Genomic DNA, 288,358 nt, shown 5'->3' on the forward strand with positions numbered 1-288,358 from the left:
ACACAGCTAGAAAAAGGCAGAGCTAGAATTGAAATCCAATTTGGATTCCATTGCCTGCCAGGAGAGGAGGAAGAGAAAGAGAGATGAAGAGTAAAAGGAGAGAGGGAAGGGAGACGAGGAGGAGGAAATGGCAAGGAACACAGTCAAATCAAGTCTTTCTCACTGTGTGTTGATATCCCACTGTAACTATTGCATCCAAGGTACTGTATATAATCAGTGCTCTGTGCACCTCTTCTCCTTTCCTCTACCAGAAGCCTTGGGGATAATAGGATGAGGCCTTCCATCTCAAGCAGGGACCCCGTAGCCTTTTGGCAGACACAGGGCATGTGATTGTTTGAATTGGTGACCTAGTAACCATCCTTGGCGTCTCCATCTGAGCATCCAGGATGGAAAAGCCAGCATTATTACGTGGAGAAGCCCCACTGTAGGGAATGTCAGATACTAAGAGAGGTATAGCCAAGTTCACCTGGGGGAGGCAAAAGAGGAGGAGCTGGTGAAAACAGAGGGCATGAAAGGAACTATAAAAACTACCAGCTTCACATGAGGGAAGCAGAGGTCCAGACATCTTGTTCATTGCAAACCGTTTTTTTTCCAGAACGTGAAGGTTCTTTTTCTATTTTCCAACCCCATGGAGATTTTGGGAGAGTAGATCAACTGACAAAGCTCTGCAATTTTCTCCCAAAGAAAATAGTAACAATATAGTGAGATAAATAATTATAAAATATTAATACAATACATTTTAAATGGCTGGTCATGCTGACTGTCCGGTGGTTCTACACTATTGCTTTAGGGCAGAACAGAAAGAAAAGGAAAAAAAAAACCAAAACACGTTTTAAGTGTTGATTTCCAAAATAGGCACTTTCTGGAGATAAGAGTTATAAAGCTCAGGGCTTCCATTTGCATGATTCACATGTTAAGAGAACACAGTTTTTATACAACCTGCTGTCCAAAGGAGGACTCAGGATTGTGTGTTTCACTATAAGCCAGTGGTTCTCAAAGTGTGGTCCCTGGACTTGCAGAATCAGTGCCACCTGAGGACAGTTGACCTAAAACAATAAAACAGCCAGTTATTATTTTACCAGCAAAATGAATTTATTCATGAACAGCAAAGAATTGCTATTTAGGACATGCAATCTATGGTGAACCACAGGCAGGTCCAGAGAAGACAGAGGACCATTCTTTTAAAAAGGAGGAGCTGTTATAAACAAAAAGTCCATTAGAGGAAACTGCGGTTCAAAGTGCAGTGGCTTTTCATTGGCTGAGCTGTGACAGTCTCTCATTGGCTGGGATATTTCCCAGCAAAGAGATATTCCTCCTTCCTTCTGCTGCTAGTAAAGTAGTAATCTTTTTCCTGTTGGGTCTGCAGTTGTAGTCAGGCATGAGGGCACCCCCTTCTGGCCTCCTGACTCCATTTAAAATGAGGTTTCTGTTTATTAATTTTCACAGAACCTATTATATATGCATGTTCTCAGGAGCCAAGGCAATTGTACTTTAGGTTTTTATGACTGCTGTAACAAATTATGAAAAACTTAGCAGCTTAAACAACATACACTTATTGTTTTACAGTTCTAGAAGTCAGTATTCTGAAATGGGTCTTACAGGGCTAAAGTAAATGTGAGAGCTGTGTTCCTTCTGGAGGCTCTAGGGGAGAATTCATTTCTTGCCTTTTCTGGTTTGCAAAGGCCTCCTGTATTTCTTTGCTTGTGGCTGCATCACTCCGGCCTCTGCTTCCCTCATCTCATCTCCTTCTCTGAATTTGACGCTCCTGCCTCACTGTTACAAGGACCTTTGTAATGATATTGGACCCACACAGATAATCCAGGATTATCTCCCTGTCTCAAGACCCTTAATCATGTCTGCAAAGTCCTTTTTCCCAAGTGAGGTCACATATGCACAGGTTTCAGGGATTCGTGTGCTATTATCATTATCATTATCATTTGCCATTACATCAGGCCATTATTCTACCAACCATGTCTACTGAATCAGAAACTCTGGGGGTGGGCCCCGCAACTTGCATTGTAATCAGCCCCCTAGGAGATGCACGCCCAAGTTTGAGAATCCCTCACGACTGGCTAGGAGAACAGTGTTAGGTACACTGCGTCTGGTCTGGTGACACATCTTGTCCTGGAACATCACAAAATTTATTTACCATATTGCAAAATATGGAGATGACTGAAGTGAGAATATCAGCTTACCATGTGAAACAGGAAGATCAACAAAGAGACGCAAAGCTTTTGTCCTGAATTATTTGTTCTTCCCAGTTTGTTCCATCCATGTGAGAGTGTTCTGGCCACCGGGTAATTGCCCTGGGAATTTCACCACAGAGGTAATTTTGTTTAGCTCCACTTTCTGTTCTTCCTCTTATTCTGATAATAGGTAATGATTCGCTGCTGGATATCTTGCAGCTTCTCTCTTTGGCATTGTCCTATGCTCTCTCCTGACTGTCCAAGATGAACTAATTACATATAGAGACGATCTTAACTGGAAACATCCTATTCTTTGGACGTGGTAAGATTTTTAGATAAGACTTAAATGTTTGTGCAAGAAATTTTCATTGGTGAAAACAAAACTCACACTTTCATCTTCAATATCCATGGTAGGAGAAAAATGGGACTGAAAAAAATCATAAATGGGCTAAGCCAATACATGCCATTGCCCATTGCCATTGCAATAGCCAGATTTTTTTTTTTTTTTTTTTTGATGGGGGTTGATGGCATGCTATTTAGCATTCACCTACCTTCCTATTTGGAAGTCATTCCCCAGGTGTGAGATCTTGGTGGAAAATAATGCCTTTCCTCCAACTACAGAAGCCAGAGATTTAACTCCTTCCTCTCCCAAAATCTTAGTCTCTAGGACTTGGGTATCATAAACAAATGTATGACCTTCCTAGGGTATGAAATTGAGGGATATGAAGAGTGATGGTGGCAGTCTCCCACAAGTGATAGTTGTTGTATTTCCTGTTTCTTGGTCCTTTGGAAACACCTGGTCCCATCAATTCTATGTTTCAAACCTGATCTTCCAGGGTTCCCTTGATTATGTGAAGTATATATATATATGTGAATCATATATACATATACTCAAATAACTCCTATTTTTTTTTCAGAGCCAGAACTCAGTTTCTATTTCTTGCAATCACAAGTCTCTTAATTTATCCCCTTCTTCTCACCACAGTGGTTTCAAAGGCCCACTCCCAAAACACAGTCCCACATCTTCATAGGTCCTCAGGGTGAATGGGTCCAAGAAAGATGCACCCCCTGCAAAGAGGTGCGCCATCCCCGTAGCCCTCTCCTCCTCTCTTGCACTAGGACTCTGCCCCACCTACAGGGACACAGTAGGATGGGGACCCAGGTAGTCTCTGAATTCCCATCGCTACTTTTTGGTTTCTACTGAGAAACAACTTCATAACCCCAAGATGTGATGTGGCCTCCCTTGGACAGAGGCTTCAGGCTGTAATGTAAGGGATGAGACTAAGGTTTGACTTGGGCAGGTGGGGAGATGTAAGGGAGAGGGGTGTTTGACGGGATACCTTCCCAGGGAGGTTTATAAGAGAACTGGGGAAACTCTACCAGTCTCTCCTTGTTTTAAGGTCAGAGGACTACTTTCCCCTCCTGCACAGTGGATGGGATTTCGTTAGGTCCCTAAAATCTTCTCTCATATTGAGAGGCAACATGATCTCTCTTCGTCACTAGATAACCGAGTGGCCCAAGCAGGCAGCTGACAGCACATATATTTGCCTATACCTACAGAGCTAGCTCCCTGGCAGAGGGAGAACCTGGGATGAGCTGCAGAACAGACACCTATGTTGGCAACATCCTCAAAGCCCTCTCTTCCTCTGGACTCGAGGCCAGAAACAAAAAGCTCACAACTTCCACGCCACATCCCTCCTCCTTCCATACTGTCAAGGAATAATTTTCAGAAAAGATTAAAATCTCAAATGCACAGTGAGCATGCTCCAAAGTTTTATTTAACTCATTAGTGAGAGAGCCAACGGGATGGCAGAACTGGCCTCAGAGAGGATATAAGAACTGATGAAATATAGTGCTCTTAAGATAATAGAAGTTTGCTAGAATTGGATTAGAATGACATAGAAAACTGGTTAAGGTTCGAAAGAACAATATACTCATAATGTTTGGGTCAATATTCTCTGCTGATCAGAAATCATTTGCATCTCTACTGCGTAAAAGTAATCTGCACCTTCTAAGTTTTTTTTTTTTTTTCTGAGTTAATATCTACCCTTACAGAGTTAGGTCTGTAATCAATATATAAGTCCACATTTCCTTGGAGAGTCAGTTGGCTCTTAGAAGGCTTTTTGACAATGCTTTGGCATGATACTAAAAAGATCACAGATGTATTTTTGCCTTATTTCCAAGTTCTGGGTAATTTTTTCATAACAATAACCAAGATAGGGATTGCTAAGCAATTAGAAATTCTTTTCCATCAAGCCTTCGATCAGGCGTCAGATACTTCTACACTACTGTGCTCAATGCAGCCACTACCATTTGATGAGAACTGGTGCAAGGGAGGAAACTGCTTGCCATCCAGCCCTCGATGATGACAGTGGCTTGGTTTAGAAGTTCCAGACAGCTTCTCCCACAGCTGGCTGATTCTGTTCCAATGACTCAGTCAAATCTCTGGCTTAGCTATGGGGAAAGACCTAAAGAAGCATCATCTCTCACTGAAAGGTGAGAGGTCAAAGGAAGTGGGAGGTCAAAGGAAGCTATTATTTTTTTCCACCCTTGATGGATGTTCACTTGCTTTTCCTAAATCAGGATTTCATGGATAAGCTGCATGGCTTCAGAGCCCTTTATCTCACACTGATGGGGTGTTTTGATTATTTCAAGTGTAGACAGTTGTGTGTTAAATGGGTGAGGAGCTTGGAAGGAGATTGGAGATTTTTTCTTAGTTACATGCTGCTAGTGACCTTATAGACTGTATGCTCCATTCATCTAGTAAATGGACTTGTTGTAATCAAGAAAAATGGGAATATTCGGCCTCTGAGGAGAAGCAATCATCCTTCATTCATTCCGAGGCAACCCCTGCTACCTACAATGTGTCAAGCTTTATTGAAGTCCTGTTGGAAGCCGTCAGTGAGTCTCCCCTAGGAAGACCATGAGACCTTCAGGGGCTGCCATATAACAAGTTTCCTTTGTGAGCTACACCAAGGCTTATGTGCCTCTGCCAATAAAGGAATGTCTATCTGCCGCGGAAGGGAAGACTTCAGTAGTGTGTCAGTTGAAATGTTCTTTCTTATAATTACACAGTGTTTAAATTGTCAACAAAATCTCTTCCTTTAAAATTACACTTGACATTTATATTTCTATGCAAAACTGGGGAGAAGATGGTTCATCAGTGTTTCAAATAAGGTAAAAGAACACTAATTCAGTGTCATCATAGGTCTTTCATTTCTGTCCTGAGTGAAATGATAAGAGGGGACATGAAATTTCCCCTTTCAGGACAGCTGTGAATGGTCAGTTGAAGAAAAGTATAAAGAAAGCACAAGGAGGCAGAGGCCGAAAGTTGAGCAGGTAATACCTGCTTCATGATTTTTATGCAGTAAAGGGAAAGTGGAAGATGTGACCCATCTCTGCGTTGTGGCATCTTGTGACTTCTGCTTCTTTGTTCATTAAGAGTGAATTTCCTACCTTGCCGAGAGATGGGAGAAAAGTCCACTTTGATAGACCATGAAGTAACAGCACTGGGTGAGAAGCTATGGGAGGTAGGAGAGGGTCCAAAGCAAAGAAGACAGGCTCTGCCCTCCCAGAACTAACTGTATAGGAGGCAGGAACATACCAAGAGGTTCCTCAGCCTTGGAGGGTCAGTGTCTGCAGGGATACTGAAACTAGAGAATGTCAACAAGAGAAATGTAGGCAAGAAGATAAAAAATGATACCATGCAAATGCTAATCAATAGAATGTTGGCATGGTTATACTAATGCCAGAGAAAGTAAACTATAAGAGAAGAAGTATTTCATCCACTATACATCCTGCACACCCCACCTGGCACCCAAATGTTTCTGCTCTGCAACTCCTGGCTGCTCTGCCTTCTCTGATCTGCCCTGGGGTGTGAACATCAAGCCAGATCATGGCTTTCTGCTTTGCCCATCCAGCCCACACCGTTGAAAGGAAGGGAGGCCTGCCTCAACACTAAACCTTAGGTTTTCTCTTTCACCTGTCACCCACTGCGTTATCAACTCCTCCTGCTCAACAGGGTTTTCTTGAGTTCCCACCTGTGCCAGGTACATCTGGGAACAAGACAGATGGCTCCCTTACTCTCTTGGGAATTGACAACATAATGAGGAAGACAAACGTGCAGCGACTAAATAAGGAGTATGAGGTAAACGCGTGATCAGTGCTAATTACGTTTGAGTGTGCAGGAAGCTCTATACACCCAACACAAGGGGTTCCTGATTTTAGCTGCTTGCCAGCAGGGCTCCAACCACAAAGCCAACCACAAAGCCAACCACCACTGGCTCTTCTGAAAAGAAGGCAGTAGAGGATGAAACCCTTGACAGTCAGCCCCAGGTGGTGTAAGAAGGGTAACAGCTCTCTCCTGAATAACTTCTTGAAATTTCAGGCTGCTCAAGTCACTCTAACTCAGATGTCTGCTGCTCCCAGACTCTTGAGAAACAACTTCCATCCTCATCTGACACCTGTGGGGGTGCATGGCTCTGCCCACTGTGGGGGCTCAGCACCCAGGTCCGCAGGCCCTGGACCACAATGAGGAGCCTGTGCTCTGCTTTGAGGTGACAAGCTGAAGAATCATTTTTATCTGGTAATTCATTTTGAAACACCCACAGGCCAGGTGGCAGAGGTCCAAGAGGGAGTGAGGGCATCTCTGGCCAAAGCTGAGTGGATGGAGGAAAATTGCTGGGCAGGGGTATGACTGATTTTACAGCATTTAGCTTGCTGACCAGCAGATAATAGAGCTCACTGAAATCCCCTCATGCCTTTAGGCTGTGAGCTTTCATACCTACTCAGAGAAGCCTGTAAATTAGGGCCCTGAATGACTGCAGGGCTTCTGAATCCAGCCAAAGCCAGTACCCCCTTCCTGCCCCCACTAGGATAGGTTTCAGCATGGACACTAGATTCTGTAGTACCTTTTGCAAATTAGCACACAATTTTACTAATTGTCCTAGATAAACAGACATAGTGCCAAGGGTGCATGGCTTAGTAAGGGGAGCCAAGACTGGACTTTGGTCCCCTCTTACTGCCTTAGCAGGATATGTTGTGCAATGTACAACCTGTGCAACATGCACGTCAGCCTTGCTGAAATTTATGATCTCCAAGGACAGTTTCTGTCCTGCCTCTGTAAAATGCACCCTGCAAGGATAGAGTTAGCATCACACCCAAGGGGACTAAGCAAGTAGCAATTAGGGAAGAAAAGGTAGTAATTCAGCTTCAATTCTACTTCCCTGGTGAAGCATTCTGCTCTAGGGGCTCAGGAAAAGATTTTGGATCCTTAGCAGCAATTCATCAGGCACTGAATAACCAACTACACAGATTCTGATACGACACTCAGAGGGCTGGGCAAGTTTGGGGTCCCAAAGCCCAAACTAATAACCAGGAGTGTTGCTATTACCTCCTATCTTACCATCCTCAACATCTTGGAGGAGGCAGCCTGGAAAGCATTGGTAGTGGACAAAGAGGAGATTGGGATGGGAAGGCAGGGAGAAAATGAGTGGAGCAGAGGCTGGAGGTGGTGGGAGGGAATGGGGAAAACATATAGGGGAAAGGGATCAACAAGAAAAGAAGGCGGGGAAGTGGGGTGGGAAGGGACAGACTGGGAGTTTGAAATTTGTAGATACTGACAGGTATATATAGAATAGATAAACAAGATTATACTGTATAGCACAGGGAAATATACACAAGATCTTGTGGTAGCTCATGGTGAAAAAGAATGCAACAATGATTATATGTATGTTCATGTATAACTGAAAAATTGTGCTGTACACTGGAAATTGACACAACATTGTAAGCTGACTATAATGCAATAAAATAAAATAAAAAAAGGAAAAAGAAGAGAGGTGAGCAGGGGGATGAGGTGTAGCTGGGGGATAAGGAAACTTGGCTGGATAATATTTTACCTTTTTCAGGTTGAAGTTAGCACAATCTAAAATGCTGAAAGTGCTGAAGTTCTAGAGTGGTTATGGAGGACTTCTCTGAGGAGGTGACATTTAGACTGAGAGCAAATGTTGAGAAGGAATTAGTGGGTGTAATCATCTCTAACAGAAATTTTAAAAATTGAGTACAATAAACACACACATACATGCTCCTTAAGCACATGGCTCGATGAGTTTTGTGAGAAATGAGTACAGCTGTACAGCCCATTCTGGTGGGAATAGAGATCAAGGTTCACTTTTTTTCTGCATAGACATCCAGTTGTTCCTTAACCATTTTTTGGAAAAAATTTTAACTTCCCCACTGAATTGCTGTCACACTTTGTATAAAATCTACTGATTGTATAGATGTGTGTATATTTCTGGACTCTCCTCTGTTCTGCTGATCTATTTGTCTATCTTATGCCAATGTCATATGCTTTTTAGTCCCTTCCCCACCCTTTTCCTATCTTTTATTGGATAAGTTTAGTTTTTTTTTACCTCCTATTTTTAACTTTTAACATATTCTATTTCCATTCCTTTGGTGGGTACTCAAAAATTCAACATACACATTTAAAGTCCTATTTTAAAAACTAATGTCTACATAAATTTGTATTTCTAGCCTCCTCTTGAATAAGATGAGGACAATTTAACTTCCTTCAAAATGCTCCCTTCCCATCTTCCATGATTTTTTTTTTCTGGTATCATTTTTAAAACCAGATAATTAGACTACTTAGCATCAATACATATTTAAAATTTCTAAATAATTACATATTTTACAATCAATGCATTGTCCAACCAATCTTTGCTGATTTCTGTTCTCACTAATTCTTCTTACATGACACAACTTTGCCTTTATTTTTCTAAGTCCATTCTTTAATACTTTTTTCAGGGAGGGTCTGTGAAGAATGATAGAACTTGATGTCTGGGTTTGTGAAAACGAATTTCAACCCAGAGATCTATACTCAAATGAACTATCATCAAGAGTGACTCCGTTTCTAAGCAGGAGTTCAAGGTCTAGTTCCCAAAGGGTTTATCTTATATAGAGCCTCATATGAGTCACACAGTTTTGTTTTGTTTTGTTTTGTTCTGTTTTGTGTTCTGAAGACAATGTTTTAAAAGAAGTTTGAGGTTCACAGCAAAATTGAGGGGAAATACAGGGGAATTATGAGGTTCCTGCATACATGCATAGCCTCCTGTACTATCAACATCTCCCACTACAGTGGTGTATTTGTTACAATTGATGATCCTACATTGACACATCACAATCACCCCATGTGCAGAATTTGCCTTAAGGTTCACTCTTGGTGTTGTACATTCTGTGGGTTTGTACAAATGCATAATGACATATGTCCACCGTTGTAGTATCTACAGTCTTTTCACTGCCCTAGAAATCCTCTGTGTTCTGCCTATTCATCCATTCCCTCCTCCCACTTCCCGGCAACCACTGACCTTTTAACTGTCTCCACAGTTCTGCCTTTTCCAGAATGTTTTATAATTGTAATCATACAGTATGTAGCCTTTTCAAATTGGCTTTTCACTTAGTAATGTTCATTTAAGTTCTTCTGTGTCTTTTCCTGGCTTGATAGCTCATTTCTTCTTAGGGCTGAATAATTCCATTGTCCACATGTGCCAGTTTATTTATCCATTCACCTACTGAAGAACATCTTGGCTGCTTCCAAGTTTGGGGAATTATGAATAAAGCTGCTGTAAACATCCATGTGCAGGTTTTTGTGTGGACATATTTTCAACTCCTTTGAGTAAATACCAAGGAGCATGATTGCTGGGTCATATGGTAAGAATATGTTTAGCTTTGTAAGAAACTGCCAAACTGTCTTCCAAAGTGGCTGTACCATTTTGCATTCCCAGGCCGCACGCTTTAATGTCTGCTTATTACCAGGGTTGAGTTCCCCTGGTGGTTGTCTCATGTTTTCAGGTTTGGCTATATGTTTTTAAACTTGGGGAGTAGTCTGCATATGTTTAGGCCTCCATCTTGACAGACTTGTTTAATGTCAGGAAAAAGCACTACCCAGGCAGAGACAAAGCAAGTGCATAAACCTTACTGTGGTGAGAGGTTTGGAGAGAAGGCCCTGTGACTGCATTGTGATTAGAGAGTGAGAGCTAATAAAGTGAAACTGCAAAGGCAGGTCCAAGTAATACAGGGTCAGGGTAAGGAGTTTGGAGTTTGTACTCAGTGTAAATGGAAAACCAAAGAAATATTTTAAGCAGAGAAAGTGACATGATCAATTTCAGATTTAAAAAAACTCTGGCGTTTATTGCTGGGTTTTGCATTCTCTACTCATCCAGCTTCTGAGAGCTCCTGATTTTACTTTCATATACATATGTCTGTTTCCACAGCCTCCAAGCATTTACATTTTGAGAATGCCTTCCAAAATATAAATAAGTTTCCAACATTAGTCTGCAGAAAAGAATCATGTTAAAGCACTGGATTAACTCTAGGTTATAAATTGTATGACTTGGGGTATAGCTCAGTGGTAGAGTGTGTGCCTAGCATGTATGAGGTCCTGGGTTGAATCCCCAGTACTGCCATGAAAAAAAAAATAAAAAAATAATAAAATTTAAATTGCATGACTCAAAGGAAGCAAACATGTAATTTGTGTTAGATTTAGCCAAATCTTGCTAAATTAAACTATATCAAGTAATTATTTAATAAATGCAGTGCAAGAAAAGAGTGAGATGGAGTAGGGAAACTATAGATTAAAAGAGACAAAAGAAATATCAATGAGTCATTATGTAAGGAACTTATATGGATCTTGACTGAACAAACGAAAAAAAGGTATTTGTTAGATAGTTAGACAATTTAATACTGACTATATACTTCATGATATTAAGAAATTCTTACTTTATATGTGATAAGTTATTTTAAAAGCCCTTATCTTTTAGACATACTTACCAAAATATTTTCAGATGAAATGGTATGACATCTGGTATTTCATTCAAAATAATATAGAGTGGGGTAAGTGGATGGAAGTATAAATGTAAAAATGTGGCTATAACTAGATAATGGTTGAAGCTGGAAAATGGGTACATGGGAATTGATGATACTCTTCTGTCTAGTTTTGTATAGATTTGAAATTCTACAATAAAAATTTTGAAATGAATTAGAAGCAATTTTCAATTTTTCAACATTCAGTAAGAAATATGATTAATCAATACAGACTTTCCAGATAAAAATATCTGCGATCCTTCTCCTTTCCAATGATTCTCTTCTTGATTTTATGTATTTTCCATCTACCTACCTACTATGTGTCAATCATCTGTCTGTCTGCCGCCTGTCTATCTATCCTTACATTGTCAGTAACAACTGTTCCAATGTCTGGTTCAGAGTCTTAATTGGATTCCCCCAGAAGCAGACCCTGAGATGAGGATTCAAGTGCAAGCAGTTTATTTTGGAAGTACAGGAAACATGCAACAACATGGATAAATCTCACAACACAATGCTGAGCAAAAGAACCTGGGTACAAAAAATACATGCTGTGAGATTCCATTTATTTGAAATTTTAGAACAAACAAAACTAACATAATGTGACAGAAACAGATCAGTGGTTGCCTAGGACAGGGGTTCAGGAATTGACTACAGAGAATCACGAGGGAATTTCTAGGGTGGATGGAAACCATCTAGGTTTCCATTGCGGCTACCCAGGTGAACAAACTTTTCTATTCACTTTCGCGACTTTTGTCTGATGTCATCAAACCACAGACTTAAAATGGGTGCATCTTATCACATGTACATTTTACCTCAGTGCTGACTGAAAACAAAAATTCCTTTTACCAGTTGACAGACTGTCAAAATTAAAGAGATGTATAAAGTGACCTGAACTTTTAAAAGAGTTACTTTTAAAATCTCCTCCTTGGCCCCTTCTCAGGGAAGTTTAGTGAAGAGAGAGCTTTCCATAGTTCCTCCCCCTTCCTTCCTTCTTACAGAAGAAAGTATTCTTCATCAAGGAAATGAAGAGTGAGTTTGTATTTGACTTTTTATATTCAGAGTTGATTTAATATGAATTAGAATTTTTGGAACCAGTGCTAATTCTTAACATTTTTCAGTATTAAAGCCAATAAGCTTCCAACGTGCATAATTCACACTCACGAGACAGCTTTTCTTGGCTTCATAATTATTACTTCCTCTCACCTTTGGAATCATTGGCATTTATTTCGAGTCTTTCTTGTTTTTTGTAATCTCTTCATCTACGAGAGGAAAGCTCAGGGAGACTTGAGGTACTTCTTCATTTTGCTCTTCTCTTCCCAGGTATAAATAGTGGAAATATCCAATTTCTGATTTGAAAATGACTGTCTGCATGGGTGCTGGAGGGTGTTTTGAAATCCTCTCCTGTCATCCAGCTGTCTCTGCCTCAATATGAGGATAGATGATTTCAGCCTCTTTCTTTCATCAGCGAGCCTTCTGATCCAGTGGTTTCCCACTCCATTCCTACTGGAGGCTCTGGGGCTCCTGCTACTTTTGCTAGAGATGACCGAAGGAACCTTAGAATTGTGAACTTGGCCATTTGGATTGTAATGTCTGAAAATCCAGATGCCAACTTTCCCAGAATCAAGGGGATAGAGGTCATGGTCTGTCGAACAGATCTTCTGAAATCGGCTACAGTGTTATTACCCCCATCCTGTATAATAACCCCCCAGCCAGCAACCTAACATTTTGGAATTATTTTCTTCCCTTGAAATTTCTCTCCAGCAACATCTGCACTGTAGTTTATCTCATACAGCTGATCTCTCCTGGCTAATTCAGAGAAACATTTTTTCCCCCTTCTGAACCCTGTCATCCAATTCACGGGGCGGGGAGAGTTCACAGGGATTAAGAAAAACCAAATCCTAACCTCACTAGTGGCCAGAGAAATGCAAATGAAAGAAACAAGGTGCCACACCTTGTACACACAAGATTGGCAAACATTTTAAACTTGATATTTCTGTTATGTATTGCTGCATAACAAACTACCCCCTTTAAGATTTTTGGAATCTCTCTCACATAACAAAGAAGATCTAGCAGACACACCTTCAAATCCGACATGTCAAATTCAGAAAAAGGTCTTACATGGGCATTCTTGACTTTGATGATTTACCTCAACACTTATTCTAAGACCAAATTTTATTGACAACACTCCAGATTTGATCTTTGCATTTGTCACTTTCAGGACCCTTTGCATGCTAGAAAGACCAACCACCCTGGGCCCTCACATTTTCTCTAAATTCTGATACAAAACTGAACAGTTCCTTCTGTAGCTCATGTATCTTTGTAATTTATTTTTATTTTTTTAAACCATATTTACCTATTTTAGCATAGGTAGCCATCTTGTCACTTTGAACTTTCTACCTGGGAATTTCACTGGCCAGATCTTACCAGATGCCATGGGCTCAAGTGTTGACTTCTAGGAAGAAGCCTCAGATGCCTTATGTCTTCTGCTTCATAGAGAGAGTAGAATCTGGTACCTGGGTTAAATCAGAAGGGAGAAGTATATCCCAGACTAAGAATTTCGTAATTCTAACCTCCTGGGTGGGGAAAATACTGAAATTCTACTCCACTACTTTTGAACCTTGAACAAGTGAAGACTTTGTAAATATATGACTCCAGACACAATTATCTCATAAAACAGTGAAGTATGCAAAACCTTTGAGGAGTCCAATATTTGTTAAACAAATTCACAGGAGTCACTAAAAACATTTATGTGAGATTATGTAAACAAAAAATTTTTTTCATTCAATTTACTATTATCTTTTAAATATTTACTTTTTGCAAAACCCTGCATGAGGAACTTGGCTTGGAACCAGACAAAGAAGAGTAAAGCACAGTTCCTGCTTTCAAATTGGGTAATATTTCATAAATAGGACCTAAATGAATATGTGACGACATACAGTTATATTCCAAGTGAGCAGTCATCAAATAATTGCTTTTCTAATTTTTTTTTACCATAGATCCACATGTACAATCTTTCTTAATATGGGATCACTAATGGTGAGAATATTCTATTTATGAAATTAATCATTTAATTAATGATTAATTAATCATTAATCTGTTTAATCATAAAACAGATTGTTAATGTGAATTTAACCAGTACCATCTGTAAAAAAGTAATTTAGAAAAAAGGAAATATTAAAAAAAATGCCAGGTAGTAAATATGATTCTGAAAGATTCTGGTTGGGAAGAATTAGGGTCTTATGGGGCTAGGTTATTTTACGCCTGTTTCCCAATTCTATTCTTTTGTTTCCTCCTAGAATGTGACATGAGATAGCATAAGCTTTGGGGTCAGTAGATCTGGAATCAAATCCAGGCTCTATAACTTAAAAGCTGTGTGACACTGGGTGAGCTACTGAATGTCTCAGTACCTCAGTTTCTTCATGAGAAAAATGGAGATAATAAACTACATCCCCAGTCCATAACTCAGTGCCTGGCTGAGTGTCAGAACTCAACATTCATTAAAGAAACAAACAAATGAGTAATATCAGAAATATTCCTGGTACGTGGCTGACGTTTAATGACAAGGACCTTTTGGATGGCTCTCACAGTGAAATCAAAGCAACTACTTTTACCTTCCTTTATTTTTCTCCAGATACCATCTGGAATCCACCATTATCAGCTCCCTTTTTGGTTAAATACCTGCTAGGGTCTCTGATGGTCAAGGGTGGGTTTGTGTTTTATATTCTTTATGCAGTTCAGATTTTGTAACCACAGACTCCGGAATCTAGTCTATGGCCTGAACGGCACACTTGTTCCTATGTCATTGCCATTTTCAAGAATGGGTGGTTGCCATTCCAATGAAGTTAAATGAGAATTTTAGATGGGAGCAGAGAAGTGTCAGGTTCAAGGACAGAATACATTTGACATGGGTGTTATAGGTGGTCAGGTGACATCAGGACAATGATCACAGCAGAGGCTGGAGATGGGAATGTGGGAGTAAGAGCCTGCCATGAGTGGGAGAAGAGGAAGACAAGTCACTGGGAGTCACGGTCTGCCAATATTTGTCAAAGTGTTGTCTTCATTACCTGAATGGTCTTGTTTGAATCTGCTGCAATTTTGCAAAAACACAGGGTTACCCCTGCTACTTATGGGCAGACAGGGTTTTTTCCTATCATCCAAACAATGCTGATGGAGAGAAATTAGCAAGTGATACTATCCAGATTAAACATGTCTTAGGGAGAACAGTGCAAATCTGTACAAGTGAGTCAGTGAGTCCAATGAGTCCTGTCTTACAATGAATGTCTGACTCAGTACGTCTTTTTTCCTGGGGCAAGTGAAAACACAGGGCTGCATGGAAAACAAGCTAAATATGTCAGAAGGAAACTCTAGGATATAAAATCAAGCTGTTGGTTTGAAAAGTGGTGTCCCCTCTGTGCAAATAATTTATGTGTCCAAACAGAGTTAAACGAGGTAGATTCATGGGTTAATGACTTTCCTAATGATTAAAATTAAAATTAGAACTTACTGTGCAATGAGAAGCTTTTAGTTCTATAAGAATTTACAGAGCCATCAAAAAATTTTAATAAACTGTTTATGTGAGGATATTCCTACAGGGAGAAGGGAGGTCAGATCACAGACTCTCTTTAAGAAGCTGCCAATACATCTTGGACTCAAATGGTAAGGTACCAGCATGTTCTCTGAGGCTGGATTGGGAAAATATAGGAGTGTTTTGGCAGGCAAGAGGGGAAACTGTTATCTTTGTAAAAGACATAGCAAAAAGTAGATGTTCTCTGGGGAATTTTTTGAAACTACCATTAGAGCTACATCTTTCCTCCCCCCTCAAATAGCCCACTCTGATAAAGTTCATCAGCCAACTTGAATGACAGTGAATGGATGGTTATTCATCTATGAGTGAAATGGTGATTGCCTTTTAAATTGCATTTTATCTCCATTAGCCAGTGGTATTCAGTTTTCCTCTCCAAGATCTGGGATGGCAAAAGGTTTCAATTGCCTGATTTGGGGACCTGGTCTCTGTGGCATTAACTGCTGAAGTGTCTGCTTCTTGCACAGATAGTCCTGCTTATGGCCAGAGTCACAAACATCCCTGATCCTATTGGTGGTGTCTTCTTTAATTGGGTGCATGTTTCCCCAGAGACATGATCAAATGCTTGTATTTTATAGTATGATTAGAAATAAACCTCAGCACTGCGAGACTGAATACACAAATGGACAATGGCCAGACCACACATAAAAGTAGAACTCTGATTTATAACCTGCAGCAACGTGCCCAAGAAATCAAACATTTATCTATGATAAACAACTCAGGAAGCCAGCCTGCTAGAAGTCAGACTTGGCAGGAAGTCAGATGGTTATCTCTAGTGACAATACAGGAAGCTGAAAAATAACTTCATAACAATCACTCTCAAATGGTCAAAACGACTACTGCCCCTACTTCCAATTTAGGACCAACTAGAGAAAGAAAAATATGCATCCCTAACCAATTGCATAGGATGCCCTGTTTCTAGTTGGCTGCTCAGTTTCCCCATGCCAAAAGCCTCCAAGCAAGGCATCCCTGACCCTTCCTTTTTTTCCACTATAAAGCTTTCCCACTCCTCTGCCTGCCTTTGAGTCTGCCAGAGCACAAGCAATGGTGACTGACTCCCTTGCTATATATAGCAAGTGCAGATTAAAGTCTTTGTTCTCATTTGGTTGGTCATTATTTCCACAGCACTAGGGTTTAAACAGACTCCGTAGGCCAACCGGTTTCCAAATTATCCAACTATCATTCATTCACTTATACTTTCACTTGAGAAACGTTTACCAAAATCTTTACTACGAGCCACATCCCTTGCTTGGTGCAACGGCAAGTGGAAAAAAGGTAAGATATAGTCCCTGCCCTAGAGGACAGTAGCTCGACAACTAAGGAGATGAACACTAGTGACTCAGCAACCGAGTCAATGAGCATTACTGTGCTGGGCAATGTTCTCCGAAAAACTGTAGGCTAGCTACTGGTGATGTGAAATAACCTCCAGGAAGTGTGAGGGGCTGAACATTTTTACTTTAAGAGTTGTAAACCTGAATGCAGATTAGAAAAAGGATTTCAAGCCCTACCAAACCCATGATTTCACAGATATTACTGCTTTGGGATGAGTCTGAATCTGTCAAAGTCTAGTCAGGAGATAAAAGCCATCCTTATTTTTAACAGGAGAAATCCAATATAAACAATTGTTAATGGGGTATTAAAAACCTCAAAAGGTAGAAAAAGAACATTAAAGGTTATCATGCAGGAAATTGCCACTCTTAGGGAAGAGGTGGAAATTGTTCAATTTAAGAAGCTGCAAGGGCCCTGGAGAGCTGAAACTCAAGACTTCCAGCAAGAAGTTGCTGCTCAGTTAAAACCAGTGTCTCCTGAGCTGGGGGGGGAGGGGGCCCTGTAGGCCAGAGAAGGGGGCAACAGGTGGGATCGACAACTGTGACTGGAACACCAGCCTCTGTAGGAGTGAAGAGGTATTTGGTGGGTGACAAAGGAATAGGAAGCAAAGAGGAAGCAGACAGAAAGGACCAAGCCCCTTCTTTCTCCTCTAGCCTTGCCATCTCCCTCTGGGTTCCATCAGCAGATCTCAGTAAGGAGCCAGCTGGCAAAGGACAAATGGGGTTTGCTTAGTGCCAGCCTGGCACCAAAAGCTGAGTGTAAAAGAGTGTTTGAATCTGAGAAACTATAGGTTAATATCTGCTACAGTCCGTTCCTTGGGCCACTCTGCAGACACACATGCATGCATGTATGCGTGTACACACAACTAAACTCAGAAGGAAAACAACTCTATTTCTGCTTAACAAATTGCAAACATCCTTTGCACAAAAGATGTTCTCACTTTTTCCAAAATCCCAGCAGACACTTTATCGGTTTCTGGGAAACAGTCACATTATTCATCTCACCTCCTGTCAGTTACAGCTAGAATTTACTCATAGTCCCATATGAATATTCTGTCATCTTAAGACTTAATAGCAAAGTTAACCCTACAAAAAAATGTACACAATAAGAGGAAGGAGAGAGAAGAAATTAGTACACACACACACACGGAAAATATGTAAAACTGCTCAGTAACCTGTTTGTCTATTTGGTCGCAAGGCTGTAGTTAATAAACTGCATTCTTTTCCTACACACTCCATGTTTCCTCTTTCCTCAGCTAGTATCTCAGGTGCTCAGGGTTGATACCTGGTAGGGTAACCCAGGATTTCATTGTTTAAAGGGTCAAAATCCTTCCCACCTCCGAGGTTGTAGTCTTCCATTAAAGTTTGTCATTGGACTTTGAAGTGCTAAAAAAAGATGTCCTGGAGAATGCTTAGGGTTCAATATCCTTCTCCATTACCCACTGTGTAGGAACAACACAAATGTTCCTTTGTTCTGAGGATCACACAAACCAGCCAGGAGAGTTAACTCCTTTGCCTGTTAGTTTAGTGGTGAAATGACCAGATTGTTTCTGTCTTAATGGGACCAGTGTTGTCTTCCCTGGTGGAAGCACTCCTTCCTTAGGAACACAGATCTCCAAACAAGAGGTCAGAATTGAAGGACAGGAAGCAAGAGGGGTTACTGGGTGTAACAGTGAGAGGAGTCACTCCGTCTCTGCTCGATTCCAGACCTTACATTCTGAGTACATGACAGCAACGGCCCACCTGAGTTGTCATTGATTCAATGCATAACTTACACTTTTAAGATAATGGAGTGTTGCACCCCTCCTAGGGCCATAACCGTTCTCACTGGACCATTCCACCATTCTCCACTGCCCACTGCTCTGGGTGATGGGGTATGTGCTAAGACTAGTGAATTCGAGACACAAGCTCCACTTCTTTTACTGTGAAATGAATTGTCTATCAGATGGGACGCGGTGCAGAATATCAGGGAGGTGAGTAAGACATTCTGTGGAATCCATTCTAATCCATGGATTGTGGTGCTGGTGAAGCACTGTGAAAAACTTCGGGGCTCTGCCCCAGGATGTAGAGGACTGGACGGTGCACCGTCCTCACCTTCACAATGAATTAGAGCCAGATAAACTTTAAATTCACAACTTTTCTCATAATTCACTAGAGAACTGAGGTCACAGAGCAATGTAAACCTGAGGAGATTCAGAGAGAGGAGACACACACCTCACTTAATTGCTAGGAACATGATTAGATGAAATCAGCATTTCTTAGAAGTCCTAGGTACATATCTCCAGATGGACAGAAAGACACAAATATACACTTAATTCCATGCGGTTCTGTATTTACTACTTAGAATAAGGTTCAGATTAGGAGATGGTCTAGTTGGTGGTAAATTCTACCAGGCTGTACCATAAGAAAATGATAATTGTTTTTGACCCAAAAAGGAAATTTCTTATGATTCAACCTAATACATCCCCGTATTCTAAATTAATGGCTGTCTTTTTAAAGTTACTAATTACATAACAGATCCAATACTTAATTAGACTAAAATCACTGTTTGAAAGTATGAGAATAGAAAAAGTATATGAAAACAGATGCCTATTACAGAACAAGTTTTTTTTTGTTTGTTTTTTAATTAATTAAAGGCTTTAAACAAAAAAATATAATTCCACACAATGACAATGACTTGGTAACATGGAAATACTTCAGGCTGGAGAGGCATGTTTATTCTTGGTGAATCTGCATGTAATAAATTCTTATGACATTATATTCTAAAATATATGTACGAACTGGCTTGACATGATTAACAATTTAAAGGAGAATATAAACATAAGGGCAATTTAAACACTGGTATTAATTTATGAGTCAATTCAAGGTCAGGGACTGGAGAGTGACATTAAAAAAATCTGAGATAAAAAATCTTCAGGAAGCAACACTGTATCTATATACCTTTGAAGATCAAGGGCTAAAAGTCCATTCTTGATGAATACCATTAAGCAAAGGATGTATAACATCCACCACGTATCTGTTCCCAAAACAGCATGTTTCCAAAACTATGCATTGCTTTACAAATAAACATTACAACATTAATAACCACAGAGAAACCAACAGTGTGTTCTAAAATGTGCTCTCACAAGGCATCCCTGAGCCATACCTTAAGGCATCCATTTTAATCTTGAGGCTTTAAGAACATCTTCTTTGCTTTAACTGGTTTTATGTCTCCATTTTCATCTTCTTCGTAATTGGCCCGGTCTCTTTTTTTAGCAAACTTTTTCCCAATTGTCCCCACCAAGGTCTCATATCTGTTAAGACACACAGAACAAGTTCAGTTTCAAATAAAAAAGGTAGGAACCAAGTCCTGTCAAGAATATCAAACCAAATATGCAACAGAGAATAAGAAAAATCAAAGCTATGATTAAAAGAAACCATCTCATTTAAAAATGTATGAATTTCTGATTAAATTCTTCACTGTATTTTATTTTTGCATTATCCTAACTAAGTTGAGATGTATATTTAAAAATATGTATTAGAAGCAGTACTAGAAATGAGTCCTCAACTGCCAGCCTGTGAAAGGTATGAATCTACCCCAGGCCATGTTAGAGAAAGCAGAAAGTCATCTTCCTGCTGGGGTACTCCCCTTTCAAAGAATGGCAGACCCGTAGGTCGTGGGGCAAAAACAGTGCACATGTGAGAGGCAACAAATGCTGGGCTCAGATTATAAAGCTGTTCCAAGGTAACAGTTACCTTCTGGCCATTTCTTCATCTGACACATCGAGCTCCACTGTTTCATCTTCAACAACTTCTTCTTTGTTCTTGGCATTCATCTGAAGCATTAATTTCTGAAAAATACAACAATGCTGGCTAGCAGGGCTGGAAACAGCTTGTTAAAGGAACTGGTGTCAAATGTATCTGAAAGTAAACAGTAGCCACAGAATCTCCAGGAGTAGACAAAATTTACAAGGGGTTATCTGTAATACTTTATTCTACAACATGCTAAAAGAAATCAGCTCTGAATTAAAAAAATAGTAAGACAAAGCCCTGCTAGATTAGACTTAGTGTTAATGAGTTTAAATTTGATTTGATTTGATTTGATTATTTGTTTTTTATCAAAGTATAGTTGATCTACAATGTGTTAGTTTCTGGTGTACAGCACAGCGATTCATTTATACATATATATATATTCTTAAATTGTATTTTAGATCATACATCGTATTAGTTGTATCTAAAGCAGGCACACTGCTAACAGACTATGGTGAGTAGGGGAAAGAAAAAGTAAACTTTCAGATTTCCTCTGAACTTCCCACCTTTGAGCCAAATGGAAGAAATACTACAATCAAGAGTAATGTTAAATGCAGTTTTGGGTGGTAGTTGGGAAAGGGGAGCAACAAACTGCTGGAAGAACTGGAGGGCTGGCTCTGGTATAATGGGGGGAACTGCTTCGGCTCCACACATGAGGGTGGAAAATGCACTGATTTCCACATGATGTCTACATGCCATAGGTCTCTCCTCCATCTCTTTTTCTCATATTAACCTTTCTTGATAGTTACCCTCTGACAGACTTTAAAAAAAAAATACGATACTTTCTTTATACCAAAGGCAGGGTGAGGAAGGAAAAGCAGAAGAATAACCAGTTTCAACTAGCTTTCCCAACATTTAGAAGAGTGAAAATAAAGTAATTTCAACAACACAAGCTCTGTGAGGGCACAGACCTGCTGCATTTCCAGTGTCTCAAGAGGGCTGATGCACCACGGGTACAGACTAAATATTTACTGAATAAATAGACCGCATGGCAAGTGTCACTAGAAACAAATACAATATTAAAAAATGTGCTCTAAGTACATCCTTCTTATAATAAAGTGCTCTCAAGTTGGTATTATTCTTTCCATAACCAAGTATCTCAAACTTTTTTCACAATTTATGACAGATCTGCAAGTTGAACAGCATAAAACCTCCCAGAGAGAATGAATTCAGTGTTACAGACTGCCAGTAATTAAAGCCATTTTCTAATAACCTCCCACACCAAATTTGGAGGCCAGATCAACTCCTTTTCCCACTGGACCAGCCAAACTTTGGAGTCCTTGCCAACCCAGTACCCTAGTGTCTGGGCATCATCCACTCATTATCTTTGGTATATTTTCCCCTCTTTTACCTCACTGCCCTCTTTCTCTTCCTAAAGCTTTAAGCAGACCAAAGAGAGAAAAGTATATATTAAAAACAAACACTTGTAAAAAACAAACAAATAAAAAACACTTGTAGTGTTGATTTTGAATAAAGTAAATATAACACCTTAATTATCATATCCCTCAAAAAAAGGGGAAAAAAAGAAAAAGAAAATCAACCTACAATCTTTAAATAAATTCCAGCATTTAGTTTGGTTAACTTGTGGTTCCTTCTGGCATTCTTAGACACGTGGTTTTCAACCAGGGATGATTTTGCTCACCAAGGGACCTTTGGCAATGTTTGGAATGTCTGGATACATTTTTGGTTGTCACAACTGGGGTGTATATGTGTATCCAGTGGGTAGAGTAGAAGCCAGGGATGCTGCCCAACACCCTACAATGAATAGGACAGGCCCCACCATCAAGAATAATTTGGTTCCAAATGTTAATAGCACCAGCGCTGAGAAACCGTGCCTTTAAGTGACAGCTACAAAGCTAAAAGCTTTCTATCACAAGCCTCCATTTGGTTGGTCAAGTACCTGACAGGATGGCTTTTAATACATGAGCCGTAGTTCTAATAATTATTTGGAAATGAAGGTCTGTGCTTCTCTACAAACCTGAGGCAGGAAGCTTAAAATGAACAGCTCAGTTATGAAGTGAGTATTTACTTCTCAGACAAAATTTCCAAAGATTCATTTAAAAATCTATTTACAAGCTTGGATTAAAACTTATCCATTAAAAAGTCAAATTACTCAATTTTAAGTAACTTTTTTTTCCATTAGAAAAGACACATTTATAGATATCAGAAAATATTTTTTCATAATAGAATCATCTGAATAAAATCCTGACATTTCTCTAAAGGACCCGAGCTAAAATTCTAATACTTACAGTGGCACTGTCAGGGACTGTATACTGCTATATTAAATTATCTACTCAATTCCACCATAAAACTAGACTGCAACGCCTGCAATTTCTTTAAATAGCTATGGAAATATTTGAAGACTTGCTATTTTCTATATGATGAGGAGAAATGGTATCTGGTGGGGAAAAACCTAAACCCAATTATTAGCAGAAAGAATTCATTTGGAAAAATTTTAAATTTGAAGCAATTATATGTAATACCTCAACCTCAGGATTAAATCCTCTGAATGACATTCTTCCATAGAGAAGATCTTCACATAACAAGAAACTCTGCTCTTCTATTATGAAACTCCTAAATGAGAAAATAAACCTATATTAATAGCATATCTACTTATAACAAAACAGAGCAAATGAAAGTCAAGATTTTAAGTGAAAAATAGATCTTTTGGCTCTCAGTGGAATCAAGTAAAAATACGGTAATATTTCTGACCTAGGTTTAGAAATAAAAACTGATTAATTTGGCCAACATAAGCATTAGGAGGCAAGAGCAGCAGGGTGGAGGCACATTCTCTTCTAAACTCTACATTTAATTTGCATGAATGCCTACACAATGTAGAGACCAAAAGTATTTAAATAAACTGGAATTTTCCAAACTTTAAGCAAAGTTTCTTTGATGATTACACTACCCACCCAGTTCTTATTAAATTTACAGAAATCAGTGTTCTAGGCAGCTTGAAGAGTGTATTAGTTGCAGCTCTCAGCTATAAATAACAATGACTGACCCTGGATGACTTAAGCAGAGACGTAGTTTATTGTAAGGATACCAGGTATCTCACAGAATCACCGGGGGAGCTGGATGAGCAGAACTGGGAAATGGGCAGAAATAAAGGTGGCTAGGTTGTTGACCCCCAAACCAAAATTATGCTAAAAAACCTCCCTAGGACAAATGATGCTACTGCTGGGAGGGCTAAACAGTGGAGATTACAGCGGGCATCGGAGAGGCCACTGCTGCCCTGGAAAAAGGATGCAGGTGTGGATGTTTCAGTCTCCAAAAGGGGCTCTCCCCTGAGTCACCAGTTTATGACCCCAATCCCAGGTGAACACATCCAGCCACAGCCCAGCTATCAACCATAAAGCAAGGCAGGAAATCAAAAACTTGGCCTTTATGGCTTCTTTAGCAGACTGTTTCTTGTCCGACAATCCTGCCCTGCTTCTTCTCAAGATCCACTCATTCATTCACTCACTCAGCAAACACTTACTAAACCAAACTATGGGCCAGGCCCTGTTCTAGAGCTGGGGAGACAGCCATGACTGACAAGAGTCTCTGCTTTTGCAGAGGTTACATTCTAGAGAGTGATGCCAGATAATAAATAAAACACTTAGACACTGGATAAAGATGAAGAAGGTTATTCCACTCCTGGTCATAAGGGAGTAACTGGTATCAAACCAGCCCTCCTACTGTGACCAATAAATTCAGGCACATGTTCTCCCCAACTTTTTGTTCAGCCTTTTCCATAAACTTGGGATTCCCTCTCAACTGCCCAATCTTGTTCCTTGCAGAGTGCAGCTGATAAAACATCACCAATGTCCCAAGTAAATTACCTCCCTCATGAAAGCACCATACACAGGCATTTAAGCATTCATTTAAGTCAAAAGATGGAACTAAATGGCAGGAACGGATTCATAGCAGGACCAATGGCTCCTCAGAAAGCTTTCCCATGGGTTTCCATTGACCTGGTAACTTTGACATTAACATAAAAAGGAGCATAGTTGTTTTGTTACCTATAAGCATAGTTCCAATGATGAGGAACACAAATTGAGTTAGCAAATAAGGGAAATATTCCAAAATTTAACTGTAAACATTTTGTATTTTAATTCCCCATTTTTATTGATAAGGATCTATAATTTTAGAGCTAAAACATATCCAAGAAATTACCTATTTCATCTATTTTTGCAGTTGAGAAACTGCTACTGAAAAAAAAACAGATTTGCCGAAAGCCACAAATAATATGTACGTGGCAAAATAGGGCAAAAACTCACTGTTAGGAAACAATTCTTTATGGGCCTCTTATTTCTGCACATCCTGTGAGTGAGGCACTAAATGCCCATTTGTTCCAAACTATCTTTCCAAGGATATGTGTATAGTTAACAGCTGTGGAAGACAGAGCTATTCTCCTCCAGAGCAAAGCACAGATTTGCTTAATGTCCAGTATAATAAAGATAATGCTTCCTTGGGGGCGAAGGGCAAGTTTGTTTGCAGTCCAGTATCAAAGACTCAGGTTTCCTAAGCTCAGGCCTTCTCTGCTGTGATGCAGACCTACTGTGGGTACCACATTAGCCCCAGTGGGATTAGGGAAAATGATGTCAATGTGATGCTCATACTGCTTGGTGTGCTGTGAGTAATAAAGTCCTTTGTCTCTGACTCAAGAATCTCATACCTTCCCCTAGTATCCATGAAACTGCAGCAGGCCCATTTGTTAGTTTGCAAGTAGGGTCAATTTCAGATCTCACAGTTCTTAAGTTCACCCGGCCAAGATACACAGGCACAAGAAACACAGTAGCCAAAAATATCTTTTAAGCAACATCCTATAGCAAAGGGGCAATTAAACCGGCTATACTCACATTCTCTATAATGGGCCACATCCTTTGGAGAAAAATAATATGGCAACAATATACCAAAACCTTTGATATGGTAAACTACCCCCAGGAATTTATACCAAGTATCCTATATCAGGTTCCCTGAAAATAGACTCTGAGACAGTTACTTGCAGAAGTTTTACTGGGGAGTACTGCTTGGGAGATGGCCCTCTATGGAAATGCAAGATTAGGCAGATGGAGAAGTTGACCTACAACATGGCTACACTAAGGCCCCAGTTGCTACAAGGAGCTCTGGAGTTAGGAAAGCCCTGCAGTTGTTCCAAGTTGAAGCAAAGCAGCCAGATCCCTCATCCCCCTTCATAGCCTGGTTACTGGCTAAGGGTGTCCTATAAGGGGAGGTGTGAGCACTGAATAGCTCTAGCAGTCATCACTGAATTACAGACCAATATAGCTGATGGCAATCTCTAATTTCACAAAGAGCAGTAACCCTCTGGAATAATTCAGATGATACAATCAAGGAAAATATTCATAAATGCAAATGAGCAAAAAGAGTGGGTGAATTTCCTGATACTAAAGTATAAGTAAATACATAAACTGCTAACATTTATTGTGCTTTCACATGTATTACCTTATTTACTTCTCATAATGGATGTGACAGGCACTATTATCATACATAATATAAAAATGACAAAACACAGATAAGATCACAAGTAAGCAAGTGGCAGAGGTGGACATCAAACCCAGGTCCTTCTGTCTCCAGAGCCCATGCTCTTAATGAACCAATCCAATCCAGTGTCTCCCTATTTGGGGTGTTAAAACACACACACCCCAGGGACATATTCATTTACCCCTCCAGCTCCACTTGCCATTCCTCCCACTGCCCCCTGCCATCAGTGCCTTGGGAGGTTGATCTGAATATAATACATGGAACAGTTCTCTGCCTATGGGATTACCTCTGCTGGCTGTGCCCTCAAATAAAGGTAGCAGCTCCTGTAAGATGCTCTCTCCACGCAGCCTGTCTTCAGATTCAGTAACCACTGCCTCCCCCAGACCCTCCAGGCCTGGAATGGAAATGGCACAAGCCAGGGTGCTGCAATGTCCAGAGTGGCTTCCCTACACCCTGCCCACACTTCCGTAGTCTCTGTTATACTCTCCTTACTTACCCAACCTGACAATGCCATCTCTTCCTGCCAACATCCCAAACTGATATCCATACCTATATGTAAACAGAACACTGAATGATGGCAAAAGGTTATAACTTACTGCTATGGTCTAAATGTTTTTGCACCTCCCCTGCACCCGAAATTCATGTTTAAAATCCTAATCTCCAAAGATGATGGTACTAAGAGGGGAGGCCTTTGGAAGGTGCTTAAGTCATGAGCTCATTGAGCATGGGGCCCTCATGAATGGGATTAGGGCCTTATGAAAGAGACCCCACAGAGATCTCTAGCCACTTCTACCAGGTGAGGACACAGTGAGAAGGTGCTGGCTATGAACCAGGAAGAGGGCCACCACCAAAACATCAAATGACCATGCTGGTATCTTGATCTTGGACTTCCAGCCTCCAAAACTGTGAGAAGCAAATTTCTGTCGTTTATAAACTACTCAGTCTGTGGTACTTTGCTATAGTCCCTGAACAGACTGAGACATTTACCTCCCTAGGAAAGGACTCTAAAGGTCATTTTTCTGGGACTAATATGCTGTGTTGAGGGGGTGGGGTGGAAAGAATACTGAAAATAAGATACAAACTGTCTTGCTTTTCAATAAAAGTAAGTGATACCTGGAATACTTGGAGGCAACGCATAAAATCAAATTGTAGCTCCTTACCAGTAATCTTCTCTTCCTACCAAGCCCCACTCCCAAATCCATACCATCTCCAGCATCATCTTCTCTTTCCTCACTAACATCTTGCTTCCTCTGAGAAACTGTACAGAAAAGCATGCAGAGAAGCAAGCAGAGAAAAGAAATTACTTTCCTTCCATTCCTCCTGGGGGTCACATTTTCTATCTTTAGGGAAGGAGGTCTAAATTTCCCAAAAAGATCCAGAAAAGGTCAGCCAAATGAACAAGGGAAAATAATATGTTAAAAAGGAAAAAATTAAATTACAAGGTATGGAAAGAGAAAAACATAAATGTGCTTGAAGATAATAAGCAGGATCTTCAGTCATTTGACAAAGTGTAAGTAAAACTACCATAACCACGAGATTACTAACTGTAAGGAAAACATCAAGGAGAAATGATAAATAGCTTCCAGAAGAATTTAGATAAATTAATGATGTGAGTCCCTTACTCTCATTCAAAATTATTTATCATGTACTAACTAAGCTTAGAGGTGGAAGAGAAACGGTCTAGTGTGTTATCAAGCTTCAGTAGTGACTAGCTGGTGACTCTGGGTAAGTCATACTCTCTTAAGTTTCAGTTTTCTCAACTATAAAATGGATGGAATGATAGGAGCCAGCTCTCAAGTTTGCTATGAGGATTAAATAATTAAGAGATGTAAAGTGCTTAGCCCATCCAGTTCCCAGCACACACTACAGACTCACCACACATTAGCTAAGAGGACTGGTACTAGAAATAAAAATTAAAAAAAAAAAAAAAGAAGTAAACAAAAAACTCTTGACCTGCCTTTACAAAGCTCAGCTGGAGAATTCTGTTACTGACACAAAACTGGAGAGACCTGAAGTACATATCTAATCTTCAAAACTTAATACGACAGAGAGCACATTAGATTCTCATGAAAGGTCACCAGTTTCTACCAGAGACTTAAGGGCTAGATTCCTTTACTCAATATGAAAAAAGAACGATGTTATAAATGACGGCCAAGGACCAAATAAAATGTACAAATCCAAGTAGAACGCTTGGAGACTTAATAATGAAAAAAATTATTTGCAAGGCTAACTCAAGAAACTGAATAAATACTGTTTCACGGGTTTTATGTCACTGGAATGATGAATCACATTTATAGGGATTTCCCTTTGAACACCCAAAGTGTCGTAAAAAACCTACTCTTTCTCTTTAAGCTCAGGCAAATCCAAGTACCAGTGCTCTTCACTAATGATTTTCTTTTCTTCCTCTTCTAGTTGTTTCTTGGTTTCCGAGTCCAGTCCTCTTTGCATGAACTGTCAAAATAAAATAAAATCAGTGTCAGCTACTAACATTTCCAACTTACAAAACTCATTTCTCCAGGAATCCCATCTTGTGAGTGAGGCTGGGGGTGGGGCAACCAAGCAGCTGAGCCCCGTCCTTGACAACATCACACTAGGAGGGAACCTGCCAGAGCACATCAAAAAGCAACGTGTGTACTTTCTTCAGAAGACTTAGAGAGAGCTTTACCAATTTTAGTTTTTTTCTGATTTAGTAAAGCAGGCAACAACAACAAAAAACTGTACGCAATAAGTGTCACATTAAGTATTGCAGTTTTACATAATGGCCAGTGAGGAAGGGCTAAGGCCGAAGACTGAACCACAGGCCAGGACAGGCAGGTAGGAGACAGAACGTGAGAGGGGCAAAAAGCAGAAAATGAGAGATGCAGTACTTCCCGAATCTCTCTCTGACCCAGGAAGCCCATAGGCCTTTGCACCTGCTGATCTCAATCTGTAATGCCCTTCTCAAGTTCTTCCACCTGGCCAACTCCTAGCCCTTCTGACATGTGAAATTAACCCTAACAGCTGCAGGCAAAATCAGCATCTTTTCCCTAGGAGCTTCCCATGGCAACTTCAACTAGTCTCACAACATTTAAATTTCTTGAGTATCTGTCTCTTCTGAAGACCTTCAGGGCAGGGACTGCGTCTGGATAGTCTCCTTCATCAGTATCAGCATGATGAAAGACGCATTGCAATGGCTCTATAAATACAGACTGAAGCCAAGCTGTACCTGTAAGCCTATTCTTCACTCATACCTATCCTCTGAAATGCTGATCAGCTCTTCATTCTAAAATCTGCAGAAGCTCAACTGAAAATAGGCCAGTGGAGAAAACAGCACTCCTGCTGCTAGTCTCTCCCTAGCACAAACAAAAGCTTTAGGGAGAAGGGTACAGCTAAATGGTTAGAGCACATGCTTAGCATGCACAAGGTCCTGGGTTCAATTCCCAGTACCTCCATTAAAATAACTAAATAAATAAACTTAATGACCCCCCCCCAAAGAGGCAAAAGGGAAAAAAACTATTTCCTAGGGGACAGGCGAACAAACCAAGAAATTAATTGCAGCAAAATGATAAAGCATCAATATTGGAAAAAAATACATTCAGAAAACATCCAGGAGCCTCCCAGAAGTTAGGTCCAGGGTTCCACTGGTTTCCATTTACCCCATTTCTGTCCCTTATCCAGGTTCCATATTACTGTCCCCTCTATTCTGGTTCTTCCAAAAACACAAGCATTTTTAGGCATCAGAGCTTTCCCAATGACTATTAAGTGAAATGACAAAACTTGAAAAATGTTCCCAAATAAAATATAATGATAACATCAAGTTCTGAGGAGAATGTAAACAAACTGGATCACTCCTACACTGCTAGTGTAGGGGAAGTAAAATGGTATAACCTCTGTGGAAAACAGCTTGACAGTTTCTTACCCAAATAAACATGCACTTACCATACAACCCAGCATCTGTACTCTCGGGCATTTATCCCAAAGAAATGAAAGCTTATATTCACTCAAAAAGTTATACAAGAATATTCACAGTAGCTCTATTTGTAATAGCCCCAAACTGGAAACAACCAAAATACTCTTCAACAGGTGAATGATTAACTACTAGGGTACTTCCATACCACAGAATACCAGTTAGCAATAAAAAGGAACTATTGATACGCTCAACAACCTAGATGGATCTCAAGTGAATTATGCTGAGTGAAAAAAAGCCAATTTCAAAAGGCCACATACTGTATGATTCCATTTATATAACATCTTTGAAATAACAAAATTACAGGAATGGAGAACAGATCCATGGTTGTCAGAGGTTAGGGTGATAGAAGGGAATGGGCGTGGCTAAAAAGGGGTAGCTCAAGGGGACTCTGTGATGACAAAATGGTTTTGTATCTTGAAGGTGGTGGTGGTTACATGAATCTAGACATGATAAACCCTCTCTTTCACACACAAAGGAGTCCACATAAAAAGGTGAAATCTGAGTAGGCTCTGTGGATGGTACCACTGTCAGTTTCTTGGCTTTGCACTGTACTTGAGTGAAATAAGACAGGGAGATGAAGGGTGCACAGGCTTCCCCCTTGTACATTTTTTGCAACTTACTGTGAATCTATCATTATTTTAAACAAATGTAAAAGCACTCTTTGCACCTAAAGTGTTTTGGGTCCTCATCCTTTTACCTCTGTGTCCATACCCTCACCACAGGAAAGCACTGGCAATTTCTGGAATGCATACCTTTTACTTCCCAGGCCTTCTGCCTCTGCTACTCAACATCATGCTTCAATTTTCTGCCTGGCAAAATAGTCCCCTGGGAAGGCTCGGAGCACGTGTCCTTAGGGCTTCCCCTGACTTTTTTGGCCAAGCGCTTCTCAAGCCTGTTCCCATAAAAGAACACCTTTCCCTACTTCTAAGACAGCCTTAGGAACACTGGCTTATTCTCATTATGCTTCTGTGTCTCCCAAAAGACTGAGATTATAAATAGCAGACCATGTTTCTTGTTCATCTTGTATTATTGGTATTCAGGCTGTACTTGGGACACAAGAAGAGCTCCATAAAGGTTCTCTGAATATATCGTAACTCACATTTCACCTCCACTGTTAAAATTCTTTCCATTCCCACCACCACTGCAACACAAACCCAGATCATCAGTTCTATCTGGTCTTCAGGACTACAATTTTGTCCCTTGTCGGGTCCTTCTTTCACCAATGTATTCTTCACAGGACAGTTAAAGAAATAGAGAAAAGTAAGAAGCACAGCTAATGATACTTTCCCCGGTGCTCAACAGCTTCCCAATGCTACAAGATAAAGGAAAAAATCCTTAATCTGGCGTAAAATTCCTTGCATGTAGTGACTACTGGCTCCTTTTCCAGGCCCATTTCTCGCTACTTGCCTTCTAGACATACTGAACGACCCTCAGTTCTTGGGAATTACAGATTTTGGGCGGGGTTTGCCTCTTGGATTTCTGAAGTCGCTTCCCCTCAGTTCATGTCGCTAACGGCCCCCACCCTCCCACCTACCCTTCAGTCTCTTCTCCCAGACAGCCCAAGTAAGTTCCCGGGGCTTCCGGCGCTTCTAGCACCACTGCACTCACTACGCTGTGTCCTAACAGCCTGCTTACGTGTCTACTTCTCCTACCAGGCTGTGGGCTTTATGAGAGAATCCGCCAGATTTATAATTTGGTTCTCACTGCCTCACGCGGAGCAGAAGCTAAGTGAATGAATGAACGCGAGAGCTAGAGGTCCTACAGGACCTCTCTAGTGCGCCGGTACACCCGCCGCCTCAGCCTCAGGCAGGTCGGGAACACCGGGTACCCCTGCCGCCTGGCCTGCCTCCCCCGCGTCCCCGCACCTTCATGCGCAGCAGGTTCTTGGACAACTTAGTTTTGCGCTCCGCCGCCATACTGAGTCCCGCCCGGCGCCGTGCTCCGCCACTGGGCCCGCCGCGCATGCGCGAGACTGCGTGCGTCTCAGTGTCGTCTTACGTAGCGCGCGTCGTCCCGCCCTGTGGCCCCGCCTCCGTTTCTCGCGCCTCCGCGCGGCCCGCGCTTTTCGCGAGTCGCCTCAAGGAGCGCTCGTCTCGTGAAGAAACTCAGGGTGAAGGCGCAGGCTCAGAAGCAGGAGCGAGAGCGACTTGACCCCTGGAAGGAGACTCCAGAGAAGCAGCAGCTGGAGGAGGCCAGAGTCCCGGCAGCTGCGAGCTGTCGGCTGCCTTCCCCGAGGGCTTCGGCCAGGCTTCCTCAGGCCCAGCGGACCCGGTCCTGCCGCTGACTCAGTCGCGCTGGTGAGAACTTTGGGACAGTTGCCACACTGGCCGTCCCGCCCAGGCCGTTTCTTTCACGTGTTTCTCACGTGGATGGCGGGCTTCCCATGTTCTGCATCGCTTTACGTGTAATAGTTCATTTTATATTCACAATAAGCCCATGAAGTGGTCATTATCCCCTTGTTGTAGTTGAGTCGGCTGAGGTGCAGGCAGATTCCAGAACTAGCCCAAGGCCAGAGTGAGGGAGGGGCCGAGAAACCCAGGCAGTGTGGCCTCAGAATGGCCTTTAAATACTTACACAAATACAGTGGCAAAGTGCTAAATCCCCCTATTAACAGTTGTGTGCGTCCTTCAACCTGAATGACCTTTCTGTGGAGTAGAAAGGATGGGGAGAGACATAAGCATGAGAAAGTGACTTTGTTTTAACCTAAAGAATTGAAAGAACATTGCAAAGACGATAGCTTTCATGCTTTGTATTCCACCTGTAGACAGTTTCCACACTATTCACAGGTGTTACACTTTGGAAAACAAACAACCTAATACCTTTTCAGCCAATAGCAGGCATTGTATACTGAATTCTTGTGCTGGGTACCACACGTATACTATTTTATTTAATCCTCTTAAGAACGCTGAAGAAAGTATTGTTGTCATCATATATATAGGGAACCTGAGGCCCAGAGAGGTTAAGGGACTTACTAGAGTTCACACAGCTGGTGTTAGAGCTGAGATTAATAAAAGCAGTGACACTTGATAAAAACATGGCCGTGCCCTGTCAGGTTATCTCAGAGGAGTAAATAAAGTTATTACAATGTGGTACATGTGAGACACTGGGCTAATTTCTGAGGTACAATAGTGTGTAGGAACACACGAACTCCCTTTCCTGGGACTGACATTCTGACGAGTGCAATGGCAGAAAGAAAATGGTGATGGGATAGAGTGACTTTCACGGTTACTTTAGATAAGGTGGTCTGGGATGCTCTTGGTCATATTATAGTGCCAAGGCTTGAAAGTTGAAAAAAACCTGTTGTATGAGAGGTTGGAGGTAGAGTGTACTAAGAAGATGGAATAGCAGCTGTAAAAGTCCTGAAATGAGAATAAGATGAGTTGTCATAGAGTTTACCAAGTGGGAACAATAGAGCTAATCATATGTTAACGGGTTGAATTGTGTGTCCCTTCAAAGTTCATCAGAATTTTGTCTCAGAATTTGGCTGTTTTTGGAAACAGGACCTTTAAAGACCTTACAATGAGGCCTTAGAGTGGGTCCCAATCCAGTCTGACTGCTGTTCTTAAGAGAAGAAATTTGAATACACAGGGAGGCACCAGGAATGCACACGTGTAGAGGAAAGACTCTGTGAGGACACAGTGAGAAGGCAGCCATTTGAAAGCCAAGGGGTGAGGCCTAAGGAGAAACCAGACCTGCCTACACCTTGATCTTGAACTTCTAGCCTCCAGAACCATGAGAAAATAAAGTTTTATGTTTTAAGCCACCCAGCTGTACTATTTTGTTATGGAAGCCCTAGCACACTAATACATCACAAAGTTAGCTATAGATTAAAATTGTAATAACAGCCCTATGTGAAAAGCATGGGGTTCATTAGAGGGTATAGCAAAGGCACCTGAACCATTTTGCCCTGGAAAAGGGAAAAACCCTTAAAGGTGTGACATTTAAGTTGAGATCTGAAAGGGGAGGAGTTAGCCTGGGGAAAGTCCTTCCAATCATTTAGTTTGTTTGGTTTTTTTTTAAATGGTGATTGAACTGGTGATTGAACACAGGACCCCATGCATGCTAGGCACACACTCTACCACTGAGCTATATACCCTCACCCCCAATCATTTAGTTTTGTGCTACCATAACTCCCATACATCTACAGAAAACTTTTCATCTTGGAAAACTGAAACTCTAGCTGTTGAACAATAACTACCCATTGCTTCCTCACCTGGCAACCACTATTCTACTTTCTGCCTCTATGAATTTGACTTCTGTTTGGGATTTTGAAAGAAATTCTGTGGGAGCAGAGGTGAAGAAGTGATCCATTCTGACTATCTGCATCCAGGAAACAACTATGAACTAGATCTTGAAGGACAGGCACATATTTTGTCAGATTCAGAGGAAAACAGGTCCTGACAGAAATAAGATCATATGTACACCAGCTAAGGATGCTAGAAGCTCCATACCATCCCTGTGGATCTCTTTTGTTACCAGTCTGCATGCACAGTGGATTCTGATTCATTTTCCTGAAACTGGTTTCATCATGATCACTTTCCTGTTCCACAAGTTTCAGTGACTACTATTGCCTGAGGAACAAAAGTCAAATTCTACAGCCTGCTTCTCAAAATTCTGCATTTTTATTTGACGAAGAAAATGCTTATAATTAAAACTGTTCCCTAAAGTCTCTTCCCACCCATCAAAATGTGATAAATGAGAAGTGATTTAAGAGTAATAATGTCATTTTAACTTTGAATTAAACTCCTAGACAGGGAGAGTAACTACTTGATCTCTCTATGCTATTGAATTGTAGAAAACAAGATGCTGGGTCTCACACTCAGTAATGTGTTAACCTGTTTTAGGGACACGGCCAAGAAAACATCCTTTGTGGGGGAAGAGATTTTTTTTTTTTAATAGGTCTTCACACAATTCCGAATCCTTTCATAATGGAGTTTGTTAGAAGTGTGGAAACCTCCAATTCCTTCCAGTTACTAAATACATCAAGAAAAGGTCCCATGCGTCTCTTCACTCTTGTAGCTGATGTTATCTAAGGCTGTGCAGCCCAGTACAGTAAGCCTAGTCATGTGTAGCTACTGAGCACTTGAAATGTGGCTAATGTGACTGAGGAATGGAATATTTAAATTTAAAAACTTAAGCAGTGTAACATATTTTCTTGTTGTAACATTTTATTGTTTTGGAAGGACTGCATTTCACTTAACCTTTAAAAATTTAGTATCTACATTGAGATGGGCTGTAAGTGCAAAATATATACCACATTTCAAAGACTTGGAACAAAAAAGTAAAATATTAGTATTTTTCATATTGATTACATGTTGAAATAATAATAGTTTGGATGCATTGGTCTAAATAAAACCTAGCATTAAAATTAATTTCATCTTTTAAATGAGGCTACTAGAAAATTTAGAATTATATATATCTTCTTTTTCTTTTTCTTCTCTCTTTCCCTACCTCTCTGACTTCCTCTCCCTCCCTCTCTCTCCTCTCCCCTCCTTCCTTTTGGTTTTTGTTGTTGTTGGTTTGTTTTGTTGTTGTTTGCAAGTACCAGAAATTAATAATGGCTTATTAAATAAAATGGGAATTTATTAGAAGGATATTGGGTAGTTCATAATAAGGCTCAAGAACAAGGGCAAGTTAAAGGGACAGAAACCAGGGCAACCCAAGGGTCTAGGAAGCAATAATCAGTGTCACTGCAGAAATGCTGAGCACCAACTGATACCTTTGCTTTTAGGACACTCCAATTTTCAAAGTTAAGGAAAGAATCTCATTGAGTCTTAGCTAAGAAAGGGCAAGATATGATTTATAGTCCCCATAGGACTGTACAAAATAGGGGAGGGTAATTCTTTAAAGAGAAATTGGGTGCTATAACCCAAAGAAGATAATCATTATAATAGCGAGAACAGCCAAGCCAAGGTCAAGTTTCTATTTAAGGCAGGAAAGAAGACTGTTCCATTGACACAGCCATGGAGGATAAATAAGGAATGTCAGCTGAGAAACACATACCCAACATCAGATCTACTTTCTCACAGAAAATGCTCCCTCTTACTGCTCCCCTGTTTCATTCAATAAGCAAGTATTATAAGCACATTTTGACTCTGGGTCAACCAGCCTAAAAATCTAAGTAGTGTAACACGTCCTTTCTGATCTTATATTCAGTTAAGTCCTATCAATTACTTGTTAGTGGTTATCTTGGATAAATTAGAACTTAGTCCTGAAAGTGGCCTTACAGGACATCCAAGTAAGTAATTTCTAAACATCCGTCCTTAGTTATGACAGAATGACCAGAGGAAATTAAAACATTGAAAATAAATTATTCGTTATCCTAAATGATTCTGAGGATCAGCCAGGATTTAGAAACTACTGAGCCACATGAATCTCCCAATTATATAAACCAAATTGCATTAACTCAGTAGAATTTAGGTTTGTGAACTTTCCATTTAGCTTTCTTTTTATCGTGCCCCAAGTCATCCTTTCTTTTCCATTGCCATAAGGTATCCCTGGCTAAATCTTACTACTTTATGATCATCTAACAGTCATAGACTCCTATTTTTTTTTCTGTCTTCTGTGTTTTTCAAATATTCTTGAAAATCTCTTGTGTTCTTAGCCCTTTGGTGGATGCTGGGGAAGCTACCCCTCCCCTGTCCATATGCCACAGACAAAGGAACAGTTCTTAAGTACTCTCACAGAGAGAAGAGTTATGGCAGGGAACCTAGTCTGAATTTGGGGAGCTTGGAGAGCCTTCCTTAGGGAAGTGGCATCTAAGCTGAGACTTCAAGATGAGTTAAGAGTATGCCAGACAAAAGGGAAATGTGGGAAGAATGAAGGAGTGTGTCAGTCAGATGGAAAGATGTTTAAGTGATGCGTGTTGTATAAATGATAAGTCTAGAGTGGCAAGCTAGGGCCAGATCTTAAAGGCCATATGTTAAGTTGGTAGGATTTTGAAAGTTGCTGTGAAGCTATTGAAATGTTTTAAGCGGGAGAATGGCATCACTTAAAAATTGCACAATAGAATTGTGTCAATCTTAAGATCACTCTGGCTGAGCAGCAAATAATTATTAGAACTAATAAATGAATTCAGTGCAGTTGCAGGATGTAAAGTTAATATGCAGAAATCTTGCATTTTACACACTAATAGCAACCTATGAGTAAGAGAAATGAAGAAAATAGTCCAATTTACAATTTCATCAATAAGAAAAAATGCCTAGGAATAAATTTAACCAAAGAGGTGAAAGACCTCAACTCTGGAAACTATAAGACATTGCTGAAAGAATTTGATGATTATACAAATAAATGGAGAGAGATAAGTGCTAATAGATTGAAAGAATATCATTAAAATGTCCATACTGTCCAAAGTAATCTGCAGATTCAGTGCAATTCCTATCAAGATACGTATGGCATTTTTCACAGAACTAGAATGAACCATCCCAAAATTTGTATGGGACCACAGAAGACCTCAAATAGCCAGAGCAATCTTGAGAAAGAAGGACAAAGCTGGAAGTATCATACTCCAAGACTTGAAATTATAGAAGGTTACAAATTCTAGTGATTAAAATTATGGTACTGGTACATACATATAGAGCAGTGGGACAGAACAGAGAGTCCAGAAATAAACCCATGCTCGTATGGATAATTAATATATGACAAAGAAGGCAACAATATACAATAGGGAAAAGACAGTCTCTTCAATAAATGGTATTGGGAAAACAGGACAGCTACATGCAAAACAATCAAATGGGACCACTTTCTTACAACGTATACAAAAATAAACTCAAAAGGGATTAAAGACTTAAAGGTAATATCTGAAACCATTAAACTCCTAGAAGAAAACATGGGCAGTAACCTCTGACCTTCTTAGCAATATTTTTTTAGAAGCATCTCCTTAGGCAAGGAAAACAAAAGCAAAAATAAACATGGAAATATGTCAAACTAAAAAAAAAACACTTATACAGTGAAGGAAGCCACAAACAAATCAAAAATAGGAGAAGATATTTGCAAACTATGTATCTGATAAAGGGTTAATGTCCAAAATATATAAAGAACTCTTACAAAATACCAAAAAACCCCAAACAACTTGATTGAAAAGAGAACTTGAATAGACATTTTTCCAAAGAAGACATACAGATGGTCAAAAGGCAAATGAAAAGGTGCTCAACATCACCAATCATCAGGGAAATGCAAGTCAGAACCACAAGATACTACCTCACACCTGTCAGATTGGCTATTATCAAAAAGACAAGAAACAAGTGTTGGCGAGGACGTGGAGAAAAGGGAACCCTCATGCACTGTTACTGGAAATGTAAATTGGTGCAGTCACTATGGAAAACAATATGGAGGTTCCTCAAAAAAACTAAAAACAGAACTACCATATGATCTAGCAATTCCACTTCTTGGTATTTATCTGAAGAAAATACTAATTCAAAAAGATATTTGTAGCCCAACATTCATTGCAGCATATTTACAATAGCCAAGATATAGAAGCAACCTAAGTGTTCACTGATGATGAATGGATAAAGAAGATGTGTGATATATATATACACACACATATCTATATGTGTGTGTATATATATATATTCCATTGTATATGTATATACTCAGCCATAAAAAAGGATGAAATCTAGCCACTTGCAGCAACATGGATCACCTGGAAGGTATTATGCTAAGTGAAATAAGTCAGAGAAAAATACCATGTTATTTCACTTATTTGTGGAATCTAAAAATTAAAATGAACAAACAAAACAGAACAGAAACAGTTTTTATAGAGAGAACAAACTGGTAGTTGCCAGAGGAGAGGGGACTCGGGGAATGGACTAAATAGGTGAAGGAGGATTAAGAGCTACGAATTTCCACCTTTAAAATGAGTAAGTCATGGGGATGTAGTGTATATAGAGAGAATATTGTCAATAATATTGTAACAACTTTGTATGGTGACAGATAGTAACTGGTCTTCCTGTGGTGATAATTTCACAATGAGTGAAAATATCAAATCACTTTGTTCTACATTTGAAACTAATGTTGTATGTTAATTAAACTCAATAAAAAGAGGGTTTTAGAGACTGAATTAAAAAAAATTGCTCTAGCTGAAAGTGGAGTAGGGAAATGGAGGAAGAAAAAACAAAACAAGGCAGGGAGAAAGTCTGACCCTAAAGTAATCTCAAACATTCGTTTGGATTACTCTTCCTAATATCTTTTAGATTAGTTTCCTATTTTAAGTAGTTAATCCTGTCACCTGTGAGATAAAATCCAGGCTGATGGTCAAGGCTTTCTACACCTACCCTCTAGCCTTATCTCCTAGCTTTTTAGCTCTCAATTTTTATGCCTCAATTTAGCCTTCTCTAGCTAAACTGATCTACTCACTATGCCTCTAAACATTCCATATTTACTCTCTGTGTAAATATTCAGACTGCCTTCTATTTCTGGAATGATGCCTGGAATAATGTTTTCTCTTCTTTCAGCTTTTCAAAGCCTGCCTGTCTCTCAGAACCCAATTCAAATTTCATCTTTCTCTACATCAACCAAAAATGATGATTCCCTTTTTTCCCTGAATGCTGATAGGGCTGTTTTACAGTTTCAGTGTTTAATTATACACTGCCTTTTATTGTCACCTAACATGACTGCAGGTGCAGGAGGGCAGTTCTGAGTTTTATAGTTACCTGAATCTTTCACAGCTTTAAGCAGTTCTTAGTATACTCAATGAATACTTATTGAATGAATAAGTGAAAAACTTCTCTTTAAAATGGGTGAGACAGCATCTTTTAAAATTATACACACTCTTTAATAACTTATAAGCCCCCAGAATACCTAACCAATTTTATCTAGTGGAATTGACATTTAAACTTTTTTTTTACTTTACAAAAGAAAAAAAATAAATGAAAGGCCAAGGATGTGGTAATGAAACTGGCTTATTTTCCTGTACTAATTCTTTCAAAATGTTCTGTTCAGTTAAAAGATATAGTATCTTTGGACTTTCTATGAAAGTTTCTAAAGAAGCCAGTTGCTATGGGGATTGTGAGGAGAAAAAATTAAAAAATATGATCAATTTATGCAAATGAAACTATTATATCTAAACCTAGAAGACATTTGTGGGGGATGGAGGAGGTTCTCAGAAAGAAAAAGAATGTGGAAATGAATTGTTAGGGGAACATGTTATAGTTGTAGAAGTCAAGCCACAGCCTAAATGGATGTTTATTTTCTTCAAGAGGAAATTGTGTGTTTACTAATAATAAGGAGGAACAAAACAAAAGTTAAATCAGAAGGCTGGAGAGACTAATGGTTTTCTCTTTACCTACGACAGGTTCTTACTATAAAGAAAACTTACAGAAGTCAAAGCCAGTAGTTGAAAAGGAGGCTGCTGGGACTTACTAACTAAGCCAAATCAGTGGCTTTGACTGTTTTATATTCCTCTACCACTCTTAAGAATATGAGTGTCACCATTACAAAAATTAAAAAAGCCCATTATTTTTCTTAGAAGGACAATTATACATTTGTAGCTACTCTGTTATTTTACTTATTATTTGTAGTAAGTTTTGCACACATTAAAATGCATCCTACCTTTTGGAGAAATTTTTCCTGTTACAACTTTACAGTAAAAACAAACAAACAAAAAAACCTACTCTCCTAGATTACTACCTGTTTTTGTTAAGCGTGCCTAAAAAAATCAATGGCAGATGCATTCAGCCTTGCACACTTGCTGGATGGTGTAGGTTGATGGAGAGTGAAATCTTAATTCTGATGCTGGTGCCAAGTCCTTGTCTAGTGTTTGTGCCACAGTTGGGAATTCCTGGCCTAGAGGACATGGACAAGCCAGGGCAGGGTTTTTGTGACAAAAGTGAACAATTAAAAGAAAGAAAAAAGGGTTTTCTTTTTGAATCCCTGTAAGGTATAAAAGGAAAAGAGAACTAGCAATGATGTTTTGTGATAAAAAGAAAAAGAATCTAATTAGATATTAGATCTTTTGATTAAAAAACTCTGTTTTTCAATTACAGTGTATTATAAAAGTAATATCTTTTACTGTAACTAATAGAAAAATATAGAAATGTACTAGTAGGAAAATGAATGTCTTACCTGCTTCACTCTCCCAACTCCCATTCCTCAGAGGCAACTTCTGTTAAATCCTTTGGCTTTAAAAGTTTGCAATAGAAAAATACTCTTTAAATAAACTTTATATTTATTGAGTTGTTTTAAGAAATAAATCTTTCTGATAGTAAGAAGGCATTGCAAAGTGTTATAATCTCTTTTCTTTCTCAGATATGCCTACAGGTGTTTGTTTCTTTGTTTTGTCCTGTTTTATGATAAGTTTGGCCATGATTTACTACCACCATTTGGGTGGCAGCCTAAATTGCAAACCCTGTAGAAGTCAGTTCATCCTTGTCATTGGGTTCTATGAAACTCATCTGACAAATGATAACTTTGCACAAATATTTTTAAAGGAAGAGTTGAACAAAATTTTCCTCTTGTTCCTAATGAGAGAGTGTGAGAGAGAAAAAGAGAGAGAGAATCAGAATGCAGCTGAGCAAAGGAAGTATCTAGTGACCAGAGGTCTCTTCCATTAAGTAACTTGCTCTTGCCCATCTACTCAACAGCTGGAGAGCCAATGAAACCTCTTAACTCTGTGAGGATCAAATGAGATAACGTATGTGAAAACACCTTACCAAATGTACAAAGCTGTGCAGGTGTGAAAGATGGTTACTAATTACAGCATAGAAGGAGGTACTGGAGATTGAACCTAGGACCTTGTGCATACTAAGCATGTGCTCTGCCACTTGAGCTATACACTCCCCCTCTGGTGTGGTTGCTTTTTAAATGGAGTAGTCTGTGTGAATTAACAAACACAAACCCAGATCTGTAAAAATTATTGCACATTTTTATTTTCTTTAAATTCACTTAAATCCAAATCTAAGTAAAATCTCATCATACTTCTGAGCTGGCAGAAATTAAATCTATATATTTATTAGGGCTTTCCTGTCCCAAATACTGTGCAAAGGTTCAGGATTTTAAATGGTGCCAAAGCATAGTGAAGATTGTAGCTCTGGTCATTGATCATTGGATCTCACTGGATAATACGGAGATGGCTGTTGTCCAGCTAGCTTGGTCCTTTTAGGCTGCTCCCCACAGTTTCTAGTCCATGCTTGGTGTTCATGAATCTTTGAAGGGACTGGGGGCCAAGCATCCAACCTCTCTAGGTTCACCACACAGCCACACCCTTGTCTTGCCAGATTCGGTGTCTCACTAGACCTTCTGAATCCTGACTTCTTTCCATTATTGAGAAAAAATTTCCTCTTCCCTTTTGGCTATCCCATCTGCTTGCAGGCTACTTGGGCATGCTCCTTCAGTGAATGTAGACATTGACAAGAATTTAGGAAGAGCTGTAAAATCCAGGCAGCTTCTGTTCTGTGCCCTTTAAGATATTAAGGGCTTGGCTGCCTTTTTGGAACTATTGAGGTGTGCATAGAGCAAGATACCAACCAAAGATTCAAAAAATCATTCTACTCCAGTGGCATAAGTCTTGGCTTCAGCAGGGCAGTTTTGGTTCGTGCAGTCCAGACTGTGTGTGTCCTCTTATCTGGGTGAACAGAGCACACAACATCTTCTTGAGTTTTTGGCAGCACATAGACTAAAAAATTTCTTTTTTCATCCAGCTGCTATAATTTCAATATAAGAGAAAAAGGAAAACACTTCTTTATGAACTCTAAAAAGCAGTAATTATAATAGTAATTTACACTTGTCGGTAAATATCTCCCATAACATTAGTGAATATTGCTTCTTTGGGCTGGTTATTGTATTTGGATTTTTATAGCAACATTCAAACTATAAGGAAGCTAAGTTGTTTTTTGCTTGTGCTGCTTAAGGGATGGGTGTTGGGAACCATTAGTTTTGTTGATTAAATTAATCAGAAATTAATTACTGCAAGTTAAATGCATAGCTGTTTGGAATTTAGTAGATAAATTTTAAGCATAGAATATGGAATTTTTTTAATATGGAAAATTATTAAATATTAAAAAGTATTAAATATTAAAAATATTAAAAAGTAGAGAGGAGGGTATAGCTCAGTGTTAGAGCACATGGTTAGCATGCATGAAGTCCTGGGTTCAATTCCCAGTACTTCCATTAAAAAAAAAAAAACCTAATTACCCCTCCAACCTCCCCCCCAAAAAACCAAAAAACTTTTTTTTTTAATTCAAAAGTATAGAGAGAAGTATAATTAACACCCGTATACTCATCAGCCAGCTTAATTATTAACTCATGGCCAATCTTGTTTTATTTATATCCCCTTAGTTTTCTTCTCTCCATTCCTCTTCCAATTATTTTGAAGCCAGTCCTAGGCATCATATTATTATCTGTAAATATTTCAGTAAATATCTCTAAATGGTAAAGGACTTAAAAAAATCAACATAATCACAATGCCATCATCACTCTCAAAAGTTAAAAAATGGTGAGCGAACACTATGTCCTTATTTTCATTATTTATCCTATTTGTCTCATTTAAAATTTAATATTAAATTTATGTCAATAGCATATTCACATCTAATATATACTGAAGGATATCATGAATATGTTGTTAAGTGAAAGAGCAAGTAATAGAATAATTTTTATAACATTCAATTATTATTTAAAAAATTGTAAATAACTACATCTGTTTTTGTCTAAACATAAAAAGGGATAGAAACATATACCCCAAACCAAGAACAGTTGTTACTTTTAAAGTAAGAATAATCACAGTTGGTATTGGGGATGGGTGTAGGACTCTGACTTTAACCTGTCCTTCAGTATTTTTTTTAAACATTTTTTTTATTGAGTTACAGTAATTTTACAATGTGTTAATCCTTCAGTATTTTTTATTTTATAAGATATATGTATATTACTTGTGGAATTAAGTTTTCAAAAGAATTCATGAAAGAAGAACTTAAATAAATTATGTCAATATGAGAAATGAGAGACATTCTCAGATCAGGATGTCCTGTCCAAATATTGTCCCTCAGTTGGATAATCTTACTCCTAGGTTAATAACAGTAGCAGCTTGCATGTATTATAGAATGTTGGCTATGTGCCACACACTTTGAAATGCTTTCAATCTGATTACTTATTTCTCACCATAACCCTTTGTAGTGAGTATTCCCATTTCACAGATGAGGAAACATGAGTTAGGAAAGTTAAATAGCCAGAGGTAGGGAAGAGGCTGACCAGGCTTGGAAGTGAGGTGGTGGGACTCTGCTGCCCATGCACTTCACTGATCATTCCACTTCACTTGAATCTGAAGGTCTCATTGTTACAGAATGAGTTTTGTTATTTCAGTTCATACTTGTGTGATTGTTTTGTTGCTTAACATCCAAATTACCTGTAGCTACTTTATTTTATTTTACTATATTTTATTTAATTTTTACTATAAACTCAATAGCTCAGGCGAGACCGAGTAGTAATTCTTCTCATTCCCCCCTTGTGTGTAGAATCTGACTGGCCTGAAGGACTAAGGGGAGAAACAACCCAAAAAGACTTTATGCTTTTCTGATGTCAGAAACATATAAGTAACAAGCAGTTGGTTCTTGTCATTAGTGGCTTTCTGTGCAGTTATCCAGCTGCCTAACCTTTCTTTCTTGGTGGAAAATGTCATAAAACTCTTCTTAATTTATCTAAACAAAGACAAAGAGATTAAAATTGTATGGAAATAGAGGTGTCCAGCACTTTTATTCGAAATACATTTCAAATCATAGATTTAAACAAGCTATAAGTATCCTCAAAAAATTTGTTATGGATTAGTCCTGCATACTGTAGCAGGTTTATTTTTCACATCTTGACCTTGGCATTCATAGTGCTTTCGGCTTTTTAAGGTCTTTTTTGTTGTTGTTGTTCAGGAATAACAAATTAACTTTATTATATAACATAAAAAGAATGCAACAGGAAAGCAAAATAGTCTATGTAACAAAACACCTATATACACAAAAGCACCATGATACATAAATTATTTTTGTATTCAAAACATTGTTATATCCCTACCTACTGGGGATAATTGAGATATTACTGAGTACCCAAAAGAAAACTGTGTAACCCAAAGAAAATTGATCCTTACCAAAATTTGCTGAATTTATTCAAGTGATTTTTAAAAAAATGAGTGTTTTGAAATTTTCTCTCTTTTGCACTCTTTTGCTCTATCTATCCCATCAAGGGATCATAGGAGCTCCACAGACCAGGTTGAGAAAGTGCCCCTGACAGACAGTCTTCTAGAGCTTAGACAACTTGATGTCCCTCTTGACACACAGAGAAAAAGTAGTAACAAATATGAACTACTTCACATACTGCAGGAAGATACTTTCCAATCTTGCTTGTATTATTAAAGTGAGATTCAATGCTTTAATCATTTAGATCTAAACATTTGCTCTTCAGACTAGCTGAACAGTAGGTCACTCTAGTGGGTAGTTCACAGTGTTGGAGAAATAAATTTAGTATTAATTCTTCTGGAAATGTATAGCTCTACTCTTTGTCTGGATACTCCAGAGATATTTTGAGGAATCTTACAAATACTTATTATTATGTTTGGTGAGATGGTTTGAGATAATTCAATTCTAAATCCCTTGGGAGGTTCAGAGAGAAGGGAGACTTTTTACTCTGAAAGGGGAAGAATTTTCCACTGTCTAATGTAAGGAAATGTACATGCTTTGGGAGGTTGTTAGTTAATTCAGAAGCCTTATTGTAGGAAGCCCAGTTCTGTTGGCTGCCCCCTAGGTAGGTCTCATACCAGGGTCTGGGGCAATTCATGATTTGACAAACTGCAACCTTACTCCTCAAGAAGATGTATCTTTCCTGTGACTTAGTACTATATTTGGCTTTTTAGTTATTTCTTCCTCTGGAGTATGTTGTAATTGTTGCTAGAAAGTAAGTGTCCAGACACGAGTGATTAATGTAACTTTAATATAAAGCATTTGGCAGAGGAAGATTCTGTAAGGTCACAGCTTATATTTTAAGTGTTAGGGCTGGAAATTTTCTTAAAGATCTCTGTTCAACTGTTTATTTAACTCCTTAGGAAACCGTGGCTCCAAGCAACTAGTGGCAATTCCAGGACTAGAGAAATCACATTAAACCATAATTAAGTGTTTTGGCTCTGAAGTCCCAGTCTGCCTACCACTTATCAGCTGTATGACTTTGTGCAAGTTATGTCACCTCTCTGTGCCTCAGTTTCCACATATGAAAATGGGAGGGCATATTGGGAGGGCTATTATGAAGATTAAATAACTGAATATGAGTTAAGTACCTGGTACAGTGCCTGGAACATAGTGAGTACTGAATAAATGAGGTTAGAATTTGAATTCGAATTCATGTTTCTTACCTCTCAGTTGATTGCTTTACAGTTGTCCCACATTATCTCTCCTGACATCCCTTAAGTATATTTTATATAGCATTAAAAATAGTTCATTAAGTTCATTAGTGTTATTTCTCATTAGAATTAATTAAATATTTTAGAAAAGAACACATATTTACCAAGTATCATAACTATTTTTTTTTCTGTATGAGAGATGACCATGTAATAAATGAAGAATTTGGAATGAAATGAAAAAATTAAATGATGTATGTCTGAGTATATCAGGTAGTACTTTATGTAATAAATTACTTTTTAATGCATCCACAATTCCTAACTTACATAACAGTTGACCACTTTAGTGGCTCATTAGATAAATTGAGTCCAACTAACCAACACAAATTTATTACAAATGCACATCTGGAATGTGAAACTGTTCCTGGAAACTCATTGGAACGGAAATTTCCAGTAAAGGGAACTCTTGATTTTTCAATAAAAAGTGAAATATCTATTCTGGGTCCATGTAGATGATATGGATTTAGCAATGATTTGTTCCTCAATTATAATCACTTACTGCCTTTTAAAGAGAGATTCACATCTTTGCAGCTTTCTGTGAAGACATACTGCTATAGCAACAATGGCTAATCTTAGATCTATGATACTGTCCAGCAGTTAAACTCAGTGTCAGCTCTATGCATTGAGCCATGTGTCGTGAGTTAAGCTCTATTTCTATTCTTATTAGGTACATGTAGCAGACACTTTAGGGCACCTACTCCACTAACCTTGTTTCTTGCTACTAGAACCCGAATTTTTCTCAAATATTGGGTGGCCATGTCCTTTGGGGGAAGTTGGAGTTCCCTTCAGCCTTGAGGGGTGGTGAATTTTGAATAGTCCAAACCAGACATTTTGCCCTTTCAGTGATTGATTTAGACATGGGTTTGTGACACAATTTTGGTCAATGAGGGCTAAGATGGGAGTCTTTGGGGGAGGAGGGTGCTTCTGGATAAAATTTATGCATAGAAGGAGACACTTCTGCCTCTGATTGTTATCATCTTTATATGGTGCTTGGAATTGTAGAAGCCATCTTAGGACCTTGAGGAGGATCCACAGGGGACAGGCCAACATGCTTACATTGGCAGAGAGAATAGATAGAAAGGGCCTGGGTCCTTCTTGATGTTGGAGAATTACCAAGTGAACTCACACTGGAACTACTCTACCTCTGGACATCTTGTTTTGTGATAAAAGTTACTGTTACAGCCAGTTTTATTCAGCTTCCTACTATTTTCAGTGAAAGCATGCTAACTGTTACAATGTAAAGTCTCATAATTATAATTCTAGTTTCTGTGTGTTCTTTGATTATAGTTGCCAGAATATGCTGAAGTCTGAAAATTGCTCGGCAGGACCAGACATAGCACAGGCCCCTTCTCTCAGTTTAACTTGTCAGTGACCACTATCTTGATAACTGTAAGTATTTAAACTTGTATTAACCAGTGACATTTCATTATACCTTGAGTTAGTGTTTTAGGTATAATCATGTAAATATTAAATTATAAAGCTATTAATCTCATAGGGTCCCATTTTTGCTGAAATTTTATTTCCTCTGTCAAGTTCTTTGGGTACCATCATTCTGGGGCCAACCTGAATGGGGGATTACTTCATTCAGTGTAAGGAATGCTGTAGACCTTTTGTTACATTAGCACAGCCATCTCCTTTGAACTGACATACTGTTTTCCTAACAAAAATGTTTAATTTAGATGTCTTAAAGTTAACTTTCCTTTTTTTTTTAAGTCATGAGCACAGAATCATGTAATAGCATCTGTAGATTAAGAAGACTGAACATATGTTGGGATTAGTGTGATAAATGAAACAGAAAGTTAACATGACATTTATTTCAGATATATTTAATTTTCCTGCTGGTGATTACTAGACATAGATGTTAACTGATTCATGTAAATCACCAGAGTTACAATTTATAGGAGCCTTATAAGAAATACAATTGGATAATGGTCATTTCTATAGGGAGATCTCACCACCTTTAGAAAGTTTTACTCAATTCATTTCAGTCCTGAATAAGACACTCCATTTTGGCTACTATCCCTTTACACATGTACTGTGTATGGTCACTGACAGAGTCACATCCCCCTTTACTATGTGAGTAACTCTTCCTTTTAATGTGGTTTCATCAAGATATTTGTCTTTGGACCCATTAGCTACCAAACCATGAATGTAAATGATGGGAGGTCTCAGTTGACGATGATAATGTATAGTCAGGTAGTTTATCAGTTATCTAGGCAAAGCAAACTGTGAGCGAGCTACACAAAGGGGCCTGTTCTGGGAGACCCTTAGGAAAGTCCCTAGGTGGGGCCTGAGCACTTATCATTGATGTGTAGTGATTTCTTCTTTTCCTGGTGTTACAGAGACTAATAGATTGTGATCATTGTTCTTAATCGAAGAACAAAATCCCTATTCCCTTTTCTGGTAGATAGGCTGCTATGTATTTACAACGAGGAGAAAAAAGAAACACCTACATAAAGCGTAAGACATGCCTGCTTAAAGCCTGTTAATGGAGAACACCTGCTTGCCAGTACTTTTTGTTGGTTCATCTGCAGCGACTGGGAAGAAATTATTCTTTCCTATCCCATATAAGAAAAGCAAAGGTGTGAAGGATGTTGCTGTGGGTTTTCAATTTCTGTGTATAGACAAGTAATGCCTTTTTCAGGACTCTGTCTACTTTCTGGGAAACCTTCCTCCAGTTCGATCCCTACAGAAACTCACCAGTAGGAGTGAAATGTGTTTTTTCTTTCTGCTTCACTCCCTAATTGAGCAATACCAACTTTGGATGATTAACACCTATTTTACTTTTAGACAGGAGTTCTGGAACTAGTATGAATAATATTGAGATATTGTTTGGTATTTCATTTGATAGGAAGTAAAAGTATGTGAGAGTCTGTCTTCTGGCATCCTGAAATTTCCTCTCCATCTTGATATAAAGAATCAAATTACAGTTTATTCTGGAGTTGAGAGTCATCCCTAATTTTGGAGAATATTAGGACAGACCCTAAAAATTCTGTCTTTAATGGCATCCATGAGGCCCACAGCCTCAGATTAGTGTTGAATCACTAGCTCCTTTGGGAAATAAGAATATGAATATTCTTGAGGGCCAAGGGGTTTATGTAGCTATTGTGCTAGACTCTGTATGCTTGACTTCTTTTTATGCATTTTATGCAAAATGAAATAGAAAAGTCTTTTTGAAAATTTAAGTGTCTCATTTGTATTAAGGAGTGCCAAGAAAATTCTATGTGTGTGTATGTGTGTGTGAGAAAAATCCCAGGGTGGTCATTTGATCAGCCCCTTTATCTTCTGGGAGAAACTCCTTCAAGTGCTGAAAGCTTTCAGATTCTGTGTTTCATTTCAATAAGAGAGGTGAAATTCCAGTGCAGGGACACATAAAGCCTCATATAATTATGTAATAGATCACATTCATTTTCACATTTCAGAATATTCTTACATGTTTTGTAAGTGTTTTTGTCCAGTTTCTACCCTGTAATGTAAGCCCTTTTTGTGAGCAGGTCTTCTGTATTCTAATTCTTTTGTATCCCCTTCCTTTTGTATTCGTGTACGTGGCACACATTGTAAACTGCAGGGATTCAGTAATTCCTGATAACTTGCCAGTTTTAGCTAGTAGATAAAGATTACAGAAAAACTTAAGCATTTACCAGCAGGAGCAGTCTTAAGCTCTTTTCTTAAGGAATACATTTAGGGAAGGGTGTGTAAACATTTTACTTGTCTTGGTAACATTCTTCCTATGATTTCCACTTCTTAAAGTAGCAGACATAATTTAAGCACTTTAGCTTCTGCTATCATCTAATCTATTAAGCATTTAATTGTCCAGTGTACATTTTATTTTATACATCCTTGTCGACTATACCTTACTTCCTGTTTTGTTTTTCAGGGTCATTTCACTGTTATTTCAAATGCCAGTTTTGCTGCCCAGTCAAGTAAGATATAAAGTACAGGAGGGAGACTGGGTCTTGGGATATTAAAACTTTTTCCCCTGGGCTGGTTTGGTCTATTATTTGCCTTCTATCTCTAGAGTGTTCACCTGACCGGTAGTTAGCATTCAATGGCAACAGTGAAGCCTGTACTCTCAAAGAGATGCAGGGAACCAAGGGTGCAGCTGAAGGAAGAAGCAAACACCGAAATAGATGTATCTGCCTTGGTTAATGAAGGTCACAGATGGAAATACTTTTTTTTTTCCCCTGTGGTCATGCTGGGATTTTAGAACTGATGCTATTAATCAATCTGTCCTAAAACAGAAACAGTTGCAAATATGTAATAGAGTATCCATGGAATAGAAAACAAACCTTTAACTAAGCCTGTTTTTTTTTTTAAGTTGAAAAATGTTGCCAGCCTGTTTTTGATGTAATTGAAAATGTTTAGAAGCTTTCCTGAGGAGTTGATTAATACATCAATATCAAAAAAGGCAATTTTGAGTCTAATTTTGTTTGTTTATTGTGTAATACAGGATTCTTGGCTTTGAAATTCTGCCATGCAGGGTGAAAAATGACTGTCAGTGTGAAGCAAAGTACTCTATTGAAAAGAACATTGTGTCTAATAGGGAACAGCTGATATCAACCCAATGACTGCTATCTGGAATTACAATATCTTAATTAGTCTGATTGGTTCTTGTGGGTGAAGGAGAGAAGCCAGATTTGGCCAAGGCTGGGGATGGTGTTTCTTTTGCCCCACCCACTTTTGGTGCAAGAATTCCAGGGTGGGGAGCTGGTGGGGAGGCACTCTGGTCCAGGCTGAAGGAACCAGGATAGTTTGGGACCTTGATAAGCTGCACAGACTAGAGCATCTCCACAAAAGTGAAAGTGATATCACGAGGGAAGGGTTGGGATAGCTTCTGTAGAAGGATCTGGAGTTTTACTGTGTTCCAAGAAGCTTTTCCAAGGGCTTCTTGGTTTTCTAAATCTGATTGAATTGAAGTAGTTACTTATATATTTTGGTTCCCAGCTTTTGGAAGAAGAGGCCATAGTTGAAGAAAACTTGCTGTGCTAGAAACAAATGAGTGAACTCTAACCAAGAGTTTCTGCCTATTTGGTTAAAACATGAGTACTCAAAAAGAGAAAAATGCCTGCCTTAGAGTGATTTTACAGATTCCCTTTTCCAAAAAAGTCCCAATGTCAAATATTTTCTCCATTATTTCAATCATTAACATCTCCCAGAAACTCAATATTTTGGGGGCTAATAGCTTATATCTGTTGGACTGTCTTAAATCAAGAAGCAACACAAATGTCCTTTTAGGACCACAGGTCTTGGTTTGGGATTCAGAAAATAATGTCACTGTATGTAGAAAGAAGGATTGAACAAAAACACACAAAAATCAACTGAATTTCACACTCCTTTGGGTAGATACTAAAGTACCTGGGCCAGGTTATCGTGTAGCTTCTGCTTGAATATCTTCCCTGATAGATTGGGAGTTTGTAACTCAGAAGGCGTCTAATTATTAGTAAGCCCTGTATCTTTAGCCAAACCTGTTTCATCAAGATCAACAGAGAATGTCTTTTTGTTTGTTGTGATGGTCCTTCATATAGGCAGATGGTTATTTTATTTCCCATGAGTCTCATCTCTTCCTGGCTAAGCTTCACCAAGCCCTTTAATCCTTTTGTTCATAGCAAAATTTTCACCATTCTAGAGGCCTTAACACTCTACTTTGGCTGTGGTTTTCCTAGTCTAGTTTCTGCAGAATAGAACTGGATTCCTCCCTTTTAAAAGAAGTCTCTGATAATCCAGTTTAACATCACTTTAGTTCATTTGACAGCCACATCTTAACGTTGGTTTGTACTGAGCTTGTGGTCAGTTGATATCACTTGATCTGTTTCAAATAAATGTGTGTTTCCCCCATCCCTTCCTCCCCACACCATATACCTGTGCATTTGATTCTTAAAATTGGCATATGAGACTTTACCTTTATACCCAATATATATGTTTTTTGAATTCTGACCTGCTATTCAAATCTGTCAAACTGTTATAAAATCTTGATTTTTCATCTAATGTACTGGCTTTCCTGTCAGCTGCAAATTTAAGTAGATTTTCAATGTTTTTGTAAGTGTTATCGTAGTTTTGTAAAAAAAAGCATGCACTTTGCAGTGATATAGATCTTGTTTTTCAATCCCAGCTTCCTGTACCTGCTGTCTGACTTTGGCATGCTATTTGAACTCCCCAAGCCCAGTTTTCTCACAACAAAATGAAGATGATAATTTCTACCTCTTAGGTTTGTTGTGAGCATTCATAATAATATAAGTACCTATTGCTGAATAAATGATGGTTTTGGTATAATAATAATAAATGTTTTTGTGACATGGACTCAGAATCAGTTCTATTATTTCCTTTCTCCTTGTCTAAGTCAAAATTAATATTTGGATAGGGATAAGGACAGAACCATATGGCCTCTAGAAACCATTTTCCAGGTTGACATCCATTAATTAGACAAATATTATTGAGAAACAAATGTTTATTGAACACAACTTTGTTTTAATACTATCCTAGTGATTAGGGTTATAATGGTAAAAAGAAAAAGAGACAGCAAAATCCCTGCCCTCATGGAGCTGACATTCAAAAGGACAGGGCTACCATATAGTGTACGCACATCATTCACATAGAATTTGTTGGCTCTGCAAGATGTACATATACATACACATAAATACATACATATATACATACAGACAGACATCTCATAGTGTATGTGATACAACATCAGATAGTAGTAAGAGCTAGAATATGTAATACGACGTCAAACGATTGCAAGAACTATATAGAAAAATAAAACAAAGTACTCAGAGTATGATGGGGGCAGATGCTATCTTAGATCATTAGAAAAGTCCTCTCGAAGGAGACTGGGGAGAGTCCTGTTGGAGGGAGTGAGCTATGCAACTCTCTGAAGGGAAGAGTTCTAGTTAGAATGACATTGATTCATAAATTCAAGCGGTTTTGGTATGAATGTTCAACGAGACATTCATTTTCTTAAAAACAATGTCTTACCCATCAGGTGCCAAGAATATTAAGAGATTTTGTAAATATGCTTGACCTAATTAATGTAAACTACAGATGTATCTGCACTTGTTTGGGGGCTTTGGGGAGGCACAGCATTTGTATTCCCTTATTTGTATGAAGGCTTTTCTTTCTCTGGTGTTTCTCTCTGAGAAAATGTGCAACTTCATGGAATATAAAGCAAAGGGGATCCCATCTGCCAGCCAGATCATCCAAATCAACACTGATGACCCATAGTGTTATGGGAGCCTCAGCCAGGTTGCTCTCACACCTCTCACGGTATGCATGGCATCCCCACTTTCACCAGTACTTAAACCTACATAAAAGAGGCATACAGGATCTTTATTGTTTTTCCCCAGTAAATTCATCCTGGTTCCTAGTAATTACCATTTCCTTTTCTAAGGGCTCACAAATTGTCTAACTTGTAGAATATTACTGTGTTTCAGAATTAGAGTATGGATCTGCACATCATGGAATATACCTCTTTTCTTCCGTTGAAAAACTGGAATACTATTTTTCTAGCTCCATTGCCTCATACCTTTTCTAGTCTCTATGAAACCTTAGAGATTACTGACAGTGACTCTTAGATTACATCTGCAAAGTCTCTCATACTCTGGGATGTAATTTGTTTAGGCCTGGAGACTTGAACTCATTTAAAACCACAAGATGGTCTCTAGCTATCACCTTACTTATCTCATACTTCAATTCCTTCTAAACTACATTTATTCAACCTTCCTAAGTTTAAAGATCATTCTCCTTGATAAAGAAGATGGAAATACAAGAAAACTTGAGATATATGACTTTCCCTTTGTTGTTTGTTAATGTTATATCATGTGCCTCAAGCAATGAGTGTGTTTTTTAGGTTCACCCTTTTTACTTTGATTGTAGCTGATAACGGATATGTGTGATTCTGAGTTTGTGGATGAAAGGCTTAAGCATATTTCATATAAGCATATTTCACTACAGTGCATTGAGGGATTTACTCTCCCATCATGTTTTTTCAGTTCAATATTCTTAACGCACATTTTCTCTTGTTTTAGCATGCAGAATGAAGGGTCTGGAACCACATAGTCCAAGGGCAAATCCTGGTGGTTCTGCTTCCTATAGCAGTGAGACCATGGTCAGGTTATTTAACCTCTATGAACCTGATTTGCCTCATCTGTAAAATGGAGGTAATGATACTTACCTCCTAGGATTTGAGAGTCAATGATTTAATACACATAAAGGGCTTACATAGTGTTTGGCATATAGTAAGTGCTTATCACAACTACTACCACCACCATCATTTCTAATGTACTGCTATCATCTTTCAAATATATTTAAAGAAGTATGATCTCATCAGAGAGCTCCCTGTCCAGTCACAGTTTGTCTTGTGGTTAGGGCCCATTCAATCCAATTTTTGTATCAGTGTTTCTCTGTATCTAGTCCCAAACAGTAAGAATTGATATAAATAATGGTGAAATGAGTCTCTCAAAGACCATGACTCATCAAAGAAAGATTAAATTACATTTAGTGTACTTACGGCAGCAGCAAAATAAATGGATGAATTTTTTTTTTATAAAGACTGTCATTTGAGTCTGGTTTGTAATTTTTAAAAAAAGGATCTTTTTTTCCCTAATCAGGAAATCCAAGTAACCAGTACACCCATTTCCAAGCCTTCTAGCGTAGTTCGAATATTCAAGGAAAACTTATCTTGGTTCCAGATTAGGCCAAACAAATCCATAACACCTCATAGGAACCCTAAAATATTGTTTCATAACAATAAGAAAAGGTAAACTTGAAATAACCAAGGGATTTCTGAGCTATTAGATCTTTGTCTCATACTAGGGACTTTGGTGGAAGCTTTGATAAAATTTGACTGATTGCTGTATGGAGGGACTCTCCATTCCCCTGCTTTTATGTTTTCATGATGGATTTCCTTTGTCATAACAATCATCACATTTCTGGTCTTTTGTAATACAAGGAAGAACTAAACCTAGTTTAGTAACTCGAACATTTCTTTCTTGGAGGTCTCCGTTCTACAGGATACTGACACATGTTGGAAACTTACAGAAGCAGCCCTTGCCTGGGTAGGGAGGGTTCTACAGTAGTGTAGTGAAGCTTGTGATTGGTGGGTAAATCTGCCTAATGGAGAAGTAATACTAGCAAGTTCATTTGTGCCCAGACATCAAGCCAAATTCTCAAATCAGTTTTATCAATAATAATAATAAAACTGATATTTTGATCTGTATTTGTCTGTCTCTCTTGTCTTGTTTCTCAATATATTTTTAACTTGAGAAATTGGCATTATTTATTGGTCCTTTCATACCTCAAATGATGCAAACAGTAAGAGTAAAGGTAAACAATATTCATCAGCTCCTTTCTTTACATGTAATCAAGTTATGAACCAAGATACAGCCTGTGCAAAAATGACCTCATTGACTTTTCCCTGGGAAAACTGCCCTTATTTCTTCCTTTAATGAGGGTCCAACAGACAAATAAACCCAGAAACTTGTGATGAAAAGGACCTATTGGCAGCACAGAGGCAGAGGGGAAAGCTAGGTTGAGCTGATTGGAAAGTGGCTTTCAGAACTGGGGTGGGAGGCTATTTTTTTAGGATTGTAGGGAGACGAGTGTCACTGTCCTGGGGAAAAGGGAAAATTTGAGCAGCGTCAAGAGCAGGGGTCATGTAGATGCACTGAAAGTGAGACTGGAAGTTTCTTAAAATCATAGTCTATGCAAAAATCCATGCAGTGCCTAGATACATTTTTAGTCTTTCCTTAACATATACATACCAAGCCTCATCTTTGCTGAGTTAGAGAGAGGTAAAGAGTAGACTAGAGAGTGGAAATTAAGTAAAAGGTGATCTGGACATACAGGATATGGGATGAATGTGACGAACCCAAAAAGTAGGGCCACGTTTAAAAACTGGTTAATGATCACAATTCAAACAGATGGACCAGAAGAGAAAACCCTGAAAATGCTATGCAGGACCTTCCAGGAGTGGAAGGAAATAAGCAGAAGAGAAATTAGAATTCTCAGGGTGAAGATGCAAGGAGAACTCTGGTGAACCACAAAGTTAATTTCAGACAAAGATAGTATTCTTTGGAATTTGAGTGGGGAATTGGTTTTCCCAGAGGCCAGATACCAGAGTTGAATCTAAATCCAAAGTTCGATTGTTATATGCCCATCGTTGTGCTGAGAACTGGTGAAAAAATGGTGAGCCTACATGACATAATTCTTGCTGTCATGGGGCTTACAATCTGGTGGGAGGTAGGGCCAGTTAAGAAGTTGCAAGGGCTACATGGTACAGGGTACCATGGCAACACAGAGTCTGTACCTGATCTGGTAGCTCGGGAGGTAGGTCAGGGAAATCTTTTTGGAGAAAGTGCCATCTAAGCTGAGACCTGGAAGACAAATCAGAGTTAGGTGATCAAGGAAAAGTATTCCAGGCAAAATGAGTAGGAGGTGGCAAGGCCTGGGGGATGGGTGAGAAAGAGCTTTGGAGTTAGGCACTCAGAAAGCTGCAAGTGGGTCACCATCATGCTCCAGGTACTTCTTTATAGACAGTCACTTTACCTGAAGTTTGAGTCTACAGAAAAAACAAAAATGGGCCTTGGCAAGGTTGCCAGGTGGAGAATGTCCTTTGGTGTCTGTTCCTTGGGGTACAAGGGATAGAGCAATAAAAAGTGGCATTGATGGGGGCTCCAGGTAAGTGGAGTGAGTGTTGTGAGTTCTCTGGATGCTGAGGCAATGGGCAGAGGGACAGCATGTCACTAAGTGCATAAGAAAAGAATAATACTGCGTAGAAAATTGAACCTTGTGCATGGCCAGGAAAAAAAAAGACAATTTAGTTTTATATGTTACATTTTAATAATAGTCATTTGTAACTGCATAATGAAATTTGCGAACAAAAGTTCATTTCCAGAAGAATAATCTCTAACTGATATGCAATGCCTCAGTAGGATTTGGCCAGGTTTTAATTTTAGTTTGAATAAATAATATAAGATACTAGGCTGGTGAGATAAAAGGAAATCTCTGTACTTTCATCTTTCCATGATGGAAATAATAACTACTTTATTTCAAAACAAGTTTCCAATTAGTTTCTGTGAAATATTATTATCCCCTTTTTCCAGATACTGTAGCTCATTTTGAAACTTAATTTCGATAATATATAAACATTTCTGAAACTTACTCTGCAGGAATGACAGTTATATTTGGAAGGAATGCTGTTGAGCAGTAACTGTATTATTTGGGTCTGCCCTAAGTAATAGTAAAAATAATAAAAGAGAATTAGTCAAAGTGTAATCTTGTTTCACGGCTGTTTATGACCTGGCATGGTCAAACCTTTACCCTAGAGTATAGATCAATGCCACTTCCTCCAAAGTTGTTCAGTGGACATTTTTTTCTTCAAGACTAGTTACGCTTCATTTGAGGTTATAGATCATATTTTTCCCATTGAAAGAGGTGGTATTATTTAAATAATTAATGTACTCATTCAGTAAACACAATTGAGCACTGTGTACTAGACACTGAGCCAGGTACTGGGGTTTGTGTGGTGAATCAGGCAGCTGTGACCTTTCTTTTGATGTGCTTATAGATTAGAGGTACTTGAGGAATTCAGAGGGCACTTAGAAGGGAGAGGGTCCTCCACCCAAGTTTCCCCCTAGATCCTACAGAAATAAAGACCACACATTTTATTTTGTAATTTTTGGCAGGACCTGATCATTAGCTGTGAATCATTCTAGATGGATAAACTGAGGCACAGATTACTCAGGCTCAAGCTATTTGTTATAAATTGGTAATTTCAGTTGAGAAGTTGGTCCCTTGATAAATTCTTCAGTCCCTAGGCCCCATAAGCTTACTTTTCTACAATTGCAGTGTACTGTTCACTTCTGTTTTAATTCCTTCAGTGCAGAAAGGCAGACTTTTGATGCTATTTTTCAGATGAAGAAAACAAGGCAGGAGGAGTTTATCCAAGTCCACTTATCACTTTTATGGAGAAGCCAGAATCACACCTCCTACCCTTTGAGTTTCCAGACCGTTGCCTAGCTACCAAACCTCCCTGCCTCTTCCACTGCACAGCAGTTGAGCAGGCACTTAATAATCATAATTGATGATGCTGGCTAAAAGGGAGAGCTCAGAGTGATTCTGGGAGTTTATTTTCTCATACCAATGAATTTTATTCTTCCTGTGGTCAATAACCTCTACCCATTTGTTTTAGATAGCATCCCTGTCTTAGTCCACAATGGAGCTTTCTTATCTATATTGATGATTTCTCTTTTCTCTCAATCTCAACTATTCTTTCTGGGGGAAAAGTGTCTATAGGTATCATACAGTAAAAAACAAAAACAAAACAATGTCTACCCTAGGGCTTCCCAGAGAAGAGTCTCACTATAGCAAGTTTTAAGAAACAGAATGTAATTAAGTGACAGTTAAATAAATTCTGCCAGAAAGTAACACTTCTGCTTCTTAAAGTATTAGCTCCATTAATTAATTGATTTCTTACGTTAAAAATATTTGAGCACCTATTTGTTCCAGATACTAGTGGGAATAAAAAGATAAATTTGTTTATGCTTTCAGTTATGATTTATTGAGTGCCTAGCACATGCCAAATACTGTTCTGATGCTGGGGATTCTATAGTTTTCCTCATGTTGCTTATAGTCCAGGGAGAGTCAGACAATCTGAAATGACCACACAAGTAGATAATTGCAACTTTCATATGTGCCTCAAAGGAGAAGCTCACAGAGCTGTGAGTGCCCACTACCATGGTTTTGACAGTCAGGTAAGGTTTCCCAAAGAAAGTGATGCTAAAGTTGAGTTCTGATGAATAAATAGAGGGAGATGGACAAAGAGGGAAGGAAAGAGTATTCTAGGCACAGGGAACAACACATTTAAAAGCCCTGTGGTGGGTGGGAACATGTGGCAGTTCAGGGGCTGTAAGACTAGTATGGTTTGAATGAAGTCAGAGGGTGAGAGGATGCTGGAAGAGGTAGGTGGAAGCTGGACCATGCATATCAACACCTATACTGCACCACCTCATGGCCTCAGTATGATTCCAGCCAAGGCTGTGAGGGACAGTGACACCAGTACCCTCTGATCTGGGGTGACCTCATTCCAAGTGTGCCTGGGGCTTCTCTGGTCCCTAGCCTGAGGCTGTTGGAGGAGACCACTGGCAATCACATGTGAGCAACTCAGAAGTGTCAGTGAGTTAGCACCCACAGAGCAACCCTCAGCCATTGGCAGATGAAAGTCTGTGGGTGAATGCTTCCCTCCTTTGTCTCTGGTGGGATAATTCTGAAATACATTCCCCACAGTCTCTCAGAAGTTCCTCATGGGATTGACACAGTTGCTCATGAAGGTGGTCAACTTGCTCATTCATTTCCTCCTGCTCTGTTTCACTCACTTTCCCATAACTCCTGCTTCTTGGGGGTCACTCCCCAAATGAAACTGTGCAGTTAAGTTTTTGCGTCCTGGGGGAAGGCCAGTAGAGACACGATCTTAAGGAGTTTGGCATTTTGTCTTTGTTTTAAAAGCAACGGAAAATGATTGAATGTTTTAAAAAGAATGGTTAAATTAGTACTTTAGCACTTCAAAGAGATCATTTTGGCTTCAGTGTGGATGGTAAATGGATTGGGGGTAGAGCAGTTAGTGGTTTGTAGTAGTTGAGGCAAACGCAGTTAGGATAGAGTGGAACAAAAAATAGAAAGATAGAGACAGATTTGAGAAATATTTTGGACCTCTAATTGACAAGACTTGGTGACAGATCAGATATGGCAGGCAAGGGAGAAGGAGACAATAGAAATGACTCCTAAGTATCTGACTTTGTAGCTAGGTAGATGATAATGCTGTTCACTGAACTGGGGGAGTCTGGAAGCTCAGATGTGTGGGAGGTGTGTCAATGATGGTTCTTTATGATCCAAGTGGTAGAAAACCCAATACAAACTTACTTAAACAAAAAAAGAATTAGTTGACTAATATAAATTTAAAAAAATAGAGTAGACTGGCTTTAGGAATGGCTTATTTAGGGGCCAGTGTGACATGGGTCAGTCTCTTGGCTTTGCTTCCCTTGGGTATCTTTGGCCACATAGGGAGACAAGATAACCACATACTCATACCACTATGTACAAGAAGAAAGTTTTTCTCTCCAGGAGATCCAGCTAAGGCATCATTGTGACTCATTTGCTCTGATTGGAGTATATGCCCACAGTCCAAGAGACATCCTGCCCAGGGGGATGGGGTATGTGGATTGGTTTAGGTTAATCATTGTCTACCCCTAGAGCAATGGATGAGGATGAGGTCAGCCTCACGGAGACCAGATTGGCCAACAGTGGGAGGGTGAAGTCCATCAAGGAAATTAGGTTATTGCTGCTGTAAGAAGGGGGAATTGAGTGCTGGGAAAGTGACCCAAAGTTCTCACTGCCAGGGAGAAAGTTCCTGAGTTTTGTTTTGAACATATGTTTGAGGTGCTTTTAAGACATTCAAGGGAGTGATAGATGCATGGGCTTAATCTCAGAGGAGAGTTCTGGGCTAGATATTCTTTGGGAGTAATTTGCATAAAAGCAGTTGTTGAAACTAAGGGAATGGATAAAATCAACTAAGGGGAGGAATGTATACCAGGAAGAGAAGAGGACCAAGGACCAAGTGTTGAGGGATTCTGGTACTGAGTTGAAATTCTTTTAAGTAGAGGAGAATTAACTTGAAAATAGAAGGAGTAAGCAGAGATAGGAATAAATCCCAGAGGACTAATTTAATAAACAGTAAAATGTAACAACAATAGCTACCCCTTTGGAATCTATTGTCTGGTAATCAGAGTTGAGTTCAAAATTGATAGTAACATAGAGAGTTTCAATCCCACAAATTAAGTGTCATATCAAGGGTATGAACCCCCAGCATATCCAGAAGGAACACAAAGAAGGGAATGGCTAATTGTTCTCTGGGGAGGAAGGGATCATTTGAGAAGTCTTGAAATACAAAAAGATTTTGCCAGTTGGAAAAGGAAAAAGTTCCAGGTCCAAGTTGAACTTACATAGGAGATTTAGGAAGGCATCAGAACTAAGAGAGGGTAACCAAAACTACAAGCACTTTAGGAAATAGGTAAGAACTGAGTAAGGCTATGTTGACTAAGAGGGAAAAGCTAGAGGTATCATATAGGTCATGTTTGTGGATAGTATTTATCTTAGGGCTTGACTGTATCACTCCATCACTTTAAAAGAGCAACTCGACTGGCCTTTATCCTGGATTGGCTGGTTGGTTGACATTATCTGGGGTGTGTGTGTGTGTGTGTGTGTGTGTGTGTGTGTGTGTGTTTTCCATTAGAAGGACTCTAAATCTGAAATAAGGTTGATACTGACTTGTTGCTTTTTGTTACTTCCAGAACGTGGGCAGAAAGAACTATGGTTACATTTCAACAAAGGAGATTTAAGTTAGACATGAGAAAGTGTTTTCTTATCAGTGACATTTATTTTACTTGTCTGCATCAGCCTTCCAATTTGTAGGCTCAGTCAAACAATGATAACAACGGTCAAAGAAAGGAAGATATACAACTAAAAAGAAAACAAACAAAAAACAGCAATAAGGAAAATCAGTAAGTTTATTGGAGATGGGAGAGTTGAGAAAGTTATGTTTGGAGCAATCACCACAACATTTTCAGCTAGCTAGGGACATGTTTCTGAAGGAGTTATGATCTAGGGATCTGGGTTTCCGGATACGGCATACTTTCCAGGCGTTCCTGGCAGAGGTTAGCTGTGATAGGCAGATGATAACGGTGCCTCAGAAGTGTCCACATCGTAATTCTTGGAACTTGTGAATATATTATGTTACATGGCAAGGAAGAATTTAGGTTGCAGATGAAATTAAGGTTGTTAATTAACTGACTTAAAGATAGGGAAATTATTCTGGATTATCCTAGTGCTTCTCATTTTAAATCAGACAGAAAAAGGAGTCAGAGAAAGATTTGAAGATGCTATTCTGCTGGTTTTGAAGATGGAGGTAAGGGCCATGAACCAAGGAATGCAGGCAGCCTCTAGAAGCTGGAAAGGTCAGGGAAGCAGATTCTCTCCTAGAACATTGAAAGGTACAGCTCTGCTGACACCTTGATTGTAGCCCAGTAAGAGTCATTTTGGACTTCTGACCTACAGAACTATAAGATAATAAATTTATGTTTTTTCAAGCCACAAAATTTGTGGTAATATGTTACAGTAGCTACAGGAAATGAAACAGTGACTGAGATGGTCTAATGAATGATAGACATCTAGCCAGTTTTCTTCTAGGGTAGACAGATGCCAGGTGGAAGTAGGGGAAGCCACGGACTGAAGATGTTATTACTTCTCCTTTGTTAATTCTTAAAGCTGTTAATTTTGGGTTAATTTCTGACTTTTAGAAAAAATACAAAGGTAGTACAAAGAATTCCTAGGTATCTTCCACATAGGTCTCCTAAATGGTAACATTTTATCATAAATATAATTAATATTCTCTCTATAATTTCACTATATATAGTATATATGTCTATTTATATATGTATATATTATTTTCTTCTTTGCTTGAGAGGAAATTACATATATGATGCCCCCATTCCCCAAATACTTCATTTTGTGATTCCTAAAAATACATAGCCATATACGATGGACAAAATCAGGAAGTTAAAAATGACACAACACTATTAGTAATCTAAAAGCCTATTTAAATCTTTCCATTTGCCACATTAATGTCCTTTACAGCAAAGAGAATATTTTTTTCTGATCCAGCATCTAACTGAGGATTGCATATTGCATTTGGTTCTCACATATCATTTGTCTCTTTTAATCTGGAGCAGTGATTCAGCCTGTCTCTATCTTTCATGATCTCCACATTTTAAAAGAGTATAGGCCAGTCATTTTGTAGAATGTCCCTCAGTTTGGTTTTCTGTATTGCTTCTGAGTGATTAAGACTCAGGTAATGCATTTTTGGCAGGAACACAAGAAATGGTACTGTGTCCTTCTCTGTGCATTATATCAGGAAGTACTTGGTTAAGATAATGTTTGCCAGGTTACTTCACTGTCAAGTTTCTATCAGTCTCTTTATATTTACTAAGTGTCTTATGGGGAGATATTTTGAGACAATATAAGTATCTTGTTTCTTATAATAATTTCACTTACTAACTTTAGCATCTCTTCTTGCATGAAACAAGGAATTCTATGGTGGTTACCCTTTAGTGGTTTTCTAATTATTTAAAATTTAAATTAATGCCTCTAAGAGGTAAGTATTTTAAAAACATAACACCAATACCTCATCTCACCTAAAAACAAATTAACAATAACTCCTTAATTGTCCCAGTTATCTTATAATTTTTAAAAGATTTTATTTTGAGATAATTTTAGATTTACAGAATTTGAAAACCAGTGTAGAGGGTTACTGTATATCAGTTTGTGTTTAATATATAGATTATAATGAGAAGAACTGACATCTTAATAATACTGAGTCTTCCAATCCATGAACATGATTATTTGGTTCTTCTTTGGTTTCTTTCTTCAGTGTTTTATAGATTTCACCACGCAGATCTTTCACATACATGAAACTAAATATCATTTTTGGAGTACTATTGTAAATGGTATTTAAAAAAATTTGAATTCTAATTTGTCATTGACTTTATATCCTGTAAACTTGCCAAATTCATATATTAGTTCTAAGAGGTATTTTTTGGTATATATTTTGGCATTTTCTGTGTAGACAATCATGTCATCTGTGAGTGGAGACCATTTTCTTTCTTCCTCTCCAATCTGTAAGCCTTTGATTTCCTTTTCTTGTTTTATTGTATTGGTCACAATGTACCCAGTACGACATTGAATAGAAATGGTAAGAGAAGACATCCATGGCTTGTTCTTAATGGGAAAGCATTCAGTCTTTTACCATTAGATACGATGTTTTTTCTTGTCTTTTTCTGTTAGCATTGTGAATTATATTGATTGATTTTCAAATCATCATTCCCGGGATAAACTTGGATGTGAGATATTATTATTTTTATATAATGCTTGATTTGATTTGCTAGTATTATGTTAACTATTTTAGCCATGAGCTTTTCTCACAGATGTTCATCCAGTGGCATTACCCCAGGTAAGTGTATGGTCACATATTTTCTGTCCCTGTAGGTATCTACCTCTCCTTGTATTTTTGACCAGTTGGTTGTCCTGAGACCTCAGTTCTTTAATGGGTTTGAAAAAAAATCATGAATTTTGCAGTTGTCTAACTTTTAAAATTTTTAAAATATTTTGGTTGTCGCTGTTGTAAGGGTGAGAGCAATGCTCTGTCCAGCTCTCTATATCCCTGAGAGGAAACTGGAGGCTCCACAACTTTTCTCCCCACAGTTGTTTGTTTGAGTCAGAATCCAAATCAAGTTTATACAACCTAATGTTGATATATCCCCCCTTAAGTTCTTTTGATCTATAGTGTCTTCCTCTTTTTCTCTCTTTTTGTTTTCCCTTTTCTGGTATGTTTTCAAAAATACGCAGACTGTCTATCTTATAGAGTTTCCCCAAGTCTGAATTTTGCTGATTGCATCTCTGTGGTGTGGTTTAATATGGTACTCTGTCTTCTGTTTCCTATAAACTGGTAGTTAGATCTTGAGACTTTATCAGAATCAGGTTTATTTTTCCTTGATAATTCATAATCTGGATATTTCTTTTTGTGTGTGGTATATTATTAGCTATTGATGTTCAAAGCCTAGTTCTATTAATTCATTAGGGCCTTTTTAAAGCCTTTCTTTTACTGTAATGAATATTCAGTCAAAATCTACAATGAAAATTCTGTAATGAAGATGAAGAAAATGAGGCTCAGAGAGGTTGAGTGACTTTGCTGAGATAATACAGCCTGTTAAGTAAAAGTTGCAGCCAGTCTTGGAACTTGTATCTAATAAATGCAAGTCCTGTATGCTTTCTATAGCGTATTTCCTCTCCAGACTTTGCATTATTAAGCAATAGGAAGATCAATGTTCCATCCCTAGGCACATGAGACATACTCATCTCTTTTAGGAAGGCTGAGTTGTATTTTGCTTAGGGGCATAGACCCATACCAAATGATTATTCAAAACGTTTCCCCTCAAGTTCAGGGTTACATTCATTTTCATGGATGCAATTAAAAATTTTTTATGCTGATTCTAGTGTCTGGAATGGTATCTAAGCTCAACTTAGAATCCTGAGCATGTTGAGGTTTCTGCTTGCTCCTCCAGTGCTGCACAAAAGAAGACAAGAAAACAAACATGTATATTAAGAATTACAAAGCAATTTGTTTCCTCAGCTTGGAGAAAATGAGAGCGGGAGGGAGGGAGAGAGAGAGAGTGAGAGAGAGAGAGAGTTAGAGAGAGGGAGAGAGAGAGAGAGAGAGAGAGAGAGAGAGAGAGAGAGGAGAGGAGAGAATGTTGCAATAGGTTTTAATCTATCACCTAAATTTTTCATGTGTTTATTTCTAAGGTGATATAGTATCCCTCTTAGGGGGCAAGAAATTCCATGAATTATTGGTTAGAGTTTTGTGGAGACAACTAAAGAAAAAGACATTTTTAACTCTAAAAAAAAAAAGAAATTTATCATGTTGCAGTCAACCACTGACAGACATCTATCTTGACTTGAGCATCCACTTTTCAACACAAGTGAATGTACTAAGATACCCATCCTATATCATCTGAAGCCTGACTGATGATCTTAAGATTACTTTACAAATAAAGGGCATGAGCTTCCCACTCTGCAAGTGTTTCCTGAAATCTCTACAATTAATTAAATCTATAATAATAAAAATTATTGAAACAACTTTCAATCTATTTCAAATCCAATTTATGAAATAAGGAAGGATGAACCACAGGGTTCTGGGAATTCCCAGAGGAAGTGCTCTACCTCCCCTACTACCTCCCACACAGCCTTAGAAACTCTTAGGTGTGAATGGATTTTTTGGCTTAGATAGAAGTTTTTGGTTTGGGTTAGGTCAAATGGAAGTACTGGAATCTTGCTGAACATAGGAGAAAACGAATCAGAAGCCCAAGGAACCTGTTCAACTTTGCAAACAGTGTTAAGGGTCCAGCACAGGGACCAGGGTGAACATATGTAAAGCAGGAATTACATTTTGATTCCTAGAAACTTAGAATATTAAGGTAGTATACAGTTGTAATGCTATTCTGGTCCAACTAATTTTGGTAAGGTGACTTACTCAAAGTCCCCAAATTGCCACTGGCTAAGCAGATATTGGAATTTTGTTCTCTTGAGCTGTTCCTTGAACTACTTTTCTCCTGGCATCTGAATTCACAAGACGGGGTATAGGTCTGGCCCTACTGTTAACTGCATCTGTGGTCTTGTGTAAATCACTGATTGTCACTGAAACTCATTTTTCCCATTTGAAAAATGTGAATAATAAGACCTATCAGGATGTAGTGGATTAAATGGGATAATGTATTTGAAAACCCTTTGTAAACTGTTAAGCACATAGAGAAGTTATTAGAGCTGTGGGATCAAACTGAGTCTGGTTAGAGCCACTGACATTCCCTAGGAAATTTCATGGTAGATCTAGACTTGCCTTCTTCCTGAAAACCTTGGGTGTGAACTGAAGCCCATTAATATCTCATGCAATAAGCCGTGGTGAGGTGGTCAGTCACCACCTCAGTAAGATCATCCAGAAGGGCCCATTTATAGTCTGGAAAGAACCTGACTCTTGAGAGTTTTTGGAAGGACTTTGTGGGCATCCTTAACATCTTCTTTCTGCCATGAAAAGAAAAATCAATATATTTCACTAATGTCTGTAGGAGTATTCACCAGGGATCTTTGGAAAGAGTAATCTTCACATTTAGAAATATTTTCTCATTATGGATAATGGGATGATGAGATGAAAAATGATCTTGGCTACTTATGATTCTGAAAAGCCTTCAGACTGAATAATGTATGGTGAGTTAGACATAATGGTAGCAAAGAAATAACTCATTTACTACAAGGTCCACTTAGTTAGTTAATCACTTTTACTGTCAGACAAATACATACTGCCATGCAAAGTGGTGAAAAGTTAGTAATGGCATAAGACGCAATTGTGTAATGACGGCCTATCAAATGCTGTAAGGCGAGAACTTCATTCCGGAAGTTCCATGATTGAGTCAAGACTCCTCAGCGTGTACATTGTAGAGGGGAAATGATTCGAATCCCTCACTTTGTCCCTAGATTACACATTTTGGAACAGACAGGCATAAAATTGGCCAGTTATATCTGAATCCTGTTTGGGCTTAAATGACATCATTAGAGTGAAAATACTTTGGGAGAATACTGGTGGAATATGAAGTTATTATAACTTTAATTTAAATTTTTAGATAATTTAGGCCAAAGAATGGGATGGACACTATTAGCCATATATGCTGAAAATACCTATGACCAGAAAAACCTGCCTTGGAGTTATGACAGGCATCAGAATGCCCCTGTCTGGATTCTGGTGCCACCTGAAATAATAAGCAGAGAGCTCAATTGCAATATCATGTTACAGATACCAGGTGTGCAGGAACTTAGTCGGTGTGGGGCAAATCAGACATGGAGTAATGAGAGGGAGCTATATAAAGATCTTGAAGAATGGGAGGAATTTAGGTTGTGGGAGCAGGCCTGTTTGTGTTTCAAGAAACTACTCAAGGATAACAGCTTGGGCTAGTCTTAGTGTTGTAGCCCTGCCCTTCTTCTGGGCCTCCAAGAAGCTTTCAACAATGAATCAGTTTGGGAATCTTGCTCAAAGATGAGCACAAGTGTAGTCTTGACACAGATGACACCAGCAGTGGTTAGTGAAACTTTTCTCCCCTCTCAGTCTCATTAAATTTTAAAGCAAATATTTTCTCCTTTAAGAGAGCTGTATTAATTGCCATCATCCTCCAGGCTTCACTCTGCTTCTTATCAAGAGCTATGACAGAAAACCTATTTGTTAGAGTAGCTTTGTCCAATAGAAACATAATGAAAGCCACATATGCAACTTAAAATTTTCTAATAGCCACACTGAAAAAGTAAGTCTGATGAAATTATTGTAGTATATATTTTGTTTAATCCAGTATATATAATCAATATAAAATTATTAATGAACTTCAAAAGCTGATGTATATTTTACTTTTTTTTAAAAGTACATTTCAATTTGAACTAGCCACATTTTAAGTGCTCAGCAACCAAGTGGCTGGGTGGCTGTTGTATTGGAGACTACAAAATTTTTTTCCTTCTTCGAGGAGTGGCACTGCCTGAGTTTAGTTCTGTATTTGAGGATATATTTCCAGAGTGTCTAGGGTTTGGTGGGGGGCATCTGTCTGTACCTAATGACCCATCCAAAATCAACCCCATATAATCTAAAAAATTTAAAATATTTGCCAGAAAAACTTGTATGAATGATAGTTTACTTAATTTTGAAAAGAAAAAGTCACAAAGGAAAAGTTGTAGATTTATCGTTATAAAAGAGAAAACTTTAAAAAAGTCAAAATTATCATTGAAAAGGACACCCAACAGATTATAGGAGATATTTGCATTTATTATGAGACAGGTCTTAATGAATACCTACACTATATAAAAAACTCATTCAAATATAAGGAATAAAATAATACCTCATTTTGATTTATGAGATATTTAAAAATTTATAGAAGAAAGCCAATAACTATTTAAGAAAATGTTTAATCTGTCTATCCCTTAAAAAAAGAAACTAAGTCATTATTAAAACAAGGTAACTTTTTATACTTATTAATGAAGCAAAAATGTTAGTGCCCAGTGCTGATAAAATTATATCAAAATGAGTACAATGGTAAAATTCTTTTGAGATGCAGTATGACATAAGAACACTAAAACTGTAAAACTATTCCTGTAACTCCATTTCTGGGTATATATTCTAAGGAAGTAATACGTCAGAAGAAAAGAAAAGTATATGTTTGAAAATATTCATTTCCACTTGTCTATAATAGTGAAAAATTAAGGGGTGGTTAAGGAAATGATACTAGATCACCCAAATGTATAACTACGTAGCCATTAAGTGGCAATTATGAAGATTACATGGAAAGAAGTTTAAGGTATTTTAAGTGGAAAAGAAGAATGCAAAATTTTAAGTATGTTTTGATTGTAACAATATGAAATTATGTATGTGGACAAAGACCAGAAGCGAGTATACAAAAATAAAAATACCTATGTAAAAAGGTGGAGGGACTATGAATGATTTGGTCTTTGTTTTACAAATTCCAAGAGATTGAATCTAGGTAGTAGGGAAGGAGCATATGCACCTATCTTTCTCTCCCACTCAAAATCTCATGAAATAGAAGAAATGATATGAGAAAATAAGTTAAATTTATAATCATCCTAGAAGACATGAATGAGTGCAGTCAGGAATACCTAAAAAAAAAAATATCCACATGCACTTACATCGATGGAGGAAAATGTAGCCAAGATGCACACTGGTGAGGACTGCTGCAGAAGGGGGATCAGCCCTGGAGATCATGCAGCCTCAGAGTTCACACAAACACCTCTGATACAAAATGTGTGGGTTTTCCACATCGAGCAATTAACCAGTTCTCTGTGGACATCAAACTACGTGTCCTACAATTTAATTCAATTCTGATGCTAACTAGCCAAAGTTAGCACAGACCCCATGGGTTAAGGGCAAAGAACCACAAGATCTCCCCCGACATCAGATATCAATTGCAAATCCGAGCCTCCTGTACTTTGGACCAACTGGCCAAAAGGGGGTTCCCATGCCCCTTCTTGGGCTTGATAATTTACTAGAATATCTCACAAAATCCAGGGAAATATTTACTTATATTTACCAGTTTATTGTAGAGGATATCACAAAGTAATATAGATGAACAACCAGATGCAGAAGTACATAGGGCAAGGTATAGAGAAGGGAGTTTGGAGCTTCCATGACTTCTCTGGGCACACCACCTTCCCAGCACCTCTGTGTGCTCACCAACCAGGAAACTCTTTGAAGAAGGTTTTTATGGAGGTATCATTATATAATATGGCAAGATAATAGTTTGTAAACTGTTTGTTTTCCTTTTTTAAAAAAGAACTTTTGGAATAAGACCAATTTACTTGAACTGGACAAACGGACACTAAAGTTTGTATAAAAGGGACAATAAGTATTCAAGGAAAAAAATAACCAAAAATGATGTAAGACATACTGTGAACCTACAGTGTTTTAAAAGTGTAGAAATAGATAAATTAAAGAATAAAACAGGGAAGAATTCAGAAACAGACTTAGGTAAATATGGAAGTTCAGTTTATGATGATTCAATCAATAGAAAAATAACATATCACTTAATAAATGATGTTGGAATCATTGGCTCTTCAGAAAAAAATCTAGACAGATTTCTAGATTACGTCATATTCTGTGTATAATAAACAAAAATAAATTCCAATTATATTAATAGGACTAAATGCAAAAACTACCACTACCACAAACCATGCAAGCAAAAAAGCTGTAAAAGCCACCATACTAGGAAGTAAAAAAAAAATTATTTGAAAATAATTTTAGAGTTACATAGCAGTGCAAAGATAGTACAGAGAATTTCTGTATACCATTTGCCCAGATTCCCCTAATATAAACATCTTAGAAAAACTAAGCACATCAAGGGCAATTGAAGATTATGTTAAAATTCAGATTTTGTTCTGAATAGACAGACTGATATAAAATATTCTCAACATATATAATGGCAATTTTATTAGTATCCAATAATGAATTCCTACAGATCAGTAACTATAAATGGCAAACATCTCAATAAAAATGTACAGAATAAAATTAGGCAATTCACAAAAGAAGAAAAAACTGATATCCAAAACATTTATGAAAGTAAACTCATCCACAATGTAATTAGGAAAAAAATAACATAAAAATGTTCACCTGTTAGAATATAAAAAATCAAGAAGCTTGGTAATATCAGATTTTTTCAATAATACAGTGAAATACATACTTTCATAAAATGTCTGTAGAAATGTGTATTGTTCAAGTCTATTGGGAAGGCACTTGGTTAGTACTAATCAAACTCTGAAATTCACATGCTCTTTGATTCGGTGTTCCATTTCTAGAAGATACTTCTCTCGAAACACTCAAGGTCTACGTACAGGAAAGCTCATTTCAGCACTGATTATAGTAGCAAAAAATTGGAGACTAGTATAAATGTTAATACTTAATAAATTATCATACACCCTTTCTATGCAGTAATATGCAGCCATTAAAGGTATTTCCACCTTAGGAAGCTAGAAAAAGAAGAGCAAATTAAATCCAAAGTAGAAGAAAAGAAATAATAAGAATTAGAGCAATGAAACTGAAAACAGCAAATCAATAGAGAAAATGAAATTAAAAAGCTCTTTCTTTGAAAAGATCAGTAAAATCAATAAGCCTCTAGCCAGGCTAGCTAAGAAAAAAAAAAGTGGACACAAATATCTAATATCAGAAATGAAAGAGAGAGACATCATTACAGATCTCATGGGAACTAAAAGGATAAAAAAGAATACTGTGCACAACTCTGTGTCCACAGATTTGATTACCTAGATGAAATGGACCAATTCATCGAAAGACACAATCTGCTAAAACTTATGCAAGAAGAAATAGATGATTGGAATAGGCCTGTATCTGTTAAATAAATTGAATCAATAGTTGATAGCCTTCCAGAACAGAAAGTACCAGGCTCAGATGGGTTCACTGGTGAATTCCACCAAACATTTAAGGAAGGAATTATACAAATTCTCTACAATATCTTTCAGAGGATAGAAGCAGAAGGAATACTTCCTAACTTATTTTATGAGGCCAACATTACCCTAATACCAAAACCATACAAAAACATTACAAGGAAACTAAAGACCAATATTTTTCATGAATATAGAATCAAAAGTCCTCAACAAAACATTAGCAAATTGAATCCAAAAAAGTATAAAAAATTTATATACCATGACCAAATGAGATTTATCCTTGGTATGCAAAGCTGGTTCAACATTTGAAAATCAATTAATATAATCCAATCACATCAACAGACTAAAAAAGAAAAATGACATGGTCATATCAATAGATGCAGAAAAAGCATTTGACAAAAGCCAACACCCATTCGTGATAAAAATTCTCAGTAAACTAGGGACAGAGGGGAACTTTCTCAACTTGATAGGAATATTTGCAAAAACCCTACAGATAACATCGTACTTAATGGTTGGAAACTTGAAGCTTTCCCATTAAGATCAGGTACAAGGCAAGGATGTCTTCTCTCAACACTTCTTTTCAATATCATGCTGGAAGTCCTTGCTAATACAGTAATGCAAGAATTGGAAATAAAATAAAGGGTATACAGATTAGGAAGGAAGACATAAAAACTATTTTTTTTTGAAGATGACATGATCATCTGCATAGAAAATCTAAAGAATTCAAAGAATCAACAAAAACACTCTTGAAACTAGTGTGTGGTTATAGCAAGGTTGCAAACAAGGTTAATATACAAAAGTCAGTTGCTTTCCTATATACCAAAAATGAACAAGTAAAATTTGAAATTAAAAATAATACAGTTTTTATTAGCACTCCCCAAAGGTGAAATGTTTAGGTGTAAATCTAACAAAACATGTAGAAGATCTATATGAGGGAAACAATAAAACTCTGATGAACAAAATCAAAGAACTAAATAAATGGAGAGATGGTCCATGTTCATGGTTAGGAATATTCAATATTGTCAAGATGTCAGTTCTTCCCAACTTGATCTATAGATTCAATGCAATCCCAGTCAAGATCACAGCAAGCTATTTTATGGATATTGACTGATTCCAAAGTTTATATGGAGAGGCACAAGTAGTAGTAGCTAGTGCACAGTATTGAAGGAGAAGATCAGAGATGAAGGACTGACACAACTTGACTTCAAGACTTACTATAAAGCTACAGTAATCAAGATAGTATGGGAAGGTGAAATAATAGTCAATGGAACAGAATAGAGAAATAGGCCCCCATAAATATAGTCAATTAATCTTTGACAAAGGAGCAAAGGCAATTCAATGGAGTAAAGATACTCTTTTCAACAAATGGTGCTAGAACAACTGGATATCCATATGCCAAAAAACAAAACAAAACAAAACAAAACAGAATCTAGACACAGACTTTACATCCTTCACAAAAATTAACTCAAAATGGAACATAGACCTAAATGTAAAAAGCAAACATAAAACTCCTAGAAGATAACATAGGCAAAAACCCTGATGACCTTGGGTAAGGTAATGCTTTTTTACCTTGAAAGAAATAATTGACATGATCCATGAAAGAAATAATTGGTAAGCTGGACTTAATAAAAATTAAAAACGTCTGCTCTGTGAAAGGCAATAAATATCAAGAGAACTAGAAGATAAGCTACAGACTGGGAGAAAATATTTGCAAAACACACATCTGATAATGGACTATTATCCAAAATATACACAGAACTCTTAAACTCAATGATATAAAGCAAACAACCCAGTAAAAAATGGACCAAAGACCTTAGTAGTCTGGCTCACATTTCCAGTTAGGTCAGGCTACCTTTTGGGAGCATAGCTCTCCACAGCAGTTTCTTGTATCCGTCTGGATTTCCTAACTGGCTTCCCAACAATGGCCTAGAGCTCCAGGGCCTTCAGTTTCCAGGTGCAGGGTGGCAGCTGGCAGCATTAGCTCAAAAGCAGGGCGTCCTAATCAGAGTGCTTTCCCTGTAATACTGGCGTTTCAGAAACACTGACTGAAACTCCTCAAAACTGAGGAGGAAGCAGCAGATAAGCAGCATATCACTGGCCAGAATAGGCCTTCCTATTTCTCTGATTAAATTTAAACATATACCCATTTGTGAATTTTAAACAGTGTTATCAGGATGTTTGACAGCTCACCCAGGAATATAATATGGTTCTATCAAGGAGGCAAAAGCTGTAATCCAAATCTGAAAATTTCCTTTATGTATCAGTGAATGAGAGAGACATATGTATAGCTTTCATATACCTGGGATTGGTGTGTATGTGAGTGTGTGTACATGTAAACCTGTGTGTGCACACATTCACACGTGTAGATGCATGTGTGAGTGTGTATGTAACAGCACCAAGCTGAAATATTTTATGTTGTTTTCCTTGGCAACCATGAAAATATTCCCCAAAGATAAAATTTCAGTGTCCAAGCCACATCCCCAAGGGAGTAGGGGGTACAGAGTAGGCAGGTATGTAGGACATAGCATGGAAAGCAAATTTTGGTTGTGGCTATGCTGTTTAACGATTTAGGATTTCTAGTCTAACCGTGTATCATCCATTCAACTGCTCAACAAGTACATTTTATTTGTTAAAAAAAAAATCCGGAAAGTACTGTAGATTACTAAATGTAGAAAGCAACTTAAGTATTACCTTTTCATGGAACTACTTCTGAAAATGGTTCCATTCTTAGAATATTTAAAATTTTAATTTAAAAATAATTTTTAAATAATGTGTTTATGGCCATAACTTTGTGTTCTTGAAAGGAATAGCTTGGATGATCGAGATGCTGCCAGTTTCTACATCTTCTGCAAGGTGTGTGAGGCTGAGGCAACTGTCAAAGAAGTAGTGTTTGTGTGTAAATTAGTGGTGGGTGGGTGGAGTGAGGATTGGAAAGGCCAGGATTAGACCTACAGTAAAGTGAGAACTTTCTTTTTTCCTTCCTTCCCTTCCCTGCCTTTCTTTTGCCCTTTCCCCCTTTCTTTTTTCTCTTCTCACTACTCTTGCCTTCTTTCCTCCTCCCCTCTTTTGTTCTATTTCCCTTTTCCCTACATCTGCTATTTTTTTCCCTCTCCCACCTCTTTTGAATACACAGTTACGGGATTTCTAAAGTATTTTGTAATCCTTTTAGAGAGTATATTTAGCAGAAGATAAACTCTTTCTATTACATATGAATTACTACAGTGCTTCAAATCACAGTTGTTCCAGGAATATATCCCAAGTAGGGAACATTCTTGAACAATTAATAAGTTATATTAATAGTAATCATTATGAAGGATAAAAACAGATAGTTTTTTTAAAAAGAAAAAATATTTCTAATTCCAAAAAATGTTTTTATTGGAATTATCTTCATTTACTTGAATACAAAGACATTAAAACATTGTAAGAAAATGTACATCCAATAAAATCTCATGCTCCCTGTTTCCCGTTCACTTTTTTCCTCAAGAAATACTTGAATTCAATTGTGACATTAAATTCTCAAAAGTTTATATGTGTATTATTAGTGCCTATTTGCAATTTTGTCATTAGTTTAAAATAACAAAAAGTATTCAGTGTGAACAGATTTGAATTGACAACTAGAATGGCCTATTACCTAAGATTCAATAACCAGATGCCAAACCAGAACATCATAAGAATGTCCAAACTAATCAAAACACAGATTTTATTATAGGTTAGTGTTTGCTGCTGCTCTCTCCAGAGAGGATGGTGCCCTAGTGTGTTGTGTTTGTTGTTCAGGAGTAGGAAAAAAACAAAGTGAGTTCAAGTTTATTAAATTTTCTGAACTTCAGTGTCTTCTTCTGTGAAATGGAGATAGTAGTAGTAATATCTACTTAACAGATATTATGAAGTAGATGTAGATATAGATGATGAATCAAAGTATTCATGAATTCACTTATGAATTCATAGATATTATAAATACTTCATAGGTATTCATACTGTTATGAATATAAGTGAAGAAAGAAGTGAGGTATGTAAAAAATGCTGTCTAAATATTAGTTATTTAGTGCTCAGAAGGGACAGAGGTCATGGTTTTCAAAAGTTTTGCTCTAAGTTTCATGTTTATATATCTAGTTTATGGTTTGCAGAGCAGCCATGGATTTTTATTGAATTGATGAAAGCTTGGTATGTTTATTGAAAATTTTCTGAAAGAACAATAACGTACTCATTAAAAAATTTAAATAGCCATGGTCATTATCCTCAAAGAGTCCCTGGGACTGTGCTTCTTGAGGAAGGACCATGTATTATTATTCATCTTCACGTTCCTGTCACAGTGCCTGGTTCTTATTGATATTCAGTGAATATTTGCCTCATGATTGGATCTGTAACCCCATTTGTGGAAGGCGATGGTGGTCCAGTCTATTACTAAACAACTAATACTTGGGAGTCAAGCACAAAGTGTCCAAAAGAATACCCAAAATGATCCTTTACTGTATCTTCAAGTTCAAGTGAGACCATAAGTAGAAGCAGGTTTTGGAGTGACTCTCCTTTTTGCCTCGGCTTCTATAAACTCCCAGACTCTCAGGGTTCTTAAGTCCTTCAAACCTGGCTTATGGGATTGCCCTACAAACCAAGTCCCCAGCCATTCTCTTTGTACCCACTCTTTCTTCTTCTTCTCATCCCTAACCTCTCCACCACATTTCCCAGGGGCCTGTTTATTGTCCTTGGCCTCTACAGCAGCTCGTCAACCATCCAGTTACCACTGGGCTCTACTCTAGAACAAGTGGTCATACCAGGTGGTGGTGATGGCAGCTTTTGATCCCCAGAAACAGACCTTTTATGTTGCCAATGTGGATCTCCTCATGGCATACATAGCTACCATTTGTTATGATTCTGTTAGAGTCTCTCTTTTCCATCTTGAGTCATATTATCAAATTCCCCTTCTGGTACCCAAGCTTAATATGTGCCATGCCCTAGAAGAAGGGTTGGGCAGGGATCGGGCTGAGGAGAAGAAAAAGAAAGACCATTCCATCACAAGTGAATGAATATACTAACATTTCAGCACAGAGGATATTCAACTAAGGTCTAAAATTTTGTTCCCTCTACACAAATCACCAGAGCTTTGATTATTTTCAGTGAAAGCTAAAGTTATCAGCACCGTTAAGATTGCAAGAAGGATCTTTCCTTGCAGCTGAAAGTAAAAAGAATGAGTCATAGTAATTGAAAATGAGTTGTGTGTGAAAGCAGGCAGAGTCCCAGACTCACTGGCCAGTAATTAAAGGATCAGCGAGCACTGCCCAATGGAAGAAATGAAGGAGAGAGACCAGTTTAAGATAGTGCTGATGGCTGGCAGCTGAATTCCCTGATAAAATGTTTCTTCTTCAAGAACTTTCCCATGAGCGGACACAAACAGGGGTCCTAGCTTCATCACTTCATGCCTGTGAAATATTAGGCAAGTCTCTTGAGCTCTCTGAATCTGAATTTCTTAATCAAAAAAATGAGATAACAATAACTGATAATATCTGCTCTGCCTATTTTCATAGGATTGTTGCAAGTATAAAAAAGGACAAAAATAAATGACCCAAATTGTTAATCAAATGCTTGTCTTAGATGAGCCAACAGGCCCCACTTAGAAAAGGAACTATGGATTAGAAGCCAGAATTAATAGTCATTTCTAGATCCCTGCACCAAAATATGTAATTTTTTTCCTATATTGAAAACTGAATCAATGTATTTAAAAATATATTTCATTATAAGTCCCTTCAATCCAGAATTGAGCCAATTTGTTTTGTAATTAATAAAGATACAAAGCAAAACTGGCTCTTTAGAATGTTCAAATTGACTTCATCGAATTGATATTGTATCTGATTCAGGTCTCAGATATTGACTTGTGATGAAGCATCCTTTTCAGACTCACTGTCTTCTATGTTAGGGCTTTTAATATTCTCTTATAAGTGCAGCCAGGGGAAGCCTATCTCTTAAGATGCCTGCCCTCTTCAGTGTGGGTCTTAGTCATTGTTGCTCAGGAGCACAGTGATGACACAGTCACAGTCTCCCCAGCCACTGCTGTCCTTGCCTGTCAGCATTCTAACAGGGACATTTGTCACTCTATGAACTGGCTCCTCAACTTTGACATTTAGCCATAGTGTCTTACACTAAACTCCAGACACCTTTGAATCTGGCCTAATTAGCAAGGCCACCCCATGCACCTACCCATTCCTCCCCAGGAGCTTCCCCCAAAGGCCAGCTTGGGAGTGAGGTTAGTGCTAGATTCATAGCTTGCAAACCTGGCTTTTGATTCCATCCCCTCATTATGAATGGAGGGACCTCAGCATTAAGGAGAAAACAATTCTGACTTTCAGGGATGATGAGATCCAGAGTCTGGTGGATCCAGAGACAGAGTAAGGTATGGACAGGGGGCTCATCAGGGGGAACTGGACAGGAAGGGGAGGAGGTGGAGGTGGCAGTGGTTATGACAGGATTTTGGTGTCAGGAGAAGCAGATAGATGCAATTTTCTGTAGACTTATAAGTGTGGCTATTCCTGCTGCAAGACTTGTGGTCTGCAAATGGAGGAGTGACCAAAAGACTGGACAGGATGCTGGTTCCATCAGTAATTTCAGGAATAGGTGACTTTATAAGGTTCCTTGGAGGCAAGCTCCAATGGACTGACAGTAAAATATAATCTTACTAGCAGTAAAAGGATCCTGGCTGTTAATAAGCACATGAAAGGTGTTCAACATTAGGAAACGCAAGCCAAAACCACAATGAGATATCACCTTATACCTGTCAGAATGGCTGTCATCAAAAGACAACAATAACAAGTGTTGGTGAGGATGTGGAATGTAGTTTGGTGCAGCCACTATAGGAAAACAGTATGGAGATTCCTCAAAAAATTAAAAATGGAACTACTATACAAGTCAGCAATTGCACTTCTGGTATTTATCCAAAGAAAATGAAAACACTAATTAGAAAAGATCTATGCACCCCTATGTTCATTGCAGCATTATTGACAATAGCTAAAATATGCAAACAACCTAAGTGTCCATCAATAGATGAATGAATGAAGAAGATACAGAATACACACACACACACACACACACACACAGAGGAATATTACTCAGCTATAAAAAGAATGAAATCTTGCTATTTATCACTACATGGTTAGACGTAGAGGTTATTATGCTCAGTGAAATAAGTCAGACAGAGAAAGACAAATACTGTACAATTTCACTTATATGTGGAATCTAAAAAACAAAACTAAACATAACTAAACAAAAGAGTCATAGATACAGAGACAAACAGGTATTTGTCAGAGGGAAGAGGAATGAGGAAGAGAGAAACAGATGAGGGAGATTAAGATAAACTTTCAGGTGCAAAATAAATGTGTCACAGGTTTGAAATATACAGTATGGAGAATAAAGTCAGTAATTATATAATGTCCTTGTTTGGCCACGAATGGTAAATAGACTTATCATGGTGATCATTTAAAAATGTGTAGAAATATCGAATCACTACATTGTCTAAGAGGAACTAACAAAGAATTGTTGGCCATTATACTTCAAAAACGAAGAAACAAACACATAGAAAAAGAGATCAGATTTGTGGTTACCAGAGGTGGTAGATTGAGGGAGGAGGAATTGGATGAAGGCAGTCAAAAGGTATAAACTTAAATTTATAAGATAAATAAGTACTAGTCATGCAATGCACAATATGATAAATATAATTAACACTGCTGTATGTTATATAAGAAAGTTAAGATTAATTCCGAAGAGTTCTCATCACAAGGGAAACATTTTTTTTCTATTTCTTTAATTTTGTATTTATATGAGATGATGGATGTTCACTAAACTTATTGTGGTAATCAGTTCATGATATATGTAAGTCAAATCATTATGCTGTACAACTTAAACTTATATAGTGCTGTATGTCAGTTATATCTCAATAAAACTGGAAGAAAAAAAAGCCCCTCCAAAAGGGGCCTAGCTGTTACTGAGATATATGTATAATGATTGGTTAAACCTTATGGTGATGTGCTTAATTCTGGTGTTTGAGAGATGTTACTTTGCCAGGGTGTGAAAGAATGAATGTATGACTATATCAAATTGGTTATTTTCTCTCCCTCTTCTTTGTGTATAAGAGGATACTGCATTCAAGTTAAAGAATACCACTGAGCTCATGTTGTTGAAAAAAGGGGCTATTTCTTTGGTATGGGATTGGATGACGTCTCTGACCTCAAGCTGAAGAAGTCAACAGCATAAAAAATGCTGTTAATAACAGATAAATACAGATAAAATATAGTTAACTTTCAGTTTTGTATGGTTTACATTTTGTAAGTTAAACAATGGCCAATGACTACAAATCTTTCATGGCATGGCTGATTACACATATGCACAGGATGGAATGCAAAGTTTTTGCTAAGTTAGATTAAGCCAAACACAAAAGATGCAAAATCCATAATGAAAAAAACTGGCTACTAATGTATTCGTTTTTTATTCAACAAATATTAAAGAGCATCTACTATGTGGTTTGGGTTTATTTGTTTTAAATTCTCTACTCCTGGTTAATTGAACTTTGACTGACTTTGGAGCATTGTTTAGTGAGGGGACAGGACAGTTGATTGGTTCAGGTGGTAATTGGGACAATTGGGAGATTTTTGCATTGAATTTAAAAGGGAAGGATGTATTTTAGTGCTGAGTGGCAGAATCCTACCAGGTGTGGCTTGTCTGGGCCAAGAGGGAAAAGGGAGAGGTTTGGTTCCTTCAAAACACAGCTGTGTCATCCTCTCTCATTCAGGTCCTGTGCTTTTGGAGTTCCTGAGCTGAACAGTGAAACTTTCTCCTTATTGTAGCCTTTTCATTCGAGTTTTTCTTCCTCCTCAACTCCCACCTCAGTGGCCTTTGGACTGTCTAATATTTACCTCTCTGCAGAGTCCTAGCTTTCAATTAGTGATCCAAAATGTAAGATGTTTGGTTTGTTCTCCATCCATTATCTCCCTCCAGGGTCCCAAGACCTTGAGGTCAGCTGAGGGGCCAGGATTGTGAACCTTCAGATGAAGTCCTGTTCCCCACCATACAATCTGTCCAAATTATTTTGGACCCACTGTGGGTATCTCTTATGGGTCTTAGCCTCCTCATACAGTCCTGCCAGGATCAGCGTCTTAGCAGTATATCCCATGATCTCTGAATGATGTGCCACTTATTTTTGGTGACATTAGGATTGTCCTCCCTCCCATTGGTAATCTCAGGAGAACTTTCTTCCCAGAGTTAGCTTTTGCTCCTTGGTTCTCTGCTGCCCTCTGCTGGGTCCTAAGAGCCAGAGCCCTTCACTTGGCTCTACTGTGGAGTCCTTGCTCTTTGAGTATTAAGCATCCACCAAAATGCTCCACTCTTCCCAAATTCAGCCCTTCCTTTTCCCATTCAGCAAGCACATATTGAGGATATTCTATGCGCTAGAAACTGTACAAAGCCCTGGAGTACAAAGCTGAACAAACTTAGTCCCTGTCTAGAGGGAAGACAGAAGGTAAACAACAATTAGAAGACAGTGTGAGAAGGGCCAGATGAGAGATAGGCAGAAGAGGGATGGAAACTGGAGAAAAGAAACATTAGCACTGCTAAGAGGTAGGGAATCCTCCATCAGGATTTCAGTATTTGAGCTGGATTTTAAAGCTTGGTCAAGAGTGGGCAGGTTGCTGGTGGGAATGCAGTTTGGTGCAGCCACTGTGGAAAACAGTATGGGGATTCCTCAAAAGACTAGGAATAGACTTACATATGACCCAGGAATCCCGCTCCTGGGCATATATTCAGAAGGAACCCTACTTCAGAATGATACCTGCACCCCAATGTTCATAGCAGCACTATTTACAATAGCCAAGACATGGAAACAGCCTAAATATCCATCAACAGATGACTGGATAAAGAAAATGTGGTATATTTATACAATGGAATACTATTTAGCCATAAAAAGGACAACATAACACCATTTGCAGCAACATGCATGCACCTGAAGAATGTCATTCTAAGTGAAGTAAGCCAGAAAGAGAAAGAAAAATACCATATGAGATTGCTCATATGTAGAATCTAAAAAAAAAAAAACAAAAAACAAAACAAAGCATAAATACAAAACAGAAATAGACTCATAGACATAGAATACAAACTTGTGGTTGCCAAGGGGGTGGGTGATGGGAAGGGATAGACTGGGATTTCAAAATGTAGAACAGATAAACAAGATTATACTGTATAGCACAGGGAAATATATACAAGATCTTACGGTAGCTCACAGAGAAAAAAAATGTGACAATGAATATATATATGTTCATGTATAACTGAAAAATTGTGCTCTACACTGAATTTGACACAACATTGTAAAATGATTATAAATCAATAAAAATGTTAAAAAAAAAAGAGTGGACAGGTTGCTAGGGTCTTAGGTTTATAAACTAGGAGGGATGGAAAAAATTACACTTTGGTGCTCTGAATAACAAGCCTTCCAGAGTTTAGAGGACAATATCACAGATCATTTAAATTCATATCATTTTTGCCTTCAGGCTTAAACACTGGGGTCTTTTTATAATCCTACTTGTACTTAAGCATACAAATACCAAAGAAAAATAAATACCAGAGTTTTTCTGTTTAAAAACAGGCCAGAAAACAAAACAAAACAAAATAAAAAACAACCAAACCCACAAACACCTTGTAAAGAAAGAAAGTAATAGGGTTCCATGAATCTCTGTATTTTTTTGAAACCTGAGATATGTATGTTCTACTTCTCCTAAAAGCTGAGGAATTTGATATTTTCATTCTTGTATTATTTGGGATTTCTGTGTTATATACCAAACAGTAACAGTAAGTACATTATCCCCAGAAAGATGTTTTGTTCTTGTTGCTGGTGAAAAAAATTAGCTCACTAACATTTTACCCCCCAGTTATGCTTCTCTTTCACCAGAGCGCTGCTCATCAAGATAACTGACAGTTTCAGTTGTTACTTGTAAAAAGTTGACATCCAGGCTGGGCATCCTGCCTGCGGAATGGCGTAGGCTGAGGATGAATGGTATGTTAACGAATCTACTTACTTTTCCCCCTTTTCCCAGCACCCGCAGCATGAAGTATAGTAAACAGCATCTGGCTTAGTAATACAAGTGGAGAGACATTGAAACTCCAAGGTAGATGAAATTATTACATCCTTACCTGGATAAAAAATGGAAACAGAGAATTTTTATTGCTCAAAGAAATGCATGTCTCATCATAGAGCATGGCTTTGGCATTATCCCTTTTTGTGTCCCTTGTTCCTCTCATAGGATCTGGCCTGTGGTAGGTGCTTTCATAATGTTAGTATAATTGAGTTAATTTCTATTTCCCTGTAGACGAAGCACCATCTTTATGTCTTCTAGTTGGTAGAGCTCCTAGAAAAGAGTTTGCTTAGCTTAGTATTCTGTGGCACACGCATAGACTTATTACAGGAACTATGGCGTGGCCCTGTTTCTTTACGCTTACTCACTGTGTTCCCTTTTCTGAAGCCTCAGGCTGCTCTGGTTTCTAATATGATTCAGAAAACTACTAACAGCCTTTGCCAGTCCTTCCTGAGGATTCATCTCCTTCCTGAAATAATTCAATGGTAACTGAGATATGACATGAAAGATGAGACAGATATCATGATATCATGACACATCATAGATAAAAGTCTCTTGGAGTATGAACACCCTGTAGAAGAAGTGTGTCAAAAATTGAAGAGCCCTTTGGAAGCTCTATGCCCCAAGTAGAAGGGTAAAGTAAGTGAGTCTGAGAGATTGAGTTTACCACTCGAAGAGCCTCTTAACTTTCTACAATCATAGAATATGGGACTAGAGAGCCTTTAGGAATCATGTATTCAAAGTGTGTGTTTTTTAATGAATGGTGTATTTGTATTTGTTCAGCCACTAGAAACAGATGTACTGATTCACAATGGTTTAAAGAGAATAAGGTTTTATTTTTCTTACACAAAGAAGTCTGATAGTGTTGTTCAGTGGCTCAAAACCCATCATCACTGTAATTTTCCTGGCCTTTCTCTGTTGCCTATTGCCTCATGGTTGCAAGAAGGCTGCCACAGTTCTGGACCTCATGTCCATATTCAAGGCAGGAAGAGAGGGTAGGAATGGTTTTGACATCTGTCCCTTTTGTAGGAAAGCAAAAAGTTTTCAGAATTTCTCCAGATGGCTTCCTCTTACATTTCTTTAGCCAGAACTGGATTTATAGGTCACCCCTAGACATAAGGGGAGTGAATAAAGTGGGGACTGGATTTAATGCTGCCATGGACAACATTGAGGGACTGTTAGCAAGAAAGAGGTAGAGGATAAACATTGCAGGCAGTGACAGTCTCTACTACAAATGGAGAAGCATACCAGTGCTCAATACTGGTGGACAAAATATTTTTAATAATATTTTTAACAGTCAGTGTTCATATGATGCAAACAAGGTAATGCTAGATTTTTATGCAAATTATTATGCATAATTTGCCCAATGCCCTGGCAGTATGTAAAATAGAGGTGAGTTACCTGGTTTTGACCACTCTGGACACCTGCAAGTGGCTGTGGTAGCCTGGTGTGGTCATCCTAGTGAGATTTATCTGCATTATGGGAGACAATGTGCATTTTTGCATGTTGTGATTCTAACACCTAACAGTATTGAGCTATACAGTAGGCTCTTTAGTGTTTGTCCTGAGACTTCCAAGAACTCCCCAGATTTATGGAAAGCACTAGAGAGCAACAAACTGACATCAAAATGCAGATACTGGCTCACTCACTACCTAAATGACTAATTTCTCACATGCCAGCTCACAGTGGGGATGACTTAAACTAGTGCTTTAACAAAATTACAAATTGCTACATGTCATAGTCCTCCAGGATCTCTCTTATGTCGTCAAAACCATGAATGCTAAATTTGCAAGTGGAAAAGTGCCTCCTGTGCATTCTTCAAAATGCTTTTATGTCATCAGTGAAATATAAGAGCATAATGACAATAAGGATTTTCTGCATTTACTTAAGAAAATGTTGAATGGTTATATTTTTATTATTGTATTTTATTGAGATATAAGAGGCCACTGTCTTCATCTACCCATTGTCCTCAGATACTTTTCCACCTGATAGATAAGCAGGCTAAAGGCTGAGCTTCCTTCATCTTCCAGGCTTGAATCTTTCCAGGTAGGATAGTTGGGAACCAAAGTCCTGATTAAAATACATGACCCTAGGATAGTTGGGTTCAGGCCTTAATAGGAGGGAAGGTGGCCTAGAGGTGAAAGAGAAGCAGAGTAAGTAGGATGATGGAGCTCTGAAGAAAGAGAGATGGTCAATATTAGGGAAAGGTCTAGGAATTGGGCCTAGGAGTCTCCCTTTCTCTTTTCTCACTTCCCTATCCTGTTGTCCCTCTCAGACTTTCCTCTTTTCTTTTTTTAAACACTCTTTCTCATAGACCACGTTCTGGAAAAAGGAGTATGCTAAGGTGCCTGAGTACCTGTATCCATACTTATAACCTACACTTATACCCACACCTACACCTATACCTACATGTACACTGATACCTATACCTATCTATCTGTATTTATTGGTATTAGGTCAACAAAATTACCAATATATTTGTACTTACAAAAATGGCAAGGCATATCTAAATATGACAGAATGGTATTGCAATCAGAGATTTTATTTTCTAATGTGAGATATACAACAACTCTTAAGAGTGAAAGTCCATGCATTTACATAGGCAGTCCCCTGATTTTGCACATAATATTCTCTTGAAAACTTGTGGCAAGTCAAATGTATAAAACTTAAACAAGATTTCATGTGGGTTCTGTTATCATACAGCTGAAAAACTTACTAACATCCCTAATAACACTTTGCCTTTTAGGCATTGTCCTTGATGATTCATACTTTCCATACATGTTCTTTCATTTTGTTCTTTCCCTTCAGAAGGTTGACCAGCTTGAAGTCAATGAGCATCTGATTGAGGCTAATGACCTATCACTTTCCACAGGCCCAATGATTTCTATCTTTGTCTTAATTGCAGTGAGTTAATGAGACCTCTGCTCCTTATCACGGGTATCAGCATTTTAATTTTTCCTTTCTCCACTCACTTTTGTAACCTAATAAGGGAAACATGCAATAAAATATTAATATAATTGCACAAACATTGCTTTACCTTCAAAAATGGGGATGTATCTGGCCAGCTGTGTTACTGTGAAATAGCCAACCATGTACAAATGTAAAAAAGCTCTTAATTATGGAGTTAAACCAATAGAGTATCAATGTGTGGATTGCTTGAAAGTTGAATACATGGAAATGAAACATAGCCTTATCACAATTTGAGAGTTGGCCCTTAGTCATATACCACATGTCCAAAGCTGGGAACAGAAGCCAGTACTTCTAAGTCCAAAATAGTGTTCATTAGTTCCTTCAGCAAATATTTATTGAACACCTACTGCTATATGTAGGATGCTGTTCCAAGTGGTAGCACTTTGTTTCTTGTTATGTTGAACTAGAATCATTAGTGTCAATCCTCTGATTCCAACTTGAGTTTCATCTTTGTAATCCCTTTGATGAACTCTTTGGCTTTATGTCTGGTGTTTTTTTTTTTTTTTTTTTTTTGCAGTGGTGCTACTTTTGGAAGAGACTTTCTGCTTGTAACATCTGCCCACTTGGATTTTTCCTTTGTCTTAGTGTAGAAGCCAGGCCATTTTAGAATCCCTACAGACCCTGCAGCCAAGCATTAAAATTTTGCACTCTCAAGTGATAACCAAATGGGAGAGAAATTGTTTCCTATTGTTGTGACTCTATTCCTAAAGTTTTTTTTTTTTTATGAAGCTAATGGTCTGGTAGGGGCAAAAAAAAAAAAAAAAATCCACCCTGTCTTTTGTGGAGTAGCATGGAAAATGATTTTACTCTGTAAGGAGAGTCACAGGTTGAGTTGTTGGAAGTAGGCACTGAGGTAGAGTTTAGTGTGCAAGGTGTTTATTGGAAATCAACACCTATGAAAGGGATAAGAAGCAGGGATGGGCTGAGGGAGAAGTTGAACTGTGATACAGGCCAGACAAAGCTTTCCCTCACTCCATGGGGAGTTCTGAGCATATGTTATCCAACAGAGTTGACCCTCATTGTACTGAAGTGGCTATGTCTTTACACCACACCTCTATCAGTCACTGAATGTGGGCTGCCGCAAGAAAAATGCACCCTTGGGCAAGGGAGCTTTCTGTGGCTGAGGAGGCATGCCTTGATGGAACTGATAGATGGCACAACAAGTCATCCATGAAGGAGGAATCTAGTGATGCATCTTTGTAAGATAAAAATCTCAGCAAGTCAGAAATAGAGGGTAAATTCCTCAACTTGATAAAGAATGTTTACAAAAACCTATATCATACTTAATAGTGAGAAACTGAATGCTTTCCCCCTAAGTTTGAGAACAAGGCAAGCGTGTCCTTTCTCACTGTATTAGCCAAGGTTTCCCGGAGAACTAGATCTAGTAGGACATGTATATACCTAAAAGGAGATTTACTATGAGGACATGACTCATATAATTGTGGAGGCTGAGAAGTCCCACAATCTGCTGTCTATACCTGGAGACTCAGAAAAGGTGGTGATGTAATTTAGTCTGAGCCCAAAGGTCTGAGAACTAGGGTTGCTAATGGTATAAATGGTATAAATCCCAGTCTGAGAGCAAGAAGAGATGAAATGAGATGTCCCAGATCAATCAATGAGGCAGGAAAAAAGGTGAAATCTTCCTTCATTTTTGTTCTGTTCAGGTTCTTAGTGTTGAGGAGGGCAGTCGACTTTACTGAGTCCACTAATGCAAATACTAATCTCATCTGGAAACACCCTTCACAAACACAACCAGAAATAATCTGGGCACCCCATGGCCAGTCAAGTTAACACAAAAAATTGGCAATCACATTCACCACCCCTATTTAACATTTTACTGGAAGACCTTGGTAGTATAATAAGACAAGAAAAGGGAACCAAATATATGCAGGTTGGAAAGGAAGAAATGAAACTGTTTTCAGACAACATTGTCTATTTAGAAAAGTCACAAAAAATACAAAAATTCTTTTAACTAACAAGCGATCTAGCAGGGTCACAGCATACAAAGTAATATACGAAAGCCAATTGTTTTCCTATATACCAGAAATGAACAATTGGAATTTGGAATGAAAAATAACATTTACAATAGGACCCCCAAAATGAAATACTTAGGTATAAATCCAACAAATATATATAGAAACTCTATGTGGAAAACTACAAAACTCTGATGTAAGAAGTCAAAGATCTAAATGAATGGATAGATATTCCTTGTTCATGGATTGAAAGACTTAATATAGTGAAGATGTTACTTCATTCCTACTTGATCTATAGATTCAATGTAATTCCTGTAAAAATCTCAGAGAGATATTTTATGGATATCAACTGATTCTAAAGTTTGTATGAAGAAGCACAAGGCTGCCTACCATAGCTAACACAATATTAAAAGTGAAGAACTAAGTAGGAGGACTGACACAGCCCATATTTCAAGATGGTGTGGTTTGGCAAAAGAATAGACAAATTGATCAATAGAACAGAACAGAGAGCCCAGAAATAGATACCCATAAATATAGTCAACTAATCTTTGATAAAGAACAAAAGGCATGATTTTGTTCTTTTTTATGGCTGAGTAGTATTCCATTGTATAAATATATCACAACTTCTTTATCCAGTCATCTGTTGATGGACATTTATGTTGCTTCTATGTCTTGATATTGTATATAGTGCTGCTGTGAACATTGGGGTGCATGTATCTTTTCGAATTAGAGTCCCTTCTGGGTATATACCCGGGAGTGGGATTGCTGGGTCATATGTTAAGTCTATTTTTAGTTTTTTGAGGAATCTCCATACTGTTTTCCATAATGGCTGCACCAAACTACCTTCCCACCAACAGTGTAGAAGGGTTCCCTTTTCTCCACACCATCTCCAGCATTTATCATTTGTGGACTTTTGAATGGTGGCCATTTTGACTGGTGTGAGGTGATACCTCATTATAGTTCTGATTTGCATTTCTCTGATAATTAGCAATATTGAGCAGATTTTCATATGCCTATTGGCCATTTGTGTGTCTTCACTGGAGAATTGCTTGGTTAGGTCTGCCCATTTTAGGGTTGGGTTGTTTGTTTTTTGTTATTAAGTTGTATGAGCTGTTTAAATATTCTGGAAATTAAGGCCTTGTCAGTCTCATCTTTTACAAATAATTTTCCCATTTTGTAGGTTGTCTTTTTGTTTTGCTTATGGTTTCCAGGTACTCTTGATACGGTGTGATGACAGTAACATTTTACCTTTGAGATCTTCCTCTCCAAAACCCATAACCCTGGTCTACTCATAAGAAAACCATCAGACAAATTGAAATTGTGGGACATTCTACAAAACACCTTATCAGCACCCTTCAAAACAGTTAAAGTCATCAAAAACAAGGAAATTCTGAGAAACTGTTATAGCCAAGAGGAGCCTAAAGAGACATGGTGACTAAATATATTGTGGTAACCTGGATGATCCTGAAATAGTAAAGGGGCATTGGGTAAAAATGAAGGTAATCTGAATAAAATATGGAGTTTAGTTAATAATAATGTTTGAACATTGGTTCATTAATTGTGATACATGTACCATAGTAATGGAAGATGTTAATAATAGGAATCTGTGAGGTTTATGGAGACTCTATAGTATCTTTGCAATATTTCTGTAAATCTCAAACTTCCAAAAATAAAGTTTGTTATCAATTTAAAAAATGCGTTGCCCCCAAATAAAATTTGTTATCAATTGTAAAAATGCATTGCCCCCAAATAAAATCTGCTATCAATTTAAAAAATTCATTGCAAGCATTGTGTCAGGTATTGAATGGTTCTACCCTCAAAGAGCTAAAAGTTTGTGAGTTCACAGGCATATGAACATACAGATTACCGTTCAAATCAGGAATGAGGTACAGGCACAGGGCTTTAGAAACATGGGATTTTAGATTGTCTGGAGATGTCTATTCTACATCCTATGAAAAATTCATTATTCTCCCTAAAGTTTCTGTGAATAGCTGGTTGAGGATGGTGAATATCTTATTTCCAGGTCTAGGTTTCTGTTGCTGATGATGTCATGCCCTTTCATCTCTAACCACCATCCTCTTTGCTCATGTCCATGCTATGGTACTCAGCCTGTTCCCTTCTTTTTGCCCACTCACGTGTGTTGTCAGACTTTATCAAAGAATGAGGATATGGAAGATGTCTGCATGTCTTAAATGCACTGGGTGTGGGGCCTCAGCTGGATCTGGAACTTCAGCAAGGATGAATGTGGCATCTTCTGTGTGTTTCTGCTTTCTTTGAAAAGATACTGAAATATTGAATTTTTGTCTCAATGTTCATAACACAACAGCAACGTGTAATCCTGGTGGCCGGGAAGGGGAGAATGTCACAATTTCACAGTCCATTGGATGGGAAAGTGTTATGTGGAGTATAAGTAGTAATCACACATTGGTTGTTATTATTAATTTTGTTTTTACTCTTGCTGCCATGAGCAGTGTTATAAGGAGAAAACACACATTTTAGCAAGTTTTTTTCTTCAAATGAGTAAGACAAAGACATGGTAAAAATACGAAGTATAAAAGTTATACAATGAAAACTATGTTTCGTTCCCACCGTCAGTCTCTTAGAATAGTAGCTACTTTTAACCAATTTCTTATGTTTTCTTCCCAAAGTATTCTTGGCATATATAAGCATATGCATATATGTACGTATGTATATATTTATATATGTAAATTTGTATGTAGATATTTATTTATAAACAAATGATAACCCAATTCTCCATTTTCCTTTCTGCTAACTGTACAGTTTAGTGACTATTCCATATCATCCCATTAGACTTTGTCTTTCTCTATCACAGCTACATTGTGTTCTAGCGCCCAACATTGCATACTAACTATACTTTGTTTAACCTTTTTTGTAATGGTGGACATTTAGTTTATTTCCAGTGACTGGCTACTTCAAGTTATGATTCAGTGACCATCCTGTGCATTTGTGTATTTGTGCAAGTAGATCTATATCATAAAGTCTTAGAAGCACAATGTCTGGGCCCAGCTGTACTGCACTTCACATTTTAGTAGAAATTGCCAAATTTCCCCCTGGACAAATTTCAACAGTTTACAATTGCACTAATAGAGTTTTTCTACACACATCCACCAATACTGCAACTAGACTCTATTAATTTGAATTCATAATACTATCTCATTGTTAAAGTTTGTTTTGTTGTAATTTTGAGTGAGCTCGACGAACATCTATCTCTTCATATGCTTAAAAGCCATTTACCTATGGACAGCTTCCTTATGCTCTTTTTTGATTTGGAAAAGCACATATTAAGAGTACTGACCCAGACTGACCTGGCTCAGCAGGGTTACTCTGGGGCTCCCTCTTAGCTCCCTGAGCCCCATCTTTCTGTTTTTGATGTCTGGATGCAGTCATAGAAGCCCTAGGCTGTGTTTCTGCACCAGTGCACCCATCCACTTGCCCCAATAAGTGAAAGCTGACTGCACAGTTCTGTATTTATTTATGGCTTTTCTTCCAGCTACCAGAAATATTTTATTCCTCTTCACCTAATCCCTGAGAGCTGTTGTGAAGCAAGTGTCTTCTCAATTTTATAGTACCGCAAATGGAGATGTGAAGACTTATAGCTGGCTGGCTGAGCACCTACTGAGACAACTGATATGTCTACAAGTATGATATTTGGTTGTGTGACTGGGTGGAGCGCTGTGCTAGGAGCTCAGAGATTTGTGCATGCTGCTTCCAACTCTAGCATGAATTTGCTGAGAGAGACTGGGCAGGGTACACTGCATCTCTCAGGGTCAGTTTTGTCATCTGAAAGGCCTTTGGGCCACAGTGAAATTCTGACACTTGCAGAAGGAGAGGGGGATGGAAAGAGGGATTGGGTAGGAAGAGCCTCAGCCTAGTAGAGTAAATATGAGAAAGTCTCAGCTGTGCAGATGGGGAGCTTCAGAGTAAAGATTACCCATTAGAGGATCATCTCAGACAGAGACTGTTGAGCTCTACTCTCCACTATGTTGTGTGCAATCATTGATTAGGAGCTGCCCAAGCAGGCTTCAGCCTTGGCTTGAACACTGAGGGGCAGCCTAAGGCTGGAAGCTTTCAGCTACCTGAACTCCTTGTGGCTGACTTTCCCTTGAAAGGAGCTCTGGGTGCATCTCCTTGGCTACCATAGCTGGTTTGTTTGGGTAGTTTTGGTCAGAATTTGGGGATTATTCTGGATCTCTCTGAAAGCATTGCTGATCTGGAGACAAAATTACTCCAGGATGAAGCAATATTATACTCTTATCTTTCCAATATATCTACATTTATAAAATTATTAAAATTGTTTGCTGGAGGTGATCTGCTCTTTCTTATTGTGAAATATTTAAAGTGTATTTCTTCTGTTGTGTATATAATCTGTATAGTTTGGTAATCATCTGGACAAAAGAGAGGGACCAAGTACCAAAACAACAAGAAAAGCTCATATTCTTTGGTGTATGTGGGAGGAGGGGCACAGTAAGTCCAGATATCACAAAAAGAAATAGGCATGTGGAATTTTCAGTGGTAACCCTTCTTCTTTGAGTTTCCTAGGATGCCAAAGCTCCACAGAACAGATACTTTTGGTGTCCTGTATATAATACCCATTTCTGATCTCAACCACAGCTGTGGAGGACAATTCTATGAAGCTCAGATTCACCAGGAAGCATCGTATCTGAGGTGTAGAAGTACAGAGTTCCTTTCTGTGTTCTGCCCTCAGGACCTTCCTGAGCTACCACCATATGGTTGGCTTCTGAAAACACCCTGGAAATGTCAAGGAGTTGATGTGCATGAGGTCAATCTTAACCAATAAACAATCGGAGCTTGTGGATGAATGCCCCAGCCTTTGTCCTTCAGGTGGGTAGTGCTGGGAGGCATCCTGCGTTTATCTCTGGAGCTCCTGGAGGAATTGAGCCCTTTGACCAAGAGCTGGAACCCCAATTATGCACCTTTTTTGGTCTTTTCCTCCCTGCTTTTCTTACTTTCCTGGGTTCCTCACTTCCTTCAATCACTTGAGATCACTTCCAAAATAAACTAGCTGCACCCATCCTGTCTTAGGCTCTGTTTTGAGGGGAACCCTAACAGGGCTCACATTTTACAAACCCCTGAAAATTGGGTCCTGATAACTTAGGCAGATATTAGGAATTTCCCATGAACCATGAATGAATAGGTAGGGGGCTTCTCTACTTTCTGCTTATGCTTTCTGCATACTCCTGCTAAATAATATGGTGGGTTATGGCACCTTCTTGAAAGTAACCTGAAATACCAGTCTTAGGGTGGTTGGTGCAAAGAGACAAAGGAAGATATGGGCAAGACCCCGTGATTCCCAGGTGACCACCATATATGAGGTGGCCTAGATATTGTTGCTTCCTTGTATCTAAACTAATATTCTCTTTTCTTAGCTTTTCTTTAGCAAGGCCAAACCTGGTGCCATTTCTTCCTCCACAGATACCACATAAAACTCAGTCTAAACTATGGAGCTTCTGTGGGCATTAAGGTTGTATTGTTCCAAGTGGTTGCCAGGTACCCTCAGATCTCTTGATTCTTGACTCTTTGCTTATACTTGTGATCATTATTAATTTTGGCTTTCATTCATGTCTGCCTGGTTCTGTCTTCAACAAGTCAAGATATGCCCTGATCACTAAGGCTTACTTTTAAAGAATTTTTAAATAAAAAAAATTGTGATAAAATACACATAACATAAAATTTACCATCTTAACCATTTTTAAACGTACGGTTCAGTGGCTTTAAGTACATTCACATTACTGCGCTACCATCACCACTTTCCATCTGCAGAACTCTTCATCTCCTCAGACTGAAATTACCCATTGAATAATAATGCTCCTTGTCCCCCTTCCCTTAGAACCTGGCAACCACAATTCTACTTTCTGTTTCTATGAATTTGACTACTCTAGTTACCTCACATAAATATAACTAAATAGTATTTGCTTTTTTGTGACTGGCTTATTTTACTTGGCCTAATGTCCTCAAAGTTCATTCATGCAGTAACACGTGTCAGAATTCCCCTCCATTTTATGGCTGAATAATATTCCATCCATTGTATATACGTATCACATTTTGCTTATTCATTCATCTGTCAACAGAACACTTGGGTCGCATCCACCTTCCGGCTATTGTGAATAAATTTGTTATAAACATGAGAGCATAAGGCTGACTTTTGTTGTCCTCTTTCTCCAGGAAGTCTCCTCTTGTGCTTATTCTATCCTTGCTAGATGGTGAGCAGTGATATGGCAGTGTTTCATTCATCTTTATATCTCATTTATGAGCAGAGGACCTATCGAATATTGGGCACTTAAATCCATAGTCAGTGAATTCTTTGATCCCCTACTAGTTATTTCCTCCAAAGCTGAAGAGATCCTGGATCTGTATAGCAGTTTTCCTGCAGTATTCCATTCTCCTTTATGTACTAGAGAGCTGTGGTATCCTCTATCCCTAAACTCTTTGCGTTGGAAGATGTTTGGAAATGTTTGCAGAGTAAATGGATGTTAGTCACTGTCCCTACTCCCTGGCCACATGGTGTCTCCAGCCTGCTGCCTGATTCTCACCTTGCTCCAATATCTCTCCCTGTCCTCAGCATCTGGTGAATGAACAAGTACTTCTGGGCTCAGTGTCTCTTTCTGCCTTCTACAACCAATTTCTTCCTGAAGTCTGACTCTGACCTAGAAATTCTGACTTAGACTTGTGATGAGGCTCTCTTAGTGAATCATCCTCATCTACTGACAAGGAATAGCCTTGTGTGGGGATTAAATGAGATGGGGTAAAGCATCTAGCAGAAGGCCTGGCTCATGCAAGTACACAATAAATAGTAATTATTATTATTTTTTAAACATTTTTTATAGAGTTATAGTCATTTTACAATGTTGTGTCAAAGTAACTATTATTATTAAGCATAGTATTCTTTATTATATGCAAATATGTATTGTATACATATACAATATACATGTAAAACAATCTTTTATATGTGCATATATACATATATGCATATGTATACAATACGTAATTGCATATACTTATTACTGATACTCTTCTTCAAAAATCATTTAAGGTATATACTAAAATTATGTATATAAAAGAAAAATTGAAATAAGAGCAAAATATCAACAGTCATGTTTTAGAGACTAGGACATTGTAATATCATAATTCTAGGCTAAGGGTAGTTACTGGTACTCGCTCTGAGCCAGAAAGAGAAAAAAAAGAAAAAGAAGCAAGAAACACCTCCATTATCTCTTTCTCTCATGTTTCAGGGAACAGAAGGGAAAAGAAAGCCACCTTGGTGTCTGAGTAATGAGTCATAGTAGGAGACCTGATCTCACTTCTCTCAATGTTTGTTGAAGAGAATGGAGTTAGAGGAAGGGACTGAAGAGGGAATGTTTGCTTCTCTGTTTTATACTTTTTGGAAAGGAGAAGTGAGGATGGAATAAGAGAAATAATCCCTTTTTGGGTTAGAATATAACTTTTCCCCTTGTAGTGATTGTAGCACTTAGATATTTCCCTGAGAGGCAGAGTTATGAGACTGATAAAAATGATGTATGCATGAGCAGATAATGCTGTGTTGGGTAAGACTTCAGAGCTAATGCAAGTTTCTCTGCCTAATTGGTTGGATTACTTTCCTTGGTCACTAATATCAATATTTAGTTTGGGCATCCATCTTTCTAGTAGTGTTTTCCTATGAAGTACTGCTTAGGTTTGAAGTTATGTCTGGTACAATCAAATTAAGCGGTTTGTATCACTGAGGATGTCAGAATACTTCTCTTCTTCCCACCCAATAAATATCACTTAACTCCTTCGCACCCTTCCTCACTGCTATGGGCTGGATTGTGTCCCCCTAAATTCACATGTTGAAGCCATAACCACCCCACTGACTATATTTGAAGACAGGGGCAAAAAGAGGTAATTAAGGTTAAATGAGATCATAAGTGAGTCCCTAGTATTATAGGATTAGACTCCTTATAGAAACAGATACCAGAATATGTGCTCTCTCTCTCACATGCTCTTGCCATCTCCGGCTGTCTCTCCACCATGTGAAGACACAGACAAAAGACAGCTGTCTGCAAGCCAGGAAGAGAGCTCTTACCAAACCAGCTGGCGCCTTGATCTTGGACTTCCAGCTTCTAGGACCATGAGAAATAAATTTATGTTGTTCAAGACATCCAGTGTATGGTATTTTGTTATGGTAGCCTGAGCAGATTAACACACTCATCCAACCCAGGGACTGGGAGAATTATATCATCATAGCTATCAACTATAGATCACCTGTGTGATCTCAGTCTTACATATTCTGCTTTTGTGGTGATCATTTGCCCAGATTCATCCAGTTGGAGCCATAGGTCCTCTCTATGATGTGAGGGCCTCAACTGGAAAGGGATCAGCTCACTGCCAGCACAAGGGAGCAAGTGAATGAAGCGAGGCCTGTGGAGCCAGACCCCTCTCCTGCATGGCATCACTGGGTCTGCTCAGAGGGTAGAAGCCTGGGCCCTTGATACTGCTCACATGGTCTTCTCCATGTATTGTGGCTTCTGGAATATAAGTTTAGAGTCTACTTTTAGTTTTTCATTCTCTTTCTGGCTTACTTAGAATAATCATCTCTAGGTCCATCCATGTTGCTACAAATGGCATTATTTCATTCTTTTTTTATGTCTGAGTAGCATTTGCTTTACTCAGTCCACCAATTCAAATGCTAATTTTATAATCCCAAAGGACCATCAGAGACACACCCAGAAATAATGTTTTACTAGCTATTTGGGCATCTCTTAGCCCAGTCAAGCTGACACATGAAAGAAAAGCAGAAGATGAAGTAGGTAATAACAATAAAGCGTGTCAGATGCCATGATAGTGGAGTGGAGATGCCTAGAGAAGATAAAGCTGGAGATCCTAAGTCAGTTTGGAGAGTTCAGGGAAGACTTCTAGAATAAATGACACAAGAGTTTGGCAGGTAATAGGGAAGGAGGAGTAAGAGTAGAAAAGGCCTAGAAAGGAGAGAATACACGTTTATAAAAACTGAAGGGAGTTCTGTGAGACCACATTGTATGTTGTGAGAGTGTGGTTTCTGATCCTGTAATTTAGTGAACTTTGCAATCTATTGCACCTTCTTGAAGATTCCCAGTGCATGTGATAGAGGCTCTGAAAAGTCCTCAGTGAAAAAAAAAAGCCCCTTAATTCTGTTTTATTAAGCATTTACAAAACTTATTTAACCATGGAACTGTTTTTCCTGTACTCAATCTCTTCTTAGCATCAAGCAGAACCAGTGATACATGGTACACATACTGAAAAACCATGGACATTATAGTTGTGTGCAGTAGAAAGAGACTATATTCCAGACAGATCTTGTAGCCCAATCAGATTTGTTCTAGATCTGAAAATAAACGTGAATCTTCCTGTCCGAATGTTTCTTGGCACACCCAGAGCCAGATTCATTAGCTCATACAGTTGGCAAAGCCCTTGATTTCCACTTGGAACTCTGCTCTGTGAGTTCACACACATCCTGGATGCACTTCACTTTTACTTCTGCTGTTTGTCCAGTGCTCAGAGATGCAGGAACTCAGTCCCCCTTTTTAAGTGTCCAGGTGTCTGGAAATTCCCTTCCCCACCAAGTCTTTCAAGGCCTTCTCTGCAGAAGCACTTACCCTTCAGGGAACTGTGAAAATATCAACTGTCCTGGCCATTCTCTTAGTCCTCAGATTATGCTCCTTGTCTTTTCATATGGATGCGTCTTGTCTACCCAACTGAGCACTGGGCTTTGGAGTCAAGTTTGGCTTCTGTAATTGGCCAGGTAGTGATCAGGGACAAGCAGCTTAACTACTCTGTGCCTCATTTTTTTCATTTGTAAAACAGAAATTAAATTACCTACTGCATAGGGTCCTGGAGGTTTAACATTTTGCTGAATGTTCTAGAGCATTTAAAATAGTTCTGCCACATGATAAGCACATATTGCCTTTTTAGAAGAAGATGGGAACTCTTGTTGTCCTGAGTTTGATATGAGTTTCCTCCTACAACTGCTTTGTATGGTGATACAGGGTTTGACTCTCTCACAGGATAACATCTTTCTCTAGGATATATTATTTCCTGATCTTTTTGAGGTTATGATCCCTTCCTCCATTGTTTCTCTCCTTCCTTTCTCCCTTTGTTCCTCCCTCTGTTTGTCCCTCCCTCCCTTCCTTCTTTCCTTCCTTCCTTTGTAACAGCTTTATTAACATATGTCACACACTATATGATTCACTCATTTAAAGTATATAATTAAATGGCTTTTAGTATATTCACAGGGTTATGCATCTATCACCACAATCAATTTTAGAACATTTCTGTTACTCCAAAAAGAAGCCCTATACCCATTCCCATGTTATGAACTAAATGTTTGTGTCGTCCCCCCCTACCTCCCAAATTCATATTCAACCCTAACCCCTGATGTGATGGTATTTGGAGGTAGGGCCTTTGGAAGATTATTAGGTTTAGATGAGATCATGAGGGTGTTAGTGTCCTTATAAGAAGAGAAAGAGACTAGAACTTGTTTACTCACTTTCTGTCTCTGCTTACATGTACCAAAGAGGTCCATGTGAGGATATAGTGGGGAAGAGGGCCCTTACTAAGAGCCAGACCGTGCTGGCACCCTGATCTTGAACAGCCAGCCTCTAGAACTGGGAAAAATAAATGTCTGTATTTTGAAGCCACTTGGCCTATGGTATTTTTATTATAGCAGCCCAAACTGACTGACACCCAGTTTCCCTTCACCCCACCCCCCACCCCTGATTGCAGTCCATCTCGTCTACTTTCTGACTCTATGGATTTGCCTATTTTGGACACTTCAAATAAATGGAATCATATAATATGTGGACTTTGTGACTGGCTTCTTTCACTTAGCATGGTATTTTTATGTGTCATCATGTTGTAGCTTGTATCAATACTTCATTCTTCTTTACTGATGAATAATATTCCATTTATGGGTATATCACATGCTGTTTATCCATTTATCAGTTGATGGACATTTGGATTAGGTCTACCTTTTGGCTGTTGTGAATGATGCTGCTGTGAATATTTGTGTACAACTATTTGTTTGAACATCTGTTTCCAATTCCTTTGGGTATGTACCTAGGAGTGGAATTGCTGGGCCACATGGTGACTGTATGTTTAACATTTTGAGTAACTGTCAGACTGTTTTCCACAGCGATTGCACCATTTTACTTCCTCATCAGCAGTGTCCCTGTTGTTTCTTTTCTTTCATTTATCATTACCTCCACCAACCAGCTCACTTTATAAATAGGGACTTCATGATCTGTTATTGATATATGTTTATTTTAATAAACAAAGTAAAGTGAAACCTAATTTCATTTGGAAAATTCATGGCTCATATTGAGATAATTGTGCTTCATCAAAAACAAAAAAAGATTTGGTGGGGAGTTAACAAATGTTAGCAGCTATTACTAGGTTCACATAGATTATAAACCCCTTGCAGCCAAGGACTAAACCTTACTTACCTATGTTTCCTTTGTGGGGTTTAACAAAAGGTTGGGATAAATACACATTTATCATTATTCCATTTGTTCCTTTAATACTTCAGCTAGGGGTTATGGTGTATGCCTACATACTTGTGTACAATGAAAAAAGAGAACAATCATTTAGATGCCATGGTTAGTCCACCACTCCACCCAATGAAAGTGGGCCCACAGGCAATAGGTACGTTCAAGCTTGAAACAGTGAATTCAGGCTTGAAACCCACGGAAATTATTTTTGAATAATTTTCAGGGCTTGTCATCCTTTGACAAAGAAGGGAGATGCATGATTCAGGTGACCACCTAAGTGGATGGTGGTGGCTTTATTGATAAATGGAGGAATTAAGTTGAGGGCCAAGAGAAGACTTGAGTAAGGGGATGTGAGAGGAACTGATAGACTTGTCCTCAGAAGACATTTGTGGGAGATTTAAAGATTTTAAAGAACAGGTTTGACTCTTTGTCAGTTTGCTCTTACCCTGCTGATAGCCCTGTGCCCTCTTCAAGGAGATTCTGGAACTTGGCAGAAGGTCAGAGAGATAAAATCCCCACCTTCCAGGGGCTTAGGGTCTAGTGTGCAAGGCAACAAAGTCACAGAGCAATTGCAAAACCACATGAAAAGGCAAAGATAGAAGTGTGCACAGGGTTGGGGTAGTGCTGACAGGGAGCACCTGAGGGGAGTTCAGATGTATTAGTTTCCTTAGGGCCGCTATAACCATTTGTTACAAACTGGGGACTTAAAACAATGAAATTTATTGTCTCTCAAGTCTGGAGGCCAGATGTCTGAAGTCAAGGTGTCAGCAGGGTCATCCTCCCTTTGAAAACTCTAGGGGAGAATCCTTCCTCACCTCTTGCAGCTTCTTGTGGCTGTAGGTGTTCCTTGGCTTGGGGCTACATCATTCCCATGTCTGCCTCTGCCTCCACATGGACCCTTTCCTCTTAATCCTTGTGTTTCTCTTCTGTGTGTTTCTTATAAGGGCAGTTATCATTGGATTTAGGGTCCACCTAGATAATCCAGGATGACGTCATCTTGAGATCTTTAACTTACATCTGCAAGACCCTTTTTCCAAATAAGATCACATGAACAGGTTCTGGGGGCTATGATGTGAATGTACATTTTTGAGGGGGCACCATTCAACCTATTACATCAGGGAAGGCTGCCTGTTGCCATAAAACAGTTGAGCTAAATCTTGAAGGAATTAGGTAGGTGAAAGGGCAAAGAAAGTGTTCCAGAAAGATGGGAAGAGGGGGCATTTGCTAAGATCCTGTTGGAAGAGACTCTACAGTCATTCAGGGTACTGTGATACTCTTGGAGTGTAGTGTGCATGTGCGTGTGTGTGCGCGTGTGTGTGTAGTACAGTGGGAAGTGAGGAGAGGGGAGAAGTTTTGGGCTAGAGAAGTAGGTAAGGCTCAGATTCCAGAGCATCTGGGATGACATAATAAGAAGAGAATGGAGAAACTACTAAAGACTTTTAAATAGGGAGGTGATGTGAGCTGACTGGCCTTTTGGGTGCTCTGTGGAGGGTGGGATGCAGCAAGGCTGGTGGTAGAGAAACTAGTTAGTGAAACTTCTGCTCAGTAAATGTGCGTTGACTTGAGTTCGTCCTCTCCTTACTTTTTTATTTTTCCACATTAGCTTATGATTTTTGCTGGGCTGTTGGATGCAATTTAACGCACTAAGTCAATCTATTTACTTGTAATGCTCATCACTAATAGGAAGCAAGCTGCTGGCCTCGCAAGGGAAGCTGACCATGCTCAGTTGAAGTCTCCTACATTGATGATGAAAGATTGTAAATGGATTGAGCAGGTTGATGGTGTCAATTCCAATTTGTTGAGCCACCGAATCATGTTGTCAACAATTAGCATCTACGAAATATGCACGTACATCACGCTTTCAGTGAAGGGCTGAGAAACTCTGGATTTGACACAAACTTTTCCCTTACCACTGCTTTGTAGTTGCTGCTGTAATTAAAGTTCAAATGATTTAAACATATTTATTGAGCCCCCTTTAGGTGTCAGGCACTATGCAAGATGCCTGGGGTTTAGCAGGGAACCAAATAAATAGCCCTCGTCTTCAGAGAGCTCACAGTCTAGTGAGGAACAGACAAGCAGACAATGATAATGCAATGGGGTGGGGTGGTAAATTCTGTTCTAGGGGAAAGTGGGGGCACTACATATCACCCAAACATCCCACAACAGAAAGGAGCAGAAAAGGGGGGGGGGGTTGCAGAGAACTTCTCTGGGTCAGCTCCATGCTATAGTGCCTGACTCTGATGTGAAGTTGTCTTATTCAGTGGTGGGAATGCACCAGTTTTTAGTGGCATCTTTGGGTACAGAGCTCCCTTCCGAGCAATTCTGTAGGTGTCCTTGATGTGCTACACCTCCTCATCCTCTCTTTACTGTCCACTCCCTCCAAGAGGATTAGCCTCCTCCCCCAAACCAAGGGGTTTCTTACAGAGAGGAAGAACATTTTTCAGGTCTGTTTATTTGTTCATTCAGCAAAAACATGCTGGCTGCTGACTGCTTGCAATGTTCTGTGCCAGCAAGAGGGGTTACTGTAGATACAGATAAGGTATGAATTCTGCCTTTAAGATGCTTATGTTCATGTCAGAGCAAGGTAGTCCGTGGAGAGTTGGTAGTAAGGCAGGGTGATATTTCACTGGCAAGAGGCATTGCTGTCACTTGGAAGGTGCTGGGGTGGGTGTAGCAGTTTTGGGAAAAGCAAGGCTGGAGGAGAAAACATTGATGCTGAGCTTTGAAGGGGCTGTCTAGGTTAGGGTGGGTAGCATTCACTCCAGTCTGATTCCTGGTTTGGAGTCAGACTGTCTGGGTTCAGACTGCATCCCCAGCCCATGCTTAGCATGAGATCTTAAGGAAGGCCCTCCTTCACCTGGCTAAGCCCCAGTTTCCTCCTCTGTGAGATGGGATATGAGTAGCTCTGCCTGCCTGGTGATGCTATGGAGGTTTGGCCATCTGCATGATATGCTCTGGGCACAGTGCCCATCACAGTAAGCACTCAATCAATACCAGCCGCTATTGCCATTAGCCAGTCCTGGTGAGAGAAGGGCCTTTCTTGACATTGTTTGCTTTGAAAAGGCACCGATGACCATATATTAAAGACACTGGAAGGGAGGGCTTGGTTGACCATTTCACTAAGTTGAAACTTGCTTTGTAGCAAGAAGAGGAAAAAGGTGAGCCAATCTCATGTCCAAAGCCCTGTTAAAGGTCTTTTATTCTTTCCTGGCTCTGGGGTTGGGTTTTGTACCTGTTATTATGAAAACATGGCCTGGAATATCTCTAGCTTAAGTGGTCCAGAACCCATGGGAACTGTCAAAACTAGGATTGGAACATAAATATGAAATGACAGGCAGTTTCATGTGCTGTTATTAAACTTCACAGCTAGGATTTTTAAAAGCAAATTATCATGTAAAAATATTCTTATGTTAAACTGAAAATGAAAATGACTTATTTATTTGCTTAGATCAAATCATTGGATGCAAAGTTAGGCTGTATTTTTTTTTCCCTGCCAAATGCTTTGATGAGTTCCTTTAACCAAACAGTTTAAATATGAATATTAGTTAAGATGCATCAACCACCATGGGGTTATCAGCCTCCTAAGGATTGTCTCCTTTTAAATGGGTCAATGAATAGAGAAATAAAATAGGAGTCAGAGGCTTTACTATTTTTGGCATTCAACCAAGAGAATAATTTTCTCACAAGTAGTATGGGTAAGCTAGATGTGACTGAGAAATGGACTTATTTATGGGAACTGAAGCACCTCCTTTAAGTGCCCAAGTCTTTAGGAGCACTTGTGGATGTTACCAGGGCCTGGGACTCACCTCGATGACCACCAGATGTCACTGTTGAGTTACAGACGCACAGCCCAAAGGGCTGAGAATCCTTCCAGGGGAGGACTTTAGGAAAACTTAACCTGGCCAAATGACTCATTCTTTATTTTAAATATCTGCTAAGCTCAGGAGCCCAGGGCAAGCTTAATTGAAGTCAGGAGAGTAGAGTATGGAAGAAAATTAGGGCAGTGGGAAAAAAAATGCAATGTTTGCTCTTTCCGTATTCTGGAGATTCTTGTCATTCAATCACTTCTGCATGCCTGTCTCCCCCCAATTCCCAGCTCAGAACTAGGCAGTAAATGCACCGAACTGGCTAGACTTGCAAAGTTGCAGAATATCGGAGCAGGAAGGGCTCCTAGGGGTCATCTAGCACATTGCCTCAGTTCCAGTGCAGGGCACCAAGAGGAAAATGAACTGCCCAGGGTCACAGTTAACTCTAGGCTGAGACTCTCTCCTAAGGTTACTGATGAAGGAATAGGACAGTGGTTCTCAATGTGTGGTCCCTGGACCAGCATCATTACTATCATCTGGGAACTTGTCAGAAAATCACATTCTTGGGTTCTACCCCAGTCCTATTGAATCAGAAAGACTGGGTTGGGGCTCAGCAATGTGTTTTTAACCACTCCTCCAGGAGATTCTGATTTGACTGAAATATAAAATCTACTGCTAATAAGAGTGTGAGGGCCTTAGTTCCTACTTGTGCTACTAGCATCTCTCCAGGCTCGGGCTTTGTTGAGTGCAGCCAATTCTCATCTTCTCACTGGAGCTTGACCTCATCCACACATTCCCTAGGAAGAGTGTCTCCCAAGTAGACGTGTCTATGTTGGGTTGTGTAGAAAGACACTTGTCCTTGACACTCCCCAATTTTCTAGGCCCGAATTTCCAGCTATTGGCTGCAGTTTACTGAACATGCCTCCTAATGTCTCCATTTCAGCCAAGGCAGCTTGAGCCTCAGTCTCTCTGTTCCCTTTCTCTACTTCGTATCCTCATTAAATTTATGTCCCTTTGCCTCTCATTTTTCATCTCCTATGGGCCAGGTGCTTCCACATGTTCTTGGAGTTCTCACAGCAAACCCTGGAGAAGAGAGTTTGACCACTTTTTTACAGGCAAGAAATGCCCAAGGTCACACTAGTGAGGTAGTGTGTACACAGGGAAGATTTCAATGGCCCTGCTTCAAGTTGATGAAGCTTTATTTCCCTCCCAGGCTCTCTTTGCATTTTAAATCAGCCTACAAGCCCCAAGAGGGAGCCAAGTAAGAATTCTGGATTTCCTTGCCTGGGTCTGAGGACAGAGATTTCTAGGGAGTAGGACATATAAAAGAAAGGACCCCCTGTGATTCCCCACAAGGTGCCCTCCCAAAAGAGCCTATCTTATGTGCTTGGAAAATGGTTAGATCCTCGTTGGGTCTTTCATGAAAAGAAATACTCTTTAGCTTCAGCCATCACTTCATGGTGTCATTTTCCAGACATGTTTAGGACTGCTCAGTCTTCTTTACACCAGTGACTTCCAGCATCTTTTGTCATTAGCTTTTCCTCCCTAGCAGACACATTTTTAGAGTTTTAGAACATTTTTGTTGTCTTGTGCTTCATCTCAGTTTTAGGCTTTCCTTCTTTCTGGACTATTTCTTTATGATATAAGATTTAATTCTGATTTTTCATTTTTTCAGCAAGAATTGAATTTCCCTTTATGTTTGGGCATCCACTCAGCCTAACTTATCATGGTGGTTTATTCTGTTGTGAGGACTGAGTATTTATGAGAACACTGTTCTTGTCTTTTTCTCATTAGTTATTCTTCAAGTGTGGGCTGTGGAGCCAGGCATGCCCAGGTTCAGATCTTTGCTTTGCCTCTTAATGGTTTGTATGAAGTTGGATGAGTGACTCCACCACTCTGTATCTCACTGGAATTGAGCCAGGTTCAGGAACACAGATTCAGACTGCTGGGCTACCAGGCCCTGGTGATGCCTCAGACTGGATGCTGGGTGTTGTTGTGGGTGACACAGGAGGATGGGCTCAAATCTTCCCCAGGAAGCTGGCATGTGAGGGGCTGAGGGCAGTTTCCCTGGGGTGTGTTGAATGTGGTGGGAACCAAGCACAGGAACGCTGCCTCCCTCATGGTGAAACTCTTCCTTGGCCCAGCCATTTCCTTCTCTGGTTCTCCAGTGTGTGTCCCATTAAGTTCCCATCCCCATTCCCCACCCCTCTCCATCTGTCTCCTCTCTAGCAACTACTTGGACTTGGGACCACAATGCATATGGAAAGCAGCTGGTTAGACTTGAAGCACCTTGTTTGTTGTATGGTGCTTAGTAAAAGTGCTTGCTCTGATTGCCTTCAAGTGGAATCCTGATAAAATCAACCTAAAAACGTGTAAAGAATACCCATGTATTCCAAGATCTTTTCAGTTGTAAACTGTTGCCAGCTAAAAACACCAGCATGGGTTTTGCTGTTTTACTCACCAGCTTGTGCATTTGAATGGAGATAGGTGCCTTAGTGTATTTGTCTCACTGTTCCCTGTTCTGAGCATAGTGGTAGGTACTTCATAAATATTGATTGAATAATTGATTAACTAAAAGACCTGGATTTGGGCTTCATTTATGTGATCTTGGGCAAGTTGCTCCATTCTTTGAGTACATTTTGTAGAAGGTTAATAATCATCCCTGAGCTTTAGGTCAGACTCTCTGGAGTAGCTCCTGACATGTGGCTTCGGGTTCCAGTGACTTATTAAGGAAGTGCTGGTGTCTTGGGAGGGAAAGGGGAAGCAGTAGAGGAAGGGGAGAAATGGTGTGATCACAGGCACAGACCTGCAGAGGGAAGCTTCAGCCTGCTCCTGCATGGGAATTCTGAGGTGTGGGTTAAGGCTCCTAGTGGTCCTCACCTGTGGTAAGGGGGTTGGGCTTTTCATGCTCCTGCACCTCAGTCACTGGCTAAGGACTAGGGTAGGAAAGGGGAGTGTAAATTCTCAGACATTTCCACCTCTTCATCCTGTTGGGTAAAGTGGTCTCCAATCATCTGAGGGTAGTCCTTGTAAACAGATCTGCAAAGTTGGTGTGTAAGAGCAAAGGGCAGGGCACTGACTTTATGGCTGCATCTTACCTCATCTACATTTCTGGTATATTTGTATCAGATGAGAAACTATATGGAAATCCTTGAAAACTGTAATGTTCTATTCCAAAGTAAACGGTGGCCTTTATATTCAATAAATTATTTTAAAAAGTCTCGTGCATCTAGGAAGACCCAGAAAAAGGATGTTTGCATTAATTGCACATTCTGGTTCATCAAGAGTCGCCTTTAGATAAAATTTCATGTCCTTTGAGAACTGGCAATCCAATACCAGTTTTCAAAAAATTGTAATTTAAATTAGTGCTACAACTACAGGCAAGACAATTTAATCTCTGTTTGATGCTTCAGAAGGCATTTCCCAATCTTGTAAGGCCTCAGGGTCGTGATTATCATTGTACAGTAGACATGCACAACTGCAGTTAACAGCCTGGGTTAGGGGCATGAGGAAATTGGCTTTTCCTCTCTGTTTTGTTATGGGAGAGGTGCTGGCTAGTTGCTGTATTTACAACTGGCTAAACACTGGAGTGCTGACAATTTTTTGGGCCCAACGCTTTGATTTTCCTTTAATTATATGGTTGAGACAGGCCACGACAGGGACTTTTACCTGACTTAATTAGATGATCTTAAGTATAAAGACACAAACTCTGTAACATGAGTAAATAACATTTTGCTTAGCAGTTTCTCACTGTGTCCTAAACAAAAGCCTCAGGATCACTGTGCCCTAACACACACGTTGCCTCTTATATCAAAACACAATGGTTATGTCTTAATTGTCATTTTAGATGTTATTTTACGTCATGTAGGGAACAATACATTTCCTCCTGAACTAGGGTGGCCAAGGTAGGGTTTTCTTTAATGAACTCTTCTGTGAACTTACCTATTGCCAACTTTTGCCATAGTTCAAAATACCCTCTCTCTCCCACTACCATCCATTTTGAAATCACACTATTGATGCATTTTAAAAATTCTGCCACATCTCCAGTGTTGCTGTAGGCATATATGGGATGCAAGAAAAATATAAGACCCCCAAATCAGGGGAAAATATGAAGAGGGAAAGAGAAGAAATCTTACTCAGAACTCTAGGAATGGGAAGCAGAGAAGGGACAAGAAGAGGGAAGACCTTGCCTTGGACCCAAGTACATTTCATGAAGACCAGTGACACTCCTGCAGAGTATTCTAAGATTTCTTGAGCTTTTGTAATTGCCCCATGTTTGTTGTTTTCATTATTTTCTTTTCCTGTCCCTTCCTTGTCATGAGTAGCTGTCAGTGAAACCAATGCGTTCGTTGAATTATTCATGAGACTTTTTCATACACTTTCTGTGGGCCAGGTGCTGTGCTGGGCTCTGAAGCTGTGATGGTAACTCAGACCTGGCCTTGTCTTCAAGGCCTTAAGAAATGAGGGTTGAGATGGATGTACAACACCCAGAGACGATAAGCCTTGATCATCAGAGGGAAAAGCCAAGGGCCATAAGAGCACAGAGAAGGGGAGCAGAATGGAGGAGATTGAGAGATGAATCTCTTACACAGCAACCCTAGTGAGCACAGACCCCAACTTGCTGAAGCAGGGGGCAACTGGGAGGAAGAGCAGAGCCAGCTCTGCATGCAGCACTTACCCCATGTTTCTCAGCATGTCTCCTGATGGCACTGGAATATGTCCCATGGACAGAAACACAGGTCTGGCTTTTGCCTGGGGGAGAACCAGAGCATTTCCTTGTGGAAAGCCCTGGTGGGATCATGTGCCATTCTGGTGAAAGACAATCTACAAATGGACAATGATAATGACCAGGCCACATATGAAAATAGAACCCTACCTATAACCTCTGCAGCAATTGGCCACAAACAGCCAGGACTTGATCAATGACTGCCAGCCTCCCTAATTTTGTCCCTGTTTCCATTTAGGAACAAACAGAAGAAGTCAAATCTGCTCCCGAATTGACCAATTGAATAGGATGTCCTGCTTCATTAGGCCACCCACAGCTTTCCCAGGCCAGCAGCCTCCAATCAGAGCAAGTGATGGTGGTTGGCTTCCCTGCTATATTAGGCCCTGCTTGGTCCTCATCTGAGTGGTCTTTGTTAATTTCCACAGTTTTTGATAAAGGGTATATCAAAGCATGACCAGTGCTGCCACCCACTAACCACTCAGTAAATGTTCTTTCCTAATGGAACCCCCTCCTACATTGCCAATAACATGTGTGGAGAGTGCCCTCTTTTCTTCAAAATTGCCAACCACTTGGCCGAAGGTGGAATAGATCTTTATAAAATCTGTTGCAGTCAGGTTGGGAAGAACATCTGCAGCCCTGAGAGGCCTGAAAAGTATGATGTGATAGTAGGTGAGCTGCAGCCGCAGGCACAGGACCGCGCTCCAGCCTCAGGCACAACAGCTCAAAGACATCTTTGAAAGCTGTGCAGAGATGACCAAGGAGGGGAATAGGATGCCTTACAAAGGCAGAAATCTGGTTCCAAGTCAATAGCGTTCCCCTCCAAGAGCACTTCATGATAACAAAGTTCTCAATAAGCTGTATACAAATCACATTTCTGTAAATCGGGTCCTACTTCCCCTATGATTTACACTTTCATTTAGATGCTGATTTATCATCATTTCTTCCCCTGGCAACCATTCTTACGACTTGCTTCTTAGTTCTAGACTCCCTGGCATATAATTAATGAGCTCTTAATACGGCTTATGGGCACCAGAGGGAACACACTATTTAAAGACGCCTTTCAGGGGATTTTTTTTTTTTTGTAAAGTGAAGAATCCCTTTGTCAAGCAAAACAAAACAAAACAAAACAAAAAACCAAAAAAAAAAAAAAAACACATGCATTTGGCAAATGTTGCCCTTTTGAAGTTGTGGACTGTTCAAAAGCAGATCAAGAAGTTTGCTTGATTCAGGACATGTCAGTCTAAAAGGTTCAGCTACCCAGGAGTCCCTGAAAGTACTCAGGGTAGGAAAGAGGGTCTTATTAAAACTTTTAATTAATTAATTAATTAATTGATATTCTTTAATTTGCTCACTTGTTCAACAAATATTTATTGAACACTTATTATGTGCTAGGCTCCATGCTATTCATTGAGGTTCTAATGGTTAGCAAGACACACATGGCCATTGTGCTTATAGTGCTGATTGTAGCCTGTTGGGGGAGACAGATAAAAGCACATAATAGTGTAGATGATTAGTTCACTACACTTTTGATAAATGCTACCAAGGGACCAAGGAGGAAGGCTAATGAGGCCTGAGCTGGTTTAGGGGAGGGAAAGCGGCCAAGGAGTTGATAGTTAAGCTGAGCTCCAAAGATAAATTAGAATTAACCAGGGAAAGGCCAGAACAGAATGTGCAAAGGCCCTGTGGAAGAGGCCTAGCCCTTTTGAGGGACTGGGAGAAGAACTCTGGGTGGAACAGAGTGATGAAAACAGAGAGTGGGAGAAAAGCCCATGAGGTAAATGTGGGTACCATGGGGACAGTTCTTATGAATTAAATGTTTTGAATTATATCCTTGGAGCAATGAATAAATTACTGACTGTTAAAGGCAGGAAAGTGACATGCTCAGATCTACCTTTTAGAGAGGGAAATTTGTGCTGTGAGGAATGGATTGGAGGAGATAAGGAAGGGATCAGGAACACCTGTTAGGAGCCCATAACCTTTGTCTAGGGTGAAAGAGGTGATGTTCACTGGTGGCTTTATCAAGCACAGCCTGCAGGAGAATTGGGTAGTGAGTATTAGGATTCAACTCAGTCCATTTCACAAAGAGACAAGAGAGATCCAGGGGTCCAAGAACAGTTAGAAGACTGACTTCTCCCAGGAACAGGGGCCCACTCCTGAGTGCAGCATCTTCATTTCAGCCCTGGGGTGGAGCCCAGGGCTGTCCTGGCTTCCCCAAGGTGGGAACAGATACAGGCACCCCTGACAGCCTATTCTGAAATTCTCCCAGCAGGCTTTGGAGACAGGGCTTTTCTCAAGAGCTCTGACCTGGAATTGGGGTCAGGAATTATTGTCTCTGTGAGTGGGCCTGATGAGGAGAATTTTCTGGATACAGTCCCCATTCTTCAGGGGAGTGTCTAAGTGTTTAGGGCCTCCAGAGCTGGTCTTCATGGGCCCTCCATTGGACACCAGCTAGGAGTTCTCAAATGCCAGCAGATAAAGGAGTCCTTGGGGGAGAAGCTTCCTCAAATAGCAGGCTCTTGGAACCTGTTTCCATTGATTCTGTTTCAGTCTGTCTGTGTTTCATAACAGGCTATCCATGCCCCCTCCTCCTTGTTTCTAATGCAGGTGGCCTTTATGTCAGTTTAAAACTCTGGAAACTGCTGTCCTAGCCATTTAGGCCTCCAGGACACTGGTTTGCCCAAGCTCAGTGAAACATGGTCTCTCATTCTAGGCACTCACTAACACTTAGGAAGTTCAGGAGATTGGGTTGGATTCTTGAATTGAAAGATGGCTTGAGAGCCAAGACTGAACCTTCCTGCTCCCTCAAATTACGTAATTCTGAAAATTGTCCCCCAATTTTGACTCAGTGTGGCCAAAGCATCAGGGAACTTGTGGCTTTAGCAAGTGCCTTGGGTGATCCTTATGTTTGGGCTGGTTGGGGACCTTTGTCCTGGAGGCTTCATTGGGCAGCTCTGGCCCTCAGGAATCCCTGAGTATTTTCAGGGGGCCTCAGGGAGCCCCAGGGGGCCCAGGAGGCCTCATGTTCTTTGGTTCTGAGAATTCTGCTTGTCCCTGGGCGGGGTCTGATGTGTCTGCCTGGCTTTGCAGTCAAGCCAAGGGAAGAACCTGTGAAGGCAGCCATCTCAGGCTCAGGATACCCAGCTGAAATGTGTCACTCATTGCTGAGGGCCATCCCAAAACTAGCTTCAGCAAACCTGGGAAATGAATAGTTTCAAAATATCGTTTAGTCCAGAAGAGCTGTGTCCATTCAGTGTCTGGTGGAACTAGTGAAATGAGGGGCAGCTGCTTTGATGGGCTTCTTGGGAACAAGGAAGAAAACTTCTTACACTTGAGTTCCTAGGAAGCAAGGATGAAGGCTCCTTTGAGTCAGATCTGCTCTAGAGGTGTATCTGAGTTTGTTCTTCAGTTTACCTTTGATGATCAAGGAGGGCCCTCAGAGCTGTATAGGGAAGGTTTGGGGAACTAGGAAATTCAAGAGAGTTGGAGTTTGTTCTTGAAGCTTCTTCAGTTAAGCTCTAAGGCAGTGGCTACATTTAACAAAAACAATAAAAAGAGTTAAAAAATGCCTGCTGGCCACACCGCAGGCTAATTGAATCAGAATATTTATGGGAGGGGGACTGGGGAGCTGTTCTGTTTTTAAAAGCTCCCCTGGTGACTGTAATGCACATATTATTGGGGGTGTATGAGCCTGGAGGGATGGAGGCTGTTTTTGGGTGCCTGGATGTTGGGGGAATTCAAAGGAGGCAGGTGTAGTATGTGGGGGCTCAGGGATAGAGAAAGAAGCTTAAGTAGGTCCAAGCTGGGATCTGATGCCAAAGGCCAGAACTGACACTTCTCTGTGCCAGGCACATAACTGCAGAGCCATCACCAGACCTACTCCTTGGAGAAGAGGAAAGTCGCCATGCCTTGGCATGGATGCCTGGCAGCCTGTCTATGTGCCAGGGACTTTGTTTAGGGAAGGCCTCTGCCTTCAGCTTCTCTCATCAGTTTCTTCCAGACTGTGATTCAGATGCCTAATGGGACCCCTTAAGCAATCTGGGGTCAGGGAGTTGGTTGAGAATCTGGAGTCTGCAGGATTCCTGGGGCTGAAAGGTTGCAGTTCCCAATGCTGCTGGGTTTCTTGGCAGCCCCATGCTGGGGAGGACATTGTTAGCACCTTGAGGGTCCTGTCCATAGGTGGGTGGAGAGCTACTGAATGGCTCTAGGAGGAAATGAAGTGACAAATGCCTGCTGGTCCAAAAAATGTCCTCTGAGATAATTGTGGGCATAAATCTGGGGATAGTGGGTGGGCTGGCAGAGGCAGGGCATGGCTAGGAGCTGTGGAGACCCCCAGCAGGCAGGGCAGATGTGGACCATGTTTGAGGTGCTGTGGGAGGTGAGCTTCTCTTTGCTTTTGTGAAGAATTGGCTGATCTTTGTGATTGCTGCAACAGTGGGAAAGGGAGTTGAGAGGTGATTAGGGACTCTGCTTTGCTGCAGAGACTGATTGAGCTTTGGGCTCAGATCCAGGTATCACTGAACAGAGGTTTACAACTAGGTTGGAGATTGAAGAATCTCAAATCCTTTGTCCCTCCACATCTGGTGGCTTTCTTGAGCTTTGGAGTTAGATTAGTTCAACAAAATAGCCTTATTCATTATCAAACATTTATTGAGCACCTGCTGAATACCCAGCACTGTTCTTGGTCTTAGAGATTTATTAGTGAACAAGCAGACAAGAATGTGCTCTCCCTATATACAATAGCCAAGACATGGAAGTAGCCAAAATGTCCATCGACAGATGACTGGATAAAGAAGTTGTGGTATATTTATACAATGGAATACTACTCAGCCATAAAAATGAATAAAATAATGCCATTTGCAGCAACATGGATGGATCTAAAGATCATCATTCTAAGTGAAGTTAAGCCAGAAAGGGAAGGAAGAATACCATATGATACCATTCATATGTGGAATCTAAAAAAACAAAAAAGAAAGAGAAAAGAGGATACTAATGAACTCATCTACAAAACAGAAACAGACTTGCAAGTATAGTAAACAATTTTATGGCTACTGGGGGTAAGGTGGTGGGAAGAGATAAATTTGGGAGTTTGAGATTTGCAAAAGTTAACTGCTGTATATAAAAACAGATAAAAAACAAATTTCTTCTTTATAACACAGGGAACTATATTCAATATCTTATAATAACCTTTAATTAAAAAGAATATGAATACAAATATATGTATGTATATGCATGACTAGGACATTATGCTGTACACCAGAAATTGACACATTGTAACTGACTATACTTCTTTAAAAACAAAACAAAACAAAACAAAACAAAAAAAGAACATGCTCTCATGGGAAACAGACACTAATCATAAACTGACCAAGTAAATAAGTGTAAGTGCTATGATAGCATAGGGCAATGGGACAGAGTGTGCATTGGGCAGGGGCAGTGGAGTCCTGAAGATAGAAGGACCTAGCCCTGGGAAGATCTGAGGGAAACATTTTCCAGGTATAGGGAGCAGTTGATCTGAAGGTCCTAAGGCAGGCATGGGCTTGGAGGGTTTGGGAAACAGAAAGAGTGCAGGTGTGGCTGGGGTGAACTGAACTAGGGGAGTGAGAATGCAATGAATAAAGAGGGAAGGCAAGACCAGATTATATAGGGCCTGGTGGGCTTGAGTAAAAGGGTTTGCGTTTTACTTGAGTGTACTACGATGCCACTGGAAGGTTTTACATAGGAAAATGACGTGATCTGATTTATGTTTTTAAAGCATCGCTTTGACTACTGTATTAGTTTCTTATGGTTGCCATAACAAAAAAAATTTAAGCCGCACACTGACTATATGGCTTAAAACAACGGTACTTTGTTCTCTCACAGTTCTACAGGTTAGAAGTCCAAAGTCAAAGTGTCAGCAAGTTTGGTTCCTTCTGGAGGCTCTGAGAAACTGTTCCATGCCTCTCTAGTTTCTGGTAGTTACCGAAATCCTTGGCATTCCTTGGCTTGTAGCTGCATTACTCCAGTCTCCACCTCTGTCTTCTTATGGCCTTCATATATGTATCTTCTCCCATTCTCTTCTCATATAAACACACTTGCCATCGGATTTAGGGCCCACACTAATTAAGGTTGATTTTTTTCTCAAGGTCCTTGATAACATCTTCAAAGACATTTTTTCCAAATAAGGTCACATTCATAGGTTCTGGGTAGGCATGTTAGCAGATGGAAGGGCCCCTGAATTAGGAAAACCACCAAAGTGTGGATTCTTGCTGCTGGCTGTGAAACAATTCACACAGCAGAGGCAGAAGGATGAAGTAAACAGCCGCTTTGTTGCTCAGAAAGGGAAATGGAAGGAAAGTGCTTGAGCACAGAGAAGGGGAAGAAAAGCATTCGAGGGAGAAAGAGGCACTTGAGCAGGGAGCCGTCAGCTAAGATGAGCAGTAGGGGCAGCTCTGGCCCAGGTGGGGCCACATGGACTTTTATGGGAGGCTTTGGCCATCATGTTCTCCTTCTGGGTGTGATGGAGCCAATCAGTCCTTTGAGTTTTTCAGTCCTTATGGGTTTTTCTGGTTGTTGTCATGGCAATCATCAACTGTCATGGTGCTTGTAGGTGTGTCACTTAGCATGGTAATACATTACAATGAGCGTATAATGAAGCTCCAGGTCCACTGGAAGTCAAATCCTCCACAATCTTGGACTGAGTGGGTTCTAACTAGTTCTTGTTTCTTCTCTGCAGCTGCTTCCTGAGACTTAGATAAAAAAATTGGTTTCTATTTGAGTGAGGGGCAGGGTTATGATCCTGGGGGCAATAGCCTTGGTCATAAAAAGGAAAGTTGCTTTTAATCAGAATGCCTACAATCTAGTGGACCCAGTATCTAGCTCTCCCCACCACCCCCCCAAAAAAAACTGTCTCCGAAGATTCTGTTCAGTCATGAAGGTTTTAAAGGAAACTGAATGAATAATCTCAGTTAATCATTGAGATAGGTGGTCAGAGTTGTTGGCATCCCTCAGTGCCTTCAGGCTTCTCCTAATCAACTACTTGAGCCTGCTTTTCTATGACTCAGGGAGACCTGGGAGACTTGGGCTTTTCTATAAACAAGAGGCAGGGGTAGGGGGGTGGCACAGGGTCCTGCTCCCTTTCATACGTATCTTTTGGGAAGCCACCATTCAGCCCACTACAACTACTATGTTAAAAATGGATTTAGGATAAGACTGGGAGCAGGACACAGATATAGTAGCCTAAGCAAGTGATCATGGAAGCTGGGAATAGTGAATTCTGGTTCTGCTCTTAGGAGCTGGGTACCTTTGTTGGGCTTCATAAAGGCTGAATCTCAAGTACTTCTTTGAAGAAATAAGAATAACAATAGTTCCTATTATGTAGACTGCTGTGAGTATTAAATGAGATAATGCGTAAAGAGTGCTTAGCATGATCCCTGGCCCATAGCAATAGCTCAGTAAAATGTTGCTGGCTTTTGTTGTTGATAATGTTAGCAGGACAGTCAGCCTGATCAGTTTACATTGTGACTAGTGGCTAGTTGGTCTTGCAATGAATTGGAGGATCATTCTGTTCAGATTTTGGCCATTTTGGATCTGACTGCGTGGTCGGTGGTGTTAGGGGTGCCTTGGGCAGAAGGAGTGAATCAACCAATGTTCTACTAGAGAACAGACCCAGAGAACAGAATATATATATATATTTTTTTTCCTTTTTTTTTTCAGGCTGACAAGTCTGAAATCTTTAGGCAGATTGTCAGACTGCATGCTTTTGAGCAAGAACTGATGCTGCAGTCCACAGGAGGGATTTCTTCTTCCTCTGGGAAACTTCAGTTTTGCTCTTAAGGCCTTTCAACTGATTGAACAAGGTCCACCCAAGTTTATCGAGGATAATCTCTTTTTCTTAAACTCAAACTGATTGAAGATGTTCAGCATATATAGAAAATACCTTTACAGCAAGATCTAGACTAGTGTTTTATTGCATAACTGGGTAATAAAGCCTGGCCAACACATAAAATCAGCCATTCCAAGGCAGCTGGCAATGAGGCCCACATCCTGGGTTGAGACCAGTACTTTGGGAGAGGATGGGCCAGACTAGAAGGAAAGTACAGCACATGAGTAGAGGGCCTGAGCAGAACCTCAGCAGACCTGGGTGGTCCAGAAAGAAGTGGAGCCTCCTATTAGTAGCTGGCAGCCCAGGGAATAGACCATAAGATGAGTGGAAGACCATTGGCTGGCAGGGAAGCAGGCAGGCATTGACAACTGTAATCTCAGGATCCAACCTCTGTCATTCATAATTCTAAAGCTGAGTTAATATTGGTGTGGCTTCCTAATGTCCAGGGATGGAAAGTCTAATCTTGATCAATGTCCTACCTTAGAAGTTGGTATAGAGTGATTCTCATAAAGATTGAAAGGAAGAATGTTGATAGGTAACCTTGTATTTATATGTGGAGTTCTCTGAAAAGCCCAGATATCAAAAGGGCATACAGGAAGCAGAAAAAGTGACAAAGGATTGAAAATAGATACTTCTCCCCGAACTCAAAACAATGGCCCTGAACTTAAAGAATCATGCAGGCTGCTGGGTTATCGGGTACCTTCTATACACCAGAAACTGCTAAGCAGTTTGCTTATATTTTCTCATTTAATATTCACAACCACCATCTGATACAGATATGGTGATTTTTCCCACTTAGAGAAAGGGAAATTTAAGTTCTGAGATGTTAAGAAACATCCCAAGGCCATGCAGTTTCTACGTGGCAGATCTGGGACACAAACCCCTAACAGTCTAACTCTAGAGCCTGTGCTCCTTACTATCTCACTTCATCTAAAACTCAGAAGAACCAAAGCTTGAGAAACAACTGAAAGGAGCTTTTCATTTCCATCTGAGGGGAAAAAAAAATGGATAAACAGGGGAAGGACTGCTTGGGGGAGATTTTAACAGATGAGAGAGAAAGCAGAACTACTTAATTGCTGTTTGAATTCTGACTTGTCTACCAAGGAGAATGATTTTGCTCTGGGAAAAAAGTAGAATAAAGGGGAGGGAGTCAAGGCAGTGTGGGTGTGAAGGCAGGTAGTCAGCGTGGTTCATAGACGTGAGCTCAGGTCTTCAGACTTGGATGAAATTCATCTTAACGGGTCTGTGGGAACTATCAAGCGTAAAATCGATGGTGCTGGTTGCTGCATAGGATATAGAGGTGCTACTTTTGAACTTCCCCCTTCTCCTTAGTTGGGTATCTTCTTCTCAATATATTTATGACATTCACACAAGCAGATTTTTTTTCCTTATCCACATCTATTTCTTGAGAGCCCTTTGGCATAAGAAGCATATGTCAAACACAAAGGGTATAAAGCACATACATGGCAAACTTCTAAACAAGTTATGTGTTAAAATGTCTTCTCTCCCTTCTCTTTGTCCTTATATTTGAACATTACAGCTAAAAGAATGGTGTACAGAAAAGATAATTTTGTGTAGCAAACTATGAAAAATAAGCTTTTATTTCTCATGTGTCTCAGGCCAGGTGGGAACAGGCTGCATGACTCTGCTGATCTTGGCTGGACTCCCTCACATACCTGGGGTCCACTGGGGGCACTGACTGGTGTAGTGTGGCCTAGGCAGGGGAAACCAAGGCAACACAGCTTTTCTTCATTGGTTTCTCACTCTTGCTTGCTAGTCTTGGCAAGTTCTCATGGTGGTAACAGAGACACAGAACATAGTGGTAACACAAGACCTGAGGGCCTATACTTGGAACAGGTAGGTAGCACTTCTGCTGCATTTTGTTGGCCAAAAAATGTCACACTTCAGCTCAGATTGAAGAGGTGGGAAGAGGAACTGGAAAGTCACATGGCAAAGGGACCATGAATGCATTTAATCTCCTTTAAGTACCTGCTTTGTGCTGAGCATTGTTTTGGGAGTATGAGAGTAAACAGTCATGTCCCTGCCCTTGGGTTTTCTAATTTAATGTCAATACTGGACCATCCCCTGGGCTGGAAGGTGAAGTTTTGGCTAATGCGTGAATTTCTGGTTGTGTTTTTGATTCATGCTGGACACATCTTTTTTACTTTGTGTTGCTCATTTATACCCCTATGATTAGCTATAGGAAATAGTTCCCTAAAGTGAAGAGCAAAAACCCTCTGAGATTTCTTCCAGTAAACAGTTCCTGGTCATTGTCTCATTATTTTTCTTCGAACTGCCAGAGAAGAGGGAGAAATTGGTGTGTATGAGGGGTAGGGGAGGTGAGGGTGAGACAGAGGGAATACCAGGAAGATGCAGCCAAAATCAGTAAATCAGCTCTCCTACTATCCCCAAAATCAGACCTGGTGAACCAGACCACTGATTCTCTTGTGTTACGTTTCCTTGATTGAAATGCAATTGTCAGCAGCCTTCATCCTAACTCCACAAGAATAGCAACCTCGTCTGCTTACTTCTTTCTATATGCCAAATGCCTTACATAGAGCCACATGGTAGGCATTCTTTAAATATTTGTTTGTTGAGCAGAAAAAGGAGGGGTGACTGAAAGACTGACTGACTATAGACAGATTTTAAAGTTACCATAAAAGGAGGAAGGTTGTTTTAGAGGCTGCCAGCCAGTGCATTTGACACTAGTGAATGCTGCAATCTCAGACTGAATTATTAAATAGATGGCTTTTGAGGTGGTGGAATAGGAAGTTGGGATCACTGGGAGCCATAGTGGTTTCACCAAGAACTGGTCATGTTGAACCAACTCTGATTCTTTTTATAATCAGATTATTGTACCATTGTACATGAAGGGTATGATGCCCAGCAAGGCAGCTAGTAAAATATTTCATAAAACTCACATAGTCAACAGGATGAAACATGATTTGGATGAGTTCACAGGTTGATTTATAACTAAATGTTTAACTATATATAAAGATCTCCTAGTAATGTCACATTTTTTGGAGGGGAGGAGGGAAGTTTCTCTACCAACACATTGCAGGACTTTCTCCTTATCTTGTTTGTATTTATCAGTGGCTGGGATACGTTGTAGTGGGTGAACCTGTTGAATTTCCAAATGATGCAAAGCTAGAAGAAAGGAGTTTATCTATTGCATGATCGAGTCAGAATTCTATATCATGTTGACAGACCAAGATGATGAGCTGAAATTAAAAGATGAATTTGAATGGGAATAAATTTACAGCCAAGAATGGACTTGAAGAGTAATCTACAAAGGTATGGGATAACAACACACAGTCAATTCGAGCCTATTCTGTGATGTGGTGGATAAAGTTTTATGCCTAAGCTGAGTTAATAGAAGCAGAGTGTTAAGATCAAGGGAGATTATAGTCCCCCTGTCTCTTGAAGTCCATTCGGCAACCATTCAATAAAACATTAATTAAGTAGCTTTCTGTATCAGTCTCAGCCAGACACTTTACTGTTAAATAAATTGGTGTGAATTACAAGAAATTCCTACCTACCAGTGCTATACTCTACTTAGAGCTGAGCATTCAGCAGGTGCTACAAATGCCAGGATTCACAGTATGGCCTGAACCCTTATTTACAGCCTGTAGAGTCAACTTGCCTTTTGCTTTTTCACCATTTCTAACTTCAAACCTCTTATTACAAGTAAATGGACTCATTTATTTTAATTTTCTTCTTTTGTTAATCAGCATTCCTTTAATGGCTCATGTGATGGCATCAGGGCTCAGGGTCTGTTCCTGTTTACCCCTTTATCTCTTTTCTCTTTGGATGTTGGTGTCATTCTTTCTTATTTGTGGAGAGCTTCTTCCATGCTTCTGTAGGAAAGGCCAGCAGGAGCTCAAGACTATATTATCCTTATGACTTAACAGTCTCAGAGCAAGAAAGAGACATTGTCCTGGTGTTCATATATGAGAGGAAACTCTGATTGGACTGACACATTGATTATACGGTCACTTTTGGAATGGTCATTTCTGAGTATGTTGTTCATTCCTATCATGTAAGGGGTGTGTGTGTGTGTGTGTGTTTGTGGAGGGGGGTGTATGTGAATAACAAGCTTACTCCCATGTAAAGCACATGGAATTTCCCACAGGAAAGAGCAGGGGTTTTATTACCAAAGAAATGAGGAAAGTATGCTAGGGTTACAAATATATCTATAAACTCTTCCTGAAGAAATCATTAAAGCTTGGGTAGGAAGAGGAAGAAGAAAGAGAGCTGAGGGGGCCCTTCATCTTTAAATGCATTAACAACTTTCCAAATTAAAGGAGGAAGAGTTGGCTGGGATTCCTTTCGATCAGACATTATTTTAAGACATTATTTTAAGACTGAAGCAGAGGACAGATTCAGGCTGATTTGCTGTTGACTTTCCCCACTTGAGTTTTCAGACTTTCCACCTTTCTTTTTCTTCTGTTGTTTGGATGTGTGAAGGAATGTCCTGGGGAAGATTGAAGTCCTCAGGTAAAAAAAACTTAATGAGGAACACAGTGATGATGCCTTGGTAATTTGCAAGAAAGTCCTGGCTCTCTTCTGCAGATGGTCCTGAGAGAAGTAAGAAAAGACACACTCATTTTCAGCTCATCTATATGCCTGTCTCTGCTTGCTGTGGCTGATTATTTTGAAGGTTCCCACAGAGCAAGGAAATGGGGACCCTCAGCCTCACTTCTCCTTGGCTGATAGAGTAGCTGGAGGACCTGTTGTGGGGGTACATGCTCCATGTGAATGGACAGGGAACATGGTTTTCTGGCTGTAGAGACTCTGATGCTCAGACTAATTTGCACACCAGGATCCCCGAGGCCCTTCCAAACCATCACATTCTCTGCTGCTTGATTACTTGGGCTGGCAGGGGAACGCTTGCATGGGTACCCAACAAAGTCGTTAATCTTGATGTCACCTGCTTTGGCTGTGGACTTCACTCTAGGGCTTGAGAGTCATTTTGCAGAAAAACTTCAGTCCTAATGATGTTTATCGTGACCGATATTAGAACAGGCAATTTCTGTGAATGTCGTGAAGCCAGCTGGCCTGTGATTGGAAGTTATTCGGTATCAGAAAATTGGCCTTCAATGGAAAGGTCACTGCAGATTATACACAAAATAAGTGAGTCACAGGATGTTTGGAGTGATTATTTGTACTCAAGCTTAGGTCCACAAATGCCATCTTTTTACTTATTTTTCCAGCCTCCTTGAAAGCTGTACATCATTTGCCTTTCCATTTATATGAGCTATTAAGAGTGGAAATCTGCAATTTATCTACTATAAATTCTAAGAACCTGTCATGTTCCGTTGCCCCCAACCCTGAGGAAAAAGCTATGGGTCAGGTGTTTTCATATTTTTTACCTTAATACAGATTTTATACATAGAGATGTAATATTAACAGATTCATATAAGTGCATAAAATATATTCAGTGGATCTATTAATATATGTGCATTTTAAAATATATTTCATATGTGCAATATCTATTTTAAATATATGGCATATATTCTATCTTCTTGCAACCCTGTGAGATAGATATGATTATCCTCATTTTTAGAGATGAAGAAATAGAAGAAATTAGGTAACTTTCCCAAGATCATGGAGTCAGTCAGGTTGTCAGATGCATATAATGACACCAAACCTGATTAATTTCAGCAGAAAATAGATTTGTCAAAATAGTATTGAGCAGTTCATAGTATTTCTGGGAAGGCTAGAGATACAGGTCTAGAGATCACACAGCCAAGAATAACACTGCCGAAGACCCCACTTCTGCTGCCCCAGGTCCACAGCCTGAGATGTGTCCTCCTTAGAGCACATCGGAGTGAGGGACTTCATCACCGCAGCCTCAGGAAGATGTGAAGCTGAGGCTGCTGCCTTCTAAGAATGCCTTCTTTGGCAGACCTGCTTCCATTTCCAAGTCTGGATGTGTGAGTGTTACCAGAGGCCTTTGTTTTGAAAGGAATTTACATTTATGAATGAAAAAAATGGGTCTCAAACACTAATTCTGAAATTTGGGGAAAGTTCAGGGTTATAATGTAGTAAATTGTTAGAGAATCACTGTAGTATATTCAAGAACAAAAAAAAAAAATAGGTAAATAATGTCGATTGGGAGGAACTATGAAAGTTTTAAGCCTGTGACAAAGTAGAATAGCTTAGAATGTCCTTGCTGAAAACAGATCCACAAAGTAGCTATTTAAATGTTTTGAATTTTTTCAGCCACAGCAATAGCGCATGAACTTAGGGAAAAAAAAAGATTAAACATCACAAATAAACCTCAAGTCGCCTTGACCATCACCAGCAATCCCTAGGGAATTCCTCCATATGTGATGCCGCTACTCTTATTAGTACAGATACTTTAAAACTTATTTGTATGTGTTTTCACCCATAGATTTGTATCATAGAGAATGGATAGTATTGTTTAGTGTGTGTGTGTTTCCTTTAGCACTGTGTCTTTGAGACTTTTCTGTGTTGGGATGTACAGATTTCCTTCAATAGTTTACGTATTGCATAGTATTTCATTATATGAGTACGTGTGGCAGCTTATTATGACAGCCCCCTATTGATATACATCTAGACATTTGCAGTTTTTTGCTGTTGCCAACACGACTCCAATGGCCATCCTTGAACATGTCTCTTTGTGGACTCTGGGTGTTTCTTCAGGGCAGCTATGAGAAATGGAATTGCTATGTCTCAGCGGATGCACATTTAAACCTTAGTAGGTCCTGGCAAATTGCCCTTGAAAGCACCTGTACCAAATTATACTTCCACTTGCTATTTGAGAGTAACCATTTCCCCACATCAATGACATTAGCAAACTTCTTAATTTTTGCCCATGTGAAGTGTGTTTTTAAAAAAATTTTTGCCCATGTGAAATTCCTGAACTCTGGTGATGATGAACATCTTTTTGTGTATTTGTTCTATTTGTATTTTCTCTTTTATGTATGCCCTATTCCCATTCTTCCTCATCAGTGTCTTATTTTGTTTCATTTCTAGACTCCTGTGGATATTTCATATAAATGAAATCATATAATGTGTAGCCTTTGTGCCTGGCTTAGTTTACTCAACATGTTTTTGAGGTTCATCCATATTATAGCATGCATCAGTATTTAATTCCTTTTTATGGCTGAATGATATTCCACTGTATGGATGTTCCAAATTTTGTTTTTCCATTCATTATTGATGGCTATTTGGGCTGTTACCACCTTTTGGTTATTGTTAATAGTGCTGCTGTGAACATATGTGTATGAATATCTAAGTATTTGTTTAATTCTTTTGTGTAGGAGTACAATTGCTGGCTCATATGGCAATTTTACATTAAATTTTCTTGAGGCTATGCTGAGCTGTATATATTCTCTTCCTTAATCTTCTCACCGACTCAGTGAGGAAGGGCTATAATTACTTCTTAACAGATAAGGAAGTAGAGGTAAGAAAACTGAGGCCCAGAGAGGTTAAGTTGTTTTCCTTAGGTTATATTCCTACTAAGTGGTAAAGTTGGGCTTTAAGCCAGGCAGGCTGATTCTAGAATCTGGGCCCTTAACTACTGTGCTACCCTGCCTCTCCTACAGTGCCTAAGGAGGATGGTGTCAAGAAATGAGTTAGTTTGCTTATTTAGAGGATTGTTAATTGAAAGAAGAAATATTATTATAGAAATGTTACATAATGGCAAAGCTGCAAGGCCACCTGTTGTTACCATCAAAGGGAAAGTGAACACAATCTCTGTGAGCACTTTTCTGCTCACCTGTGCAGGCAGACATCACTGCCACCTGGAAGGAGCAGAGACACTTATTCTCCCAGCCTTTCCCCCTTTCTGTCATCTCTTCAGTCTCTAACCAGTTCTAAGCCCTTTGCCCCTGAGGGACTAGTGATTTCAATTATAGTGGGACTCTCAAGCAGCATATCTGAATGGGAAGCTGCACAAACATCTGAGTCTTCATTTCTTTGTTAGGGAGAGCCCAGAATAAGTGGTGTTCATTAGGATTAATACCTGTTCACTTTGTAAATGTGAAATTGATCACAGACAGCCTTTTGAAATAAGACCCCAGGGTGACTGAGTAGTAAGGTGAGAGCAAGGTCTCTTCTGGGTTCATCACAACTGAGACCAGGTAACTGCAGAAAAGTGAAATTGACCCTATGAGACACATGATTGTTAGAAAGTGCCAGCATCACTGTGGGGGCAGACAGGCAGCAAAATCTCTGTTGTATCTGCTACACTGGAGAGACACTGAAGAGCCTAGTTGTCTCTCCAAATGCTCCTATCCTATAGTGGCATCTCTTATCAGCCTACTAGAGTGGGGTACACTCCAGACATCTGGGTATGTTAATAGCTGGCTGCCTACCAAGGTATGTGCTGTTGAAGCATGAAATTCCATTTCCAAGCAAGTTTTTAAATCTCCTGGTATATTGAAATCTGTTGTCTATTTCATATAAATAAAAGCTTCGGAATGTCCCGTGATTTATTTCTCTGTGTGTGTCTTGATATGTAGTATGTAATCAGCCATTAGCTGGGCATCTTCCATTTGCTCCTCTAGACCCATCAGTGAGTTCTCTTGCCCTCTGGTTTCTCATTAGGTGTGGTCAATGGGAGGCATAGCTGGAGACTGGAGAGAAGGAAGGATGAAAAGGAATTGAACACACTTGAATTTGTGATTCACTTCTTGGTGGGACATAGTTTGGTGGTGATTGTGTTTCCATGTCGTGGGTCACAGCCCTTATCAGGTAGCCCTCTCCCAAAGCGATAGATTTTGTTGACTTCTGGTAATACTTCCTCCATTTTTCCCTTCAATCTTGGAGGTGGTATATCCACTTCTCACTCTTGCTAGTCCTGGGGCTTTGTTGCCTGTGGATTTTCCTCAGCTTGCCACTGCTTTATATGCCACCCCTATAGCATACCATCTGTTTCTGGCCATGACCCTGACTAGGATAGCCACTCAGTACCTCCTGTCCCTATGGCAGGAAGGGGTAAGAATCCCAAAGCTGGAACAGAATACAGGTCAACTAGGCATCAAACTGTGGCACTATCATCTTGTGCCTAATGAAACTGGACTAGAGAAAAAGAGATTTGAGGGCTGAGGAATTTGGTTAGGAAATGGGGGCAGCAGAGAATTGTGGATGAGAAGATGCCTAAGAGGGGCACTTAGAATAGAGGCGAGAAAAATAATATTCCAACCAGAGTTATTAATTGTAGCCACTTGAGGGGCAATTGGTGAGATGATCTATGGGTTCCAGCTGTGTACACACACCTCACTTTCATACATGCTCTTATTGCTAGAGTAACTTTTTCCTTTCCTTAGTAAACTTCAAGAAGGGGCACCAACCATGTGCACCTGAGTAGGCTATTTCCCGCCCCTCACCCCAGGATCTGAGCTCCTTGCAGGTTCATGGGATGACCCAAGCCATTTCATCCTCTTGTCTTTTCTCACTCAAAGGTCCCCTTTGACAATTTTTTCACCACGATTAATTCATAGTCTTTAAGACTTAGTCAACTATGATAATTGTTAGTCTGACAGGACGTGAAATCTGTCCAATAGGTTTTGGTCCCATTTATCTGTGCAAAATTTAGTTTAGGAATCATGGTTAGGGGGAAAGAACATTAAAATTTCAAACATTTTGGAGTTCTTTGGGACCAGTGGGAATAAAGTCTGTATCTATACTTTGAAAATGGGAAAGAAGACCCCAGAAGTTCTGAAAAATTCTGTTTTATAAGGTGAGAACATATACCTCTAAGTATGGAACCAAACTCCTTATACATTAAATAATATGGAACTCAACAATGGGTTCAAAGGGAAGCAGGATCTGCTAGAATAGAGGAAAAAATAACAACTCAGGGTATGAGGACATTTTCTTCATGATCCACTATGCTTCTCACCTTCAGAAGGGCCTGGATAAATATGTATGAAGAAAACTATGTATATCTTTTTGTCATGGTGAGTGTTGGAGGTCCCCAAGACCACTCCCAGGTTTGATGCTTTTCTAGGAGAATTTATAGACTCGGCATACAGTTGTACTGGTGGTTATGATTTATTATGGCAAAACAATACAAAGCAAAATCAGGGCAGGGGGCAAATACTAGAGGGAACTGAGTATAAGCTTCCAAGATTCCTGTCCCAGTAGAGTCACACAAGATGTGCTTAATTCCCCCAGCAATGAGATATGACAACACATGAAATGTCTACCAGGAAAGCTCATTAGAGGCTCAATGCTTTGGGTTTTTATTGGAGATTGTCACATAGGCACCCTCTGCCTGGCACATGCTCAAATTCTAGACTCCCAGGAGGAAAGCAGGTGTTCTTGATAAAAGGATCATATTGTTTTAATAGTATAGGCACAGTGAGCCCTCTTCTCAATTCTAGGAATGGTGAGAACTCTCCTCAAATCCAAATTTCCAGGTGCAAGCCAAGGGCCAACCTGGCAAGCAGGCCTTTTTAGGAATGTTTACTCTTTTTCTTGCTATGTTTACTCTTTTTCTCACATGGTATCAAATTGATTACCCCTGATTAAAAGAGGCAGCTGTACAATTTCACAGCAAGTAGAGTTTTGTTTCTCTTAGATACCATGAATAATTGGGACTTCTTAGAATGTCAGATTTCTTTTTCCAGGTACCTTACCAATGATTTCCAGACCTCAGAAACACTGTTAACAGTTGATGTCAATTAAATTATTACTCACAGTCCCCTTCTTCTTTGCATCCCATCCTGAGGGGCTTAAGTCCAAGTTCCCAAGAGCCATCCATGATGCATATAAGACTTGTCTCTCAGAGTTTTTCTAGGAGTTAAATCCTGTGTCATAGGAGGGCTCCCCATGAAATAAACTCTCTTTTATCCAAAAAGCTTTATATTCCACCCCAATAGACCAAGTACAGCAGGGATTCACTTTCATCCATGTGCTCTTGGTTCTTGCCCAGCCATGTTAACCAGGGCCCTGTGGCTACTATGACATGTATCCTTCTCTCCCTAGCAGGCCCAACACTTGCTCATTGGGTTAGGCTGAGAGTCAATACTGGTATTGGTCTGGTAGCCAGCAGAGGATGTGGGTATGTTGTTTTGCTAGGCATTTACCCCATTTGAGGTGTTGCTATTCTTCAGTCAAAGGAAGGGTCCTGTCTTCCAACAAGAGAAAGGAAGACAGTTTGGCAGGCCCAGAGAGTTCAGGAGGCTCTTCGGGTTGAAGGTAATCAAGTACATCAGAGTCCCATTCCTTCCAGTGAAGGTCCTGACTTTGGTGTAGGATGTATGTCTAGCCTGAAAATCCTGCCTTCTCTGAAGTTCTGTCATTCTTATAGTTAAGTCCTGTTCTACTCTTTAGCACCACACAATTTGCTCTCAATTGTTGAGATTGCCCTGAGGCTGTCATTTTTCTCTTCAATGCATTCACAGTATTCAGCAACCCAATTTTACAATCCTGATAATTACTGTATCTCTCATTCCTCCCCAACACCAGAGATGTTACACAAGCCAGTGCATCCCCTTCTACCTGTAGCCTGCCCCAATCATCCACAGGTCAAAGTCTTAGTAATTGCACTGTGCCAACATGCCACGGATGTTATGATGCTTCATCTCCCACCAGTGATGGACTCCTCATTGCTGGGCAACCAGTCAGTGACCTGACTCCAGAATCCCTTCCTTTAAGTCTGGTTCTTAGGACTGCTTCTCATACTAACTTTTTAGGTCAGTATGGGAGGCAGAATAATCTCCCGAAAGATGTCCATGTTCTAGTCCCTGGAACCAGTGGGTATGTTACCTGACATGGTGAAAGAGACTTTGCAGATGTGATAAAGGAGACTTTATAGGATCTTGACATGAGGAAATTTGCCTGGATTATCCAGGTAGGTCCAATGTATTTACAAGCATCATTATTAAAGAGATGCAGGAGGGGTCAGAGTCGGAGAAAGTAATGTGACAATGGAAGAAAAAGTTGCAGTGATACAAGGCCATGAGCCAAGGAATGCAGGAGACTTCATGGTATTAGAAAAGACAAGGAATTGATTGGTCCCCTAAGAGTTTCCAGAAGGAACACAGACAGTCCTGCTGACATCCTGATTTAGCCTAATGAGACCTGGGTCAGATTTCTGACTTCCAGAACTATAAGATAATAAATTTGAATTGCTTGAGCTTCTAAATGTGTGGGAATTTGTTACAGCAGTGATAGGAAACTAATACACTTGAGTTCTCTAGAAGCAGGGCCTGAGACAGAGATTTGGGTACACATGATTTCTTGAGAGAATGCTCTCAGGAGACCCCTATAAGAGAGTGAGGAAGACAAGATGAAAGGGAATTGCCAAGAAATTCTTGCCTCCCTTGAGGCAAGGAGGCTGCCCTTTGATTTAGGTTTTAGGGACTCATTGGTGGCTCCTGGACTGGTAGTGATGGTGAGGCTTGGGGATACCATGTATCCTTCTAGATGACATGATTCCTATCAGCAGAGCCATTCTCTGTTAGCAGCCAATACTTACAGCAGGCGGGGATGGGTGCACAGTCCCTGTAAAGGAGACCCTCGTACAGAGCAGAACTTGTACACTCCAAGAAGACCACCTGATGTGCCAGACAAGAGGAATACAAAAATATGTAAACAATGGTGACTTTTCTAGCCTAATTGCTTTGGCCTCCAAATACACATTTAATTTGACATGCATGAATGCAACTAGGTGAATTCAGTTGCCTAATCACCAGTTACTAAAACCTGTAGTTTTGCAGAATTCAGCTGCTTTACTGAATTCTTCCAGCTTCTGTTTTAGTTTGTTCATGCAACCTTGGCTTGCCCTAGTTGCTTGATGGTTTTGCAACTGACATCAGACCACTGGCACGATCACATTTGAGTGAGAAGCCTCTTGGACTTACTGACTTGACTGGGTATTTTTGGCTGGTCTGGGACTTCCAGGGGGGGCAACACAGGTCCTTGAATACTAATCACTGGTCTGTCCCCTGACTTGATCAACACAGGAAGTGGGACACTAGTAGACAGTCTCCAGTGGAGATAGAGTTTCAGCCTTAATTATTTTACCCCTTGACTGGCACAATGAACACATCCAAACTGATGGAAAATGGGATTCTTCACTGAGCTGCATCGTGCCCCAGATCCGTAATTTGATACAAAAGCTTCACACAAATTGAAATTAAAATGCATTTTAGATGCTTTCTGCCATCAAAGCAGTTTGCACCAGCAGGCTTCTCTCTTTCACGAGTTTGCTATAGAAAGAGGGAGAACCAGGCGGCTTTGCTGTTGGTGGCTGTCTGTGGCAGTAACACAATCTCCCCGCTTGTCAACTGCAGGCAAGAAAATGAAATAAAATAAAAACCAACTGGAGGTCTAATTATCCTTTTTAAAATGATCTCATCCTGTAGTGTGGCCTACTGAATACGTAAGAGGCACCTTTCCTTTCTACTTTCCCCCTTGGGTGTTTGGGGCCACACCAACAGAGGGAGTCACATTAGGATTCAGGAGATGGGGCACTCAATGTTTGAATCTAATTTACTTGCTTCAGCCTTTACAGAGGGAGTGGCTATCTGCCAGGCATTGTCTGAAGCACTCCTCAGATAGAACATATTTATTTTTTATAATGACTTTATGAAATAAGTACTGATATTATTGCTATTTTAGGGAAACTAAGGAACAGAGAGGTGAAGTGACTTACCCAAAGGCACACAACTAGTAAGCAGCACTAGAGTTGGAATTTGAACCTTGAAAACTTGGCACCAAGTTCAGGATCTTAATATACTATGTTCTTTCTTATGCTGAATCTGGAGTTTGACTTTCACAAAGAAAACAACGTAAATCTCCTATCTCTCTAGACTCCAACCCTAACCCTGATGGCCTCCTGGTAGGGCAGTCCTTTGGTCACAGCAGGACCATGAGTGAAGATCCATGGGTGTTCACAGTACATCCCGAGGTTCATCCTTGAATATGAATCCCCCCAAGTTCTTATTCACAAATGGGTTGTACTATGCATACTGTTCTGCTCTATCTTCTTTCTCTTAATATGACACCTTGGCACACTCTCCTATCAGTGGACAGAATTATCTCATTCTTGCTTACATCTGCCTGGTGTTTACCATGTACATTATCCATAATTGAACCAGTACATTACTCCCAGACATTAGATTGTTCCCGTTTTTTTGTCATTAAGAGCAGTGATGTAATGAATATGCTTAGATAGCAAGGTATGTTCTTGTGAGTTTATTCCTAGGGCAGATTCCCAGCTGTGGGATTGCTGGGTCAAAAGGCATATATATTTTTAAATATGATAGCTCTTGCCTCCTTGCTCTCCAGACAGATTGCCCCAATTCATATTTTCCCCAGAGGTGGGTGGAGAGTACCTGTTTCTTCATTCCCTTGCCAGTACTGTGTGTCAGAAAATTAAAAAACTGCCTACCTGATAAGTGAAAAATGGTATCTCGTTACTATTTTGATTAATTATGAGGACAGTTAAACACCTCTTCATTGTTTATTGGCTAGTTTTAATTATTTTAATGTGAACTGCCCACTTAAATCCTTTGCCTGGTTTTCTTTTTCTAATCAAGTTCTTTATCTTTTCCTTACTGATCTGGGGCACCTCCTTAATTTTGTCAAGTCTTAGAGAGTTCTAGCCCTTTAGCTTATGCCTGGCTTTGTACTCTGGCCTGAAAAGACTTTGGTTAAACTAACTTTCCTCCTTCTTTTCCTTTGCTTTCCTCCCCTTTAATCCTTATTTTCCAGTATGGTACTATGCACCCTGTAGACACAAAAAGCATGTGCTGATTGATTGTTTTATTTATCTGATTTTTACGGCTTCTTTCCTCAGAAGAGCTCCACAGACTTTGTAATCATTAACTCAGTAACCCTCAAAGCACTCTAGTGTGGCAGCTGTAATTACTGTCAGGGTTTTTAAGATGGTGAGAGAGAGGAACCAAGATTATCCAGAATAATTTTTTGAGGGTCTCAGGAGGGAATTTGAAGGAGTTCAGCCTCTTCACAAGCTCTGGACCAAGAGAGTATGTCGAAGAGTCCTAGTCAGAATGACTGTAGGTTGGTGGATGAGTGATCATTGGGTCTACAAAGATTTCTCCAAGCCCCCCTTAACTGTTCTTAGAGTGAGGTAAGACTGAATATTGGTTGTGTCTGTCTGGTTCAAATCCTAGTTCCTCGTCTCAACAGTTGTGTGATGATGGGCAACAACAGTCACTGGTGTTTATTGGGCTCTTACTATATACCAGACCACATGCTGAATGTTTTTCATGCACTGCCTCACTTGGCCTTCACTGCAATCCTGTGACATGGCCAAAGGATTAACTGACTGGCCTGCAATTGCATGGAACTAACTGTTGGTTGAGACATAGTCAGTCTCCTGGTGTTTTTGTTTTGTGACTGCCTGTGAATTAGGTATTTCCATTTCTTTCCATGTGTTTATTTTTAATACTAACAATATTTAAATTTATTTATTTTTATTGAATTATAGTCAGTTTGCAATGTTGGGCATTTATTGTTAACTTATCTTTTTATACTTATTGTTAACTTAGAGCAAACCGTACCTTTAAGTCCCCAAGAGCACCCCCAGGTAGATTCATATGGAGGACTCAAAGGACTCAGGATATAGTTGGACTCATGGTTATGACATCAGTAAAAAGACACAAAGCAAAATCAGCAAAGGGAAAAAGCACATGGGGCAAAGTCCAGAGGAAAACAGGCACAAGCCTCCAAGATTCCTCTCCTAGTAGTCACACAGGATGTGCTTTATTCCCTCAACAATGAGTTGTGACAAAACTGTGAAGAGTTGTCTCCGTGGAATACTGTTAGAGACCCAGTGCCTGTGGCTTTTACTGATGGCGGGTCCTGTAGGCACTTTTTGCTTAGCATGTGCCAAAATTCCAGACTCTCAGAAGAAAAGCAAATGTTTAACATAAACCATATTGTCTGTGCAAACAGTTTAGGTATAGTAGGCACCTTTATCAATTTTGGAATGGTGGGAACTCTCCTAAAATCCAAAGTCCCAGATACTAGCAAGGGACAAGCTTGCAAGCAGACCTTTCTAATGATGGCAATCTAAAGGTTACTAAGCTGACTATTTTCTACACAGCATGCAATAAAAGTTAATCATTTCCAGACATTATTTTATTTAATTATTGCAAGACTCTTACAGCATGGATAGTATTATTCATAATTTAGGAATGAATAAACTGAAGTTTTTGAAGTTTAAGCACCTCACTCAAAATCATCTCTGGTAGATCAGAGCACAGGCATGTTGGACTGTAACCAGTGTGCAATAAACCATTCCCATTATAGGGAGGATCATGGTTATTACACCTTCCCTTTGAACCCTCTGCCAAGCCCCCATGCTCTCTCTTGATGTAGGTAGCACTGGAAATCTGGCCCCAGGGTCCTAGAGGGTGTGCCTGGAGCCTAGGGGCAATGTCATGTATCTACTCACTTTGCCTGTAGACTGCAGACCCCATGCTAGAATTTACAACAATTAGTGTCTTTGGGGACCCCCCTCCTTCACTAAGCCTCTGCCTTTCCCCTTTCCTGTGCCAGCAAACCAAACTCACATGAAAACTGAAGCTAGAGAGAAACCTCCTGGCTTGATCAAGCTTTCTGAATCCCTGGCAAATGTTGCCTAGACATCTGAAACCCTGGGTTCCTTAAAAAAGAATTCCAGGGGTATATTTATTAGCAAGCATAAATTTCGACAGATTTTTATGTTCCTTTTTCTTGGCAGGGCATGCAGGGATCTCCTGCCAGTTTCTGACAGCCTCGTCACTAGGTGTTAAGTGAAAAACATCATCAGCCTGGTCTATTGATAGGTTCAAGTGACAGTGTATGTTGCCAATCTCAGCCAAGAATCACTTCTGACAATTTTCTTTTCCATCACCATGCCTGGGCAGGAACATCCCTCCATCCCACTTTTTCAGGAGTATAAGGCGCTGTAACCATATTAAGGCTGCATATGTCTGCATGGCTGCAAGCAGTAGGTTAGTGGAGGAATTAAGCAGGGCATATGGCTTCCGGCGGGCTGCCTAGATCGTGGCAGTGTCGCCCAGCCCTGTGCCAAGAAGGCTGCTGAAGCTGCTGCGCCTGGTGCTCCCCGAAAGAGGGGTTTCAGCCAAACTTGTTGATTAGTGCTCTCTGAGGCTGCTAAAATGTTCTGCCTGGTTGGCAAGGCCCGCCTCTCTCATGGACAGACCTCAGTCTGCTCTCTTCTGCTGCCCTGGGGACAACAGTCTCTGCTTGTCCTTAAGTTCTCAGCCCGTAGGTCAGGTGGGCGCCCCCTTCTCCTTCCAACTCTAGTCCCTCCTGCTCCTTCCAGTTAATTCTCCATCAGGAAGTCAGAATGATCTTTTCAGAATGCAAAGCTGATAGTGGTCAAAATAATTAAACAAATAAACAAACAAAACACCCCTCCCCCTACCCCCCCCCAAAAAAACTTCACTGATTCTCATTGATGTTAAAATAAAAAGCCAAAATTCTTAACATGGCCTGCATGGCCCTGCCTGGCCCCTGCCCTCCTTTGCTGCCTCATCCACAACTGAGCTCCCTCTTGCTCTCCATACTTGAGCCACACCAGCCTTCTCTCGCTTCCATGTGCATTTTGCACATGCCCTTTCCTTCACCCTCAGTCTCTTCTTCTTCAGTCAGTGTCTTCCAACCTTAGCTGCATGTTAAAATTGTCTGGGGTACAGGGCAAGGGTTCCTAAAAATACCAATACTTGGACCTACCACCAAAGATTTGAATTCATTGGTCTGGAGAGAGGCCTGGTAATCAGCATTTTAAGACCTCTGCAGGTAATTCTAATATGTCTCTAGGAGTGAGGAACCCTGACCTGGTTAATTCCTGTGCAGCCTTTGGATCTCAGTTCCATGGTCCTTTTTTTTTTTCTTTCCAAGGGAGCCTTTTATTCAAGAATGTTTCTATTTTATACTCTTGACAAATCACTTAAACTACCCTTCCTCATAGTCCTTAAGAGTCTGAATTTTACACTTTAATTGTGGGATAATTGGATTACTATCTCTCTTCCTTGGTGGACTTTAAGATTCACGTGGGCCATGGTTATGTATCATTTTGTTCACCGTTATAAATTCAGTGCTGTCATAGTGACTAGAAGCTTCACAAGAGGTCAATAAATAATGGTAAAATAAATGAATGAATTTTGGGGCCCTCCCAAATTCTTCAGGGTGTCCCAAATAATCCTATTTAGATTTTCAGAATATCAGATATGTTTTAATATTGCTTCTGGCCAAGGGCTTCTCCTTCTCTGGTCAGTCATGAAAATCCCAATCAGTCTCTTTTGTGACCAAGAGCAGACCGGGGGTGGTAGATCAAGAAGTGTGAAGTGATGTCGAGTAGAAGTAGGTGAGCTGGTGTGAGTAGTGGTCAGATCCTGCAGGGCAGATGGAGAGGCAGAGCAGGTACACGTGGAAGGAATATACTAGGTGTAAAGACATGGCCTCCCATGAATAGCCCGTGAATTGAGTGTCCAGTAAATTCAAGATTCTGACCCAGAACACCGTTCTTTCACTGTCTCTGGAAAGGAAACAGGTATTCAAATTGGACAGATAAGCACACATGTGAGTTAGGAGGAATCAACACTTGAAGATGGTGAGGTTATCTTAAGAGAATGTGGAGCATCAATGGATGAATTCAGAGGTCACAGGTCAACCCAAGTTATACACCAGAGGAAACAATTTTCAACTGAAATTGTGAAACTGTAGCATATGATCTCTGAGACATAATGAGGGGTAGGGAAGCTGCTAGATGTCTGTAGAGGGAAAATGTTCTAATTTTCCAAAAAGGGAATATTGTAGAATCTTGAAATTGCAAATAAAACCTTTAAAAGTATACCTAGAAAAATTATAGAAGGATTTAAAAAGTGATAGTTGAGATCCATAGAAAAGAAAGCAAGACTCACTGGACCCAGCATAGGTTTGCTAAGAATCATTCATGTTGAACCAACATTATTCCATCTTCTAGTAAGATTATTAGATGGAAAGATCATGTTGAAAATATACCTGTAGCATCTTTTGATTTCATAACAACATTAGGTGATGTTTCTTCTGATATCCTTTTTTTTTCAGACAAGATAGAAATTAGTTGCACTTGTAACTGACTAAACTACTATACCTAAGAATAACTCACTGTAGAGAGATGTCCTACCATTGCACTAACTTCTAACTTTGTTCCTGTATCTTCTTGTCTTTGTTCTTTTTTCTCTACAGATTTCCTTTGCTTACTCTATTTCCCATACCTTCTCTGTATATGTAACTGATTCTCAAATCTATATTTCCTACTTTTCATTTTTCTCCAAAGCTACAGAACCACTTTTATAGTTGGAAATTCTCAAACTTTTTAGCCAAAATAGAAGTCATTATCTCTCTTGTTACTCACCCCAAATCTCAGTCTTGTCTTTCTTTGGGAATTGGGAAATGAAGAATTTTCTTCTTAACCAGGCATCAGATCTTTCTTTTCTTGTCTTTGGGCTGTAGCTTGTTTCAGTCTTTGTTTTTGTATCCAAGTAGACTGAGGAGAGGTTAGACACCATCATCATCATCACCACTCCTGTCCCCACCACCACTTTGTCCATCATCCCCTCACCAACACCATCACACTACCACCATCACCACCATCTTCGCTGTTGTCACCACCATCACCTCTACCACCACCGTCACTACCACCACCATCTTCATCACCATCACCTACCAGTACCAACATTAAAACAGTTTTGCAGCACCAGGGTAGGAAACACACAGACAACACACAGATTAAAACTGAGATATAATATGTCCCCAACATATTCTCTAACTGAATCTTCACAACTTAATAAGGTAGGCGCTAGCCTTGTCACCATTTTGAAATCCCTTGCCCGTGAGCATACAGCTAGCAAATTCCGAACCAGGATTCGTATCATCTACAGACAGTTCACCTGCAGCGCCTGTACTCTTAACCATCACTCCCCACAGAGACACCTGGTAGATAAAACTTAACCACTTCTCTCAAAGGATTCTCTAAGTTTCTGGCACTGAATACATTGTATCACCATTGGTTGTGTAATTCAGTGTTTCGGTGGTTCCACTCTGAGCTTTTTAAGGGCATGAATTCTCCTCTTACTTACCTTTCTACCTCTGGGGCCCAGCACTGTGCTTAGTATATAGAATGAGTGCTAGAAAGGTGATTTTCATCATTAAGTGGTTTGGATTTTATCAGCATTCTTCAAGGCATAATCTATGTGCCATTCACAATAGAATTGCATTAAACATGTTTTGAGGCTTCATGCAGACCACCTGAATCAGTCTCTAGGTATGGATTTGGGTAATCTGCATTTTAAACACATTCTCCAGTGATTTTTATGTTCTCTAGTTTGAAACCCACTGCAGCCACTTCCAGGGCTGAGATTCTGTCATGGTGATTTCTTGTTTTGTCCACATAGGACAGTAAAAGATGCCATGGGAAAAAAAATTGTTCTGGGAATATCTTTGTAACAGCATTTGATTTCTGGGATTCTATATTCAGTTGTATTGTTTTCACTGTAAGTTTCCTCAAATCCTTTGTGGAAAGAGCCAAACTATATAAGTCAATATGAGTTAATAAAATTAAGCTATACTGTTTCCCTAAGTCATCAGACAATAGAAACCTAGATAACACAGCTCCCTCATGGCTACCAAAACTCTGACCTGTCATTGACCAGAAGGCATTTCTTGCCCAGGCAAGATGGCACTACAGGGCCAGAGTGTTCTTAAGTACCAGGGGGTCAAGCCATGTAAAGCGAATTACTTCCCCACCTTGCGTTCTCTTCCTGGAATACTCAGATGTGAGCTTGGCCTAATGGCCAAAGCCCTCACCCTGAAGTTGGCAGACCTGGGCTTGTGTTCTTTCACCACTATTCAGGCAAGCTGGTTACCTTTTTCAGAGCTTGTCTCCACACCAGGGAAATGGTTGAAAAAGACCTCTTTGGGATTTGTAAGGACTGGGAATAGGATATACAAGAGGCTCTGTCCTGTGCTTGGCATGTAGTTGGGATTTAAACAAGGGACATTACTCTTCTTCCTTCTTTTACTATTATTTAAAAATTATGATCATCCTAATTCTAATTATTTTTATTCCTTCCTACTGGGAGGAATCAAATCATTGAATCCCTACTACTGATCTCTTAGAACCCAACTGCAGCATGATGACAAATTAAGACTTGCATTAGCTCCAAGAGCTAATAGTCCCTCTCTTTGAAATGTCTCTCAAGGAACTTCCAACAATGCATTTCCTGTAGGACATATAATCTGTGTTTTTAACCATAGATTTGGAAAAACTACCTATAAGGTAAGCTGCAAAAATGACCATAATATACCCCTTGTGATGTGACTTTGTAATGCCTCTCAGAAGTGTTGTCTGTTTTCCCATCCCTGGGAATCTGGGTGGGCCTGTGACCTGCTTTGGTCTACACAGTGTGGTGGAAGTGATGGCGTGCCAGATCTGAGCCTAGGCCTTGCACCATGTAGCAAGAAGGATGGTCAAGGTGGCGAGAAGGATAAGATACCTGTGACCCAGTCACCCTTGAAATCCCCTCAATGGCTAGCCAACCACCAGATGTGAGTGAGGCCATTCTAGGCCAGCTGGCCACCAGCCAACCTACCAGCTGCCTGCAGACACATGAGCCGGCCCTGCTGAACTCAGGCAAGCCTGGCCCAGATCATCAGAACCATCCAGCTGGTCTAGGGACTCATAAGCAATGATAGATGCTTATGGTTTTAAGCCACTGGGTTTAGGAGCAGTTGGTGATGCAGCAATAGCTAACTGAGATTGCCTCAAATTTGGCAGCTGTTCATTTCAGCATCACACAGTAGACTGTTAGTCAACAAATATCTGAGTGCCTAGCAGTGCCAGACTCAGGATATAGTGGTGAATATGGAAGATGCCCAGCCCTCAAGGGGCTTGCATTTGAGAACTATATAAATAGATAGAAATCAGTATAAATAGATAGAAACATAAAGGACATAGTGGGATCTGTGAGTCCACTTGAATATCACCAGATTGGGAGGCCTGTATCTAGGGCCCTTGATCATGATTTTTGTGCTTTAATTCTATGACATTAAAAAGCACTCCATGTAGTCCAGAAAGTGTATTTAAAGGCACGTTCTTCTCTGGTAGGATGGCCTCCCGGGGTCCATGGTAAGCACAGATGTAATCCTGTACCCTTGAACCAGGGCATCCATGAAGGCTTCAGGATAGGTGGGCTTACACTATCTTTCCCCAGCTCATTCCCCAGGCTGAGAGCAGTTGTTGAGGAGCTGTCTTCTCTTACAGTGAGAAGCCTGTTGGCCCAGTTTCTGAAAATGGTTTAGTGGTAGCTGTGGTATTAGTTACCACAGCCTTTCTATAGGGTCCTGGATTTCAAACTCAAATGCCCAGTCCTCCTCTCTGTTCATTACGAACAACTGTTACAAGGGGCTAAGGGGTTTTCCTGGAGATGCCAGTGAGTCACAGAAGGTGGGCACTTCACAGACGTGATGATTCTCTTTCTTCCATGGTCTCCTGAGACTGAGAGGTTTCTTCAGCTAAATGACAGAGATCCTAAAATTAATCCTATGCGTTGTCAGCAGGTGTCCAGCAGGGCTGATCACAAGTGAACTACATTCATTCACTTTTTTCAATGTTTTCAGGGCACCTATATGTGCCAGGTAAATGCAGAGATAAACATTCACAGCTCTCACCTTCAGGACTCACAGAGGAGTATATAATTTCAGTATCATGTAATAAGTACTACAGCATGTATACATAGATAGTGATTGGAGAGAGTCAGAACAACCCAGATGAAGCTTCAAAGCAGTGTAGTGTGTTGATGGAGAACTTAGGGTCAGTTGACTTTAAGCCCTGGCTCTGCCACTCTCAAGCTCTGTGACCCTAGGTAAGTTGCTTTATCTCTTCGAGCCTCAATTTTCCTATCTGGGGAATGGGGATAGTGATTGTACTCATTTCAAAGCCTGCTTCTTCCTCTTTCCTTGCCTAGCCAGGCCCAGCCCAAGGTTAGCTGTGCAGGAGGTTAGCCAGGTCTATCTCACTGACCTCCAATAAAAATCTGGATGACAAGGCTCCTGTTAGCTTTCCTGGGTGACACGACTCTCTGTGTATTTTCATACATCATGGCTGGGAGAAATAGGTGCTATCTGCAACACTCTACTGGTAAAGGCCAACTATAGATTGTCTCTCCTGGACCCTTCTCCATGTGCCTCTTCACTTTGCTAATTTTAATGTGTATTCTGTTGCTGTAATAAGCCAAAACTGTTAGTACAATAGCTTTTCTGAATTTGGTGAATCCTTCTAGTGAATCATTGAATCTGAGGGTGATCTTGGGGACTCCCAAGCTACAGTGGTTGGTATAGAGTGAGTGACTAATGTTAATTGAGTGCTGAAGAAACTGATTTTTTGAGGCTTTGCCCATGAGCCCTTGAAGAAAGAAGACTTGCTCAGCTGTGGCCCTTCTGTAGTCAGGTACAAAGGGAACAATTTCTACAAAGTGGTCAGCCCTGTTGGAGGGTCCATCCATAGTCTCTTCCTCCCCTGTAATGTCCTGATCTAGGTGATCACAAGGCTTAAGAAAAATTACTCAGAGTTCCTTGGGTTTTCTCAAGCATCAACACAGACCTCTTTCTGCAAACTCCACTCTGGGTTACCTGGAAACTGTTGCACATTGATATTCCCAAGGCCCCATATTTATCTTTGAAAGGTGGTCGGTGGACTGGATGCCATCTCAGGGAACAAGGTATGACCTGATAGAACTCTTTAACATCCTTGAAAATATCCTGTAACTTTCCAGTACATGGGGAAGGATTTGCATCAATCTACGCTATCAGTCCAGGTCTGTGGCTGCAGGAAACCAAAGCCCACTCAAGGTAGCTCAAGGGAAAGAAGGCTGCTATATATAGGAATAGGCATGTACTCACAAAACCGAAAGTACAGTTAGACCTAGTGAAGAATAGGATGAGAAAGTTTGGGACTGAGGGGACTCTCTCCACCTCTCAGAGCTTCACAGGTTTTACCTTCACTGTGCTTTTTAAAATTTTATATGTGTTCCATTGTAGCTGCCAGACCCGACTCTACATCTGGGGTCAGCAAACTTTCTTTTGTGAAGGGCCAGGTAGTAAGTATTTTTGACTCTGTGTGACATAAAATCTTTGTTGCAACTACTCGACTCTGAGGTTGTAGCATGAAAGTAGCCATAGATAATATGAAAACAAATGGGCATGACTGTGTTCTAGTAAGATTTTACTTATAAGAACAGGGGGCAGGCCAGATATGGCCCCTGGGCCACAGTTTGCCAACCCCTGCTCTATGTCATGACCTCAAGCATCTGCTGCCAACTAATAGACTCTGTGCCTTTTTGATCAGATTCCCAAGAGAAGAACTTAGTGGCTCAACTCAGTCTATGAGAGGCAATCTTTGGATCATGTAGCACCTCCAGCCCCTTCAGCTGTGGCCATACGGGGATGGGATCATATGCTATAAACACGGTCAACCGATCCCAGACCACGAATGGAGATATATTATAACATATACTTATGATTACCATGAACTCTTTCATTCAGTTCCCTTCTTTGACTTCTTGAGGCTATACGGAAATCCAAGTCATGGAGGAGCTTATGTTAATCTCATGATTTCAGCATTTTTCAGTCATCTACCCGTAATGCAGATGCTGGCAATATAAGCGAGCAAGAGGTCCCACTCTGTCTCAAAAGCTGTGAACTAAAAGCATTTCATTCATTTACTTATTCACTGTTAAGTTCTTATTGTGTATCAGGGTATTGAGTGCCTTGTTAGCCCTAAAACTACATTCCCTCTGTGGATGGTTAAATTAGATCCTATTGACTTGCTTTTGTAGAATGATCCTCTCACCTGACAAAGTGTTAGGGTGAAGTGTCATTTAGTCCCAGGTAGGTCCCTAACTTGCTTGAAGATTATGATATAAGCTCTAGGTAAAAACATCCTAAAAATATTAGAGAGCGAGGCACCAGCTCATATTCTCACATATCCCTTCAGAAAGAGGCTTCTATGAGTGTTTGTTTTACTCAACTTGTTAGAGGAAAGTTTCAGGCAGATTAAAGCTTGCTGGCTAAACTTACTGAATCTCAAGCCCAGTACAAAACATCTTTTTGGTCACTGAACTCTTTAGTCAGTTCCAGGGATATATGTAGGGGCAGGGGTCACGTATCTCCTGAGTAAAAGCACTGTGAAACCATCACCTAATTGGAGGCTGTCCCACAACAGGTGGGATCACAACCAGGAAAGGAGTGTCTGAGACTTTCAGCATATTATCCACAAGAAACCTTTGTGGCACTCATCTTTTCTCCTGTTTGTGCATGTCAATATCTGGGCCCAAACAACGTGGATTGACTACCAGGTAAAGCTTAGGTGCTACTTTTACTACACCATAAATCAGGAGGCAGATGATGACAATAGTGACTTATGCTATGTTCCTTCACCTTATTGGAAGATTTAGTGTACCTGGGAGCATCAGGCTTTGGCAAACCTTGAGTCAGCCTGACTGCAGATGGGCAGGACATGAGGAATGTCCCATATGGTACAGGCAGGTTAAATATGCACAGCTTAGTTTAAGACCTTTCTCTCATATGAAATGCTTGAGTGCAGAACTGCTCCTTTTAAAACTCATTCAACAGAGACACCCATCTACACTATCATACCCTCTTGACAGGATGGTTGCAAAAGCTTTTTAACAGGTCTCTGATTCTATTCCCACCCTGCACTGCCTTCAGTCTATTCTCCACACAGCTGCCAGAGAGAGAGACTTAGATCAGAAAAATCAACCCCTGCTCAAAACCCTCTAATGTCTTAGAATAAATAAAAACTCCTTGTCATTGCTATGAGGCCCTACATGACCTGTCTTCTGTTTTTCCTTTTGACCCCATTTTATCAGTTTCCTTTCAGCCCCAGTGTTGTAACCAAGTGGTATTCTTGTTGGTCTTCCAACCTTCCCAGCCTCAGGGCCTTTCCACTTGCTGCATCCTCTTTCTGGGATGCTCTCTCTGTCAGCCTTTAGGATGGCTTGTCCTCACACTTCATTCAAGTCTTGGGTAATGTGTCTTTTCTTCAGTGATCTCTTTCCTAACTACTCTATCTAAAAGTAGCTCCTGCCTTCCCACCATTGTCCTCCTGTCCACTTTATCCTCATAGTGCTCATCACTACCTGAAATCCTATTACATTAGTCTTTGTTTCTTTGTGCATCGTCTATCTCCTCCACTCAAACATCAACTCCATGAAAGCAGGGGGCTTCACCTGTCTTGTCTGCTACTGCAGCTACAGTGCCTTGAATAGGGCCAGGCTCGTAGTAGTTATTGAATGGATGTGTGAATAAACACCAACAGCACTACAGCAGTATAAAGAGATATTTAATTTATTCACAGGATGTTGGGACAGATTGTTGATTAAAGGTCAGACTATGTTGAATCTGAAAGGGAAATTCATTTATTCATTCATTTGCTAATTTAAAAACTATGTATTGAACCCCTTTTATGTACTGGACTCTGAGGATAGAGTCATGATAGGTAAGTTCTTGTGCTTTTGAAGGTTCAACCTTAGCTACTGTTGATTGAACAAAAGCTATATGCCATGAACTCTGCTAAAGTGCTTTCCATATGGTAGGCAGCACGATGTGTGTGTGGTGGGGAAGGCAGCCCAGAAAGAAGGAAGGGCATGAGTGTATTAGTTTCCTAGGGCCACCACACCAAATTACCACACATTTTGTGGCTTAAAACAATAGAAATGTATTCTCTCACAGTTCTGGAGGCCAGAAGTCCAAAGTGAAGCTGTCACCAGGGCCATGTTTCCTCCTGAGACTCTAGGCAAGAGCACTCCTCCAGGTGTGTAGCTTCTGGTGGATCTTGATGTTCCTCAGCTTACTGTGGCCTCACTCCAATCTCTGTTTCTGTTGTCATGTGGCCTTTCCCCCTGTATTTATGTGTCCCAAATATCCCTCTCTTGTCCTTAATAAGAACACTAGTCATTGAATTTAGGGCCCACCTTAAAGCATGATCTCATCTAGACATCCTTAGCTAATGTGCAAAGATCCTGTTACCTAACAAGATCACATTCACAGGTTTGGGGGGCTAGGACTTGGCCATATCTTTTGGGGGAACACTATTCACCTCACTACAGTGAGTAAAGACCCTGAGTCTGTAAAGAACACCCTGGAGCACGTGGGATATTGAATCCAGTCATTTGGGAGGATTGAGTGTTTGCTGGGTTGACTGGGGCTTCCTGGAGAAGCTCATCAACTCACAGGCAAGCAGTCACCTGGTGCCCTGCATGCAGAGGAGCTCTGCACTTGTGTCAGTGCCCTGCTGTAGCTGTCTTGGAGCTCTAGGTAATTTTATCTCTGAACTTTTGTTTTGTAAGTGAGGTCCCATGGGACAGTGGAGAATGCACGTGAGCAGAGGAGATACACAGCACGTGTGTCCACGGACGCTTGCCATCTGTTGGCATACAGCATTTCCACTGTCCCGTGAGCACAGAATTCCCACGGGCCCCCAATGCATGGGAGTTCAGGGAGACTCAAAGCAAGTACAGTAAGTACCGTACATGTACTACTGAGTCAGTGAGGATCAAACAGCCCCAGGAGGCCACTCTTTTCCTTCAAACCAGAACTGGCTTTGAGCACAGAAAGAATGTAATGGCATCTAAGGAACACAAGGGACCAGGGAGCCCCATCCTATCTTATCCTTCTTACTCACGTTCCTTCTCTGTGTTAGGCAGCCACTTAGGCTGGAAACAATGGCAGAGAAGGGAAGGGAAAGATTGGGAAGCTCACAGTTCCTTTTCCTTTAGTCCTTCCATCCTCGTAAGTAAATCAAAGGTGGAGGGTGTTGGTAGAAAGTACGCATGTCAAGACATGGAATAAAAGCAGTGAGCTAGTTTGGTGCAGCGTTTTCACTGTGGTGGTAAGATTGAGATTCATATGCGTGTACAAGCCATGGAATATGTATTGTGTAATGTTTGTGATTCCACATACAAGTAAAATGCTCCTGTATTTGCATTTTAGACTGGCACCTCACAACACAAAGATGAATTGTAAAATTCATGCTAATAGTTTAAAAATTTAATTTTCCTTTACTTAGAACGATGTTAAGTAGTATATAAAACGCATGATGACGAGAGAAAGGCTGTGGAAGAAAGGAAAGCTTTATATTTTAGTGCCATTAACAGCACATTTTTCTGCTTTTTGAGCGAGGGACAAGCTCATCTCATTTCATTTTGCACTGGGTCCTGCACATTATGTGGCTGGCCCTGCAAAGAAGGGCAAAACCCCGCAAGTCCCTGAAGTCCGGAGCCTCTGCTCTGCTGGGCTCCGACAACGTTCTCGTTTCCAGCTTCACTTCTGTGATGATCAGCGCTCACTTTGTATTTTCTTTCCCACTCAGGTCCCAGTTTTTCTGATGATTTTTAAAGAACATTCTTCTCTTCTCCCACTCCTGTCCCCTCCCCTCACTACCATTTTTCCCACACTTCAGACGTTTCAGGGGGACAAACAAGCCTACTAAGAAACGACCAGCGCTGGCTGGCCGCTGGAGTCCTGCTATGAGAGCCACCTGTGTACAGACAGGGCCAAAATAGCTCTCAGTCTCAGGAACCTCTTCGTTTTGTGGGGCAGCAGTGGGTGCCCCCAGCTGGAAAACTCACTCTTGCTTTCTGAGAAGAGGACTGTTTCTTCAGCCAAGCCGACAATTTGATGAGAACGCCATGCACGGCGAATGTTGGATGAGAAGCTATCATTCCTAACTCTGCTAGAGAGGCTCTTCCCTCCCAGTTCTTCAAATGCAGAAAGAACTGGGCAGAAACTTTAGCCTGATTAATAAATTATGATGAGTGGGTTGCTGTTATTTGACTGCAGATGACAGGAAGGGACCCACGTATATAAAGTGCATGGGAGAGATGCTTTCTCAGACTGGAACTTGTCTCTGGTTGGGGGAAGGAGGGGAAGCCATCACTACACTTGACTGTCTCCCAGGCTTCTATCCGATAGAGATGTATGAGGACTCAAAACACTGCTCAGGACTCGGTGACACTGGCACTTTCTGGGCTTTTGTTCCTGTTCCCATAGACTGCCGGTTTGGGTCCTTGCCAAATGCTGGCTGGGATCCAAGCACTCAGTGCTGTTGTATCAGCAAGCGTGGCTTTTGCTAACTAAATAGCATGAGGAGGGAAGGCTAATATTTGTGGAATATTACTTCAGTACAACTGCAGGGCCTTCATAAGTGCCGCATTAGTGTTCAATCAATGAATGACTGACAGAACTTACCCTACCGGCAGATTCTGTGCCAGGCCCCATATGGTTTACCTCATTTAATTCTCATCAAGCAGCCATGTGATATGAGGATTATGACCCCCCCTGCTTTATAGTAGGAGTCCGAGGCTTACCAAGAGGAGGCAATTAATTCAAAATTATATAATAATAGAAAGCAGAATTGAAATTTCTCTCCAGGTCTCTTTCCTTGTAAAGCATGATTTCTTTTTCACTGTGCTCTGCTGTCAAATCCCAGATGATGAACTTTCTTTTCCTTCTTTCCTCTCTCTCCCTCTGCTTTCTTTCCTCTTGGCTTCCTTCCTACTGTCTATTCAGCCACGTGTCTACCCTTTCTTCACCACACACTTAAAGAAAAAAAAGTTAAAGTACTAATTGATTTCTCATTCTAGAGTTTAGAGACCTTCAGAATCTAGTCCTGGTAAGAATAATCCCTTGCTTCAAAATCTCTAACATTTCCAGACTGATTTCCTCATTGTTTCTTAACATAATATAAACACTCCTGCTTCTGTCTCCTTCCCCCATCATATCCTTTCTCAGCCATCGCTGCACTCATTTTCTGTCATTCTAACCCACAGTGATCTATCCTTCCTGTCACAAATGGTAGCTAAAGTTTATAGAACACTTTACTTTGTGCCAGTTACTGTTATAAGCACATCGCCCATCTTTACCAATGAGGTGGGTGCAATTGTGTGTGTGTTATTGGAGGAGGAAATGGAGGTCTGGGGTGTTGGCGGCAGGTGGGGCTGAGTAATTTGCTCAAAGCACACAGGTAGTGATGTAGTTGTATTACTTTCTATTGGTCGTGTCATTTGTTGCTGCATTTTTTTGAGACAGTGCTTTGGGATAGCCAACTGTTTCATATGAATATCTTCCCAAGAACTTGATCTGCAATCTGAAGATAGATGTTATTACATCCTGCAATACTTTATATGTTTCCCAGAGTTAAAAGTTTACTTGCTGAGCACTGAGGGTTAGTGCCCTCTAACATGACATAAAATACCCAGAAGTACACATGCCTTATTAAGCTACTAGAAAATACCTTTTGGAAGCTTAGATAACAAATGAAACTTTTTTGAATTATAGTAATGTGGAACTAGGAGAGAGGTTTTGAAGAAATGAAAAAGTAGTCCAGCTACACTAGTTAAGGTAAAGCAAGCTTCTGTAACATACAACTTCAAATTATGTAGTGCCAAATATGCAGCTAGTGTTTTCTTGCTCTTATCAATAAGCCTTCCTGGCTGGCAGATGGCTCTCCTCCAAGAGGTGACTTGGGGCTCCATGCTTGTTTTATCTTGTGGCCCCACTGTCTTCCACATGGGGACTTTCAGGTCATGATGTTTGTCTGCATCAATGCACAGAGGGGAGAAAGCTTTGACGCTCCCACGTGGCAGGTGTGGACAGAGGAGTCCTGGATGTGGTGCCCATCACTCCCACACATATTCCGTCAGCTGGGACTCTGTCACATGGCACAGCTCCCTCAAAGAAGGGTGGGAAATGTAGAATGTGTTCCCACAAAGCATAGGGAGTGGATTTGGGGATCTTTTAGCAACCATTTCTGTGACAGGGATGGTTAATACTTTGCTCTGCCAACTCTAATGTGTTGGGAATGGCTGTCTGGAGTGAGATGTGGAGAAGGATTTTGAGGCTGGATCTGTGCTTAGAAAGAAAGGATATGCAGGTTCAGTCTTTTTGTGCACTAGGGATTGGGAGGGGGGTAATGGCAATGCACATGCCAACACTTGCTGCCCCTGATTCTAGTTTGAGGTCTCCATTTTACCTTTATTAATATATTCATCCTATGTATATGGGACAAGTGCCATGTGATGGAGATGCAAAAATGGGTAAGTCAGGGCTCTACCTGCATGGAGGTCAGGTGGTTCGGGAGAAGGAATTTATGATGGAGTGTGGTCCCTGTGGCCAAAGGACAAGACAGAGTCCTGTGGGAATTCACAGGAAGGAGCCATAGAGGAGGAGACAGATCAGGAGTCAATGACCTGCTCAAGGTCACACCATGACTGTGCAGAAGGTTCACGGCAGGAACGCCAGGAGTCCTCATCTGTAATGTGGGAGGCTGCCAGCTGCCTGACAGGATTGGTGGGGTAATGCATATAAAGCTCACTGCTCTCACACTCAGTGCTGAACATACATGTGCTGCTGTTCCTCTGCTTGTTCTCAAGATTCCGTCTGTCTACACCCAGCAAATGTGAACTCTTCATCAAGAGCCTGCTGTGGGCTTTATTCATTTACTCAACAGACATCTATTGAGTACAGCTACTGTGTGCCAGGACTGTTCTGGGAACTGGGAGTAAATCAGTGAACAAAACAGATAGAAATCCCACCTTTGTTGGACTTATGCTCTGGTGTAGGGATGTAGATAGTAAACATAACATATAAGTGAATCAGAGAATCTGTGGGCAGGTGATGAGTGCTATGAAAAATGGCACCTAGTAAGAAGGATGGGCCATGCCTAGGATGGGGTGGTGGTGGCAATTAAATAAAAAAAAGGGGGTAGTCAGAAAAAGCTTAACTTTGAAGGTGACACTTGAGCCAAGACACTTTGAAGGTGCAACACTTGGTTATGTCCTCAGAAACTCCAATGGTGGGTAGAATTTATCCCCATTGCAGATAAGGACAGTGAAGCTGGTGGAGGTGAAACAGTCTGGCCAAGTTCACCTGAGGGCTGGGATTCGAACCAGGCATCTTGACCCAAAGACCCATTAGGGCTGAAAAGGAAGCAAGTGGGAGGAGACATGAGTCTGTGCTTGGGGGCTAGTTGGAGGGTAGGGCTGGATCAGGCAGCGGATTCTGATGGTGTCTTCTCCCGCCCTGTCCTTAATCACACTCTGTTTCCACTCGGTTTCTTTACTTTTGCATGCCACCTCTCTAGATGTAATGAATAATATTTGGAGCTGCAAACCAGAGAGCATTTAGTGGTCATGAAGGCTTGATAAAATGTGTACATGGTTTTAAATATTCTATTGTAATGCATGGTAAGGCTCAGTTAAAAATGAGAGCACGTAAAAGCCTGCCGGATTTGATTGATGACACGCCATCAATATTGATGGCCGCGAGCACATTGGGAAGTTGGGATGCTGTATTTCTGCTGTGTCCTGCTAGCTTCCAAGTCTTAGGGATGATATATTGTGTAAAAGCCTGGTATCACACTGCCGTTACACTGACATTAAATAATGATAATGGGGCTCAGCCTTAGTTTGAAGCAAAATCAGTTTTGAGTGAAACATAGGCTCATAGAGCCTGTGCCAAGGGGCTGTTCCCAGGGTCATTTGCTCTGGGGCCATCCACAACAGTGCACTAGCTGCCCCTGCGTTTGAGGCTGCTCAGAGGCAGGAGAACTGGGGAAACACTTGCTCTGCCTCATGAGATGTCATTCCATGAGATGACTGAGGCAGAGACTGAGGTGATGCAGCCACAAGCCAAGCAACATCAAGGACCCCTGGCAACACCAGAAGCTGGAAGAGGCGAGGAAGGATCCTCCCCTGGAGCCTTCAGAGGGAATGTGGCCTTGTTAGCACCTTGATTTTGGACTTCTGGCCTCCAGAACTGTGAGAAAAAATTTCTGTTGTTCTAAATCACTAAGTTTGTGGTAATTTGTTACAGTTGGGTAGAAAACTAATAGAAACACTTCCTGTGTGACCTTGGGCAAGTTAATTAACCTTTCTATGCCTGTTCCTTCTTCTGCAAAATGGGTTGCAGTAGTTCTGTCTCACAGGGCAATTGTGAAGATTGGATTAGGAAATCCATATAGAGAACGTGGAACTGAGCTTGCCGTGTAAGACCTCAGTACATTTTGTTATGTTCCTGCCATTCTTATTCTCATATTCATCCTTATGATTTAATGGTTCCAACTCTGTGGTGGGCTCATTACACATGGCGGTATCATTTCTTTTTCTAAAGTCCCCTCAGAGAGAATGGTGGTCCAATATTTCCCACATTCTACAGATGTAAAATGGCTCAGAGAGGTGATGTGATTTTCCAGGGACACATGGCTGACTTGTGGGAGAGCTGAACTTAGAACTCAGGACACTGTGGCTCTAAACTTGGAGTTCTTTCCACTAACAAGGACACTCATATGGCCAAGCACTGTGCTAAGACTTAACATGCATTCTTGCTAAATTATTACAATAATCCTATGAGGTAGGTATCATTATTATCCCATTTTATGAATAAAGGAGCGGAGACTCAGAGTGATTTAGTAAACTGTCCAAGATCACACAGCTAATAAGTGGTAGAGTGAATAGTTACATGTGGTAAGCAACATAATGACCCAAAGATATCCAAGTCCTAATCGCTGGGACCTGGGGATGTTTAACTTATATGGCAAAAGAGTCTTGGCAGATGTGATTAAGGATCTTGAGCTGAGGAGGTTATCCTGGTTATTTGGATGGGCCCTAAGTGTATTTATAAGGAGGAGATCTGACTGTAGGAGAGAGAGAAGATGATGCGATGATAATGGAAGCAGATAGAGATTTGAAGCTGCTATGCTGCTATCTTTGAAGATAGAGCAAGAGGTTATGAACTAAGGAATGTAAGGAATGCAGCTCTAGAAGCTGAAAACTGCAAGGAAATGGAGTTTCTTCTAGACGCTCCAGAAGGATAGCAGCCCTGCCAACACCTTCGTTTTGACCCAGTGAAACCCATTTTGGATTCCTCATGTCCAGAACTGTAAGAAAATAACTTTGTGTTCTTTTAAGCCGTTAAGTTTGTGGTAATTTGTTATAGCAACAACAGGAAACAATAAATTGTTTACCTTTCCTACTCTAGATCTGTTTGTTAACTTCTATACCTCTATTGAATGTTGGTCTTCTCAGTAAACTTGTGGCCTTGATGTGTCTGCCTTGGTGGCCACTCCACATTAACAGCTAGCATGCAGATTGCAGATAGAGGCCATCCCAGGCTGCTCCTTCAGTGTCATCACAAACAAGTATGAGGTGTTAGAGTTTCTTGCTACTGGTGGCAGAGTCTGCAAAGGAATCTGGGTCCTGCACTCACCATTAATGGGACAGATCCCAAGTTCCTTTTCTTTTTCTCCAGGAAGCCACAGCCCTTACCAGCAGACTTAGTTTTGAGCCAGGCAAATACTGTAACCAGAAAAAGTACTAAAGAAGCTCAAGTTTAGAGCTTAAAACTGGGCAAAACTCAATGTTGGTTTTTAGCTCCTACCATTTCTTGGGACAGCAGCATGGTATAGTAGAAGGAGCTTGAACTTCAGAGTCAGACCCTGAATCAAATCCCAGCATTACTGTTGACTGCCTAGTGATCTGGAGGAAGTCATTTAATCTCTCTGTGCCTCACCTTCCTTACCTGCAAGAGGAGGAAAACCAACCTGCCTTATAAGGTTGTAAGACACATTAAGTGAGAGGAGTGCTTGACACATGATTGACTGGGGGAGGGTCGTCCCTTCTCTTCTGTTTTCTTTGTCCTCACTTACGGAAACTGGGAACTGTCCTTGACCTTTTGGACTAAGTCCTGGCTCTGTCCTTAATTGGGTTTTTCCTAGGATAGTATCCTGCCTTGCTTGGTCCAGAACTCAAACTCAGATCATGAGTGGGCCCCTTGCTTGCTGACATCAGCATTTTGTGGTGCTGCCTTCTCTACCTTTGTGGCTGTTGGTCTCCCCTCTGGCATCTCCTCTGTCCATCTGCTCAGAACCCCTCCTAAGTATTAACGGGAGTTTTTCAGCAGCAAGAAATGAAAGCCCTAACTCAGCTTGTTTAAACAGAAGAGAGGATTTCTTATCTCCCATAATCCTATAATTCTTATCTCCTTACGTGGGTGAAAAACCCAGGTTTTTTCTATCAATGTACTCTGACAATCTTTACATAATGGCTCATCTTTCAGCCTTGCTTCTCCCTGGGTAGCAAGGTGGTCCAAGTACTGCATCCAAATATGAGTGTCTGGAAGAAGAAAGGTCCTTCTCTCCTTCCTTCCTTCTTTTCTCCTTGCTTCCTTCTTTCCCCTCCCTCCCTCTCTTCCTTCTTAGGGAAAAGAAAACCTTTCCTCAATGCTCCCCTCAACCCCTTCCATCAAGTCTCACTGGCCAGCACTATGTCACAGTCTAATCAATCACTGGCTGATGAAATGGAGTAATGTGATTGGCTTAGATCATGCATTATTTACCTCCTGGGAGGAGAACTGGGGTCTACCTCCCTGGAGGCACATGGCTATGTAAGGAGGGAATAGCTACGTGAGCAAAACTTGAACTTTTTCAGGAAGGGTGAATAGTTATTGGGTAGGCAGCCAACAGTGTCTGCCTCATGCAACTGTTGGCATGTGCTTGGATTTCCTGCTATGCATTGGAAGTTCTACCTGATCTCAAAATTAGAGATAGAGAGCATAGTGCTCATTAAGCATGCTAACTTGAATTGACTAGTTGTGAGTATCTGGAATAAGGTATTGAGGATTCTGGTCACATCTGGACTCAGCAGGAATGACAGCCATAATTGATTAATAATGTCTGCCAGGAGTGTGTGTGTGTCGGGGTGGAGGTTTAGCAGGAAAATGTTCTTCCTTTAAAAAAAAATTTTTTTTAAAGCTGTAGGCTTTGTCTTCCTAAACTGTTTCACTTCCCAAGGACTGCTTGTGACCCTAGTTTTTAGAAACCATGTTTACATATTTCACAGGCAAATGTGTTGCAGAAAGTTAATTGGCCATTTATGAATGGGCTCCTTGTCTCTCTGACTTCTGTCAGCCTCCCTCAAAGCCTCTGAGAAAGGGCCACAAGTCTCTGGCTTCCTCTTGGTTGAGTTCAGGCATTATTCACTGGCAAACTGAAAGCCAGGGAAGCTGCCTTGCACCATTCACGGCATCATCGTGAGAATGGTGGTCCAGGGATGGAGGATTGACTGGAGCGGCTCAGTTAGAGTTTTAGTTTAACTTCAAAACAAGCGCCTGAAGCCAGTCTTTCCTGTCCAGAGACTTCTTCCCCACTGAAAGAAATTTTCCACACACTTGTAATTTTGCAATTCTGGGTCCGCCAAAGCAGCAGTATTTTAATTTTAAAATCTTAGCCAATTATCAAGAGAGTGGCTTTCTTCTGGGTATCAGCAACACCATCTCTGTAACAGCCTTTTCTTCACTCCTCCGCTCTTATCTTTGGAGACTAGCCGAGCCCAGCTGCTTTGTAGATGCAATCTCCCCAGGCATGCTAATAATGGGGATTTTTTTTTTCCAGAGCAAGTTTTCATTATTTTGAGTTTTTGTCTGTTTGTCACATGTCCAACTAATTTCTCTTTGTTTTTGAAACAAAGGGTGGTTCTAGGAAAATGGAATTGCAGCAATATATTTATGTTGTTTCTGAATTCCTAATTCCTCCTCCCTTTCTCTTTTTACAGTAAATGAAAAGTAGTTTTTTTCAGGTTGTGTTTGACAAATCTCTGGACACAGTCAGATAATTTTGCATTTCTAGACTCAGTGAACCACATGACAAAAGTTAATTAAACTGGCTAGGATAGGAGTATCTGCTGGTAGATCAGGAAAGCTGTCACACTTCTCAGAATAATCACAACTAACTTAGACACCTCAGTGCTCCTGTTGTTGTTTACCAAGTATACCATTTGGTACTTAGAGATGCCCATAAGCCACTGTTGCCGTAAATTGTCATTAAAGGCATTAAATTATTCTGTATAAGCAGCAACTCATTGCTGTTTCTCTCTCCCCCAAAACCTCAGTTTGAAAAATTCCCAATGTACCCTAGGCCATATAGTTATGATGGTATTGTCTCACTATCTAAACAGTGTGGTTATGTCATACTAACCACTATGCTTCAGGATGGATCCAGGCATTGTTATTTTAAAGCTTTCTAGATGATTCTACTGTGCAGCCAGTTTGAGAACCACAAATGTAAGAGTCTCTGCTGTATAGCAGTCAGGATAGGGTATGTTCTGCTGCAGTAACAGTTACTAAATCTGGCTGACCCAGTGCAACAAAGGATGATATCTAGCTCTTGTTACATGTCCATAGTGGGTTGACTGGGTGCTTTGCTCTACCTTTTCTGCCCCTGACACCCATGCTGATGGGGTTCACCGTTTGGAGCATCTGTGGCCATGACATAAAGAAACAAACCTAGAAAATCATATCCAGGCTCTCAAAGCTTTCTTCTGGTAGTGGCACACTTTACTTCACCCATATTATTAGCCCAAGCCAAAGCCATGTCTGCAGTTAGTAGGAATATAGAGACCCTCAGCTGACAGCTTGGCTCAGGCATATGTTTGAAGGTTCCCATCCTGGAAAATCAGCTGAACGCCAAATGGCAAGACATCATCATGCTGCCCTCCAGCCCAACACATGATCCAGGTAGTGCTAGTGCCTTCTGTTGTGACACAAAGTTCAGGCCATGGCCCTTTAGGACAGTGAGGTTATGATGGTGACACGTCATCACTAGGCAAGAAAATGTTTACTTGAGCCAAGTTATCGCATCAGGGAGCTAAGATTCCTTCCGGAGAGCCGGGAATGGAGCTAAATGATGCCTTCATTTTCACTGGCAAAGTACACAGCAGTGGCTGTGGAAAAGCTGGAGGCTGGAAGACGTGCGGAAAGGATTTGTTTTGGTAAAATATTTGATTTTAGAAATCTGGAGTTGTCCTTAATACTCCTTGATTCCTGTGATTAATCCAGGAGCTCAACGGGTAGAAAGTGGCCAAATTTTACATTCGTTCCTGAGTGGGCACATGTGACAATCCGAATCTTGATTAAGAATAAGAGATTAGTTACCCTTTTTGGGCCTAGAGTCCAGAAAAGAATGTGGCTGAGTTGCACAGGAACTCAGGGGCATCATTGGAAGAGGACCTGGGCAGTGTCAATGCTGTCTGCAGGAGAAGTAGAGAAGAGGTGAAGAGATACTTTCCCATCCTCTTGTAGGACAACAAGAAAGGCTATTTTAAGTGGTCTTGTTCTTTTCCACAGATGCTTAAGGAAAATGGGCTTAACTGCAGCAGAAGGAATCTAGGTGACAGAAACATGTCCTAGTTGAGCATTTGGCCCTGGAGCTTGGTACCTGAGCTTTAATCCTGGATTTGCCATGAATAGTAGTCTAACCCTGGAATAGTCACTTAACATCCCTATGCCTTTTGTAAAATTGGATAATGATAGCACCTGCTTCATTTTTTTGTGTGTGTGAAAGCTAAATGAACTAACACATGGTAACATACTTAGGAAAGTATCTGGCACATAGCTGCCATTTATTAAATACTCACTGTTATTAATATTATTGTTGTTATTCTGATAACTTTTCTAATGTTAGCATGATTAAAGGGTACAGTAAAGGAAAGGGGGATTTCACAGTCTTTGCCTTTAGACTTTCAGAATTAGACCAACATTTATCTTCGTTGATTATATTATTCATCTTTTTTTGGATGGAGGTTCTTAGTCTAATTGAACTTTAGAAGTTTTCAATCACTTATGATAAAAAAAAGAACTAAGTCCCAAGGCAGCAATGAAACTGCCTGATGGTTAGGAAAAAAAATCTCAGGCAAGCTTTTCTAGTATTCCACATCAACCCCAGGTGACTTCCCTGATGGGTATGTCAATGATAGAGGTACAGAGGTTAAGCCAAATAGACTTGAGATCTGAAATTGAACCCTTAGAGCCAGCTCTCTGTGCGTCTACATCTTTGACAGCCCCCAGGGTAGATGTGTGTCCAGGAAGCAGCAGCTGCTGCATTGTGTGTTTGTGCCCAGAACCTGGTGCTAGATGGTGTTTGTAAATAAAAGAGGAAGTACTCAGGGTCACATGGTGGAGGAGGTGTGCATGGTGGTTAGCCTGGAGAGGTGACTGTCCTTTCTCGGAGCTACTATACTCAGCTTAGGGGTATATTAGTAACTATGCTCCCCTGGCAGCATACACCTCCTCACATGTATCCGTGTGCTAAGGGGGCCCAGTCTTTGCAAGGATCTGAGCCAATTGCCTGATAGTGGAGATGTGATATATTTTGGCCCAGATAAGCAGAGAAGCCTCAGCATGTGAGAAACAGTGGCCTCATATAAAGTAAATCCATCCTAATAATTGTACAGGACTCCAAGACAGAATCTTCATGATATGGAAACTTTTTTTTTTTTTTTTTTTTTTTTTTTACAAAGAGCAAGTAAGTCTAAGGTTGCTGATGGAGAATGCCAATTTGTGGAGGTGCCTGGCTCCAAACTAGGCCTGTTTATCACTGTTCATTCTGATTAGGGCTTGCTGAAAAATAAGATGAGTAGGTACAGATCATGTAGAGTCTAAGGCCTGTGACTTGGGGACAATAAGCATTACAATTGTGTGCCATTACCAAGCACTTGTTCCCTACCCAGCATATATTTTACATATATGAATTCATTGGATGCTCATCTTAGGTACATACTGTTAATGTCCTCATTTTCCAGGTAAGGAAAGGAGGCACAGAAAGGCTAGGCCACTTGTTCATGTTCTTACAACCAGAAAGTGGCAGAGGATGCATTCAGGAAGTGTGACTTGAACACACAGTTTCTTTACCACTATACGACCTCAGTGATGATGTGGGTAAATAGGACAGACGCTGGAATGAGTAATAAGGGGCACCTAGGCAGTTGCAGGCGAGGTCTTGGTTATGAGGAGCAGAAGCCCCAACTAGGAAAGGGAAGGGAGACAGATTATAAGGTGAGAAGTGAATCTCATGCAGGTCTAAGGCAGGAAGTGCAGCAGAACCATGGGGCTACTGGAATGGTCTTTCTCTCTCAGCCCCTCTCAGATCACTGATTGGAGTCCATGGAGCTGATTTCTTCTTCCCTCGCTGTGCCTGCTCTCTGCTGGTCAGCTTTCTCAGCTCCTTCTGTCTGTGACTTTCAGTGGAACTGGCTACAGCCCAGATTCTATACCTTTTATCTCCAGAGTCTCCCTACTCTGACAGCTGACTATCTCTTAAATTAAGAGAGAGACCCTGATTGGCTCAACCCAACCAATAGATTGGCTTGCCTAGAGTCAGGTGACCATTGTGGCGGTCAAAGGTGGTGAGGAAGAGGTCTGAGAAAAGAAATTCCCAAACTTTTAAAAAATTTTAAATGCAAGAAACTCTTTAAATAGTCTAGTGAAGCCTGTGGATCTCCTCTCAGAATAATATTTTTAAATGCTTAAAATATATGTTGGATTGCAAATGTCATCAGAATACTGAATAAGAGGAAATCTGCGATGTGCTTTTTCAAAAACACATTGATAAGGTATAGCAGCAAGTCTCATAACAACTATAATTTTGAAGAATTGATGAAATGTAGAAGATATTTTGAAATACTGGCAAAACTTGTGATATAAAAATATCTGTGACTTCATGACAATGTCACGGACACTGCTAATGAAACTATGGTCTGCTGCTTACGTTAATTATTGAAGGAAATGCTAAATTTCAATTAGAAGATCCTGAAGACAAGGATGTAAAAATTTTTTCCTATTCAAGTTCATAGTCCCCTAATTCTATCCACAGACTCCTTTACTTACTCAGTTGCAGTATTTCTCAATGTAGTGAGCCACCTGTATCAAAATAATGAGGAGTTACAGGAGGGGAGGCAGACATCAATGAAGGTTTCTTTTTGAAAATGCAGATTAAGAAAAACTAGAACAACACACTCATTTTTTGTTGCTCTCCTGAAATGTATTTTACGTACACCTAAATTTTGAGAGCCACTGATGTAAATAACTTAAAACCTCTTAGCATCATTTTCTTTAACCATAAAATGGGGTTGAAGTATGTGCCAACTCAGTCATATAAAAGTAAAATATATTTCGAATGCAAACATAGCTTTTGAAATGTTTAGAAATAACCTAGTGATGCTGAATGTGGGCAATTTCAAATGCTTTCTTCAAAGATGCCATTTGGTTCATTTAAGAGGAGAGTTTCAGAGTATCTCTGCAATGGGTAGAGGCTAATTGAATGGTGTCATGCTGAAAAGCAAATGCTTTTCTGAAAGACTCGCAATACCTGCTGCCCACTGGAGTGAGGACTTGGTTCATTTGCTTGTCTGACTGGAGGCCAAAGCAAAGGGTGATGTGTCATACAGGGTGAAAGGGGCACAGGAAGACGCAGTTCTAATCCCAGCACATCAGGAAAGAAGAGGCTGAGTGTTATCACTAATCAGTGGGACTCAGGGCCTTGCAGCTTGTGGCTAAAGGCAGAGTGCAGGTCAAGAGCAACCAGACTCTTGGTAGATAGAATGAACTCAGAGCTATGGGGTTGAAGACACCAGAAGTCTGCAGAGGTAACGAATAGCAAGAAGGATAAAGAGGAGGAGCAGGTAAAGCAGGAGTATTGGCCAAGTGCAAGGGCGGTTAATGTACCCAGAACAGGGAGAGAACCCTGGGCTTCTTGTAAAGGGAGAAATGTTTTCCTTACTCCTGTGGCTTGGCATCTGGGAATACTGTGGAATTTCTTGCTTGGGACTCAGGCTACTTCAGTGATGTCTAGGATGTAGGACCTTTCTTCTGGCCACAGGAAATTTCACACCTGACAAGGATGGGGACACCTTGGGGGAAATTTAACAGGTAGACAAATTACCCACTGTCAATTTTTTCTCTTTATGCTGGTAGCTGCATAGCATAGTGGGTGACAGCATGGGCGCCGGGGCCAGCATTGGAATTCTAGCTTTGCCACTTGTCAGGTGAATCATCTTGGACAGGTGCTCATCTTTCTGTGCCTCCATTTGCCTGTTTGTAAAATGGACATCGTAATACTAGTAATAGTTCCTCCTCATGGGACTGCTATGTAATTTGAGTCAATTAACGTGTAAAGTGCTCAGGATTTATATAGTAAGCAATATACGCATATTTATGTACTCTACTTGGCTAAATAAAGAAATACAGGCATTATTTCAACAGCTTTGTTAATTCATTTGATGAACTATTCATTTGGTAGTACACTCAGCAAAGTTCTAGAGTCAGACCTGGGTTTTGATGTCCCCACTCTGCCATATTCTGTTAACTCGTTTAATCCTAGCTTTACCGCTTAGGCAGGCTAATTGAACTCTCTGAGCTCCTCCAAGGGAAAGTTGAAAAGAACACATGGAAGGTTGTCTGGCCTAACAAAGGCCCTGCTGACCTAAAGGAGACTAGATTCCTCTCAGGGAATTATACCTTGGTTACAAACACACGTTTTAATTCATTCCTTTAAATCTGAAACAAACCAGTTCCCTATGGAATGGTGCAGAGTTTGGGTTAGTTTCCAGGTGATTTTTAATCTATTTATGTGTGGTAAAACTTTATTTGGAGAAAAAAATATTGAGGAACTGAGAAATGGAAGATCATGAGTGAGTAGAAGAGTAAAATGATAAAGGGATACCCAATTTATATTTTAAAGAAGGATTTGTAAAACTCAAGTCTCATGAAGATCATAGTAATGTTAGTAACTTCTATCTTACTCTGTGCCAGGACTTGTGCCAGCTTTAAATATAGTATGTAATTTAATCCCAAGGAGTTAGTGTTTTTATTTTAAATGTGAGGAAATTCAGAAGCTAAACTAGATTAATTGGTTTGCCCAAAGTGACACAGCTGGCAAGTAGCAGAAGTGAAATTCGAACTCAAGCAATTAAGTGACAGGATATTTGCTTCTAAACTCTGTGCTCCTGCATCTTGCCAGTCTAATAGTCCATATTCTGTCAAGAATCTCATCTAGTTTGCCCTTCTACCCCTCCAGGTAGCTTATTATCTTTCAAGAAAACTCATTCCATTGTGAACATAGTTTCCTGTGATAGAAAATTCTTGCTGTTAGCACTGGCTTTGCCTTCAAGAGTAAATCAAAATGACCCAAAAATCAGAGGTATATACCCAAGAAAACCAAAATCATATGTTTTCAAAAAAAACTTCAACATGAATGTTCATAGTATATTCATAATAGCCAGAAAGTGAAAACAACCCAAATGTCCATTGAAAATGTGACCTATAACACAATGGAATATTATTCAACCAAAAAAGGAATGAAGTACTGATACAAGCTACAGAATGGATGAATACTGAATATATCATGCTGAATGAAAGAAGCCAGTCACAAAACATGAGATAGTATATGATTCCATTTATATGGTATAGCCAGAGTAGGCAAATCTATAGAGACAGAAGGTAGATTAGTGGTTTCCAGGGGCTGTGATGAGAGAGGAATGGGGAGTGACTGCTAGCAGGTATAAGGTTCATTTTCGAGGCAGTTACAGTGTTCTGGAATTATACAGTGGTGATAGTTGTACAATCTTTTGAGTGTAACAAAAGCCACTCAACTGTGTACTTTAAAATGGTGAATTTTATGGTATATGAATTACATCTCAATAAAAATAATTTAGATAAGAAAATAACCCCTCATTCCTGATTTTAAAGGTAATGATTAAACCAAACAAATCTATATATACTTGAAGCCAATTGGTTTGTCTTTATTGAAGATTCTCTTCTCCAAGAAAAACAGTTCTGATTCCTTTAACCATCTGTCTTATGATGTGATTCCGAGTCCTTCTGAACTGACTTCTTCCCCAGATGCCCCAGATTGACAGTGCTTTCTTATGATATCCCTCCTCAAACCAAAACACTGCTCCAACTGTAGACTCATTGGATTAGAGTAGAATAAAACCTACCTCTGCCTCCCTGAAGTCATTATATGATTACCTTACACTGCTGGTATTCATGGATTAAATACTGTCAATTTTGACTGATTTCAGTCCATGATTCATTATTTTTCTGAAAAACATAAATTTGAATGCTTAATTAATAATGAAAAAATTCAAAAGAAGCAAGCATACTTTTTGTAGATGTAAAAAAAAAAAGCTACAATTTTCAACTCTCCCATGACACATGCTATTGTTATGACTTTTCAGCTCCTCCTATCAAGAGGCAAAGTTTGTATTCCCAGCTCTTGAATCTGGGCTGGACTTGTGTCTTGTTTGGTCAATAGAGTGTGGCAAATGTGACAGTTTGCCAGTTTCCAGCATAAGCCTCAGGAAACTTCCAGGCACTGGCTAGTTTTGCTGCCTAACTTCCATAGGCACAAACTTGAGCTTGCCTGCTGGAGGATGAAATGCAGGTCACTCAGTTGTCCACATTGTACTGGCTGATAGGCAGCCAACACTTGTAAGTGAATCCTCCAACCTGACCAGTACTTGGCTACAGATGTATGATACCCCAGCTGAGACCAAAAAAACCATCTAGCTGAACTCAGACCACATTGCCAACCACAGACATGTGAGCTAAACAAATGATTATTGTTTCAATCCACTAATTTTTTGGAAAGTTTATTATGCAACAAAACCTAAATGAGGTATTCCACCTCTAGCTAGGATATAGGAAGAGTGAAAGACCCTCACCCCTAACAACACAACCACAAGTCCCTGGAGACAAACAGTAATAGCAAAATCATTCTTTTCCTTAAAGCTATCAAAGAGCTAAAAGGACTAAACTTCAGATGGAGGAGCCATTCCTAGACACTGTTTAACATGTAATAAAAAATTAGAAGACTTGAATAAAAAAATTAGAAAGAAATGGTCAGTTGCCCAGAGGCAACTCAGATGTTTTAATTTTCAGAAAAGAATTTTATAATAACAATATAGTACAAATGTTCAAAAGTCTATAGGAAATGAGTTATTTAATGAACAAAATAGGGAATTTAACAAGGGATTTAGGACCTATAAAAAAGAACAAGGTGGAAATTCTGGAATTGAAAAACACAATATTGGTAACTAAAAACTTCTTGTAAGCTCATGCAACCAGAGAATCACCAAAAGAAAAAAGGAAATTTTAAGAAACGTAACAGAACTGATCAGAGAACCAGATGTAGGATAAGTGAAAAACAAAACAAAACACCCTTCTTAAACATTATAGTTACAATGACAAAAGAGAAAATAAAAGATAAAATATTAAAATCAGAGAGAGGAGAAATCTATGAACATCAGATACAGGGGAACAATATAAGAATAAACTGATTTCTCATCAGAAACAGTGGAGACCAGAAGACAATGGAATGACACCTTTAAAGGGGTGTAATGAAAACAAAAACTCTCAATATATAATTCTATATCCCAAGTAAATAAATTTTTAAAAAATTAAGGCAAAATAAAGACATTTTTAAATGAGGGAAAGCTGGACAAATTTGTTCCCAGCAGACCTGCACTGTAAGAAATGGTAATAGAGAGCCCAGAAATAAACCCACACACCTATAGTTAATTAATCTTTGACAAAGGAGACAAGAATATACAATGGAGAAGAGACAGTCTCTTCAGCAAGTGATGTTGGGAAAGCTGAACAGCTGCATGTAAATCAATGAAGTTAGAACACTCCCTCACACCATACATAAAAGTAAACTCAAAATGGCTTAAAGAGTTAAACATAAGACAGGTCACCATAAATCTCCTAGAAGAGAACATAGGCAAAACATTCTCTGACATAAATCATAGCAGTGTTTTCCTAGGTCAGTCTACCAAGGCAATAGAAATAAAAGCAAAAATAAACAAATGGGACCTAATTCAATGTATAAGCTTTTGCACGGCAAAAAATGAAAAGACAACCAACAGACTGGGAGAAAATATTTGCAAACAATGCAACAGACAAGGGCTTGACTTCCAAAATATACAAAGAGCCCATACAACTCAATAACAACAACAACAACAACAAAACCCAGTCTAAAACTGGGCAGAAGATCTAAACAAGCATTTCTCCAGTGAAGACATACAAATGGCCAATTGGCACATGAAAAGATGCTCAGTATCGCTAATTATCAGAGAAATGCATTTCAAAACTACAGTGAGATATCACCTCACACAGGTCAAAATGGTCATAATTAAAAAGTCCACAAATGATAAATGCTGGAGAGGGTGTGGAGAAAAGAGAACCCTCCTGTACTGTTAGTCAGAATGTAATTTGGTGCAGCTACTATGTAAGACAGTATGGAGGTTCCTTAAAGTACTTAAAATAGAGTTACCATATGATCCAACAAATCCTACTCCTGGGCATATATCCAGAGAAAACTCTAATTTGAAAAGATACATGCACCCCAATGTTCATAGCACTACTATTTACAATAGCCAAGACATGGAAGCAACCTAAATATCCATTGACAGATGGTTGGATAAAGAAGATGTGTTTTATATATATGCAATGGAATATTAAGCCATAAAAAATAATTAAATAATGCCATTTGCAGCAACATGGATGGACCTAGAGATTATCATACCAAATGAAGTAAACCAGAAAGAGAAAGAAAAATACCATATGATAACACCTACATGTGGAATCTGAAAAAATGACACAAATGAACTTATTTACAAAATAGAAACAAACTCAGACATAGAAAACAAACTTAGTGGTTATCAGAAGGGAAAGGAAAGGGAGGGATAAATTGGGAGTTTGGGATTTGCAGATGCTAACTACTAGATATAAAATAGATAAACAACAATATCCTACTGTATAGTACAGGGAACTATGTTCAATATCTTGTAATAACGTATAATAAAAACACACACATACATATGTGTGTGTGTGTGTGTGTGTGTGTGTTGGTAGAACTGAATCACCATGCTATACACCAGAAACTAATACAAACTTGTAAATTGACTATACTTCAATAAAAAAAGGGAGAGAACAAACTTATGGTTACCAAAGGGGAAAGGAAGGGGTATAAACTAGGAGTTTGGGATTAGCAGATACAAACTGCTATATACAAAATGGATAAACAGCAAGGTCCTACTGTATAGCACAGGGAACTATATTCCATAGCTTGCAAAACCCTATAATGAAAAAGAATATGAAAAAGAATGTATATGTATGTATAACTGAATCACTATGCTGTACATCAGAAACTAAGACAACATTGTACATCAAGTATACGTCAGTAAAAACACAAACAAAGGAGAAGTGGTAAAGCAAGTTCTTCAAGCTAAATGGAAATGATAAAGGGAAGAAATCAGGTCTACGATAAAGACTGAAGAAGGTGAGAAAGAGTAAATATGCAGGTGAACCTAAAATCGCATTTTTAGAAATTATTTTTTATGCATACTAAAGACTATAGGCTGTTTAAAGCAAAAATCATAGCCATGTGTTTTGAGGTCTATATAAGAAGAAAAAGATATGTGAATATAGCACAAAGGATGGGAAAGGATAAATTGAATTGGGCTTTTGTAGAAGTCCTTCACTGTTAATTAAGTACTTAGTATCATTTTAGGCTAGACTGTGATAAGTTAAACTTACATATTGTAAACTCTAGAGCTGTTCTGTTCAATACAGCAGCCACTGGCCACATGTGGCTACTAAGCACTTAAAATGTGGCCAATAAAACTGGGGGGATGAATTTGTCATATAATTATTAAAATTTAGATGAAAAATTGAAGTGGTGTACACATTCTTCTATGAAACACTATTTTCTTGTTCTTGCAGTACTACCTTTCACTTTAACTGTTGTGACATGCTGTAGGTATAAAATTCACATGACATCAGATTTCAGACAGTATGAATGTAATTTTAGAATGTAAATTATCTCATTTACACTTTTTATATTTAGTATATGTTGAAGTGACAATGTTTAGGTTATGTTGGGTTAAATAATATATATTATTACATTAATTTAACTGTTTCTTCTAATTTTGTTAATGTGACAACTAGAAAATTGAGATGTTCTGTAAATATTACACGTGTGGCTCACCTTGTATTTCTATTACATAGTGCTACTCTAGAGAAAGTACTTAAGAAAGTAGCACAAAGTGATATAGTTTAAAAGTCAAAGGAGAAAAAATGCAATACTATCCCTTCCCACCCTCCACCCCCCTGGTAACCACAAGTCTGTATTCTCTGTCTGTGAGTCTGGGATTTCAAAATTGTAGAATAGATAAACAAGATTACACTGTATAGCACAGGGAAATATACACAAAATGTTAAGATAACTCACAGAGAAAAAAATGTGACAATGAGTGTGTATATGTCCATGAATGACTGAAAAATTGTGCTGAACACTGGAATTTGACACAACATTGTAAAATGATTATAAATCAATAAAAAATGTTAAAAAAATGCAATACTAAAAAATGCCCAATTTACCCAAATTAATGGAGAGAAGAAGGAACAAAGGAGCAGATAAAATGGAGTAAATGGAATAAATAGTAAAGAAATAACAAAATGGTAGACTGAAACATAACCTTATCAATAGTTACATTAAATATAAAGGAACAAAGCACTTCATTTACAAGGCAGAGTTGTCAGATTATATAAAAAAGTATGACCTAACTATATCGCATTTGTGAGAGAAACAGTTTGAATATAAAGATACAGATTGAGATGAAAAAGATGGAAGAAGATATACCAGGTTAACAGTAAGTGTAAGAAAGAAGATGCAGCTATATAAATATTAGACAAAGTAGATGCCCAGACAGAGTATTACCAGAGGTAAAGAAGGATATTTCATATTAATTAAATTGTCAGTTTGTTAGGAAGATTAAATTGTCAATTTGTTAGTAAGTTGAGTCAGTGTTTCTGCAGTGAGTAATATTTTAATCAGAGCAATTGTATGCACCTATTAAAAGAGTATATATATGAAGCAAAAAATTGATATAACAAAAGTGATAAATGAAAAAAATTCAGAATCATACTGGGATATTTTATTACTGTTCTTTCAATGATTAATCACAAATAGATTAAATTAACTTCACAAGTATGGTAATAGAAGTGATGTAGGATGAAGAGGGATGAAATTTGCAAATTGGGATAATTCTGAAATGTCACCAACCAGTATGCTTAAAAATTTCCAAAGACTTATTCTGCTAATGTGACCTAAGTTTTTTAAAAAATTTAATTTGATCTTTTAGCAATTGTGATAGCTACACAATATTGATTTTGATTGATAATTGATTTTAAGCTTGTATGATCAGCTAATACTTCTAATTCTTTTCCTACATGCTCTGCTAAACCATGTTTGCATCAATTATATTGGGGAAAAGAATTTAGACAGAACCAATCCTGTCGTTACTATTGGCAGTTTGGATTATACTTTCCCTGACTACTGTCTGTATATTTAGATATCTAGAAATAATATATAAATATAATTCCTCAATATCATTTTTAAATTTAATAGAATGTTTTAGAGGTTCTTTTTACAGAGATACAGAGATGTATCTCATTCTTTTAAGCTGTTGCATAGTATTTCCTAGTATGGATATTTTACATTCTACTTCACAAATCATATGTTACTGCACCTTTAGGTTATTTTAAAATTTTCAGAATAACAAACAATGTTGAAATGAAAATTCATTTCTCACTTCTTTACACAGGTATGTGAGTTTTTCCCTAGGGTTGATACTCAGCAATGTGGAAGTGTATATGATTTTAAAACTCCTTACATTAAAAATTTCTTACCCAAGTTTTCCACAAAACTACTTTGACAATTTGCCCCCCTACAGATAGAATATGACAGTAACACCTACATTTTCCCGATCATATAGTGAATTTGGACATTTTTTCCACAAATTTGCATGCCACCTATATGTCCTTTTCTGTGAATTACTTGTTCATATTTTTTGTTCATTTTTCTGTTGGGCTCCTTGCCCTGTTCTTACTCATTTGAAAGAAATTTTAAAAGTGTGTATTTATATAGTAATCCTTTGAGGAGTATGTGGCAAATATTTTCTTCATACCTGTTTGTGGCTCTTGATTGTTTATCAGAAACTTCTTGTTAGTAGGGACTTTATTACGCTGGATTTCTTTAGCTTTCTCTTCCCATGACTGCTCATGATGTTTCTTACGTCCACATGGGGGTTTCTTGGGGCATCCCCTTGCTTCTTTGGACCTTGTGCTAAAGAAAAATGTTGGCTAAGTTGAGTCAGTGTTTCTGCAGTGAGTAATATTTTAATCAGAGCAATTGTCTTGACTCAATCTTGGTGACATCTGCTAGTTGCTGGCTGGTGGTAACATCCACCATTGAACGTGATGGCTGTGGATCCTCTCCCTACTCTAACGGGGATGGATGAGTATTCATCCCAGCTCTGTGTGGTATTCTCCAGCTCTAGCATTTGCAGGCTTCATAGTGGGCGTAGCCTGGCTCGCTCTCTCTAGAGATCGTAGTTTATCAGTATGTCCTACCCAAAACAGATCTTTTTAGAAGAAAGTTACTGATGGGGCTTGGAAATTGGGATATAACTTTTGGCTTTTGGCAGAAGACTGTTTAAGATGCTTTAAGGCTGAGTGGTCTTATACATTGTAACTGACTCTACTTCAGTTAAAAAAAATAGCTTATTAGGCAGTAAGTATTAAAAAAAAAGACTAAGTGATCTTGTAATTTTCAAACCGGGCCCCATTGGGCACCACACACACACATGTGCATCTCTCACGTACACACACCACAACTGTTTATTCAAATAGAAACCTGGGGAATGCTACAGAGTTCAAAATAGGCCACTGTTCAGTTCTCAAGTTATTCACGAACACATTCTCTTGATAAAAGCACAACATCACAAGAGTGTAGTCAAGTCTCCCTTCATGCTTGCCTCAGCAATCCTCATTCTTTCTCCAGAGGAAACCACAGATCAAAGTTGGGTTGTATCCTTCCAAATACAGGTGCTCTTTAACCAGTGCCCGTGTTGTACCTGTTGTTCTGGAGCTTCATTTTACCCCACTTCTAGTTTTATATGCCTTTCTATAAGTGACATACCTTTCCATGCATTAGATCTGTCCCCTGCCTTCAGGGAGATACGTTTTTATCCTGGGTACAGGCCAGTGACAAGTGTCACATACAGTAGTGTGCTCAGCGTGCAGGGAAGCAGGAGAGAGCAAGGGCACATAACCTTGAGCTGAGAAGAGAGGTAGAACAGTAAAGGCCTCCTGGAGCAAATGACATCCAAGGTGACTCCTGATAGGTGTGTAGGAAGTGTTTGTGGTAGGCTGATAATGAACCCCTATAAGATATTCAGGTCTTAACCTCTGGAACCTGAGGATATTACCTTTTATGGCAAAAGGGTCTTGCATATGTGATTAGGCTGAGGATCTTAATATGGGAAGATTAATTATCCTGGATTATCCAGGTGGACCCCAAATGCAACCATAAGTGTCCTTATGAGAGTGAGGCACAGGGAGATTCGAGACAGAAGAAGAAGGCTATGTGAGCAATGAAGCAAAATGCTGTGATGGTTTGAAGATAGAAGGGACCAGGAGCCAAGAAAGGCAAGGAATGTAGCTCTAGGAACTGGAAAAGGCAAGGAAATGGATTCTCTCGTAGGGCTTCAGGAGGGAGCACAGCACTGATGACACATTAGTTTCAGCCCAGTGAAACCAATTTGGACTTCTGGCCTCCAGAACTGTAAGAAAATACATTTATGTTATTTTAAGCCACCAAGTTTGTGGTGATTTGTTAAAGTAGTGAAAGGGGACTAATACAGTAACCAAGTAGAGAAACACATTAGAAAGAGAGAACAAGCTTATAAGTTTTCGGGCAAGAGCAAGATAGGTTCTTTAAGGCATGCTGGAGTAAAGTGGAGGGACAAAGCAAAGAAAATTGAGACTGGAAATGTAAGCAGGGGCCAGATCAGACAGGACCTGGAAGGCACACTCAGGAGGTTGATTTTATTTCTGATACAACAGGTAGCCAGAGAAGGATTGTGAGCAGGGGAAAAGCAGATTTTAGTGTTCAAGAAATCACTGCCAGACTCTCTTCCTTGCTTTTAGAAAAGAAGAAAGAATTTGGTTGCCTAGATGACGACTCTCAGTTTTCATACCTTTTTATTCTCATTACACTAACATTCTTCCCTCTCATTTAAAACTTTCTATCCTAAAAAGAGTTGTGTTCTCCTCAGACAAAACTAGACAATCATATCTTCAAGACTGCAGGCAGATTATTTCTTCTTGGGCTTCTAGGGTAGCTGTTCAAGTTATGGCAAGAGCAGGCAGCTAACCTGAGCCGGGCTGTGGCCCAGAGCAGGCTAGAAAGAGAAAGCGGAGTTGAAAGTACTTTACTTCATCTAATGCAGACCAGCCATGTCTTGGGGCCAGCTGCTGATGGAGGACAAAGGGGCAGAGAGGCAAGTCTTCATTCCCAAGGCCTGGAGGGTGGCAATCTATCATTGGTGCTCAGATTCCTTTTCAGGACCGAGGTCATTAATAGAAAAAGCACTTCAGATATCCCTGTTCTGTAAAGATTGCAGTTTTTTTCCCCCAGCAAATTTCTAAATCTCTGTAATGATTAAAGCAGACAGTCATCAAACGACTCAGTAGGGGAGAAAATAAAGGTGGCCTTCAGGGTTAGGTAAAGGAACAAAAATACAACTGTGCAGGAGGCCTATCAAGGTGATAGGAAATTTTTCTCTTCTCCCTGTAACAGTGACTATTGACTGGCAGAGAGAGAACTACAGGAGATGGGAGGGTTTCTATTACTAGAACTCTTGTCTTGAAAGGATATGAGTTGAAATGAACAAGCAGAACTGTTACTGAGTTGAAGGAATCAGTGGGCTTCCCATGCCTCCAGACTACTCCATCCCATTTTGCATTGGACCATCATGTCTATGTAAAACGTTATCAAGACCAGCATTGAATAAACATCAGCATGCTGGGTCCTCTCGAAAGAGCAATAGCCCACTAGGTATGATTGCTGTTTACTACTATTGTAATGGACATAGATTGATTATGCCCTTTCAGTATCGCTTTCCCATTTCCTCTGGTAATAGCACACTAATTTTTCTTAGGGAGCCACCCCTTTCCTACTCTCAATGCATGTGGTTTGGGTGGTTGGCCTCACCACCTCTAGATCTTGTGGGTCTGAACCTGAAGCCCATTAGGATATGCTATCACTCAGGCTTAGAGATTGTTTAAGGATTGGCAAGTGATTTGAGGTGATCCAAATAGGACCATCTTGAACTTTTGCTAAAAGAATTGGAAAAGAAGTTTGCTGCTTCTGCTAGAATTACTGAAAGGATAGAATGTGAATTTGGAGCAGCTGGTAGCCATCTTGCCCCAATAAGGAGAGGTCCTGACTGAGAATAGAACCAAGATCCAAGAAAGATGAACCAAGAAGATCCAGATTCTAGATGAATTCATCTAGCACCTGGATCTAACTGTGCCTAAAGCTTGATATTCCCAATATTTTCTATTTTGTTTAAGCCAGTTTCAGTTGAGTTTCTATCCCCTGCAATTGAAGAAGACTAATTTCACATTTATTTTTACACTATTATAATTAATAGCTTTCATTTGTTAAGCAGTTACTATGTTGCAGCCTATACTAGGCACTTCTGTCTTAAAAAAGATAAATTAGGGGATGCCATGATTTGGAGGGATCCTAGGACCATCTAGCCCAGGTGTTCTTACCCAGGACCTATTTTCCCCTAGATAATCCCTGCATCTTTCAGGGAGTTTTTTGGACTCTAGGTTTTATGCAAAATCTTGAATACTGGATTTGTCCCTGGCAAGAGGGTCTATAACTCTTATCTGATCCTCAAATTATTTGTGGCCCTAGATCCTCTTCTTTGTACCACACAGAGTCTTTCCTCCTGTCACTGGAAGATCAGATTATAGTTCTTGCTCCTCCACTGAACGAGCTCCACTGATTGACTTGTTACTTCTCAAAATGCAGCACAAAGTTGTATGGAACTGAGTATATGCTTCTCAGGAAGTTTTTACAAATTTCCCCTTTGTGGTGACTGCTTTGGGCTTTGCCATTGATATTGGCTGCCATCTCAACTTTTTGAGCCTCAGTTTCCTCCTATAAAAAACAGAGGTTTAAAATGGCTGCCCTGAATGTTTCACAGGATGGTCATGGAGCTGAGCTGAGGGCAGGACAGTGAAATGCTCTTGTTCATTCCCAGGCCTCTTGGCCCTACCTGTGTCTGCTCTCTTCTTTGCAAGGTGTTGCTGCTTCTAGGCTGGTGCATGAATCTGGGATGTTGACTTGCTTTCCGTATTCCCAGCAGCATCCTTGACATCCTGACTGGCTTATGTAAACAGGAGCCTGTTCATTAAGTTGGTGTACATAGTTCTTAACAAACACATTAATAAAACGTTCCGAACATTGCTTACAGAGCAAACGGGCAAACTAGATGGGTCATCTGATACAGAGAAATCTCTTAGCTAGCAGGCATTATTTCCCTTAACATAAGGCTAAGGCCTTCAGAATGAGTTTGTTCATGAAAGCATTGCTTGAATGAATATTGAGCCCTGTGCTGAGAGGACCGGAGGGTGTGAGTGACAAACAGTGCCAGATTCTTATCCTCAGAGAGCTCACATTCCAGCAATGGGGCAGAGACACCCAAACAAATAATTGCCATCCAATGCAGCAAATGATAAGACAAGTGTCAGAAAAGCATGGTGGGAAGATGCAAGAGGAAAGTGACTTAAGTTCTAGGGTGATATCTAGGAAGGCTTCAGAGAGAGGATGACATTTGATTTAGGTTTTAAAGGATGAGAAAGAGTTTGCCAGGCAGAAGAGGCAGGAAAGTCCAGCCAGAAAAGAGGAGGCTTACATGTGGACCATGGTGCTGTGAAGGAAGCAGAGTCTTTTGGGGCCAGGTGCCTGCAGTGCTGTAGGGCGAGGCACAGATACAGTCTGGAGATGGCTGGGCTCTGCAGAGTAGCCAAAGGCTGTAATATGCTCACTCAGGAGCAGTTCCTGTTTTCTGCAGGCTCATGGCAGTTTTTTTCCAAGCAGGCAAGTGATATATTTTAGGGAGAGGAAGGAGGAAATACTGAATGTAGAAGTGAAAAAGAAAGAAGGAAAGAATCCTATATGTCATAAATCACTGAATCTCAACTCAGGCTACACAAAAATAATCAGAGGACCTTTCAAAAAGACCCCTATTGACCCCTCCTCATGCTGATTGATTGAACCAAATTTTGGGGGGTGAGGTCCAGGTTTGTTTGTTTGTTTGTTTTTTAGTTTCCTAAGTAATTGTGATGAGCAGCCCAGGCTGAGAACCACTGCTTTAGGGTTTCTTGGACGTACTTGAGTGTGCTGAACACAGATTACAAGGCACCACAGGCCAGAGATTCTGATTGAACAGGCCTGCAATTTTAAAAATAACCTTTAATTTTAGAACAGTTTTAGATTTACAGAAATTTTTGCAAAAGATAGTACAGAGATTTCCTATATACTCCCAGTTTTCCCTATTCAAAGTATTTTACATGTGTCACAATTAATGAACCAATATTGATGCATTCTTATTCAAGTCCATACTTTATTCAGATTATCTTAGTTTTTAGCTAATGTCCTTTTTCTGTCCCAGGATCCTATCAAGGAAATCACAGTATATTTAGTCGTCATTTCTCCTCGGTTTTCAGTTTCTCAGACTTCTCTTGTTTTTGATGACCTTCACAGTTTTTACGAGTACTGGTGAGGTATTTTGTAGAATGTTCCACAATTGAGATTTGCCCAATGTGTTTTTCATGATTAGACTGGGGTTATGGATTTTTTGGGGGAAAACCACAGAGGTAGCATGCAATTCTCATCACATGGTATCAGGGCACCACTATCAACATGACTGATCACTGCTGATGCTGATCTTGGTCACATGGCTGAGGTCGTGTCTGTCAGGTTTCTCCACCATACAGTTACTCTTTTACCCCTCTTTTCTATACTGCACTCTTTAGAAGAAAGTCACTGTGCACAGCTCATACTTAAGAAGTGGGGTGTTGTGCTCTACCTCCTTGAGGGCAGAAAATCTACATAAATTATTTGGAGCTCTTCTTTATGAGAGGTTTGTCTGTTCTCCCTTATTGATTGATTGATTGATTAATTGACTGACTAACACATGGGTCTTTATATTATACCTTTGGGTTATATTCAATACCACTTTATTTTCTTGCTCAAATCATTTCAGCTTTGGCTATTGGGAATGATTCAATGGATTCTGTCTGTTTGACAAACTTCCATCATCGTGGGTTTTTTTTTTTTTTTTTTTTTTTTGAGCGCTTCCTCACTTTCTGGCACTACAAGAAACTCAGGGCTTGTCTGTTTATTTCTGCCTATGTTCTAGAACCAGCTATTTCTCCAAGGGGCTCTTTCCTTGTATTGGAGAATGGTATTAGAAACCAACATCTAAGTGCTAGGTGTGCTTGTTGCTTCTGGGGTATTGTTGCTTCCAGTGGGCTTGTATTTTATAAGTTTTAATTTTTGAATTAACCTATTGAGGTATACCATACATGCAATGAAATGTACTCTCTTTTAAGTGTACATTTTGATGAGTTTGGACAAATTTATAAACCTCATGTTGCCCCAACTCCAATCAAGGTTGAGAACATTCCCACATTCTTGTGCCACTTCCCACTTTCCACTTCCCCTTCTCCTGCCCCAGGCAACTACTGATGTTCTTTCTGTCACTATGGATTAAAATGGTCTTTTCTAGAGTTTTATAAAAATGGAAGCATACACTTTTGTGCCTGGCTTCCTTGGCTTAACCATATGTTTTTGTGATTCATACATGTTGCATTTAACAGTATCTCATCTTTTTCATTGCTGAATAATATTCCACTGTATGGATATTCCACATTGAGTCTATCTATTCACCTATTAATGGACATTTTGTGTGTTTATAGATTTTTACTACCATAAACTACATTTCAACTAGCATTCCAAATGATTCTGATGCTGAGGGTCAGAGGAACCCTTTTGAAAACAGTTTAAATGTTGTTCTGGAAGAGAGTCCCTCCTGGCATATCTTATTTTATCACTCCTGGGTAACATGTTTAGGTTAGCTTGGATTCTGCTTTAAATCCTGATTGTGCATTGAGGAAATACAGCTTTTGTCTTCTGTCAACTTATCTGTGATTTAGTGATTTTATCATACCTTCTCTGTGTCTGAGGCTTTCCAGTCTAGATGTTTCTCAGCCTTTGAAACTGGTCATATGTCCTCCAAGTTTCTTGAGTTCTCTCTCTGTTCTTGAGACTATGCCTCTAAATTTTCCAACCAGCTTGAGAATTTCCTTTGTATTTTTTCTTTCTTTTTCCTCCTCTCCCCTGTGAAAGAAATAATGTCAAACTAAAGTTATGTTTTTCTTTTTCTAAAACAGTGGGCATATAATCCCCTTTTGTGGCTCATATTTTATTACTGAGCTCAATAGAAAAATAAACCACATTTGCTTTTTAATGTTAAAGAATAAAAACTTACAAAAGGAAGAGAATATGATTGAATTATCGTCTTATTCATCAGTGATCTCATTTTCTCATTTAGCTTCTCTGTTGCTCCCCACAATCCCTTATCATTTCTATACATTAATATTGTATCAGCTACAATAAAACATAACCCTCAAATTTCAGTTTATTTATCTCCTCTGTCAAACACCAATGCAGGTTTTCTGATTGAGCAACTTTCTCTCAAGTAGTGATTCAGGGTCTCAGCCTCTTTCTGTTTTGTGATTCTGCTATTTTCAATGGATGACTCTCAAGTGTGTCATGGGTACGGGGGGTCCTGTCCATTCAAGACTGTCAGAAAAGGGCAGTGTAGCACGGAGAGCATCTCATGCAGGAAGTTATAATGGGCCAGGCAGGCTTGGAAGTGGCTCACTTCACTTCTACCCATATTCAGTGGGCAGATTCAGCTCTGTGGCCACCCATAACTGCCAAGGAAGGCTCTGCGACCAAGAAGAAAAGGAAACTGGACACAATCATGGTGATGCTTCTACTATTGTGTTCTTAGCTTTAGGGCTTCCAGTGAGCACTTGCACAACACAGGATGGGAGAGCTGAGCATTTTCTTGAGTCTTTTTTCAACCCTCAGGGTCAGACTTTGCCTCTGGATTCCTTGGAGAGAAAATTATGATAAAGTCACTGCAATGTAAACCTCATAGGAGGAAAAATCTTGTCTCCTTTATTTTCTACTACACTCCTAGTACATAGCATAGTTTCTGGCATTGCATGAATGCTCAATAAATATTTATTAAATGGATTTTTATAAAATGAATTTGTAAGTTAAAGTTTTGTTTTGGCTGGTGCCCCTGGATGTGTGCAGGCCACCAGCAGGTGGCAGTGTGGTTTGATGTGTGCACATAGGAACAGCGAGGTAGAGAGCTGCCTGGTGGCCCAGCTCCTGCTGGGGTCTGGTTGCCAAGTCTGGGGAGGGAGTGGGTTGAGTGCAATAGAGTAACAATTATTGGGTGTTTACCCTGTGCCAGGGCCATACAAAGAACTGTGATATATTCATCCAGTTAATCCTCCCACAGCCCTATGAAGCTGGATGGATTGCTAACCTTACTTTGCAGATGGAGACACTGATTAATGGAGCAGTTAACTTACCAAAGGTCACGTAGCTAGAAAGGAGTGGAGTCAGGATTTGAACCCGGGCAGTCTGACTTGAGAGCCCACACTCTTAACCATCATGCCACAATGCCAAGAAGTAATTTCTGAAGTCTCAGGGAAATTACTCACCCGAGGAGGAGCTGGTCAGTGTGCAGGTCAAGAGAGCCTTCTTGGACATCAAAGGCCAAGGAGGGGGCCGGGGAGCACAGGATTGGGGGCGCCACCACAGTCAGGCCTGTTCTTACAGGGGAAGTGGTGAGACAGTGGAGGATGGATGGAGAGCAGGGCCTCCAGGCTGGGTTGGCGCCAGCTACTAAAAAGAGTGCAGCGGATGCCAGGCAGGGGCAGACACACAGATGTGGGCACCAGAGTTGGGAACATGCCGGATATTCTGAACAGGGAATTTCAACCCTGTGAAAGGGCTGACCGATAGTTTCCAAATTGTATCTGGCAGAACTCTGGGCTTTTCCAGAGATACTTGGGGAGCCTGTGAGTTTCGTGGGAAGTGAAAGTGGGGAGGAACCCGAGCCCTCCTCTCAGTATCAGCTGGTGCATTGCTACACTTATTTCTTCTATATATTGGGATTCTATGTAGGAGTTTGTTTGTTTTAAAGTCTCTGCTTTGGCAAATGTTCAGCTGAATGGCTTCTAGAGCCCTTCCTTTGATGTCTGAAGTGGAAATGGTATTGGAAGCCCTGCTGACATAAAGACGAAGTGTGTTCTGTGGGTTGATTGCAGAGTCCACTTAGATGACTTAGGCTGAAGCCTTTGAATCTGCTCTTTCCATCCTTTCTGCCATGCCCTGTCTCATACTCTTGTGATGGCCCCACCAGGGGGAAATCTGCACAGCAGCTCAGAAATCCTCTGGTTTGGACTGTGTAGTCTTGCTTCCATCCAGGCCTGGGCCCCAAATGGGCCCAGCTCGAGAGCATGCCTGGCTCATTATCTAAGAGAAATGGCCTGAGCAGCAGCCTGCTGAGAGTGAGGAGGAAAAGGAGAAATAGTAACATTGATTTATTTGGGACAGAAAGATCCACGGACTGGGGAAACAGGGAGAGAGCAATCATAAAACTGGCTCGGTTCTGCGACCTGCTGGGGCGGAGATCATCACAGTGCATGGGAGAGAAGGCAGATGAGGTGGACATTGGGAGAGCTGTCCCTTCCTCCCCATCACGGAACAATAAAGCTAGAAGTCAAGGATGAAATAGGTGCGCTTGGAGCCCCCAGGACCTCAGCTAACGGCAGGCCTGGCGTCTACCTTCTGAAAGGCTGCCTTTGTTTGTATTGATGTGCTCACGGCAGAAGTTTTGTAGGAGCTGTTTGATAACAAAGGCTTGGGGTGGCGGACAGGCTTGTTCTTCCATGTCAGCCCCATCACTCAGCTGCCAGCCCAGCCACTGCCAAGGGACCCACCTCACCTACTTCTCCTGTGGGACTACTCGGGCAGCAGGTGTCTCCAGGATGGCATCTGCTCTGGGATCAGGGTCTCCTTAGGACAGCTCTGGGACCCTGCAGGCTCAGGCAGTGGAGTTTGAGAGGTCAAATAAAGGATATCACTCATAACCAGGTTTATCTGGGGACACAGGGACCCCATAGCTCATTCCATAGCACACCAATTCTGCAAACTGCTGCAAATCAGAGCGGGGTGAGGCACTTTTATTTATTTTTTCTTATTTAAGGGTTGGAGAGGTTTTTTATTGTACAAGTTGAAGCATCTCCCCAAGTGGTGCTTTCTCTGAGGCTGAAGGGCAAGCAGGAATTGTATGAACTTTTGTTTCCCCAGCAGTTCACAGACTTTAGACCTGTGGGTGGCAGAAAAGTAGCACCTGCTCGGAATAGTCTAAAATATTTTCCACTGAAAACCTTTGCCTGGAGATTTGTGTTTGAGCTATGTTCAATGACCTGGCCAAAGAGTTGATACCCACACCTGGGATGATTTGTCTCATGGAATTGGGGCCCTGGGAGCAACATGACTAAATTATCTGGGTGTGGTACATGTTGGGAGTACAGAAGTACATGATCCAGCCTTGATTACTGTTGTGCGCTAGGGCACAGTTGTTTCCCCTAATCTTAGAGCCTTGGGGGAGTCCTGCCTATCCTTCCCAGGTGTTTCTTGATCATTTTCTACCCTAGTGGGGTTGAGGGAAACACTTTCAGCTTAGGGGTGGTGGTTAAGAGCCACCAGAACACCTGGATTCCTTGTCCAGCTCTGGCCTTCAGCTGTATACCCCTGGACATGTTCCTTACCTGTTTCAGACTTCAGTTTCTTTGTCTGTCAGGAGTGAATGGTAACAGTACTACACTGGATATTTTTCATTTGTCCTTCCACAGTTATTCTCTACCCTTCTCTATCCTTCTCTGTGCCCAAGAGGTTAACTTATGTGGACTGCATCAATGGGCTTCCTGTCCTATGGTGTCCAAATGGGTTTGTCCAATGGGAACTGTCATCAGGAAATTGGAGAAAGGGAAGAGAGTCAGGTTGGGGGCTTTATTTTCCTAGCTCCCTTCTTTCTGGGTCACTGTGAGTTGGTTTTATCCCCTTTCCTAGCTACAGTGACTCCATTCAGGTGCTGGTACCCATCCAGTCCTCCTTGTGAGTTCTTTCAGCTCCCTGCTGTTGCTAGCTTTGAAGCACCACACCAGTGTTTGCTGGTTCCTGGGATACTACCTATACCTTTGTAAGTGGCCCTTTATTAAGCTGTTCTCAATTGCCTCATTTGAATATGCCATCTGCATCCTGCCAGAACATTATAGAAATCTTTTGCAATGATATCATTTAATGTGGCTGTGATGATTAAATGAGTTCATGTATATAAAAACCTTAAAACAGTGCCTGGCACATAGGATGGGCTTGTTAAATGTTAGCTTGTTAAATGTTAGGACTCTTAATTCTTCTCGTATTATTATTCTGTCTCAGAGTAACAGAAGCACATTGGATGACTTAGCTGCTTGATTGCATGGCCGTTTGGCATTTTCTCATGTTTCTGACAATGACATGTTCTTTCCTCTCTGAAGTTTGGGTTGATGGGTGGGTCAGCATGTGCTACTCCTGAGTCCACCAGTCTCCTCCTCACAACATGCTTGACTCTAGCCTCTATACGTGGTTCTTCTGAACCCTGTGTCATGGCTCACTCTCCTCCTGAGGTCCAAACAGAGAGATGGGGAACATAACTTGTTTGCAGTAATGTTTGTTCAGTTACAGAAGACTGAAGGGTGTGATTGTGCAGCCATCACCACAGTCTAGTTTTAGAACATTTTTATCACCCAAAGAGATCCCTCATGTCTATTTGCAGTTACTCCCCTTTTCCCCCAACCCCCAGCCCTTGGCAACCACTGATCAACTTTCTGTAACTATAGATACTCCTTTTCTGGACATTTCATATAAATGGAATCACAAAATGTATGGCCTTTTGTGTCTGTTTTCTTTGACTTAGCGTAACATTTTCATGGATCATCCATGGTGTACCATGTTATCAGCACTTTATTCCTTTTTATTACTGAATGATATTCCATGGTATGCATATATCACATTTTATGTAGCCACCTCCTGATGAACATTTGGACTGTTTCCATTTTTGATTATTATGAATAATGCCACTATGAAAACTTGTACAAATTACATAGCTTATTTGTTTGTGATTTGACTTGTGTCATAGAATTTAAGCTCCATGAAAGCAAAGTTTGTTATGTATCATATATATATATACAAACGTATATATAGTATATACATATGTAATATATATTTTATGCATATATATGACTAACTGTGTTTGGCATTTGGTAAGTGCTTGATGAATTTTTTTTAATTAAAATTTTTTTGATTGAATTATAGTCAGTTTACAATGTTGTGTTAATTTCTGGTGTACAGCACAATTTTTCAGTCATACATGAATATACATATATTCATTTTCATATTCTTTTCAACATGAGCTACTATAAGATCTTGAATATATTTCCCTGTGCTATACAGTATAAACTTGTTTATCTATTCTATATATACCTGTCTGTATCTTCAAATCTTGAACTCCCAGTCTGTCCCTTCCCATCCCCCTCCCCCCGGCAACCACACATTTGTATTCTGTCTGTGAGTCTGTTTCTGTTTTATATTTAAGTTCATTTGTATTCCTTTTTTTTTTTTTTAGATTCCACATATGAGTGATATCATATGGTATTTTTCTTTCTCTTTCTAGCTTACTTCACTTAGAATGACATTCTCCAGGGACATCCATGTTGCTGCACATGGCATCGATGAATGTTTTTTAAATGAAAGAATTAATAAATAGTGAAAATAGAGAAAAATCCTTATGGCTAGAGATCCCCTAGCTGGTCTAGCTTGAAAATCTGGATTGGTAGAGAATACTTCTCAAGGGCATTCTAGAGGTGCTCTCTTAGCATCATCTGAGGAGTGAGACCAGGGAAGCTGCATTTTAGCAAGCTTTCCAGTGGATTCTGAGCACCCTGCTGTTGGAGAAGCCCACCTGTGAGTGGTGAAATGAGGTAGTCACTCATTTGGCCCAAACATCTCCCTCTTACAACTTTGTTTATGAGAGCAATGGAGTTGCCTTCCTCCCCCAGTGATAGTCCCATGTGAAGCATCACTGTCTGGGTCAGGTTGAGGCTGAAGCATTTTCTGAAAGTAATTTGAGTTTTCTTCTTTTTCCCTGTGTGCTGACTCTCTCACAACTCATCTGTGAGGCACAAGTTTTCCTTTGGTATAGGGGATACTGAAAGACTGAAGAGGCAAATAAAGCAGCTTGCAGTCAACTCAGCAAAAGGGAAGCCCAGAGCCATAGGCAGGACCATAGGGATCCATAGAGCCTCTGGGAGGGTAAGCAGCAAGTTGGTGTGCGAGGACCAGCAGTCTGGATGAGCAGGAAGGGGCTCCCAGTACCCCTGCAGAGACATGCTTCGACATCCAGGCAGGCTCATAATTTTCCCTTGTCTTGTATTGAACCAGACACACTGCTAGCTTGCTTTTCAACTGTGCGGAGATGTACACGACTGTTTTCTGGAAGATGTTGCTGCTGATTTTTAGAGGAAAGTTTCGCTCTTTGCTTTGATCTGACTTCTAAAAGAATAAGGCATATTATTTTTTATAGCAAAGGAGACTTCTAAGAAATTTGAGTATTTAAATTTGAAGTCTCCCCTCAGCTTGTGAAAGCAATATTAGTGTCAGTTAGGTGTAACAGATGAATAGTTAATGTAGCAAGAGACAGAAAACTTGAGAAAGATCCATATCCAAATGAAAATGCATTTGATGCTAAACTACTGCCTTTATGCTACTTATTTTTTATTTGATAACTAGCATTAACTAAGTATGGGCACTGAGAAGCTCCGTGGGCTAGATAAAACATATGTCTACCTGATAATGCATGTAAAGTCAGCATAGGGCTTAGCCCTTTTGTCTCCTTCAGAATCCTGAATGAGGAAGACAGGCACACACCTAAATGTGTATTATACAAAGTAGAATAGATGCCTGTTTCCCCTTTATATCCTATATTGTGTACCCACCTCTATTAGCACTTATATCACATTTAATGATTTACTTACTTAAAACCTGTGCACTACTTATTGGGTATTCTGTGCCAGGCACTCAGTTAAGCCCTTCATATAACATATTTCATGCGACCCTCAACACAGTCCTATGAGGTAGGAACTATCATTAGGCCTGTTTTACAGATGAAGCAACTGAGGGTCAGAGAGAGATTGTCACTTGTCCAAGGTCTTGCACTTAGTATGTGGCAGAACCTTTACTTGGGCCACCTGTGCCTGACTCCAAAGCTGACTCTCTTAACTGTGCATTTGATTCTAAAAGTTCTCAAACTGTGGTCCACAGAACATTGGGGGGTTCCCTGAGGCCCTTTCAGAGGGGTCCATGAAATCAAAGCTTTTTTCATAATAATAAATTCATTATTTGTCTTTTGTAATTATACTGATGGAGTAAAAGCAGTTGTGACTAAAACTTCAGGAGTCTTAACACAGATCAAGGCAATATTACCAAACTGCACTAAAAGTCATTGAGCTCTTCTCTGCCATGTACAATAAAAAGTTACTGTTTCATGTTTGATATTATATAATAGAATATCTCAACATTAGGAAGAGCACAGTCCCTCCTGGGACACGTGGATGGAAGATCATGGGCTGTAGCAGAAGGAGAAGGGGACTTGAGTCCCAGTTCTGCCCACCAGGGTCAGCATTGCTCTCTGCCCCCAGAGTCTTCGTGTCTAAGATGGAGACGGTAATAACTACCTGGAAGGGCTGCTGTGAGAGGCAAAGGAGGTAATGCGTAGGAAGACACATTGCATAGTGATCAGAACACACCAGGTACTCAAACCCTTCTTCTTTCCTCCCTTCCCCATGTGGTGCCAGGTGGTGCCCTTGTCTCCACCATCCCTGCTGTCTTCAGATGATATTTTTTTCTAGTCTTTTAAAGACACCATGTATGGAATGTTTAGGATATTGTCTGGGAACCAGATTGCCTGGGATCACCTAGCACCTACTAGCAACATGGTTTTGGGCAAGATGCTTGACTCTCCTTGCCTTACTCCTTACCTCACTCCTTACCTCAACCATAAAACAATAGAACAATAGCATCTATCCAGGGGGTTGTTGTGAGGATTCCATGGCATGAAACATGTAGAGGGTTAGGCACAAAGCTTGACACATTTTACAAGTTCAGTAATTACTCCTTATCATTATTGTGGGTATTATTTTATTAGCATTCCTCCAGGCACTTTCTAAGTGCCATGTTATTGAGTCTTCACAACAGTTCGCTGGGACAGGCACCATGATGCCCACTTCACAGTTGAGAAAACTGGGCTTAGGATATAGGGAATCATGATGCAGACATAGACCTTCAGAGCTTTCTCTTTTCTCTGTCCACCATCCCACACGGTGGGCCCCCTTTTTTGTTTTAACTAATGCTATTTATGATTTAGTAATTGGCTGTGGACTGAGTGACTTGAGAGCCAGAGTAGGGCTGCTTTTTATTTTCCCATTAATAATTCACCTCACAGCTTTGAAGATCCAACAAGATCTTGTACGTGAGAGGACTATGCAAAACTTGGAAGCACTCTACAAAATATTTGTTTTGTATTTATGTAGGCCCCCATTATGTTCCAGAAAGGGATTTGAAGTAGCCTATTAGTTGTCATTAGAGTGATGATGATTAATGATTATAATAACAAGACAGGCATAATTGGTTCAAATTGTGCCTTTTGAAATGGCCTCCACGGAGGCCAAGCAGTGGGGAGGGAGAAGGCAGCCTCTGCCTCAGGGAGCTGAAAAGAAGGGCCTAATTGGTTAAAAGCAGCTTTGCTAATTGCTTTGGCAAGGGCCTGAGAGAAAGCTTTGGTATGATTATACATGAACCACGGTCCCTCAAAGCCCTGTGATTCTGGGCTAGATCTATTCCTCAAAACACAAACAGAAAAGAGAACAGATGTTCAGCCACTTGACAGAAATTTAATAAGACACTTGGAAAAATTACCATGTTCACATTGCCCCTCCTGACCTCTGGGTTGGAAGCTGGAGGAAGGCCTGTTTCAGAGGCTGATGCTCTGAGCTGGAACCAGAAGAGGCATGTGCTAGAGTTTTCCACAAATCTGAGATCCTACTGTTTTCTGCCCCCACTCCCTGCTCCCCGTTCTCAGCCAGGAGGGCTTTTGGTGGTGGGAGGAGGAAAGGTAACAGGAGAAGGAAGAAGCTTGATTATGAGCAACATATATGCCTTAAATTTTGGTTGAGGGTGAGTAGGCTGCAACTGAGTTATTGAAATATTCTCTTGGAGAGTGAAGTCGTCACGTCAACCTAGCTCACAGCTCAATGTGGTAAATCTGCACGGCATGAGCTGGAGCACTCAGGAGGGAGAGAAGCCCAAAGAAAAGATTTTTCTGCAGAGGAATCCACCTCCCCACCCCAGAAATTGTATTGGTCACAGCAGAGACTAGCAACTAGAGTGTATTCTGCTTTGTCAGGGGGAGGCCTGGGAAGGCTTGTCAGTGGCCACCAGCAGCTGTAGGGGGTCAGAGAGTCACCAGCCAGGGTCAAAGCTGACTCAACGGTTCACTGCTTATGTGCTTCTGCAGGTCATGTAACCGCCCTGAGCCTCAGCTTCCTCACTTGAACACTCATACCTCATAGGGATACTGTGAGGATTAAATAACACAAAGCATGTGTGTCTGTTTCCCAAGGACGCTGTAACAAATGGCCATAAATTTGGTGGCTTAAAACAACAGAAATCTATTCTCTTGCAGTTTTAAAGGCCAGAAGTCCAAAATCAAGGTGTTGGCAGGGCTGAGCTCCTTCCTGAACTTCTAGTCGGGAATCCTTACTTGCCTATTCCTAGCTTCTGGTGGCTCCTAGCAAACTGTGGTGTGTTCTTTGGCTGCATCTCTCCAATCTCTGTCTGCCTTCACAGTCTTTCCTTTGTGGCTTGTGTCTTCTCCTTACAGTGATTTCATCTCAGGATCCTTAGCTTAATTACATCTGCAAAGACCCTATTTCCAACTTAGGTCACATTCTGATGTTTTGAGTGGACTCAAATATTTAGGGGGCACTATTCAAACCACTATTGCAGTAGGGAGATTAGAATGCCTCTTAGCACATAGAAAGCTCTAGATGAATGTTAGCAACTATGTTAGTAGTTGCTACCACTACTACTGCTGCTGTTGTTATGACAATGCACTAGGTCCTAGTTGCTCAGGCCCACCTGGAACACAATTATTTTTTAACTCTGCATCTGTGTAAGTCATTGCATGCTGGAGGGTTAATAAAATTGGGCTAGGATGCAGAGATATTGATATTAAATATATAAGCATAGCATATTCACAACTATAAAACTTATAGGCCACTGATATTGGGTATTTAAGCTTCTCTGATGTCAGAGTTTCTTTCTTACTCATCTTTTCTGACATTAAGCTCAGAAGAAAGGAACTCATGTTGGAATCAGAGACCCCGAAGTTTCGACAGTGAATCTGCCCGAACTTTCAGGACTTCTGTTTCCTTTTCTGTAAAATGGAGCTGATGATCGATTTCTCCCTTCCTCTCACAGTCTTTGTGGATACTGGAGAAGACAAAGGGAGTAACGAGTTCAAGGCTTAGGGACACAAAATTAGAGAAGGTCTTGGATCAAGTTGCAAAACAATGAGTGACACCAAATTCAAGCAGGCAAAGACATGGGCAGAGTCCACAAAGAATCCAAGGTGGAGGTGGCAGGGGAACTTGTATGTTTCTGACAAACACATGGGATGGTGACTGTGGTTCATGGTGCTCTGGGCTAATTCATGCAAGTTTATATAGATGTGTATGCCTTCTGTGGGCCAGATACTGCTCTAATTGTGGGAAATTCATAATGGAGAGCCAGAAGTACAGCCTTTACTATCTTGGAGCTTATAGTTGAGACGGAAAGGCAGTTGTTCTTCAAAACTGGAGATATAAAAACAAATTGTGCTCAATGCTGGGAAAGAATAGCACAGGGAGTAGTTATGAGAGACCAGCTATAATGGGGCTCTGAGATAATCTGGAGGAGGAGAGGTCAAGGAAGGGTTATCCTAAAGAAGAGACAAAGGAGAAGGAATTGATGGGATCTGGGATAGGGTGGAATAGAGGGAGATGGGCAGGAGCACATGGGTTGAGAGTGAAGCGTGTGCCAGCACCTTTGAGTGCTGCTATTCCAACATGTCTCTCGTGGTGGTGGGAAGGGTTTTGCCTTCTCTCCAGCCCCCATAAAGATAGCCAGTCTGTCTGTTCCAGTTCTCAGACTTGGCAGCACAGAGCCAGACTTGTGTAGGTTGGCCCACAGAGTATTTTGATTTTGAGGGGGAAAGTTGCCCTATTTAAACTTTGGGAAAGTCATATAATTTTGGATTTTCTAACTTCTCTTGCAAAATCAGAAGCTCTGGCAACACTGGCCTTCATCTCCTCAAGACGACCCCCAAAGGAAGCTGTGTAGCAGCTTTCAGATGCGAAACACAGAGACTCCACAGGCCTCTTCTCTCTGTATATTTCCTGCCTGGCCCCTGCAGGTGCTCCAGTTTGAGACCCCTGATCTCTTCCCTACTAAGGATGGTCAAATAGGAAAGAGCAGACCTTGGTTCTTTGGAGGAGTTTGTTCCAAGTTAGTCCTGACACCTAATTAGGAAGACTTTTTACTTTTCTCCCAGGAAGGACATGTCCATCTCTCCATGGAAGAATTCTCTTCAAATGGGGCAGATCTGGATCCCCGTAAGTGGGTTTCTTTTATTCTTCCTTTTTCTTCTTTCCATATTTTTAAAAAATAGCAATGAAACTTTTTGGACAAAGAATATCTTATGCAAAAAATCAGTGTAAGGTACAGATCAAAGTGAGTTTATTCAGATTTGAGTCTGGTGTATCCACTGGCTGCTTGACTTTCTCCTTCGCAAGGTAGCTCTGGGGCATCTCTAGGGGAACCCAGGATTCCTCAGAATACAGCTGAGAACCTTGCCTAGATTGTTAAGGGAGAGACTGCTGCCAGTTGGAGAAACAGGGTTTATAGCTAAAAATATGTAAAGCAAGGTACTATTGGTTCCTCACCTTTGTAACTTGGGGGCCAGCTTGAAGTTGGATGACGTGCAAAAGGCAAATCTAGACCTGACCCTTCTATCTCCCCAGCATATGGCCTCCAGCATAGACAGTGCCAGACAACTCAAGTAGCAGCTAGTGAGCATTTGAGTCACTCCTGCAAGTGTGCAAGATCTGCTTTGTCATTGTGACTTGGAGGAGACCTAGAGCTGAACTCTACAAAGGAGGTATGACTTCCTGTGGTATGTAGCATGGAAAAGTAGTTGCTGTCCTGCGAAAGCTTTGGAGTGGAGGCCATTTCTCCTTACCTGGTGAGGTGCTGGTACACAGAACTCTGGGGCTTGGGCCTTGACCACACTCTGCAGGAAGTGCCCAGCAGCGAAAGGGAGGTTTCTGAGCTTCTTCAGCCTAGCCTAGCAGCTGTACTGTCACATTATTACGGATGCTTGTCATTGAAGCATCACTGTCTGCAACCTTCATATGCACCATTTCAGATTCATTTTTCAAAATTGCTTCGAAAGCCCAGGGCCCTCCCATCCATTACTGGAACTCCTCTATGACAGGTGCTTGGGGTGATGGAAGTAGAAGTCCCCATGCTCTGCTGATTCATGGGAGACACATTTGAAGACATGAAGTGGCTGGTGCAAAGCCTCAGTGGAGGTTTGCAGACAGTTTCCTCCCTGCTTCTGTGGGGCCGCATGACCCCTACCTGAAGAAATAGCTTCCTGGCAACTGAGCTTGCACACCCTCCCGAGGGCTGGAATCTTCAGATCTGATAGCATCACCTGACCAAACTGTAAGCTCTTAAACAAACCTCGAAGACTCTATAGGTTTCCACATCTTCATCCTCATAAAGAAATAATAATATCCACCTCCCGACCTCATCTATATAATAAAAATCATATTACCCTCCTTATAATCTCATCTGTTTAATAGAAATCATAATACCCACCTCTCAGTATCAGATGTATAATAGAAATAATAATGCCCATCTTGCCATTTTGTTGTGGGAATTAGAAATAATACACCTAAAATGCAGAGTAGTGCATTTTGTACATTTAATACGTAATAGTCACCGGAACAGTTAGCTTTCTAGAGGCCTGAGCTAATTCACTTGTTCAGCCTCCAGGTATGTTTAAAAAATAAAGCAATCCCAAAATTATTACAAAAATTGCTGCATTTTAAATGTTTACTTTGGACAGATGAATGCTTTTAACAAACATACAAGAATAGAAGGACTGTGTAAATAGTCTTATTCAGGGGTGACCTCAAAAGTCTAAATCCATGCTCTTGAAGAGATGGAGTCTGGGCCCAATCTTCCACCTACCACCATGCCCAGTATGGGCCCTAAATAGGCCCTTAATAAATGATAGTCATTACAGCATGATATAATAGTATCAGACCTATCTCTTGGGATTATAAACAATGTTTTCTCTCCTGACTCTATCTGCCCATAAATCAGCTGAGCTTTCTCAGCATTAAAACGCTTTGTGAAAGGCCTGTGGGCTGTGTTGGGGGGAAGGTGGGTTGGAGCTGGCTTCAGCTGTTGGCAGCTGTTGAGAGTTGCTGTGGCCTGAATGGGTCCCACTTTTGTGGCTGTGGACTTTTTGTACTGAATGATACAGACTGACCCATAGACCAGATTCAGTTTGAATTCTGGAGGATGAGATGACTTAAGTAAAGCAATCCCTGCTAGTTACAAAATGCCCCAAGCTAAATGGGGTCAGATTAGGATTCTTTCAGACTAGATTTCATCCAGCAGGACTCCAGGTGATAGTCCTGTCAAAACAGCTTTCTCCTTACTCTGACCAGTACTCCTATACTTTGACTTTCGGTGAAAGGATGCGTGACTTACTGGGGAGATGGGATTTATCCTTTTTGGATTTTGCTGAGCTGGAATTTCTAAGTCTTCAAATGTTAACCTTTAGGTAAAAGTCAATGCCTCAGTACCTACCCTGGAGAGCATAACAGCACCTCCTTCTTATGCAACAATAGGAGACTGCCCTGGCTGGGGAAGACAAGTGTTCCAGAGACAATGGAGCCACCTTGACTTGGAAGTTCTCAGACCTACTAAAGTTTGAGTAACAACCCACATCACCTGAGTCCAGTGATCATACTTCTGAACTAAAAGTAGAAATCATAGTTTGGCCAATACTTGAATGCCCACGAGAACAACAGTGATGGAGAATTTTAAAATGGGGGACTTCTGAGAAAATCCAGGTCCCATGACCATGACATGTAGAAGTGAGTGCTCAGTCTGTCTGGCTGAGACCTGGGCCACTAGCAAAGAGCATGCTTTTTAAGAGTTAAATTTTGGGACCACTCAGGACTTTGTAATCACTCCTTGGGCATGTCGAGAATTTGCTGTTATAATCAGAGGGAACTTTACTGCAAAGTTAATTTGAGATTATATTTAGTGATATGTTTCATCATTGTTGTAGCAAGTAGTAATTAGGAATAAAATGGGAAACAATTCCCATAAAAGATTGTGGTTAGCATTGATTATGCAGACAATCCAAGTTTTTCCACTCCCACCTTGTTGCTTCTTCTTTCTTACTAATTAGCATTAATTTTGCTTCCCCCATGCTCTGAAATACAGATCCTGATTCTTTTTCTTTTGTTTTTCTTTTAGATTTTATTTTATTTTATTATATATATACTATTATATTAATTATATAATATATATATATATATATATATATATATATATATATAGTCAGTTCACAGTGCTGTGTCACAGATCCTGGTTCTAATTCCACATGCAGGCTCCCTTGCTCCATCCCTCTCTACTCAGGTTGAGGATTAGAACACTGCTTTTGGTGCCCATCTGGCCAGATCCCCCCTTTGGCTTCCTACTTCTGGAATCCTTGAATTTCTCCTATCTGCTCGTCACCTGCCCTTCATCTGGGTGCCAGGTTAAACAGGGAAGGCTGCTTAGGGGAGGCAGCTAGTGACCCCCAGTTTGGTCAGGGGTGACAAGTGTCCTGAGGCCAAGGCTGGGGGAGGGAGGGGAAGCTAGATTAGGGGATGAAGAGCTAGAGTCATCAACTGGTGCTCTCTGCAGAAGATGTTGGGAGTGCTATCTCTTCACCAGGTCACCCGGTGTCTGGGCCATTCAGGGATACAGCATCAGCTACGAGGTCAAAAGAATAATCTTGCCTCCCTCTGTCTGCAAACCTCTACACTGCTTATTTCTGACAGACTGGAATTCCTAACTAGAGACAGAATGAAACCATTGCATACTAAGGTTGCTGAGGCTTAAATAACAAAAGATGAGGTTGTCTACATGCTGATGAGAAGAGTTTCAGGTTCTAGGCTAACTGCCACATCGGTTCCTTGTGCTTTTGGGTCAAAGTAGGGGCTAGAGAGCAGAGAAACACTGATTCTCCTAGAGGGTGCAGAAGAGTACAGAGTGGAGAAGCGATGCAGAGGGGAGGGGCCCAGAGGTCATGAAGGCAGACCTCTAAAGTCTGCAGAGTTTATCCTGAGAGAATGCTGCTGTGCTGTGGTTTGCCTTGTCCAGCTTAACTACTGGGGAACTGTATCCGAGACCAGGCAACTGGGTTGCGGACAAGGCTCTCCAAAGCTTCAGTGATTTTTGGGGAATTTGGAGTCAGAGCAGCTCTGGTCCCTTCCATCTGATATGCATAGTGAAGAGTTTTGGTTGGGGTGGGGAGGGAGGAAGTATGATTCCTCCATCCCAGAGGTTAAAAACCACCCTCACTGGAAGACTGCTTCCCTTTACCCCTTAAGTCTTTCGCTTGAGCTCTGAAAATGCAAATGAGATCACACCAGGCCCAGCTAAGAACCATCCAAAAGTTTTCAATCCTAACAGAATCAAATCCTAGCTCCTAATTTCAAAGCTCTAGCTGATCTAGTTATTCCTTCTCTTTTGATGTCATCTCCTACCTGTCATTTCATTCTTTTGTCCATCTGTCCTTCCTTCCTTCCATGCATCCTTCCTTCCGTCCATCCACCTAGGCATCCATCCAGTCTGACTCAGACACATTTGCTTTCTTACTATTCTTTAAATGCATTTAGTTTATTCCTTCTGCCCAGAATACTCTTTCCTGCAATACCCACATGGCTCACTTGTTCCCTTCCTTTATTTGGTCTCTATTCTAATGTCATTTCTCCAAGAGAACTTTCCCTTACCATCCATGGCTGTAACTGAAAGGGGGATGGCAGGGGTTTCTGAAGTGTGGTCTTCTGTTTCTTGATCTGAGTGCTTGTAGCATTGTTGTGTTCAGCGTGTTCATATTCAGTCAGCTGTAAACTTTGACTTGTGCACTTCTCTTGTTGCGTGTTATACTTCAGCAGAAACTTGAAAATAAATACCCACATTCCTCATCTCACTCTATTTCTTACTTTGCTTTATTTTTCTTCATGGCCCTTCCTTATCACTACCTGACATTGTCTTATATTCTTATTTGCATTGTCTGTCACCCCCATGCCACATGTAAATTTTATGAGACCAGGGACTTGGTATCGTTTCCTGCTTTATACCAAGTGCTTAGCACCGCACCTGACACGTAGGGGGAAATAAATCATTGTTGAATGAATGTATGAGAAACTGGTTGGATATCTTAAGCAACTAGAAGGTATAACACAGAAACTGGGGAGTTGGATGTGTAATTCATCTTGTGCTTTAAATTGTAAGGATCTCAGACAGGCCTCAGCTTCCACTAGGTGTTGTACATAAAGCCCTCTGCACAATTCTTGACATTCCAGTCACTGTTAAGAATGCATGACATTTCTTAAGCATTCAGTCGCTGTAGCTCCAACAACGTTGCTATTGATTGCTATTGACATGGGTAGCCCTCCTATGACGTTGTAAGGCTACATTTCTTTCTACTTCATACATTTCTATCTCACCACTGAGCCCCCCACCATGCCTCTGTCTTCACATGAAGTATGGTATTTTGAGAAATGAACTTTTGATTTATTTTCTGGTATCTTAAATAAGACAGTGTGTGAAGGGACTTGGAAAACCATAAAGTGCTTTATAGATGTACTTGTGCACTCAACAACTCCTTAGCCTCTTTTGGAGATGGCATGAAAGAGCAGGACTCCTCTGGCTCTTGGTTGGAGTGACAGTGAACAATCACTTAACTTCTTGAAGGCTCAGTTTCCTCATTTGGGGGGTGCGGATAATAAGAGAGTACACTTTCAGAGTGATTTTGAGTGTCCTTGAAGGTGGTAGATATAAAATCACTTGCAAGAAATATGGCAGAAGTTTAAATGTTTCCTCTTTCCTCTGCCCACCATGCCCTTCTTTCCCATCTCATGTGTAGTTTTGTTAAATCTCAGAAGAGCTTTTTATCTGTCTTATGCAAACTTTTTCCAAATTCTTTTTTACTAGTCATAGATTATTAAAGAAAAAAATTTTTTTTTCCTCTCCCACTGGCCTTCTTACCAGCCTTTATCCTGAAGACCATAGAGGAGGCCCAATGGGAAGGATAATTGTCTGCAAAGATTCTGTTCTGAGAGGTGAGCTGCACTGCAGATATATTCTCCTGTTATTTGACTGTATCTTGGTTCCCTTCAACAGTAGTTTTTCCACATCACATTGGGTCATTATAATCATAGCAGCTGATTGATTTTAACCCATGAGTCTCCCATTGCTCAGAAAACATCCAGTAAACACTGATTGACTGATTGCTCAGTTGGAGAAATTCATGTGTCTGGAAAGCAAGAGAGCAAGAGGAAAAGGGTATGCTGTGTTTGGTTTTGATTTTATATCTTTAGGTTGTCTAGAGAAATGGATTTTTTTTTACTCCTTCAAGTATCTTAATAGAATTGACTCTCCTCTTTTATAGTCACTGGACCTTTGCAAACTTTGTGAACAAACTGTGGTCCCAGACTGGCAGGATGAGCAGCAGCTGGGAGCTTGTTAGGACTGTAGAATCTTAGGTCCTAGCTGAAGCCTACTGAATGAGAAATCAGAATCTGTGTTACCATCTTCATCATATGGTTGCTGGAAAGATGGAGAAGCACTGTTTTACAGCACTGTGATCCTGGATAGACCCATCAGGATCTAGGCCCATTATCAGCCTTGTAAGGCAGTGGGGTGCTCTGGGCTCTGGGGTGACATGCAGAGGAAAAACAGCACAATGTTGTAGAAGACTAGCCCCTCGGGGGTTAGATAAGCTTCCAGGTTTATGGACCCTCCACTTGTTTGCCTGGTACCAGATGCCTTTGGCCTGACCTCATTTTCCCTTCCCTGTAGGTCTGTGATCCCACTGGGTACCAATCACTGTAGCTGCAATCATTGTTATCTCTTCCAATGCCCCCAGAGCCTTCCTAAGAGCTTACTGACTGATTCAGTTAGAGAAATCCAAATATCGAGAAAGAAAGCTCAAATTAGTTTGTTTTTGCCTCGCTTATCTGCCTAGTGAAAGCATTCCTGCTCTTTCAAGTGTCTGGTAAATGGTCTTGATTATCCTCTTCAAGCAAGCACATGGTTGAGCAGTGGAATTTGTTGGTTGTTGGTAAGTACTGGCTGCCAGCAAATCCTTCGTTTCGCTGTTTTCTTCTCACAGAGGTTTTCTGAGACACAAAACTCTGCTGCAGGTTTCTCTTCTGTGCCTCCCATGAAGACCTGAAGTGTCTGAAAAGGAAGTGGTAATGCCTGAGATGGGGACCAGCAGAGCTAGCCTTTGGTGTCACTTCAATACTAACAGCGTTGTTGGTTAATCACGTTGATTTTTTCCTGTTCATTCAGCATTTGCTTATTCAGCAGATAGATGTTAAGCTTGCAGCATGGTGGTTCCCAGCACATGTTCTGGGGCTCTACTTTCTGTATTTGTATCCTGGCTTGCCACTTAGCAGCTGTGAGGCCTTTGACAAGTTATTTAATCTCCCTGTGCCTCGGTTGCCTCACTGATAAAATGGGGATGATGAAAAGATACATCTCATAGGGTTGCTGTGAGGATTAAGTGAGTTAATATTTCCATATATTAACTGATAGTCATTCCTGGCACCTAGTGGGCATAGTGAATTTGCTATTATGTTAATACTGTAGGTCAGGCACATTGCTAGGCAGCAAACATAGGGGCAGGGGACGAGGCTGGAAAGAGTCCAACCCTGACAGACTGTACCTTCCTTGGAGAGACGGGCAGTATACCACTTCTCACCAGTCTGACATTTAATGTCCCCAGGGAGAAGTGCCGCGAGGGAGATTCACAGGGTGTGGTAAGAGTGAAATTCAGGTAGATCTGGCCCACTTAAGGCATGTCCTGGAGGGTGTCCCTATAAGGTGACATTTGTGTTGGGCCTCCAGTGTGGCTGGAGTATGGATACCAAGGGATGGGGAAGGCACAGAACTGAGAAATGGGGTAGGGCATCAAACAGAAATTCTTCCTTAGGAATTCTCACCTTTTAAGGAACTTCAGAATTTCCAAGAGGAGCTGTTAAAGATGTATATTTTTACTTTAATTTTGAGAGAATTGGGGAACTATGCAGGAGTTTTTTATTGTAAAATTGTGGTACAATTTACATACAGTTAAATTCACGTTTTTCGGTTCTATGAACTTTAGCAAAGTATACAGTTATGTGACCACCAGCCTATCACTGTCAATATATAGAATACTTCCATCACCCCAGAAGTTCTCTTGTTCCCTTTTTGTGGTCAAGCCCTTCTTCCTCTCCCAGCCCCTAGCAAACACTGATCTGTTTTTCTCCGTAGATTTTGTCATTTTCTGAGTGCCATGTAAAATGGAATGCCTTTTGTGTCTGGCTTCTTTTGCTTAGCGTGATATTTTTGTGATCAATTCATTTTATTGCACATATCAGTTTATTCCTTTTTATTTATGAATAATATTAAATTGAATGTGCATACCACAGTTTGCTTATCCATTCAACAGTTGATGGACATTCAAGTTATTTCCAATTTTTGGAGATTGTGAATGAATCTGATATAAACGGTCTCACACAGATATTTGTGTCAACATGTTTTTTTTTCTATTGTGTAGATACCTAACAGAGGAATTGTTTCATTGTTGGAAAGTGCATGTTTAATTTTTAAGAAACTGCCAAACTGTCTTCCATACTGGCTGCACCACTTTGCATTCCCACCAACAATGAATGAGAGATGCTGTTGGTCTATATCTTTACCAGAACTAGGTAGCATCATTTTTTTTTTAAACTTTAGCCATTTATTATGGTTTGAATTTTCAGTTCCCTGATTGCTAATATGTTGAACATCTTTTCATGTATTTATTTACCATGCATTCACAGCTCTTCTTTGGTATAGTTTCTGTTCACATACTTCGAATGTTTAAAAATTGGATTGTTTTAGTCTTACTGAGTTTTGAGAGTTCTTTATGTCTTCTAGCTACAAGTACTTTTTCAGCAATGTGTTTTGCAAATATTTTCTACTATTTTATGACTTGTCTTTTTATTTTCTTTGTAGTGTCTTTCAAAGAACAAAGGTTTTAAGTGTTACAAAGTTCAATTTATCAATTTTTTTTCTCTTATAGTTCATAGTTTTGTGTTTTAGCTAAGAAATCTTTGCCTAACCCAGGGTCACAAAGATTTTTTTTCTTAGAAGTTTTATGGTTTTAAGTTTTAGATTTAGGTCAATGATCCATTTACATTTACATGTGTGATCTAGTCTCGAAATGTGGTATAGATCGAGATTCTTACTACTTTACCTTTATTTAAAAAAATTAATTGGCCACACACATTTGGGTCTATTTTGGGAATTCTGTTCTATTTCATAAATCCAAATGTCCATACCATCACCAAGACCGTACTGCAGGGGTTGACAAACTATGCCCTAGGCCAAATCTATGCTTCCACCTGTTTTTGTAAATAAAGTTTTTTAGAACACAGTCATACCCATTTATTTATGTATCTTTTATGGTTGCTTCTGTGTTCTAGTTTTGTTTATCATCCGTGTAATGGCAGTGAGTTTATATAATTTTCCTGGATCTGTTTCCCCAACTGTAAACTATAAAAATTCTTTACCTACACTTTGCCCTGCCCACCTAACAGGATTTTTGTGATGATGTATATAAAATGTATCTATATGATATATATGAAATGATAATATATATGAAACATAAAGGGCTATAACTGTGAATGGCTGTAAAATCTAGGGAATTTCTGTCCTGATGATAACAGGTTATAAGGTTGATGGGGAGACATCCTCAGCTCTGAGAAAGGCAGCGCCCTGAGGGCTGATGGTCTGAGAGGAGCCTGGTGGCTTTCAACATCCTCTTTCCAGAATCACAGTCTTACATTTTCCCACCCCTTGCTTAACACCCTTTGTGGCTTCCCTTTCTTCTCAGGATAACCCTCACCTCTCTTTCTACTTTCACCTCACCTCTCTTCAGTCCCCTTCTCACCCTTTGTGCTTCAACCGTGTAGGCTTCTTTTCCCAAATGTGCTAAATGCTCTCTCTCATCTCTTAGGCTTGGCATATGCTGTTGCTTCTGCCTGAAATATGCTCCCCTACCCCTGAATATCACTAAATCCCACTCACCTTTCAGATCTCAGCTCCACCAGAAAATCCTCCCTGTTCCCCCACATCTAAGTCAGTCACTCTTTTATGAATTCCTGTACAAGCCTGTACAGACACATTCTGTTTAATACCATCCTTGTGCAGTACTGTTAATTACTGTTTGTTTCTGAAATATATTCTAAAGTCATATATAAGTTATAAATATTTCAATATGAAAAATCCATTACACTAGTCTCTGTGTGTGTGTGTCTCTTCTTTATCATGTCCTGCATGCTGATGTCTTCCAGTGAGAGCTGGGGGCTTGGCTGACTATCCTGAGCATCTTAATCAGTAAATGTCATTGTACATCTTGGGAATGTTCTCCTCCAGTGAGCACCTACAGTATGACCCTGAAGTGAGTGTGTTTGGCAATATGTGTGGTTTCCTCTGTCAGAGACTTTCTTTCTGCCATGTATACTTTGTGTCCTGGAGAATAGTTCTGACTCCAGTAACTGGGGACAGGTATGCAGGTACTGGACCTGCCCCAGGGAACCCAAGCAACAGTATCACACTGGAGGCTAGCACACGCTTTTGACAATAGCTGGAATTCATGGTAGGGCAAATGAAGGGCAGAGAACAGCAGGTGTTGTAGGAAGGTTGGCTTCTGACATGAAGACATCGCTGTAAAAGCCTGGGAGGATTGTCTGACAGTAGCTTGAGACCAGCCACTGGAAGAAATTATGAATGGATGGCAAGTCAAAATGTAGGAAATTTGAAGACCGCTTGCAATGTACAATGACAGGCCACAAATCCAAATGAACTATGTTGAACATATATAAATATCAATATGCTGTTGATGTAGTTACCACTCTCATTCAAGGAATATGTTCCCCTCGTGCTCAATGGATACAAGGGTGTGTTTCTAATGGCACCAATGGCACTGCAAATAATCAATTCTTTGTTTGCTTTTCTCTTCTTCTCCCCACTGGATTATAAACTCTGGGAGGGCAGATCTCCTGCCTATCCTATTCACCACTCCAGTGAATCCTGTAGTCTACCATTCATTTCCCCCTTCAGGAATTAAGTATTCATTCCCTGGCTGTGGGATATGTTGCCTGTTGATGGCTCACAGCTGAGTTCTTCCCTAGGCATTACCCTCCTATAGGAAATTGCCTTGTCCAAGATTATGCCCCCTCCCTGTGACTAGCTGACTTCAATGAATTGTAGATTGAAGTGTGTCTGGGGTATACAATGGCTTGGCCCCCTTGTCTCATTTTGGGACAACTCTGAAGGTCCCACCAGTCTCAGAGCTCTCATATGATTGGCTGAGATCATTCTGCAACTGCATCACAGTTCAAATTCTGTCTAACCTAGCTTCTCCCGCTCCCACATGGGAGTTGTTCCTGAGAGTGCTCCCTAATTAGCTTCCTGCATACAGTTCTGCATCTTGGAATCTGTTTCCCAGGAAATCAAAGATATCCTCCAATGCTTGACCCTTTTCCAGTCTTTCATAGTCAGTGGGACCTCCATTGTACAGACAATAAAATGGAGGTTTGGTGCATTTCTGTGACTTGCTCAAGGCCACTCAGACACTTTCTGCTGAGCTGGGAAAACACCTATTTCAAAAGGTTAATGTTTTAAATGTGAATGAAAAGGTAACTATGAAGAGAAGGTTCTCATTAAATGTTGATGTTCTTTTTCTTAAATTTAGAACTATCCCTGCAGAATTGGAGGAGAAAGTAAGGAAGTTTAAGAGAAGTCTGCAAGGTTTGCACTTTCCTGTGATAAACAGAGATGGGGCCAGTGCTACACCTTTGCCCTGGCTCTAAGATTAAGCCTCCTCATCCCTGCCCATGTGGTCTAGCTCCCTGATAATAGCCTAACTTCACAGAAATAACCCTTCTTTGCAATCATACTTGATGTAAGGAGACATTAGCCTATAAATTAACTACTCCCTAAAGACTCCTATTTCCATGTACTAGAATACTTTTTTTGTTAGGAAACATTTTGACCACACGCTAAGCTGGTTATCAGTGTAATTGTGCTGTGATCACATCTGAGGAAACTATCCAGCAAATCAACTCTGACTGTCCGCCTACTCACAGGGAAGAGATGGAAATCTGTCAAGTCAGAACAGAAGAACAGGTGGCCTCATTCACAAAGAGGGATGCTCCTTCTACCACACAGCTCTTTCTGTAGATAAATAGAGTGGATGTATAGGTTGAGAGGCATCCCCCTAAAACATACAGAGAATATCCACAAATTGATAGCAAATGGCTAGTCATTTTCCTCAGAGATTTTTGGTGTAGGTGGTTTATGAACTATTTCTTTTTTGCCATTCAGGATACAAAGGTGAAAAAGATACGAGGCTGATAAGGAATGAAAGGCAAAGCCTTATTATTCACTCAGTCTTAAACTTTTAAATTCAAGAGCTCTGAGGTTGGATACCAGTGTGCTGTGTGATCCCTGAAAATCTTTTAAGTAACTCAGGTCAGTTTAGGTTATGCTGTGGTAACAAACAAGCCCCTCAAATCTCCATGGGTTTACAATCACTCATGAAAAGTCGTCTGCTAATCAAGGGCCTCTTTATGTCATTTCCTTTCTAAGTTATGACTTAGGGGTCCAGGTGGTTCCATCTTGGTGCTCCATCTTGTCAACAAGTGGCTACTCCAATCTTTGTACCAGGGGATGAGGGAGCAGGGAGGACCTACACCCATTCTTTTTAGCTTTGACCCTGAAGGGACACATGTTTCTTTTTCTACAACACATTGGCCAGAACTAATCACATGGCTTTATCTACTTCAAGGAAGTTGGGAGATGTTGGGGAACACAGAGATATGGGGGAACAATAAACATCTCTGCCCTAATAAGTAACGCATGCATTAGGGATACAGTACATGCCTTTTAGGTTTAGTCATTGGGCTGAGCTCTGGGGCACGTAATGGTAAGCAAGATACACACCTTCCCTGCCTGCACAGAGCTTGTTTTGTGGGGTTAGAAGCACAAACATTCAATGGCAGTAAAGCAGTAAAGGCCTGTGAGTGCTGCACAGAGGAATTCGAGGGTGCAATGGCAGTTCATGGATCCAAGTTCAGATCTGGGTTAAGGACAGTTTCTTCTGGAGATAGTATCATCTTAGCTGAAATCTGAAGGATGATGAAATATTAACCAAGAAGGGGAATGTTCAGAGCAGAGAGACTGCCATTAGAAGGCCTGAGAAATGAAAGAGTATCTCCTCCTTTTCCACATGGGGGCTGGGAAATTTCCTTGACATAATATATAGTTAGAGTATTTCACGAACTAAGTGCTCCATGCTTGGAGGGGTTACTGTTCAATGCTCAATGCAGAACTTTGAATGCAATGCCTGCTCTTAGAATCAACTTTTGGACACAGAAGAATGACAATCAGGAGTTGAACCCAGGCAATTAGACTTGTGAGTCCAACTTTTTAACCAGAAAGCAACACTGATTGTTTAGAAAACAAGTTAGAATGCAAATATAAAACACAGTATTGTAGGGATAGCCATTAACTCGATTCATTGTGTACTTTCTTAGAAGAGTAAATGGTATACAACTTCTGATATTTCATTTTTAGTAGCAGATTATGTTATGATTAGTTATTAATTAGGTTGAAAGCAATGTGCACTTTAAAACTGGGCACTGCAGTTATTCTACAAGACTGGGCTGGACAACTGGTTTGTTGTCCATAGCCATGCCAGGGAGACGGGATTATTTTCTTTAGATTTAGTATAGCATGTCTCCCTAGGTCCAGAAATCATCCCTGTTTCTATAAGATCCAGCCATGCATTTGCCAATCCATAGGTGAGACAAGCCTCCCCTCCCTAACTTCTGCTCACTTGAGACTTCTAGATAAGTAGAGCCATGGGATGAAGGAGACAGGAAGTAGGAAGGAGCAGGCAGAGAAAAATGTCTGTTGTGCCAAGGAGAAATTGGTTCCATTTGCAAAACCCTGGCCTGTCAATTTTCCACTCATCCCAACTAATTTTGCCTCCATTGTTATGTGGGGACTGAAATACTCATTTCATGAAGAAATTGTCAAACTTCAGTGCTTTGAAATAATTGATGCATTTCATCAACTCACAAAGTTAAGAGAATGACTCGACAGAGGTCTGCCATCAGACAGTCTCAGCAGAGAATTCTTTCATAACTGTCACGCGAGGATCCTCCTTGGAGATGCTGGTAAAAGGCCCAGTAATCGAGAGACATTGGAGAAAGCACACTTGCAGAATCAGACAGGAAACAAAAGGCTTTTGTGGCCAGGAAATGCACTCACTGGGGACTTGTTGGTCCCAGGCTCTGCTTCTGATTGGAAATGCAATCGCTTGGTTGTGTGTGCTGAGTCCAGTAAGGGGCCATTGGTGGCGATGCTCCACTGACTAGAAATCTCTTCTGCAATCAAATTAAACACAACCACAGCCTCCTTGCGATTCTTGCCGGTTATCACAGAGACATTTTATTGCAGAAATACTTTTTAAACATTAATTATGCTGCATATAATGTGACCCAGATAAAATATGGGCATATTACGGCTTCTCTGTGGCTTTGGGGTATGCTGTTTAATCCCTGGCAAGGGCTTATAGGAAGAAGGTGGGTCAGACCTTTTGTTTTGGATTTCCATTCCTTGGGCATTCTGAGCCTGCACTCCAAAGGTGGCTGCAAGGTTTGGATTTTGATGACTCATCCTGAATTAGCCTTGTTCTTCCCCCACACTCCCATGTCTCGCAGAGGAACCATAAATGCACCAGATTGCCTGACAAGGTCCTGAGATTGATTTGGGAATCCACCCTTTAATGACCTTTTGCCTATGTCAGGTGCAGCCATCCTCTGTTTAATGTTGACACTTGTGTGTTCTGATTGGTGGCTGCCTGTACTTCACTAGTTGTTAAATATTGTTCATATCACCCCTGGAGATAGGCATTGTTCTCATTTTTCACATACAGAAACCGAAGGTCAGAAAACATATGTGACTTGGCCAATATTCCATCTCACTGTTATAAGCAGTAGAGCTGGACTCCAGTCTATTTCTTTTTGTCTCTGTGATCTTTCCTCAATGGTTTAAAAACTTTTATCTAAAGCAGTATAAATCTTTCATTAGAGACAATCTTATATGGAAGTTCAAAGAGATAAAATGAATGCAAATGGAACTGCGCTGGATGGAGGAGGGGGCACAAACAGCCTCCTCCCATCATTTGCTCTTGTAGTTCCCCAAGCGCCTATCTGGAACCTCTCAGTGTAAAGATGACTGTCCTATACTGCACCACCTCCTTGAGGGCCTCGTGACAAACCAGTCTGTTTCCTGCTGATTCTTTATTTGTGGAGCCATCATCTGTTCTAGTACTCTCCTAAGTGCTGGGGAAACAGCTGTGGCCCAAGTTGACAGCAGTCCCTGCTCTCTGGGAGCTTGCCTTCTTTAGTGAATGGAGAAAAAAACAAAGCAGGAAACGTCCACTTTGCATTAGATGGCATAAGCTCTATGAACTAAAGCAAAACAGGACTGGGAGGTCAGAGGCCTGTGGCAGAAGCAGTGGCAGAATTTTCTATAGGGTGACCAGAAAAGACCTCATTGGAAAGATGACAATTGAGTGAAGGGGGTAGCCCATGTAGCTTTGGGGAAGGACTGTTTCTGGCTATGAGAAGAGCCAGTGGAGTTGTAGGAGCAATGGAGAGAACTTCTAGAGTGTTTGAGGAAGGGGGCCAGGGACTGAATCCTAGGAGGGTCACAGGGTCCAGTCTGAAGGAGCGTTTGGGTCATTAAGTCTTGAGTGAGAAATGAAGACATTGGAGGGTTTGGAACTAGGAGATACATTGTGACTTGCATCTTCACAGTGTCCTTCTGCTATCTGTGTGGCACACAGGCTGAAGTTGGTGTAGAAAGAGTCCTGGAAAAAATCAGGTTTGCTTTGAGAATGCTATCTTGGGGTAAATAGTCCCATATATTGAATTCCTTTTGTTTCAGTAGCCTCATCATCTTCCACATCAATTTTAAATTTAGTGTGAGGTTGAAGGGAAAAATGAAAAGTGTGTGTATGTGTGTGTGCACACTCACAAATGTGTATGAGAGTGTCTGAGTGTGTGAGCATATGTATGAGTATATGAGTGTGTAAATGTGTGTGATTGCATGTGATTGTGAATGGGTGTTTGGTGGAAGGTGAGATTTAGATTTGTTGCCCAGGACTCTCTGGACTAGATCATGTGGCAGGAACACCCTGGAAAAGTGCTCTAAATCAGTAGAGTGAGGGCCAGCAGAGGGACTGGGAGACACAGGAAATCTCAGGCAGCTCAGCCTGAGCTCCAGTCACCAATCCCTGTCCCAGCATCCTTCTCCACCTGACAGCATCCATTTTAAGGTCAGTTATCTGACTTACCAGAGTAAGGGTTTCATTCTCTCCTGGTCTCCCTTGGCACCATGTCCCAAGGTGAGCTTCCTGTTTCCCACCATCTTAAACTGCAAAGAGATGTTCCCCTTGCCTGGTGGATTTTTTGAGGGTTTTGACCACATCTGGTTCATTATGGTAACTCTACAGCCCAGCCAGTGCCTGAGATGTGGAAGGAGCTCAGTATTTACAAAGTAGATGTGTGTCTTTCTTCACTTTGTGTATGTTTCCATCAGAAACATGTTTACATAGGAACTATGCCCCAAGCTTGACTGTACCCACCCAAAATAGATTTTTTTCCAAAGCTTTCTTAGTGATGAATCACTAACTAGTTGATCACATCAGTTTGCCTGATCAGTCTGACTTGATTGTGAATTTAGATGGTAGAAGGAGACTGCTTTGTGGTCCAGTAATTGGTCTTTTTTAATAGCAACATTGGATCTGAGCTGAGTGGCAATGAAACAGCAAAGGGTCATTTCTTAGGCCTGGTCTGAGCCTTTGATGATAGTATCAGATTGATGCTCAGGACAGACTCAACACTGTGGGAGAGCTGAATAAGTGTCCCTAAAGAGGAAGTGCAAAAATAGCACTTACTTATCATAGATTTGGGAGAGGAAACATGATAACCTGAGAGAGTCAGGGTGATAGAGCAGCCTGGTGGCAGTTGGAGCCTCGGTCTTCTGGGGCTGTAACTCTGGCAAATTCTCACTCACCCTTCCAGAGCATCTTGGGGTCTCATGGGGATCATCTGGGTTATGGATTTCTGCAGTGCCTGTGTACTGCCTTGGGAGCTGTTTGGAAGAAGGATGTTCTATGCACATGGCACAGCACAGAGGATGGTCCCCATGTGATTCACAATGAAATCTGAAACATCAGAGGAATTGGATTAATAAGATTCAAGGCTGGAGAGAAATTGGGTCACATGCCATTCCAGGAAGTGGGAAATCACAGACTGACTCAGACAGAGGAGATGAGGGGAGCCCCTGCTGTGGAAGGAAACAGGGCACATAGGGAGTCCTAGACAGTCCACATAGGGAGGTGGTTGTCATGTCTTCAGGTGAGGGGCTATCCTGGGTTGATTGAGAGCATAGTGAAGTGGGAGGGTGTGGGTTGGAGCCAGGAGACTCATGTTCAAATTCTGCCGCTGTCACCTGCTTGCTATCTGTTATGAGCTGAAAACTCATTATGTTGAAGACTCCCCAGCATTTCAGATGTGACTGTATTTTGGGAATGAGGCCTTTAAAAAGATAATTAAGGCAAAATGAAGTCGTATGTGTGGGTTCTCATCCAGTCTGATTGGTGTCCTTATAAGAAGAGGAGATGGAGACACAGACATCCTGAGATATCCGAATGGTCTCTGTAAATAACACGTGTTGTACAAATGATTGGCATGATTTACAAGCTTCCTTAGGACTACATCATTCATTCATTGTTCATTCCATAAATATTATTGAGTATCTATAATGTGCTAGGCACCATTCGTGGGGCTGGAGTTACAGCTGCAGAAAATAAAGACAAAAATACCTCTGCTCTCCTGGAACTTTGCATTGTGAGGGATAATCAGTGGGGGATGAGGAATGGGAGAGTTAGAAAGAGTACACAAGATATTAAGAAAAATATATGATATGCAAGAAAAGGCTGAGTGCAACGGAGAAAATAAAAGTGGGGAAAGGGATAGGGAGTGCTGGGATGTGAGTGAGGAGTGGTCAAGAATTTTAAAATAATGTGGTTGTAGAGGCATTCCTAGAAAGGGGAAATTTGAGCAAAGACAGGAAGTAAACAATGGAGCAAGCCATGTAAACATCTGGGAAAAGAGTGTTCTGCGAAGAGAGAACAACATGCACCAAAGCCCTGAGGACTGGATTTAGAAAGTTTCAGGTACTTGTAACCCACAGAGCTCTGAATTAGGTGGTCAGGAGCGTGTAAGGCATTTCAGCGACTGTGTGATAAACATCTCTTTTTATCACAATTGTTAACACATATAGTTAACACATTATTAAGAATGTTACTGATAGATTGTGCACCTACGATTGAGGGGTTGGTTTGAAGGGACTGTCTTCTTGTTTGTTGTGGCAAAGACTCAAAGAACAAGTAGAACCAGCTCAGAAAGTTTGCAGAGGCCAAAAACTCCTACAATTGGGATGATAAACAGCATTTCTCAGGGCTGAGAAGCAGAAAGAGCAGAGGGCCCAGATGACCCTGGGGAGCTTATAATAAATAGGGACAAGATTTGCATTTTAGAAGAAAGGGAGGAACCTATATTAGCTTTTAATTTCAGTGAGAGAATCCTATTATAACTGGATCCTCTGAAGGAAATTGCAGTCTCATATATATGAAATTATAAATCACAGACAAGTAGAAAGTAAAAGAAAATAAAAGTAACCCCCTACATGTTGGCCCAAGTAGGTGTTAGATTGTGGAGAGAGTAGGCCATTGTGTTGAGTGGGAATTATGACCATGAAAGAAAGAGTAAACTGATACCATGTTGGTATATTTCTTCTAACTATTTTCTCCTATCTGTTTGATTAAAAAAAAAAAGACTTTGATCCTATATTTTATATCCTGATTTCTAATCTTAACAGTAAGATCTTTTTTTATTATGTAACTTTCCATAAATATTGCATCATTATATTTCATTGAGTGAATGTATTTTAATTTATTGAAACATTTGTGCAATATTTACATGCTATGATTATACCTCCTATTATAAATAAGACTGTATTGAACATCTTTAAGCATGTCTTTTTCTTTTTTCTTTCCTCTTCCAACATTTTTAGGATTATTTTCCTAGCATCAATTTCCAGACGCAGAATAGAATTATTTTAACAAAGGGTACAATTTCTTCAAGCCTGTCAAAATCAATGTGAATCATCTTTATTTTACTCTCTATTGGATCAGTTATTTGACTCAGTTTTGTTTCCCTTGTAAATTGGAAGAGCTTTCTTTCTGTGTCTTTATCCAAGATGATGCTACTAACCATGATGAGCAGTAAGGTTCAAAGATATGATTTACTCCAGTTTGAAAGTTCTTTATGTTTGAAATTTCCATTTCTATAAATTACAGTACTGTCTCCCTTCATGTTAATTTAGAATTTTGTCCAATTATCTTGCTTAAAGAAGGTTGCCTGAGAATAGCCATTGATGTCTAAGTGTGCAGCGTATGTTTTCCTAGCAGTGAGAATTTTCAAGCTTGGTGTATTTAAAGAAAGATTTAAAAAAGCAGTTAGCTCTGGTATCAGATATATTTAGTTTTAATTGTTTTATGTGACTTGAATTGGTATGAGTAGGTTTGTGATGTTCTTTGCAAAATTCATTCCTTTTTTTAGCGGGGCACATTTTACAAAATAATCTTGAAATGACTAGACATCCTTATCTTTTAAAATGGTTTTTAACTCCTATTAGCTATAATGGGATTTCCACAAATAAATTGCTGCATTTTGTTGAAAGATACCCAAACCCCAGCTGACCGTCCCCCAAGTGTGCGGGAATTTCAATCCATGCTCACACACATACCATTTTTCTTTTCCTCAGTGGAGCACAATTTTAAAACTCTGTAATACAAAGAGCAGGAACATATTTACTGGACAATGATGTGATTCTGGTTTTTGAAGGCTGACCATGCGCTTCCATCAGTGCATTTGGCTGACTGAGAAAAACAATTCTTTAAAAGCTCCCAATAAATGACATAAATAATCCAGTGAGGAGCCAGGGGTCCTGCTTAGACTCAGCTGAATTATATGTCCCTGTGACAATCTGTTGTTTGAGGACAATGACAAACATTTTAGACCATCTATGGAAGCCACTGGGGGAACTTTTGTTTCTCTCTAATAGTTCCTGAAGCCTTTATGGCTAATAGTGTGTATAATGAGTCCAGTTTTCCAGCCCCTGAGAGGACTGGCTGGGTTGCTTTAGTGTGGGCAGGGAAGCTCTCTGAAGGTTTGCCCAGCAGTGATGGGATCAGGTCCTTTTTAAGGGAGGCACACAACCTCTACAGCTGAGGAGGCTGGGGAGAGAGGGAGAGAAAGTGAGAGTCACAGGCCAAGATGCCAAGCTGGGGCCTGAAATCTGGAGCCCAAATTAGAGTCAAGTGTGAGGTTTCTTCAGAGCATCACAGCCATGGAATGGAGGGCAAAACCAAAGCCAGGATACTAACTTGGTTTGAAGAGGGAATGTGCTGCGGCTTGGAGGATGCTGATGGCACACTCTGACCTCTAGGAAGCTCTCCAGTCACCCTCTTTTCCTTGTACCCCTTGGGGGTCCCCATGCAGCCAGCAGGTCTGGGTTGAAATTCCAGATCTCCATTTTAATAAGCTCCGCAGGCTCAGCCAAGCTGGAATAACCATTGCTCTGGATCAGGCCAGCAGGAGTGGGAAGCTGGCATCTATTCCAGTTTCCACATGGATCTCTGAACTAGGAATTGGGAGGACAGAATCCTAGTGTCAGATCCCAGTATCTGTCTGTGGAACTTTGATATGCCACTGTTCTCTCTGAGTCTTGGTCTCTTTATTTGTGAAATGAAGGGAAGGATCAGTAGTTCTCAACCCTGGTTGCACATTGTAATCAACAAGGGAGTTCTGAGAAAATGGCAAAGCTTGGGTCCTCTTCCCACCCCTTGAAATCAAACATCTGCTGGTGGAGCCTGGGATCTACAAATTGTTTCTTTCAGTCCTGAGGCCCAGAGGAGTAAAGGCATTTAATCAAACTCTTTACAGATAGTTATTTATACAGTTGGGCTTGAACTGAGGCCTTCCCTGTCCTGGACAAGGGAATATTAATAATAATAACAATAATAATAATGCAAGACAAATCAGCGGTGCAAGCACCAGAGTCAGTTCGATGTCCTGTGGGCTTCCAGGAATGGAGAGAGGTGTAGAGGGGTGGAACACTGTCCTGTTCACTTGCTTACAGCAGGTTAGGACCTCAGCACTGGGGCTGCAGGGCAGGAAGAAACCTGGGAATGATTGGGACAGGAACTAAGGGAATTTAACCCAATTTTAGGACAGGCATTGAGTCAGTAGCAACAACTCAAAGCACAGTGCCCTAGAACATATGGAAGGTTTAGTCTTCTTTAGAGTTGGTGACCATCCTGAGTAGTGTCTAAGTGGAGGTCTCATAGCGAAGCAGCAGGTGTCTTAAAGCTGAATCAGGCTGATCCTTGTGTCATGATCTTTCTGTTTTGGCCAGTTGGTATTAAGGCCAATGTCCAGGCCAAGGAGGAGGAGGGCACAAACCAAAGAGACTGGGATTCAGATAAAGGCTTCAGACCCTAGGAAAGCTCTAGAGCAGTGCTTTTCAAAGGGTGGCCCTCAGCCCAGCAGCATCAGCATTCCCTGGCTGATAAGTACATTAGAAGTGCAAATTCTACTGAATCAGGAGCTCTAGTGTGCAGCTGGCAATCTGTGATGTAAGGAGTCCTCCCGGTGATTCTGATGCATGCTTATGGCTGAGAACCATAGGTGCAGAGTTTAAATAAGGAGGAAAGGTAAAGCTAGATGAGTCTGGGGATGGGCTTGTGGGAACATATGGTTCAGTGTTCCCGCCTTACCTGATCACTGGCTTAGAGACAAGGAGGAAAGTTGCATCCCCTTGTTGGATGTGGGCCTCCATTGCTCTGGATGAGGGTGATCAGAGCCCACAGCTGACAAGAGCTGACAGTACCAGAGACTACAAGAGGCAGGAGAGGAGATGTCCCAGGGGTGCACTTGGGGATATTCAGATGGCATCTCCTTCTTCCAAGCTAGGCTGAACTCTGTTCACCACACCATCTGCCTCCCTTACTGAATCCTGCTGGGTCCACATGGAGAGTAAAGCCAAATTTTTTCCAAAAGATTCTGTGTCCAGTGAGGCTCAGATGATAGTTCTGCCATGCAGCTAACATCTGCCTCACGGTCAATAAAGATGATGCACAGCAGACCATGGAATGTTATTCAACACACAGTTTTCAGGTGAGATCGGACCTATTCAGGGTGATTTGGCCAGAGACTCAACACACAGTTTTCAAAGGTCACTTTTATTGCGCATGTTTAAAACCAAGGAGAGACTCCTTCTCTGAGAGGATAGCAATGATACACTCATAGTGACTTGGTAGGAATAAATGAGGGACAGACATATTAGGCCTCCATTCATGTGGATTATTTTTCTGCTTAGAAAGATGTGTAACTGAACAGGCTTAAAAGGTTTAAAACAGGCTCTGAATACCACATGGAATAATCCTTGAATCCTTTTTCTAATATATTTCTGATGGCTAATTTTATGTGTCAGTTTGACTGGGCTAAGAGATGCCTGGATAGCTGGTAAAACATTATTCCTGGGTGTATTTGTGGGGTTGTTTCTAGAAGAAATTAGCATTTGAGTCAGTAAATTGAGTAAAGAAGATCACTCTCGTAAGTGCAGGTGGGTATCATCCAGTCTGCTGAAGGCTTGAATAGAACAAAAAGGTGGAGAAATGGTGAATTCACTCTCTGTGCTTGAGCTGAGACATTCATTTTCTCCTGCCCTAGGAAATCAGTGCTCCTGGTTCTTGGGCATTTGGACTCAAACTGGGACTTACACCATCACCGCCTGATTTTTCTGGTTCTCCAGCTTGCAGATGGTAGATCATGGGACTTCTCAGCTTCTATAACCAAGTGAGTCAATTTCTATAATTAATCTCTGCTATGCCTATTTATATATCTACATATATCCTATAGGTTCTGTTTCTCTGGAGAATTTTGACTAATACAATGATGGATATGTTTGAAGTAGTAACGTTTGAGAAGTGGTTGGTGGCATTGAAAACCCACATTATGAATATCTAGTCTAAACTGACCTCTTGAGAAGGAATTCCTGGGGTTCCTGTGGCGGTTGGATGTATTCAAGGGGATTGTCTCTCTGCCTCCGGTTAGAAACCTCTTCTTTGACCCCAGAAGGTGGAGATATGGTGCTTTGGCTTAAGCTAAGATATTACTAAAATTTTTGTTTTGTTCGAGTATAACAGACATTTTCTAAATCTTTGTGGTTTGATGGAACATTGCTTTCTCTAGCTTACCTTGATATGATGTACAAAGCTTGACTTTCTTGTGGTATTTTTGGTGGAAACTAGACATTTCAAGACAGTTGCCACTGGGCAACTAAGTTTCTTGCATCTGGGAAATGCAAATATAAATATGTCCACTTGCTTATAGTGAGGAAACTCTGGAACCACGGCCTTTTGAGATGGATGAAATTGTTTTAAAATTTTTTCTCATGAAAGTGTTCAAGCATAGACAGAAGTTGACAGAATTGTACAATTAAGTCGCATGTAATCATTACCCAGCTTCAACAGTTCTCACCAGGTGTATTTTCTCTCTCTCCCCAGCTACTTTTCTGTACCTCTTTCACCCTGACTGGTTTACTTTGAAGCAAATCTCAGCCATCATATCATTTTATCCAGATACACATCAGTATGTATTTGTAAGATAGTAACTTAAAAAAAGAACACTATCATGGTAACATTATCACATGTTAAAAAATGACAGTATTTTTTTGGCATCAAATATCCTGCCAGTGTTCAGTTCTCTGATTGGAACATTCATGGTGTTTTTTTTATTATTGGTTTGTTTGACTCAGGATCCAAACAAGTCCTATATATTATTCCTAGATGGTATGTTCTGAGGTGACTTCAAATCATTCCTTATACTTGCAAGTTTTGTCTTTATTTGGGCTCAGAAGTTCCATATAAATGTTAAGTGGCTGAAGCCATCATGTTGCCCCCAGCCCCAGCCCAGTGATTGGCCCAGCAAGCACATCATCTGCCAAATAACGGCAGCAGAGGGTAGAGAGGGCAAGTGGTAGAAAAGAAGATGAACACAGGTTTCCAGGACTCGAACTTGGGTCTAAGCTGTGTTTATCCTAAAATCTGGATATGCTTTTGAGCACTGGTATGCGAAGACCACCTTGGAGTCTACTTGATGAGAAGCTGAGGATCTATTTGGGAAAAGACATAGATGAAGGACAGAAGAGTTTCTCCAAAGAATGGGTCACAAGGTGGTGCTGGCTACTACCTGGTCTAATGCCAGTAGACCTTAGTAGAGGACAGTGCCTGTTACTCAGACCTTTTTCTTGCTGAAGATTAGGGGCTCATTAAAAATCTTCCTAGGACTTTGAGAATTCAGGTTGCCAGCACTGGGAAACTGAGACAAAGTAGTTAATGAATTTGATTAAAAACCATGGTCTATGAGTAGAGTATTAGATTGGAGAGAGATACTTTTCTGCTTTGGGACACAGTTTTGGCACCTCTGTCCCCTTAAAGGAAGATAAAAAGGAGCTCATCCATCCACCCACCCATCCCTCCATCCATCTCTTTCTGTTCTCTCTGTTTTTGGCTCTCCTTTTTCAGCAGACAAGTTCTTTCCATGTGTCTGGGGACAGTGGCTGTTGGTAGCCCCAGATTATTCATACCAACATAAGGGTAATTTCTCTCTTTCATCATCTGTATGTGAATTCCAGTGAGAAAACCCAACTGGCCTTTCTTGAATCACATGCTATAAGTCACTGTGTTCAGAAAAAGGGATACTCCAATAGGTAAGCTCATGTCAGGTGTCCACCTCTGTGACCAGAGGAGACGGGAAGAGAAGAGGAATATGTAGGGCAGGAAAACTAACTAACAAACCACCATAGCTATCTCACTTCACCCTGTACTCCTTCCCACCCCTCACTGATGCGAGTAGAGTTCCAAGGTTGAGGAAGAGGCAGAATGAACAGGGAATATTCCCACTTTTCAAGTTTTGAATTTTATTGTTAAGCTTATTTTTATTTAGTGTAGGTACCTCATTTCCCATCATACTGATTTATTTATTGGGTCCATCTCTAGCAGAGAGGAAGGAGGAGGTAGAAAAAATACTGTAGTCAACTGGTGCAAAACTAGGAATATCAATACAATCAGCCAGTACCAGCCCTCTTTTTCTCATCCTTTGCTCCACAAGTCCTCCTCACGTGAAGGCAAATATTCTTCTCCTCTTTGCCTCTCCATATTTTGCTATTTAGGACTTACACCAGTGTGAACTCAAGACAGAGAGGAGCGAGGAGGTAGGTGGGTGGAGGAGGGTTGGGTGTGAAGAATAGGCAGGGAAATCAGAAGAGAAGGCAGACTTCTGGTTCTGCTGTGTGGGTACACACATATGCACATGTACACAAACACACCTGCAAATGCATACACATGCATACGCACTAGCTAATCAGTGCTTTGTTGAAAAAACAATTCAGAAGTTGAGAGTAATTTTGTGACCATTAATATTATTCTGAACACCATCCCTTGCTCCAGGAAACTTACAAGAGGGAAACTGATATCTGGTCAACAACTCCTGAGAAACTTTAAAAACAAACTAGACCATTTAACAACATTTTAAAAAGTCTTTCTAAATATAAACAGACAAGCCCAATTGTTAAATAATAGCCATATATTGGTTCATACTAAATGCAATCACAATCTGTATTTATGTTATGTTTATGTTCATTTTATGAAACAAATATAATTTCTGTACATTTTTAATTATCCAGAGGAGTTTATGGTAGATCTTTTCTTTTTTTATATATTTGTTATAACTATAACTTTTCTGATGCTACTCATTGGTCAGGAACACTTTATTCCTTTACTAAAGTGTTTTCAAGTGAAAAGGAATGTTTTTGTGCAATGATCTGCTTAAAAGCAACTTACAGGAGCATTCTGTAGAAAACAGTTGGGAACTGCCAGTGCTTTCTTTAGAGTCTCATATAAACATGGTCAAAAAGTCTGGGTATAAGTTAGAAACAACTGAATATTAAAAATGCAAATAGCACAGCTGAACTCAAGGGAAATGTTTCACAGGCAGACAAAAGTACCATCAAAAATGCTGTAGTGGTGTTATGAAATTTTAATTCATGATCAAAACATCTTCTCTCAAGTCCCCATACTTCTTTCCAATATATCTTTCAAATTATAGTGGGACCTGGTGGATAACTTTTTAAATATTCCTCAAATTGCAAGATGAACATTTGGCCCACATATTTAAAAATTCTTACTCTGGCTAAGCTTGTGGATTCAGTAGGAAGAGCTACATCAGTGTGAAGCAGCCCAGCTTCTTATATCTTACATCTTCTAGCAACCAGAATGCATTTCAGGCACACACTCTGGAGTTATGTTTAACAATGCCAAGACATCATCTCTATTCAGCCTCACAGCCTCCGGTGGAGACGAAGTGAATATTAAATGATCAGGAGGGCCTGCCGTGAAATCCTGCTGCACCCCTGTAAAGCTCAGTATTAGGGTGACTGCTTTTTTTTTGGATACTACATTTGCATCTTGTTTTAGATATAATATGCTTTAAACTCTTAAAATGAACATTACTGGGTGATTAAGGTCAGGTGCAACCTTGAGTATGCCTGGAATATTAAAGGGAACTATGGTTTAACTCTGTGAAAAGCAAATTCCTTTGGTCTTATGATGAAAAAATTTATTCAGATATGACTGAGCTTGCAAGACCTCGGGTAAATTATCCACACTTATAGTGGTGTGGAAAGAAAGTGTGGATTAGTGGAAAGTAAATGTTTCGTGGCTAGCAAAGGGCCTGAGGTGTTTGCTGTGACTAGAAGTCTATTCATGGTTATATTAGCTTTTTATGGCTGTGTACCAAATGACCATACATTTAGCAGCTTAAACAATACCCACTTATTAGCTCACAGTTCTGTAGGTCAGAAGTCCAAGGCAGCATGACTAAGTTCTCTGCTCACAGTCTCTTAGGGCTAAAATCAAGGTATTGGCTGGACTGAGTTCTCTTCTGGAGGCTCTAGGGTTGAATCTGCTTTCAATCTCATTCTTGCTGTTGGCAGAATTCATTTCCTTTTGGTTGTAGGACTGAGGTTTCCATTTCTTTGCTGTCATCTGGGCCACTCTCAGGCTGCCCACATTTCTTGCCACCTTGGCCCCTCCATCTTCAAGTCAGCAATGGTATGTCAAATTCTTCTTGTGCTTTGAAGTTCTGATCTCCTCTGTTGCTGACCTCTAGACTCAGATTTTAAGGGCTCTTGTGATTAGATCAGGCCCAGCCAGATAATCTGCCTATTTTATGGCTAACTGATTTAAGACATAATTACATGTGTAAAACCTCTTTATGACATAACATAATCATGGGAGTGATATCTCATCATATTTCATAGTCCCAGGAATTATACATGGTTTGTATACCAGAGATGAGAAACCTGAGGGTATCTTAGACTTCTGCCTACCACCATGGTGTTTATCAAGATCCTCACCCTGCAACAATAGTCAGATTCTCTTGGAAGACCATGAGCTTCTGGTGAGGATGTCAGATGGAAGGAAGGGGACCCCAGAATGATGCTTACAGGCTATGTACCTAGAAACAACCTGTGCCACCTATGAGGTCTGCTTACTTATGTAACAGGCAGTTCATCATGTCCTTCTTAAGAACTCAAAGAATAATGTAAACTCTCTGGAAACTTTAGTAAGTGAAAATGTAAACCTAGCTTGCGATGCAGGAAACAGCCTGGCTTCCTCTTCTGCCACTGCTGGGAATCCATGAAAATTGGGAAAAGATTTCCTCTCTGGTTAAATACAGTTATACCTGGTCAGTGGGCCATCAGACCCAGGTCAGCCCTACTCACCCCTCAGCCAGGCAGCTTGTGCACAGTCCTATGTGGCATCCCTGTATAGACTATGTGGTCCAAGCCAAGTGGACCAGGCTAGTTTGTGCATGGGCAGCAGACCCATTGCTTTTTTTTTTTTTTTTTGCCTCTAATGGAAGAGAGAAACATATTCACTGCCAGTTCACACAGCAAAGGGCATAGAGCAGGGTTTCTCACATCAGCAACATTCACACTTGGAGTCAGATAATTCTTTATGGTGGTGGCTGTCCTGTGCATTGTAAGATATTAACAGCATTCCTGGCCTCAGGAACATGTCCCCTAAATTGCGACAACCAAAAATATTTCCAGACATGACCAAATGTCCCACTGGGGGAGGGGGGAATCACCTTTGGTTGAGAATTACTACCATAGATGTATAATTCTATGATGTAGAATGAGTGAAGAATTTAGAAAAACCATCCAATATATTATAGAGACTTTCTATCCTTTATGACTGGAAGTGAGAAGATGTAAATATTGGCGAAACCAAGAGCATTTATAAGATTGTAAGGCAGAATGTATGTGTGGGGGGGAATGAGACAGGGAAAAGGGGAGGAAAGGGGAGGGGAGGGGAGGAGAGGAGAGATATGTCTGCTGAAGTTCTGATCAAGTGGTACCTGACCTGAAGTTAGTAGTCAGTACTGTCCCTGGGCTTTTAAATTACATGCTCTGATACATTTCTTCTTATCTTAAGCCAATTTCTGTCTTTCTGTCACATGCAACCTAACTAAAGAGTCCTAACTGACACAAGGGGCATTGCAGAGAGAGAAAAAAGAATAAAGGATTATGACACATCAGGGCCTTGTCATGTCATTCATGCATAAGAAGGAGGAGACGGGGGAGGCTGGCTAGCATCAGATGCTCAAAGGGCCTTGTATGCCATCTTGAAAGTTTGGAACTTTTTCTAAACGCCACAGAGGGTTGGTAGAATAAAGCCATTCAGCATTCCTGACACTCTGAGCCTGACTTTTATAGCCAAGAATATATTGGAAAGCACCCCTGTTCTCATTGTCTTAGATGTCTCACTTCCATTGTAGTAAAACAATGGAACTGATATTAGGAATGAAAATCCATAAACATCAGGAAGAATGTGGATCCATGACTCATAAAGCTGATTTATAAAGAAACTTTGCCAAGAAAACTTGATTGCTTTTATTGATAGAATGGCTAAATTAGAAGATGAAAGGATCACAGAAGTTGTAGATCTTATTTCAGTAATGCAGTTGATATATTATCTCACAAAATTTTGCTTGACAAATTAATTCAAATTGGGTTGGCCGAGGAGCCACTGACATAGATTGAGAGCTGGATGAAGACTCACAAAGCAAAGGTAATGACAACAGCTATGGACAGAGCTGCTACAAGCTGCCCAATGTGCTACTAGAGGGGTGAGCTGGCTCTGGCTTCACTGAATCTCTTGATTCCTTTCTGAGAAGAAGAGACGAATAAATGCAGGGCAGTCAGGCTTGGCTGCTGGATCACTTACTGGATGGGCTGGCAAGGTCACCAAGAATTGAGGAGGGACATGAAGGAGGAATCAGATAGACTGAGCCTCCTTAGGTTGAACCCTCCTGGGGGATACCAGTAAGCTGAGCTCACAGTGGGACTGTGGAATAAGCTGGGTATCTTGGTTGAAGTGGTCAGAGAATGCAGCATGCTTATAATGATAATTGTTTCCCTGCATCAGGGGAGCTGTGTATCCTGATATAAAAGCACAAATCCAAATGCTTATAATAGGGCCAAGTGGACAGATGACAGAGAGTGAAATTGAAGAGTGCATGACCCACACAGTAATGAAAATAAATGAAATATGTCAACTGGCATGAATCTCTCAGCCATGATATGGAGTAAAAGCATCTAGCCCCAAAAGAAGACATTCCATAAGAATTTGTGTCCATACAATTCTCCAAACTATGCTGTTTAGGAATACATACCTACATGGTTTAAAATATAATGTAAAAATATAAAAGCAAGACAATGAGTATCACAAAGGTGAGCATGGTGGTGACTCCAGAGGGAGGTAGAGGCTGTAACTAGAAGGACTTATGGTCTTCTGGGGGTGCTGGCCATGTTCCATTTCTTGACCTGGGACTTGGTTACATAGATGTTGGCTTTATAATTGCTCTTTAAACTGTACGTATATTTTATGCACTCTTCTGAATATGTGACATATATTACAGTGAAAAAAAGGAAAGATAAAAGGGTTTAGGAACCCTATAAAGGGAGCAGCCACTAGTTAGCCCCAGTTAACTGTTGCCATTTGGGAATAGGACCAATGTTGTCAGATCAAGCTTTTCAAAGAAGTAAGATACATAGATTTAAAAAAATACATGAAATATGTTTGTAACTAATTAAAAAATTATTTAGACATTGTGCAAACCAACAACATGAGCCAAACTAAAATAGGTATAAAAATGAGACTGAGTCCATGACTGCCAGTTTGTGACTTTTATCCCAATCCAAGGGATGGTGAGAAGTAAAATATTTTCACCCAGCTATAGTGAGCGATATTCTTTGCACTGTGTTTTATCTGGGAAAACTTATGATAATTGCTAACGTGTTAGTGGGTCCTTATTAAGTGCTGCCCAAACATTTCAGTCTTTATTCTTACAATGATTCCATTTTAGCTGACACCCAGACAGTTTAAGAAATTTTCCCTGTATTATAAAGCTAGTAAATGGGGAAACTGTGATTTGAGCTTAGGTCAATTTAACTGCGCAGCCTGTGCCATTTACTGATTTCGCAAGATCTGTGAGCAGCCAGGAGCCTGGTGCCTCTTTTCAAACACTCTGCCCCTGGCAGACAGACATCATTAATCGATCAGTGCTCTTTCCCGCTGAGCTGAGACCTGTCTTCTAGTGTGTTTCACCCCAGCACTCTAGGAGCTCACTCATAATTGATTGGAGTTGGTGACTTAGATGAAATGCATTTACTCTTCTGACATCATGCTTAGTACTCCCCTGGTGGTTCAGGGTCAGGATGGACAGTTCCTAAAGGGTGTTGCTAGAAGCAAGTATTGTTGGCTATAGTCTGTTTTTGTTGTTGTTGTTGTTGTTTTGTTTTGTTTTTTGATAAATAACTGGTCACTCTATCTCTTGCTAGTCTGGATTATTTCTGCTGTTGGTATTGGCCTCATTGCTTCCACCTGCTCCAGAACTAGGATGCTGGCTAGATGATCTCCAGAGCTTGACATGTGCTCCAATGTAGAGAAATCACCTTGGAAGCTGCTTCTCTCATTGTACTTTTGAAAAAGAAGAGCATTAGCAAGGGTGACTAAATGGGGTGTTAAATGATCTTTAGAAAAAGGGAAGGACAGTAATGTGCATGATATTAGGAGGTTAGTGCAGAAAAGAGAAAGGTGATGATGATGATACATACTAACCAGCATCTGTCTCCTGTATCATGGTTAGAGCAGGGCCCAACCAGAGAGGCCATTCCAGGAAACTTCAGACCATTAGATCTGATGGAGCCTGAGGGAGCACATGGCCCATCCCCTTCATTTCACATGTGAGGGCCAGGAATGTGATGTGATTTATCCAAGGAGCAAGGATGCTCCTTCAGTCACACCCCAGTGACTCTCACCATGATAAGAACAAAATGCAGTGTAGTATTTAAGAGAATAAGCCTTGGGTTTATATCCCAACTCCATTATGTTCTAGCCATGCGACTTTGGGCAAATTTCTTAACCTCATCTCTAACATGCAGATAATAGCAGGTCATATTGTATAAAGTTGTAAGGATTATAGAGAAAATGCAGGTAATAGTGTGAATGTCTGATGCCTGGCATGAAACAGGGACTCAAATTTATGTATATTTTAATATACATATGTATATATAGTTACATAAAATCCTCCTATCTGATATATTGTGGCAAGTAATATGCTGTAAGATTTATATTTCTAAGAGCATCAATAGTTAAAATTGACTCTTCTTTTATGAGGTTGGTTTTATATGGCCATTTCAGTTCTGGTATGTGATCTTAGAAGGACAGCACAGTATCTTTTATAAAGAAATATTACCTAAGTGTCACTGTGAGAAATAACATATCCCAGCAGTCCCCTTGACCCTGTGCTGGCACAATTCTCAAAGATGTAATGCTTCTTAGTACCAGAATGGTGTATATAAGTGAGTTTCCTGCTTTGGTTATCTCTTAATAACAGTGGAAAGAGTTGTTTGAAAATCAGGTCTTTATAAAGAGAAAAGAAAGATTTATTGAGAACAAAATGAAGCCAATTTATAGAAGTAAATTAACTATGTCCTGATGACTTTCTGGGGTCCTTTTTAGTCAGCCATGGCCTTGGGAGTACTGCTCATTGGTTGAGGTGACTGAGTCTGGGTTGGTTAAGATGGGGTAGTGAGTACTTAACCTGTTGGATGGAGTTGAGCATCCAGGGGTGGAGTCAGGACCTAGAACTGAACAGGCTGTTAGAGTGAAAGTCAAGCAGAGTGAAGAAGCCAGATATGAGGGTATGGGAAGAAAAGGGGATGCCAGAGCAAGTGCAGGTTGGAGAGGTTCCCACAGCCTATGGGGTCACAATGCAGGTTTTCTGTTTGTGGTTGCAGTGTTTCCCAGGAGGAAAGTATATGTGTTGGGGTCAGAGGTGGGAGGTCAGGGAAAAAAGACTTCTGTTAAGAAAACAGCCATTTCAGGCAACAAAGCTAGATGGATAGATAGGTAGATAGATAGATAGATATTATTTAGATAGATAATAGGTAAGTAATAGATACTATATACTGTAATAGATAATAAATGTGACTGATAGATAACATATTGATATATAGATAATAGATAAGTGATAGAAAGATAAGGGATGTGATAACACATAGATAATAGCTAAATAGATAGTTAATAGATTGATGGATGGTGTGTTAGTTTTGTATTGTTGTTATGGTTTGTACTTAGTGACTTAAAACAACATAGATTTTTATCTCATTATCCTATAGGTTAGGAGTCTATTCAGCTAGATTGGATTCTCTGCTCCTGGTTTCATGAGTACAAAGTCAAGGTATCAGTCAGTCTGTGTTCCTTGCTAGAGGCTCTGGGGGTGAATCTCTTCAAAACTTATTTAGGTTGTTGGCCAACTTCAGTTCCTTGTCATTGTGAGACTGGAGATCCCAGCAAGCAAGGGTAGGTCAAGTCTCTCTTACTCTTGGAATCTTTCTTGCTTTCCCTTCTGCATCATTTCTTCTGTTTCCTCTTCTAATTTTAAGGGCTTATGTCATTTCATCGGGCCCGCCAGGAAATGCAGAATAATCTTCCTGTTTTAAGGGCAGCTGATTAGAACCTTAATTACACCTGCAAATTCCCTTTACAGCAGGACCTAGACTTGTGTTTGATTGAATAACCAGGGGATGGGAATCTTGGGGGACATCTTTAGAATTTTGCTTATCACAGATGCATAGATGGATGAAATGGATGAATGGATGGATGAATGGATAAATAGATGGCTAGACATACAGACTATTGATGGATAATAAATGGTTACCTAGTTGGCTAGATAATGGATAGATAGATAGATAGATAGATAGATAGATAGATAGATAATGTGGATAAGTGGATAGAGGGATAGATAGCATAGGTAAGTTAGGTATATATTAGTTCATAGTTGTTATGCAGTTACCTATGCCTTCATGAATAGACTTTGAGTAGAGTTCTTATCCAGGAGTGAGTGTGATGTCATCATGGTCTGGACCTGTTATTTTCTTTTTCATGGTTCTATATGTCTGAGTCAGTTACATGACCACTACTTACTACATCACATGATGGTCTTATGACATTTTACAACTAGAGCTGATAATAGAGTTGGCTAGATTTTTTTAGTTTTTGTAAACAGTTGTACCATGTTCCATCTCTGCTTACTTATTTTAAATCCACTCAGAAACATTTATTGAGCAATTACTTTGTGCTGGGCATTGTGAGACATACCAGTGATACAATGTATAAGACATGGTCCCAGCTTTCACAAAGTCTACAGACTAGTGGGAGAGACTCAGAAGTATACTGGTAATACTCATCTCAGGTGATAGATACCATGAGGAGAAATGCAAGGTGAAATTCATCAGATGGGCACATAGCGTAGACTTTGAGGGTCTCAGAAAACTTCATAGAAAAAGCAACATCTAATCTGAAACCCAAAGAATGTATAGGGATTAGTCATATAAAGGAAGTGGCTGCCTTGAACACCAAAAACCTCATCAACTCTAATTCAGTTGCACTGGTTATTTCTGTTCCTAATTGCTGCTGCATAGATCTGTGCATATGCTGCATATTTAGGATGTGTTGGTGCTTTCAAATGCAAATGTGTTCTGCAAAAATGTCTTCTGCTTGTACAGAAGTTCCCTGCAAAAGTTCTCTGTGGCTTTGGCAGTGGAGTGGGCTTTGTAGATTTTAATTTAAATTTATTTTTTTGCTTTAGATAGAGAAAGGTGTTTGTCATGGTAGGGGCTACCCAGATGACTCCTGTTCATTACTAAGAGGATCTTGTGCTCTATCTATTATTGTCATGTTCCCCAAGTACGGAGGCTGATGTTAAAGCTGTTCTTGTAGGAAGCAATGCTGAAGCAACAGAGGTTTTTGTTTAATTCTCTGCTTCATGGTGTGGAGTCACAGTGTGGGGAAAAGAGCTTGAAGGAAGTAGGCAAGCAAGGAATAGGGACTCAAGCTCTTGCCCCTTCTTTCTCTTATTCCTCAAACTCTAGCTTCTAATTATTTCCTTCTGGACATAGCTTCCCAGTCAGAAGTCCAATGGTTTGCAGGGGAAAGTGGATCCTGAGAAAGGAGCTGGGATGTTTGGAAACCATCTTTTTCCCCTAGATATATGACTGTAGGGTATTCTACAGTTATTCTTTCAACTATAGTACTCCCCCTTATCTGCAGTTTTGCTTTCTGTAGTTTCAGTTACCAAAGGTCAACCACATTCTGAAAATATTAAGTGGAAAATTCCAGAAGGAAACAGTTTATGAGTTTTAAATTGCACACTGTTCTGAGTAGCACGATGAAGTCTTTTGTGCTGTCCTCTCCTGGATGTGAATCATCCCTTTGTCCAGCATATCCCACCCCTTAGTCACTTAGTAGCCTTCTAGGTGATCAAATCCAATGTTGTGGTATCACAGTGCTTATGTTCAGGTAAGCCTTATTTTACTTAATGGTGGCCCCAAAGCACAAGAGCAGAGATGCTGGCAATTTGGATATGCCAAAAAGAGGCCATAAAATTCTTCCTTTAAGTGAAAAGGTGAAATTTCTTGACTTAATAAGGAAAGACAAAAATCTTATACTGTGGTTGCTGACATCTATGGTAAGAATCTTCTATGCATGAAACTGTGAAGGAAAAAGAAATTTGTGCTAGTTTTGCTGTCACACCTGAAACTGCAAAAGTTATGGCCACAGTGTATGATAAGTGCTTAGTTGAGAGGAAAAGGCGTTCAATTTATACAATATGATATTTTGAGAGGGGGGAGATACCACATTCATATAACTTTGATTATAGTATTTTGTTAGTTATTATTGTTAATCTCTTACTGTGGCTGGTTTATAAATTAAACTTTATCATGGGTGTGTATATATTGGAAAAAATATTAGTATACATATTAAGGTTTGGTACTATCCACCATTTTAGGCATCCTCTGGGGGTCTTAGAACATATCCCCTGTGGATAAGAGGGAATAACTATATTGTTTGTTATCTATGGTATGTTGGGTACTAGAGATGGGTAAATAATAGAGGGTTCCTGATCTCCTGGGGCTTATTAAAGGAAGTTTGTATTTTTAGCCTGGAAATGAGAAGACCCAGAGAGAATATCAAGGATATATCCAAATATTTGAAGGGTTGCCAAGCATGTGTTGGTTGAGAAGACCTGCCTGTCCTAAGTACTACCAAAACACAGAGCTAAGACTAGGAGGTGGAATTTATAGGAAGCAAGATCTTGACTCAAAACAAGAAAGAAAGGAATCCCTTTTGGAGGGAGTGAGTTCCCTGTCATTCTAAAGATACTCAAGCAGAGAACAGGTGGCCACTGGCTATAACTAACAGAGATGGTTCAGGCATTGGGAGGTAAGTGGCATTTGATGACATTTAAGATACCTTACCACTCTGTGAGTCTGAATCACTAGGTGTCATTGCACAATGTTACTTTCAGAAATTATTGCATAGATTGCCATCCTGCCTGAACTGTTGTCAATGTGCACTTATTTTATTTTAGGATGGGAGGGACCCTAAAGAAGCTACAAGTCTATTTCTTTTAAAGTAACTACTCTTCTATTTTCTTGTGATTAAGACATTTATTTAAAGCCAGCCTTGCTAGTAAAAAGGCATATAATCACTAGTTCTCTTCAGCCCCTGTCATGACAGATTAGCATTAATAATTTAGAGAACAGCAGCATTAAAAGTAATTACAAACTGTCAGAAAGATACAAGAAATATGACATAGCTCATAGCTTCTTTTCAGACCTCAGATATTATTTGAGGGGAAAAATAATTACATTTTCCTGTTCATTTCCTAATACAAATAACTTAGGAAATCGCATAATTCTTGAAATTTGCAATTAATTCATTGAAAAACTAATGTCAGTTTGAAAAAAAAAAAAGGCCTCTCTGGTCACAAATTTTCACTGTGGACTCAGTCCTTGGGGTCGCATTCCCAATTTCCTTGTCAATGCTCATTTTAAATGCGTTAACATAGCAACATGAATAAATCATCTAGCGTTTAAAAATATAAATTGTCTAAACCCCCTTTAATTGTGCATGCATTTAGCTCTTTCTCTTTTGTCTATCTAAATACTACTAATAAACGATTTAGGTACATCTCCCTACAAATTTACCTAAGATGTCAGAATCTAGTAGAATTTTTCCCCATGAACTTTCATTCAACCCAAGCCTACTTTGTTCTATCTGTTCTATTCAGTGCTGCTCTCATATGAAGAATGAGAAAAGTGTCAGTATTCATATTTTAGTTAAATTTGTAAGGTATCTTCTACACCTCTCCTCTTTCTGAATCCCTTTCTTCTATCACATGTACTCTACCCTGAGAAGAAATAAGAGCAAAAATGGACAATGTTACTTCTATACTTATTCTCTATTATTCCAGAAAAAGGAGGGGAAAAATATATTTTTTCTGTTTTGATGTACTCACTCAATAAAACCTAGACATTCATTTACTGTATTTAAAATTTACAATTCATGCAGCTGAAAAGATGTATTAAACACATATCTGCTGGTAGTCATGTTACATTTGTTGTTTTGTAAAAACAGAAAACTATTAGCAAAATAGTTGTTCTGATTTCAGTAGAATAATTTGACCTCAGGAACAGATTGTAAGTAACCAGCAGATCCAAACAGATTGGAATGGGGTGTTGGATTGATATCCATGATCTTTGTACTGTTGTAGTGCCTGGCATATTGCAATATGCAGAGTGTGAGGTGCAGGTCAAGCACATCACTTGAAAAACAAGGAGGTGGGGAGAGAGAAAAGGAGGAAGAATATTTTTAATATTTGTTGGCCTGAAACAGTCACCATTTTTATATGGTATATTCTTTCTTTCTTTGTTAATTAATTAATTATTTTTAAAATTATAGTTGATTTTCAATGTTGTATTAGTTTCTGGTGTACAGCAAAGTGATTCAGTTATACGTATGTATATGTATTTTTCTTTTTTCACATTCTTCTCCATTATAATTTATTACAGGATATCAAATATAGTTCCCTGTGCTATGCTTTATATATAGTAATTTGTATCTATTAATCCCAAGCTCCTAATTTATTCCTGCCCCACCTCCTTCCCCCTTTGGTAGACATATGTTTGTTTTCTATGTCTGTGAGTCTGTTTCTGTTTTATAAATAAGTTCATTTGTGTCATATTTTAGTCTCCACATATAAGTGATAGCATATGGTATTTTTCTTTCTCTTTCTGATTTACTTCACTTAGTATGATAATCTCTAGTTCCATCCATGTTGCTGAAAATGGTATTATTTCATTCTTTTTTATGGCTGAGTAGTGTTCCATTGTATAAATATACCATAACTTCTTTATCTAGTCATCTGTCAATGGACATTTAGATTGCTTCCATGTCTTGGCTATTGTAAATAGTGCTGCTATGAACTTTGGGGTACATATATCTTTTTGAATTACAGTTTTCTCTGGATATATGATATGGCATAATCTTTGGATAGAAGGTCATACGGTTAGTCTATATGCTATCATGTGAAATACTGGTTTATATTTGTGTCAAATGAGTCTTAATTGTGTCAACATTGTTCTGAAAGAGAGCTAATTAGACTCATCAATATTTTTCATAGCAAGCACATACACTCCTAATCTTTCTTTCATGCTCTTTTTGACTCCTCTATGACAGCCTGTCCTCTTTGGGGAAGTTTCTTTTCATATAAAATGGTTTATAATGACATGGATGCAGTAGACTATTGCAGGGAGTGTTTATACTACATACTTCTTATAAAAAGTCTATATTGATGTAGATACATATATTGTGAGATAAAGTCATGCTACTGTCTCTAAACAGCTAATATAACACAGCTCCCTCTGAGGAAAGCCTTTATAAATTTTCTTTAACTTTATTTATAATACAAGTTGTTCATACCTACTGTAGAACAACTAGAATAAAGAAAACCAGATTATCACAAAGAAGAAAATAAAAATTCACTATTTAGTGATAGTAATTAATATCAAGTTGATGCTTTGCTTCCAAATTTTTTCATACATTTATATCTTTTAAAACAATAAATCATATTGTACATGCTGTTTGGGGCCAGATTTGTTCTTTGAACAATATACAATGGATGTCTTCCCTTCTTGACAAGTGTACAACATTCTCTCCATTTCCAATGATTGCAGAGTAGTCATTGTGTGGCTTGATTTAAGCCCTTTTTAAGCACACTCTGTCTTTAAAAATTCAGGTAATTTCTACTTTGTTGCCATTAACGAATTCTGCAATGAACGTCTGTGTAGCTTCCCTGCTCTCCTTGCATTTACTTAAGTCACTCTCAAAGAGAGCCTCCAAGTGTCCTTTGGAACTTTCAGGAAGTAGCTGCCGTCCCAGTCAGGGACAGGGTCAAATCCAGTTCTCAGTGTTGTGTGGGAAGAGCCTGACCAAAGGAAAAGTGAACCAAAAGGATGAAGCTGTGGGCAAAGGAGATCTCAAGATATTTTACCCTTTGGCTCAGCATCTTCCCCTTCTGTTAACTCTGCATTAGGAATGGAAGCAGTCTACACAAACCTTTCCTGAAGGAAAGTCATGCATTTCCTCAGCCATAGTTACTGGCAGTTAGTCTTGTTTTTTTTTTTTTTTTTAAATCTATCTATCTATCTATCTATCTATCTATCTATCTATCTATCTATCTATCTATCTATCTATTCATCCATCCATCCATCCATCTATCCATCTATCCATCCATCCATCCATCAACCAATTAATTTGTCTGTCTGTCTAGCTGAAATTTGGAAATAAAATGAAAAGATTTTGACATATGCTTTCTTTTTGTTTTCATTTTTTTCTGGTGCAGACTTTTATTTTATTTATTTTTTCAGTTTTATTGAGATATAGTTGGCAAGTACAATTCTAAGATATTTAAAGTGTACACTGTAATGATTTGATCCCTGCATATCCTTCAATGTCATGCTACAGTACTGACTAGCAAGCCTACCTAAAGGTTATTTGACTTTTTAGGGCAGATGTTGGCAAATTTTTTCTGTAAAGAGCCAGATAATAAGACAACACAGGCAAGACAACAACTAAGAAAAGAACTTTACAAGGAGCATGACCTTCGAAGGTAAGCTCAGACTTGCATCTGCTGCTTTCTGCAAACAAATATGTCTGGTTTTATGTCTGTCTGTCCCTTACTGTGACCAGATTACTTACTGTCCCCTAGCATTACCATTTGTCCCCCAGATGGTTTACTTTTCAAGGACAGGACATCCTCATCAATAGAGGGATATTCTTGTTTCTGAACATTTGTGACAGTTCTGCTAAGAACATGCTGTGGCCAGAGGAATGGTTCCATTAGCAACTCACTTAGGAAGAGTAACACATTTAGCTAGATTATTTAAAAAAAAAAAAAGAAAAAGAGAGTCTTTATACTTTTTTTTCCTATTATGATTTCATTCTGAAAAACAGAACCAAGCCCATTAATCCTCTCAAGTTTTAGCAAAGAACCAGGTACTCAAGGGTCACACTGCTGTGCATACTGCCTTAGGGGTTCACTTTCATCTCTAGTGACCAAGTAAGTATCTATGCTCAGCATCCTCTTCTGGCCCAGACTTTTGCTATATTTTCTATTTCTTTTAAAAAAGCTGCCATGTGATTACTGTATAGAGAATATGATTCTCCAGTCTTTCTCTGCATCATCTTAGTTGGTCCCATCAGCCACCCTAGGAGACTAGTGCACTACCATTGTTTATAGAGGAGGAATCTAAGAACTTGAAGGCTAGGCACTTGCTCAAGGTCATACAACTAGCTAATGGCAAAGCTAGGATTTTAACCTATTTCTGTCCATCTCCCAAACTCAAGCTCTTAGTCTATACTCTGCTGTCTCTCCATCTCCCCACTCCTTAGATCCATTTGTGGGGCCTATCTTCAGATGAGACCTAGCTTTATTTCTGGACCTTTATGACTGTGACAGGTAGGATTATACTAATACTTTTTTCCCCTCATTTTTGCTTTTTTTTTTTTTAAGACTTTCCTTTTTTAGAGTTTTAGGTTCATAACAAAACTGAAGGGAAAGTCCAGAGATTTCTCATATACTCCCTATCCTCACACATGCATAGTCTCCCCCATTATCAACATCCCCCGCCAGAGTGGTACCTTTGTTACAATTGATAAGCCTACATTAACACATCATAATCACTCAAAGTGCATGGTTTACATGAAAGTTCATTCTTGGTGTTGTACACTCTATAGGTTTGGACATGTGTGTAATGACATGTATCCATCATTATGGTATCATACAGAGTAGTTTTACTGTCCTAAAAATCCTCTGTGCTATGCCTATTTATCCTTCCCTCTCCCCTAACCCCTGGCAACCACTGATCTTTTTACTATCTCCATTGGTTGTTTTTTTTTCCCCCAGAATGTCATATATTTAGAATAATACAGTATGTAGACTTATCAGATTGGCTTCTTTTAGTTAAATATGTATTTAAGTTTCCTCCATGAATTTTCATGGCTTACTAGCTCATTTCTTTTTACGGCTGGATAATATTCCATTGTCTGGATGTTCCACAGTTTATTTTATCCATTCACCTACTAAGGTACATTTTGCTTGCCCCCAAGCTTTGGGAATTATGAATAAAGCTGCTTGTAGACATCCGTGTGCAGGCTTTTTTCTGGACATAAGCTTTCAACTCCTTTGAGTAAATAACAAGGAGTGCAATTGCTGGGTCACACAGTATAGTTTTGTAAGAAACTGCCAAGCTGTCTTCCAAAGTGGCTATACCATTTTGCATTCCCACCAGCAATGAGGGAGAATTCCTGTTGCTCCACATCCTTGTCAACACTTGGTGTTGTCATTGTTCCAGATTTTGACCATTCTAATAGTCTTGTAGTGATATTCACTGTTGTTTTATTTCCCTGATGACATATGATGTGGAGTATGAGCATCTCTTCATATGCTTATTTGGTACCTGTATATCTCCTTTGGTGAGGTGTCTGTTAAGGTCTTTGGCCCATTTTTAAAGTTGGGTTGTTTACTTATTGCTGAGTTTTAAGACTTCTTTGTATATTTTGGATAACAGTCATTTACCAAATATGTATTTTGTAAATATTTTCTCCCAGTCTGTGTCTTGACTTCTCATTCTTTTGACATTGTCTTTCACAAGGAAGTTTTTAATTTTAATGAAGTCTACCTTATCAATTATTTATTTCATGCATTGGGCCTTTTGTGTTAATAACTGAATAGTCATCATCAAACCCAAGGTCATCTAGGTTTTTTCCTATGTTATCTTCTAGGATTTTTAAAGTTTTGTGATTTACATTTAGGTCTGTGATCCATTTTGGGTTAATTTTTATAAAGGGTGTAAGGTCTGTGCTGATTCTTGCTGATTCTTTTTAATTTTTTTTCAAATTTTATTTTATTTTATTTTTTTAACTTTTTTTTATTGAGTTACAGTCATTTTAACAATGTTGTATCAAATTCCAGTGTAGAGCACAATTTTTCAGTTATACATGAACATACATACATTCATTGTCACGTTCTCTTTTACTGTGAGCCACCACAAGATCCTGTATATATTTCCCTGTGCTACACAGTACAATCTTGTTTTATCTATTCTACATTTTAATCCCAATCTGTCCCTTCCCACTCCCCATCCCCCTGGCAACCACAAGTTTGTATTCTATGTCTGTGAGTCTGTTTCTGTTTTGTATTTATGGTTTTTTTTTTTTTTAAGATTCTGCATATGAGCGATCTCATAAAAAATGTATCTTTTTAATTTTTTTTGCATGTGAATGTTCAGTTGTTTTAGCACCATTTGTTGAAAAGACTATCTTTGCTCCCTGAATGCACTTTGCTCTTTTGTCAAAGACCAGTTGGCTATATTTATGGGGGTCTATTTCTGGGATCTCCATTCTGTTCCATTGATCTATTTGTCAATTCTTTCACCAATACCACATTGTCCTGTTTAATCTAGTTTTGTAGTAAGTCTTGAAGTTGAGTAGTGTTAGTCCTGAAACTTTGTTGTTTTCCTTCAGTATTTTGTTGGTTATTCTGGATCTTTTGCCTCTTCATAGAAACTTTAGACTCAAAATCTATCAAATAGGTTGCTGGGATTTTGATTTGGGAATGCATTGACTCTATAGGTCAAGTTGTAAAGAACTGACATCTTGACAATTTTTAGTATTCCTATCCATGAACATGGAACATCTTTCCATTTATTTACTTCTTCTTTGATTTCTTCCATCAGAGTTTTGTAGCTTTCCTCATACAGACTTTGTAAATCTTTTGCTAGATTTATTCCTGATTTATTTTTTGGGGGTGCTAATGTAAATGGTACTGTGGTTATTGTTGTTTGTTGGTTTTGATAAAGGAAATTATAGCATTTATTGCAGGGTCAAGCAAGGAAAATGGCAGCTCATGCTCAAAAGATCTGAACTGCAATGGTAGTGTATTTTTAATTTCAAATTCCACTTCTTTATTGTTGCTATATAGGAAAGCAATTGACATTTATATATTAACCTTGTGTCCTGCAACCTCACTGTTATCACTTAGTTCCAAGAGTTTTCTTGTCTCTTCTTTTGGATTTTCTATGAAGACAATCATGTTATCTATGGGAAAAGGTGGTTTTATTTTTTTCCTTACCAATCTGTATACTCTGTATTTCCTTTAATTGTCTTATTGCATTAAGTAGAACTTCCAAAACAATGTTGAAAAGGACTGGTGAGAGAGAATATTTTCCCTTGTACCTTATCTTAGTGGGAAAGCTTCAAAGTTTTCACCATTAAATATGATATTAGCTGTAGAATTTTTGTAGTTACTTCTTATCAAGTTGAGTAAGCTCCCGTCTGTTCCTAGTTTGCTGAAAGTTTTTATTATGAATGGCTGTTGGATTTTGTCAAATGCTTTTTCTGTATGTGTTGGTATAATCATGTGATTTTCCTTTTTCAGTCTGTTGATGTGATGGATTACAGTAATTGATTTTCAAAAGTTGAACCAGCCTTAATACCTGGGATAACTCCTACTTGCTCATGATAGATTGTCCTTTTTATACCTTATTGGATTTGTTTTGCTAATGTTTTGTTGAGGACTTTTGTATCTATATTCATGAAAGATATTGCTCTCTTTTTCCTCTTCTTATAATTTCTTTGTCTGGTTTTGGTATTAAGGTGATGCTGGCCCCATAGAGTGAGTTAGGAAGTATTTACTCTGCTTCTATCCTCTGAAAGAAAGTGTACATACTTGATACAATATCTTTCTTAAGTGTTTGGTAGAGTTTACCAGTGAACTCATTGGGGCTCAATGCTTTCTGTTCATTTTGTATTAATTTTTGTGTATGGAGCTAGGTATGGAATATACTGGCATGTGTGTATAAATGTATATATGAATATATGTATATTGTATGATTGTTTCAGCATCATTTGTTGAAAAGACTATCTTTTCTCAATTAAATTGAATAACCTTTGAGTGTTTGTAAAAAAATTAATTGTTCATACATGCACAGGTCTATTTCTGGGCTCTCTATTCTCTTCCACTGATCTGTTTGTCTACCTATTCACTGATACCAGACTGTCTTGATTATTGTCTACAGGTAGTCTTACAGTCAGGTAATATAAGTATTCCAACATTTTCCCTTCTCATTCACAGCTATTTTGATTATTCTAGGTCTTTTGCATTTCTGAATGAATTTTAGAACCAGGTGGTCAATTTCTAAAAAAGTCTGCTGAGATTTTTATTAGGAATGGGTTGGATCTACATATCAATCTGAGATTTTATATCTTCACAATATTGAGTTTTTAAGTTCATAAGCATGATGTAGCTCTCCATTTATTTAGACCTTTAATATTTCTCAGCAATGTATTATAGTTTTCAGTGTACATGTTTTGCATATCTTTTGTCTATATATTTCAAAGTTTTTGAAGCTATTGGTTTTTAAATATCAAGTTCCAATTATTTCTTGTTGGTATGTAGAAATACAATTTTAAAATATACTGATCTTGAATGCTGCATTATTACTAAATTCTTACATTAGTTCCAGTAACTTTTTTTGTAGGTTATATGGGATTTTTAAAAATGTTTTAAAAAATAAATTATTTTTTCATAGATGGTCTTCTCACTGGTTAATAAAGTAGATCTACTTCAATCTGGATGTCTATTTTTCTTTCCTTAGTTCACTGGCTGAACTTAGGGGTAAAATATTTAGTCTTTTACCAATAAGAATTATGTTAGCTATATTATTTTGGTAGATGTCCTTTATCTGATTGAGGAGTTCTATTCTTAGTTTTCTGAGAGATTTCTTTCTTTTTTTAAAAATCGGAAATGAATGCTGGATTTTGTTGAATGCTTTTTCTGCATCAACTGCAATGATTATGTTTTTTCCTTTAAAATATTCTAATTACCATAAATTACTTTGACTGATTTTCAAATGTTAAACCAAACTTCCATTCCTGAGATAATCCTCACTTGGGCATGATGTAGTATGTTTTTTATACATTGTTGGATTTAATGTGCTCACATTTTGTTAAGATTTTTTTCATCTATATTCATAAGAGACACTGGCTTGTAGTTTTCTGTTTTTGTATGCCCCCTCTCTCTTTTTTAAACCAGACTAATGGGCCTCATAGAATGTGCTAAATATTCCCTTCTCTTCAACTTTCTGGAAGAGTTTGTCTAGAATTAGTATTACTATTTCCTTAAATATTTGGCAGAAGTTCCCCTGTGAAGTTACCTGAACCTGGAGTTTTCTTTGCAGAAATATTTAATAAGAAGTTTGTTTGATATTGTGCTATTCAGATAATCGAGCTTTTCTTAAGTAAACTTGGAAAATTTATGTCTTTGAGTCATTTGTCCATCTAATCTACGTTGTCAAATTTATTAGCATAAAATTGTTCACAATATTCCTTATTATCCTTTTTGACTATATATAGAACCTGTACTCATGTCACCTGTCTTATTTCTAATATTGGAAGTATGTGTCTTCCCTCTTTTTTTTCCTGATTAGTGAATAGAGGTTTGCAACATTATTGAGCTTCTTAAGGAACCAGGTTTTGGTTTTACTGTTTTTCTGTGTTATTTTTTGTTTCCTAATGCACTGATTTCCATTTATTTCCTTTCCTCTGCTTACTTTAGGTTTTATTTGCTCTTATTTTTCTTATAGTGGAAGATGAAGTAACTGATTTGAGACCTTTCTAATTTTCTAATATAAGCATTTTAGTGCTATAAATTTTCCTTATAAATTTGTTTGAATCCAACAAATTTTGAATAAATTGAATTTGCATTTTCATTGAGTTTAGAATATTCTTGATTTCTTTGACTTATGGGTTGTTTAAAGTGTGTTATATAATTTCCAAATATTTGGAAGATTTTCTAGATATCTTTTTAATTATTGATTTGTAATTTAATCTCACTATTGTTTGAGAACATACTGTGTATGGCTTGAATCCTTATAATTTGTTGTCTTGTTTTATACCCTACAGTATGATCTATTTTGTTATATATTCCATGAGTACTTGAAAAGAATGTATATTCTGTTGTTGAGTGTTCTAGTAATGTCAATTAGGTTAAATTTGTTGCTGGTGTTAAGTCTTCTATCTTCTTACTGATTTTCTGTCTACATGGCTTATCAATAATTGAGAGAGGAGTGTTGAAATCTGACAAAAATACCAATCTTTGTTTCTTATTGCTGTTCCATCAGTTTTGGATTTATGTATTTTTTTCTGTTGATTTCATGGAAGTTTTAGGCTCTTTTCCTTCCCTTTCCTCCATGCACTGTGGTCTGTTTTTCCTACCAGTTAACTCTAGGATTGGGAGTCAGCCTGGAGTCTCCACACTTCTGTGATCTCAAAACTGGCATCTCCTACTCAATCCTGATGAAATCACAGTACAGAGTGCTTCTCCCATTGGTCCCTGGTTATGTCCTTGGGATGCTAGGCAACCTGAGCCCATTGGCTCCCTGGCCTTCCAGCTCTGCCTCACTCACTTTCTCTACCAGTCTTCTGTTGTCCTCCCACCCCAGCATGCATTATGCATATTATGACATCAGTTTTCATCACGGACAGTCTAGGCATCTATAGTAATTCCCAGAGAGATCAAACTCCCCATCTATATGCAATCCTGTCTTTTCTATCAGTCATCAGTGGTGGGGAAGAAGCCATACCAAGCAGGCAGATTTAAAGCAGTGCACTGATTATACATGCTTAACACTTTTTCCCCCCAGTTTCCCCCTCATTCCCTTACATCATGAAGCTCCCCTCCCTCCTTGGGCCCATCACTCTCTCTGGAGGCCACCCACAGTGGTCTCTTCTTTGTTCCCCTATCTCTAGTCAACCAAGGATATGCCTTTGTTCCCTTATCTTGCCTTGTTCAGTAATGTTATCCCTCCTTGGGCCCATCACTCTCTCTAGAGGCCACCCACAGTGGTCTCTTCTTTGTTCCCCTATCTCTAGTCAACCAAGGATATGCCTTTGTTCCCTTATCTTGCCTTGTTCAGTAATGTTATCTATGTGGAAGCCTGATTTGTTTCATCACCTCCTTCACCTCCCCAGGACCTTCTTTCCACTGCTTTCTTACTAAGTTTAATTCTGGTCCCCTCTCTCAGAAATTTGCTCCTTATTATCTATGTAGCAAGGATGTATTTTATTCCACAACACCACAAGGCAAGAAATGTCACATTCTTTTAGTTATCCAAATCATGTTTAATCTGTAAGAGCAGAAAATTCAATCTTTATCCTTACCTGAGCTTCTTCCACTCCCAATCTTACCCCTGTAGGGTCATATAAAGGCTCGGACGTCTTTGCAGGACAGCATTTTCACAGAAGTTTCCACCTGTCTCTGGACTACACAGGTTACCACTTCCAAGTTCATTGTCCCAGCCCTGATGTTCACTTGAAGGCAAAATCCAGAGGCTTCTGTGCCAAGTTTGAGTGTCACTGTGGTTCTCAGGGCTAAAGCTTTAGCTATTCAATTACCACCCCAGCTACTGACAACTACCAGGCATGGATCAGCTTTTGTGGAAACCCTGAAGGACTTTGTCCTTGTCATCTTATTGGATAAATATTTGCCTGTCCTCAATTCAAGTTACTTGTAAAAGTTCAAGCAACTTTCTCTTCTTCTCTCAGTGAAGTGTAACTCACCACATCATCCCTCAGAGAGGCAAGGCTCTTGAAAAAATAGCTGGGAAGGACATTATCTTCTCTGCTTGGCAAACCTGTTTTCATCTCTGGCCCACAAAAACACACCCAAGACAATGTTATACAAAGACACAGTTACCTTTCAGGGCTTGCAAAGAGAAACCTAATATGCGGTAGGGAGAACAAAACACATATTTATATCTTAATGCCCTGGTTTCTGCCACTTATTAGCTGTATGACTTTGGGCAGGTCATATTTCCTTCATCTATAAAGACATCTGACTTCTGACTTCTTAGGGTTGTTTTTAAGAATTAAATGAGTGAATAGAGGTAAAAATGCTTAGAACAATGCTACAAAGTGTTAGCTATTGTTATCAGCTAATTATGCTGTTTGTGACCTTTCTCTGTGCTGTCCATTTTATAGAATGCCGTTGCATCTTAGATGTAGTTACCAGAGTCAGCACTTAAGGTGAATACCTTGCATAGCCAAAATTCCTTCCAAATTCCTTTGGAGATTAGCCATCTTATTTCTTGATAAGTCCAACTCAGACAGCTTTCCTGCCAGCATTAAATCTGATTGCATTGTTTGGGGTTGAACTCTGAATAAAGGTGTTACTTAACAGATTTATACCTTTCCTTACACAGTCAATTTAGAGCAGGTATTTTTTTTCAGTGAAAAACTGCAGAATCACCTACACTGCTTACTTTTTTCCCTCTCTGTTTTGAGTGCAAATTGTTGAATTCATTGAAGTTAAACGTGAATAAGGTTTAACTCCAAGGTTGCCTGGAGTCCATCCCATCCTAAGCATAGCCAGATAAGAAGCTGAAGTTCCTTTCTATCTCAGGGGCCTTTCATGATACCATTGGCCAGACAAGGTAGAGAATGAAAAGTTCAAAGAATCCCCCTTTGCTACCCTCGTGATGCTCTCACAAAGGCAGATCATCTTGCTCTTCAATTAGAATATGACAGTAGCCAAAGAATTCCATTGAAATCTCATCTTTCCCTTGTCACAGTCCTTGGGAAAATCCATGAGTGCTTTACACTGAGCATTGAAGGGTGTGTATTAGGCTTCACTATGGGATGTTCTTCATCCTGGAGAGGGTATACAAGGATTATTCAGCTGTTGGGCATCACCTGTAGTTTCTGCTCATATCAAGACTCTTCTAAAAGAGATGATGCAGGCAGATATTAACCAGATATACTTGAATGGGGGGGAAAAAGCACAAAATACAGTGGACCAGGTACCCAGAGATTTTGTTTTTTTCCTGTCACTGTCACTAATCAACTGTGTGGTCTCAGATGACTCCCTTTCCCTCTTTGAGGTTCAGTTTTCTCATCTGTAAGATGAGGGGGTTGCACACAGTCATTTCCCAGCTCTGCTATCAGATAGCTATGATTTGACTTAATCACTATGAACTCTACCTAGAAAACTTCCTATTATAGGAATGATTTGGGGAATGGGCCAAAGAATGTTAACTGTTTCTTGGGGAAATTCACCTGGTGTAGGCAGTTTAGTAATTTCACTTTCCTTTGGGGAACCACTCCTGCTCTAATTTTTATTCATCTCCTTGGGTTGGGGTTGAATTCACCATCGAAGCTCCAAGGGTCCCCTTGCCACAATGATTGGTTCAAGCATAGAAATGTGACCCATTATAAGCCCATTCAGAGACACTCCTGGGACTTTTGATGGAACCACTAGAAAAAAGACATTGTCTTTTCTCTGGCATTGGTAAACAGGTAAGCCTAGAGTTGATGATGGCCATCTTTGACATAACATGGAGACAGCATGCAGGAAAGTGGGGCCGACAGAGGCATACACAAATACAGAGACACGTAGAAAGACAGAACCACACAGAAATAGAGAGTGTCCTGCTGATGTGCTGAGTCCCTTGGTCCTGGCCTTTACCCCTAGATTTTACAGTTACAAGAGCCACTAATTACCTTTTTTGCTTAAACTGTATTGACTCTTAGGATTCTGTTAGTTGCAACTGTATGATGCTTGACTAACATGCTCAGGTTTCCATTGCATTTTTGCTTGCCTCCAGATGGCATGGACTGAGGGTTGGGAATGAGAGAAGAAGATGTGATTTCAGATAGCAGAAGTCATGTGAAGAGGGAAAGAACCCATGATTGTGCCAAGAACTATGCTACGCTTTTCATTTTTTTTTTCATTTAATCTCATAAAACTATGAGGATGGTGCTGTTTTTGTTATCCCCATTTTGCAGAGCAGGAAACTGGGAACAGGCAGGTTAAGGACTTGCATGAGGTCACAAAATAGGTGCAGAGCTGAAGGTTAAAACCAGACTCTTGGTGTCTGGAGCTTGAGCTCTTAACTGTTGAACTAAAATTCTCTTTCCTAAGTCTCTGCCTAACTTAGCACATAGCTGTGGTGGAGTCACAATGTGAGTCTAGGCTGGCAGGACTCTAGTCTATGAGTACATGAGCTGTAGATGGAAGAGATCTCTAAGTGGATAGGTGATACAGTTAAAATAGAAGCATGGAAGATAATTACCCCCCATATTTTAAGATTTTTAAAAATCAAGAAGGAAAAAATTATCCAAATAAATTAATTTTTTAAATAGAAACTTTTTTTGCAACTTTGACAAAATTGTGATCTATACACACAGTTTTAAACTGTTAAATAATTTAGCAATAAATTTTGAGATGAAAATATATTACATATAACCACATCAACATTTTATGAGGCACATTGCAATTTATAAGTTATCAGTGCAATGTGCTTCAGTATATCTGTTTGTGATAGTCAAATGTATCATTTTAATATTTCCTTTCACATGCAATATACATGAACTCACACGATGTTGAGGCTGCCTCTAAGAATTTCTGTTATTTCTCTCTTCCTTTTGTTTTACTTTGTTTCTTCTATGCTTTTTTTACTATGCATTTATTTTTATATACTGTCCCCTCTTTGACAGTAAAGGAATGATCCATGAGGAGAGGGCCATGCACTGCATGGGAGCTCTTGTATCTTCATTGTGCCTGGCACATAGTAGGTGCTCAATAAAGTCCGTTAAGTGAAAACATGTAATAATTCAGTTTATCTCAGTTTATAAGTAATACCAAACAAGGTGTGAATAAGTAATTTTTTCAACATTTTTTAATTGAGTTATAGTTAGTTTACAATGTTGTGTCAATTTCCAGTGTAGAGCACAATTTTTCAGTTATACATGAACATGCGTATATTCATTGTCACATTCTTTTTCACTGTGAGCTACCACAAGATCTTGTATATATTTCCCTGTGCTATACAGTATAATCTTGTTTATCTATTCTACATAAGCCTGTCAGTATCTACAGATTTCCAACTCCCAGTCTGTCCCTTTCCACCCTCCTCCCGCTTGGCAACCACAAGTTTATATTCTATGTCTATGAGTCTGTTTCTGTTTTGTATTTATGTTTTTTTTTTTTAGATTGAATAAGTAATTTTTAAACCAACTTCATTAATTGAGTTAACATCATCCTGACAATTATATAATTCATAAGTATACAGCTTTATGGATTAGCACAAGTTAAACACACTGATATAACCACCACTCAGATAAAAAAAAAAAAAAGACCCTTTATCAGATTCTCAGCAGCCTCTCTATGTGTCTCCTCCAGGTAACCACTATTCTGACTTCTACTACATAAATCAATTTTGTCTGTTTTTGAAACTAATATAATTGAAATCATATAGAATCTTCTTTCATGTCTAGCTTTTTTCTTAACTCAATATTAGTTTTGGGAAATTTATCTATAGTTCCGTGTAGCTTTAATTCATTCCTTTCATTGTTGTATAGAATTCTTATTGTGACAATGCACCATAATTTACTTATTTTTTTCTACTATTGATGAAATTTGTGTTGCTTCCAGTTTTTTCCCCTGTTATGAGTAATGCCACTTTGAACATTTTTGTACAGTTTTGGAGGTACACATGTTCATTTCTGCTGGGTGTACACCTAGGATAAAAATTGGACATGCATATTTTCAGCTTCGGTAGGTATTGGCAAACAATTTTCACAGTAGTTGTACCAATTCATATTGTTAATGCCCTGCAGTGAAATACCACCAGGAATACATCCATAGTCAAAGTTAGGTTTATTGATTTGTTGCAACAAGGAGAACTCACATCATGGGGATTGTGTGGTGCCCACACTGCCCTTTCTATCCAGTCTTTCTGCACCCCTCTTCCCTCTTTTTGAGGCAATTCCTTTCCCTTGCATCTTTTTCTTCCTTTTCCTCATTAACATCTCATCTTTGGATCTTCACTTAAATGTTTGTTCCCTAAAAAGCCTTCTCCTGACCTCCCTAATTAGCCTCTATCTCTTGAGGCATCTGATAGTCTCTTTCTTGGAAGAGCCCTTATCTTAATTGGGATCAAGTAGTTATTTGCTTGAGGTCTGTCTACCCCATTAGACTATAAACTCATCTCAACCAAGGTATCATCCAGGCCCAGCACAAAGGCTGACACATGGTAGGTGCTCAACCATATTGGTTGAATGAATATGGGAATAGCTTGTGCCTTAAGTTTGTTTAATATGGTATTTGAAGAACCAGAGCCCACCCACCTGTCTACATGGACCAGAGGGAGGAGAACATTTCCATCAATGATATGTTTTAATTTTGTCCGTGCATCTGGTAGTGGATAGACACAGACATTGGTCCTACTTGATCTAGCTCACTATTAACTCCCTGACCTCACCTCCTGCTTCTCTCCCCTGCCCATCCTGCTCCAGTTGCACATACTGCCCTTTGTCTGGAACTCTCTTTCTTTAGATTTCCTCATGGCTTGCACATCTCCCTAGGTCTTTGCTTAAATAGTATCTTTTTAATGAGTGCTTCCAGTGCCACACTTTAGAAACTGCACACTATACCCACAGAAATCTATATACACCATCCCTGCTCTATTTTTCTCCATATTGCTTCTCACTATTTGACATATTACAAGTATTTGTGTACTGTCTGTCTCCTCCAAATAAAACAGGAACTCCATGAGGACAAGAATGTTTTGTTTCCTGCTGTATTCCTAGTGCCTAGAACAATATTTGGTACTTAGCAGTTACTCAGTGAGTATCTCTTGAATGTATGAATGAGTAAGGGAAGGAAGAAAGGCATGAGTGAATGAACAGGTAGAAATAGAACCATGCTAGCCATGTGTTACTGATCCAATGTGGGACTCAGGGTCTAATGTGAAGTTTATAGAAACCATTTGGAAAGTTTTGTGGGACATTAACCAAGAGGTAAAGAGTGTAACAAGATTAAACTCTCAGCTTTAGGCCCTAAAATCAATACATAATGGTTCTTAACAACTGGAAAAGAGGATATGGCTTCTAGGCTACAAGACATCTCAGCAATCTTCAATGAGATTGAATTAATAAACATATCTAATGAAAAATGTGTTGGTCAAAATGATTTTAATCTGTTCATGGAAGCAGAGAGAAAGGAAAGGAGTCTCTGGAGGCAGTTTTTCACAATGGACATCCAGACTATGCCCAGGGGAGAGCGGCATTGCCAACCAACTTGGGAGATTCTGGTCCCACTGGCAAGGGCATCCCTTGTGGAGATGGTTGAAGGAAGTCAAGTCAGTTGACTTTGGTTTATTGTCAAGGTGCATTGGCTGGGTCAGGTTATCTCATGCGATGCTCTACAAATACAGTGCCTTCTGAGTTCACTAAACTTCAAGATAAAATTGATTTGGCCCTTTTGTATGTTAGACTTTACAAAGAGACTGGATTAATTGGGAAAACTTTTAAAAGTTCCTTTGCCAGTCATTTATCATTTTGCATCAAGAAGTTGACATTTCAGTTTTATAACAAGTCTCATGAGCTTCAGTAATATGTTTCCACATCTTAAGAAGGAACTGATCTTTCTGTGCTAGAAAAATCAGTTTTCTGAGCCTCTAATCCTAAGGGGTCAGCCCTTGGAAGCTAGTAAACTTACCAAGGGAATGAATTTCATTTCATGACACCTTTTGAGACATGAACTACTGGCCTGTTTCTTGGTAGTTGACCTGCATCTGCATTTGGGAGCCTGTGGCTGTGTTTCTAGAACTTTCCTCCATGTGGAATATCTGATTTCCAGCTACAGTTCCACCAGACTCCCCTTCTTGTGAGCTGATGCTCATTTAAGTCTAGGTATCACCAGGCATGTTAACATTTTTTGTAGTTGTGCCTTATAGAAGTTGTAAAATGTTTTGGCCTTAGGTCAACAACTCCCCCCTCCCGACCCAAAGACCCCATATAATATTTTTAATTTGACCTTTGACAACATTATATTCAGATTTCTAATTTCCTTATCAGATGCAAGGCCACAGTGTAAAAAATCATCTGTTAGTTACAGACTAAACTGGCGAGTGTGTGATTAAGCTGCCGTTTTAAATTAGCAATGTCCATGGGAAATAGAGCTTCTGATTCTAGTCCTTCCATTTTCTCTTGAAACCAGCTCCATGCTGGGGCTTTCCTCCTACATCACAGCTGGGAATTTTAGGATTTTTTTTCTTGCCTTCTGTTCATTTCTACATAGCAAGCTGTGGTCAAGAGACTTTGCTGCATGGCCAAGACAGGGAAAAGGGAGGGAGATAATTGAGTACTGTAATATTTGGATGATGAGAACTCAGCAATGCGCTTAATAGACTGCGAAGGGGAGGTAAAGGTCTTGTTCAATCAGCTCAATGGAGGAACAGAGCACCCAAAGATACATAACTACCATTTGGGGGAATTCTTAACACTTGACTTTATTTAAGAAGTTGTTCAGTAAGAAGACTGATGCTACCACCATATCTATACACAGTTTTAAGGCAGGCATAGAGAGGGTTAAGTTTTGCTCACCAGTCTACCTAGAGAGCAGAGTTAAATGGTAGGTATATCATTTAGAATGCATTCAGCTGCAAGCAACAAAATACCTAATAGTGGCTTACATAATAGAGGTATTTAAATGTGTCACATAACAAGAAGTTGTTTTAGCAGCTCAGTGAGGTCAGTGGGTTCAGTGTCTCTAAGATTATTTTTGGCCTTTACTTCATGGGAAAAAAATGGTTGACATGCTCCAAGCACCAAACCTCCCTTTCCAAGTGGAAACTCAGGGAAACAAAAAGAGTTTGTCCACCTGAGGCTCTTTCTACTGTTTTATCAGCAAAGAGAAGCTTCCCAGTAGAATTCTCCTCCTGTTTCATTGGACAGAACTTGGTTACATGTCTACACTTGGGCCAATTGCTGGCAGAGAGGGAAGGAATTACCCTGGGAGTTGAGACCAACCTGAAGTTGAGAAGGAGCCTGATGCCTTCCATGAGATGAAGACATTTCTACTCTCTACCTTATTCATATAGGATTTACTAGCTTGTTGGGTAGAAATAAGAATGTCTTCCACAAGTATATTTTGATTAATTGTATAAAATAATTTTTTAAATTCCTTAAGTGTATAGGCATAAACATCAAAAAATTTCTTTGTGGTTGAATTTGTGGAGGGGAGAGAGTGGGTGGGTTGGATGTTGGGATGTTCAGGTGTCCAGGTGAAAGTTCAGTATTAATTGACCTTCTCTAGGAAATCCCTGTTGTGTTTCCTCCAGTTACCCTGCATCTGGGGTATGAAATACAGGGAACATCAGCCTCCATGAGCCACACAGTGTAGCTGTCACTTGTCACAGATGAACACCTCTTGCTGGCCCACAGTCCGTGCAACTTGAACCACTCAGTAAGGTCACTGTCTGTTGTTCTCTGTTATGTGTTGAGGCATGGACCACCAACTGCCAGAACACTCCATGACTCCATGCAGGGAGGCATCCTACACCCAAATGGGATGCCCAGGGAGTGTGAAGCTGAAATTGCTTCTGCAGTTAAATCAGAGCATTAAGTGGTGAGTGGAATTTGGTAGAAGGGAGGAGCAATCACATTTTTTGTAAGAACATGAAAAGGGGGTTATTAGATAAACTGGAGAAAAGAGAAAAATTACATAGATATGGAGAAGACTGTGCCCAGAGTGGCTGAAAAGTACAGACCTCTCAAAAGGGATAGGATTACTCTGGAGGCAGAGTGACGTTAGCAGTAGAGGAGAGGGAAAGGAGGGGAGGCATGGGCAACTCACAAAAATTTGGTTCAACTGTCTTTTCTGTGGAAGGCTTGACACAACCTTTAACATGAAGATGGCCAGAAGATTCACTGAGATTGATTCTCTGCGTCTGGAGCTATTTCTAAAGGAGCTGAATAAAAATGCAGCAATTAATTGAGACACATTGTATGTAAAATTAGTGTACTGCCAGATGGAAGGAATCATGTCTGCAGTCCTAGTGGAAAGAGTGTTGTTTATCAAACACCGACCTTGTGCTGTGAGCGCTGTACATTCATTATCTCATTTAATTTTTACAGTCTTCATCTGAAGCAGGTGCTTTTATTATCTCCATCTGACAGATCAAGAGGATTGTAGCCTAAAAGGCTTATCTAGTAAGTGGAAAGGGCAGGATGTAGACCCAAGCTGTCTGAATCCCAAATCTGCATTCCTAACCTCTCCTCTGTACTTTTGGCTGAAATTAAAAAATACTGAAGTTATACAAAAAAACTGGAACTCAGGATAAACTGAATACTATGGTGTGTGTATTCCCCGGAAGTAGGACAATGTTGTAGATTTAGGAATATGTATATGGACTCTTTCCACTGTAAGTGACAGATTCCCAGCCTAAACTGGCTCAAACAAAAAGTGAAATGCATTGACTCCTGTGGTGGGCTGAATAATTGCACCCAAAGGTGTCCACATCCTAATCCCCAGAACCCATGAATATGTTACCTTAAATGGCAAAATGGTTTTGATTAAACTAAGGGTTTGAGATGAGGCACCAATGGTATCAATCACAAGCGTCCTTATAAAGGAAAGATGAAGATTTGACTACAAAAATAGATGTGAGGATGGAAGAAAAAGGATGGAATAATGTGAGGAAAGGGCCACAAGCCAGGGAACTAGAAAAGGCAAGGAAACAGAATCTCCCCTAAAGCCTCTGTAAGTGATACAACTTTGCTAACACCCTGATTTTAGACTTCTGACTTCCAGAACTGTAAGAGAATAAATGTGTGTTGTTTTAAGTTGTCAAATTTGTAGTAATTTGATATAGCTGCCATAGGATACTCACATAACTCCTATATCTAGAGTTCAGGCAGCATTGGCTTCAGGCTTGGCTGGTTCTGGGTGCTCTGATAGACTGGCCATGAAACTATTCCTCTTCATACCCTAGCTGTTTTCCTCTGTGATGGACTTATTCACAGGCAGACTTTCCCTGAGTCAGGGCCCATCAGTGGCTATAGCTTCCATTTTGCCACTTAGCAATCCTGGCAGAGCAAAGAGCATCCTCTTCAAATAATATTTGCGAATGTCCCAGGGGTGGCTCTCAGGGGCCTGGCTTTTACCTGAATTCATCACCATGATTTGGACTGGCCAGGCTTGGGTCACTGACCACACCTCAAGGAGCCCCTCCCGAACCTCAGGTACTCCCAAGGTGGAAGGTGGTTCCCATAGGAAAGTCCAGCCCGGTAGGCAAAACCAGTAGGTGCCCACGACAGGATGCGGGGGAGATGGAGTGGGATATGGACCCTGACTGGCTCTAAGGAAACCCAGAGAGTTGAAATGGGGGTTTCTCTGTGACCAGCAGAGACAGTTAAAAAACACAAAGCTTCTAAAGGAAATCAATCACAGACCACAGTTGTGGGGTAAGTCCAGGGACTTGCTGAGACTGATAAAGGGGAGGCGTGGCAAGAAGAGGAAGTCAAGACAGCTAACAAAGGGATGTGAGGGTTCTTAAGATCTCTGTTTCAGTGTATGCCGATAAAGAGGAAGGACCCCTTGCTTGTCGGTTGAGAGAAAGAAGTGGCCATGGTGAGCCATCTCTTTGGATACAGGCGAGCTGATGGCATCCCCTTGCCACTGGCTCCTGCATGACTGCTGAAAAGGGGTTTTGCAGAGCAGTCTTCATAACCCAGACAAGCTCTGTCTGCCCTGTCAGTCTCTGCACACTCCTGGAAACCCTGACAGAGATTTCTGGGCTCTGAAGTGACCCTCAGATTGGGGTTGAGATTCGGCAATGCTCACCTTTTAGGCAGCCATTCTTTGCTCTGGGCATTTATCTTTAAAAATGAGTGTGACTCTAGTGTGACAACCCTGTATTGTATATTTGAAAGTTGCTGAGAGAGTAGATTTTAAGACTTCCCATCACAAGAAAAAAATTATAAATATATGAGGTGATGGATGTTAACTAAGCTTATTGTGGTGATCATTTTACAATGTATACATATATCAAATCACTGTGCTGTACACTTGAAACTAATACAATGTTATATGTCACATGTATCTCAATAAAACGGGAAAAATGAGTGAGGGGATCGATGATTTTGCTGGTACCATGGCAGGTAAGCTCTGAAGTCAGTCCCTTTAGGGTCCCATTTGGACTACTTTTTCTCTGCCTGGGTCACAGAGAGAGCTCATACATGTTTCTCTTATTCTTGCCCCCATAGGGGTGCCTCTTTTGGTGCTTATACAGGGCAGAATGAACACCTTAGCCCTTAGTTCTAATACTAGGTTGAGTTTTCCTGATCACTGATCACTTAAAAATATAAGGCATATTCTTTTCCATTATGGTTTATTACAGGATATTGAATATAATTACCTATGTTATACAGTTATATATAAGACTTTGTTGTTTATCTATTTTATATATACTAGTTTGTATCTGCTAATCCTTTACACACCCCCAACACACACACACACTGAGTCACTTTGCTGTACACCAGAAACTAACACAACATAGTAAATTAACTATACTTCAATAAAAAAGATACCAGTCAGATCATACAATCCTTCATTCAGGGCTGTCGGACAGCTTTTTATCTCTGGGTCAAGGCCAAGTCCTAATAAGTCATACTTGGTCTTACACCATGGGATCCTCCGTTAACTCTCCCTTGCTTGCTCCACAGCAGCCACCTGGCCTTCTCACTTACTGATGTTATCATCTGTCTGCCCTATCCCCCACTATTATGCAAGCTATGTGAGGTCAGGAATATTTTTTCTTACTGTTCTGCTTACTTCTGTGTCCTCAAAATCTGGAGGAATACCTGCACATAGTAGGTACTCAATAACTATCAGTTGAGTTGATGCATTTACTCACACATGTGTGCACACATTCATTTCTCCAGTATTTGCTGAATGTGTATAGAGCGCCAGCTAGAACTTGGAGTTGTACTCAGCAAGAGAAGCTGGACATGGTTTCTGCCCCTACCAGCTTATACCCGAATGAGGAGAGAGTGGCATGTAAACCAACAGTAGCAATCCAATGTGATATTACTAAGAGGTGGTGTGAACCCGTGATGCTAAGGGAGCTTGGGGAAGGGGGCAGCACAAGGGCTGAGAGTCCTTCTGCTTCCATACAAGTAATTCCACCTGAGGACCCAACATATAATTGCTATTTCATCATTTATTTCCCATTGGAACTGTCTCTAGATGTATATGCTACTTTTCTGAGCAAATGCACTTCTAAATCCAATTAGATTTCTCTGCTCGCATTGTTGAGTTCTAACTCTTGGGTTGCTTAGTCCCCAAATACTGGTGTTTGCTGGTGGAAAATTGATATTTCCTCCCTGTGATAAGGAGAGATGGAAAACCAGAGAGCCTTGGTACCTCTTGTTAGCAAGTAAAAGGTGCAGAGTGCTGGGCCAGGCACTTCTAACCGTCATCCCTCAAAGGTGGCTCCTGCTGGGTGGCAGGGAAGCCAGTGTAGCACTTCCTACCTGGTCTTGGCACTTGTTCTTCCTGTTCTCCCCAAGGCTCTTGGGGTGGCCGCTTTCCTCCCATTGTTCAAGCCTCAATTTAAATGCCACCTCTTTGGAGAGGCAGTTCTTGACAACCCTAACTAAAATTGTCACCTCCCACATCAGACCTAATCATTTTCTTCATATCACTAACTACAGTCTGAACACATCCTGCTTCCTGTGTCTCCCTCATTAGAAGGTAAGTTCTATACAGACAGAAAGTCTTGTTTGCTGCTGTGTCCCCAGTATACATAGTAGATGCTCATATATAATATTTATCAGATATTAACAGTTAATAGAGGGGCACTTGAGCATCATGGAATCTTGGTATTTATAAGATTAGAGGGAGCTGTGCTTTTTGTTTGTTTATTTTCTTTTTGCACCGAGAAAGGTGGAGAAAGGTGAGGCCCTGGGAAAGGAAGCAGCTCAATCGAAGCCACCCCAGAAGAATCTACAGCATTGTCCCACCTCATGCTGACACACCATCTCTGTTCTTGTTCAGAGATAAGCTCATCGGTCACTATTAAGATGGGTGGTGACAAAGGTTATCTCTTGGAAGCCATTAAGAGCCACAGCTCCTGGGCTGGACCTGGCAGAAGCTCCCAGTGAGGCCCTCTAGTGGTAGCCCTGTTATATGCACGCAGCTTTTCCAAGCTCCCTTGGGGTTCATAATGACAGAGAGCTTATGAAGCACAGCCTTCTTCATCTACCTCCTTCTGGACGCTTATTACAGATTCCACTGGGACCATGCTTGACAAACACCAAAACCACTATTAATTCCAAGAATGACCTTAAACAGTGTTTGATAGGACTGTTAGAACCAAAAACTTATTTTGAGTACTAAATAATCCCTCCAGCCTTGTGGTTCCAGTGCATTCCAGAATTGCCGACTTCTCTCATGTTTTTTTGTTTTTAGGAACTGCTCAAATATTTATCCCAGTGCTATTTATTTAAATTTACTTTTTAATTGAGGTATAACCTTTTGCAAAATAAATTGCATATATTTAAAATGTACAGCTCAATGATTTTTTTTTTTTTTTGCGTATGTATACATCCGGGTAAGCACCACTGTGATCAAGATGTGGACAATTCCATGACTCCAGAGGGCTGGCTTGCTTGTGGTCTCTCACAGATAATACCCCCTAAATGTAACCACCATTTTGAATCATACTGTCATAGATTAGTTTTGCCTGTTTTTGTACTTTATATAAATATCATCATAATATTATCATTCAGGTTTTTTTTTGTATCTGGATATTTTCAGTCAGTATCTTGACTATGATATTCAGTAGTTTATTTTGTTTCATTGCTGTTCATTCACTATTATATGGCATGAACACATTGAAATTGATTTATTCATTCTATATTCAGGATATTTCACTTATTTCCAGTTTTTGTCAATTATGAATAAACTCAGAACATTTCCATATGTGTATTTTTGTTTACAAACTACCTTTAAACGCCTTGCCCTTTCTCATGAACCTTTCCCATGTTTCCCGTGGAATGTAATGTCATCACCATCCATATAAGAGTGTAGACTCGAAAACTCGGATTCTTTCTCCTCACTCTCCACACACGAAGTCACAAGGTCCTACTGCCTCTATTTCAGAAATATCTCTTGAATTGTTCTCATTGTGATCATCTCAGTTTAATTTTATCAGTTTTTTGTCCCTACTGGCAGGAGAACGTTGCTCTTCTTTGTCTCTTAGCTGAAGAATGGGCCCATCGATCTGAGAATGCGTGCTGTCCTCTTTGAGCACGTAGCACACCTTGGAAACACACTGTAATAAAAATGATGGTGACTGCTAACATTTTCAGAATGTTTAGTGTCTTTCAGGACAGTCAAATTCTCTTTATAAGCGTTATCTGGTTTAGTTCTTACAACATCCCTGTGAAATGGATCCTCTTGTCACCCCCCAGTTTCAGGTGAGAAAACTGAACTTTAAGGAGCTTAGGGGTTGAAAGCCGAGGGGATTGGAAACCAGTCTGTCTACAGAGCCAATTGCTTAGCTACTCTATTATAGTTGCCAGTGATGCTTAGTTGAAAGTTACAATCTCATATTTAATAAACATTTTGCTTTTCTATACAAGTGTTGTTTGAAGATTTATAATAATGCATCTGGGAATGAGGTGGATTTGACACCTGCCATCTTGGCTAAAGAAACACTCACTTGCACTTGGAAATACAGTGGTATCCAGGCCAATATTCAGGTTTGAGCCTCTCCAGAATCAGCTAGTTTCCCATGGAGGAAAACCACTGGTGACAGCGATGAATCACAGGGCATCTGGGTCAGACAGTGTGGATGAGACCTTGCAGACCATCTCTGCTAGGAGAAATCTGACTCCTACTGAAGGCACTGCTGATACAGAGCTGCAGTGCTCTCTTCACATGTGAAAATGGCTTTCATTATATAACCAAGGGCATGGGTCTTTCTTGAGCCAGCAGTCTCAGAGCAGATGCAGTGGAATTGGTCCCCATACCCTCTGTATGAGTTCCAAGTTGGGCTCGAAGCAATCAACAGGCAATGGTGACAGTTCCCAGGAGTCCCAAGGGAACATTCCTTTAGCATCTGGGTTCTTACAGGGCTTCATAAAGGATGCAGGAATTTCATCCTCTTTAATCCTAAAACCTTCAGGATTTAGCCCTCTGGTATGTTACCAGGGATTAAATGCAAAAGCTAAAATTTACTGAGCACTCACAATGTCTCAAGCACTGGGCTGAGCACTTTATTGTCACAAGCTTATTTAAAATTCACAATAACCATATTATGAGATAATTATTTGTATGATACCCATTTTGTAGATAAGGTTTCTGAGACACAGAGAGGTTAAGTGAAAAGTCCCAGGCTAGCACTTCTCAGACTTCAATGAGTTTATGAATCATCTGGATTGAAATGCAGATTCTGATCCTGTAGGGCTGGGGTTGGAGCTGAGATTCTGCATTTCTAACAAGATCTCAGCAGCTGGTGCTGCTGGTTGGGGGACCGACCGCGCTGGGAGCTGATGGTGGCAGAGCTAAGACTCTCTCACAGGCTGCAGGAAACTTCAAGGCTTGCTGTCTTCATCGCCATGCTGTGTTATTTACTATTACAGCTCTGACAACCTCTATTATCCTACCTGTTCACAAGTCTAAGATTCACAAATGTCCTTGCTTCCTAACATTAAGACCCAGGAGTGTTCTCCTTCCTCTCTGTGCCGCTGTCTCCCTAACCTACTTGCTATTCTGCTCACCTCGTGCCCTTGCTCTTCCCCACACATCCACAGGCTTGTCCTGTCATGTGCCTTTCTGGTTTCTCCTCACATGTCTCCTCCTCAGAGAGGGTGCTATCTGAAATAACTCCCCTGACTCCTGCAAACTCCCCCTCTCCTTTATCCTGCTGTAAGCTGCTTCAGAGCATGTATCACTGTCAGATAGAATATTTCATATACATCTAGTTTATTGTTAATTGTCTTTCTCCCTCACTAGAATTTAAGCTCTGTGAATGCAGAACTTTGTCAGTTTTGTTCATTAGTTAATCTTTAGCATCTAGACCAGTGTCTGCAACATAGTGCAGTTCAATAATTATTTGTGAAATAAATGAATGAGATTATCAATGAGAGAATGAAAACATGGTATAATTTCCTAATTATAACAATAACAGAAGCTTCTAACGTTTACTAAGAACATATAGTGCCAAAAAACATACCAAGTACTTTACCCAGATGATGTCATTTGATTCTTATAAAAACTCTTAAAGAGAGCTGTTATCACTGTTCCCCATTTTCAGATGAGGAAACTGTGGCTCAGAGACTTACAGTAATGTACCCAATGTCACACAGCTGTTAAATGACAGAATTAAAATTTTCATCTAGATTTAACTCTCCTAAAGTCACCCAAAATCACTGTGCTGTTCATGTTACCATACTGCTGTTTCCATGGCAGCAGGTCATGTCACTAACTGTGTTGCAGGATCAACTGGATGGAAGCATTGAGCTTGGAGAGTGGGACTCCACGCTGGAATCACAAATGTTTAAACAAGCTAGGAAAAAAAAAAAAATCAGATGACTAGCTTAGTAAATTAATCCTTATTTTTTCCACTTTTCATTTTTATGCTGTAAGCCTTGTCCTGGTCAGAAGGAATGATTTCACTCAGTGTTTGCTTTTAATTTTACAAAAATGACCTCTGCTATGTGGAAGGATATATTTTGTCATTAAGAATGTACATGTTTAACCCCAGTACCGGGGGTCATGCTACCTCTTACAGCAAGCATGTTATCTCAGAGCAGAAGGAGAGAATGGGAGCCAGGACTGCATTTTGTATCCAGTGCCCTCAGCAATTTCTGGAGCATTGTGAACAGTTAAATAGGAATAACCTCTTCTTACTGTTGGAAGCAGGTTAGTGGGTTTATTTAATCACCGACGAAAGAGTATATTTTCTAGGTGGAAATGTGATCAGCTAGGATGGAAGAGGCCTAGGATTGAGGCTTTGAGCTTTTACATTCTTTGACAGTAATCCTGAAAGTCCTGTTTTAAAGGGGAAAGATGCATCACCTCCCTTGCCAGTGATTAAAAGTGTCCTGCATATAAATCTGTGTTTTCTAGGAAGGTGACTCAGCCCTGTTTCCTCCAGAGTTCTTCTAAGACCACCACTTGGCCCAAGAAACAGGATCACTAAGGCTTTTCAAAGTACTGCTTTTTTTTCAAAGGCAAAGAATTCAGGTTAAGGACTATGGAGGCTCATGTAAGAAGCCAGGGCAAGTGCAGTGTACAAGCTTCGAGGATGCATGTGGTTGTATTCTTGGAGGCCTTTTGCATTTGAGGTGTGTGGGAAATGGAGGCTGACTCCAATCCAATATCCAGTCTTTGAGAATGAGCAGAAGTTCAAACCAGTCAATGATGTGTATTAATACTAGTAATAATAAAAACAACAGCAACATTAACAACATAGAAAACACCTTGAGCTTTCTACCTTTCAGTAATCCCCCTGCTGCCACAGGGACATCCAATGGGTCCAGGGTCCAGGGTTCAGGAGCCTGATTTATGGAAAGTCTTTAACTGGCCTTGTATGTTGGTCAGGGTCCCAGCAGGATACTGACAGCAAATTCAAATTAATCTGAGGAACGTCCAACAAAGAGGTGATTTACAAATGCATGGGTGGGGTATAGGGAGACCATGAGGAATAGTGCCCATGCTCAAGGGTTAGCAATAGCCAGGCTGTCAAAACTCCTGGTCCTGAAGGGGCAAGAAGAGGAAACGGTTACTGGAACCTGAGCATCCTGCCAAAAGGGTCTCTGTGAGTGAAGCTGTGGCTTCAGTGTAGGGACGCAGCCTGTCCCAGCTGACCCTGCAGGGAGTGAGCCCTGGCCCCATCCTCTCCCTTCCTGCAGTGTCCTGCTGGGGCTCCCCGCTGGCCATGCCCAAGTGGAAGCCAAAGTCAAGGAAGGACTGGACTGCATCCAGTCCTTGTAATAGCCTCTCCTGCCCTTTTTTTGTTAAAGCAGCGTTAGTGGGATTCTGCTTTTCTTTTTTATGTAAATAACTACCATCTTGGAACATTTATTGTAAGTCAGGAAATGGGATAAGTTCTTTATAAGCATTAACCAATTTCAAGTAATCCCGTATGATGTTCCTTTTCCAGAAGGGCAAACTGAGCCACAGGAAGTTAAATAGCTTGCCCAAGGTTACACAGCCAGAACAGGGCTGAACCAGGACTCCATCCTGGGTCTGCATGAGTGTAAATCCCAGACTCCTGACTGCTTTTTCTCTTCTGTAATGAGAAGAGTCTTCATTGTCCTTCAAGTTGACTTCAGGATATCAGTGGGACTTCAGTGTGATGCTGTACTTGACCTTGTAGCACTTCTGTCTATCAACCCTTCAGGGCTTCCTTCACTCTCCTCTTCTACTCTGAGCCCTCGAGCTGTCAGGGCTGGTTATTACTTGTTTGCTCCACCCCCAGATCCATTCTCTGCCCTCTCTCACTCTACACTCAGTCTGACAAGGATCAGTGGGCAGGAGGAGAGAGAGGGCACTTTTTCACGTGTGCCCTCGTACTCCAACTCCCAAGAGGCTCTTGAAGCACCGTTTCTTCCCTGTGCTTTTCAGCCCTAGAGGTGGTGAGGGCTTCCTGCTGATGCTGTTCTTGGATGCCTGATCACCCCTGCCAGTCCCCTAACCCTGTCCACACCTGTAAGCAGATCCTTTCTTAAATTCTTTTCAGGACCTGAGTTTCCTCTGTTTCCTACAGGGACCCTGTCCTACAAACTGTGTTTCTTCCTGTCTTTGTGAATGTCCAGTCATGTCTTCAGGACTGCAGGTCTAAAACCTGAAAGTGAGTCCCTTAGGGTATATTGACCTCACACTTGCAAATCCATTGAAAGCATCCCTTTTGGCTCATGACAACCAGGCCTAGTGGTGCCTTAAGTAATTCTGGCTCAGGGGATGCAGGGAGGGGCTTCCTTTTCTGAGTGCTCCTTAATAATGCATACAACAGCCATCAGGACATCTCAAGAAATCCAGTGACAACTCCCTGGATAGCTCTGTCATTATAGTAATAATTTGAATCAATAGTGTAGTAAAGCTGCCATACATTTATTTCACCCAAGAGATTAAGCAAACAATTATATAAAACATTCTGCAGAAAAAACTAAATGCTCCAGATGCAAAGGGAGACTGTATGCTTGTTCTGAACCAAATGCTTTTCCTTTAATGTATTTATTTTTTGCTGTTTTTGCATCAGATCCTGAATTCCCACATCGAGAAAAAAAACAACTTGTTAATTTACTGAGTTTTAACTTCCAACCAGAGGACTCACTGCATGAATGTATATGTTTTTCTTAAATGTCCCAAGATGTACAAGGCAAACCTCACCACCATGTATACATGGCAGAAGCTCACTAAATGCCCAGGGACAGTGGCCACAACAGCTGTTGTTAAAAATAATGACTTGGCATGACTTCTGATCACAATGAGTTTCTCCTGGTTATGAGGCCTCACTTCTTTCTGTCGCCCCTTTTCAGCATATTGAAACACAAGTACTGCCTTAGTGTGTTGAAACTTCCATTGTGATGATTTTGTTTTTGCATTGGTCTGAGGGAAATGCAGCCAGAAGCATCTCAAGTGTTGGAGGCAGTATTAACTTCCAGAGGCAAGATTTTCCTCTCTCTTCATGTTATCTAGAGGGTTCTCTAATATTCATTCAGTATTTGAACTTGGCCATAATTATAGTCTTACTATCCTCACCAGCTTTACTTATCTTATTATCTTCCTCCCTCTTGTGTTAGAGGTCAGTAGAACATCCCTTTTATTAGCCACTTAATCCTTCTATCTAGTAGTTCAACCCTGACTGATGCACTTAAGGTCCTTCTCTGTAGTTAACTTTGCTGACATTTGAGATTCCACCGTCTGAGTCCTTTCACTGGGCACAAGAAGCCCAGTTCTATAGATCAGAAGTTCATAATCACTGAGTTTATTAGAGAGGAGTAGAATTTCATCTTTGCTCAAGGAGCACTGCTTTATTTTTTATGCTCTCTCCCCAACCACTTGTTCTGGACTTGGCTCCTCTATCTTTGCATAATTTTTTTCGCATTCTTTAAAAAAAAATTTTGTAGCAGCTGGAAGGGCTAAGACTGATATCTAAAAATGTCCACTTTCATAGGAAAGGACATGACCTGATGCCCAGGCATAGATAGATTGTTAGAGGCTTGTTACAGTGGGTATGTTTGTGTCTGTGCGTGTGACAAGACACAGGTGTGTACTGTGAATAGCACATTTTACTGACTCATTCAACAAATATTTATTGGCATCCTCCAATATTCACTGATAAAGGCACTGAATCATCCCAGACCATCATTTCCTGCTATTCCTAACCCCGAACAACCTTTCTCAGGAGACTATGCTCACAGTTTGCGTTTGTTTTTAACTTCTACACTGATAATAAACTTGCAGTGTATATTCCATTGAGAACAAACCCCATAATTTTTATTTTATCTGTTTTACAACTTACAAAGATGCTTTTATAGCATTTTGATAGTTCTCTCATATTTCTGACAGCCACTATTGGAAGTTCCCTGCCTGGGAATGCCAGAGTGGGGGCGAGTAGGACAAGTGCTGTTGCTCTAAGCAACATTTAAGGAAGGGTTATTGCTGGAGTCTGTGTAGTGTACCCTGGTTGGGGGGTTGGGCACACAGGGGCACTGAGAGAATTTAAGAGATTGCGATCTCTGTGAATGAACAATGAAATATTCTGGAGTTATGATCAGATACTGTCCTACTGAGAGAACTTCACAAGAGGTGTCCCCATTACCTTAGTCAGGCCCATTCTACCTACCAGGTGGGGTTGGGAAAAGCGAGGTTGCCATTTCTCCTGGGCATACTGCTAACTAGTTCTCCCAGCTCCTTACCCTGTGAGGAGTTAATAGAGTTAGGGAGAGTAGATTCCCCAGTGACAGGGACTAAAGATGCTCAGCCAGTGGCAGCGTCAATATGTATCAGAGACATTCAGCTACATGAGTTACTTTGGGACCTCAGGCCACATGGTTCTTTATTTGGTCTTGGGTGATGGCCTCCAGCTTGCATCAGAACCCTCTGCAGCAGGCCCCTCCCCAGTCCCACATCAAAACACAGGCTGCCTAGCCTCAGACCCAGAGATCCTGATTCAGTGGGTCTGGGGTGGGACCTGACAGTTTGCATTCCTAACAAATTCCCAGGTGCTGCTTGTGCTGCTGGCTCTGGGACCCACTTTGAGAATTGCTGGCGTATATGTTCCCTGTTCTCCTCTGTATGTGTCTTTGGTGGTTTCAAAGGGTTAATTTCCTCTTGAGTCTGGGGATAACCAGAAGGATATGCCTTTGGTTGGGGGAAGTTTTTTTTTTTTTTAAGCTGTAGTTATTTTAAACATAAGAAAGTTATAACGAACACCACCGTGCCAACGCCCGTATTTAACAGATGTTCACAGGGTGCCATATCCCTGACAAAAGCCATTTTATATCAGTGATTTATATCGCCTAACTTAACATACTTCTGACAACCCATGACAGAGGTACTCTTATCGTCCCCATATTACCGAGGAAGAGACAGGCCCAGAGAGGTTTAAAGTCACTAGCCCCAGGTCCCACAGCGAGCAACCAGGACCCTAAATGTGAACTCAGGAAGCCTGGCTTCTAAGAATCTGTGCTCTTCACCACCACAGCGATCTGCCTCCAGAGATTTTAGATCTTTCTTTCTTTTTGTTTTTTTTTTAAGGTATAACATTATAGACTCAAAGTCCTGTCTATACCCTGTTCCTGACCTCATTCCACTTATGCAGGCATGGATTCTCTTGAAGTTGAACTCTGGGGGTAAAGTTTTCAGGGTTTCATTTGGGTCCTTTAAATATGGAACTGCCTTTCTATTTCCTGCGAGTTTGGTTATTTTTCTCTCTTGCCGTGAAGAAATGGCCAGACTTTGGTTCCGAAACTGACACCTTCAACAGCTCCCTCCTAACCCACAGAGACATTCCCAGGTGTCCTAGAGAATGAGACGGCCTTCTCCCCAAGTCTCTGTTTCAGTGCCTCCGGTGGTCTCTCCAAGCTGCAATCACTTCTAGCCATTCCTCCCTGCTGGCTGACTCCATTTAACCGTCCCAGTCCCGGGGTGCTGACCCCATTGCTGCATCCTTCCTTGTACATGGCCTCTCCATTGGTCTCTTCCACTGAGTGCCTCATTCATTCATTTAGTCATTCATTTACTACAAATGTTTATTGAGCACCTACTGTGTGTCATGTACTCTCCTAGGTCCTGGATGCAGCAGTGAGTGAAAGAGAGACAAAAATCCCAGCCTTTCAGGCACTTACATTCCTCCTCTCCCCTAATACTCTCCCCACCCCTGCTGTTTTCCAGATTTTTCCAACGTGCTTTGCCATCTAATCCCCAGTCTGTTGTCCTCCTCCACTCAGCCCTGGTTCTCTTATCTGACATTGAGGCTGGAAATTCCTATCTGAGCATGAGGGCAGTCATGAGCCTCAGACATTATAGAAACCTGAAGTTTTCAAATTCAATCTATTTAACAGAACAACCTTGTCTTGAAGCAAAATCGTAGGTGGAAGTCTAAGCTATTAAAGCAGATAAGAAGGGAGCTGTTCAGGTAAAAGTGAGGCAGGAGAGCTGGGACCCCCTCACCCTCATGTGGCCCATCATTTTCTGTGGTGATTCCTAAGGCTCTGGCATGGCACTTTAGGGTGCCACAGAACACGGTTTAACAACCACTCCTGCACAAGTTGCATGCTTGCTAAGATGCACTTTGGGTTGGGGCTCTGCCTATTGAAATGCCAAAGGATGGGGGAAAACTGGTGATCGCTGCTCACTCCTCCCCTGGCGCAGGTCACAGTTTCCCAAGGTCACTCCCAAGCCTGCATTTAGGTATTTGTTTTTTCCTCCTGTTGATCGACTTCCTGGGCTGCTCATTTTGTCATTGTGTTCTTTTTGTTGTTGTTGTTGTACTTGTCAGGACTTATTTTCTTTGATGAAAAAGGGTTCAACCCATATATTATAAGAAATTGGCTCTGACATGTATTTCTATTCCTTTTCCAAAAAAGTTTCCCTATACATTTTCTCAAAGTGTCATTAAACTCTAATAGGCTTCCCCCAGTAACTCCCCCACCCCTGAGCCTGACTTAACCAAGCATTTTCTGAAAACAAGGTGACTCTTATTTAAGGATTCTGAATGTATTCCAGTTTTTGGCAGTCTTAAGCACACAGCTGAATGCGTGCTAAGTCTAGCATGGATAATTACACCAGCTGTGACCTTTTAGAAACATGTATTTGGACAAAAGTGGTGTTTAGTCACTTTTGATTGACTTAGGTTTTACTTGGTTCATGTTTGGTAAACTTCAAATATTTGCTTTCATATAAGCTGGTTAAACTCTGAAAGATGAGTGCCATGTGTGGCCTGCTGTGTCGAAGGGCCTCTCTGTGATGTCCAGAACACAGCAGACTGTGTGTGCTTATGCACACGCTGCTCATACACACACACACGTGTGCACACATGATTAGAGGCAGGTGGGGTGGCAGGTGACACGTGACACTTGGAAGTAAATGTAGCATGACACTACCATGCATGGGACATGAAGGGGGAAAGGGCACTGGCTGTCGGGAGATAGACAAACTATTGTTGCTTTAAAGACAGTTCTCCTGCAGCTGCTGGAGAGGCAGGAGAGAGCACTCGGGAATGAGCTGCTCTCCCATTTGTGCTCACTAGCTTAGGGTGATCTTGGACAAGCCTCTTAAACTCTCTGAGCCTCAGTGTTTCCGTCTTCAAAATGGGAATGGTGTGACCCCCTTCCCCAGCCCGTGCTGTTGAAGAATGAGGGATTCTGCATGTTGACTGCAGGCGGCACACAGCTGGAATGTGGCAGTGGTAGGGGACATCCACATTTGGCTTTCTTGCTAACTGCTCATCCTTCTGCATGGACTCTGATTTGGACACTCGTCTTCTGCTCCGTTGCCCATTGTTGATCTCTTGGTGTAGCAGAAACTGCCAGAACCCTGCTCACACCCTCTTCCCCTTACCATGCCAGTGAAAGCACTTCTGACCTCTAGAACCTGCGTTTCTTCCTGTGGTCACCGGAACCTACTCCACCAGACTGGCAGTCTTGAAGGATTAACATTCTCCCCACCCCCCATGCCAGGGATAGTCCTTCCCCAGCGATTGATGAGAGTGGCTGTGTACACCCCAGCTCCCTTGGCCCTCAGGTGGGTTGATCCTGAGGTGCATGGTCTGCAATGAATGCCAGATTTCCTGATGGGAATAGCTTCAGTTGCCCACAGTGGTCACTGGCTTGAAAACATTCCCTTTATTGTTTCTTGAGAGTCTTTTCAACATGGCAGCTGGCATTTGGACAATCCAAGAGAGCAAGGTGGAAGCAGCAATGTCTTCTGTGACCGATGTGTTTGCTATGGCCGCTGTAGCAAAATGGGCCAAAACTTGGTGGCTTAGAACAACACATATTTATTCTTTTATAGCTCTGTAGACTGGCAGTCCAAAAGCAGTTTCACTAGGCCAAAAGCAAGGTGTCAGCAGGGCCATATTTCCTGCCTGGAGGCTCTGGAGGAGACTCTATTCCCTTGACTTTTCTAGTTTCTAGAGGTGGTCCTCCTTCCTGGGTTCCTGGCCTCATTGCATCCGCTTCTTCATCTTCAGTAGTCAAATCTCATCTGTCCTCTTACGAGGACCTTATAACCACTTAGGACTCACCTGGATAATCCTGGATAATCTTCCCATCTCGAGATCCTTAATCACCTCTGTTAAGTTCCCTTTGTCATTTAGGGTTACGTTCGCAGGTTCTAGTGATTAGATGGACATTATTCAGCCAACCGCAACCTACCTACAGAGGCCATACACTGTGGTCTCCTCCACATTAATTGAAAACGAGTTACTAGGTACAGCACACATTCAAAGGAGGGGAATTAAGCCCTCTTTTTGAAGGGAAGACTGTAGACATGTTTTAAAACCTCCAAACAGAGAAACCATAACTAAGACCTCTTGGTACTAGCTTACATACACCCCAGTGTCTGATGCTTTCTCCTTCCCAAGTTCAGTTGCTAAGAGACTGAGGTCTTACATTAGCCATCCTGCTCTTTGCTTGGGTTCTGTGGGTTCCACCCCAACCCAGGGACACCCATTGCATCTGATTCTCAGCTACCCTTCCTGTGACTGAGTGCTCATAAGGACACCAACGTAAAAATAACACATGTAATTTGAAACTCCAACTGTCTGTTGCCTCTTTTGCTTTGGAGGGGGTCATAATACATATGGCTGAAAAATAAATTTCTGTACAGAGACTAGAGGCATCAGGAGAAGGAAAAGATTGAAATTTTACATTATCTGCCACTTTTTACTCCTTTGGTTTAATTAATCAGTATTTATAGAGAGCATACAGTGTGCCAAGTGCTGGGACAGCTGGGGCAGAACAGTGAGCATGTGGGCATAGGGCCTGCCCTCAAGGAGCTTCCAGTGCTGTGGAGCCTCAGACAATGACAAAATGACCCTTCAGATGCCTTGTAATCACAAGTGCCCCCCCCCCTCTTCTGCCCTTCTTCTTTTTTCTTCTTTTGTGGTCCAAAACATTGGAACTTTCAAAAGTAGCCAGAAAAGGGGCCGCTAGAATACCTTTCTCTGTTAGCACTATCAGGCCAACTCTATTTCAATAAGGCCCCCACAGCCTAAACTCCTGAATAGCAGAGAGATTGAGACACATGTGGTAGACAAGGTACAAGGTGACCATGCAGCAGAGTACATTTGGGAAGTTCCATTTGGAGCCACTACAGGAACTGACCTCCTGTGGCCTCCAGCCCTTACTCTTAGCTATCACCCCTAATACTCTCATCTCTCCCTCCAGTGCTAGAAGCAATTCATCTACTTTTTGTCTCTATATATTTGTCTATTTTGACATTTAGTATAAATGGGATCATATAATATGTGGCCTTTTATGTTGGCTTCTTTCACTGAGCGTAGTGTTCTCAAGGTTCATCCACAAGATGATCCTTATAGTTCATGTCAGTACTTCCTTTTTTATAGATGAATAATACTCTATTTGATGGCTATACCAGATTTTATTTATCCATTCATTAGTTGATGAACATTTGGGTTGTTTTCACCTTTTGTTTTTTATGAATAATGTTGCCATGAATATTCATACATAAGTTTTTGTGTGGACCTATGTTTTCATTTCTATCGGGTGTACACCTCAGAGTGGAATTGCTGGTTCATATGATGACTCTATGTTACCTTTCTGAGAAACTGACAGACTGTTTTCCAAAGTGGCTGCACCATTTTACAACCCTATTAGCAATGTAGGGAAGGTTTAGTTCCTCTACATCTTTGCGAACACTTCTTGTCTTTCTTTTGACTGTAGCCATCCCTGTGGGCATGGTTTGGCATCTCACTGTGGCCTGCTTGGAGTTTGGCATCTTTTGAAGTTTGACTTGTTGGGGCCAGTGCCCATCTCCTTTGGCACCGTCTCTCTACATCTTGCCTGGTGCCCAGCTCATGGTAAATTTTCACACACCCTGTGGATTAGATAAAGTAGGTGGTTTCCATGTTTGCTGCTCCCAGTCATGCTCCATCTCATCTCTTGCCTCACAAGTAAGACATTTGATTTTCTATCCTATGATCTTCTTTTACCATCTGAATACTCACCCTAACCTCTAGCTTTACATTTCTCCCCAGGGATGGCTATTCCTTTCTTGAAGTCAAAGGGAGAGCTCAGTTGCTTAGGAGAACTCTGCTTCAAATGTCCAGAATCTACCACAAATGCCCAATATAGTAGCTCATGTTAGTTTCCCCAGCCTAGCACCTGGCCCACAGGTGTTACCAAGAAATGCTTCCTTCTCCTTGCTTTGGGAATTAGTTTCCTATTGCTGCTGTCACAAATTACTACAAACTTGGTGGCTTAAAACAACGCAACTTATTACCTTAGAGTTATGTAGTTCAGAAGTCCCATTCAGGTCTCACTGGGCTAAAATCAAGGTGTCAGCAGGGCAGCATTTCTCTTGGAGGCTCCCAGGGAGAGAATCCATTTCCTTGCTTTTTCCACTTCCAGAAGTCACTCCTATCCCTTGACTCATAATCCCTTCTTCCATCTTCAAAGCCAGCAGCATTTCACCTCTCAGACCCTGCTTCCTCTGACTCTCCTGCCTCCCTCTTAACTTTTAACCTTGTGATTACATTGGGCCCACCTGGACAACCCAGGCTGCTCTCCTTATTTTAAGGTCAGCTAGCTTAATTTCATCTGCAACCTTAATTCTGTTTTGCCATGAAATGTAACATATTTACATGGTTCTGAGGATTTGGATGTGGACACCTTTGGGAGCCATTAGTCTTCTTTCCTCCCCCTGACTCTTTCCCCTTCCTGCCTTCCTGTCTTCCTCTCTCTCTCTCCCTTCCCTCTTGGTTGCTCCCACCACATTTTAATAGGGGAAGAAATTGAGCAGACTGTCATTTTACCAAGAATGCTGGCAGGTCAGTGGCAGTTCTAGGGTCATTACTGAAATGCCAAAGGCAGTAAAAGCTGTCTGTCAAAATCGGCCTTGTAACTTGTGGGTCTCTCAGAGTATATTTTTAAATGGAACTTAAACTTCACAAGGTTCATTTTTTTCAAGAATATTATGAATTTACAAATTTTAGACTGAAATTCTTTCTTCCTTTAATTAGAACCATTCAAAAGGCAAGTTATTCAGGCATTGTACACAAAGAGGATAAATTACTTGGTGGTGCAATTGCATCTTGGTGCTGGGAAGAAAACTGGGAGGGAGGGGCCCATGGCAGAGTCCTGCCATCCTGTGACCTTCACTCCATCCTGTGAGTGAAGCCTGATGGGGTGATGCTTAGGGAAAGGGCATTAAGGACATAATCAGTATAAACCTTGAGAAAGATAAATTTGGAGGGTGAATGGGGGAAGAAAAAGAAAGTAATGGGGTCACAAAGCAGTCTAGACTTTCTTTTTTAATTTTTCTATGAATACATTTGCAAGAAGACAGATGAAAACAATCTTATTCGTTCAACAAACTTTTACTTGAGATATGCAGTCTGCAAAGAGATATGTTATGCAATGGGAGAAGAGAATAAGGCAAAGAAACAAAGGAATACCCTTGCTTTCATTGAGCTAATACTGACATAATCACACCTCATGCAACGCAAGCTGGGAAGGACATACTGATGTTTTCTGTGGTGGATGGTTTTCATTTCCTGGCTGTCTCCCACCCATCTCCTCTCTGGACTATGTAGTCTTGATAGTAATTTGTATCCTGCCTCCCACTGTGGAAGCTACAGCAGGGTGAATCTCTGGAGACAGAGGGTGGGCATAATGGGGCCAGATAAATGGGTAGTTAGAATTCATTGATGGCAGCTGCAGGAGAAGCTAGTAGCATGATGGTAGCATCCTTGTCAGGCTGGCTTGCCAAAAGATGCTGCTTCTTGGTCCACTAACACTGACTCGGTTTGTGCCTATTTTCCAAGTTCGGTCCTTCATCTTCACATCCATTTTATGAACCCCAATTTCCTCCTCTAAATTACTTCTCTGCTTAACATATCAAAACTAGTTTCTGTTGCTTGCCGTTCAGAACCCTGGCAGATAACACTGTTTATTAGCTAAGAGAAAATAAGCTTAGTTGCTGCTGATTGTAGACACACAGGAAGTCTGGACATTAGGGCTTGAGGGCTCGCATTTCCCTATGCCAGGAAGGGTCTCCCATTGAATCTTTGCATGTCTTGCTCCTTTTGGAATTTCAGGTCATTGTTAAATGCTGCCGTCTCAGAGATGACTTCCACAACCAGCCTGCCCAAGTCAGCCACCCTGCCCCTCTCTATCAAGGAATATGCAGCCCTGCTTATACATTAGGAGCTTTAAAAATACTAATGCTTGGGTCTGACCCATGATGGATTCTGACTTAGTTGGTCTGGTGATCAGCCTGGGTATCTGGACTTAAAAAATCAGCCCAGGTGATTCTAATATGTAGCTGACATAAAGAATCCCTGATCTGTCATACAACCCTATTTTAATACTCTGCAAGGCACTTAACACCCTCTAATGCATACATTTGCTACTTTTCTGATTTGAGCGCTGGCTGTCTTTCTGCACCAGAATGTAAGCTTTGTGAGAACAAGAGCTTTTTCTTGTTCATATGCCTATAGTAGATAATACAACAAACACTGAATGAATGAATAGTGCAAACATTTCTTTCCTTTCCCCAGCTGGTTGCCTTGTAGGTTGCTCAGATTTGCTCTAGATCATGCCTGAGCAACCTGTCTCCATCTTTCTTCCCTCTTGATTTCCTTCTATCACTCAGCCTGGGATCTGTCCTTGCTGTTGCCCCATGGACTTGGAGCCTTGGACATTGGCATTTGAAATTTCATCTTGGGGTGGCTTTAGGTTTCTCGGGTGAGGTGGGGCAAGGGAGAGGCTTGGCTTTTCAGATTCTTTAGTGGAGAACTGACAAAACAATGTGCTCCCCATAGCAGCTAAGGGTAATTGTTTCTTCTCTTCTGAGTATAGGGGTTAATTGTGTGGGCTCGACCTGAACTACCTTGATTTAAGTTCTGGCTTGGCCACCCTCAAGCTTTGTGCCTTTGGGAAAGTTACCTCACTTCTCTGTGCCTTGTTTTCTTCATGGGTAAAATGGGGAAAGTAAAAATGATACTTTTCTCACTAGGCTGTTTGTATGAAATGAGTTTATTGATTTTATAGCCCATCTTAAGGGTTGTGGGTTGTGCTAAAAGCCACCAGCTCTGAAGTTAAGAAGGAACATGGGGCAGAGAGGGACAGGCAACATGGTTGTCTGCAGTTAACTGTAGTAGAACTAGGAGCTAGCCATGGTGCTGAGTGTTTCACAGGGATCCTGTTATTAAATTATCACAGCCAGATAAGCCAGGCACTATGATTACCTCCAATTTTATAGACATATGAGGTGGAATCCAAACCCCAGAAAGTCTGCCTGACTCCAGAGCCTAAGGTGAGATATTGCTGCTAGAGCCTGAACCAAAAGGCACATTATTGTGGTAAATGCATTTCCTGGACTTGAGGGACTGGGCTGGAGGAAAGATATGAGAAACTGGGATGAAAGAGTGGGCAGATTTCTTGGAGAAGGCATCGTGAGCAGGAACTTTAGGGAGAAGTTCCCTGGAGCCAGAGAGAATATTACAGACGTTGATAATGGTGCCCACGTAGGCAGAGGTGGGTGTAAACTATAACAGGAAGCTGTTGCAGGCATAGCTCTTTATGATGGTGGGGATGTCCTCCAGGCAGAGTTTATGCAAAATCTCCCTTTCCAATTTTCTTCCTGGCTTATTCTTTCCCACCATTATCTCCTTTCCTTTCTCCTCTACTACGTCTCCAGTCTGTTGACAGAACAGTTAATGCATTAATCTATTCATTAAATAAATAATAAGTGTATTGGGGGCCTGCTTTGGGCCAGGCCTTTGCTGCGTGTAAAACAGTGAGCACCCCTGCAGTTTAGTCCTCACCACCTCCTCACCTCCCAACAGCTGCAGATGCTTTGGTCATATAGAGCCCCCAGTAGATCCCTGCCAAGAGCTCTGTATGCTTACCTGGCCAAGCCTCTAGTTCCACATCAGAAACCCAGCTGGAGGCCAGGAAAATGCACGAAGAGAAAAATCACAAAGTTCAGGTAGACCCAGGCCTTTTTCTCTCTCAAGGCCCCCCCAGACCCATTATTAGATGATACTATGGACTGACCACAAGGAGCCCCACATCTCTAAATGCTGCCCAGTTTCTTCAGAAATATGCCTGGCCACCCAGGATTAGGTAGATGGAAATATAGATCAGAAAATGATTGCTTCTCTTGCCTGAAGGAAGCATCCCACAGTGTGGTTCTCCCTAGAGAAAGTCCATGCTTTATTCCCTGAGTATTTCAAGGAAGGCTGACTCTTTTTAGAAACCACAGTGCTTTCCCTCATTCTCACTGTCACTCTCCTGATCTGCGTGACCACTCACTCACATTGATTAGCCCCCTCCCCACATCCCATCAGTGGCCAGAATGTTTCCAAAGTGCGAATATGGCCATGGAATCTCTGTTCCCACCCTAGCAAATGCTTCCCAAGGCTCCTGGAGGGAGCCAGAAGGTGAGCACCCGCAGGGCCTCAGGGTTGGCCCGTGCCTCCCTGTCTGGCCTGATTTAGACCTTCCTCTGCTGCTAGTAATTGCTTCCTTCTCCCTCCTTCAGCCCATCCTCAACTCCTCAGTGCTGCAGTTAGATCTCCTCTCAGTTCCCAAATCCCCTTTCTACAGGCTTTCATCTACTTACCCTAGCTGTGACTTCACTTGTATTGGTATGGTTCTTTCATTATCTCTGTCTCCTCTATGAACCCACCGAGGGCAGGGAGCTCTTGTCTCAATTTTCCTCCTTCCTAGCCAAAACTTTTAGATTTCTATCTACTTCCCAATATTTATTCATCCCTCCTACTCTGAATTCTCTCAGAGCAGCAGTATGCCCAGTTGAAAGACCGTATTTCTCAGCTTCTCCTGGAGATAAATGGGGCCAGGTGAGAACATTCTGGATATAAAGCACTTCTGGGACATGTGGGGAGCCTGTATGTTGGGATATTAATCCACGAGGAGAGGGCATTTTTGACCTTTGCATGCTTGGTATGTGGACATGATGGCTGGAGCTTGAGCAGCTGTCATTAGACCATGAGGTTATGCTGTAGGTTGATGGACCATCAAGACAGAAGGAGGCTGCTGATGGATTGTAACTAGACTTGTGGTGGTCACTCTGTAGTATATACAGATGTTGAACTATAAGGCTGTACACATTAACCTTATATAATAAAAAATAGTAATGATACTAAAGTATAAAAATAATAGAAGGAAGGTTGGATCCCTGATAAACATGGGAGTCCTACACCAATTCTGGACTGCCTGACTTCAGACTTCTTTTTTTTTCTCTTAAAAAATAATTTTTGTTGATTCTTCCCCTTACAAAATTTATTCAAATTACATCTATTTGAAGTGGTAAGATCACAGCTAGAGAACAAGTCATCCTGTAAGGAATCCATTTATAAAACTCATAAAAGCTTTTTTCTCTTTTATGTTATATTAAATATTTTCCATTTTTAAAGGAGCATACAACACAAAGCTAATCTTATTAATACTTTGCCTATTCTAATTTTGGGAGAAATACCTCATTATTCAAAATCTTGTACCCCATAGGAAAAAAATTCTTACAACCTGACAACTGCCCCCTGACTTTCTCTTTAAAGCTTTTTCCTTCAAATATGTCTCCTCCTCTACACTAGTTGTGATGCACACACCTAGTTCCTAGTTCTTACTTTATTTTCCCAGAAAAGCAAAGCTTTTACTACTACAATCTCAGGAATAGATCTACAGAAATGAAACCAAAAATGAAAACAGAAATGAAAACAAGAACCACAACGAAACATGAAAACCAAAACACTCTCAAAAATCAATCCAGCTAGAAAGTCGTCTGTCAGTGTTTATAAATTAATTGCTATTTTTGTAGAAAATTGTTAGAAGATAAAAATGTAAGTAGACTACATACCGATGTAAATAAATCCATCTCTGCAAAGTCTGTACAGATAAACTCACACCTGATATTGTTGGACAGCTTGTGTGTTGCCCTTTACACAGTTTATGTTCTTAAGGTCATTCCGTCATAATTCCCAACTAGTAACTTTTAGTCATTTCATGTGTGAGTTATAGTAGCAGCAACTCAGTTGTACAGGAAACCTGTATAGTTACTTATACTTAAGTACACAAATAATATACTACTAACTCACTTTGTGTGCCACATGGTATGATAAAAATAAAATGACAAATGCAAGCAGAATACAGAATGGAATATCTAATTAATGGACATTTGTTAAGCCCACTTACTGGAGAAACTTTATGCATGAAGGGAATTTTAAGATGTGGTAGGGTTCCTTTCATTTTCTAATTCATAAATATGGCATTACATTACCAAAAGATTTAATTACAAAAAACCCAAAACACACAACAACATAGCCAGGTGAACTCATTTGTTAGACTGGAAAAAGCCTACTTTGTGCAGCTGGCAAAGAGAATCACACAAAGCTGGGAGCAGAGGCTGCTAACCAGATGAAATCAACATGGGAAATAGAGAAAAGTTTGACATAAGTGTTTCCCACCCAGGAGAAAACCCATAGTGCATTTTCAGGAGGCACTTAGCCTAAGCTCCTGTTCTCTGTTGCACCCCAATACTTTACCTAGGCAGACCGCATCAACATTATGTATCAAGTCCAGTGTGTGTGACAGAGGAGGATGAGGATGTCAGAAAAGGAAGGTAATCTTGAATGTTTGGCTTTCTTCTCAAATATCTGCCCATGTATACCTGCACAAACAGTTCAAAGTGCTGGTGCCATCGTTTTGAACCCACTGTGACTTTGCCTACAGTGAAATCTATCTGCAGCAAACTGCTAGAGCTGTCTTTTCTTCTTCCCCTGAGGGAAGGGATATTTTCAATCCAATTAAATACATATAATGGAGTGTCCACTATGTGTCTAGCATTGTTCAGACACATAGTATTTCAGTCTAACTGTTCTTCTTGAGTTTGTTTCTTTTTTCTTTTTTTCTTTTCTTTTCTTTTCTTTTCTTTTTTTTTTTTTTTGAAATCCTCTGCTTCATACCCACAGTCCTTAGCACCTAGGGAATGGATCTTGAGTTACTAGGAAGCCAAACCAGACACACTCCCAGTGAGCAATGGCATGGCCATCCCTACCTCCCAATGGAAAAGTCATTCTGGGATAGTACCGGCAGGATTTGCAGCTGGCAAAAAGCTTCCAAGTTGAGATGGTTTCCTGCAGAGTAAATCAAGAGACACCCTGACATGACATTGCTTCCTTTTCTAGGGCTGATTTCCCTTGGTCCAACCTACTCCACAGACAGAGGGGAAAGGTTCCTGGCCAGGGCCATTGCAGCACTCAACTCAGTTTCAGATTCTCTTTCTACCAGCCTCCATCTTGAGAAGTGTCCTCAGAGTGCAACACAACACAATCCTTTCCTGTCTGAGAAGTTCAAGGATGGAGAAATCCATACCTGCTGTTCCTTGGGCCTGCTACATAATCTACCTGGTTCTCTTTTTCCATGAGCCACCTTGGTCAGTGAGCTGCAGGCTTCCCCTCCAGAGAAAGGAGCAAGATGAGACAAGGCTTCTTGCAGAGGCTAAAACTTAGATCACATGGGGTTAGATACCCTGATTGGTAGAGGTTCTCTCATCCTCACCAGGGCCTCTGCTTAACTGCTTCGAATTAGCAAAACTGCTTAAAGTAAAGAAATTAAGTACAATAATGATAGGTTTCACAAGAATGCTTAAACGACAGCCAAAAGAAAGAAAGAAAAGTTTAAACAATCCACAAAAAACTCCTAAGTAGGCATTTGCTATGAATATACTGTAAACCTACAAATACATTGGGAGCAGGGAAGGGTTGATTGAAATCCTCAACAGGTTAGAGTGGTAGAACTTTACATTTCTTCTGGATTTGCAACAAGTATTTGAAAACTTTCTCCATCCTAAAGTCTTTGGAGATTCTCTTGACCTCCTAATGTTACTGAGTCTAAGCTCCTACTGCTCCCCACATGATCAGCCAGTAAATTGAGAGATGAGTTGTTGGGGCAAGAAATAGTAACTTTATTTGGAAAGCCAGCAGACTGAGAAGATGGTGAAACAGTGACTCAAAGAACCATCTTACCAGAGTTAGAATTCACGCTTCTTTTATACTATAAGGGGCAGGGTGTGGCTGGTTGTTGCAAACTTCTTGGTACCTGAATCCTTTGTTCTTACAACTGTCCATGGAGGTCTAATTACAATGTTTCTATAAATCTCCAACAAGACAAATGTTATTCTCTGTTCTGAAACTTTTTATCTCTATATGAATGGAAAAGTATTATACATTTAAAGGTCAGAGCCCTGAGAATGGGCTATCATGAATATTTCAGGCTATAGGCAACATACTTTTACAAAGGTATGTAAAAGCTACAGGCAACAGTGCAGAAGAGTTAGAGCTAAAGGGATAGATCCAGTATGGAGTCAGGTTTATTCTTCTCTGTTACACTAATGTGACCATACACCGCTTAAACTGAATCATGGTCGGTAACATGATACAGTCAATTCTGGTTATTCACAGATGCCATAGTTGTGACTTTGCTTACTTGCTAAAATTTATTTATAATCCCCAGATCAATACTGTGGTACTTGCCTGGTTATCTGCATACATGGGCAAAGTGGTGGAAAATGTAAGTCGTCCTATGTGTTTCCAGCTGAGGTCAAATGGGGGGCTCTCTGCTTTTTTGTTTCAGCTTTCATACTACAAGCAAACAACTTTCTTTTTTGCAATCTCTTTAGTGCCCCTTTCCACACATTTTTGTGCTTTTTATTGGTGATTTCACTATTTAAAATGGCCTACAAATGCTAACATCCTATCTAATATTCCTAAGTGCAAGAAGTCTGTAATATGTCTTCTGTAGAAAATATGTGTTAAATAAGCATCCTTCAGGCATAGTGAAGTTGGTTGTGCATTCAATGTTAGTGAATTAACAATATATATTAAATAAGGAGTCTTTAAATATAAACACACATAAAACAAGGTTATAAATTAATTAGTTGACAAAAATGTTATGATCTGAAGCTTGCAAGAACCTAATTCTGTATTTCCTCTAGGGAGCAATGGCTCAGTGTTTACTTACACAGTATTCATGGTGATACAGAACATAAATACTGTGAATAATGAGGGTAGACTTCATTCCTAAGAAGAATTTAAAAATGCATTTTATATTTTTGCTCCAAATTTATGTTTCCTGCAGTTCCATTCCATATTAGCAGGCCATGAAGAGTTATTTCTCCACAGAATGTGTGGCTGGAATTGCCATTAGGAAGATTGGCGCCATTCTACAACCCAACTGTAGACCTGGGTCACACCAGCCCAGGAGAGCGAGAAAGTACATATGTGTAATGTGACTGTGCATTTCTCACTTGCTGAGTTATCTATGAGATCTTGGAGCCTGGGACAAAGTAAGGCTTTCCCAAGGGAGCATGCAAATGTGCATATGGGCAGTTTTTTCTCTTTAAAGAAAATATTCAGTAAATGTCAACTTTGTTATCAACTTTGTAGTTTACTTCATGATAATGTGTTGCAAGAAGAAGGGACAACACTGCATTACAGATGTTCCACTTCCATGATTTAAAAAAAAGTCAGTTTATGAGGAGGATTCATACTAAGTATAATCAACAGCATACCAAGTCTTCTGCCAATCAGAGCATTTCCAGATAATAAGCATCAAATCTCAGTAATGTGGATGCTCTTTGTTCTCCACGAACCATCCAAAGGATCTAAAATGAGAACAAAACTGGAGAAGAGAACAAAGACTTCATCTGGAGATGGCAGATACATCCCATCTTGTGGGCCAACTGTCTTGTGGCCATTGATTGGCAGTGATTACAGACAAAAGTGTGTTGAAAAGGAATCTGAGGCCAAATCCAGGCTCAGTGGTGCATCATGACATGATTGATTAGTAATGTCTGCTGTGGGTGAGGAGGGGTGTATCATATGTGCCATGTATTTGCCCTCTGTAAGTTAAAGCAGCAGAGCTTCAGCAGAAGAATCCCTCTCTCACTATGTCATAATAGAATCATGTCTGGCTTGGTGATTTCTCTCAATGCTGTGCTTAGCTATGTTGCCTCATATAGAGTAAAAGCTCAATAAACAGTTGCTAAGTGTATAAGTATGTACTTATATACCAGTGAGTGTAGAGGGGAGGGGAAAGAAGGAAGGCAAGTTTTTCAGGCCTCTGAAGTAGAATGGGGACAGCAGTTTGAGGTCACAAAGTCTTTCAATTTAACTTGAAATCCTGCCCCATAGGTGGCAGCCTCCCTTGCCTTCACTTAAGGCCACTTAAAGACACAAAATGTTGCAGCTGTCACCAGCGCCACCCTTGAATAACAGGCTGAGCTGCTGGATGCCACAGAGACTCAGCAGGACCCAAGCTTGGGAATAGATTTTCTGATTTTTTTGAGTGCTTAAGACTATAGCTACCCACGGGGCATTATGTAGAAAGAGTCACCCCATAAGGGCTTCTTTGATTATTTGTGTCCCTTTCAAGGTCTTGTTTATCAACATAACTGGCTTGTTTCCTAGCAGGTACATTAAGTCCGAACAGAGCCAGCCCATCCATCCCTCTCTAGGTGCCCAGCAGGGCAGAAGGTCACACCTGCAGCTTCTCATCATGATCTGCACAGAAGCCACACAGAAGGAACACATATCTGAACAGGATGGGGACTGGCTCCCGAGGAGTGTCTATGGGACATAGCAGAACCCAGAGGCCAGTCGCAGGAGGGAGGCCCTTCTCCCTCTGCTCTTCAAATTGAATCTAAGCAGTGGTTCCCAGTATGTTACACAAAGTGATCCATATAATTTAGTTTTAAATTACTTAATTTTTTTTCATCCTTTTAATGTTATATGTATGTTCTAAAATATGCATGGTATGTCACCCTAGTGGTAAAGTGCATACATATGCAGTTGACCCTTGAACAACACAGGTTTGCACTGTGCGTCTCCACTTATACATGAATTTTTTTTCAGTAGATACTACAGTACTACATGGTGATCCCAGTTGGTTGAATCTGCAGATCTGGAACCAGGGCAGAGTATGGAACTTGGGAAATATATATATAAAACCACTTCTACCTACTTCTCACACTAAATTCAGCACAAACCACCTTTGAACAGTATCCATAAAAGAAACATAAGAGGACTCTGAAAGGAGCAGAGGGGAAAGCAGACCAGCTAGGAATTTTGAGACCTCAGACATGGTGGTGGAGTTCCTTCAGTTCTTTTTGAAATCTCATATCTTCAATTGGGTTCAGGAGAAGCTAGCAAACCTAGAAATGCTAATGGATGCAGACAAAAAAAAAAAAAAAAATCCTGCTCTCTCTCTAACCAAAGGACCAGGAAAGGGGCAGTGTAGCAAGACAGGGCATCAAAACACCACAAAACAAATCTGTGACCCATTAGCAAAGGCCCCATTAGCAAAGGCCAAGTGGAGAGCCTAAATATGCACCCTCACCAAGAGGGGAACAGTAAGGAGGTGAGATGCCTTTCCTTACCAGCCATGGTGGTATCAGTGGAAGCTTAATGAGGAACCTGGAGCATTAACCCTCTAGCATTAATGAGGAACCCCCTAACCCCTAAATAGAGGCTGAGTGGAGAACTTGGGCTTCCTTCCCTACCTGCAGTAATGAGGTAATGTGGAGTCAGAGGAGGCTTGCTGAAAAGAAGGCTTAAATAAGAACCAAAGTCTCACAATATAATAGAAAAATGTCTGGGATACAAGTGAAAATAACTCATTATACCACGCACTAGGAAAATCTCAATGTGAATGAGAAAAGATAACGGACAGATGCCAACACCTAGGTGACACAGATGTCGGAATCATCTGACAAGAATTTTAAAGCAGCTAATATTAAAATACTTCAGTGAGCAATTATGAACATGCTTGAAACAACTGAAAAAATAGAAAGTCTCAGCAAAGAAATAGACTTTCATAAAAATTTAAAGAAAAGAAAAGTTATAAAGAAGAACCAAATGGACATTTCAGAACTGAAAAATACAATAATGGAACTCAAAACAAAACAAAACAAAACAAAACAAACAAAACCCAATGGATAGGCTCAACAGCAGAATGGAGGTAATGTTTCTACATGTCACAAGAACCAGTAACCAGTAAAATGTCAATACCAGTCGGCTGTGCTTAGTTATGTGATCATGTATGTATAATGTATAAATTTAGAATAAAATTCTAAAAAAATGTTCAGGCAACCCAGATGAAGGCAGGGAGAGGAAACAGAAATGAGAAACAGAGGAAACAAACAGAAAACAAAAATAATTTCACACTTAAACCTTAACATGTTAATAAATACATTGAATTGAAAGGTCTAAATGCACCAATTAAAACTCAGAGATTGGTAGTGGATTAAAAAACATGATACAACTACATGCGCAAGAACTTAGTTGAATTATAAAGAATAAAAGTAAAAGGATAGAAAAATGATATATTAGTAATCAAAAGAAAGCAGAGCAGGAGTGGCTATCTTAACATCAGATAAGAGACCAGAGCAAAGAAAATTATTAGGGACAAAGAGAGGCATTACATAATGGTAAAAGCATTGCCAACCAAGAAGTCATAGAAGTTCTAAGTATATATGCACCTAACAACAGAGCTGCAAAAGATGCAAAACAAAAAATTGATAGAATGGAAAAGAGAAATAGGCAATCCACGATTGTAGGTGAAAACTTCAACCTCCCTCTCTTCAATGATTAATAGAACTGTGAAGGAAAAACCGGGCTGGTCTAACAAGATAACTCACAAGTCTAGGAATGTGAAGGAGAGGCTGGGCTGGGCTAACAAGATAACTCACAAATCTAAGTATTGGAATACTGATCTGAGTTCTGCTAGACTAAGTTGTAAATCTAAGTTAATTAGTGTTGGTTTGCTGTTCATGTTTTTTTTTAACTAGCCAGCTGGGTTTTCAAAGATACATATCTGGCTTTGGAATGTTGGTTTGCTGCCTCCCCGCCTCCACTTGTGTGATGATAATGCTGCTAAAGCTGTTCCATGCCTATTGGCCTAATACCCCAAGCTTGTACTTTACCCTATAAAACCTCACGCACACGTCTTGGAGGTGCTCAGAGCTTTGGAGCAGAAGCCCCTCTGAGCCCGCCGGCGTAATACATCTGAGTACTCCAACCCTCCGAGTGGTGCTTGTTTCTTGACTGGCCTGTCGTTTCCGTAACAGAACAAGTCAAAAATCAGCAAGGATATAGAAGAACTCAGCACCATCAGTCGGCAGGATCCAATCAACATAGAACAGTCTGCCCAACAGCAGCAGAGTACACATGCTTCTCAAGTGCCCAGAGGGCATTCACCAAGGTAGGCCATATCCTGGCCATACAACAAACCTCAAGAAAGTTAAAAGGACTGGCATCACAGAGGGTATCCTCTGACCACACTGAATCATCAAACTAGAAATCAATTACGGAAAGATAATGGGAAACCTCTAAACACATGGAAACTAAACAATGCAGTTCTAAATAATCCATGAGTCAAAGAGGAAGTCTCAACAGAAATAAAAATATATGTTGAACTGAATGAAATATAAGTAAATAAAGCAGGATAAAAATTTCATGTATAATTACAGTGGAAAGTACAGAGAAAAGACTAAGAAAATCATCCCTACAAGTAAACAGTATTTGCTTCTCCCCACCCCAAACAAAACAAAATGAAACAAACATAAAAAACAAAAACCAAGAACCAAATAAACAAACACAAGAACAAAAGAAAAACCACTGGCAGCTGCAGTGTGCCAAATCCTGGCTCACATTCCTCTTTCCTAGACACACAGAATACTCTGCCCTCAACTCTCTCTCCTGGGGTATCAGTCATGATTATAGCAGGAAACAAAAGATACATTCAGAGTAGCATCATCCAAGGAAGTTTAATTAAAGAGCTATTTATAAAGGTTGGGTGGGGTTGAGGGAAACCACAAGGGATGTTATAGTGCCCAGCTGCAGAGGACAATAGGACTGTAACTAATCTGAGGCCTAAAGGGGCAAGTGCAATCATGGTTATACATCCCGGACACAATGAAGGGTGTAGAGAGAACCACCTAAAGAGAGCTGTGACCTTTTGTCAAGTTGCTCAGGGGAGGAAGCTGGAAAAGTAAATCTCCCCCACTTCTGCCTCCTCTGGTCTTCTGCCTGGATCTCTATTGTCCAAACTCAGCTGGAAGCCAGAGGCATGAGTGTCCCTGTGATCTGTAATCCATACAGATTAGCCTCTCCTGGGAAGAAAACAAGTGGAGAAAGGTAGATCACAGATTTTTTTTCTTGGTGGTGGGGCCAAATAGGAAGATATTAGGGTGGCAGAGGGACCTAGAAATTAGGTGACAATGTTTAAAGTGGCAGCATTACAAGATGGACTACTTGGAGGTGAGTTGCCAAAAGGAGCCACCCAATCGCCAAATGACTATGATGGGAGTGAGAAATAAACCTTTATTATATTAAGCCACTGAGATTTGGGGTTATTAGTTAAAGCATCTAGTGTTAATTACTGTGACCAACACACCCAATAAAAGTCTGAGTCTCAAATTCTGTGTGGAGTCACATATTAAACACACAGTGTAGTGCTCAGGAGTAATTAAAAAGTGATTCCAGTATTTACTTGTGTCTCTTGAAAAACACAAAAAGTACAATGGGGATACAATTAATAATTTTAGTAACTCCCCTTTAAACCTATTTTATCACCAATACAACCCTCCTTTGCCCAGATACTCATAACTATCGACTCTTGAAAACTTCCCTCAACTCCCAGTCTGTGCAGGATTTGTTCTTATTAATCCCTGTTCCCTCCCATGCCTTTATCATGTAGGTCACTTAACCTCTCCCTCTGTTGTCCCCATCCCCTCTTTAGTCTCTCTCTTATCACAGAAGATACCTGAATCTGGTTGCCTAATACGGGGGGGGGGGGATGTAGGGCTTAAATAAAACTAAGGTAGGTAAATTAAGGTAGGGAATCCAGGGACAAGGTTAAAACACAGGCCATGTGCTTGTGGCAGGCTGGCTGCTCTTCGAATCAGTCTATGAGACAGAGTTGACATGTGTTGTGTTTATTAGGGAGAACACTTTGGATCAACACCTGTGGAAGGGAGAGGGCGGAAGCTGGGTGGGCACACTGTGACACGGGAGCTCCCGAGCCCACGCGGTCCATCAGACCTGTCCTGCTTTGGGCCAAAATGGCTTGGCCTTTATCCCCCTTCCTCCATCTGACATTGATGTGTGACTTTGGGTGAGGCAATTCCTGAGAGGGCTGACAGCTCAAGGCTGCCTGCTGACAGCTCTCCCAGCAGCTGGAACAGTAAGTCCTGCCTTATATGGAGACCTGGGCATCAGGTCTCACATCTATCACCGTGCAGAGGGTCTGTGAATGGGTGAGAGGTGGGTTGCAGCTCTGGCTCTGAGCTGTCTGCAGCTTCTGTGGTCATCACTACTGTATAGAGATTGCTGTCATTCCTTCCATGTTCTTCATTCCTTCCTTGCGGCTCTTATACCATGCTACATTTGCCACTTTCTAGAAGAACCACATCAAAATTCTCTTCTTCCAAGAGGCCTGGATGTCTGACCATCGGCCCCTTCCGTTCTCCTGACCCAGTGCTGCTGGGCCTGCTGCATGGGAGCTGCAGCCTCAGAGGGGTTTCCCGGGGCTTTCTGAGTTGCAGGGTTACAGAGAAGTGTGTTGCTGGTCTTGCTATAATTCATTGATTTCTCATTATTATTAAAGAATGGGGTAATGACTGTAGTCATTGCCAGGACTTATTTACAGTTCTCTCTGTCCCGATTGTTAGCCTCAGATTGCACTCTGGGGCTGTAGATAATTCGCTGGCCCTCTGAGCTGATTCTTTTGCCTGATTGTATATCATTAGGGCCTGAGCAGCAATGGCTTTTTAATTTCTCTTTTTCCAGTGAGCCTGATTTTTCATTTCTTTCAGTGGCCCAGACCTGCCCTTTGTAATCTTGGGCATAGAGCCAAGGGGGATAAATGCTATGGAGCCCTAAGGCATGTCTCTGCTTTGGTTTGAAACCCAGCTCAGACATGAACTACCTGTATGAACTTGGACAAGTTTCTTAATCCCCATACACCTCAGTTTTCTCACCTGTAAGATAGGGATAATGGTACTTACCAAGTATAGTTGTTGTGAGGGGGAAATCTCATATCATGTGCTTAGAACCGTACCTGACACTACAGCAGTGTCTGTGGTGTGGTTGTCATTATTGCTACCTCCATTTTTTTCTTATGAGAAAAGTGAAGGTCAGATTGAAATGAATGATTCTGATTGGCTGGTGGTAGCTTTTCCATATGAACTCCTTCACCAACTTTCTTTTGGCACATTTCCTCCACCTTACCCCTGGACGTGATATAGTAATAAAACCCTGCATCCATTCTAATTCCAACACCAATGGCAATGCCCTATGAGCTTGCTGAGTCCTTGATTCAATTTGACTGTCTTCTTGCTGATGCCAATATTCATCTGTTCTGGCCCTTCTGAATCCCCCAGATAACTGATCTATGATGGGAACCACCCAGACTCAGGCAAAAGGTGTGAAATTGTTCAAGGGAGTCGTTTCTAGAAAGTTACCAATATTTAATGAATGACTTCCTCCATATCTCCAGCCTTGTTTCTTATCACCTATGCTCCATTTCCCTGGACATTTCATGTTCAGAACCTCTGACCATATGTGGAGGCTGTATTCTTCTGTCTGTAAATCTCTTCTTTCCATTACCCTGTCTTCACTTGCCTGATTTCTACAGTCCACCATACAGTTCAGGTCTTCCCTTACTGAACTTCCTCCTTAAGATTGCCAGGTCTTCAGATTTCTACGGAACATAGTCAGATCTCAATGCTCCATTCACTGCTTTTTCAGCATCTTTTTAAACTCCCAACATCACAAGTTAGACAGGGATTATCCAGGAATCATGGGTATGAGGAGGAAAGGAAGTCCTACTTATCCGGGACTGGAGGTTTTATAATAGAGACCTCTGTGCTTCATGGTTTTGTATATCAGCTCTATATGTATTGAACGTGAATTCTACTTATCCACCCATCCATCCATCCAATAACAAAATGTTAATTGAGTAATACAAACCTGAATCAGGGGAAAGGTGAATCCCTGCCTTCAATGAGCTCATAGCCCAACATAGGAGAAGTGTACAAAGATTATAGAATAAATAAACATTCAATTAGTATCACATGATTAAGGTTTTATAGAAGAACAAAACAGCTTTTCTGACAGAGGTACTAGGGGAAGGAATCTTTGACAGAGAATATGGTACCTTAGCTTGACCTGGAAGGAAGAGTAGGATTTCAACAGGTAAGAGTGGAGATGGATCCTTCCAGGCAAAGGAAGGAGCATGGGCAATGGCACCAGTGTACCACTGGAACGTTCCATACATCCATATGTAGCCAGAAGGCAGTAGTGGGAAGTGAGGCTAGAAAGCTTGGTTTTCACAATAAAGGGAAAAGCTAGATAAGAAGTATAGACTGCATGTGATAGGAGATACCGAATTATTGAAAAGTTCTGATGTTGAGTGACATCAGCAGAGCTGTGCTTTGGGCAGATTTATTTGGCAATGTTGCACATAATTTATTTTAGGGAAAGACTAAAAGTAGATGAAAGACTCTGAGGTGGAGAGTGAGATGTCTGGCTGGACTAACCTGTCAGCATGGGCTACGTTGGAGAGAAGGGCATGAGGGTGTTAAAGAAGCCAGATGCATACAGCTTAGATGTCAGGGTTGAAGGAAGTTTCAAATGCAGCAAACAGAGAGTTGATGAGACCCTGATAGAACAGCCAGTTTTGGAGGAAGATGCTGAATTTCACTTTAGAGATAGGAGTTAGAAGTGTCAGCAAGAGCTTCCAGATGGAGGAGTCCAGCTGCAGTGGGAATTGTGTGGCTTGAACACAGGAACATGGTTAAAGTTGGTGCCAGAGTTTGGATTAATTTCAATAAGAGCTTGTAGGAAAGAAGAGCAGAGAGACAAAAAGCTGATGGTTCTGTTCTTCAGTGTGTTGACTTCTTTATCTTGCGAGGGATCTATTAGCTTTCCTGCCCTCAAGACAAAGTGAAACCAGTTGCCTTCGTAGAGTGGTTGAGACATCCAGAAACATCCAGTGTGGTATAGCTTTCTTCCACCATGAGGCTGGAACATGGATGCAAAGTATTTGCTTTACTAATCACAGGTTACTTCTTCTGACCAACCAGTTAGTGTATCCAGATGACAGCATCCTTCCTGTCCCACTCCCCTGAGATAGATGGTGAAGAACTAGAGTGTTATTTCAAATACCGTGTCTTTCTGGAGTCCCAGAGGGAAACAAACACACTAGAGTTGTGTGACAACCTAGAAGATAGGAATGCCGGATGAAAGTGAGACCAAGGCTTGAGGCATACAGCAGTCACAGACCACTCCATTTTCTCTGGAGACTGGCTGAGATCATTGTCCCTGAGTCCTTGGGAGTTTACGGTTTTGTATTAAATCTACGTATTTCCTTTTGATGAAGTATTTTATGATGGGCATTGTAAATTACTCTAAGGAAACTTTTTAGTCAGCAAGAATTTATGACAATGATAAATTTGGGCAATGTCTTTTTAAGTGTCTCTGTGAATGAACACTTTCTAAATTTCCCCAGGTTCTAGTCAAAGATAGGGCCTATTGGTGATTATTTTTGTACTTTCCATGTCTCAAGTGACTTCTTTTATTAAGATTCCCAAGAATAAGACTTATGATTTATCCTGATGACATATTAACAGCTAGTGATACCAAATACATTTTTCTTTCTTATGTACCAGAAAGTATATTCTTGCCATCAGCCTTTGGGGTACAATGAATTTTTAAAAGTTCTCTGGTGTTTTTCTTCAACATTGAACATTTCTTAGCTTTGTAAGTTATCAAAATAGTTAGAGGGTCTGGAGAGAAAAAGAAACAGAAATGAAGATAGAATGATGTCTTATTGACAAGACATAAGAAAAGATGGAAGTCATCTTGTGGTTTTCATTTATGAAATGATTGAATTGGATCAATATTAGGGTGAATCCCATTAAGGGATAAAAAGGCCCACCCCTCCCCCCAAATTGCACTCAGCCAAAATCATTTGATTCAGTGACCACACTTAAATATTTACAGCATGAAAGAGAGCACAAAATTTACCCTAAAAATCATTTTCAGGGTAGTTTCATTTGTAAAAGAAACAAAATTATTTGAATTTCACAGGGTCCTTTATTGTTTACTCTTAGGCTCCACTTCTTAGATGTGTTTACAGCAGAAAAAGCAATCAAATCACTGGCCACTTCAGATTTTCCCAAGAGTAGATGAGTCGTTCATGACTCATTAGAGAAGGGAAGCATCTTTTATCTTTGGAAAACAAAGCAAAACAAAACTTTTCTTCTTTCATATAACAATTTGTCTTCATCCTCTGTATGCAAGCCCTCACATTTGAATTCTGAGGTCTTAAGAGCAAGTTAAAAATATACAACATGCCCTCTGAGTATTTCATAAGCACCATCTCCACACAAGTAGTTAAGAATTTTCGTGTAGAAACAGGTATCATTTTGACCTTGAAATTTTAGTTTGGGTCCTTATAAATAGAAGCTAAAAATGCATGAGGACAAAGGAAAAAATAGTGAAACAACAGGATTTATGTATGTAGGTACTGGCTCCTTGATGATACTGTTCTAAAGAGGATGACCCCTCCTTTTTAGGGGGATAAAAGGACATAGTGTAGAAATGCAAAAACGTGCAGTGGAATTTGAATTTACTCTCACATCTCTTGATGTGCCCAACACCAGACTGTTGATCTCTGTAGAGGAAACTATCTGGATTTGTGCACAGAAAAGAAGTTCTGGCACAAGTTCTTGACATAAAATTGCTGCTCTCCTGATATTTGTTGAGTAAATCAGCTCATCAAAGTAGTTTTGAATGGGTTGGAGTTTAAATTATATTTTGTACTGAATAGAATAGATACATGAATAAGTAGATGAGGGAATATATGAGCCATTCTTCTGGGACATCAAAAGGGCCAAAGACACTGACCTGGCAGCTTTTCCAAGCAAACTGGTAGATGCTGTTGAGTCTCCAAAGTCTCTGTAGTTGGCTGGATGTTCTAGAACTCATTTGAATGAACTAGAACTGATTTGAAAGCTGTAGAGCTCATCTTGTCAATATTCATTGATTGCACATTTATCCTTATCTTCTTAGTTCTACTCCTTCAGTAGAGTTGGTGGTCCTTCAAGATAGTCATTGAATAAATTCTTCTAGTTTTACATTTTTATTGTTAGTACACTAGGGGTTCCTTGACCAGTTGCTGCCCAGCTGGTACCTTCCTCCCCTGCATCCTTTTTCTTCCTCACCACCTGTAACATATGTGACATCTCATCTATTTCAGATCAGTGGTGAGCTAGTGTGTGTATAGAGTGTACTGTGTCCTCCATAACAATGACCGGGGGTGGAACACTGATGTAAAGTGGTGGGTTTGGTGCAGAAGTCAAAATGCAAATCCAAGGCAAAGGTGGCCTTGGGAAACAAAACAGATAATGGAGCCCAGCCCAACTCCAGGCTTAAGGTCTAAAATCAGGGTGTGAAAGAAGCATCCCATGGAGTCTAAATGACCTTTGACAATCCTTTGAAGTGCTCATAAAGTTCTGCATATGTGGCCTCCTTTGAGCACACTGGGTACCAACCTGATGTTTCCTGACAAGCCACTTGTGGCCAGTGTTCCTCCAGGGTCTCTCTCTCACCACCCCCTCCCACCTGATCCCTTTTACCCCATCCTTTCCACCCTTCTTCTCTCATTCCTCCTTGGTCACGTGCAGATATTTGAATTTGCATGAAGTGACTCTGATGCTAGACCCTGGGAACTGGGCAATAAAGTCAGGAAATACTTAGAAAAGTAAGAAACAGTTCATGAACAGTAGGCCTGCAAAACAGGGTTAGGAAGACAGATTGAGTGTTTGACTTGATGTGGCAGAACAAAGAAGGATGGTAGTATCCTCATCCAAGCCCCACAGAGACTGAGCAACGAGGACATGGAGAGTAGAGAGATGGGAGACAGTGTTGGGGGCTGTGCACTCTCCCAGGACCCCTCTCCCCTCTCTCTGGAATTGCATGCTATTTGCAGGATTTCCTGACTTACATTTTTATAAAAAGGAGTATTGAAAGGGTTTCCTGTAATTCAAGATTCTTGTTTACAATTCTCATTGACATACTCAAATTGAGTCACTGATTTAAAAACAAGTTCGAAATATGTAGATACTGACAGGCATATGTAGAATACATAAATAAGATTATATTGTATAGCACAGGGAAATATATACAAGATCTTGTGGTAGCTCACAATGAAGAAGAATGCAGCAATGAATTTATGTATGTTCATGTATAACTAAAAAATTGTACTCTACGCTGGAAATTGACACGACATTGTAAACTGACTATAACGCAATGAAAAAAAGAAAAAACAAACAAAAAAACACTTCCAAGACATACCACCTGAGAATGCCAATTATTTGCTATATGTTTTGAGATTAAATTATAATGTGATTTAATAATAATAATATCATAAATGTTAGAAATAAAAAAGGATAAATATTCCATTCTAACATAGTAGCTCTTTTTATTATTACATATCCTCCTTCTTTCTTCCTTTTCTCCCTCCTTTCCTTCCTTCCTTCCTTTCGTCTTATATTTAATCTGTTTACTCTTCCTAGGTACTCTTTTAGGCGCTGGAGATAGAGCATCACAAAACAAAGATTTCTGCCCTCCTGGAGCTTACAGATACTAAACAACAGACATAAAAATAAAGAAATTAAATAGTGTGGTAGAAGTTTTACATTTTATTGGACAAAAGAAAACATTACCTGGGATAATACGACATGGGATTGCCTGGGGGGAAGGGACAGGTAATGGAATTAAGGAGACTGTTCAGGGCCAGTAACCTGTGAGCCAAGCCTTCAAGGGGGAGAAGAAGGTCACCGTGTGAATGTATGAAGGAAGAGCTCGGAGAGCCACCACCACTAAAGCCTTGATGTAGGAGCTTACCTGGAAAATTCCAGGAATGGCAAAGAGGCCTGGGTAGCTGGAACAAAATGAGTAAGGGAAAAGTATATAGAAAAGGAGGTCAGAAAGATGAGATGGGGCCCCATCATGTAGGACCTTGAGGGCTTTGCCCCTCCGTCCAAATGGAGTTGAGCTGAGAATTTGCGTAAAACTGACTTACACATTTAGGGCATCCCTCTGGCTTTTCTGTGAAGAGGAGATGGAGGCAGGGCAAGGATGGGCAGCAGGGAGACCAGTTGGGGAGCCACTGTAGTAACTGAGGCAAGAGATGAAGGCTACTGGGCCAAGGTGGAGCAGTGGCCCACACATACCTATTCCATATGGTTGTAGACATAATAGACAGCACTGGAAATCAGCAGGCCAGAAACCCCAGCAACTTAGCTGTCAGTCTTCCTCTTAGCGTTCCTATAAAAGGCCATGTAGTTAACAATGGGACTCAGAATTTGGGAGGGAGTATGTCTTGGAGAGTTTTGCTGACCCATTGCCTGAAAATTGTCTAGAAGAGAATATATATGCATTTATTAAATTTCTTCTAATGAACATATTAATGAACTATTAGTATTATTGTTTGCTGCTTTGTCCATTTACCTTTGTAGAATCTGGTAAACTAAATGTGCTTGAGATTATGAGAATCTTTTCTGCCTAATTTATTTCATAAACTGCAAATGTAAATCATACAGCTCTCACGCAATTTCTGTTGAGAGGGTATCAGGGATGTTGCTGTAATTGAGACATTTTAACTTGCGGGGGAGGGGGGTGCCTGAGGAACCGCGGAGTCGGAATGCCATTTCAATTTTTTAAAAAGATGTTTTTAGTTTTAAAAATAATTTCCAGAGTGTCATTTTTGTAATTTTAATTTCAATTTATAGGCTAAACATTGCAATGAGCTTTGGGGGGTATTGCAGCTTGCTTTGGGTCTTTGTCTGCTAATGCTTCTATTATTGCATCCATAGTGAAATGAGAACATTAAAAAAAAAAAATCTTCTGACATAAGCATTTTCTAACTGCGTCCTGTTATGGAGCATCAAACACTCCAGGGAAGCTTGTTTTCGTTGTTGTTTTGGGGAGTGATGTGGTGGTGGTAGTGGTAGTTTTACTTTACATCTTTTCCACTTTTTTCCATGGCAAGCAGAACAAGGTATGGGTCTGTGGACCCTGATTGTGAAATACTGGAAATGGAATAAATCTTAAAGATGACCTAAAAAAATATTACAACAAAAAAAAGATGACCTAGCCTAAGTCTTACATTTTTCAGGTGGGGAAACTGAGGCTCAGGCTTGTAATGTAACTTGATGAAGAGCCAGTACTTACAGTGTATTTTCCTGATCTTATTAAAATATGGATTGTATCATACCCTAATGTAGTCTGAGTCTGACCATGTAAGGTGAGTGATGTCTAGTTTAATGGAATTCTTGTGGGGTTTTATTATGAATTTATTTTTTATTATTATGAATTTTATTTTTGCTGCAGTATTCTGTTGAAAGAACAGTTCTTTAGGTTGATGGCACACATTCAGCTCAAAAAGGGCAAAAGAGATGGGGTTTAAAGCAACCTTTCTCTCCCCATAGTTAGGACGCTAGACAAATGATGAGGGAAATGATTTTCTCAAAGAGAAGATGCTCAGCTTTGTCTTCCTGAGGCTGAAGTGAGATGTTGTGTCTTGCTGTGTGCTGTCTTTCTGTAGAGATTGACCGAACCCTCCCTGCTAGGGAACCACAGACTTACAATTCAACGCTCGCAGGGAGAGTCACACCTCTCTGTAATAGATGGTAATGACTGTAATAAAACAAGGCTGCAGTTCAGAGAACAGGAAAGTATCACTGTTGGCAATGGGGGTGTAAACGTGATCCAATTAATGGTCAAACCAACAGGCTCAGGCAGCCATGCATAATGGAATAAACCCCAAATCAGGGCCCTGAAATGGGGAGCAAATTTGGCTTTTGCATGCTCTCTAGGTGATCTTGGACAAGATGTTAGGCCTCTGTTTCCTCATGTGTAAAATGAGAATTATAGTGCATATCTTACCAGCTGCAGAGTGAGAGAGAAGAGTTCAGTGTGACATCTGGTGGCATCTATAAGGCCTACTGTGGAAAGAGCTTCTTTGGCCTGACCACAACAGCCTGCTCAGGAGTTGTCTCCTCTGGAGAGCATCACTTTGCTCAGGGTCAGCCACATCCAATGACTGATTCCTATAGGAGCTGTAAAGGCCTGGCCCCTCACACCATCCTGGGACAACGCTGAAGTGCTATCCTAGCTTTACAGCTCCCCACGGGGTCATCTGAGGTCTTTGTGGAGCATCTCAGCTCAGCTTCCTCCTATGCTCAATCCTGTTTCTATCCTGTCCCTTGCATAGGTGGCAATTCTGTAAGCACTTCCTGAGAAACCCACTGTGTGTTCTTCTCCACCTCAGAGACTGCTTCCCAGAGACCCCAACCTATGACGATGACCATATGCGTATAAAAGTGTGTGTATAAGGATGTGCGTCAAGAATGTTTCCACTGCTGTCTCTGTCAGTCCCTCCTGAGAGTGACCACCCCTCTGATAGCCCACCTTGCCCTGGATATTCTCTTCATTCTGTAGTTCCTCATCATTCTCTACCCCGTCAGCATTTACTGGCCACTGAATTTTAAATTCTGTCACCTTCTTTTGGGAGTGGTCTGTGTGTCCAGGTGCAGGGATGGAGGGTGGAGGTAGTGGGGCTGGTGACCAGACCAGGCATTTCAGCAGTCTTTCAATTCAGAACTTAGCAATACAGATGAATAGCTCCAAAGAATTAAATGTTTTCTTCCTATTTTTATCTTTAACCATTTATCAACTAGTTGAGTAGATTTCTAATGATAAACAATTCGTTTTCAAGTATTCAAGAGCCCAGCCAAGTCAAAAGTAAATTTTATTTTTAAAGGCACAACTTGAATTTACATCAATGTGTTGGTTGTCTTTTGCTTTGAATGATGGAGTTATAGGTCATATTTTTCTGGTTTTCACTGTTTCTATTTCCCCCCCAAATTTTCTAAATAAAGGACACATACTACTTTTGTACATGAAAAAAAAATGTTTTATTAAGAAAATCCCATCACTATATCCCTGGAAGCTATGTTAAGTTAATCTTAGATGCTTCTGACCTCTGTGAAACGAGCACCCTGTTTGAACCTGGCGGTAGGACTTGAGGGCTTTCTTGTCAAGGCAGAATCATTAGAGGATAGGGCATATTTCATGCTACAGCTTGTAATCTCAGAAAATTGCCTTTTTTCAGTGAAAATTATAGAAAAAATGTGAGCATCTCAGGCTAGGTTGGGAAATTTCATCTCCCTTTTTACAGATGTTCATTAACATAACAAAACGTTAGTGAATGTTTAGCCTGTACCCTTGTCTGTTCTAAGCAGAGACTGAATAAAAATATGTCAGAAGTAAGCCAACTAGACTAAGAAGGCATTTTCATCCAGAAAAAAAAAATGTGAAATATGCGGTCACCAAAGAAGGGCCACCGTGCTTTATTTTGCAATTATGAAAATTTGTCTCTTTTGACAAGTGAAATGAATTAAGGCACTCAGGCATGGGGAAAAAGTTGAATTGTCTGAAAATTAAATCAAAGTAAAAATGAAAAATATAAATGGGTGTTTCATATTCACTAACATGGGAGTCATCTTTTAGATCTGACATTTTGAAGCAATCCCTGAGAAACTTGATAGCTCATACCTCTGAGTAAATTATAGTCCTGAGCAGTGTGGAAATAATTGAGAATGTTTGTTGTTTTTAAATAAATGCAATAAATCTGGAATAGCGTCAGTGGTCTAGAGTATAAGGAGCACCATTTTATCCCCTGAGATGTGTGATGTGCTGAGATCTATATCACAGGGAGACACGTATATGCAGACATAATGGGTGTGACAGGACCTGGGTTCACACACATGCACATTTATAAGGACAGCAGCATAGAGTTGACCAAAGAGGGAGGATGTCCAACAGATAGCATGTTTGGCTCCACCATGACCTAGAGGAGTGGCCTGGGGCAGGTCATTTCTTTTTAAAACAGAGGAATGATGGTTAAGTCTGTGCCTTCTAGGGGTGCTGGGAAGACTGATGAGCACTAATTCAGTTGCTGCCATTATGGCAGATGCGTAAACATCTTTGACCACTGTGCCTGGCACTGAGTAGGTGAGTAGGGCCTCGATGGATGGTAATCAAAAATCCACCTGAGTACTTTTCATAATCTATGTGTGTCTGTTTTACTGTGTCTGCTTCGTGTATATGAGTGTAGTTTGTATGTGCACATATACATATACTTTGTGTGTGTGTGTACCTTGTATGCGTGCTTTGTGTTGTGTATATGTACATATATGAGTGGATACAATTTGTGTGTCTGTGTGTGCTCTGTGCATTGTGTGTGTGTGTGCTTTGGTTTGGGCATATTTGAGAAATGAGGCACCTTCCTGGACTAGCAGTGAACCATTTTTTGTGCTCATAGGCCTGCAGCTCCACTGAGGAGAACTCAAGAAGTAAACTTGGTGCTTTGGTTTTTAAATGAGCAACTGAACTGACTGCCTCAGTTCCTGTTCATCCTTAAGAACACATAAGTATAGTATATAATACATATACAGGTATGTATTTAAGTTTGGGTATTTTTTAGTAATGATTCAGTAAAGTTTTCGGTACCTTACATCATTTAAAAATGGACAAGCTCACAAAATGCTGTCTTGTGGGTAACTAATGAGGTTGGGAGTCATGAAGTTTTTAATTAGTTTCATAGTCAAGGCTGATTTATTCAAGACAAAGAAACCCTTTGACCAAACTTGAGTAAAGGGATTCATGATAAGAAACTGAGAGTATAAGAGTAAAAGGAAAAATCTAGCTGTAAGCCTTTGACATCCCTGTCTGTATCTATTCTCCCTTCTCTTGGCTTTATACATCTGCCCCAAATGTCCGATTTTTCTGGTTTTGCATTTTGAGCTGGTTCTTTCTGCTTCCTTATTACACATGGGCACCCAAACGGTCACTCTGCTTGGCTTTCACTGACACCGTTATTCCCTGTTCTCGTCCCTGTTTTCTCCCTTCCCAGCAGTTTCACTCTTCACACCCACCTCATTTATCTTTGTGTTTATTCTTCTTCCCCACTGGACCCAGGCTTCATAAGAGCACATGCCGTATCTGTCTGGTTTACTCAGCCTCAGAGCCTCCCATGGCACCTGGCACATAAGAGTTGCTAAATATCTGCTAAGTGAATGAATGGATGAACAGCAGACCTACATCCTACATGATTCTTGTGACTATCTCTTGTTTTCACTCAGCTAACATTCCTATTGCTTTTTTCTAACGGTAGCCCCTCCATTTTCCTTTGACGCCAGGCCCAGCTAATCAGCATATTTCATCCTCTAACTACAAAAAACATGTTTGGGCTTGGGACCCTAACTAATCCAATGAGACTTAGTTCTAACTTTTACTGGAACTATTAAAAAAAAAAGGGTGACTAAGCTGTGAGTCTGTTTCCAGGGCTTCCAGAATCTATTTTGCTGTGCAAGAATGAAGTCAACAGAGAAAAGCATATGCAAAAGTTAGAAAGTTTTGATGAAATTGTTATAGTCCCTGGTTCTAGCCTTACCTGAAACAGAATGCTTCTGGACTTTTCAGTTGCATAATGCAAAGCATTCTTCCCTCTTCTCCCTCAGCTTTTCCTTTTTCAGTAAGCCCATCAGATTTGGGATCCCTGTTCTAAACCTCATCCTTTTCCGTCCTGAATTCACTTGATGGAAAGGCAAGCACTCCCTGGGGTAGGCAGCTGAGAACAGAATTTCCCTTGGGATGAGCTAGGGCCCAGCCTAAGTCTCTCAGAGTGTTGAGGGCACTTCTCTGCCAAGTGCCTATGACAGAGAACTGGTGGGGTGAGGTTCATTTTGTTCAAATAATGTTCTAAGAAAATTTTAAAATAAGTTAAGTGTGGGCTTATATTACTTTCAGCCCAAGCATCTTAACTGAAAAAACCTTCCAGGGAAGAGTTAACTTAGAGCTAACTAAGTTGGCCACGATGTGTGCCACGTTTTCATGAGTCATCCATCCTTGTCCTGGCAGCTGTGGTCAGATGGTCAACATAAATTTTGCCTCTTCCATGCTCAGCCAGAACATGAAGAAGTTTCTTTCAGGAGGTATGGGATCAAGGAGCAAAAAGAGCAGCAGAAACAATAGGCTTTTCTAGTACAATGGATAGCATCTATTTGAGTCTGTGTTGAAGGCTGAGCTGGTGGTGCAGGAAGGAGTGGTGAAGTCTGTGATGCTTAAAAAGGTTTTGGTTGAACTCTCCAGAAAGTTCCTGGAAGAACCCTGAGCCTTCCTGGTTGTGGAGGTAGGAATGGGGGAACTGATGGCTGAGCTTTCCTCTAGCTTCTTGAAAGATAAAATAGAGGCTGTGCACCTTCACACAGCAAAAGGACTAGGGCATCTTTTCCTTGTCAAGTCCTGTTTCCTCCTCAGTTTTTCCAAGTCTTTGGTTCATTTGACAGTTTCCTTTGTGGGAACACTCACTTGGGCTTCGTACACAGACAGCTTAACAGAACTAACACCCCACTGGGGCCCCAACCTTCCCTTTCCCCATTTCACTTATGGAGGAGGAAAGTGTCACTGTGGCACATAGCTGAGAACTGAGCACCCCTTGGGGTGGGGCCAAGCCCAATTGAAGAGTGAGCCCCTTGAAGAGTGGACTGCCTCTAATGAAGTTCCAGTGGGGCACATTGTTTAGGAGGTGAGGGTTGGGGAGAGGTCCCTAGTAGGTTCAGGTCTTGATAGGCACAGTCATTGGAGCTTTTGCCTGAGAGACAAAAGGACTCCTGTGGGTGCGGGTGCCAAGGCCCTTTAGAGGAGTACAGGGCTGGCTGGGAGGGACCTCAGCTGACCAGGGGCCCCACTGCCCTTCCAGAGGAGAGCAAAAGGAAGGGAGCACCAAGCTTTGATGGCTGGCAGCCCAGGTGGAAGCCCAGCCCTGCCTCCCCCTACTCCTGCTCCCTGTACAGCTAATGCCTTTGTGACTCAGTTTTCTTCTTGATAAAGTAGGGGTGAGGAGACTGGCCCGGCAGGCCTGCTGAAATTATCAGACAAGAAAAGTGTGTGAAGTGTTGTGTGTGGTCTCTGGCAGATGGGATGGGCTTGGCCCAGGCCACTGCTCCTCTGATTTCTCGCCCTTCCTGCTTTGCGTTAGATGTGCACACCTGGGCCCAACAGTGCCCAGGGAGACTATCTTCTTTCGCACATCAGATACAGCACCTAACTAATGGCAGGTGCTCAGTGTATATTTGAGTTCCTTCCTTTATGGGCTCAGTGAATTTCTGCTGAATACATGCTCTGTGCTGTGATCTGCATTAGACACAGTTGATACATCAGGGGCAAGGCAGATGTTGTCCTTACACCTTCATGCTTTGTGCAGTTTAGCCAATACCAGGAGCTGCCCTTTGCTCATCCCTGCCTTGGGCCATAGCTTCTTTTTTCTCTCGGCCACGCTATGAAATTGGTGTTATTATCTCTGCTTTATAAAAAGCAGCTATGACTTAGGGGGATGCAACCTCTTGTATATATGAAGGAATGAAACAGAATGGACTCTGGGGCAAGAGAGGGCTTCAAGACCTGTGAACAAAATCTGAGCTGCGGGCTCTCCTGTAGGCCAGAGCAGGCCCGGACTTCCCAGATTGAGGAGAAGGGCTGGGTGTGCCTCAGTGAGATGACTGAGATCTCTTTTCTGACACTAGGTGTGTGTGTGTGTGTGTGTGTGTGTGTGTAAAAGAGAGAGTCAGGGGGAGACAGACAGACTGTACAGTTTGCACCCTGATTTGATTTACAGCTAAGCCTCAGTTTCCCCATCTGAAAAGTGAGGATAATGGTTTGGCTACCCTCAGAACTAAGTGCAGTGATGTGCTCAGCCCAGAGCCTGGCACAAGGCCTGTGCTGCATGAGTGCGAGCCCTGCCCAGGCCCATGTGAGTGGGGCCGTGTGATCCCATCTCACTGCTGGGCAGACGGGGGTTCAAGGGGCCTTGATATTTACTGCTCTTCTGGGGGTCTCACAGCTGCTTGGGGGACAC

The 288,358-nt window shown here is 40.3% G+C and overlaps 1 protein-coding gene and 2 long non-coding RNA genes across 6 annotated transcripts; 2 read left to right on the top strand and 1 right to left on the bottom strand.

Moving 5' to 3' along the window:
* Nucleotides 1–839: 839 nt before the first annotated feature.
* Nucleotides 840–32,185, bottom strand: MPHOSPH6 (M-phase phosphoprotein 6). Of its 4 annotated transcripts, XR_004322574.1 has the most exons (7): nucleotides 32,043–32,185; nucleotides 28,567–28,679; nucleotides 23,225–23,315; nucleotides 20,688–20,782; nucleotides 20,098–20,245; nucleotides 2,196–2,306; nucleotides 840–1,046 (listed from the first exon to the last, which is right to left on the bottom strand). XR_004322574.1 is itself a non-coding variant. In XM_014558600.2 (6 exons), the coding sequence occupies exons 1-5, from the start codon at nucleotides 32,139–32,141 to the stop codon at nucleotides 20,113–20,115; spliced, it is 531 nt and encodes a 176-aa protein (XP_014414086.2). In that variant the 5' UTR covers nucleotides 32,142–32,185; the 3' UTR covers nucleotides 840–1,046; nucleotides 20,098–20,112. The 4 variants fall into 4 exon arrangements, 3 of the variants coding, with proteins under 3 accessions (XP_014414086.2, XP_014414087.2, XP_006184017.2); XM_014558600.2 differs by lacking the exon at nucleotides 2,196–2,306; XM_014558601.2 differs by lacking the exons at nucleotides 840–1,046; nucleotides 2,196–2,306 and adding an exon at nucleotides 11,485–13,555.
* A 38-nt stretch (nucleotides 32,186–32,223) lies between these two features.
* LOC116665841 lies at nucleotides 32,224–207,843 on the top strand. The gene is made up of 3 exons (XR_004322575.1): nucleotides 32,224–32,474; nucleotides 47,825–47,926; nucleotides 207,438–207,843. It is a non-coding gene; the product is annotated as an uncharacterized LOC116665841 (long non-coding RNA).
* On the top strand, nucleotides 79,253–97,161 carry LOC116665843. The gene is made up of 3 exons (XR_004322579.1): nucleotides 79,253–79,721; nucleotides 95,702–95,706; nucleotides 97,150–97,161. It is a non-coding gene; the product is annotated as an uncharacterized LOC116665843 (long non-coding RNA).
* Nucleotides 207,844–288,358: the final 80,515 nt, after the last annotated feature.

Source organism: Camelus ferus, chromosome 9 (genome assembly GCF_009834535.1).
Source record: "Camelus ferus isolate YT-003-E chromosome 9, BCGSAC_Cfer_1.0, whole genome shotgun sequence".
NCBI lineage: Eukaryota > Metazoa > Chordata > Mammalia > Artiodactyla > Camelidae > Camelus > Camelus ferus.

What these genes read in the sequence shown, in the direction of transcription:
- MPHOSPH6 (XM_014558600.2), bottom strand. Translation starts at nt 32,141, where the DNA reads ATGCGCGGCGGGCCCAGTGGCGGAGCACGGCGCCGGGCGGGACTCAGT. An exon ending in CCTGAGCTTAAAGAGAAAGA is followed by an intron (nt 23,316 to 28,566) that starts GTAGGTTTTTTA and finishes TTTCTCATTTAG; the next exon opens with GAGTTTCATAATAGAAGAGC. An exon ending in GATTTAATCCTGAGGTTGAG is followed by an intron (nt 20,783 to 23,224) that starts GTATTACATATA and finishes TGTATTTTTCAG; the next exon opens with AAATTAATGCTTCAGATGAA.